This window comes from Scardinius erythrophthalmus (genome assembly GCF_964197995.2).
Source record: "Scardinius erythrophthalmus genome assembly, chromosome: 16".
Taxonomy (NCBI): Eukaryota; Metazoa; Chordata; class Actinopteri; order Cypriniformes; family Leuciscidae; genus Scardinius; species Scardinius erythrophthalmus.
The window spans coordinates 16505192-16793549 of NC_138236.1; the positions used below are offsets into that span (position 1 = coordinate 16505192).

The window sequence follows — 288358 nt, forward strand, 5'->3', positions numbered from 1 at the left end:
CTTGTAGCACACTCGATGAAAAAAAGAAAAACCGACAAGTGAGAATAAATGCATCGAAGACGTGAGGTAATAAACATTGTTTCAGCACAAAAGCACATTGTTTAAAAACTAAATCTCACACATGTCTATATATGCAATATTTAAAGGAATATTTCATTTTTCCCTTCTGCTGCTGCATTCGAGCATGAATATAGAACCGTTCTGGACGTCTAATAAAAGATCTTTCCATGCAGTTTTTTTTTTTGTTCCATTAGCTCAGAATAATAGCAACCTCAGTGACAGTTAGACAATATTCACCTGTGCACTCAACGAAGTCTGACTATCCCCGTCTTCGGTCAAATAAAACCCAAGCGCGCCACCGAAGAGTTTTTAAAAGCGACTAGCGCCCCCTCCCTGACAGAGGCGCGCTCACACAAAGCCAGCCCTCGAAATGAGCACGGTCTTTCTCGTCCTTAAAACTGCCAGAAACAAACCCTAGAAACCTTCATGGTTTGGGAATATTAAAACTGTAGACACTCATTTATGATTTAATTGACAATTGTAGTCTGGACAATAAAATATAGGCCAACAAAAAATAGAATTTTGAGCGGCCTTATAAATAAGCTATTTTATTTCAAACACAGCCTATAGCCAACTACTATGAAGCTGGAAGCTTTCTGTAGACTTTATTATGTTTGTTTTTGAGTTCAACCATTTGTCCTTCTGAGGTTATGTGTGATTTTGACAGAGCGTGCAGGTCCGCATGTGCCCCGGTAACCTAGAGAACCGCGAGAGAGCACTGAAGCACGCGCTTTGTAGAGGCGCTCCGTTCTGCGTTCAATAAGCGCGCGGGATCGAGGCTTTCCAGCAAACACACAAAGAAAGGGAGAGAGTGGAGATAAAGGGATGGGGGGGAAAACAAGTACAGTAAATTAGCTTGGAGACGGGATTTGACACCCGATGGGGACAGAGACCTGAGGGAAAGAGACAGAGCATTTACCAGCCTCTGTCTAGGCTACTTCGTGACCTGATCTCGCGTGCTTTGGAATAAAACTTTAGTATACAACTCACTTGGATCACTGCTCTGATCAAAGCAAGGCTATTGTCGTATCATATAACCTACCTCTTGGGGGCGGTTCTGTCACCACTCTCAATATTCTGGCAAGAAATAGATTACCCACTGTATTACTATTAAGCTTTGTCATTAACGTTTATGAAGGTGTGCCCAAGTGTCATTGCAGCGCGTGCTTAGCTGATCTGAAATTCACACCATAAACAACAGTGAAAGAAAGCACTTTTAAAGCACAACAAGAGCGTGTTTCTTGGGTGTATCGGTGTCAATTCATAATTACCAAACATAAGATTGTAAACACCACAAAGATACTCCCAATATGCCCAGTCACATTGTATAAATTCAGTCATGTTGTCTGTTCAGAAAAGTCTCCTGACAGCAGGGAAACATGGCTTTACAAATATGTTGTTAGCACCTTACTCTGGTGAGAACAAGAGTGCGATAATGGTAAATATAAAACTTTAGTTTTTCGTGACGACATTATGACTGTTTATATTTGTTTACTGTGCAAATACCTGTTTCACTATATTCGCGCATGGTCCTTCCGTATTGCTTAAAGACAGAATGAATGAAGCTCGTGTAGTCATCTCATAGAGACGTGGCAAAGCAATATTGATGAGACTAGATCAAACAACTAAAATTATTCTTAACCCAGATACTACAAACGAATAAATAAACATTCGTACAATATTAAGTCACGCTTTTAAGAAACGCGGAGCGCGCGACACTCGCTCCGTACTCGGGCGCATCTCACGAGACTCTCTACCGGCCCCGCGCGAGCTCACACAGCGGTTTCACCGGGGTGAGGAAGAGGCATCCCATTTCCATGACAACCTGAGAGAATATTACAGGCTACTTTTCGCAAATTAAATTCGGATTCACTCCGTCCATCTACAATGACATCGCTCGATTACAACACAGTTTAGGCTATATTTACGCGGTGGGGATCGAACATTCAACAGGTCCGGACAAGAAAGTTCTCTATAACATAAAGCCATGCAGAAATATATGAACAGAGACCGCGATACAAATGACAAAAATCAGCCAAAAAGCATGTTGTCAATAATTTTACATTTCAATGCGTGTGGGCTACATCTGTGCGCTTTTTCTATAAAGCGTATTTAAATAAAATTCCTACTTACTTGATTTCTGTTGAGGTTCCGTCTTTACATATGTTTGTAAAGCCCTAATAATTCCTTGTGCATATCCAACAGAAATTTGTAAAAACTGAAAATAGTGGTTGAATGGAAGTTGGTTTTAAAGTCGCAAAAGTTGATGGATTTTTCATTAAAAATATTATTTGACTGATTTTCCTTTTAACTAAGAAGAAAAAAGTACTCCGTGGTTCTGTCAGCTCCACTATAACAGAGTCGGCGTTAGTAACGGAGAGGATGCGCTGAGCTTAAGTTGCAATGTGCCTTTGTTTATGTGGCGCGCGCTGAGCGAGAGAAAGTCTAATAGCACATTTAAGCGTCTGGCTGTACATAGAGAGTCTGGAATGCGTTACGTCAATGTGACGCCATGGGAGAGGTGACGTCGGCAGGCTGCACTGTAGCGCTCCCCCGGCCTCGCTTGTACAGTATACACATAAGCCGTACAGTCCATGCCAGGAGAGAGAGAGAGAGAGAGGAGAAGTTAATCTTCTGACTCTTTGTCAGAGGTTCTCTGAAATCAAACGGTAGGGCATGTTGTCGATTACGCTACTTACTAGTGGAAATTAGCGCATTAAAATATAATTCGTGTCAGAATAATTCCAGAGCTGATGAAACTATTTTAAATGTCCTTATTTTGTTAGCTGGCATTGATTTATAAAACGAGTTGATCGATCATAGCAAAATGCACATAAGTGCAGGCCTCTTAGTTTTTTCCCCCCACTATATTAAATAATCACTGTAATCATATTGTTAGTGACAATACACGTTTATTATTATTATTATACGTGCGCGTGTGAACTTTTACCTAACAAATATTTGTAGGCAAACTTCCATTGGACAAGCAGACTAGCCCACAGAAAAGCCATTTTTAATGTCAGTCACTTGCCAAAATTTCAGTTTACCTCAATGCAAACAAAAATGTCACGAAATAATGAAATATAAATTATAAGGCTGTGAGTTCAGATGAATTTAAAACCTCAGAGTGCTCCCGCCGTGCTCACTAAACAAATGATTAAAAATAGCTAGCGTACACCATGCTTTAAAAAAAATCATCAACAGCCAATCACAAGACGCGTAATTTCTTGGCCACTTTCTAATTCTGGCCAATGATCAGCTCCCGGAGGCGGGGTGAGGACTTGACGCACTGAGGCGCGTGATTGACGTAAGCAATGTTACTAAATTTAGCAGCGGTGTGAGATAGCAGATCCTTCATTCATTGCGCCGGGGCGGATCCGTTTATTTTAGACATTTGATTGTGTTCCAGCCAATCCAAATATAGTCGTAGACAGGTATTTTTAGCGGAAGCGTGTCCCCGTTACCTCTTACCAGGGAACAACCTTGTGATATATCCCCATACTGTAATGGGAGAAAGTAGAGAAACGATTGCTTCGGGTAATTTTTTCGCAGGTCTTTTCATTCTAACCATGTTGTTTAACTCGCTTGGCTCTCCGGAAAAGCAGGATAGTGTGAGTTCGGACGTCCTGAGGATACTAAACAGGTTTCGGTTGTTGTACTAAATGTTTTGTAAATCGAAAGTGGTTTAAAAGAAATAGTTCGTACTTAGCTAAGTCTCGCGACAAAATATCACGTAAGTTAGCAGGAATGTCGACAATAGACCACATGTCATTTTAAATCTTCCACAGCTCACGAAAAGCTGTTGCAAAGAAGTTGTAAACAAGGCTGTTCTTGCTAAGCACATACACCAGGGTCTATATCTGAAAGTAAAATGCCTGGATACAGTCTTCCATTTTGGAGCGAGCAATTGGCTTGTGTTTGCTTGTGATATTTGTTTGCCAAAATAAAACTCGTTTATACTTTGACCATTTCCCAACTTCAAGAAGTGCAGTAGTTCATCACGTGGTCTGTAGTTGTGGGGAATATGTTCCGCGTCGCGAGACGTTATGGAAATGGTTCGCGCGCGGAGGGAAACTCGTTTCTTTTAACGCTGCTGCTCCTTTGCCGTCACGGGGAATCCCCTCTCCGTGACCTTCCCCCGCCTCGTCTTTACACACTGGAGCGAGTGAACCGGGTCAAGTGATATTAGCCTCGTTTGTGACAAGACAGGTTCTGCTTGGGGTGGTTAGAGACAACTAGTTAAATTACATACCTTTCAAAGAACCAGAAACTGGCTCAGTATTTACTGGTAGCCTGTAACGTGCAAAAGTTAAAGCTGAATGAAAGAGATATAAGCTGAAAACAAAACAGAAGTCATTGTGAGTGTCATAAAAGTCCTTGATTTTGGGAAAACATCTTTTAAAAAAGGAAATATCAGGGAATTTTAAAATTGTGATTTTCAGTTTCAGAAAAAAAGTATAGGAAAAAAATACAATGCTGTAATTATAAATGACTGTAAAAGTCATGAAAGTGAATTGGTCAAAAGGTGTGGGGATGTTCTGTCTTGATAAAGGCACACTTCTCAGATGTTTACTTTTTGTACATTGACATTGGTCTAGAAAATAAAATGAAGTTCTTGACTGTGACTATAAGCAATTATTACAATATGACCTTTTTCTGTATTTGCAACTATAACGGCTCTGCACTAACCATAACATCTGTATATATATATTTTTTACTACAACAGAAATTTGAAATCGATGCAGTCACACCTAAACACCTTATGCTGCTCTTATCCATCTGATTGAGGATGTCTGCTTTAGCGGAGGCTCTTTATTCATAAGGTCACACTCACTCGATCTGATTAGAACAGTGAACTGAAACCATAAGATCAGGAAGGGTTTAAAATTAGAATTAGGAGAATATTCTTCCTATAGTTAGTACATCTAGGCCTAACTTTATTTTTTCACATCAACGAATATGTACACAAATGGTAACTGTTTGGAGAATATTATAAATAATTTATGAACCACATTTATGAAGGTCTTGAACTTTACTCTTTACATTGGAAAGACATGTATTTCAACTTAAACTCCCACGTTTTCCGGCAGTGATTGTACAATGGATAAATTTATGAGTGACAGATATCCAAATGGCTTTTACAGCACTGACTCATCAAAAAGGAAGAGAAAACTGCTTCCCTTGGCTGAGGTGAATGATAATAGTCACATGATGACTATAATATAATAGTCACATAATGATCATAATCAATTAAGATGAGTGAAGTGAGTGTTATGTCATTGTATAAGTGTTAAATCAAGCATATCCCAGGTTGACAAGCTTAAAGGTCATGAGTGGTAAAAACTATTTGTTAGTTTTTCTTGTGTTTGTGAGTGGGCGTTTGTGTTGATTACTCTCAAGCAATGACCTATATGTGAGTGACATCATCAAAGACAGGGTATACCTGCTTTAAAAAAAAAAAGGACAGTTTCTAGGGTTTACTTCTCTTATAACATTCATGTACATTCTTGTGTTAATAAAAGTTATACTTTTTTTCTATTTATATTTTCCAAAAATGGAGCGCACATGCTTTCACTGAGCGCATTGGCGGGAAATGTTGCTCGCCTCTCAGGCAACTCCAATGCTCGTGCAACAGGAGAGCAATGGCCAAGGTCTAGATTTGTGCTAATTTTTTTATTACATTTCACTTTGCTTTTTCGCTAAACTCTGTCATGTGCCTTCAGAACACTTGGAATATTCGCCATGAGTGGCATGGGATTATTTTGTGATACTTTTGAATCTTTTTAAAGCTTTGAGGTGGTCGCCATTCACTGCCAAACAAACGCGAGCACAACGGTGAGTAAATAATGACTGAATTTTATATTTATGTCAACTATCCCTTTAATAGTGGAAACTAGAATGCTGTGAACTCTATTTTGCTCAATTGTTAAAGAATAATTCATGATTTCACATGTTCATGTAATCTTTGAATTGAACAGGAAATAAATGTATTTGAGTTGGTGGAGGAAGTCGGTATTTGAGCTCGAGTTGAAGACTTGACCCGAAACCTGTCTGGATTAGAGGAAAAAACCTGCAGAGAAGGTGGAGTTGGTGTGGTGCGGATGCCCCGGAAAACAGTCTCAGGACTGAGGTTAGTGGTGGTTTAGGCTATGCGTCCTCTGATGCTCATTGGCTGGATTAAATGAACATGTTCCTCAAGAACTTATCTTATGAACTCCTTTTTGTATGACAGTGGGGTTGTCTGTGCAAAAACTAAGCATGAATGGAACAGTTTAAAGCAGAATTAAGCTGGTTTTGCTAGTTTAAGTTTGGTATAGTAACATTATGTCTGTTAATGACATGTTTATGAACTGAAAAACATAAAGGTGCCAAAAATGCCATTCTGTAATGTCTTTAATGTTGTCATCGGATCATTCCTACTGTTTGCTGTATTTTATGTCCTCTTGAAACCATAGTCAGCGTTGTTACATTGGTTTTATTTGCCCTTTAAAATCTTAAAGGCCCCCTGAAATCAAAATTGATGTTTTTTAGCTTTTAGTATGAATATGTTAGCCTTAAGGTTATGAATAAGCTGGTGTGTTCCAAATCAATGACAAAATTTGCATTTAGGAGATATAAGCATTCAAAACTTACAGTCTCGTACTTCCACTAAAATGGATCACAGATTTTTATGACATCACTGCGAAATGTCCAATTAAAATCGAATCAAATTACATCTTCTGTCCACTCAAATGCTCTCCAGAATCTGAAGCATCCCGCCCCCTAATGCTGTAAATACCACCTGGCCAAAGCGACCGGCGTTGACACGTCAGATGTGTGTTAGGGAGGTGAGGTGTTGTTCATGTGTTGTTCATTAAGGTTATAAAAAAGAAAAGACATTGTATTCCTGTGTGCACTTTATGTCTGTCTCTTGCACTTGATAAATAAAAGTAAAAAAAAAAAAAAATGAAATGGCTAGAATTTATTCACACCTCTGCTATTGAATCCAACGTATCATCAGAGCTCGGATTCACTTCCATGGTGCTGTCAAGTATGAATTGCAGTCTGTGAGGTAAACTAAACGCCATTGGCTATTTTAAAAGGGGGAGGAGCCATTAAATATGTCCCGCCTTAGCTTCCTGTTCCAGTGGAAATTACGTCAACGCATCATACAAAGCTGCGCGCTCTAAGGCACTTAAGTGGGCCTCCAAGTGTATAAAATCACATGACACGACTACAAGAAAAAAATATAAACTTTTCTCTCTTTTCCTCATTTTGGAAGACTTATCTAATAGCGTAAAACATAGCATGTCCACTCTGTTGTGGCAATTAATACTGGGCATGAACACTTTTCTTTAATAGATTTTATATCTATTTATATCCATTTTATATCTATATATTGAAATTCTTCCTAAATTTTTATGAAATGTTGTTCTTTGTTGGCTTAAAACTTCCACCCAGGTACACATTGCATTGTAAAAAAAATGTCATGTAACAGGGTGGACAAATTGCCTAGACCACATGTGAAATATTTGGTTCATTATCATTAGGTTATAATAGCTTGAGCTTGACCAGTGTGTTTTTTTATGATGGACTGGATTTTTTTTAGAAAGACTAAAAAGAATTTTAGAAAAGAATAAAAAAAAATGTATTTCAACAAACTAAAATCCACCGAACTGTAGGAATGCCCCTCTTATTTGTTTTGTTTACAGTGAATGTCTGGCAACCACACCTGTCAGTTTTTAAACCGAAAATTTAACAGGATTTTCACAGTGCATGAAGCATGTGGGTGTATGCGTGCATCTCATCCTCTTACCACTCCTCAGTGTTTGTGTTGCCCCCACTGTGTGGGGTGTCAGAACAATAGAACAGGAATTCCGACTGATAGTTCTGCTGGTGTTCAGAGGTTAAGTATGCAGACTGCTTTTGTTGTGAGCGTACCAATGAGTCAGAAAGATAAATTAATGGAGTACTGAAACTTATGGTTCATGCATATGAGGACTGATTATTGATCAGTGTTGATCATTCATATTTTGTAGTATAATGTCATTGTGTTTAGATTCATCATAACCTCAAATAATTAACACAAAACAAATCTCCTAACAGCAGACATATTCATATATTATTGAATATTAAAAAAGCTAGTCCTGTCAGAGTTAAAAAAAAAATATATATATATATACCATTAAACATTAAACAAATGCACTGTCTAACATACCAAACTTATGAATGAGGCTTTCCCTATGAGTAAGCAATGGAGAGTTGATTTGCAATTTTAAAGTATTTTCTGTATATTGTATTTTGCATGTGAGCCTATGAAGTGATACCCATGTGCAAACCTCTTGGAATGCATGCATAGTAGTTTTCTTTGTGTGCATGTTTGTTATGAACTTTTCAGGGGAGCAGACCATGACATGCGTGTTGTCTGTTGGCCAGGTCAATGAGTTCCTGAAAGAAAAGGCAGGCAAGCCTTAGTTCAAGCAGAGAGAGTGTATGTATACAAAAAGAGATGTAATCTCTCTTATGATTTTTTTTTCATGATGCTTTGCACTCTCTGCTTAAACTAAGGCTTGCCTGCCTTGTCTATCAGGAACTCATTGACCTGGCCAACAGACAACATGCATTTTGCCACCTCAGAAACATCTCACGACTCCGGCCTTCACTGATTCAGTAACTGAGACACTCATCCATGCCTTTATCACCTCCCGTCTGAATTACTGCAATGGTGTCCTGTCTGGACTGCCCACCAAGGCCCTTAGCAGACTCCAGTATGTCCAGAACTCTGCTGCCAGGGTTCTAACCAACACAAAGCCCTGGCAGCATATCACTCCCATCATCCAACAGCTCCACTGGTTGCCAGTCAAGTCAGGCATCACCTATAAGATCCTCCTTCTCACTTACAAATCTCTCCATGGATTCTCACCAAAATACCTCACAGACCTCCTCCATCCCTACACTCAGCCACGTTCCCTGCGGTCCTGTGACAAGGACCTGCTGGACACCCCCCGCACCAGGTTGCGGACTTTTGGGGACAGGGCTTTCTCTGCAAATGCTCCAACACTCTGGAACAGTCTACCACTCCATGTTCGTTCTGCCCCATCCCTGCCCATGTTCAAAATGCACCTTAAAACATTTCTTTTCATGAAGTCTCTTGACCCCTAACCCCTAACCCCTCCCCCCACCCAAACACCACACACACACACACACACACACACACACACACACACACACACACACACACACACACACACACACACTTGTTAAGCGACCTTGGGTACCATGAAAGGCACTATACAAGTCCAAGATATTATTATTATTATTGTTTGTAGAATGTTATCATATTGCGCACCTCATAGAGACTCATAAAATCCACACACAGAGAAACAGATTACTTCTTGGTGTATGTTGCAAAGGTTAGTTTAAAATGTCAGTGCGTTGGTGTTTTTTATTGCCTTTATTAATGGGGATTGACTTTCGAGTAATGACACGTTTACTGCAGTTGATTCATTTGGTGAAAATATTTCCTTGTTCTCACAGCTCAGTAGTTCATCAGTTATTTGTAATTTTGAACTTTATTTGAAATTTAGGGCCTCTTTTCCCAAATATTTTCAACAACAATTGCTTATTACAAAGATTTGGACCTGCTTAAATGTGTATTAAAGGAAAGTGTTTTGAAGCAATCATTGCATTAAAAAAGACTGTGGAATACAATTTTTCTTAAATTTATTTGAATTATTACACCACTTAAAGATCTCATTATATTTCATTTGGATTTGAGATTTGCATATAAAAATGTTTAATCAATTCATCTGTGTTTGCTTGGCATTGAAAGCAGATTTATAAAATGTATAATTCCAATTCAAAATTCTTATAGGGTTGTGAAAGTGTGACTAAATTAAACTTTTTAGAAAGTTCTATATTAATGCACCGAGTTGTTGCATGACTTGGCAGCCACAAGTAAATGTAACTCTTTATTGGACACTGGTGTCTTTTATAATGGGCTTGCCAGATTTATAAAAGCTCTGTATCCGCTTCACTCCATAGCTAAGGTCACTCCTTCCCGGTGGTATAATCACAGTGACACTTGGCCTTCGTGACTTGAATTTGACATATTTTAGGGCCTGAGAGTTGTTCATGTAGCCTGCACTCCTCTTCTCAAGATGCAACCCATTTCTGTAATCTGGGATGCAGAATTGCACCATTTATGTCAATGTTTGGAATAGTGTACTTTCAGACACCCACATTTTCACCTTTGGGAATGTAAGGATACATGCGGTACTTGAAGTCCATGAAATCAAGGGGAAAACTTGTCTCATGTCTTCTGACCTTCCGTCATAGTCGTGAATCAGCACAGCGGCATCTTGACCTTTAAATCTGGGGTCACTCACAATGATACAGTTACACTCACAAAGAGCGTATTACTCACCGTTTTGGTGAAAGTTGTGAGAATAGTTTCGATGATCGTTAAATGAAATCTCACGCATTCATACATTGTGTGGGTTTTGAAGACCTACCTGTCATTGCCATTGTGAATTTCCCAGCAATAGTTGTGGAAAAATCTGCTCCCCCTGCATTTTTTTAACCAATAAGGTCCAGCCAGTTTTCGTCATATTCCGGAATCACTTTCTCTAGCTGGGTTTCACACCAAACCGGTGCCACGCCCTCTGTCTGACACACACGATGCTAAGAAATGTGTATGTGTGGGACGTTGCCTTTAGCGAAGGCATTACTTGCATAACAGTTGCCTGCTTTATGCAACTTCATTCAAAGGATTTCAGATGATGTACAGAGGTCGTGACATTCTAGCAGTTAGGTAAACAGCAAATACTCATCCTTTTAGTTTACCAAATGACTCAGAGGGTCAAGCTCATGTTCAGACAGGGATTCCCCAAACCCTTTAAAACAGCCTCACTGAAAGTCATTGGATGTATTTTTGTTAAAAATGTATTATGATGTAGCTACATACAACTATCTATCTATAAAAAACTATGTCTATAAAATAGAGGCATCAGGGCTGACATTAATGGGCCCAAAGTATGATCTTTTTTTTTTAGGTCACAAAATGATTTCAATCAATGTAACCTAAAATTCTGGCATATATAACAATGCGAGAATTATGAACAATATAATGCAATTTGGTCTTTAAATTAGTTTGAATCAAAACTTTTTGTTATTTTTTATAATTGAATCTACATTTCATTGTTTGCTCTTTTGAATAGGGTGTGCTGTGCCCTGATTTCAAGCATTTTGGATCTGAATGAGTCATACTAGATTGTCTTCTCAAATCATTGAAAATTCCAGTTAGATATACTAGTCTGACCTTAGTAGAAAGTGGGCGATGAGGTGACCTTTGAACTTTTGAAACATTCTGACATGATTTTTACTCAAGCTTTAAGTTACCGTAATGTGTGGTTTGTGCACTTTTGTACATGGTGTATAAATGAGTGCAAGATAGTATTGAAGTGAATGAGAAACTCAGAATTTAATATCCCGAACCTTATTCATATGTCTTATCTTGTATTTTTCCCTCTGTGCTGGGAATTGAAATATTCTCAAGAATATTTAAACTCTAAAATTATGTTTACAAAGGTTCAAAAACAACTTTCCTTAGATCAGTCCTTTGGTGTCTTTTATTGGATTTATGATATTTATTTAACTTTATTTACTTTTTTATATTTGAATTGATCTTTAAATATTTCTTTCTTTCTTTTAATATTTAAATATAAGACATATATATTTGTTTTATCTTTTTATAAATTTAAGTAATATACTAAGCTATATGATGAATAAAAATAATATGAAACAATAGAGTTAAAGTAAAGAGAATTTGTGACTATAATACACATATTAAACACAAGTCATAATTAATTTTCCACTACCCATTCTTTTTTGTCTTTTTTTTTTTGTGTGTGTAATGATGTAAGAATTATGTAACTAGATTATTCTTAAGCAAGCCCTAGCATGTTACAGATCACACAGTAGCATATTGACTTAAAGGGTAACTCTCACCAAAATTTAACCTAGGTTCTTTTTGTTAATCTACCTGAGTCAAACTTTTGTGTAAAAGCATAATTAGAATGGAAACGGCACTTTTAAGATTGACCGTATTTTCGTTTTAGGTCAAATTGCCTTTTTTTTTTTTTTTTTTTGCCTTGCTTTTTTTAAAACGCTAAGAATGCTCAACACAACATGAAACTTTGCTCGAAGTATCCCCAGGGGCTCTACACATGAACCTGAGCATTGAGAACATTGTTTGTGTACACGGAGTTTACTAAAAAGAAAGGTTTTGTACGACTCGCTTTATAAGTTAGTGTTTCCGGTGGCTGGAATTTTGTCAGTCAAAAGTAGTCAATCTCTGAATGCAACGTAACATGAGGAGAGTAAAGATGGAAAGCTCCTAAAGCTTGTTTCCATAAAAATTCACGCATAATTTTTTATCTAAGTTATCATGCTTTTCATTGAAATTACAAGTTCATGACATTTCCTCATATGGAGTCAGTTCATTACGTTGCATTCTGAGATAGACTACTTTTGACTGACACAATTTCAGCCACTGGAAACACTAACTGATAAAGTGAGTCGTACAAAACCTTTCTTTTTAGTAAACTTTGTATACACACAAAAAAAGCACAGTTTTATGTTGTGTCGAGCCTTCTTAGTGTTTTAAAAATAGCGATTTTGGTGCTATCATAGAAGTGCCCCAAGCACTCCCATTCAATTATGCTTTTACATGAAAGTTTGACTCGGGTAGATTAACAAAAAGAGCCTAGGTTCAATTCTGGCGAGAGTTAGCCTACCCTTTAATGGTGGCGAGTTAACTCTGCAACATGGCTACAAAGTGTGCCTGTTTTGTGTAATATTTCTTATGGTTGCATTTATAGGCCTGTTGAGTGAATGTATGGGGGTGTATCTGTGTTTGTATGTTTCTAAGAGGATATGATTCAGATGTGCTGGTTTTAGAGTAGAAAGGGGATGGTCTTATCTAAATGTTTGGACAGAGACGTTTTTGTATAATAAATAATCACATTAAGCGTCACTCTGCCATGTCGGTTCCCCCCAACGTGGCTGCTTTCACCAGTAAACCACATTACAGAAAATCCTGCAAGTCTCTCCTGATTTTACAGGGCCAAAGAAAGTAGGTCAAGACCAGGTCAATACACCTGATGTCACCTGACACGCTGCTCTGCATGTTTAATGAATTTATGTCACCTCAGATTGAAGTGCAGTTTTATCAAGTAGGTACAATCACAATCTGGCTTTGATATGACAGTCAGTTGTATGGCCCACAGTTTGATAGTTTATGACTGCATACAAGACTGACAACTAACGTCAGAGATGGGTTTTGTGGGAAGATACACACACGCAAACACACTATACTTCTTCTGTCTTTTGATTGCTTGAGGTTTTGGGAACCAATAGGCTCTTTTATACTTTCTATGTCAAGAAGGAAGGTCATTAGCTTATCACCGTCTTGATCTCTAATACAAAGAGAATACTATGTATTATTAGGAAACACTTCCAAACACAAAACTCTTTCATATTTAGGTAAAAGGGATTTAAAAAAGAATAATTTTATCATATCTATCTCAGTGGCGTAGCCACGAGGGGGCCTGGGTGGGCCTAGGCCCCCTCATTTACATGTCCGGCCCCCTCATATTTCTGATTGCTTAAAATAAAATAATAAAAATAAGAAATTGTTGATGTGTTAGTCTAATTGATAGATTGACCAATCAAAATACTGCGCGGTAAAATGCGGCTGTTTTCAAACTTGATTTGACGTGTTGTGCGTAACCTATGCCGTCATCTTCGCGTGAAGATTATCGAGAGTTCATGCGGTGAATGGCAGCGTTGTGCAAAGTGCAATATTACGCACGAAAAGATGAGCGAGAAGGAGAAAATAAGCCATCTACATCTGAGTTTGCTTCAGCTTACTACAAGACGACAGCGAGTGAAGCGGCTAGGAGACAGAAACGTATATTTCATCACAGGAATAGCGGTGAGACTTCGACTCAGATCGGCACAATGGGCAATGACTTGTTTGCAATTGATGAACCGCCTTCACAACCAGTGATGACCACACATTTAAATCCATTATGATTAATTTGAGTAATAATGTGTTTTCTTTACCAAGAGAGTGGAAAGATGAAAACCACTATTTTTTGTTTCAAACTTTCACATAGCATATTTAGGTTATAAAAATAATAAAAAAAAACATTTAAATCCATATTTGATTTTCAAATATTCTAAAATATAATAAAGGATTAGTTTCCCCTCAAAATGCAATAAATTCATGACACTTTTTTTTTCCAAAATGCAATTAATCCATTGAATCAATACACAAATTATTTTTCATATTTTAACTGTTGAAATACACAACAAAGTAAGTTGATCCACATATGACAGCCTCAGAACTTGGTCAATACTAATCTTATACAGGCACTGGACTAAAAATAGCAGACATTAAATCACCATCCCTAAGAAATACCTCCTGAACTTTTTTTTACAGCGATCAGCTGTAAAATGGCTTGGTCCTGCTTGGTTTTTCGTTGACTTTGAGTAAAACAATTGAAAGTTTTTCAAAAGATCCCCTGGGGTCAAAATTTCAGCGTGACAGAAGTTTGATGCTGTCGTGTGAGAACCATTTTTTTACAGTCTATGGTGAGAACAAGCAACAGTCGAGATTTTGTCCTCCTCCCGCGTGCCTCATCTTCTTAATCTCCTCAAGTAGCCTAAATTATTAGATTTCGATCATGGCTACGTTTCTCCCCCACCGCAGAAACCACCATAGGGTCACCAGTGCCGTCAAAATTATTATTATTAGGCTATTATTGTTATTATTATTATTATTATTATTATTATTATTTCGTGGATTACAAAGTAGAAGGGAAACTAGGATGCCGGGTTTTTGTCAAAGCGCCGCCGTTACGGGTTACAAAGCGTGGAATGGTGCGCTGACTGCACGGATATCGCATTTTACGAAAAATTTAAAATGGACTTTAACACCGACCAGATAGCCTATAATACAGATTTTTGCGGGAACTAAATATATATATATATATATATATAGCCTATATATAGCATATATATATAGGCCTATAAATATATATAGGCTATATATTTAATTTTGGAACCAAACTCTTTATATATTTGCTGAGTAAGATGACATGATTGACACTTTATAATCGCCCTCGTAGGCTACTTCACGTTAAAGATAATAATCGCCGAGCTATGTCGCCAGCCTAGGCTATATTTATATATAGCCTATATATATATATATATATATATATATATATATATATATATATATATATATATATATATATATATATATATATATATATATATATAGGCCTATATATTTAAATATATTAGTTGCCCCCTCATTTTAAGATTGGCCCCCCCAAAAATAAAATTTTGGCTACGCCCCTGATCTATCTGTTTTCTGTGTTTAGTGATACAATGGTTCCTTCGGTACTGGATCAGTAGAGAGCTGAACGGCCGCCAAGTGTGCAGTACATTGGTTAAAGTGTGAATCGAACTGATCTTCACACTGAGTGAGAGGGACTCCCCATTTGACTCCATTACAACACTGACTACTTATTCAAAGCACTTAGCTAAGTAATACATGTGAAATGAGGGCAAACTACATGTTGTTTAATGAAAAATTGCGCATTAACATTCCTGTAGTTCAAATAGTAGCGCATGGCTTTTCGATTCCCATTAAATCATCAAATTTAAGTCAAAATAAGGCACTTATAATTGCTTATAAGGATATAATTGACTTTATAATGTAAAAAGAGTTATTAAAGCACATTGCTCGTGAGATTTGAGGAGCTATTGTGCACATGGGACATTGAGTCCAACCCCTTTCCTCCACTTTTCTGTCAAATATTCACTATCCTCTATAATAAAGAAAAAAAGCTAATAAATAATAATAAAAGAACTTGCAGCTAGTAGTGACACATTTACTGCTCTTTTTTTATTGGTACAAATTTTATTTGAGCTTGAGCATCATCCACCTTGTATTGAATTGATTAAGGGCCACGAGTGTCACCCGAGTGACTGTTTGACTGTTTATGCACTATAAAGTGTTCCCTTTTCTTTTAACAGAGGCACACTCACTAATGTGCATGTAAAGAATCTATTGTTGGCGTACTTCTAGTTATAGCCAGACTGACGTGTTTAGTCCTTGAAGGTGTTTGAGGCCAGACGCAAGGTCAAACTCATCTCTTATTGCCTGAGATTCAGCAGCCTGCAGCCTGATTGGATCCTTGGCACACAAGCCTCAGGCCTGATTGGCTGAGAGGACAAATCATATCACCTGTCCTGACTGAGGAGTTAAACTATAACCATATATGTTAATATCATCAAACCCAGCTTATCTAAATTATAGATAAGGTAGGCTTGACGAAATTTACGTCATATCTTTTTAAAGTCTTTTCATTTAAGAGTAACTCTCACACACAAACACACACACACACACACACACACATACATGCATAACCTGGGCGCTCTGATACCCGTGCACAGACAGGAAGTTTGAAACAGTGGGGCTTCTGTCTGTGATTTGGCTCCAGTGGTTTAGAACACGGTATAAGAGAGCTAAGAGCTGCTCTATCTCGCATGAGCACCTTTATCAACACTCCTTCACTTTCACTACATCCTTACTCCTTTTTTTTCTTGTATTCCCCTGCAGACTTTATCTGATTTTCATTGACTGAAAACGTATGGCTTTCTATTGAACTGCCTACAGCCCTACAACAGTCAGTCTGCACTCTATTTATCTCTTAATTCCTTGCCTTTAATTTGTATGCATGCTCAAGCTTAAACTTCTGATTTTCTGGGATAAAAAGTGGTTTCATTAAGAATTAATTAAAATGATAAAAATGTAGTTTCATCAACAATTTGATCAAAGTGAGAGGGAAGAGAGAAGTACCTGCAGACTGTTTTGTTAATGTAGACGCTGCTGGCCAGTCACTGTGGTCAGGGTCATGTTTGATTGGCGGCTGATGAATGAATTCAACACAGTGGGCCAGCCGAGTGTGCAGCCCATGGGTGGTTAAAGTTACAGGTAGTAGCGTCACATACTGGGCTAAATGGTCACAGAAAATCTGTCTCCATATAGGTGGTTGGGGGCATAGCTAAAGGGCAGACAGGGTGCAGAGGACAAAGTCATGCCTTACAGCTCTGCCGTTAAAGCTGGAATGCAGAAATGAAAGAATTAAAGATTTTGATGACTCAAGAATGAAACACTGGGATTTACCTATATGGTTTAACTAACATTTACTTTTCTATTCGGTTACATCATGTTTTGTGTGAATGCAATTTTGTATTGGACTTAAAAATGTGACATTGTATGTGTGTGTGTGTAAATGGAAAAGCAGGGGTAGATTGTTCTCTTTTTTCCCAAGTGGAGTGCTTTGATGGTTATGGAAGTTCCCAAATGGAGGAGAGTTTAAAAGAAGCCAAAAAGATCTAGTTACTCTCTCTCTCTCTCTCTCTCTCTCTCTCTCTCTCTCTCTCTCTCTCTCTCTCTCTCTCTCTCTCTCTCTCTCTCTCTCTCTCTCTCTCTCTCTCTCACATATGCACTCAGTACTGCTTGAAGGTTAAAAAGGGGTGAAGAAAAGAGACGCAGATTGTTGTCATTTTAGGTCAATGGAGCACCAAATATAATATGTTATCAGAGAAGGAAAGAAGAAAATGGAATAAATATGGCCATTTCTATTGATATGTCAGAAGCTGCTGAACAGGTGCATTCCACTAACCTGAACCTGTAGTATACACTGGAAAATTCAAACTAGGTGTTGAGCGTGCATGTGTCCAACTGTCAAACTCCACGCAACCACTTATCTGTTCATCTGCTCAGAAGTCCTATTTTTCTTCCATTGAGCAAAGCTGATAACCATGGAAGCATGTTTTCACCTCAAAGTAAAAAAAAAAAAAAAAAAGGTCATTGTGCCCCATTTCTCATTATTATGACTTTATATCTTATATTTTGAATTTGTCACTAACTGACTACTTCTCAAATTGTGTCTTGTCTCATTATTGACTTTTTCTCATAAATGTGACTTTAGAACTCACATTTCAGAAATGTGACTTTCACAATTGCTACTTTCTCACAACTACTTTATTTCTTTTAATTGTGATCATAATTAAGACAATTTATATTTCAGATTTTACTTTATTTGTCATATTTATATTTTTATATCTCAAATTGTGACATTTTATCTCAAAATTATTTTATTTCTCATTGTGACTTTAGACCTCACATTTGCATGTTTTTTTCTCATAAATCTCACAATTGCTCATTTATTTCTTGTAATTATGATTTCTATCTCAATTTTGCCTGTTTACTTATCACAGAAAGTAATACATTGTGACTATTTTTTTTTTTTGAATTTTCTCACATTTGCCTGTTTTATTTTTTAATCTGAAATGGAAACAGAATTCCATAAATAGGCAAACAAAAATAGTTATTGACAAATATAGATTCAATAGTTATTTATGTTCAATATCCAGGTCAAATGGCCTGAGGTGTGCTCATTACACTCAAACCACAACCTACGCAACAGAGCCCTATCTGCACTATTAACAGAAACAGTATTCAAATCACCCAGACAATACTATGAATGTCCATCAGCCCTTAGGTCATAGCAACCGCACCATTGATAATGAGTTCCTTTACCACTGGAATGGTATTTCATTCAAACTTCGGATTCAAATGAGTCGGCTTGGACTTGTCACAGAGGGATGAGGTCATCTCCAATATACAGCATTACTAGCTATCACCAACTGTGATGGATCAGGCTCTTTCTAAATATTGGCTACTCACTGTTTATATTCTGACTAACATAGTCATGCTCTGTTCCATTCCCAGCTGTGACATATTAGGAACTTAATGTTTGTTACAAGTTGAATAAATGGAGCGGGTCTGTTTATATTTTCTGGAGAGCGAGCAGTGGAGTGATAAAGAGACCTTGGTATTTCAGAGCTGTTTCACCAATTAAAAATGTGAGGAATGTATTAAGGGTTCTTCCCTTTTAAAACTTCCTATGCTGCTAGAAATAAACTATTACACACTCTCGTCTTTGACTTTTAACCTCCCTAAGATGTTCACAGAGGATATTGGGTAACTGTGGTTACGTTCAGAATGAAATACTAGCTTACTTTTTGTCTTTGCCCAAAATGGTATCCAAAGCCCTTGCTTCCACACTTTAGTGATGTAATGCAGCTCAGACTGTTGGGTAAAAGTCGGGCTTGCTTGAGTAACGTGAAAGTGTGCACGGCCGCAAAGGGTGTGCTGGGGAGCACCCTTCAGAAACCAAAAATGACTAATGAGAAGACCTTGCGGACATTACAGGCATTGGGCAAATCAATTGCATTTCCTCAAGTGCACTTCAAGCATGCTGTTTGAGACCGGGCCATTGATTACTGGGCAATACACTGCCCACCATACTATGCCTATAGTAAACTGCCTACTAAACAACACATTTTGTACATGGTAAATGAAACCGTAGCCATTTTACAGGAACGTTAAGTGACGTGACGTGTGTTGCCAAGTATGGTGTCCCATTCTCGGAATTTGTGCTCTGCATTTCACCCGTCCAAGTGCGTATTGAACACACACACACACTTGCTTAACTCACTTTTGGGTAATGCGAGTGGAAGAGAGCGCTGTTCATTTACTCCCCGCACCTTTCCTAACGGTACTGAGGCATCAAGGAGTTGAGCAACCTACGTCCCCATGAGCCTGCTCAGTTCAGCTTTATTGACTGGTCAGAAAATGACAACAACCAATCCCCCCCCCCCCCCAAAAAAAGGTAAAACTCACCCAGCTATTATTACTACTGATCTGTCAAACTGGCAATGGAAGGTCAAAGTATGAAGTGCACAAAGTATACAGTATTATGCAGTATGTATTTTGGCAAACGTGGTCACCTGAGTATTTATGCATAGAGGGAAAATTTGCATACTGTGCACAGTATGCATACTATACAATATACACTGGTGTCACTGGAGAACATAGAAACAATTAATTTTTCATGTCTGTGGACAGCTGAATTCAATTAAGTATAAAAAAATCTGAGCAATCAAGCACTTTCTTTTCTGTTTTGATTTTCTCGCTGTTTTCACACCATTTGAATCATCCTCATATTTACAGTTTTTCTTTCAGCCAGCGTTGGCAGGTTTCATCTAACTGTTAGGTGGATGATGCTTAAGTTGGATCTCTCTCGCTCTTTTCTTATGATGCAATCTCCCTTGCTCACGTCTGTCTGTCCCTTTCTCTTTCACTCATTAGTCGCCATGGTAAATCAAACTATCATCGCCATGACAACTCAGGCCTTCAACAGCCCGGTTCCGCACCAAACACGCAAAGGTCTCCTACGCACGGCTGTCCAAAACGCCGCTCTGTGTGTTTGTGAGCGCGAATGTTTGCGTGTGTGCATATGTGTGTATGTTGGTAAAACACAAGGGCTGTTAGAGAAACAGTCTAATTACAAAACTGTGATTTATGCAATATCATGGACTTGTTTACAGAGCGCAGCCCTGTTTAAATTTGTCACAATACTAGGACGTCTATTTTTCAACCTCATTTACATACGTGCATAATGATTCAAATTTGGCATGCTGTTAGTGCTTGTGTATACTTAGATTATTTTCAAGATGTCATCCAATGGTCATTTTTGACTGACATTATTTATCCAGAGAAACACTCTTATCCAGAGAAACACAATTTTTAAACCTAACCATTTATAATGTCCGAGGATGTTCGATAATTATAATTAAGCATTGACAATTAGATGAACAATCATATGATTGTGTCTGTGTGCTTTCTAATGCCAATTAGATGTCCTTTTATGGATGTCACACGTAGCCTACCTCAGTCTATTTGACCGCCTGACTCTCCTCCCACCATGTGACCAGTGTCCTGAATACCTGTTGAAAGGGGAAGTGGTCGGTCATGAGTCTCCGATGACACACCCACACATCTGCAGGTTACCTACGCATTTTCAGTCTCTGTCACAAGTTACAATGGAACTGAAATATCTCTGTTTCACTCAAACACAGACACCCCTGTCTGGGGAGTTGCATCACAAACAATGAGAAGCACATGTACTGTAGATGTCAAGTGAAATATATGTTAGTATGTAAAAAATAAGTGTATATATAGAGTTGCATAGTAAAAAACATATTTTGTTACATCATGTGACCATTTGAAATGAACTACAGTGAAGACAAAAAGTAAATAAAAATGGGCACCAACTTCAAATAAATTGTTACAGGATATAAAAATATGCACTTCCCCTAATACCTCTGACTTGATATAGAAATCGTCATTTTGATATAGAAAAAAGTCGATGGGTGTATTATGCGTCAACTACCCCAAAATAAATGCCTTTAGTTCCCCTGTCACAAAAATAAACTTAGAACTGAATATAGACCAAAGAAACAATGCTCCATCTGACAGAATTTGTGAATCTCTCTCTCAAACACAAACACAGTCTTTTGTGATGTTCAGGCCATAATGGATGCAGCTGTCATGCTGTAATTGTCTAAGTGTTTGTGCGAAACATGGAAAGTTGTTTGTTGCAATGGTGAAATTCGTGGGTGGAGAGAAAGGCAGCTGGTGACTCTAGTGTACAGTTGCCAAATTTGTATGTGTGAGTGTGTGTGTGTGTGTGTGTATGAGCGTGTGTGAGGGGGTGGGTTGCGCACAATGGAAAGTGAACTCTGCCCACGTGACGTTTGTGGTGTTTCCTACTTTCACCAACCAAGGAACTGGAACTAGTGATGACGAGAGAACCGTTAACATCCTCATCTCTCTTACTCTAGTTTTCTCTCTCTCTCTCTCTGTCTTTCTGTTTCCCTTTCCTCCTTTTCTTCTCACTCCTTTCCCTTTCAGGGTATATGTCTCTCTGTTTCAGCTTTGTGCGGTTTAAGGTCACATGACTCGATGATGACAGACCATGTATGGGCGGAGACTGAGCTGCTTTTTATGAATGAAATGTGTTGTTTACGCTGACTGAGCTATTTTTGTGCACGAGTGCGCGCGTGTGTGTGTGTGTGTGCACATGTATATGTGAGCGAGTGCTTTAACGTGTATGTGTGTGCTCAACCACAACGTTTCCTTCTCCTTTTTCCTCTCTGCTGATTCATTCTATGAATAACAGCTCTCTGTGTTAACTTTTAACACATTCGTTGACACACACACACTCTCAAACGCAGTGACAGGGTTTAGATACAGACTTCTAAATTTGTTGGTGAGTGTGTTTACTCATTGAGTCTATGTGTGTGATAAGGCAGCATCCTGTTTCCAGTGGGGGCTTGTGTAACAAGGCACCGTGTTCCTAGTGACGTGCATTTGTGTGTATGTGTCAGTAAGAGGATATTTATTCCACTTCTTGTCTTTGTAGCTCTATGAGAAAACCACAGACAGATCTGCATCTAACCTGAAATATTTCACTTTCTCCCCTTACACACTTGACTGTGCAGATTCACAGGATAACTCGGTGTAGGCCACTTAATCCAAAAATGTGCTCAATACAGAATCCACATATTGTCACAAATGTGTACGAGGCTGCACAGTGATCTAACAGGGTCTGTCTCACTAGTTGCGAGGGTGCTGTAAACAAGATTCACTTATTTCTGCCCATAGACTGTTGTTTGACGCACACAACAAAAGCTTTGTTGAAAAGAAAACGATGTTTTCAATGGTTTGTTACCTGAACTAGGAATGGCTGGCTATTGGTTCAAAAACTCTCAATATGATTTAATTCGATTCTGGTTCATTATTATTTTTTGTGACAATTCAAAAGCTTTTGGAAAAAATCCTATTGGGTTTTTGGAAAGGGAACCAGTGTGATACTAACTTCTGGGTTGGCCTACAAAAATACATCATCCCTGCACCACTTTATAGTGTGGAGAAAGTTTAAAGGCACACTATGTAAGATTTGTGGATCAAAATATCCAAAAAAAAAACTAGAATTTGTTGTTGTTTTGTTTACTTACAATGTTTCTAAGAATGTTTAAATCCAGAGAAATAAGCAGTTTTAACGAGGACACAGAGCGTGTCCGTGCGTCGCCTATCAATGACATCATAACCGCATTACCCTCAATTTCCGTAGAAACCATGGAAACACCAAAGACACTTTAATACATGATGTGATTTATTATACAGGTGAGCAACTGGCGAGTACCATATTTACCACGCCTAATATCGATCTAGCTCGCTGCAGTGTGCAACAAGTGTCTCATATAGTATCCGCAGAGCAAACAAATAGCATTATAACAACTTTCAAAACACTCAAATGTATCTAATATGATAAAACAGCACTGCGCTACCCCACATACACATGACCGGAAGAAGCGGAAGCGTCATAATAAAAGCTCCTCCGCTCTCGAGCCGTGTGTCGCACTTGTCTATCCTTAGCAATCGCTCCAACAGCTTTCATAACGTCAATAAATCTTTACATTACCGGTAATCCATGAATATGATTTCTGCTCGAGTCCTGTCGTATTCGCCACCGTCTGTAGAGGTGAAGACAACAACTCCCATGATTCCGTGAAATCAAGGCGTCATCAACATAGACAGTATAAGAAGTGGACAGAGCCATCTCATTGGAACTCAATTGAGACAAGTGAAGCCCATTTTTAGCGATTTTTTTAGGACTTCCGTTCCTGACGCGCAGACTCAAACCGACTCAAACTGAGCTTGACGACGTAGATGTGACGTGAGCATCCCGTCTGTCTTCTAGTAGCTGTGCCAAGAGAAATCTGAATCATTCCCTTCCGAAACTTGCAGAGACGGAGAGTGTGAGTAGGAGCTGTCCATGAGCTAGGAGCACGAGCAAATTTTGCTAGGTATTCTGATTAATTATTTTGTCATTTCGCCTCCACGTCCGCCGATTGCCCGCGAGCTTCTCCTCCCGTCCATACGGTAATTCTCTACAGTACGACAGAGAGTCGTGTGGTTATGACGCAATCGTTAGCCTACTTTTACAAAAACTGCTTCTACGGGGCTATAACATAAGCTACAAGGTAATGGAGCATGTTATACATTGTCGTGTTTCTTTAGAAATAAATAATGGACAAATGGAGTCTTTAAACGCCTCAGATGTAAAGTTATTCGCTGTCAAAGTGACGCCAAAATTAATGGGAGTCAATGGGATGCTAACAGCAGGTGAAGTTCTGCTACAAGATGGTGGCACGCGGCCGGCTTCAACTTCCGGTCGGCTTCCTTCCGGCTTGGTCATCAAGCTACGCCTTTGTTTTGAATAAACGACCTCTAGTGGCGAAAAATTACATGGTGTGCCTTTCACATAACGAAAAAAAAAAATGCTGTCACATGCAGGGCTGCCAACTCAAAATATGCCAACACTGAAGTGATTTCATTGTTTTACTTAGTTAAAATGGGACTCAATATTTTTACAAACTGCAAAAGCTGAATAATAGATCAAAACCTTCGGATTACTCAACAATTAGGCTAGTCAATTATTCAATCTAATAACCATTAGAATAATTGATTATCAAAATAATAATTAGTTGCAGCCCTAGTTATAATCTGCTATCTGAAAATTGTTATTATACTATTATACAATTATACAAATTCTATTATACAAAAACAACTATTCATATTGTTTATTTTATACACTACCGTCCAACAGTTTTAAGATATTTTTTTTGTTAATTTTATTCAGCAAGGATGCATTTAATTAATCAAAAGTGACAGTAAAGGCATTTTTAATATTCCAAAAAAATCTATAAAATAAATACAGTTCTTTTTTACTGTTTTCTCATTAACAAATCCTGGAAAAAAAATGCATCACAGTTTTTACAAAATATTAAGCTGATCAACCGTTTTTAACATTGATAATAATAAGAAATGTTTTTTGACCATCAGATAAGCATATTAGAATGATTTCTGAAGGATCCTGTTACACTTAATACTGGAAAAAAAATCAGTTTTGCCATCACAGGAATAAATTACATTTAAAAATATTAAAATACAAAACACCGATTGTTCCCGGTGCCCCCTGCAGTGTTGGTCTGGTTTCAGACTCACTGTTTCAGTGCATTTGCATTCATCTTAATACATCTTAATTCATCATAACAAATGTGCATGGCGCATGATAGTAAACAGAACGTGGGTCAATGTATTGAGTTATTTTTATTATTATTAATTTGCTATCATTTGTGCAGCAGAGTGAACAACACTTCCATCTGCAGTTCCAGTGCAACCGAACTCAGACCATTTCCTACATGTAGTCTCGGCATCATTTCCCCAGTGCACTCCCGGATCCGTATGACAGCTTTCACATTATCAATTTTTCATGCAAACCATGCTCGGTTTTGGACTAAACTGCCATTGTGAAAGCACCCTTAAAGAAGTTTCTTGACCATATTTAACAGTACATGGTCTTTTCATACCATCACATTCAATACAGACTGCTAACCTACATTCACAAATAAGACTTATTTTACTTACTAGTCAAATAAGATTCACAGACTCTGTTATGATTATTAAGAGACTTAGTCCGTGGAACATCTACTATTACCATCCGTTATTTAGTTCAACCTCCAACAACGTAGATCAGTGGTTACAGTAAAAATATTCTCATGCTTTTGCATTAACCTGACCTAGATGTGCTGTTAGCATGTTTAAATGGCAAGTCGTAATATTTGGTCTGGCATATATGTGCTTTGGAAATTAAAGTGATAAATGTTTAATCTGTTTGTCAAGAAGAATATTCTCCAACAAGACTATCACTCTTCAAATACAAGCATGCGATATGCAGTGCCAAAGAGATACAAAATCACAGACCCATATATCTTGAACGTCTCAAAGTTGTGTTGGTGTCAGGATAGGACTTCCAGTTTAAGTTAAAAATGACCACCACACATTAAACATTATATTTCAGCCCACAAAGATGATTTTATATCTGAACTGTAAGGGAGACAACAGTTTAGATGGAACAAAATTGTCCAAAAACTGTTGTATGCAGAATCGTTCTGCTTGTGTTTGTGCTTTTGTGTAAGAACTATAGAATAAAGGAGGACTGCTCTGTTCTTTTTGTTCCTTGTGTCGTTTGTTCCGGTGGAAAGACACTCATCGTCAGAATTGTGACTCACAAGTTCACAAAGCCCCACAGAATGAAGTCAGTGAGACCCCAAACGCACACATACACACACACACACACACACACACTACACTAATGAATAAAAGTGCAGCAGATGCTGTGGAAATTGTCCAGATTGTATATTTGTTGTCATGGAGGCTAGTTTATGTCTTTCATGTATATGGAACATGAAAACTAGCAGCACACACTCACATTCTCCACCAATCTACTCCTAAACAGCCATGTTCCATTGTGCATTGAAATGGTCCAATGTTAGTTAAATGTTTCAGGATGCGGCGATACAAAGCCGGGGAGTAAAGCTGCGATTTGGGCTTGTACAGAACAGTCTTGCAGTCTACAGACCGCATTCTTTTCTGACCTTTTCCCAAATGCCAGAAAGAACAGATAAGAAACACTCTGAAAATGTTATAGCGGAAGTGACGCAGGTGCAAATTAAATTCATTTTTAGTCTGGGTATTACTTTGTGGAGTTGTAGCACATTCTGGGGCTGAAAGGACAGAAGGCTACACCTGTTCTCAGCAGATTTTGAAAGGGGTTCGTGACAGACACAAAAAAAACACATTTTACCACATATTACATGCACATTGTAACTAAATACATTTGTCTGCTAAAAGTCACAATGAAACTGAAACAGTGATGGATCTTTTCTTCCATATTGTGATTTACATCCGACAGTGATGGATTATCAAAAAAGAGAGAATTTGGCTCTATCCATCAGTTGTTGATTGGATTTTTAGATGTAGTCTTTGCACTCAAATGAATGCGAGCTTGCAGTCGATTGTGGAGGGCGGGTTTAAGCAGACTAAATGATTGGAGTAGTGTGATGTTTTCACTGGAAGACCAAGTTATGACATTTTGATTAAACATGAGGTCAAAAAATATATATACATGGATGATTCTTTCACAATAAGATGTATTTACAAAATGGAGTGAATTTTCATTTCACGCCAAAGCTCTGTACACAAACAGTTCATCAATCATGAGAGAAAATGGAATGTTTTTCTAACTTTCTCAGAACAATTAAACAATGGCTGTTTCTCAAAGAACGGACTTGCGTTCTCGCTGAGACCAGTCTGCCAGGCTACCTTGAAAGAACAAACTCGAAGGATATGAGGACACAAAACGCATCTTTGTGAGAATTGAGATGTGCTGCGATCTATTGCTCAACTGACCATTCAGCACATGTTGGGCAGTGGGACTGCATCATCCAATGCACCATAAATAAAACATCACATCACATCACATCACAGGTGTCATTACCTATTAAAGGGGACATATCATGCTAAATCCACTTTTTTAGCCCTTAAATGCATTTTGTTGTATATTTGGAGTGTTTAGAAGTACAGAAAAGTTGAAATTATTCTCTTCAGGTGCTTCGTTGATATCTTTATATTCTGTTTTGGTCATATTTTTCAACCTGTTCAGATTTTTCTGTTATCTATGACGTTTTGTGAACAATCACGTCACAGTATTTGCAGCGGAACTGCCAAATAAGGACATTGACTTCCAGCCCAACACTTCGAGCGATCCGCCATTATTATTTCTCGCTGCAATTTTGTAGTCCAAGCTAAAAGATGCAGAAGTTACGAGAGGGTAAGTTAAAATGTTCGGTTGTTGGATGTAGTAACCCATACGCTTCATTACACCGTCTAATGTAGATGAACTGCCGCGCTTATGACAGTGCGCATGTTTAACTGAAAGAACGAGCAGAGAGAGAGAGACCCGGTCGCGCGCGCGTTCACTCTCTCTCTTCAGACCCTGGCGAAAGTGTAAACCTTCTCCATACTAGACGCTGTCCTGCTCTCTCTCCCTCGCACATATTAATCAAAATAAATCGACACGGTGGTAAAAGGTCGGAAGACCAAAGTTTCATGTGTAAATACAGTAAGTAACACACCATTGCGATACATCCATATGAAGACGTTCTTCTGCAGGTTCGTCGTCTTCATTTTCATCTCGCTCCGTCTCCGGACTCTGGCTCGAACATGTAAGGCTGGCTGGACAAGTCTTCCGTTGTTGACATTTTGTTAATAACGTGTGAATAAAAAGTTTCTGTGCCGCTATAATCGTATCTCTGCTATTAAACTACAAAAATGGCCGAACGGGGTGGAGTTGAACCTCTACAAACTGGAGAGGGGGCGGGGTATGATGTGTCTCAATTGTATTTAAAGAGACCGCACCAAAACGAGTTGATGTCAGACGCACACCAGAAAAGGGGTAAAAAGGGGGCCTGTGGAGCTATAATAATGAGGAATTCAGACCCAAGCATTGCAGTTCTGCTTTATATAGACTACAAATGTATGATTTATATGTTAAAAGGAACGATTTAAAAGCATGATATGTCTCCTTTAAAAAATGTACTTACATTATTGTTATATTTTTATTTTAGTTTTTGTGTAAATGAGTATTTATATTTAATGTTACGCTTTGTCAATGTTAAGATTCTTTTATATATGCCAATTAAAAAGTAGTACAGGCTTTCTCCAGGTATTTACAACTTTATAAAAATGATGCCGAACAAAACAACAAACCTTTACTTTCATGAGCCGTCACGTATTTGAGAGCTTTCAGTAGGAATCTCTTAAGTGAGAACAAGAGAAGAGTTTACAGGCTTCCGTTGGTCGTCCGCCCACGATGACTGGTGTTTTTTAATGGTTCGATTCTCTCAAGTCTCCAGTGTGGCGGTTGATAATGACATAGTACGAGAACACAAGGGCACAAGATTGTTTAAGAACGGATATTGAGAAATGCCAATGTTTTCATAACTTATTTAGAATGTCAGAAAACATTCTTAGAACATAAAATTGCTTTATATAATCAACACCCAATGTATTGAACCAAGTACCCAAGTAAATTTTCTACCCAAGTAATCACACTGCTTTCGTTACATTGCGACTTTAAGTTAAGTATAGGAGAGAAGTGTACTTCCTTCTAAGTAAGAAAAGTAAAAAAAAAGAAAAAACGCAGTAACACTTTAGATTAGGGTCCAACTGTCACTATTCACTAGTTGCTTATTAGCATGCATATTACTAGAATATTGGCTGTTTATTGGTACTTATTAATGTATTATTCTGAATGACCATATTCTACATCCCTTAATCCTACCCAATACCTAAACTTAACAGCTACCTTACTAAGTAACTAGTAATAAGCAGTAAATAGGAGCTTATTGAAACAAAAGTCATAGTTAATAGTTAGTTAATTGTGAGAATTGGACCCTATTCTAAAGTGTGACGATCAATGCTTCCAAGGCATCGGGACATCCAGGTTTCTGAGAGTCTTTGTATGTAAATGTTTTGAGTACAAAAAGTATCTATGTAAATGTCCTGATCTTGGGTCAGTCCGATAGTGTTTATCATTCAATGCTTCTTTTCACTGTGGAAATCCAGATCTTCCTGGTTTCACCACAGAAATGTCAATGAAAGTTATGGATTTTATTCACAGTTCCCTTGATGATAGCAGTCTAAACTAGCAGACTGCACAAATACGCACATACAGTACATACTCACAAAGGTGGCATGCTGATCTCGGCCACTGCACAATTTACAAAGTCACGCTGTGACAGCAGCAAGTGCTACTCAAAAAAAAGTAGAGACAGAAACACAGATGTCAAATGAAAAGTTTATTGCCTCTAGTGTTCTGGACTGAAGGGAGTGTGAGAGTCAGCATTGTCTTCATACCTCCTATGGGTATATCTTGAGGAGAGAGAAAGAGAGAGAGAGCAGGCTGTACTGAGACTCACTCTGGGATGATTTTATTTCTAGAGTGCTGCGTTCTGATTTCCTTCCCAAAGACAGTTGGGCGTTTGCTGACGATTCAGTCCTAAAACAACAGCGTGACCATACCAATGCTGGGTGGCCTGCGTATACTTACGCAAAACTTCTCAGAATGCTGTACGTACATGCGTGTGTTTCCGGTCGTAGCTGCACAGGGAGACAAAGAGACTCATTCAGGCCCACTGTGACTGATCTATTACTTGAGATATAGTCAGAGTTCACATAGCAGACTTTGGTAACTTCAGCCACGCTGTGGGAAGAAAAAAAAAATGTTCCGTAACCCGGTTTATATAAAATAAATCAGGTCAGGGGAGGTTACATGCTGAGGTTACACAAATACCACTTTTGGCATCTTTTAGCAAAATGTTCGACAGTATTTACACATGAGGAAAAATACTTAACAAGATTCACTAATAATGAATTGCGCCTACTAACAATATAATATGGGGAACATAACTTTTTTGGTCTGGTTCTCAAGGCAGCACCTGGAGATGCTGCTTGGTGCTCACACTTTACGCGGAACACTTATCCTACAAGCTGTTGTCATCACTTTACTCCTAAATGCTCTCCTCACTATCTTCTTTTCTCTCGAACATGGTAGATGATGAGGATGATTTTTTTTTTTATTAACATAAATGACACAGACAACAGCAGGAATATTAGGCTGCTGTCATTTTAAGACCGAATCGAATATACTGACACACATCCGGTTTCTTTCTCAACTGTTCCCTTATGACATTACTGAGAGAATACTCGCCAAGACGGATATTTTGACATAATTTTGTGTGTATATGTCTCTTCAAGCGCAAGTAAACGCGAAAGATGAAGCATTCGGTGTTCAAGTGCTGTATGAAACACGTCTCTCTCTCTCTCTCTCTCTCTCTCTCTCTCTCTCTCTCTCTCTCTCTCTCTCTCTGCGTGTGCACGCTTTGGGTGTGTGAGGCTGTGCGCACAGGTAACAGCGTGTGAGTCCCAATTTTCGCCTCTTCCAGCGCGTTTAAAATCGTTTGAATGTGTAAATTGGCAAGACAAAACAAGACCAAATGATAAAATTTCACTCTATGATGGTTAAACTTAGCAGTTAATTCATGAATCACATGCTTGCCGAACTGTGGGGCGTGGTCCGTATGGATCATGGATCAACTGCGATCCGTTGCACGCCTAATAATTAATGAACACACTTATCATCATGATTGCCATCTTACCAGAGATGGAGAAAAATCCTACTCCAGTAAGTAAACGTATCCCTGTCCCCAAAAATGCCAAAAATTTACTCAAAAGCCCTTCCCTTCATGTTTTCTGCTGCGCATCGTTTATTTTTACCATGCATGCACACCGGCACACCCCTGAATATAAAATCTCATTGTGTGTGTGTGTGTGTGTGTGTGTGTGTGTGTGTATGCACGTGACAGGTGAGCTGCTGATGGAATTCTCGATCAGCAGGAGGAATAAAGAGGATGTAATCCTGTCAACACGGAGTTACGACATGGGGGACACATTGCAGGTTCTGACGTGGAATCTGGATTAGGATTAAAGAGAGCTGATTTCACACACCATCTCACTGATAAGGGAATTCCATCCAGGATTATGACACACATATACACACTACACTACGTTACAAAAAATAATATTTGGGTCTCATTCACAAACTGTGCATATGTAACATTCAATTTGTGTGTAAATCTGCATACGCCGTTTTCAAGAACAAATTTGTGTGTGAAAACATTCATATGCAGATTTCATACTTGACTATAAGTAATATTGCAACTACGTCAACTAACTCTCATTAGAGTATTAGTAAACTGCTAATATTTAATTTTTATGATCCTCAACAGATATTCTACTGACTATAAGTAACTTTTCAACTAGATGTCAATTCATTCTACTTACCCGAACATGACCCCTAATGCTCTAATGAGAGTTAATTGACATGTATGTAGTAGGTGCAATGTTACTTATAGTCAATTGAAAATCTTAAAGGGACCATCAGAATAAAGTGAAACCTATCTTGAACTAAATTTATCTTCCTTACACTGTTGTTTTTTTCTTCTTGTTTTAAGTCTAAATCTAATATTTAGTGTGATTTATGCTTAAGACAAGAAAAACACCATGGTTCAATATGTAGTGTGGTAACAGCTTGGTCTGTTTATAACCTTATTTCCCTCACAAAACCGCATATACCACCTATGTGTATCATTTACTTTTAATCTAACAGTCATGAATACAAAGTGTGTCAATGTATGTGTCTAAGTGTGTTCTAGATATGCACAAGCACACTCACAAACACACTGATGATGATCTCATTAGGTCAGGCTATCCCAAGCCTATTAGCCATCCATAGAAGTGCATTCGTCCCTCCTCGTAGCTATTGTGGCACGGCCCAATACATTAAGTCAGGGAGAAGCCATGAGGCAACAGGAGCGGGGAAGCCGCAGCCGGAAACATTTAACTAGTTTAGCCAGGACTGCCCTAAGAGCCTTGATCCTCTCACACGTCACACCAAGACATGCTAACTCGTAAAGGCCGTCTTAAGAGTCTTTCCCCATCTGCATGTTCAAATCTAAACTTGGACACCTTGTTGGAGGGGATTTGAGATCAGAAAGACAGCATGGAAAAAGGAGAGCATACTGAGAGAGGGCAAATGAGGAAGGAGTTGGATAGATGCCCGTAAACCTTTTTAGAGCTTCCGGTTCTGTTACTAAGCTAATATAGTTGTTAGCACATAAGCTAATGTGAATAAGCTCTTGAATGGACAGTGGTGTCCAAAAGAAAATCTGCTGTTCAAAATCTAATTTATAACTGTAAATAAATTAGGATTTTGAAAAATGTATAACTGTAAAATGTAAATATTTTTTTAATATTATGTCTATATCTAAGTCAATAATCAAATAGGCAATGTCAAAAATGTCATTTAAATTTTCCACAAATTTTGTAATACTAATAATACGTTTAGTAATTGATATACAATACTGTAAAAAAAAAAAAAAAACTAGTAAGACTTCTTTAAAAAAAAATAAAAATCGTACCAACCTTTGACCAACATGACCCGATTTGAAGTGGTTTTCACCCCTTTGAACACTTTTGTTTTCCTCCTTGAAAAAAGCCATCATGGCAGCCAAGGAGATCATGATTGCACTGATAAGTCTACCGTGCAAAAACGCAACACAAGTTTTTTTATTATTTTTTATTTTTTTATTAATGATCTTCATGTCTTCACGGACACGGACAGTCTTCGCGGGGTTTAACCAGACAGTTCCACGAGTTCCAGATGCATCACTGTGGGATTGTTCAGGATTGTGGGTAATGAAGTACTTATCCAAGACATCGCGAATAAAAGGCATTTATCTCAAAACAAGGTTAGTGCCCCATGAACTTTTGGCGTTTATATGAGCATATACAATCGCTTAGTACAGCCGTAGCTGGTTTTAAGTCTACCATGTATGGTTACGTTTTTATGGCTCATACCCCAACTGTCAATGGAGAAATTGTATTGAATTCTTACTTCCGGCACCGGCTGTGGGCGGGACTGTGATGCTCTATGCTCGCATTCTCCGTGTTCATTAGTTTACGATCTGTCTAACAGTCCTGTGTAATATGTTATTAGATAGAACTATTATACATAGAAAGTAGACAGTAATGAAAAGCTAGTAGCGTATGTCGTGTGGTTGATGTCCAGTGATGCTAGTTGAGCAGAAATACATAATCATGTTTCGCTTGGTCCCCTCGAAGTTGCATTGGATTTTCTCCTCAGCGTAAAGGTTAAGAGGCCCATCTATCACTGTTTTCCATGTTCGTAGAGTTAGTTTGTTGAGTAAATATATAGTCTATAATCTGTGTGTTTACATAGCCTTTTTAAAAATGGCGGGTGCTGGTGTTTCGCGTGCGTTCGGCCAATCAGTGTACACTAACGTCAAAGGTAGTTCCTATAGTGCTGGTTTAGACCCTACTCTGAAGTAGGACCTAAATTAGTTCCTCCAAAAGAGTTCCTAGAACTAAAATAGTTCTTAGTTCCTGCGGTGCGAACGCGCCAAAATCCAGGTACTTCCGCCAATAGTTCTAGGAACTATGAAAAGGTGCAACAGCCCCTTATGACAATGTGTTTGGTCTTGGTGGAATAGATCTGCTACGCTGCTATTGCTGCTGCTGCTGCAGAACAAGTATGAGACTTCCTACTGCCAATACATACATGATGCGTTGCTGTGAGCATGTAAGACATGCTGCTGCTGTACAATATAGTGTACATGAATTACCCATAGCAGATCTATACAGGTGGAGTTGGGGAAGTTGAGTGTTTCTGAAAGTGCGCTGCACTCTTAAGGCAAATGCTAATCAGCATTTAAAGGTTGAGTATGCAAGCTCATTGGCTACTGATACAGCAGGAACCAATCAGCTGTGCCCTATTGATAACAATGTGATTGCAAGCAGGTGGAGTTAAGGACCCATTAGCCTGCGCCATCTAGAGTTTAATGACAGAACTTTGTGTGTATATGTGTATATACACACACTTTGCAAAAGTCTTAGGCACGTTAGCATTTTTACCCCAAAAAAAGGTTTTACCCCAGTTATTTATGTCTTTTGCTGTAGTGTCAGTAGGAAATATCAATTTACATTTCCAAACATTCATTTTGCTATTAAATGTAATAATCCAGTGAGATTTTTTGTATGCACAAGGAGTCTGACAACAGCCGGTCTGCTCCACACAGAGATCTGATCTCACCATCATCGAGTCTGTCTGTGATTACAAGAAACAGAAGAAACTGAGACAAACTAAATCCAGAAGAATTGTGGACATCAACGTCTCCAAGATGTTTGAAGAAACCTATAATATAATTATTAAATATAATTACCTTTTCTATCAAAAAAATCGAATCTATTTAAATTTTTCATTTAAAAAATGTGTGTGTGTATACGTGTATAAGAGCTCAACATAGCCATTGACTCATGCAGGTCTGTGTGTATGTGATAAGCCGCAGTGGCACTGGGTTTAAGGTTAGGGGCCCCTGTAGCTGAGCAATGTAGCCGGGAAGGGGCCCGAGGCTCAGGGTTCTTCTCCTAGTCTGACTCAGAGCTCTAATAGAGTGGCTCAGTCTCCTTACCATCTCTGCTTGTAATCTCATTAGACCAGCCCAGCAGCACATAAATTAATAAGACACACTTCTTACCCCTCTCCCTCCTCCACAATCTTTAGACTACTTTTTTTTTATCAGAAATGCATTTCAAAATGACTTTCTGTGTGGATTATAGTTATTTCCGTCCACTGTGAGGTAACAGAACTTTTGAAATAAAATGGATTTAATTATTTTTAGCGTTTAGTGATGATTAAAAAAGAGGGGAGGCATGTTTATCATCTAGTGAGCAACAAGTTATGGAAAGCTTAAAGATGTAAATATTGAAGCTATTCATATGTATTTCATACTAATAAAAATCCCCCTCTAAGTTTCTCTCTCGGTCTGTCTGTCTCTCTCTCTGTCCCTGAGGAGACTGTGTGAGGTGATCGGTTCTGACAGGCTCACAGTCTGAACTGGGGAGGAGAGTAGAGTGGGGGGTGGGGGTCCAATGGTGATTTTTCCCTTAGGGAAATGCCCCCCTCACTTGGCATACACACACAGTAATAATGACTGTGTTCAACACAGTCAGCCTACCCAGCTTAATTGTACAATATACTGAGTCCTTTTGACATCAGGCGTATTTCAAGAAAGCACATTAGAGGGTTTCTTTGTGACTTTTGCAACTGTTTGGAATATGCAGTGTGTGAGGTTTATTTATTAGTGACAGACACTGAAAATATCTCACTGCAAACAGGTCAGTTTTGCTTAACGTTACCAACCTACAAAGTGTGTATTTCTGTTTACGTGTACACATTTGTGTTTGTGTGTAAACAAACACCGGATTTGGAAACAGGCATTTGGTTTTACTGTTCCGTTCATTTATTTTTCCATTTGGTCCAGGCTGCTTTTGCATTCATATTCCATTCTATTGTGTCAAAATTCAGGATATGGAAAAAGGACCCCAGAGAGAAGAACTGAATAAGATGGGTCAGCTGACCTACCTCTAATATGCGATTCATTTAAAAGAACTTTTGTGTACTGCAAAATATATATATTTACATTTTAGTTGTAAATAACATATATTTCAGTTTATTTCTGTTTCCTTGGTTGCTTATTAGGTCCATGTTTGTTACTATAGTTACGTGTGATTTACACCTGTGTCTCGTTTAGTTGCCTGTGTTTGTCTTGGTATATATAGTCCTGTGTTTTCAGTTATCTTTGTCAGTTATCATCTTTGTTTAGTGTGACTGTTTGTTCCTGTAGCTCTCCTGAGTATTTTGGTTTGTGATTACATACAGACTATTCAGACTGTATATATGATTTGTGCAGTTTGGGTTACCACGCAAAAAAAACGTGACACATAGGCCTAGTCAATGGTTAATTGAGTGCTAGCTAACTTGTTATGTAAGCAAGTTCCAGGTTTATCCTACAAAAGAAAGAAAATGTTTTATTGTATGAAACATCATTTGAAGTTTCAGCAAAAGTCAAAAGTGTCTTTAACTTAACAATCACTATATGAAGACCAATTTTAGCATCTTATTTTTCACTTTATCTCATGATTTTAAATATTCTCTGTATTTCCATGTAAAACACCATGCCTATAAAAACTTTGAAACTAGAAGTACAAAAGTTATGTGGTCATAAATATGATTTGTAAACAGGATGTTCATCTTGCATTATTGATTCATTTCCTTTTTTTCAATGAACTCAGTTTTAGATCTGGGTGCTATATAAGAGAATTTAGTTTTTTAAAGAATCTACAAAAATGTTTTACATTTCCTCTATTAATGATAATACTTAAAACCAATACACAGAAAGAATATATTAAAGGTACTTCTACAAAGAACTACTGAGGAATCCTTATTTTTTACATTGTACGTTTATCTGTGGCATGCTCACATACAAAAGGACACATGCATACATGCCTTGCTCAAGGTCAACAGCCCTGGGTCAGCAGAATTAATCAGACATTAAAAGATGAGTAAAACTTGTTTAAATAATCATCACTTCATCTGGATAAATCCAACATAGCCATATGCCCTTGCCAATACTCTCATTATAACACTGCTGGGAGCCAGCAAATGTTCACTTTTTGTGTGTGTGTGTTTGTGCTGAAATGTATATACATGGCGTTCTTATCATTCTATGTGTGTGAAATGTGTTTGTGTAAAAAAGGTTTGTTTGTGTTTCTACATCTGTGTCAGTATATGTTGGAAGTACAGAGAATGTAAGAGTTTGCACTACTGCTTAAAAATGTTTGTGTTTGTGTGTGTGTGTGTGTGTGTGTGTGTGTGTGTGTGTGTGTGTGTGTGTGTGTGTGTGTGTGTGTGTGTGTGTGTGTGTGTGTGTGTGTGCAGTGATATGGCTGTAATGAGATAATGTTTAATTGGTAGGAAGAGCACAGTGCCACCGGGTCAAACAAGATGATCGGACAGACAATTTCTGGGAGTGTTTAAGGGCCAATTACACACACGCACTCATAGACAAACGTAAAGAGGAGCACCATTCATTTTGGCAATATCCGTTCGCAGTCAGCAACTTATAATGTAATTAATTAATTAATAATTTATATTAATGACATTTATATCAATAAAAGTGGTAGTCATTGATTTTGTTCACAAAGTTTTTCGGACTGACAACATATTTATTAACCAGTTTGACGGCTGATTTGTAATGTTCACACAGCATTTTAGAGAAGCGAACCGAATAGTAGGCCTATCTGTAGGAACTAATAGTGGGGCAGGTATGACATCACTTTCTAGGACAACCGGCAGTTAGCATTACACTGGTTCCCTTGACAAAAATCAAAACAAAAACAGGATTTTCCCATAGGCTTTTGGATTATCCCAAAAAAAGCGATCAACAAAAGTTTCTGATACTTACACGTTTTGTCCATCAAGATAATTGTAACAGATAAACACAACTTTTATGAATTTTGAAGCCTAAATGGAGTCGTCAGAAGTAAAAAGCTAAATAATCGAACTACACCATGGACCGCGATTTCAACGTCACCATCACTAAGCTTCCGACAACTTTTTCAATTTTTATCTAAAAACATTTTCACAGAAAGTTTGAGTTAGAAGAGTTTATAAGAGCACAATTATAAGCATAACGATGCTGTAAATGCAGACTGAGCCTACCTGTTTAATCATGATGTTAGACAGCCGCTGCAGTTCCATTTAACCACTTGTTTGCAACCGCCTTTTTCAAGACACGTAACAGCTTCAAAAAATCACAAGTGGGGTATACTGATGTTTTTATGTCGTAGAATAAAACGTGAAAGTGTCTTGAGCTTGTGTTCACCACAGACCTTATTTCAGCCATTTAACCAAAATCCCATTCAAAAAAAACCATTGACTTCGGGAAGATGGAACCAGAAGTGCTAAAATGCTAACTTGTTTCCGCGTTTTGGCCTATAACGTTATGTCATACGCGCACCACTCTATTGTAGCGAAGTGAAGCCGCCAATGTCCAAATATGGCTCATGAACTGGATCCGCATTATCAAGTCCCGCTCACACTCCCGCAGAATGGGTTAGTACAGTTTACTGCAGAACAACTCATTATGTTGGTGTGAAATAAACTGTTATGGAAATGTAGAAATGAAAGTTTTATGAGCTATACTGCGTCCAGGCACCTGGGGGTGATCGAAACATTTTGGCTTCACTTTTCAGGACTTGTGCAGCACACTTGGTTGCGTAACACACGAGAATGAACCTCATTGGTTCTCGCACGTCAAGCAAACATGCTTGAGCTTACCACAACTGATGTGTGCATTGATGAATGTTTGTGAAAAAAGCATAAATTCAATATGTTCATCATATAAAACGATCATGTCTCTGCAGAATATTTGGACTAAACTGCTCAATTCATATGGATTAGTAACAATCTCTTTATGAACTTTTTGAAGCGATGGGTGAAGTGGTATTTGCGTGGACTGTCAATGGAGGGGCAGAAATATCTCAGATTTCATTCAGATATCTTCATTTGTGTTTCGAAGATGAATGAAATTCTTACGGGTTTGGAATGACACGAGGGTGAGTAAATGATGACACAATTTTCATTTTTGGGTGAATTAATGCTTTAAGTATAATGAACTAACAATAGTCAATAATTTTACAGCATTTTAAATCATTTTAACAGATATAAACAAATTGAACCTTATTAAAGTGTATTACCAATATAACTTCTGCAAGTGCCTGTTAGCAGCAAAGAAACATCCAACACCTTTAAACAGTAATCTTCCACATTGTGCTTTAGAAGCAACACCCATATCAATTACAAAACCAGTTTCCCAGTTCTCTCGTTGTTTGAGCACTCAAGGATTGTACCTTTAAATTTAGCCAAGCATAGATTATAGAGAGAACCAATGAGAGAGGGAGAGAGACAATGCACAACCTGATGACTGGAATGCTCTGGCTTCTGACAGCTGCACCAACTGTCTGGGTACCTGGTGTTACATGTGTACGTGTGTGTCCCTGCAGCAATGCTGTGTTACGGATTGCTCTCTGATGTCTTTATCCATCTCTGTAAAGCCTAGGGCTGTTCTCTTGCCCTCATTCATGCCTAAGCACACGTACACCTGTGTTCAGTGTGCCATCGGTAGTTAGTAGTTACTGCTTTGACTGACAGCATGGATAGAAATCTTAAGTTATTTTGTGCTCTGCTGGCTCACTGAGCCAATATAGCTCTTAATGAACCAAAACACTCCAGAGACTTCAGCCCTCAAGCTCAATATCACTGATGTAGTCATATTGGAACTTATATTCAAGTTTTTAATATTCTCCATAGATCTTAACTATACTTTATATGGGATACAGTTTCATGTAATGTGTCTGATGTGTTTTGGTTCATGAGATGATTTTTTTTTTCTCACTATGCCTATGCACACAGTCATTCTGTACTGAAACACAAAATATGCTCTGTCTTATATCTCTTGTGTTGGCGTGTGGTTTCCTTTCGTTGGTGTAGTGCATCCTGATTAATATATGAGATATATGAAAAATCCGAGGCAGAATTCAGCGGGGAGGTTGACTGTACCCAGTGGGCCGACAACCTTATTATAATAATGTGTACTGAGTCCCGTTCTTTATTCCCTCTTAACACATGATTGTGTCCCTGCACTTTCTGATAACATCATTGTAAAATTTGCTGATGACCCAACTGTGATTGGTCTGATTTCCAACAACGATGAATCAGCCTAGGGGAGGTACAGAACTGGTGTTCTAATAATAACCTGACCCTTAATACAGAGAAAACTAAGGAGCCAATCATCAACATGGGGAGAGCACAGCAGCTGGAATATGCTCCAGTATTTATCAGTGGAGAGTATCCAGTTTCAAGTTTTTAGGCACATACATCTCAGAGAACATTACTTGGTTCACAAACACTACTGGTTTGATTGAGAAAGCACAGCAAATACTGTTTTTCCTGAGGCTGAAGAAGGCTTGTTTAGACGCTGATTACTTTTTATCTGTGTACTATAGAGAGCATAACATACTGCATTTCTGTACGGTTTTCTAGCTGTACAGCTGGTGATAAGAAAGCACTCCAGAAGGTTGTCCTGCGAGCACAGAAGATAATCGGAGATGAATTACCAGCACTAAAAGATATCTATAGATTACTGTGGTTGGGATAAAGCTATCAGCATCTGTAAGGATTCTACACATCCATGTCGTCACATGTTTGAACTAATACCGTCAAACATGTGATGACATGTTTACTCCTCCTAGGTATTTTATTCCTGTACTGCACGACTGAGGAACAGTTTTATTCCCTGAGCCATTGACACTTGAATCAAGCCAACAAGCCTGTTGTGTTGTAATTCTTTTAATTGTTTGGCAAATTTGATGAAATACACAGAGAATGTTATCTCACGGAAATAGTGTGTAATTGAATTGAATCGATTTAAGGAACAATGTTGAACTGAACAGTGTTAAGTTTTATTAGTTTGTTCGAACAATTAATACTGTTGGACACTGATTCATAGTAGTGTTTATCAAACATGATTGGACTGATTGTAAACATTTAATTGTCATTCTATTCATTTATTAATTGCATCTAGTGTGGAACTGTGTAATTGTGTAATTGTTGGCGGGAACAACGAGAGTTGTACACAAACACTGACAATAAAGACATTAAATTCAATTGAATTCAATAATGTTCATACTAGATCGGAACAGTTTGTCATGACACACTTTGTTGGTTTGGCAAAGCTTTGTATAAAGGTTTAGACTAGTTTTACCTTTGAGGTTTGATGGTTATAACATGCATTACAGTAAGTAATAGAGTAAGAAACACATTACATAATTAGGAAACTCATCAGATAGATAGATAGATTGATAGATAGATATCTCTAGGCAGTTGCTATAGGGTGTTTTGGTGGTTGCTATGATGCTTGTGCTTAAAATTTGGTCTCTTTTAAAGGCACTCTTTGATCTCATGAGCCCCTAGTAGAATTTCTATGTCTCTTGATATAATACATGAACAAATTGTTTTGGCCGTCGGAAACAAACCACTAATGACCATAAGAGGGAGAGCGGCAGGAGCTTCCATAGGCCTGAGTAATATCAGTGAGAGAGTTCCTAATCTTCTTGATGATATGAGAATGCTGTGGTCATTTTATTGTGTGTTGTGTAATAGTTTTAATCTGGTGTGGCTCTCATTCCTCAGGCATGTTCAGACGCCTCACTTACAGCAAACTTTGGAAGGAACAGCTTCAACCTCATACGCATCAAAGCTGGGATCTTTATAATTTTGGATTTCATTTGGAGTGTGTGTTCACTCCCCATACCATACTAGGTCTGGTTGGCTTGGAGAGCATGTTGAGGAGCAGTGTCTGTCTGTGTGGGAGTTGTCCCATAATTCTGAGAGCAGAGGGAATTCCTGCTGTAGTCCTTTTCGAATGCTCCGCTGAGTCTTCCTGATTCTTCAGTGCTTCACGTGATGCTGATGCGGTAATCATGCCCACCGATGCATTCCGAAATGGGAAGCTTTTAAGAAAATGTGAGGAATTCGAAATATGTAGAATTCCAGGTGAGGAACAGAGTGATTGTGATGATGTATTAGGGACGTAGGAGGTTCTTTCTGATAAGGAACAGCTAACGGAGTAGTCTGGATTCCACAGGAAGATTTACACTGGCGGGTGTTTTTTGGCCCCTCAATACCAAATCCACAGAATCCCATCGTTGCACTGCTGCTACTCTGAGTGAACTGTGCTGGCTGAGCGATAACATATTTATATCTATTTCAAAAACTTGTGCACATACATACGCAAGCATTCACACACACATACCTCTCAGAAGAATCTGCTTTGATCTTCTACAGCAACAGACAAACTTTGCACAAGTTGTGTGTATATATGAGAAAAATAAAAAAATTAACATAGATGGATGGGTGAAGGATGTAAAGCAATTAATTTGTTGTGTATACATGGGCTGTTTACTTCAGTTTTTTTTGTGTGACCCGCTTACTTAAGCACATAGCATTAGTCTGTATGTAGTGAAAAAGAGAAAAATAGAGTATGTTTGTGCTGAGATAACACCTCACAGACCCAACCCATAATGAGGGCATGTTTAGGGCATAAACTCAAGGCCAAACCACACACAAAAACACTTAATTTAGGGCAGGTAAGCTTCCATGTGTACCAGTAAATTACTATATGAAGTGTATATCAATCTACCAAGCAGATAAGCACATCTTATCCATTAGTGAAAACAAGCAGATTTATCCATTAGTGAAAAAAAGCATTTTAGACCAAAAAAAATGTCACTTTTTGAAATTTGTCGGTTTTATTTGAGTATTTTTATATATTATTATAGTATTTAATAATATTTTGATTCTTATTTATGAGCTTTTTTTATTTTCAGGTTTTTCTTACATTCCTATTCAGCTTTAATTATTTTTTGTCAGTTTTAATGATTTTAGTTCTTTATTTCAGGCTACTTTATTTCAGTTGGTTGCCAAGGAATCCGTGTATCATCTGTTCATTCAGTTTTTTTTTATTTAATATTATAGTATATTTCAGAATAAGAAGAAGAAGAAAAACAAGAATTTAGCTTGATTTTTTTGTTTTTACTTTCAAGGGTAGAAAACGACCCTGAGATAAGGGAATGAGTATTGCGTAGTTATATGCTATGGGGAAAACTCCTTTTTCTCTGCATACTGAAGCCTTTTGTATAAATACGCAGTGTCTACTACACAGCCATAACAGTTTAGAGACTACTCGCACACTATTGGCTGGTCAGTGGTAACTGCACAGACCTATGGCAGAAAACCAATACCTACTGCGCAAACCAATCGGCGCAAAGCCCACCGAGCTGAGCACAGAGCCCACCAGAATGGGCGGGGCATCCGCCTATAAAAAATGCTCGATTTTGCTATAGATTCAGGTTTATCGACTGAAGCGACGAACGCAGAGTCGTGTGCGTCATAGCATGGCCGTCTATGCAATACTGGTTCCTGTATCTCAGGGAACCGAGGTTACGTTAGTAACCGAATCGTTCCCTTTCGAGCGGTCATTCGTATTGCGTAGCTATACGCTATGGGGAACCAATCCAATCATACCATGCTATGTTAAGCGTAACGACATGTTCTAGGACCCAAGTTGGGACGCTTTAACAAGGGTCCAAAGCAAGGGCCTAAGTCCGACATGATGCCTTGATAGGGCAAGGCCCTAATGATGATGGCCTGGCTTGTGCAGAGGCCGGATTAATCATACGGAAAGGATGTGCGCAGGGGCTTCTAAGTTATAAAATCTGGCGAAGGTAGACGTTGAAGACCAGCTGGCCGCCGTGCATATATTGCCAATGGATACTCCACTAGACCATGCCCAGGAGGAGGCCATGCCTCTAGTGGAGTGAGCTCTGATGCCTATGGGGCATTCCTGGCCCATAGAAGCATATGCTAGAGCGATAGCGTCCACCAGCCATCGGGATAATCTTTGCTTTGTTGACCGGAAGCCCTTTGGTGTGGCCACCAAAGCTTACAAAGAGCTGCTCCGACTGTCTGTACTGGGCGGAGCATTGCATACAAGTTCTCAGTGCCCGAACCGGGCAGAGTAGGTCTAATTGTTGCTTGTCTTCCATTGTGGGAAGAGCAGAAAGTGTAACTACTTGTGCTTTGACTGGGGTTGAAAGCACTTTGAGCACGTAGTCTTGGTTTGAGGATGACTTTGTGGTCACCCGGACCAAACTCCAGACAGGAAATGCTGACAGTGTGCGCTTGTAGGTCCCCCACTCGATTGACTGATGCTAAGGCTAGCAGTAATGCAGTTTTGAGCAAGAGTGGTTTTAATTCGCCAATTGTAGTGGCTCGAATGGAGGCCCCTTTGAGGGCCCTGAGGACCGTTGATAGGTCCCAGGAGGGCACTCTAGGGGGGCGTGGAGGGTTAAGCCTCCTTGCTCCCCTTAGGAAGCGGACAATCATGTCGCTTCTCCCTATCGACTGGCCGGCCACCGGGGCATGGAAGGCTGCGATGGCTGTCACGTAGACTTTGAGCTTGGATGGGGTACGGCCCGCATCCAGCAGCTCTTGGAGAAATGAAAGTATCAGAGATACTTCACATAAAGTAGGGTTCTGTTTCCTGGTTGAGCACCAGCCGGAGAACACAGACCACTTAAGAGCATAGAGGCGTCTCGTAGACGGAGCTCTAACATCGCTGATTGTGCTCAGGACTCTTGCTGGAAGGTCCGCAAGCTCCCGTCAAGAAGCCACACATGGAGGGTCCATAGTTTGGGATGGGGTGCCAAATTTTCCTGTTCGCCTGGGAAAGAAGGTCTTCCCTCAGGGGTATTGGCCACAGGGCAGCTGAATCAACTCGGGGAACCAAGGCTGGTTCTGCCAGAGTGGGGCCACAAGTAGGACTGTGTGTCTGCCCTCCCTGATCCTTTTTAGGAACTGAGGTAGGAGCGTGACTGGAGGAAAAGCATACAGGGGAAGGCTTGGCCATTCATGGGCCAGCGCATCCCTGTCCTTCGAGAAAAATATTGGGCAGTGAGAGTTGTCTTTGGAGGCGAAGAGGTTGACCTCTGCCCTCCCGAAAATATCCCAGATCGTTTGAACAGATTCTCCTGGGGACACCTTACCCTGGAACAGCATATCTGCTACCTGGTTCAGTTTGCCCGACACATGCGTTTTATTTAGCTGACCAACTCTCAAAATGAAGAATACATTGCAACTTATTTGAACTATGAATTAGGACAACTACTCACCTTGATGTTGTTTTAAAGCCTTATTACCTTATTTTTCCGGATTAAATTAAATTAAATTAAATTAAACAAAGAATGTTGACGTTCATTAAGATTTTTTAATCCTATGCAATTTGTGCCGTATATTCCAAGTTTTCTGAAGGTATACTGTAGGATTTGGCAATATTGTTTAGTGGAAATTTTGCCGTTGCAGCCCTGTGTACATTCATGCGAGTGTGCAGTACGTGTCGCACACAGACGCATCATTTTGAAATATTAATTTTAATCAATATTAATAAAACACAAGACCTTCAGTATAAACCTCAGAAGAGCATGTACCGTAATGGTCAGGGGCCGTATTCACAAAGCATTTTATCTTACCACTAGGAGTACTCCTAAATCGCACTAAAAGATTTTAGCTAGGAGTTTTCTCTTAAAAGTTATTCACAACGCCTTTCAGACCTACTCTTAGTAAAGAAAAATGACAACTCCTAAACTAAGAGTGAGTCTTCGTTGCTATGATGACGTCATTACTCATGCACGAGCTTGACTGAAGTGACCACCTTGATTGGCTGATGATTGTAACGCAGGAATGATTCCAAACACTACGATGCTGAGTGACAGGTGACAGGTCTGAGAATGCGTGCGCTACACAAGTAGTGCGAAGGACAGAAGATGATGAATAACTGAATAAATAGCCTTTGAATAAAGAGTAAGGCAAAACAAATAGCCTAGTAGCCTAATGAAACATATGGATTGATGCAATATCTTTGCAACATTATTGAATTAATCTGTCACTATATGCCTCTGCCTACGTTTGCAAAGAGAAGAACATTTTAATTTGATTCACAATGAAACGTTACAATTAGTTTACATGCAATGAGTAGCCTAGTTTTGGTTGTTGTTGGTGGCGTTATTGCATCCCTAGTTATGCCTACAATGCAAAATTGTTCCCTCGCGATAGGAAGCTCCTGTAGCCGCCGCATATGCATTTCAAAACATCGCAACGTGAAGTGCCACAAAAAGCGGTTTGTGAATAGGTCTTAGTGAGTTAGGAGTCCTCTCGACTTCTTTTAAGCTGTCCCAGGCTTAGGTGCTACTTTTAGGGCTAAAATGCTTCGTGAATTACTCTTAGTCAAAAAGTTACGAGTGACACGCCCAATATTTTTAGGAGTTGCTCCTAAATTCGCCAGTTAGGAGCTACTTTTAGCCTTAAAATTCTTTGTGAATACAGCCCCAGAATTATAGCACCCTTGGTAAATATGAGCAAAGAAGCAAAGAAGGCTATGAAAATAAATCACCCCACATATTTTCTATAGGGTTTAGGTCAGGGGACTGGTCAATTTTTCTACATTCAATATAAAAAAAAAAAAAAAAAACGAATGAACAAATGATACACAGATTCCAAGTCAAAAAAATTATAAAAAAAATAACATCAAGTGTTTTTAATCCAATATTTATATTCTATTTTACATGATTTTATTTAGGGTTTGTTCTGCATTGTGTACAGAGGTACAGAAAGATTATATTCAGGTTATTTTGACTTATGTCTACATAGTTTTTGCTTTTACAGACAATGAAATGAAAAGAAACACTTTCCATTGACAGCATCTCCGCTGTTACACAACTTACAAACGTACAGGTCGATGCCAGAGAGTCTAAGAGCATCATCTCCATATAATGCACTGTAACCATACCCCTGTGTTACGTGTGTGTGTCTGTGAGACATTAATAGCTCGCCTGCTGATATATCTGGCTCTCTTTCCATCACACTGTGTGTCGTCGCACCACCTGATTCCTCTTTGGGTTGGAAGGAGGGGCGGGGTGTAGTTTAAGATCCCCTACTCCACCCAGCTCATCCAGCAAGCTGACAAATTCTTCTATGGCATCCTTGGGTGTGTGTGTTCTTTGGCAAGTGGGATCCCTTGTGACTGTTCCTTGAGTCCAGTACTCACAGAATGTGCCAAGGGTTTGCCCTGCCTCGAGGGGATGAGGTGACCCCATAACATCTCTCACCGACACACACACACATAAAGACAGCAGCTTTAAATTACCAAGCACACTCTCATCCTCATCTTACTGATGTTATACTGCTTACACACTCTTTTGATGTTAATAAAGTGAAGGAATACATTATTAATTATTAATTAATTATTTGATAAATCACTTTTCAAATGATCCAACATATTTAGTTTTTATGTTTAAAATGTCAGTTAAATGTAATAAAATAATACATTATTAAATCATTTTTGAAAACAACTATTTAATTTAGTAACATTGGCCTTTTCTTTATGTATTTGTATGGATGAAGAAAAGCAAGTTGTACGTGCAAAATAAAAATATTTTAAAACTCATATTTATATAATACAAATTTGTACCATATATCTATTTGAAAGTCTATTTTTTATTTTGAAAAGTAATTCAATTTACATTTTTATTTTTTATTGTCATTTATATGAATGTTTGTAATATATGTATATAATTAAATGTATGTGTTTATATTTATTATATGTAAATGTTTATTCATATTTATTTATTACTTTTTAATATATTTTATTTCTACATTTTATTTTTTAGTGGATTCCATTCAATGGACAATGCATTTGGTCGTTTTTCCTCTTTCCCTTCACTCTCATTTAAAGTACAGACAGTACTTTTTAGCTATGCAATGTTACATTCTCGTTTGAGAAGTCCTAAACTTTTTTTTACATTTTATTTCTATGTAATATAATAGGTATTTGTGACAAGAAAGGGCTCTGAAGTGGTACATTCAGAATCGCTGCACACTTGAGAGAACAAGGTAGTGTTGGGTTAAAAGTTATCTGTGAGTTTTACATTTCATAATCTTCCCTAAAATCTCCATTATAAAATACCCTCCTTTTTCATCTTACTAAGCTAAAGGAAATGTAGTATAGTAAATAACCCTTACAGCTGTATCCGAGCTGCATGTTTACATGGACGTATATTTAATTTGCATGTGTGTCTGAGTTACGCAATATGACACAAGTGTTCCGTCATGAGGTGGCGGTTTTGTGGACGCTCCTGCCCGGTCCAGAAAACACTGTGGGCCATTGCTTTGGGATGTTTTTCACATCCAAGTTCATCGTGAGTTCAGCTCCCAAGAGAGGTGTGAGTGTATCCGTATGCGTCTGAGTGTGTAAGAGGGGTCTCTATTCCCCAGACGTCGGTGAAACGTATCACTAACACTGGTATAACGCTAGCCAAACTCTTTCCCGGGTTTTATTTTTAACTCCGCCGCTGAGACAAAGAGTCCAGTCAGTACTGCCTCTGAGAACCAGGCCACAGGAGCCCAACCAAGTCTGGCTGCGTCACACGCTCCCGTGTGTGTGTGTCTCTCTTTCTCTCTCTCTGTGTCTCGCGCAAGAGCAGACGTACAAACGGGCCAGAGCGGAGGAGTGGAAAGAGAGAGAGAAAGAGGCCTGGCGTGGAGTCATCGCTGTGGTGAGAGCATCAGGGGCAGTGGGCCATCGTGATGATGTCATAGAAGGAGGAAGTGGTCTGAGTTGTGTGATATAAGAGGGGGACGTTTTCGCCAAACACAAATGGCAGACCGTGCAACATTTAAAAAATATTGCCACCATTTCAAAGGTCCCGGCTCGATACGTAAAAGTAGGCGACCTTTAGGACCGAACGTCTTATTCTTCTTTGAGAGGAACTTGCATACATCTCATTACGTAACTCACCAAATCCAACGCGCAGATCCAAAACACGCACTCATACAGGGTTCTTGTTTGCCGAACCCCATAATCCCCTCTGGTTACCGTCTTCCCCCTGCCAACTACGCCCTCACTCTTTCTTTCCTTTCTTTAATTTTTTCCCTCTTTTTCACTTTTTTCCACCTCTTAGTGACGCACTCTCACATAATGAAACTGTTAAACAAGGGGACAGGCTCTCTCTCTCTTTCAGGGTGAGTAAAATGATAGTGCTGCTCTGTATTTGTGGCTGGCTGCATTCAGAGGGAGGCTATTTTTAGTCCTGGCGGAGCTGTTTGGAGGCGCTATTTGTGTCATCAGCAGCACCATGCCACGCGCTTGCCATCATATGGGCAGTATTTTTACACAGGGAGAGAACACTTGAGAGAACACTTGCAAACTCTGAAACTCATGCTTGGGCTTATAAATGAACATGCATGTGCAGGCCAACAAGGACATCAGCGCCTGAGCCAGAGGGCAAGAGGAGTATAACCTGTGTTGGCCCCATCCTTTCCCTCTCTAATAATGTGATAACAAATACCAGTTTGCAATATCAAGCAGCATAATGGACTGTTTTTGTACAGACAAAATAACTGGAAGTGGATGATACAGAAATTCTTGCACATTCAAGAGAAAATAAATTGCTTTGTCTGCTCTTACATAAAAAAAATGAAGTGTATATGGATCTTCTGAGGTTCTTTTTTTACTAACAATCTAATCTGTGTCTGTTCTACCACCTATTAATAGTCTGTTATATATTATATTAAATATGTGTGTGTGTGTGTGTGTGTGTGTGTGTGTGTGTGTGTGTGTGTGTGTGTGTGTGTGTGTGTGTGTGTGTGTGTGGCCTGTTAAACCCTACATTATGGAGACAGAATGTCCCCACAAAGATAGCAAGATGGACATTTTTTTATCCCCATGAGGAAAACAGCAAATAAATCATACTAAGTGACGTTTTTTTGAAAATGTAAAAATGTAGAAAGTTTTCTGTGATGGGTATGTTTAGATGTGGGGTTAGTGTAAGGGGATAGAATATACAGTTTGTACAGTATAAAATTCATTATGTCTATGGAAAGTCACCGTAAAACATGAAAACATCATCTGTGTTTGTGTGTGTGTGTGTGTGTGATTATAATAATTTATTTGTATAACCCAGAACAAAACTCTGTCAGCCTTTGTGATTCTGAAGAACAAGAGCTTGTAAAATATTCTTAGGCCCTGTTTACACCTGGTATTAAGAAGACCCTGTCCCAAATAGCACCATAAACACTCACGGCCTTCCTCTGAGTCCGCACTTTCGTGACGTAACACAGCTTTAACTGTCAGGAAGAAGTCTGCTGCGGAGCTCACACCGGTCTCATGGACTTGACGGACATGCACACGCGGGAGACATTGTAAGTCCACAAGACTGAAAGTGCATATGAAGTGTGCCATTTGGGACAGGGCCTTAGATGCGTTTTGGTCGATTTGATCACAAGTTGACGAGGCAGACACATACCCGTTTACACCTGGTGTTTAAATCCTTTTCTTTTGTCCACTTTCGAGCACTTCTTTCCTGATTTATTTGAGTGGAGAGGTCTATGTGTGGATGAATGTATAGGTTTAATTTCTTTCGATCTAATGGATGAAATAAGATCAAGCAATACATGAACGCGACCAGAGAATACGGAAAAACATATGGAGATCAGCAGCTTTCGTTTTAGCTTTGAGACCATTCAAGACCACGCCATGGTAGAAATGAGGAATTGTGAGAGAAACACTGTGCTTGGTATGTTTTTCGTCTTCAAACCAAACTTGGGTCTTCAGCCGACAAAGATTAAATCCCGTCTGGCTAGAGCGCTTTCCATAATATTAAGCGTCGTCCACTTGTGATCGAATTGACAAAAAGGCTTCTTAAAGGAGAATCTTAAAGTAGTCGATTGCCGAGTTCACGCGCATAGGTTTAGTTACCTATGATCACGCACATGAACTCGGCAATCGACTACTTTGGACTTCAGCCGAAAACAGGATGTAAACACAGGTATTTGCGCTGGCTTAAATAACATCATTTTTATATATTTCTTTCACATCTACTGCAGTCAGATTCACTCGTGTTCACTCTGAAGGAATCACTCACATTTTCTGTGCACTTGTAATGACACATCAAGGATGTTAAGAGGCTAAAAGCAGGTTTAAAACTTGCCCCATTGAAGTCAACAGGGTGCAAATTTTAAAAATAGAATAACTCTGTGTAGGCAACACCGATTTTTGTCGTTGTTCTCTGTATTGACAGCACTCCAAATGTACAAAAAAATGAGCTCAATGTTAAAATTGACCGGAGTTCTCCTTTAATACCAGGTGTAAACAGGGCCTTAAATGTCTTGAGTCTGTGTATGTCTGTGTCTGTGTGTATCATGTAACAGAATATGTCTGTATTACAAGGGTCACGTGTTACAGGAGACAGCCAAACATGAAAAGTACATTTGAGAGGATTTGTTAAGACAAAGAATCTCAGATTCTGATCCATTATAGATGAGTACATTACCAGAGCAATGAGCAAAACAATATCCAACACCACATGACTCTCCATGACTATCACCGTTTCTCACCTCTTTTTCCTCTGTCTCACTTTCTCTATCGCTCACACACAATTATAGGAACTGCCCACAGGGAAACACAGCTGTGGCACAATGTGTAAACGACGGGGAAAGGAACTAGTGCTTCCTGCTTCAATCACACACAGGCTGCTATCATAAATATAAACTTTGCGATGGGCCATTTGATCTCTGAATCTAAGGCCCAAGACATATTGTACTCAAGTAAATAAACGCTAACATTTTACATATGCAAGTTAGATTTCACTGCAAATATGTGTTTTACATTTTAAGCTTTGCTTTCTCACTTTGCTCACAAAGTATATTTTTTTTAAGTTCAAGCATAGGACAAACCCAATGACCTAGACAAAAATCATTTCTCTCTTTCATTATGTAACAATAACAACAGTTTGAAAAGAATCTTGCTGAGCAAGTTAGTGAAGCTTTTGACATGTTTATAGCTAGCTTTTAACATGATTAATAAGACATTTTTGGATCATTTGCATGATCAGACTAGTGACAGTTTGTTTCTGGCCAAAATCTGAATTGTTTTGGTGCTCACTTGTTGGACATGCTATTGTCCTGACTGTCGTAAGAAACACGGCCTCGGTCGTATCAACAAGCAGCAACGTCACAGAGATGTGGGCTTTACCTTCTCTTAGAAAACTCTTCCACACAAACAAACTGTCACAGATACATGCTGCTGCATGTAAATTGAACTGAAAGATGTACAAGGACACACTGACACTTGCTGAACTGTGTCCAACAATCAGGATTCTTGTCCAGCAAAGATTCACGGCCCATCGAAAGTAAATGTATAGTAAATCTATGGAAAGGGACATACATTCCATATATGACATATTACAGACATTATTTTTGCATGCATTTTTTTTCTTTTTCGCACAATCTGCACCTGCATTGATGCACATTTGTGGCTATGTTGGACTCTTTAGTGAAATTCTCAGACTTGACACTCTTTTCTCCCCCTCCCCTCCCCCATCTCCACCTGCCTAGATCTGCTATGGATTTATGCATTTTTACAGTCAAAAATAGTCGATCCGAATGCAACGTAACAGGGAGGAGAGTAAAGATGGCTTAGTTCCATATAAATTCACGGATAGTTTGTTGTTTTGTCGTTAGTGAAAATCAGTATTGACCTTGTATTTGAAAAAGGATGCTCATATAAGAAGCAATACTAAAATTCAGAGTCAGTTCATTCACATTCGGAAATCGACTATTTTTGACTGTCAAAATGTCGGCGGACACAGCTAATCTTTCTTTTTAGTAAACTCTGTGTACACAAACAATGTTCTCAATGCTCAAGTTCATGTGTAGAGCCCCTGGTGATACTTCGAGCACAGTTTCATGTTGTGTCGAGCCTTCTTAGTGTTTTAAAAATAGCGATTTTTGATGCTATCATAGAAGTGCCCCAAGCACTCACATTCAAAAGGCAATTTGACCAAAAACGAAAATACGGTCAAACTTAAAAGTGAAGTTTCCATTCTAATTATGCCTTTAAATCACTGTTTGCGTCGGGTAGATTAACAAAAAGACCCTAGGTAGCGACAGTTATCCTTTAAACATTTTTAGGTTGATTTCCACAAAAAGTGTAAAAACTGTGGCTCTAAGTTTGGACTTTTAGACATTCAAATCTATTTAAGTAAAGTGTATTTTTTTATTTTCCACCCTACTCCTAGCTAAATATTCAGAGACAAATGTATTTTTTAAAATTATTTTATTTATTGTATACCAACTGCATATGCATAGATTACTATAAGCACCCATTTTAAAGCCATTTCGTGGTTGATTTCCTCCAAAAGGGTAAAAACTATGGCTCTGTAAAGTTATAAGTGACCACTGCAGCACCCGGGGTGTGATGGGGGGTTAGGTGTTTTGACACCTCAGTCATTTCTTGCTATATTGAGAATCGAACCTGACTAAAGTCGTCTGACTAAAGTCATTTCACATTCTGGCAGTTTTAAATGCTCACATTCATGTTTCTTAAAAACGGTGTACTTTTGGTGAAATGCTAGCAAACCACATGTAAATCTGAGGTGTTTTGTGGCTTTCACGCAGGCTGAAGTCATTTGTAATGGCTGTCAAAAGAAAGACTAATAGCCAAAAAAAATAAAAAATAACAATGAGAAAACTCTCAGGCCAAGGAGACTTCCTGTAGTCAGATGGACATCTGCCCAGACTGTGGTCTACAGGGCGTCACTGCAGAGGCCTAGTGAACGTGTGCTGTATGTGAGCAAGTTGCTGTGATGCTGCGATGACGTGCTCCCTTCTGGTCTGAAGGAGGGTGTTGACGGGGTAAAATCAAGTCGGAAGTAAGAATTGAAAGCTGATGCACGTCAGAAAACGTTATTATTCAGCTGCCTTCTCAGCGCAGTCTACGTGCTGCGGTAAGCATGTGTGTATGTTTGCGTACATGTCTTTTTGACTGTGTTTATTTGCGAGAGACCCATGATTTTTCCCATTTGTCTCACTGGGACCTGAGACAGCTGCTGAAGGCGGAGCTTGTTAACCAGCACAGCTGTGACCTCACAGGCCAGCGTCGTCTCTCTGACAAAGACGCAAACAGACACACACATACACACACACACACTATGGGGTTTCTGGCAGCGAGTGACTGCATTCCATCTGTCCCTGATGTGCAGTGGTCAAGATTGGTCTGGGTCAAGGGTCATGTGTCTGTGAAGGCGTGGTCAGCCTTGAACGCTGCTCCGATGTCATTCAGGCTGGACCGCGCTGCACGGATGACATAATGACGTGTGCAGCCTGAACTGCATTGCAAAGTAACTCTCAGGAGTGGTGCGTTATGGGATTATATGTAAGAAGGAGAATTATTTAACATAACATATTGCTCTCCCACAGCTGGAAAGCCACAGTTATTCCGAGAACTGTATGATGTTTGGAAAAAGTTGGAACTTTCTGCATGTGATTAAACGTACATGTTCTTATTAGGTGATGATTTATTATGAATATGCTTCCAGTATGAAGCACATATTAATGCCTAATTCTGCATGATCATATTCTACATCTCTTTATCCTACCCAATACCTAAACTTAACAACTACCTTACTAATTATAAGCCGTACTTAGGAGTTTATTGAGGCAAAAGTCGTAGTTAATAGTGAGTTAATAGTGAGAATTGGACTCTAATTTAAAGTGTGACCATGTTGTTTTATATAATGATGAACAGTGAAAAGTGTTAAAAAGGATGAACATTATAACAATTTTTTTAGGGCGCACACTTGGAAGTGTAACATGTTTTGCTGTCTTTCTGTCAATCTTTGTTTGATGGCTAACAGGAAGTTAATAAATAATTATGCTATTAATTTGAAGTACTGATAAACAGCTAATATCCTAGTAATATGTATGCTATAAGCAACTTGTAATAGTGAGAATTGGACCCTAAACTAAAGTGTTACCAACAACATCACTGTTGGCATCCATTTAACTTTCACAATACTTCTACTTGAGTGTTGAGTCTTCTACTTGAGTAATTCAGTTCAAAGTGGTTGCAGTATTGTAACTTTTTAATATTAATGTATTAGCTAATAGCTATCATGAACAAACTAATAATGTTTATAAACCACTTTTTCAGTTAATGTTAAATTTTACATATTTTTTAACATTTCAAGTTGTATAAATTAATATTCATTTATTATGAACGAAAAAAGGTCCATTTTCAATTGAGTAACGATGAATGAAACACATCTTACACAGAAGTCACTCTCTGTTGTCCATCGTGGCGAATTTGCGTTTCCAACTTGAAGCCAATGCAAAATACGTGTGGGGAAAACTTTTGCCCTCATATGGAATTCCCCATTGAGTGGATTCCTATTGAAATGACTGGATTTCACCTGTGAAAATTTGTCAAATAACGGTAAATGTGACCGCACCGAACTGCTAATTGCATTTTGTAATCATGCACATATTTATGGAACCCCGTGGAAACCTGATGAGAACAAAAGTTTGCTTAATCCTTCATATCAAATACACACACACACATTACACATTCATCAACAAATTAAAGTGCTGTTGTGTCTTATGTTACCGCCACTGTATGATCCCCCCATATTTGTTTACTAAAATGTAACCGATACTGCAAATCAAGATAGCGAGGATATACCTTCTCACCAGGCCTTTAGATAATCTCACTTTTGTGCATGTGGGTACATGTGTGTGCGTGTGTGTTCGCCAGGCTCATGCTCATTGATGCAAAGCCCAATTGTTGTCCCAGGTCTGAGTGTGTGTGTGTGTGTGTGTGTGTGTGTGTGTGTGTGTGTGTGTGTGTGTGTGTGTGTGTGTGTGTGTGTTGTGCTGCCGCGTTCTTTCCATGTTATCCTGTATGTGATGCATATTTTATAGGCGGGGAGACCCCAGCGTGAGGTGACACGTTCCGGACGCATGCACTGATAAACCCAGGACAACCGCCAGCTTTCCACACGAGCATCAACCTAGAATCACACACTCTACACAGTATCCTGTTGTTTTTGAGTTTTTGTTTTCCTATGACTGTGTGCACACTGGACTAGGTTATGAAAATATGTAGGCCCAGCTCATCCCTAGTAGTGTGTGTGCATTGTTTGTGAGTTGCACGCAGGGCAGAAGAGTGACAGAATGTTTAGCTGCAGTCATACAGGTCTAGCATGTCATTCGGGTCTCTTAATGTTCCCAGCCAAGTTCCTTCACGCGCAGGAACGCGCTTGTGTGTGAGGGGGTCTCGGTGATATTCAGGGCTGTGTACTTTTGATGATATAGTCCCTCTGCAGGCCAGAACATAATTAAATTAGATTAGAATTTATTCAATGAAGTCTTCCCAGGCAATTAAAAAATGTCTTCTGTAGAGGAACAAAGGTTTGGAGAGTGCAGCTTGAGGTGAGCATACCTACAGACAATCTGATATGCTGTTTTAACATGTTAAAGAGATCGATCACTCAAAAATTTGTTCACCTAAACATTCTGTCATCATTTACTCAACCTCATGTCATTCCAAACCTGTTTGACTGTATGGAGCACAAAAGAAGATATTTTGAAGAATTGTTTTTACTGTTTTTACTGTAAAACTTACTGCATGCACCATACCGAGAGACCAGACATAATAAAGTTATCACGCTATTCTTCTGCCATAATCATTTTATTAGCAAAATATCTCACCACTTACTGGTGTGTCCATGTCTCAAATGCCATTCCATAAAGGTCTAAACGCAATTGCCCTTACACTGAAATGTATAAGATCAATAAGTTATGACAACAAAGTTTTTACATTGCTTTAACTCATCAAAATAGGTTTGGCAATTTTCACCTTTTTATAAGTTATACAAGATTCAACTAAGACAGTTTAATGTAATTTAAGTTTATATGACTTAAACAACCAAGTTGATTGTACTAAAAAATATAAGGCAGCAACTTTTTTTTCAGTGCATGATTTGCCACAAGACATCAATTGCAGGTACGTTTTCTGTCATCTTTGCAGGATTGTAATATAAAGATTGTAAAAATGAACATTTATCTTTAGCAACACTGTGAAAGTGAAACGCGTACGGTGATTTAAAACATCCGGACACACAGGATTCATGTAAAACAATTGCGAAACTGGCTGCACAGGTTTACTGTAATATCTGCTGATTGAGGCATTAATGTCAGTGTGAGACTAAATCAAACTGTTTTGTAGGAAGAGAGACATTATTCTGCTTTAGTTGAGACCCTTTTTTTTTGTCCACAGAGAAACAAATCACGAAACGTCTCTAACCTAAACATATATTAATATATAATAATCTCCACCACAACCTGTTCTCTGAAAAGCTCAATTATGCATCAAGGGCCAACACACACACATACACACACAACTCCTTAGCCAGTTAAGCACGCTCACTAGCATATTCAAAAACAAATATTATCAGCTGCTTCTCTAACGTGCACATTCAGAAGAAACAAACACATACATTAGTTATCCACCCCATTCTTTCTCCGCTCAAGGCCATCAATCTTTTAAAAGAACAAATATATGTGCGCTAAATCGGCGAGTTTGCATTTTTCTTTGGTGCATGAATCATTCAGGAGCGCTGCGTGCAGCCGTGGCTGGATGGTCGCTCAGTGTACCCCACCCTTTCCTCGCCCCAGAGCCTCCACCGATGCCTACAGTCAAGACATCAAAGTAATCCGCCTCACCTGACCGACCACGCCTCTCAGCACCGTTTTATTTTAGCCCTGAAAACAACATTCTGTACTTGAGTTGTAATGGGCCTAATTCAGAGATCAAGGTTAATTGCAGAAAATGACTTGTCCTTTGATTAGCAAGGCTCTGTGTGCTTTAGAGGTTAAAACTGAAAGTATATTATTTGAAATGTGAATATCAAAGGCTTTTCCATAAAACAAGACTGCTTCTGTTCTAAAACAAAATGTGTAGATTATTAGTAAATATATTAATGTGTGAATGTCTTTAGTAATGCAAACTTATACTATTACTAGTTTATTATTAGCTGTCACAGACACAGCTGTATAGTTGTGTATACACTCACATGTATAGTTGAAGTGTTGAAGTGCAAATGTCTGTCACGTTGTGAAGTCACAAATTGAAGTAGAAATCAAGTCATTTTGGCCACTTAGTTTCAACAAATGCTATTTTTGCAGTGAGAAGGAAGTCTGAAACGCAAGTTGACCGTCACACCGCATCTCGCACTGGAGATCCTGTCTTCTTTTCCATTCATCAGCACTGCGGCTCTGCAGTTATAGAGCTGGTAAGTCCCGCCCCTTCCGCTAACCCCACTGGACCTCTAGGTTGAAAAATCGTCAATGCAAGTGAATGGGAGAAAATAATTATTTTCTGGTCCCGTTTGAATTGTGCCATGAATGTGAACATATGTTGTCTGTGATTTTTTTTATATAATCTTTCTTGTGAAGAATGCTACAATTTAGAGGGTAGAAGTTTGATACGGTTAGACTTTGTGTGAGAGCACTTTGTGGACTACAACTCTTCGCTGCTTTCGACGCGTTTGAAACGTCACCACCACTCGCACACGGACACTAGCTCACGGATCCCGCTAAACATGGCTGTGTCTTTGGTGCACTTCACCGCCTTCTTTCAGGGAGAGGACAAAATCATTGAGGTTGGCGAAAACCACGGGTAAGTCAACTTTATGGGGTGACGTCACATAGGCGACATGTAGTCTTTCTCGTTATGTCTTTTCCACAACTGCTAGCCGAAGAATCATACCATATACTGTGAAACTCGTAACATGAAAAATTATATAAAAAAATCACAGACAACATATGTTCACAATCATGGCACAATTCAAACGGGACCAGAAAATAATTATTTTCTCCCATTCACTTGCATTGACGATTTTTCAACCTAGAGGTCCACTTGGGGTTTTACGGATGGGCGGGACTTACCTGCTCTATTGTGTAGCCATATAGAAAATGCAATACTAGTAACTGTTATGCGTCTCATGTTTTTAAGATCATCCCTGTCACTCAGAAGTGTTTTTGAATCTAAAATGAAACTAAAGCACTTCTCCTCATCCAGGCGGATAAAGAAAACGGCTCAGCGTTTACAGGTCATTTCCGATGATTGACAACACAGAGTTTACCGGTTGTTCCAATGTAATTCACTGCAGATAAAAGTGTATTATGTCTACAGGGCATTTCAAATAAAATAGTGATGTTTGATGTTAGGATGTACCAGAGAACACTGACTTGTATGGAAGGGTTGAACTAAAGAACCAGTAACTCCAAAAGAACCAAACAGAAAGCTTGTCTGGAGTTTGCCAGAAGGCATTATTGACCCAGTTGGGATGTGGGAAAAGATTTTGTTGTTAAACGAGACTAAATTCACAGCAATAATGTATATTTGGTGAAAATCTAACAATGCAGACACTTTGACTTAGAAAGCACCATTGCTACAGTGTATGATGTTGGTAGGATCATATTGCGGAGCGGCTTTTCACCAAGAGAGACTGGAAAAAAATTTAAAACAGAAGAAATAATGGATGGTGTGCACTGCAGGATAATACTGTAATAGTCTAAAAAACTGAAGCTTTGGAGAAAGTCTTTCAGGATAGTGATCCCAAAGCCCTGCAGTGCAAGTCAGTGCTCTGATCTCAATCCAGCATTGTGGCTGATAATCATAATTTAAGTATAGTCTGAAGAACATGCCCAGATTAAGGGGCCAGAATCAAAGCTGGTTCAAAGTCTGCAAAACTGTTTCTACAAAATATTAAACTTTGTAGACTGAATAATTCAGAATGTGTGTGAGAAGGGTGGATCCTTGTTCCTTAGGCAAAGGAATTATTTTATTCCTCTATAACAAAATCATTATAGACTCTATAGATTATAGAGTAGGAGTTACCTTTACTGACCAAGGGTTTTTGGAATAGTTGTTTTCAGTTTATGTTCAAGACACTTTCACATTTGCTCTGCAGCACAATTTAAATACCTCTAGCGTCCATTTTGAAGCAGTTGTGCATTTAAAAATGTATGTTAACATGCTAGCAAGTTTATAAATAAAGACTACAACTACCAACAAGGATGAGTTTACAAACGTGATGGACCAGATAACTGCCAGATTTTGCTTAGTTAGCAAAATGCTAATGTTTGTGAAAAACACAACAGCTTCTAAATTCATGTTTGAGTCACAATGACTGAATTCAGTTATTTATGATTTAAAAACAAATCATGAACGTTTTGATAGACTTAAAAAACTGGAGAGTATTCCAAACTTACAGTAACATTCAATAATACAGTAAAAGCAGTAGTAGGCTATTGTAAAATATTTAAAATAACTTAAAATAACTATTTTAGCTGAATTTTCAGCGTCATTACTCCAGTTTTCAGTGTCACATGATCCTTCAGAAATCATTCTAATATGATGATTTGGTGCTCAAGAACATTTCGGTTACACTTTATTTTAAGGTGTTCTTGTTACAGTGAAATTGTACATTTAAGTATTATTAATTAACTACATGTACTTACTATAGGGTTAGGGTTTGGATTAGGGTTTGGTTTAACATTAGTTGCATGTAATTATGCATAATTTTGATAAAAAAATTGTTTTTTAAAAAGCAGTTTTTATTTGAATTACAAATCTTGGTAACACTTTACATTACGGTTTCATTAGTTAGCATTAGTTAGCTACTTTAGTTAACATGAACTAAGAATTAACAATATTTCTAAAGCATTTATTAATCTTAATGTTAATTTTACAATTTATTAATACATTATTAAAATAAAAATTTGCGTTTGTTAACATTAGTTAATGCACTATGAACTAACATGAACAATCAATGAACAGCTGGATTTTTATTAACTAACATTTAATAAAGGGATAATGTAGGCCTACATCTAGCCAGTTGGAGTTAGCCTGAAGGGGTTTATTCGACGATAACAACTGGCTGAATGTACATTATCCCGCTTATTACACGGCTACTTGCCACATAAATAATTAGACCCAAAATATTGACTTGATTTAAAATATTTAATTAGGTCTTAAAACGCAAAGCTTCCGTGGAGAAAGCAGTTGCAGTACAGTCGCACCACTCATTACAAGGCATTTCACCACATAAATAATTATGGGGATAAGAGATATTGATCTGAGATGAATCTATTTTAAAATCTTACCTGTTTGTTATAATCCATTACAGTGTACAAAACAATCGTTGTAAAATGGCAGCAGCTGCGTTTGTATGAAACGAGAGAGCGAGTCTGCGACACCCGGATGACATAATTAAATAATTGTACACAAATTATTGATTTGAATTGTAATATTTTAGTAGCTCACTAAACATCCACAAAGAAAAACTCTTCCTAGCAAGCGTATAGCGCTGACTTCAGTTACCCGGATGAGCCTGTGTTATCAGTTTTTAGTGGTTGTTATCGGGGAATAACATTCCACTGGATGGCGCGATTGACCAATCAGAATCAAGCATTCAGAGCCGTGTAATAACAGATTAATTAATACTGTAACAAATGTATTGCTCATTGTGAGTTCATGTTAATTAATACATTAACTAATGTTAACAAATAAGACCTTATTGTAAAGTGTTACTCAAACCTTTTGTAATATTATAAATGACTTTACTGTCACTGTCACTTTACAGTGTTGATTCAGTACATTAGAACTGAATCCACACTGAACTTCAGCTAAACAATAACACTATTTTCTTTTAGAGCTGCGGCACAGCCAAAATGATCTCTGTGTGCACCATTGAATAATTTAAATTTTATGCATTCTAATAAAATGATTAATTTCTTTAAAAAAAACTTGAATATTCAAACACAAGTCAAACCTTTCTGGACTAATTAAATCATTGAAATGTTCATCTTACAAGAATTCAACTGAGACCATGTTTGTCTCCGGCTACGCTTTGACTCTGCTGACTGTGGATGAATCAAACAGATTTTCCATGACACAAAATTAAGCGTGTCCTTTCATCTGCTCTTGTGAGCGACTGAAGACCTAGATAAACACTCAAAACACAAGACACACAAGCTTGTTCATGTGAGATCGCAGCATACACTCACCTCAATCATGTAACATTTATATATAGAGTGAAAAAAAGATCTGTTGGTAGGTTACTATAAAGGGGAATGGGGGACAGATTTATTTAAATGTAGCCCCCCTTTGTACGTTGTAAGCTTTCCAGAATGTGCACGGAAAACAGACGAGGGATAAATGAGAAGAGCAACAGATGTACTGTACTGCAGTGGACAAGGAGAGAGGAAGGACAGTGTGTGTGAGACGTGACAGTGACACCCTGGTCCTGTGTCCACCCCCTGCCCCGTGACATCACAGGGTGATGCTGGCTGGGACAGCAAGAAAACACACATGCACACTCATGCTTCCATAAGCCTTATCTCCCGGCTGTCCCTAAAGCATTACAACGGTCACGTCTGTTTAGACATTTGGAAGCTGAGAGAAAGAGAACAATTCGTTCAGTTGGAACTTGTTTCAACAGTTTTAATGCCAAATTCCTCAAAGATGTTATGCAGTTCTCTTCATTTTTAAGTAATAGTTAACCCCAAAAATGTTTTTTGTTGGTAATAATTTACTCACCCTTGTGCTCTGTAACAACAGAAAGAGACTGTGAACAGGATTTTTTTGTAAATTAATATTTTAGTATTATTTATATATGATTATATTATTGGATATTTTGAATTAGCTTTTTATGATTTTATTTTTATTTTATTATATTTTCCATTTTTATCTGAATTTTAGTTTTAGTAATTTTGTCTTTTTTTATATTAGTAATTTTTGTACTTAAAATGATTTCATTTTCAAATTTTTCATTATTTATATTTTATTTTATAACAGATTTATTTCAATACCAAATTTAACAATAACAATACTGCAGAAAGACTGGAAAATTATGATAATGTACAATTGTGCTATCAATTAATGATTTACATATGCCATTGGACGACTACTTTTTGTTTCTTCTTTTTTTTTTTTTTTTTTTTTTGCATTTTTGTTGGGGCATGACACAGCCTACCTTCAGTGAATTGAAAAGCAGCCAGGACATTCTGTGAAATATCTCTATTTGTGTCCCAATAAAGTAAGTTAAATGGGTTTGACACAACATGAAGGTGAGTAAACGACGAAGCAGCTTTTAATACAATTAGATCAGCAAATTACAACAAATTGGAATATATTCTCGGCTAGTGACAGCTGCACCTGACCCGTGGTACATCCTCAAAAAGCAAACACACTCACACATGCTCTGTCTGGCTCTACCACCCATGAAATGCACACTGGGAGTGTGTGTTGTCTTGTGAGAGCTAATCCAGGTCCTACAGAAGCATGTGTTACAATTGCTGAGGTCTTTGGTGATTTATAGCATGGGCGTTTGTGTAATAGTGCTGAGTGTCTGTTACATAGTCTTACCTTTGGCCCTCTCTCATTAGGCAAGCCCCTCTCACGTCTCACCACCTGACCGGCCTCCTTGAGCGTACTGGATGCAGTAGTGGAAAAAAGCAGGCCCTAAAAATAACACTCACACACTCATCCACCTCAGGGATGGGACAGAACATGTGTGCTGGTGAGAGTTAATATTAGAAAGCACATACAGTAATAGGAAGAGGGGAGACCATCCGCTTTGCCTGCGCCATTTTAATCTGTGACTTGGGATATCCTCGTGCCCCCCAACGTCATACGAACGTAGCGCATTCTTCAGCAGGTCACACGTTCACACATAAACACATATTCCACATTCCAGCAGCAGTCACACGCGCTGTATCATCACTGCCTCCTCAGCACTCACTCAGTACACTGCTATTTCTGTCTGTGTGGACCTAGAAAAAGACAGTGGTGGACAATTCGAGAGGAAGAGTGAAAGAAAGGTAGGGGGTATTCACTCCTCGCTGCCAACGGAGTCACATTAGGCCAACTTACTCTCTGTCAGCCATCCAGAGTTACAACAGTTCCAGATGATCAGCCTTGTTTGGTTTAAACCACCACCGTGCCAGCTGACGTTTGGCCATATGCCACTGTTCAAAATGAAGACGTGATGACACCGTTATCACTCTACATCAGATGATGATATTGAGCTCATTGGCTCGCGATCGTTTGCTTGTCTTCTGTCAGTTCTTCTGCTCTCCTGCTCACATGGCGACCGGATTCTTCCTCATTAATGATTGACTGATCAAAACCGGCATTCACTAAACAGTTTTATTGGTTTAGGATGTAAACCAAGCCTGTTTGGTTCTGTATTACAATGTCTGCTTTTAGACATGTGACGTTGCCTTAAAATTAAGTAAATTAACGTCATGCGTAATTGAAAAAATTAAGTTATGTGGAAATAATGAAAAGTTATTTTACTTAATAATTTTAAGGCAACAGGTTTCCTCATACATATATATATATATAATTGTTTTATTTTAATTTTTTACTTCAGATGTGAATGAGATTTTATAGTTTGAATGTGATGCAATAAAAACACATAGTAGCGCAAAGCGTTTTTCTGTTGCAAGCACAAACAACGTACAATGCAACCAGTGTAGAATGATTACCAAACAAATGACTCTTATTAGATTTTTTTTTTTAGTGAATCAAAAAACCTACAGCATGACCAGTGTAGTCCGATTGACGAACAAATTACTCTTATTAGCCCGTTCTTTTTAGTAATTTTGACGAATCTGTACGATATGAGTCGTTCAAAAACATATGATTATTAAAAAGAAGTAAACATGAAGGTTCCCTAACCCAACCCCTAAAACATATTACTGGGACATAAGCAGATCATACAAAAACGTACAAATGAGATCATTCCAATTCAAACAAAATTAGCCACCAATTTGCCAAAACATATAATTGCCATAACAGTAACTTGTGGAAAGACTCCAAACCATTTTCATGAATCAATAACAAAGTCTGCTTCACGAACAAATGACTCTTATGAGCCAACTCTTTTAATGAATAGTTCAGTCAATTAGTTTAAAAAGACTGGAAGTTATCAGTTTTAATCAGTATCATGAATCCTTCACTTAATTTAATCAGTCAGAGCGGTTCCTGAATCAGCATCTGACTCACTGAACTGAATATGTATCAAAATGTCAAAATGAAGAAAGATTTCTGTCATTATATATAGCAAGGTCAGCAATGATACATACTCAGTGTTCCTCTTCTGTGTGTGTGTGTGCGTGTGTCTGTCTCAAAGGACCTCATAACTTGGTGTAGCCTTAGTGTAGGATCAATGGCGGCTGTCTCTCCATTCCACGCTTTATCAACCATATGATCCATTAAAACCAGGCACTCTACTAGCACGCTTCCCTACACACACACACTACCATCCTGAAGCTGCTGCTCTTCTCCCGCCATTCCACACCAGTTGTCCGCTCTGGCTCCCTGAGGAGAGTAGGCAATTCCAATACGGCTCAAACTCATTGAGCCATACGCCCAGTTACACTGCCAGACGCACACACACACACACACACACACACAGTGCACACGAGGCAGAAATGGACAGAGACGGAAACAGAAATACACCCAAACATCAGAAGCGCACAGATCAAAGAGACAGATTACTAATGGAGGCCAACAATCAGCTTTCTTTTTGACTTTAAACACTTATCACAGATTTGGTCTGAACCATAAATGGGTGAAGGTGTGATAACCACAGTCTCTTTCTTCAATAAGAGGACAAAATAGAGACAAAATACTTTAATGAAAAAACAAAAAACAAAAAAACATTTCTACTTTGAAAGGATAAGCATTAATGAATTTAAACTTTTTGTCTACTCACTTCATTTTTTTATGGTTTATCCTCAAGTTTTGAAATTTTTAATTTTCCACAATTTTAAAGTTCTCCTTCGCAGTAAATTTATAAAAAGTGTTTAAATCAGGGAAATTTCTACTTCAAATTTTTACTCTGTTTTTCCAAAGAACCTAAACATCATATTTTCATTTGGTGATCATGTGTAGATTTTTTGTAATAAATAAATACATTTTAAAAAATATAATTTACCATCATGCCAAGCATTCTAGAAAACAATTTGAAAGAAAACAGTTTTATATTTAGTAATTAAATTTATTTCGTTATTTTATTACGATTTTTCAGATATTCCAGGACATTTGATAAATGTTTAAACATAAATGAAACAGTATGAAAAAGTCTAAATGTCTTATGTGAGCAAACACGCGAATATTTAGGGAAACAGTTCTGAGATCATTATGTATTTCTTAAGAACAGTGAATCTCCAGATGAAATTCATGATAAGTACGTACAAAAGATGTAAGAATGCTGGAGGCTCACTTCCCACAGACAAGGAGTGGCTTCCACTGCTGTATCTCTTGTTCTACTTATTCAAATGCCACCGTGTCATCCCCTCCGGGCTATTACAGAGTTGTCCTCACAAAATTTCTCTTTCAAGAAGACAAACCGCACTTGTCAGTTTTCATTTGACATGTCTCATAGTATTCAGACGCTGATGTGTATGTGAATGCGATTCCAGAGTATAACTACTGAAATATCCAAGGTATGAATCGTGTTTTGTTTTGACAGAATGGTGTAAAGTGACCAGATTTAGACGAGCATGACCTGGCCTGTTTACACTTGGTATTATCATCCATCTTGTGTGTTCCATTTCAGGAACATGTGTGTGTTTTGGCAAATTTTTGGCAATCTTACTTGTTCAAATGTTCAAAACCGTAGTTTTAGCACAATGGATGACTGATAGTTGAGTAGGCGGACTTTTAATCAACAACACATTAACATTTACACTACAAATGCGATGTCGCAATGGCGGTTTATACCTCCAATGTGGTTTGAGTCATCGGATCACAAAGAATTTTGGACCCCGTTTAGACCTGACCACCCCCCCTCCCAACTTTCAATGTTCCAGTATTGCACAGAATTTCCCCAAGTGGAAGGGTCCACCATACCAACTTTTAGGGGGCGGAGGCAAACTGCACTCTTTCCTGAACCACATCCTCTGAAAATGAGCTAAACCTGCATTTCCACCTTGACTTGCCACTGCCAATCTGGGGTTTCCAAACTGATCCGCTCCACTTCTGGTTTTCTCAACATCACTCCCTTTCTCTTGAAATAATTGTATTATAATTTTAATTACAACAAGTTAAAAATAAAGATACAGAAAATGTTTTGAAAGTGATGTCACTGAAGTACTGGAGTGAATGTTTGTGTGTCCTCTGAGGAAAGAAAAAGTCTGGTAATGTGTGTGTGTGATAGAAAGAAAGAAAGAAAGAAAGAAAGAAAGAAAGAAAGAAAGAAAGAAAGAAAGAAAGAAAGAAAGAAAGAAAGAAAGAAAGAAAGAAAGAAAGAAAGAAAGGAAGAGGTATCTGCATAGAAAATGAGCCACGCGGCCTTTAAAAGCTGTGTATATGAAAGCATGAGCTTCTGCATGCAGCTGCTGTTAGTGATATCTGTGAGTGTCTTTTCTCTGGGGCTGTCCCTCTACACAGGCAGTGGTTAGAGCTCAGGAAATGGTTACAAGAAAAAAAATTGAACAGAAAAAACTCTGAATCTCGAGGTGTGAACACGCTCACCCAGACACGTTTTCAAATTTCAAAGAAATTTGAAAACCTTTCAGTGTGACTTCCTCTAGTCCTTGAATATGCAAATAGACCCATATCCACATGTCAAAATAAATATATAAGTAAAAGCACTAATGGTGCAATATATGACAAAAAAGTATATGTTTAAAAAATAGTCAAAATATTAAAACAAATATATATAAAAGTACCTTATGGACACCGTGTTCTTTAAATAAGTTGTGCTTTTAATAAAAATACATTCATGATCACTCTTTTTTTTTTGTATCTGGAGCAGAGATTTAAATTATTGTACGTTAATGCATTAGTCATAAACACTGGATCTCAGCCTAAAGTAGCACATAGAGCCCAGTAGACAACAATTAAAACACACTCCATGCAATCTCTCTCTCTCACACACACACACACACACACACACACACACACACACACACACACACACACACACACTCACTCAAGTGCAGCACTCCTTGCCCATATGGATCCATTTTTAAGATGATACTGAATAATTCTGAGTGTGTTGTTAGCTGTTGGGATTAGAATGAACCAGAGGGAAACCTTACTCTCAGTTAGGACATGAATAATGAAGAACACAGACTTAAACTCGCACACACAGACACAGAGAGGCTGTTTAACCTGGAAGAGTGGGTCACAGCGCCACCTACAGGATCATTTCATGCTGTCGGGTGAAGATTATGATTGACGTTCGGTTCTATGAACACGCGCTAACAACAGCTAAATCGCTTTTTTTATGTCCGTTTGTGGATATTATCAGCAAAAACAATTTACACAATTTAGAATAGAAATTCTGAGGGATATTAATTTGTGGGTGAACTATTCCTTTAGTACATTTTATATGCCATGAACTGGCCTGTTTTGATTCTGAACATGCTACGTGCAACAGGCTCTATATATCCTGTAGGTCATTAAATATACAAAAATAGAACATTTTATTTAGATGTTTGACAAACATGTCTCTCAGAGTTGCAAATGGAAGGAATGCTCATCTATTTTTAAGTGAAGATGATTCCTGATAAACTGAGGCTATGTACATGTATATTTCTGCCAAAAGATAAGCCATATGGAATCCCTCATGAATTCAAATAGCATGCATTTTATAATTCTACTAATCAGTACAATTTTATTGGCCACTTGCCTTGGCTTTCCTTCAAACATTCCTGCATCCACCTAAATCCTTCCCCGAGTTTCACAGACGAGGCTTGCGCCTATTCCCAGACTAAAATGCATGTTTGAGCGGTTTTAACTGAAAGCAACTGGCTCTGACATATTTTAAGATATGTCAGTGTCATGGTTTTGTCTCAAGATGCACACCAGTAATGTATTTTTCTACTTAAATGTCCTAACTACTAGTCCTGGTTAAGTCCAAACCCTTATTTATGCCCAGCTACAAGTCAATCCCTTCCATTAAAGGCCGCAAGTTAAACCTGCCCACTTTCGTAAAAGATCACCTGAGGAGCTCAGACGCGAAACTCTGCAGTTACAGATTTTTTGGTTTCTGGGGTGCTGAGAAACCCATAATTTCAATGACTGAAAAAAATCTACCCATTTAAAATTAGGAAAATATAATAGCTATTTTAAGCAAAGCCACCTATTGTGCAGTTTTAAAATACAAATTAACACCTGATTTAAAGAAATTCTGAGTTTTTATTCCCTTTTTTGTGAGCTTGGCAGGGCAAGATTTTGTTTTTGCACAGGCACGGTTGATTTAGTGCTGATGGGACATGACTGCAAGCTCAATGGAATTGGAATAATAGCACACCTATTACGTCACGTTCAGAGACTGGTGGAGCCGAAACAGCTCGCACAGTAACGGCACGTCTGGAATGCGCATTTGCATACAACCACTTTTTATCCCACAGACTGGAGATGTGCTAATTATGCCCTGTGATGCAAATCAGACCCTCTGGTTTTTTCCCTTAGTGAAAATGAAAAAATGTGACAAATGTTTTACAGCATTTTATTGTACAATTTTACATATTAGTTTGTACAAAGGTTTAACAAAAAAGATGTCCTGATCTGGTGGAAGGAGGGCGAGCTGAGGGTTTGTAAATTACCAAACGGTTGTAGTGGCTGGGTAAACTTGAATGGGGGTGAAAACCCCTTGAAATGGAGGTTTTAATAAAGGAAAAGGTGTTGATGGTCAGAGTTTGGTCCAAGTCCAATGGCTTAAGATTCGGTGGAGTCCAGAGGTCATGCGGGTTTAGGAGCGTGTGTACTTTCCCCAGATGTGCAGCATAAATACAGATGCGATAAAGAGCAGACTCATCACCAAAACGGGTACCGGGCCACTGCAAGAATGGGGAAAATAAATAGATGGTATTACTGCCAGATCTCATTATGATCATAAAAAATTTAGTAGACAGAGGGACCCCTAGTGGAGGATAGACAGACTAAACTCAGTAACTAATTCTCAAATTTCAGAAGATCCTTGATTAGAATATGAGATGAATTTAGATAAAAAGCTTGGCACAAACTTCCTCCCTGTGGGCCAATCGGGACTGCTCGTCTTAATCATGTGATAGAAGACGGTGTAATTAGGATTCTAAATGCTGGCGAGTAGGATACTGTTAACGAGCTAGGTGGAAAATGTGGGGCTTTATTAAAGCAGGAACTGACCATCCCCTGAGTCGCTAGGCAGCCGCGTAACCATGCCGACAGAGGGCCCACCCCTCAGGCTTTAATTGATGTGACCTTTTCCAACAGAACTTTAATTAAGCTCAAAACACACAGTCTAAAGAGTGAAAAAGACTTCACTCATAACTCCAGACTCTTACTCTAAGAGACTCTCGACTGTAAATACAGCCACTGTAACCACACTCAAATCCATTCTGACATGCTCGGATAATTCCTACATATTGAATGAACAGATGTAACATTACAAATCTAGAACCGCTCTTTAAAAAAAGAGAAATTGCTGTAGATGAACACACTATAACAGAAGTTAGTTTCATTGAGAGAGCCTGTAAATACAGGCGCACACAGCTGTAGGAGGGGAACGGCAGGGGAGACATCAAATAAAGACGGAGGTTGAGCCCATGAGGCCAATTTCCTGTCGTTAAAATTTCATGTTTATCCTTATAAATGCTAAACCTCTCAGAACCCTCTGCCCGTCCCTTTCGTGTCACTTCCTGTTGAGCTGAGGGGATGAATTAAAAATGAGCGTCTGTGTTGGTTCTCTGCACATGAAGTACCTCAAATCATAACCTTTTCTTATTTTGTCCTTAAATTAAGCAATAAAAATGTCTAGCATGATTTCCTTGCTTGTGGTTTTATTATGATTTTTTTTAACTAGCAATAAAAAAAGGAAAGGAATATTACATAAGATTTTTATTGGAATATGAAAAAACTGATAAACATGTTAAATCTAAATTGGCTGATTATACCTGTATTTTTTTATTTTTAAATTGCTTCATTTCTGCAGTCTATTTTCAAATACATGCCTGTTATTTATTTGAATAACTGAATAATAATTATATATAATAATGTTACTAACAGCACTATTTATATGAACATTTCTGATAAACAAATAAATGTATTTTTCAAACTATGTTATTCATGTACATAAATAAATTTGTTTTTGTTTTTTTTTTAAAAAAGCTTTATGTTCACCAAGGCTGCATTTATTTGATCAAAAATACAGTAATACTGTGAAATATTATAACAAGTCATAGTAATCTTTTTCTATTTTAATAGATTTTAAAATGTAATTTATTCCTGTGATTACAAAGCTGAATTTGAGCAGTTGTGCCGCTTAATATTTTTGTGGAAAACTTGATACATTTTTTCAGGATTCTTTGAATAAAAAGTTCAAAAGAACAGCATTTATTTTCAATAGAAGTCTTTTGTGACATTATACATATCTTTACTGTCGCTTAATTTATATATATTTTTAATTTATAAATGCAATGCATCCTTCCTGAATAAAAGTATTCATTTATTTATTTTTTAAATGACAGTTTATATTTTACTCTCTCTTTGGGTAGAAAGAGTTCTAAATCCTTCTGTGCGAGTACTCACACTTTAAGTCCCGGTGAGTCCTCAGTGTAAAAGCGCCACATCCCTCCTGTGCCAGCTGATGCTGTGGATCTGCCTCCGCTGCGTGCGCCACTGCTAGGGGCTTTCCTGAGGGAATCAACAATAAGAAAACATGCTTTAACATACAAGACAAATAAAAGTGTCAGATATTATTATTATTATTATTATTAATAATATATATATATATATATATATATATTATCATAGGAGTCTGACTATAAGTTCAGCGAGCAACTAAATCGTACCCTGACGATGTCAAATTTACAATACAAACATTAAATAGAGACTAATGCTTGTCAACTGTCACGTATAGAGGACCAAATAAACAATAGCCTATCACTCAGAGATCAGAATCACAGAAACACAATTAGATCCAGCTTGATGGTGCATTAAGGCCCAAACAAAACTGTTCTTGCAAGGTTCTTACCTCTGTCTGGCTGAGGTGCCGGCAGCGCGGGGAGCCACGGTCTTACTCGGGGAACGGCTGGAGACACCAACATTTGTTGCACTAGCTGCGGGTCCAGGCTGAGATGAGACAGACAAATAAAGGACTTGGTAAACCAAATGCACAGTGATTGACTTAATATGCCTTCTGGCACCAACGGAAACTTGTGCGTTTAAGGCATAACATGCTACAATAAGAACAATAAGTTAATAATACTATAGTAGACCTTAAATGGCTGATAAATTCCACCAAGATACAAAATATAACTCATATGTGAGTACGATAAATTATTTTTTAAAAGATATAGATCACTAGATGTTCAATCCTAGATAATAGTGAGATAATGCCACGTAGACTCAATAGTACAATATAGTATTCATGGTAAAAGAGTGGACCAGATTTAGACTGAAGAGCTGGTGTGGGGGTCCAAGAGAGCCACGTCTCCCAAACAAATGCGCTGATTGCAGCTAAGTTAACGTTAGTGAGCAAACCAACCCACAAACTGCATATGAATCGTCTGGCACAAGACTTAATACTATTCAAAACCCCACTGCTAGTAATTGAAACTCACATGTGATTAGCTACTAAGCAATTAAATGTTAGAACAGGGTAGACTATTCCAATAACGGTACGTTATTAGAGAGCACGACTGGCTAGACAGCTAGCAATCCAGATATAACTGTTAATACGCGCAAAACATTTATTATAAAGTTCCAGATAGACGAAAAACGGGATTAAGAAACTTACCATTTTGCTTAATAATGTATGTTTCAGGAGACTGCGGGTAAAATAATGAATATAAGTGACTGCCTCTGTAACTGAACTCCAGCCGATCCAGACAACTACAAGAGAAAGACTATTGATGACGTCTCGCTGAGAAGGCCACGACAGCCATCTAAAGGACCCCCATAGGTGCCAGTAGAAGCGCCTGACCAGAGCTGTGGTCCTGCGTGTTACTTTAAACGCATTTTAGATGCTTTTGTAACCTAATTTTATATAAAACGTTAAAACCGTCCAGATAAGGTAACTAAAATCAGCGAATGCAGCTCAGCTTCTAAATGAATTTAGTAAAAAAACTCAAAGGCGGTAGAACAGAGTGCAGTGACGTGTCGCGTGCAATTGATGATGTGTACAGAGTAGGGCAGACATTTTGGCTCAATCAGGAAGCCAGTTTCACTAAATCGCGAACTTTGAGCCATATTTGATCATTCATACAGACACCTGACGGTAAAGGTACGTGTTTTCTCGTCTCAATGTTTTTTAAACATTTTACTGTAAGCACAATTTGAGTTTGTGTAAAGAAAATATGACATTTTATGTGCTTTGTGTGCAATGTTGTCACTACTTAGAATGTAGCAGGGTATATACTGAGTCTAGACTTATATACTGACATACATACTGTATAATAAGAATGAATATTGATGTTTTCCCAACTCTGAGTTGGCGTATCCCACATGTTTATATATATCTGCAGACATTTAATGATGCAGGACTGTAAAAATATACAATAGAAGGTATTAGAGTTTATGACAGATGTCCCAGTGACATGGACACGTGAACGTGCACAGAGACGTGTGCGCGCTTTGGCCTGTTGTAACATCACAGAGCCATGACATACTTGATGTAATCAAGGTTAAGATGTAATTTAGATTAATCATCTGATAAAAACAATGGTAACTTTATCTATGCAGTGTGTGTACCTACTTAATCATACTTTGGGAACAAATGTGTACCCAGAAGTAAGCTAAATCTGCCAAAACCTCCCCCTTTTGTTTTGTCCTAATTTGTCAAAACTGAATACATGTTAATAAAGTTTTTTAAAAACTGTAAACATGCTTTTCTGTTAGAGTGGGGGTTAGGTTATAGTATTTATAAATAGCTGTATGTAAAAATAGATGTCTATGAAATGTTGCCATTTAGATAGCTAAGCAAATATAAGTGTATGTGTGATATTTACTAGGTTTTGTGGAAAGAGAGTAACTGGAAAATCTAGTTGCTTTGTGTCGAGCTTAAAAATGAGGTGTAACTGTCATTTGACCTCCTTTTGACTCAACAGGTTCTGGTCAGAACAGGATGGTTCGGGTGGTGTTTCTGCACCCTGATCTGGGTATAGGTGGAGCGGAGCGTCTGGTGGTGGACGCAGCTGTAGCTCTGCGATCTCGCGGCTGCACTGTTCAGATCTGGACGGCACACTATGACCCCCAGCACTGCTTCTCTGAGACTCTCTCACCTGACCTGCCTGTGCTGTGTGTGGGCGACTGGCTGCCCACCAGCGTGTTTGGTTATTTCCACGCTCTCTGTGCATACCTGCGCATGATCTACCTAGCTCTCTATCTTGTGCTCTTTAGTGGGGAGGAGTTCGATGTTATTTTCTGTGATCAGGTAACTACTAATGCTACTAAAACTAGCTATGTTTGTATTGTTTATATATTACTATAGTATTTATTTTTGAATTAGATTTTATTTTTATATTATATTTCAGATGTCAATTTAATTTAAGTTTGAGTAATTATGGTATGTGCTTTTATCATATTTATTATTTTTCTATTTAGCTTTAATATATCTTTATTTCAGTTTTAGTAATTTTAGTACTTCAACTTCAACTTATTTAAGTTATTTGCAAAGATAATACGTTTTTCATCTGAATTTTTATTTTATAGATTTCAACTATACTTTATTTTAATTAATTTTTTTTAGTTTGAATAGTTTTAGTTAACAATAATTATCTGTGGTGGACAGTAACAGTATTTGTTCTTTGTTACTGTACTTATTTTTCAAGTATCTTTATTTTATTTTCATTTAACTTCATTACATTCCAAAGCATAATATGTGACTTTTCCACTATATTTCATAAACATAACATATCATTCCTTGTTGTTTCGAACTGAAGATATCTAGATATCAATCGCACAGAATCTGACTAATCTTATTGAAACTCATTGATTCAATGATCTGGTCAGAGTCTCTAGTTAAACTTTAACAACTGAATTTGTCAAGACTGACCCAAAATAAGACAAGAACCTGGAGTAAAGTGAAAGTGAGGTACTAATGACAAATTTTATCATTGTTTATTGTAAAATTAAAATATTTAGCTTCTACATAACTATACGTTTTTTGTGAACTGAAAATGCCATAAAAATAATAAATGAATATAAAAAAATGCTATGAAAACGTTTATGAATATTTGAACCAGGAAGTACTAATTAGTCATCTGGCAAGTCATCATCACAAAATTAAATCAAACAGAAGTCTTGTTTCACCTTGAAGAGGTTTCTTTTGCAACAATGACTTCATGCATTCCCTGGGAATCAAACCCATGATTTTGGCGTTGCTAGTAAACTAAGAGACATAAAAACTAGCACAGTAGTGCCATAGACACTGGTCAAATAAAATGTAGTGGTCATTATAGAGAAACATTTGACCACTCAGTGCTGCGATTGGCCAGTCAGAATTGAGTATTCCAGAGAGCCGTTCTCATCAAAATCCCTTTCAAAGGAAAGTCTGTTCACTCTGCCGTCATATTTGCAACGCCTCCGGGAAGCTATTTTGTGAATCCAATACCAGCCCTATCTACTTGAATGGGGGAAGCCAGAAATCTCAAAAACTGCCCGTCGAACTCACATTTAAATAACATATTTCAAATCAGCAACAAAATCTGACATGAACTGTGCCATAAATGTTGTTTCTTATGCTCAAACAGCATTTAAAAAAGCTTATTTTACAAGCTAGACCAGCCAATGCGCATGTGCAGTCCTAAGCGCCAGTCTCAGAACACTTTCTGTAGAAACTGGAGCTTCTAACATCAGTGACATGATGACTACCAATTGGTGATTGGTTCTTTTATTTAAAAGGCAGGACATATTCCGCTATATTGCATGCTGAACTTTCTCTCATTCATAAGTAATATGAGTGCATATTAAAGTATTTAGTCTCTAAAGTCTAAAGTCTTTGGTTCTCATCAAAACCACCAGGTTTAACTGTATCTCCTATTTCCAGGTTTCAGCATGTATTCCCTTTTTGCGTTTGGCACGCCACAGGAAGAAAGTCCTATTCTACTGTCATTTCCCTGACCAACTACTGACTCAGCGTCGCTCTGCTCTAAAGCGCCTATATCGCGGCCCAATCGACTGGTTTGAGGAACTGACCACAGGCATGGCCGATCAAATTTTGGTCAACAGCCAGTTCACGGCAGGAGTCTTCAAACAGACGTTTCCCAAACTAGCTGAGATCCACACCGATGTCCTCTATCCCTCTCTGAACTCTGCAGCTTTCAATGATGAAGTAGAGGACCTCAGCGGGCTGCTGCCTGAAGGGCGGAGCTTCCTCTTTCTGTCAATCAACCGCTACGAACGCAAGAAGAACCTGCCGTTGGCTCTGCAAGCGTTAGCGGCCCTGAAGGAGCGTCTGTCTACGGGGGAATGGGAGCGTGTGCACCTCGTAATGGCGGGGGGTTACGATGAACGCGTGGTTGAGAATGTAGAGCACTACGAAGAGCTGCGCTCACTAGTGGCCTCTCTTGGCCTGGAGGACCATGTCACATTCCTGCGCTCTTTTTCAGACAAACAGAAACTGTCTTTGCTGCATAGCAGCACTTGTGTACTGTACACCCCCAGCAATGAACACTTTGGCATTGTACCCATTGAAGCCATGTACTCACGTTGCCCCGTTATTGCAGTTAACTCGGGTGGACCGCTAGAGTCTGTGGCCCATGACGAAACGGGCTTCCTCTGCGAACCCACCCCTGAGTGCTTCTCCGAAGCAATGCAGAAGTTTGTTACAGACCCTAAACTCAAGCAGCGTATGGGACAGGCTGGCAGAGAGCGGGTACAGCAGTGCTTTTCGCTGCAGGCCTTCACTGAGCAGCTCTACAGTCATATCACCAACCTTACCCAATAACCAATTATGACATCATAAAGGCCATTCCGCTTCGGACCAGCACACGGATGCATTCTACCAGTCCGGTTGCCGTGGAGGGACTAATGAAAGTATGTCGTCACTAATGAAAGAAAAGAGCAGCAGGAGTTAACATGGCTTAAGAGTTCAATACAAGCCTTGAAGAATGTGGAGCACTCGTCCGACCGAGAGGTTAATGAATTATTGTGCGCCGGCCACATTGATCAAGCTGGTCACTGCGAGGCCTGAGAACCGTACGTGTGTGCATTTTTTTTATGCCGAAGGACCATTAGAGAGTTTCTCGGGCAGAAATCGATAGAGAAGTTTCTGTGCCCTGCTCTGTTCGCCAGTGTCTATGCTTTTGCTTAGTGATAACAATGGAGGATGTTAAGAGTTATTAAAGTCTCAAACTAAAGATGCTCATAATAAGGTCGTTTGAGTGGGAAAAAAGTTTTCCTAGGACACTGAAGGTCATGTGCTGTATTGGGTTTGAGGTTGTTACTGATTGTGTATCTCCTCACTATTGATACAAGACCAAAGCCCAGATTAAATGAGATGCTGTGTCGTGTTTGACTTTGTCATTTGAAGCTTTTATTTTTTGTATACATTGGATATAGACTGAGCAGACAGAACAGTAGCCTATTTACTTCAAATTAAAACAGATCACTGTTGTGTTAACATTTCTATTTTTATTTAATTTGACCAATCGTTTTGTACTTAGTCTTTTGAGCATTTTATTTTCAAATTTTCCAAAACCCCATTTTTGGGATAGTTCATCTAAAATGAAAATCCTTTCATTATTAAAATCACCCTCATGTTGTTCCACTTGCATGACTAACTTTCTTCTGCTAAACAAAGACATTTCAACTGTTTTTGTGCACATAATAAAATACATGTTTTGGACCCCATTGACTTTCATTGTGTTAAAAATATTTTCTATTGTGTTCGACAGAAGAATGTGAGTCATACAGGTTTGGAATGTCTTGATAGGAATGGGTGATGATAGTTCTTCAGCTATCTCACTCTTTTCAACCAATGCATTTACATGACTTTTAAACTTATTTGCGATTTAATGGATATGGATTAAGAATAAGGATTTTAAAAATATATTTTATTCACAATTTCTTCCAGATAAAATATTTTAGAGCTTAGCATAATTATGAAAATGGTATAGTTCAGTTAAAACATATTTGTTTTTAAAATGCCCACAGTGTTTTTATGATTTTAATGATTTCCATCATTTTTCCAAATCTAGAAATCACAAATTCAAAATTAGACTACCTTGTATATTCAGGCTTTCCAAGACTGTGGGAACCCTGTTTTTCAAATGATACAGTTGTTGTGGAGGTGAATAAAAATAAGAAATATCTTGATTTTTATTTGTTTTCACTTGTTTTAAAGCTTGTTTTGTCTTATTTAAAATCATCTTGAGCCCCCCTTTGAGGTTTGCTGAGGCTTTTTAGTAGGCCCTTGGCCCCTGGTTAAGAACCACTGCTTTAAACGACCTGTCCACTCATATGAAACACTGGATAACTGCGATAACCTCAGAGGTGAGCGCACTTGGGCTTGCAGCTAAATTAATAAAGGGTGAGGGGGGCGGGGTGTTTTTAAATAGGCTTTAATTCTGTATCGCAGACGGTCAGATATATTGCCTCGCTAGCGTCACATCCGTTTTGTTGGCAGTTTGGGAGCAGTTTTTGTTGCATTTCCTCATTAACACTCAATGCGTTAAAGATGAGGACCTTATTTTTAGCCTTGCACTGATTGGGTTTTAATCATACATAAAAAGAGGGGTTATGGGGCCAGCGAACATGTAAATCAAGCGGGCACAATAACAAGGTCAGAACGCACAACCTTCAAACCTCTCGCTAGCACTGTCTGTGTTAGGGCTAAAGATATTTAGATATGAATCATTGAATGGGAGAATTGAGGAAAGTTTGAGTTTTTGTTGTACGGATGTGACGGACATGACTTGTAATGAACTGTTTTCATCAAGCCTGCACTCGAGAATACAATGAGCGAGACATTGGGCTTCATATTGTTGCTGCAATCGCACATGAATTAAAGTATGAGCAGTACATTTTCTCCAAACTAGCTTTGCAATGATGTCGAAAAAGATTCATTAATTTATAACTGTGATAAATGTTTACTTTTAGAGTAAGAGAAATCTGCGTAAAACACACACAACACTAATTCCCAGTTGAGTATTTGCTGATCAGTGGTAAATCTCATAGTAACAGCATTTGTTCCCAAAGAAGAGGCATAGAGCGCATTGTAAAAAGGAAATAGGAATAATATCTTTCCCCTGATGGATACACACAGACAGGAATATCTCTTAACTGTTTTGTATGACATATTAGTTTACAACCATTTGTATTCATAGCCTGTCTTTTAGTGTTTTCTTATATGAAACGCTTGCAAATTATGATTTCAAATTTTACAGCTTCAATAAAATATTCCATCACATTAGCATATATCTGGTGGGGATTATTGGTGCACTGTGAGGGGTGGGCTTTGATTTACATTTGTGGTATAAAACAAATAAAAATCTTGCTCCGTTTTTTCAAAAAAGCAATCAATAACATCTCTCCGTGGCAAGTTATGAGCAAAATGATAGCCTCAATAAAACCAGTTATTTATCGCCAAAGATAAAGAAACGTTTCGTGTCAAATTTACAATAGGCAATGGCCCCGTGCAGGAAGCTTGATTTCTATGCATTTAAAGACTATGTCTGTTAAATAACTAGTGGTATAGTGTATGACTGTTACATCAAATACATTAGGGAACATTTTTATTCAGGTGAAAGTGGCTTTGCGTACCATCGTAGCTTGACCCAGACAAGAACACAAGACCTTTGTCCAACCCCTTTTATTTTTGCTTCCCTGTCCAGGTGTTTTGCTCTGATCTAGGAGTGCCTTGTGTTTCTGGAGATGGTGTGTGTGTGTGGTTTGAGATAGAGAATGTGTGGTTGAGATGCTCATTGCCCTCAGTGATCCTGGCTGCTTTCAGTTGGCCCTTAATCAGCGAGCTGTCACTCAAACAGAGGGAGTGACACCGTGCATATTCACCAGTCACCTGGGACCCCCGATTAGACACTCAGCTACCCCCATCCGCCCTCCCTGGGCACAAAAAAACAACTCCCCTCAGAGTCAACTACACACACACACTTAGCAAACCAGGTTTTGTCCTACATACACACACTCTTGACTCCACTCTAGAAAGTGTTGAGTTGTGTGTTTACAGTAAATGTATTTTAATTGTAATCAGGAGGACTGATCGCGTGAGGCTGGCAGCGGTTGGCAGAGTGACAGTGATGCCAGCGAGCCCTCGGCCCAGCTGGAGATCAGCGCTCACCTGAGGAGGGGTCGCGTCAATCACCCATCCCGTCCCGCTTGCCGCGCGCCCCCCGACACCGCCTATTTACCCTCAAACAAAAGCGCCGTTCAACTTGAAAGCGCTGTGCGTGTGAGCGGGTGTGTGTCGCGATGGCAGAATAGATTGAGCTGTCAGAGCAGTTGCTCAGAGGGAAGATTAATAACCAACACAAACAATAACGTTCCCGCCATCACCATAAATATGCTAATGACTGTTATCAATACAGCAGCTAATGGAAGCGCAGGAATTACAGAGACGGCCAAGAGAGAGGGCACGAGGGTTAGCCATTTATTCACAGACCGCTCTGATAAACCCACAGCGCGGCCCCTCAATAAAAGCACCCACCCTTAAAAGCTATCAGCGAGCGAGTAAAACAACACTTCATTGTGCGAGCGTGTGTGCGCAAATGAAGAGGTAAAGGAATATGCGTGCCAAGGATTTAATTAAGAGTCAACGGGGTGAGTGGAGCTGTTGGGTTGGGAGAGAGAAACTCAGTTGTTGAGATAATGACATTGTGGACTACTGACGTTTATTAGTAATCAGGCATCTGTTTTAGAAACTCAGAGAGAGATAGGCCAGAACTTTTATGCAGCAAAAAAAAAACAAAAAAAAACGTAATCTGGAATTTTATTTCCTTTCCCATGATGGATGAATGGAATTTTGTCTTGGTTTTCAGTAAAAATAGGCTATTTAAAAAAATCTTAAAATACATTGAAAGTCATATCAGGGCTATATTTTGAAAGCTGATTTCCCCCAACCCAAGAAATACTTAAAAGAATGTGTAATTATTTTCAATAAAGCATTGGCAATATATTGTTATAGTATATAAGCCCCCAAAAAGTTGTAATGCTTAAACTAAGAACAAAATGGCAACTGAAAACAAGAAATTTTGCGTCTCAAGTAAAAATCTTATACAAGACTAAAATCTTATTTAAAAAAGATATTTGCAGTCATCCATACATGTGCATGTTTGTTATTTTCTTTCTCTAACTTTTTGTAAAGGGCAACTTGGCCTTCCCCAGAGCTTTCAGGATGATGATATTAATGGAGTGTTTTTAGTGAATGTGTATAGAAGCGTTTCATAGGAACAAGCTTCATTCGGGGTAATAAGGACATTGGGGACTATTCAAAAAAGCGAAGACTCACACTGGCATTACACTTGATTAATATGGGCTAAGAGATGAAGTGATCTCGCAAATCACATTACTCAATATTCACAGTATTTTAAACGGTTTGAGATTTGATAGGGGTGTCAATATATGGTTAAAAGCAAAAGAATGCCAAAAGAGTCAGTGTGACTAAGCGGAGAATGGGAAAGAGGAATTATAGCTGAATGAAATACACAACTTTAACAAGTTCCAGAGGTGTGAATTAAGCACACACTGATGGCTCTTAAACAGTGTGTAATTGCTAATTGGCTCATTACTGATCTCTAATGGTTAATTGTGTTGTTGCAAATGGCCAGCTATCACTCAGATTCCCATGAGAGTGATGAAGGATATATGATTTTAATGACTCACTGAGCAGAGTGTTTACAGCTATTGTGAGTGTGAGTGTGACTGTGATAAAATGATTTATTTAGTATCAGGTTTGCTCTAAGATCATAACTACACCATCTAGGCCATGAAAGCATTTTTCACTATAGATAGCCATTCAAAAGGAGCCATTCTGTTGAAATAAAAATATTTAATTATATTACAATAGAGATTTTACCAAAAACCTGCTCCCTTTAGAAGTTTAAAACAATGTTGTAAAAAAGAATAAAAAATGTCAAAAGGACAAGTAAAATGAAATCAAAATCTTAATAAATACACTAATAAAATGGCTCACTGTAAAAAAATATTTTTAACAGTAAAAGACTGTAAAAATGTGACAGTAAAAACCTGTTAATTGGTTAATAGTAAGTTCCCAGATGGAGAAAAACTGTAATAGATCTAACCATTTTGTGTACATTTTGTGTATTATAAGTTGAACAAATCAACTTATAATTTACAGTGAAAAGCCATAAACTGACATTCCTACAATTCCCTGTAAGATACTTTGATGGTTTTTAATTTCAATAATTGTTTCTTCTTAGTTTTTCCTTTCCTTAGCTTTTCTCTTTACCATAGTATTATTATGGTGGTTGTCAGTATATGTTAAAAGTACAAAACAGAATTTATTAGCATTGTGGCCTTGCTAATTCAGCAGAAAAGGGCTGTTATCAATTTGAAATGTATTTTTTTGTCTTCATAAGTTACCGTTTCAAATTGTGAAATGTAAAGATTGTTCTGTAAATAACATGTTTACATTTTTGCTGTATTTTTTACAGAATTATTCTGGCAACCACATCTGCCAGACTTTTGTGAAAAAAAAAAAATGGGTGTGAAATGGATATTTTCACTGTCTGCTGTCTTTGACATCACAGCTCGAAACAACCAGCTACAGAACTGAAGACCCTTGAGTCCCAACTCTCTGCGGTCCTGTGCCAGCCTAGCAACTGCCATTAAGAGAAATGAGAATGCTTTCACCGCATGTTTCTCACTGCAGTTTTTTTTTTTTCTTTTTTCAGCTAACCACATGTCGGAATTAAAGTAAAGGAGTACTGGAAAGAAAGAGAAAAAGAAGATAGGAAGAAATCTGAGGTAGGAAAAGGCAAGCAGCCAAAGGAAACGAGAGTGAGTCAGTCCTTAGCACATCAGAACCCGAAGCCATTTCTTAATCTTTCCTTTCTCGCTCCCCCCTGTTGCCCGCACGCCTGCTGTGTCTATGCAAGTGTTGAGGGCCGATGTTGTCAGCTGTCAGTTACAATATTGACGCTGATCTGGCTCAGCTCTGGACACTGAGCTCATAAAGCTCACCTCTTGGGAGGTGTGAGTGCTCGTGTGTGTGTGTGTACCTGAAGGTGTGAGGGTATCTCCTGGGTGATTTCCACTAGCTTAACCTGCAGTAGGGCTGTAATTAACTGGGGCTAATTATTGGCAGGCAGGGGTTAGGATGCTTATGAGAGATCCCTGTGCTGCCTGTGCAGATAATCACAGCTTAGGGGCCTGTCAGAAGTGTGTGTGTGTGTGTGTGTGAATGTGGAAACGCTAAGCAGCATGGAGTCAGGTAAGAGTATAGCCCCATCTAGCGAGATTCAACATTTGAGTTCAGCAGTTCTTCAGGCATCCCTTTCACATTCAGGATACTAAACAGATGCTAGGGCAGTATTTTAGTATGGACGATGACTGTTAACGTGCTAACAATCGTAATCGCAATCTTTTTTTTTTTTTCTGAATGCCTGTAATGAATTTGACAGCAAACAGCAGCTGTTGAGCTGAATTGATTTCATCTCTTAATCATCATTTCCTGTCATTCGAACAGACTCATAACATATTCAATTAGCAACTGAACCTCAGCCAGCAATCTATATGAGACGGAGGAGAGGCGAGAAAGGAAAGGTGCAGGAAGGGGAGAACACATGGGAAATCACTGCGCGCTACAGCACTGCAAACATCTGTAGCGTGATCCACAGAGGAGCTGCTGAGATACTGAGGGTCAATAGAGAGGGGTCTAACAGGACAAAGACACTCGGATGTGTCATTTCCTCCCATAATCCCATTCTTCACACTTTTTTTCATATTTTCTTGTTTTAAATACTGAATCTGTTAGTCTGGGGATGGGAAGGGGGGGTGTATAATTAAGATTTTTGAAAGAAGTCTCTTGTGCTCACCAAGGCTGCATTTTAAGTGTTTTCTCTTTGAATATTTTTTTTATGTAATTTATCTGAATTTTCAGTAGCCATTCCTATAATCTTCAGTGTCACATGATCCTTCAGAAATCATTCTAATATGCTGATTTGCTGCTCAAGAAACATTTCTTATTATTATCAGTATTGATGGTACAAATTTTTCTACAAAATATTTCTTTAATATAATAATAATTTCAAATAAATGCTGTTCAGTGAACTTTCTATACATCAAAAGAATCCTGAAAAAAATGTATCACAGTTTCCACAAAATATTAAGTAGCAAAACCATTAATCAACATAATAAGAACCATATTAATAATTGAGCACCAATAATAATTGAGCAGCAAATTGAAATCAGCATATTAGAATGATTTCTGAAGGATCATGTGGCATTGAAGACTCAGGTAATATCATTTTAATATACTTGTAATATTACTGTTTTATTGTATTTTGATCAAATAAATGCTGCCCTGCATGGTGCACAAAAGAGACTTCTTTTAAAAACATAAAAAACAAATCTTATTTTTTCCAAACTTTTGACCATATGAGCAGATTTGTCATTCACAACCATGACTTTTTTTCTTTACTTAGATAATGAAAGAGCTAACGGAGAAAATCTATATACAGAGATGTTTTGTTGTACATGATGCGTATCCACAGTGGAGCTTTGTACAGTGTGCATGTATTAATTAAGAGTTATTACGTAGTGTGTTATGTATTCATCACATTTTATATGTACCAATTACAGCAGGAACTGCAGGTTATTTTCATATCTACATCAATTACATTAACAAACACTCTGACAGGAGATTATTTATGCAAGCTTGTGCAACTGTTTGTGTGTGCGACCACAGAAATCATGATAATGATAACCTCATCAGTGTCTGTGATTACAATAATGATGTTAGTACACAAATGCACTGGTCTCTCATTAGGACAATCTGTCCACAGGGCAGAGCAGGGGGGGCTTGTGTCTAAAACCTAATTTATCAAATCCACATGGAACCACACACATGAATGCAGTTTAAGTTCATGCTGGCTGCGTACTATCCATACAGCAAAAAGTGATGCACAACATAGCCAAAAGTGGACACAAGAACAGAATGACCACATTCTTTTGTCCTACAAAAAGTAACTTGTGTGTGTGTTATCTGAGAGATGACTGAGGGTCTGGCCTATGGCAGAAGTGCAGACACAGATATATACTCACAGGCCACTTTATTAGGTACGCCTATTCAATTGCTCATTAACACAGATATCCAATCAGCCAATCACATGGCAGCAACTCAATGCATTTAGGCATATAAACATGGTCAAGACAATCTGCTGAAGTTCAAACTGAGCATCAGAATGGGGAAGTAAGTGATTTAAGTGACTTTGAACATGGCATGGTTATTGGTGTCAGACGGGCTGCCTGAGTATTTCAGAAACTGCTGATCTACTGGGATTTTCACGCACAACCATCTCTAGGGTTTACTGAGAAAGGTCTGAAAAAGAGTGAGTGAAAATATCCAGTGAGCGGCAGTTCTGTGGGCAAAAAGGCCTTGTTGATGCCTAAAGTCTGAGGATGGCCAGGCTGGTTTGAGCTGATAGAAAGGCAACAGAAACTCAAATAACTACGCATTACAACCGAGGTCTGCAGAAGAGCATCTCTGAACGCACAACACATTGAGCCTTGAAGCAGATGGGCTACAGCAACAGACGACACACCAGTGCCACTGTCAGCTAAGAACAGGTCACTGAGGCTATTCACACAGGCTCACCAAAATTGGACAATAGAAGATTGGGGGAAAAACGTTGCCTGGTCTGACGAGTCTCGATTTCTGCTGTGACATTCAGCTCATGCTTTCATGTCCATCCCTTTATCGTGTCCTACCCATCTTCTGATGGCTACTTCCAGCAGGATAACACAGCGTATCACAAAGCTCAAATCATCTCAAACTGGTTTCTTGAACATGGCAGTGAGTTCACTATACTCAAATGGCCTCCACAGTCACCAGATCTCAATCCAATAGATGTAGGGTATATTATCATCTGTCGGTATTTATAAAACTATTTTCTTCTCCTGACAGGTCTGGAAAGAGGCCTGTGTATTCACCACCAGGAAGGAACCAAGAGGAACCAGCCAAGACGGTATGTACTTTTCATGTTTGTAATGTAATGCATCGTGACACATGGCATGACAGACTAATCACCCAGACAAAGCATTTCATCAAACAACACATTGGCAAGCGTCAATCAGCAAACACACTGGATTTAAAAATATGAAACATTGAAGTGTTCTGCAAAAATTCACTGATTTGTTGGAGAAGACTATGGAGACTCCTTATTTTTCCTTCCCATCATCCCACCTCATCCATCCCGAGGACAGCCGCCCGGAATGATTGACAGCCCCTGCCGTCATCCACAAAGATCTGCACGTCAGTTAGCGATATGACCTCCCCGGGTTACCATGGTAAACGACCAAGATTGGTTCTAAACTGGGTAGTTTGATTGAGTTAGCGCTAATTCACGTTTAATGACGCTATTGATTGGAACACGCGGGTGTTTGTGTTCTAACAGCCTCTGTCAAACCAATCAGATTAGCTGAGTACACCTGTACAACCGCGGAAACAAATAGCGCAAAGCAAACACATTGAAGGGACGGGCTCGTAGCGAGAGAAAAGCTGCGATCGCTCCAGGATCAAATAGCAATCAAGCGGCAGTCAGACAAAGCGGAGATTTCTGTGACCGGACTCCAAATGAGCGCGCAAGAGACAACTAGAGAAACAGAAAGCTCATAAGTGCTCGCTCTCGATCTCTATTTGCTCAAACTAAGAATTGAAGATCACTCCTCGCGTTGCGCGCACACACATAGGGCTCAATCTATCACCACAACACACTCTCATGGGAGAGGGAACATAACACATCCGACCATCGCCAGATTAATGGGTTAACACCAGGCACGTGCCCATAATGTGCTCTCGGGGACGCGGAGATTAGGCCGCGGCAGACAGTCTCGTCTTCAGTGGGCAACAGACGTCTATCGATCCTTCAGTATGTGTGCATGTCTGTTCTGTGTACTAGACTCAAAGCGAGGGAAAGAGAGATGGGTATGTCACCAGTGCTTGCTCTGCTGACAGTACGTAAGGACTGTTGACAAGTTAAGATGAAGCCTCACACACAGGCTCTCTCAGGAATAATAGGGCCCTTTTTCTTTCTGTCAATAACCATGAAGTGTTTTGGGGTGTGTGCGTGCACTCAAATAATAGTAAAATATAGTAGGCCTAGCCAACAATATGTGGAATACAGGAATTAAAGCAAGACCTGGAGGTGAAACTGGCCTGTTTTAACAGAGTCAACCAGGCCCATTTCGTGGTGTGGTGTGATGTGAATCTGGTTATTGTTAAGTTGTAAAGTAAAAACCTTAAATGCTCCTTAAAAACAATATTTCAGTGCAAAAAAGGACTCTAATGCTTTTGTTAAAAAAATACAATTAGTTTGTTTACTTCTAGCAAACTTGCAACTTTTTGGAACACAAAGATCAATGCAACTTTTTAATTGTATAATGCTAATATTATTTTTTAAGTAACAGCAAGTAACCTGTTAATGCATTTTTACTGAACACAGAAACCTCTCCCAACATGCACTGCAGCATTAATAATTATTTTTTCTTTCACGATGATGTCAATAGTTGAATATGAAAATTCACCGTTTCTTAAATACATAAATATGTTAAATAAAAAAAGACCCTTTTTTCTTTTTAAATTCAAATATCATAACTCAATCTTCTGTAGAAACAACAGACTTCTCTCTGGTGACGAATGCTAGACTTCTCCAGTCATTTAGTTGCTTTTACTCCGCCACTTCCTCACAGTCGTCTGCAAGCTTGCATTGAGATCTGCCTCCATCCAATCAATAACCGATGGACTGAACCAAATCCGCACCTTACTTTTGTACGTCGCAGAACTAAAGAATAGATCTGTCGCTATTTCCGTTAAATTGCGACTTTAAGACAGTACATTTACATTTAATCGTTTAGCAGACGCTTTTGGTAAAAAGATGCATCTAGTTGTTTCTTGAAAGACTCAGCAGCTCGGGTTGAGTTAGGCAGGTCATTCACCAGCAGGGAACAGTCCTGTTAAACGTCTGTGAAAGGGATTTTATGCGTCTTTGGGATGGCTCCACAAGGAGCCGTTCGCTTGCAGAACACAAAGCTTCTGGAGGGCACATGAGTCTGAAGTAAGTTTAGTTAAGGGTGCAGAATGCAGAGCCAGTGGTTGTTCTGCAAACATCATTCGATGCAAGTGGCAATTGGCAACCAGTGCAAACTGATGAAGAGAGGTGTGACACGCTCTCTCTTCACTCTTGCTCCAGCATTCTGGATCAGCTGTACATGCTGGAAGGCCTGCCAAGAGAGCATTACAATAGTCCATTCTGAATAGAACAAGAGCTTGGACAAGGAGTTGTGTAGCATGCTCCGATATGAAGGGCCTGATCTTTAGCATTAAGACAGTAAGCATTTTGCTCTCCTTGAATGTACATTTCTGATGTACACAATTTAGAACAATTTGAAACTATTAAGGGAACAATCTGCATAGTATTTGTTTTAGATACCTTCTTAAACTGACAGCTACCTATTTTTTTTTTTTTTTTTACTATGTTAATTGATATCAGCATCTGCATGCTGAAATTTAGTTTGTATGTTGTTAAAATGCACAACATGCCTTAAAAATAGACTTTCTTGAAAATTTCAAATGAAATACCATAATAGTTTGCAGATACTGATTTGTTTTTAAAGCTCTGGTCAAGCAGGTTCCATTGTAACATTTGAATACTGGTCTCTCTCTTCCTCCCTCTTTCTCTTCCTCTCCATCTCCCTCTCCCCGGTTGTCTTTCTCTTTCCCCTCTGCGTTTGTGAATGGGACCTGCGGCCATTGTCTCTGTGTCAATCACACACTCTCACACACATACCCAGGAGACACACAATTGACATTTGGCGGATTGCTGTGTGTGAGTGTGTGTGTGTTTTAGGTTATTAAGATAAGGCAGGTATGCCGTAGGTTCTTCATTAACATGTTAGGGGATCTCATCATCCTTTCTCCTCTAGCACTGTGGCCGTAATTGGGTAAGGCTATTAGACACAGAGTGATCACGCCTGTGTGATGGCAGGAGGGGGATGGTGGCGTTGCCAATGGGGGAGGATGGAATCTTATAACTATATGACACAGTGTGTGTGTATGAGAGCACGTCTATATCAGTGTGTATATGTGTGCTGATGGGATAGGACTATTAAAGCTGATGTCGGTTTAGGTAGACTTTAATAGTCCTGCTAAGCAGCGGGTAATTGGCCGTATCCGGAGAAAATAGGAGAGATTGATTTAGAGGTGTCTGGGTTTAAATGGACACCTTGGAGGATGGAATTTTAAGCTGTAAAGTCAGGCTATGTAGTGCCACTTGGCATCTGTAACTGTACAATACGAGTGAGAAAAAAGGATGAATATACTATAAATGCCCTTGTAATACTAACCATGTGATTCTTAATAAATTCATCCTGATTTTATTATATAGAGTGCAGTTTTGAATGTGCCACTCTGTTGTTGTTTTTTTACTATCTATGGCTTTATCTTTGATCTTCTTTACTCTATTTTGTAACAACCTTGTGATCTCCCTCCATGTGGTCTAATTTAGACATTTTCCTTCCATTAACTGATGGTTTGTGAAGGATCAGCGCTGCTGAGACATGTCAGCATTTGTACTTGGTCACTTGCTACTGATTTTGCTGTCTTAAATCACATTCCACCATACTAATCAGATACTGGCTAGAAAAAAGGTGAAGTAAGACAGTGGGCTTCTTAATTTATCTTGTTAAAACAGATGGAGGAATGAATGGAGCAAAATACAGAGAAATATAAGCAAAATTGTATCAGTCTGACCAAAGCTTAATTTAAGAATTATAAAATGACACAAATATCACAATAATATATCATGTAATTTAAAAGGACAGTTTAAATGTACACTAGTAGTAGTGAATACTTTCAATATTGTATATACCTATATACTTAGGCTTATACAGCAACTCCGGTCCTGGAGGGCCACTGTCCTGCAGAGTTTAGCTTCAGCCCTGATAAAAACTCACCTGCCTGTATCTATCTAGTAATCCTGAAAACACTGATTGCCTTGTTCAGGTGTGTTTAATTAGGGTTGGAGCTAAACTCTGCAGGACAGTGGCCCTCCAGGACCGGAGTTGCTGATCCCAGTAGGCTATATTGCAACGTGAAGCCTCTTTCCGTTTAGAAATGAAACACTGCCATCTAGTGATTCGTGTGAGGTTCACATTCTCCCCTTCATTGTGAAAACCACAACTCTTTTAGTTGAAAGAGATTAACTAATAATAATAATAATACTGATAATTAAATGTGCATGTCTTTTTTAAGTCTTTGTCTTTAAAAATCTAATATTTGTTTAATAACGTTACATATATAACCTACAGTGTATCTGCGACTGCAGTTAAGTGCGATGCTATTGGAACGAAATACTGCCGATCTCTATCGATTGACGTGCAAGGCGAAGAAAACACACATAGAGAGGGGAGGAATACTGTGTGAAATCAGCGCAGAACGGTTCCATAGATTCAGAAGTGTGCAATGATGTGATAATAAATAACAAATTGATATTTCTAAATAGTGTATACAGTTAATAATATCACTGAGCGCCGTTTCATTATCAAGCAACACCAGTATTGGTTACAAATCTCACCTTGAGCGGATTGGTTTGGCCCTATTCATTAACGGCACAGCAGCACCCCCTCCCCCTCGGACCAAACGAAACGCTTTATCATGAAAGGGATTTAATTAGCTACATTTTATTATTTGTTATCAGTCTAAGTATCAGTACTGGAATGCGACTAGTAAATCAGAACCGATTCTCTTCGCCTGTACAATAACCATTATCGCATCAGTCATGTATGTTCTGCACCCGCTGCTGCGGATCTGTGTGCTGCTCGATGCGACACTGTGGCTGGCGGTCTCTTCCAGTCCTACCGATGATAATGTACTGCGGGCCGGCCATGGAGAACACGGAGAGCCGGGCCATGAAGAACCACATAAGGACTCGTACAGCACATTCGCCTCCGAGTTCCTCGAGTCCAGATACCTCTCAGACGAAGGTACGAAGGAATAAAAAGACAATGCTTACATTGTTGTTTTTGTGTCGTTTCTCTGTAAATGTGAGTGCAATTCTTAGAACCAATACATGTAGTGAATGTCACACTGTTTGATGCCCTCCCTCACTACAGGCCTTTTAATTATGAGATATTGTTTTTGATTCACTGATATAATCCTTTCCATTCATATGGTATAAAATCAGCACCTTGGTCAGCAGCTCACAGGTCTGTGAAACTCATTTCCAGTTATCAGCAGACTTTCCCAAGTCTATATAAGTCTATTAAGCTAGTCTATTTTATATTCAGTATACTGTCTGCAGATGCCCAGACAGTGATTCATAAAGTCATGACACATCAAAGGGATAGAATAGAATAGAATAGATTAGAATAGAAACTCTTAATACCACATGACTGGGCCAGTGTTGTAGATAGATAAAGCTACGCAAACATACATGATGGGACAATGTTCAATAGTATAAAACATGTTAAGTCTGTAAAGCTGCTTTGAAGCGATATGTATTGTGAAAAGCGCTACACAAATAAATGTGAATTAAATTGAATTGAACATGAATGAAAACTAAAATAAGATTTTAAATTAAATCAAAACAAATGTCATTTTTCAGCAATGCAACATACATGATGGGACAGTGTTCTGTTGTACAAATGTGTAAATGTAAAACACTATGTGTAATGTACAAAACAATACAATATACACTACCATTCTAAAATTTGGGGTCAGTAAAATTTTAATGTTTCTATGTTAATATATCTTTAGTGTTACATGATCATTCTTATATGTTGATTTGGTGCTCAATAAATATTTCCTATTTTAAAAAAATTAAAATGTAATGTAAAAGATATATTGCATCATTGTTGTTTATTTTAGTAGTAGGACTAGCTGAAACCAGTTCATTAATGTATTGGTTGTCTGATGTCTCATAGGTTACCCCTTCCCAACTGCACCCCCTGTGGACCCATTTGCCCGCATCAAAGTTAGCGACTGTGGAGTAACCAAAGGATGCATCAGGTGAGCGCATGGAAAAAAAGGTTAAAATTAGTCTAGGGACAATATATTACTGTATTAGTGTCAAATAGTGTATTACATGCTGTATTCTGCCAGTACACTCAAGAGTTATAAGTGTCAATCAGCCAATGGTGCTGTTTCTCTGTGTCGTTCAGTGGAATGTTCTGCAGCATGAAATATACATACACATCATGTAGAATTTTTGTAAGTCTGTGTTGATGGTTATTCTGATAATTAGAAACAGGTTGATGGTAAAACCTGCAGGGCATTACTGCCTGACGCGCCTACGCCGGTGTCAAATTGCCAGCCGCAGGGTCATCAGCAGGGAGCCACCCTTCACCGATGTTTCGCCCCTTTAGTCCCAGAACATCTCAGGGTGGTGGGACAACGGACAGGGACATCTCCCTGCCGCTGGACTAGGATCTCAGGTCCTTTTGCCTTTGAGGATTCTCAGCACCCCAGCTCTTGTCATTCCTCCTCAGCCATAGCCAAAAGCTTCCTTTTCTCTGCCTCTTGGTCAAGATCTTAAAGGGATCGTTCACCCAAAAATGAAATAATTTACTCGTCATAATTTACTCATCCTTATGTTGTTCCAAACCTGTGTGACTTTCTGACGTCCGTGAAACACAGGAATCAACTGTTTTTGTCCATATAATCAAAGTCAGTCAGATTCAAAACTACACAGGACCCCACTGGCTTTAATTTTATGGAGAAATAAACACTGAGATTAGCCTGGGAAAACCCAGAAAACTTCCGGCAAATTTAGATTTGCTCTGCAAGTAGTCTGGCAAAGAGCTCATTCAAGCCCATTTCTAATCCGTCGAAATCGCGGCACCAATCAGAAACGTTGGGGCGGGCTTTACACAATGACAATCGCTCTGATTGGTTTTAGGTCTATCCAATTGCGCCCATAGAGCGACGTCCGTTGGTGAAGCCACCAACTTTTAAATGCATTATTATATTCAAATTGCAAACACATGAGGACAGTCTCCATGAAAGACCCACGGGCAGATGAACGTGCTACTACATTTTTCTCCGAAACGGTAGGAAGTTAAATTAGATTTAATAGAGGATTTTAACTGTGACAAGATGATTGACAGGGCAGTTTACGTGACAGGATGCACGCGACAGATCCGTCCGATAAAGATGACGAAGTAGTATGTCCCAAAGCTTGCCTACTTTTTTGCTACACATTCAAAAGTAAATACATTTTCTTCACAAAAAGAGTACATACTTTTATGGCGTAGTGTAACTTAGGCGAATTGGGACGCAGCATTATGGCTTTATACAATGACGATCGCTCTGATTGGTTTTAGGTCTATCCAATTGCGCCCAGAGGCATTTGAGCGACATCCGTTGGTGACGCCCCTTTGGAAATAAGTTATTAATGAAACTTTGCCAGACCATAACTCAGTTACTACTGAGAATGGTCTGGTTTTAACAGGCTACACTGAGATATTTTTCAAAATATCATCTTTTATGTTCCACAGAATAAAGAAAGTCAAATATTTTTGGAATGACATGAATGTGCGTACATGAATAAAATGTGTGCCTCAATTTATTTGTCTCTCTCTTAATCTTTCTGTTGCTGTAGATATGGCAAACCAGGCTGTGACGCAGAGACCTGTGAATACTTCCTGAGTTTCAGACGCATTGGCACAGATGTAGAATTTGAGATGAGTGCAGACACTGACGGATGGGTTGCTGTCGGTTTCTCCTCTGACAAAAAAATGGTAAAAGGGGAGGGAGTGAATATAAGGTGGGAATGCTTTCAGACCTGCTAAGAAATACACAATAATATTGTTGTTGTAGGGAGGTGATGATGTAATGGGCTGTGTTCATGACGATAATGGACGTGTACGGATCCATCATTTCTATAATGTGGGCCAGTGGGCCAAAGAGATCAAGCGCAACCCGGCACGGGACGAGGAGGGCATTTTTGAAAACAACCGCGTCACCTGCCGCTTCAAACGGCCTCTTCATGTGCCACGGGAGGAGACGCTAGTGGACCTGCACCTAAGCTGGTACTATCTGTTTGCTTGGGGACCTGCCATACAAGGTAAGTCATTCAGCCCCATTTTAAAGGAGCCCTATTATGCTTTTTGTATGCTTTAGTTAAGAGTGTAATGTTGCTGTTTGAGCATGAAAAAGGTCGGCAAAGTTACAAAGCACAAAGTCCACTTCAAAGGTAGTTATTCTCTATATCAGTAAGCACTGTTTCTGAACTCTCTGATATGCCTCGATTGTAGTCTTGAGGTTTCTTCTGGGAATGCATTGCACACATCACAATATTCCTCATTTAAATAATTCCAGCCCAGCCCAGCCCCAAAAAAAGGGACGAGGGCTGGTTGAGTTGCATTAGTAGCGATCACAACACTGGTCCAGCCTACCAGTCAGAGCGCTTTTTAGAAGGCAGGGCTTCAAAGAGACGGGAACTAAACAGGGATGCGTTTCCCGTACAATGATGCAACTCACTGCTTAACCACCACGGTACGATGCATCGCTGTAGAAACTTTACTAGCTAGTCACGACTGTTTGCCGAAACCGGTTGCACCTCTTGTCGTTTCAAGCACATTAGTTCTACAATATAGGACTGTCACTTGAAGGTGGTGGAGTAATAACTTATGCTAATTAATCGATTCGAGAGCGCAATTAATGTTATTAATATTATTATAGTTAATTTACATAGACAACAAAGAGCTGTTTGTTTTTTTAATCACATTAACATGATGTATTATTTGGCATACTCTACTCTTATATATTTGGTTCATTCAGTCAGCAGGTTTCTCCACGTAAAGTAATTTTTCTGGCATGCTACTGTAACAAATAATGGGTTCCGTCATACTAAATACGGTTCCCGTATGCAAAAACGGGGCTGAATGTTGACATGCTAAAATATATAGATTAAAATGTGTATATAATATATATATATATATATATATATATATATATATATATATATATATATATATATATTTAAATTGGGTGAAAGATATACAATGTACTGAATGTTAGCTTGCTTATTGTGCCCAAGAGCACAATCTATTTAAGTCCACATGCCGTTTTATCTAGAAACTATGCTTCTAACCACAGCTCGAGAGCTGTAGTTCCAACCATGTAAGTTTGTGACATGTTTTGTGAACGTTCACTGGTACTATGGTTCCGGGAAATGTCAAATCATTCTACTATGTTGGTAACGATGGAAATTGCGACCATAGTTGGCTAACAGTGCTTTTGGGAAACGCACCCCAGAGTGTTTCTGACAGACTGGGAAGAGAGGTGCTGCAACATATGTGAAAAATAATATGTTTTTGGAACATCCAAGTATGAAAACCTATTCTAGTAGACACCTAAAACAAAATCACAACTTTGAAAAAGGTCCCCTTTCAAGCTATAAATTCAGCCCGGTTTATGATTTTGCCCTGTTTTACAGACGTTTTGTTCTGTTTTTCTTCTCAGGTTCCATCACAAGGCATGACATTGACTCCCCACCGGTGTCAGATCGCATGATTAGCATCTATAAATACGAGGACATTTTCATGCCTGCCACAGCCTATCAGACGTTCTCCTCTCCCTTTTGCCTCCTCCTCATCGTTGCTCTTACTTTCTACCTGCTGATGGGCACACCATAACCAGCCAAGAGAGAAGGAATACAACTAACCATGGAGACATGACTAATACGAATAGCTTAACAGTATTAGAAACAGGCAGCAATAAATAAGATGACAAACACATTGTGATTCTACAATATCCTCAATCTACATAAACTAAGATGGTATTTGGACTGCGGATTAATATTCAGTTATACACAAGCAATGATTCTCATTCAGAGGTGAGAGAGTCAAACATACACATATATTATAACCCCGAATGGTATGTTACTCCATGGTAAGTTTAGCCTACAATAGTTGAAACAATCTGAGCCAAATTAATGTTAATATTCAGTATACTTAAGATGCGGTCACAGTGAACTTTTGAGTGCAAAAATTGCGAATCCGTGAAAACCTTGAACCTATTGGAAAATCTTTTGCCGAAAATTCTCGATTGTGTGGATTCCTATTGAAATGACTGCATTTCACCCGTGAAAATTCACCAGTCAGCAGAAAAAGTGTCCAAACCTTTACAGTGGCACATATCATGACACACTTTGTCCCACCACAGAGCTCTACAGAGAAGTGAACTGTCTCCTATTGAATATAATGTTTTGCCAAATCTCAGTAGAAATGCTCTGCTGTTTGTAGTTGCCTGCTTTCCACTATTTTTCCAGTATATTATAGCTCTGATGAACATTTATTAATGCTGTGAATTTTAGAGGGATGTAAATTAATGCCTGTGACTGACTACGCAACATACAGCAGTACATAATAAGCCCTCCAGCACAAACACACACACATAGTATTCATAACACATCACTGCCTTCCATTTAGCCAGCATTGCCAGCTCAGTATTTGATGATGCATGCCAGCAAACCAGCTTCATCTGAGCCATTTAGACCAGTGTTCACTGGAATAGAACCAGTCCAGGAGAGAATCATGTGGTTTTTATTCCAATGAATTGAAGACTTTCTATACCAAGGACTTCATGCCATTGCAAAACTTACAAATGTTCCAAGAATTGATTGCTGCCTCTGTAGAACGATTTGGATCACACCAGTTAGCGTGTGGTTGTATACAGTTCTAATTCTTCGGCAATATCCTGTAAAAAAACAACAACAAAAAAACACATTTGTATAGCAGATTGAAGAGCGCCATGTAAAGACATTTAGAAAAGTATTTTGTTTTAAATACACTGTTATATTTACCTGAAGGATATATATCAGGAAATGTACCTACTTGGAAGAGTGATACGATTCCTTTTTGATGTGTGCAGGCCAGAGATAATCGTTTAATGTAGCATGAATGGAGACATTGTATGCTAATGGTCAAGGAATAATGTTTGGAAGGTTGCCAGTGTTATATTTTAATATACTTTTGAAATTTTGACATTGACAGTATCAGAGAATATGCAATGATGAGTGTGCTTAGTGAAGGACTGTGAGCCATTATTTTAAACATGTCATACAAGCTATTATTAGCAGCTTACATACATTCTGACAAGTTTACTGTGAATTATCTCCCTAATTGGAATCAAAGATGCCTGTTTGATGTTCCTGAACACATTCTGCACTTTTTAATAAAACTAAGACAGCTGAAAATGTGTACTTTTGTTATATTTGTCTGGATAAAATGGGAATGTTTTCCGAATATCTGAACTCATCATGCTTCTCGCAACATGGCACCTTGAAAAATAGTATTGAGGATTTTTAATCATCCAATTCAACTCCAATCTTTTGATCCGGTTCACCAATGTATACATTCACTAATTCAGGTCAGTGACTTTTTCTGCAGGTTACATCTTTACGCCAGTAGATGGCGACAAGTGCTACGAGCATGTCATGAATCATTGGGTCATTCACTCACTCAGACGATTCATTAAAAACAACGAAATCGTACGACAAAATTCTTATATTACAGAAATAGTAGGCTATTACTAGTATTAATAGTATAATAGAAATAGTAGGCTTATACCATTTCAAATTCATACGTATTCCCCCAGTTTCACAGAAGGCTTAAACCTAATCCTAGACTAGAATGCATGTTTAAGCTGTTTTAACCAAAGCATATTTTAAAATATGTCAGTGCCACTGCCATTGTTTTGTCTCAAGATAATATCACACCAGTAATAAGGCACGTTTATAAAAACTACTTCAATGTTCTAATGAGGCCTAATCCTGGCTTAATCTAAACCCTGTCTGTGAAACCAGGGCATTATCCAGAGCCATCACAGAAATTTTCCTCACAATTTTCATCAATCATCATTTTCCCCCGCAGTGATTTTTTAACAGTCTAAACACTTATGTAAACTTGAATGACTGACTTTCTTTTTTGAAACACAAACTAACATTTTTAAGGACATTGTTAACCAAACAGTTTTTGTTTACCAATTCTTCAATTTAACGTTAATTATTTTATGTTCACAGAAGAATGTCATTCTGGTTTTGGAAAAAGCAAATAATGGCACTTTTGGGGGTGGGGTGGGAGGTGCCCAGGAAACACACGTTGGCACAACGTACCCAACCTTCTAACAACGTTTTAACAACATGGCCAAAAGGTTGCTATAACTACGTTGTGTGGTGAAGGTTGTTACAGCGTTGTCACAATGTTGACATTGAACCACCGTTCAGGGCCACATTGCTTAAGGTTGTGTGTGGACAACCACTGGTAGACATCTAGCCTAGTCACTGTCATGAAGCGCGAAAATCAGCCTTTTAAATTTCAACTGACCACTGGGCCGTCTCTCATTCTTCATCGAGTAATCCATACGTGAGAATTGCGTTTAATTTACCTCAGCTAAATAAGATACGTAATTATTCAAACACAATTACAACTTCCTTGTCTAATGTGATATTTATTTGAACATCGTCTGGTCAGGTATGACAAATATTTAATAACTTTATGCCAAAAGTATGAAGCCAAAATGACTTTAATGATGAGTTATTTGATTTCAGCGCGTAGCCTACTTGTTGCACGTTAATGCTTTTTCCTTTTTTTTTTTTTTTTTTTTTTTTGGAAACGCACAGAAAAAAAAAAAGGTCTGTAACTGCTCGCACAACTGTTTATTTTTTCCTTTCATTTTCATTTCATTTGTCATCATTTTTGTCATATTACTTTTACTAATAAAGATAATATTTCCGTAGGCTGAAAAACATAATTTGACTACATTCCCCAAACTACTTCCTACACTTTACGTCACTGCCCAACCCGCAGTTCCTTAGTGGATCCTCCGGACTGAAACGGAGCGATGCCAGCGACCATGGCAGACACGGCAGACACAGAGGACCCGGGTCCAGGCGCGGCTACTGACCCGGACACCCAGCGCACAACCCGGCCACACTTCGTCTCGTTCAGCGAGACCGTTCAGCCAGCAGTCGGGATGGTTAGCCAACTACTAAACCAGCAGTCCCTGAAGTTCGACAAAAACATCAAACAGGCCTTCTACAACACGGGAGCGATGATCTTCGTAGCGATCTGTTGCGGAGCATCGGTGTTGGTTTACTTCATCCTGGAGGCTTTTCTACGGCCGCTGCTGTGGGCAGTGCTGTGCGGCACTTTCCTGCACCCGTTCAAGTACTCGCTCGCCCGCCTCGGCCGCTCTTGGCTCAGCAGGCTGCAGGACAGCGGGACGCCGATAGTAGTGGGCACTCTGCTGGTACCGGTGTGGTGCGTGAACTACGGGGTGGAGACACTGGGTGAAATGGTCATAGATCGGCTCAATGTACTGCTGGCAGTTGGGGCTGGTGTACCCCTGCTTTATTTCTTATATCTGTTCTGGAGCGTTATTGGCATGCAGGTGATCCTTAATCACGTCTGTACCATAATCTGTTTCGGCCTGGATTGTTTCAGCTATACGTGGGTGAGTACTGTAGTAATACTGTGTATAACGACACGTGAATGGGAAAGAGACACGCCTCCTGTCAGACCTTGTACAGGTGGACGGGATTGTGAAACAGGGACTGTTAAAAATTTACTTCTTCATAGTGTGAACATGTGAAAATAGAATAATGAAACTTTGATACAAATTTAATAACAATTTGAATGTATATTGTGTAACATTGTTTGCTGTAGGCTATATGTATTGAGCGAAGCCTGCATGCATCAACAACTTTCATTAATAACATTAATAATTATTACACTATATAGCCTAATAGATTTCACATCATTTTGTCACTGTAGAGACATTCTGTCTGCGCCTCTCTTTCATCCATCAGAGAACCATATTTTTACATTGCAAATCTGTCAACCATTGTATGGTCGCAGCTGGCTTCAGATAACCTAACTACATGTAAATATGTTTTTATACAAAAGTGTGTTTAAACACATCTAGACATGTGAAATATCAACATTTCTTGAACCCATGCTTAATATGTCTGAGAGTAGGAAATGTGTAGCATGACATCCCAGATACCAAAAATATGGCCTTGAGGTTACACAGCCCAAATGATAGGCTAAATCATAATGCATATTTTGTTACAAGAACTCTACGGGACTAAATTTCTCCCTGACCTTCAATTTAATAACCTCACTATCTGATTTATTTATTTATTTTTTACTTTCTTGTAGGGCTTAATTTAATTCATACAGGTCATGTGAAAACTGTTCAAATTGTCATTGGGAACAAATGCCTCCTTTAACAGAACCTTGTGATCTGCTAACAAGAAAACACAAAGCTCATCTGCCAGTGGAGCTGGATTTTATTTAAGAGTGACAGAATTTTCATATTTGGTAGAACTATTCATTTAATGAAAATGTGTGTGTTGATACACACTTGCAGTGCTTATGAGGGCTGGGAACATACTGAGGGTTCTTGTGATTATAAATAGATCGGTGGCAAATGTGCGGGTCACAGTAGTTACCAGAGATGTCCAAATGTTCTCTCTCTTTCTCTTTGGCAGGTTGGCACGTTAGTTGTTGGCTATGTGTTGGCAGTGGCCTTTAAGTGGACGCCTGGCATGGAAAGATACTTGCGTTCCCTGTCTGTGCCTGTATGGTCAGCACTTATTTTCTACCTGGGTAAGACCCTTCTGTTATGAAACAGTGAATGATTCTGTCATGTAGTGGTTGACCGACACCAATTTTTTGATGGTCAATGAGAATACCAATATCTTAAAGAGCAGAGTGGTCAATAAACAATATAAAGCTTGTATATATGATATCACACTATTTAATTTAAAGCTACACAAGATAAACAGTAAATAATATGTATTACAATTGCTGCAATGAAATTTATATTCAATTTACATAATTTTTTACAAAATTGAAATGAATGATTTATTTAATAATTTGATAGGAAGTAAATCTGTAAAAACAGATAATACTAATAATAGAAAGGTAAGCGCTTTAGTTCTTTTTAATATACTGTACAGTGTACTTTGTATAGCAGGACTGTCAAATAATTCATTAGATAGAACTGCTACTAGAAGGGTTCCCATTCTCTGTTTTTATTAGTTTACTGTCTTTGTTTAATTGTAAGCTGAAAGTTTAGCATTGACCCACAGTGCTGTCAATGAAGGAATGCTAAAAAAAATCTCCCTCTCTTTTTCCAGTCTCTCTGACAGGGTCGTGGCGGGTGCCTGTGTTTGTCGTGGTGCTGTTACTGCTAATAGTGGGCTCTCAGCAGAAGCCTGTTGTTCCAGGGAAAGGTGAAGAAACAGAGGCTCTCCTACCATTTAGCTCTGTTCTTGATGTCCTCTGACCTTTGGTCCTCTCCTCTCTCTGTATAGGCGAGCTGCCTGGTCAGGTTCTCTCCTTTGCTGCTAACACGATCTTCATGGCAATCTCCTGCAGTAACTTCAGCCATGCTGAGAAGATACAGGAAGAGACAAGCACCAAAGAACAATCCAAAGGTGGCACAGAAAAAAGCAAACAATGTTTAAAGTTATTTGTGGTGCTGATTTTGTGGGAAAGTCAGCAAGATTCTGTTTGTGTCTGGTAATGACTTACTCACAAAAGCAAACATCTGTATCCATTCATAAGCAGATAAGATTATGATGGATGTTATTAATGTGGATTATGAGGTAGTTTAGGCCTATCATCAAATGTTGGTCAGAAATATAGATTTTTTGATAACAATTACAGGAGAGAAGAGAAAGCGAGAAAGTGCAGCTGGCATCAGTGTATCAATACAGTGGAATATGAGCATTGAAACGGTTTAAAATATTCCAGTATTTATTACAATAGTAATATATTTCTGTCTTATTATTATTATTATTATTATATAATCCCTCTCAGAGATATTGGGCCTGAGGAATCTCAGACAACCGTTTCAGTTGATAAAAAATACTTTGATTATGGGCAAAATAAATAAACTTAGATGCTGGCCAAATTTTATTCCCTTAATGGTGTGGCAATTTTTCCCTGTGGTATCGAAAATTGTCTTAAATATCGATTTTTAGATAAGGTATCAAAGAAAGTTAGAAGTTCCAGCATCTACTTGAACACTACTAATATCATTAGTAGGGATGCACCGAAATAAAAATTCTAGGCCAAAACTGAAACCCGAAAATTCTGGATGCACTTGGCTGAAAACCGAAAATGCTTTTTTAAAAATGACTTATTTCTTGTTTTAAATTAGCTTTTTTTATATTAGACTTTTTAATGAAATTCACTAATTTTAAAGATACTGAATTTAAAAAATACAAGCCAATAAAATAACACATTTATTGAAAGTAACACACTAAAATTGGACTGAAAATATATTAATATTAAATATCAATATGTTTTTCTTTATTCAGTTCTATGCAACAGAATCAGATTTAACGGATTTCTTTTTTGACCAATTATTCAAATAATGTTTAGTCCTACAAAGCTATTATTTTCAGACATTGTGAGCAGAGTGTATCGGGAAGTGTATCAGTAGCATCATTTTACTAGAGTTGCCCAGCCCAGCTATGCAACACCACAGTACAGTAGGGCTATTGCAAACAAAAACAAGTATTATACTACATAGAAATTTCATGTTGGCACGTTATTTGAGCAGACTTTGCTTTTTCGATGAGCATGAGTGATACATGAGTGGAGCGTATATTGGAGTGCATAAAGCGTAATATTGAATGGAGCATCCTTAATCATTAGTAAATTTTGGTGCATCCCTAAATCATTAGTAAAGTGTTTTTTCCCCTCTTCTTCCCTGCACAGAGTTTATGGACTCTCCGAAGGCGGTCTTCAGCCGGAGTCGAAGCAGACTAGAGTTCAGGGGTCTCCAGCACAAAGAGAGGACCAGTGATATCTACTTTGTGCTGCTTGCGTGGGCTATAGTGTTGGTGCAGGTCTGGCTCAACCTCTGGATCTTACAGTTACTGCCCATCCCTGTTGCTGGTAAATGTTGTGTTCATTGTCCTGAGGTCACGAGTGTGAAGATAGTGTTCACATTTTCACAAATGAGTTCTATGTTTTCCAGTTTGGGTCCTGAAGAAGATGTTTGTGCGTTTTGGGATAAAGGACTTCGCTGGACGTACTCTAGTGAAATGGTGGTCGGCTTCTGAGAAGTTTGTCAGAGACAGACAGGATGCTCTGCTGCCTGGACCGATCAAAGGCTTAGCTCAGTTCTTGCTTCGGGTGGACACTAAGGTAACACCTCACGTAGATACACCCACACAAAAGTGCTCGCCTCTCTGCTGACCCACTGTCTTTCACAGCACTTGCCTGCTGGTAGTTGTCGCCACATGTGCACATTTATTTTTGGAGGCGACAGAGATCTGTGATTACAAGAGGAACTGAATGTGGTTGTGGCTTGCTAATTCTTGTTTTTACTTGCACAACTAAGGCACGAAGTACCCATAACTGACTGAATAAAAGCTATGGAGGTCAGATGTGGATGTTTCTGAATATCATGACTTGTAGAGGCATGTGGGACAAAATGAATTATTCAGCAGATCTATTTTCAATGCAAATGTGTTTTTCTATAAGAAAATGTCATTAACCTAATCGTTGGAACACAATTAAATGCATTTCCTGTCTTTTTGATTAGCTGAGTCTTTGCATAGTCATGTTGTATTTCTAGTTATTGTTGGTAGTTTTTGTTTTCCATCTATTGTTTGAGGTTTATGATGTGAGGAAGTCAACTCAACATTCTCAAAAATGTGCCCACAGTTTCTCATTCCCTCTTTCACTGTCTGAAGTGAATGACAACCCACAGTTGCAGTCAAGATGAAACCCTACACCTCTAAGAAACCGTTTGCCCTTACCCATAGTAATCCAGTAATGTAACCCAGTGTCTGACTTTAGTTTTGCCTTCTTTCATTCTTTCACTAGTCAATGTTGAGTCACACATGCTGTCAAAAGCAAATCTATTGAAAATATGCTTGGGTGCAAAATTAACACATTTGCCCAAAAGCTAATATGAGTAAAAAAAAATGGCTTTATTGAAGACTTAAAACTATTACTTGTCAGTAGCTGGTGACTTTGAGGAACTACAACATGTAATACGTGGCCTAAATTGAATTGTTGGAAAGATAATCTGACCTTCAGTGATGTACGTTACACAAGCAATTCAAATCATGGAAAACATGATACTTTTTTCAGTATTCTTTGATGAATAGAAAGTTCAAAAGAACAGCATTTATTTGAAATAGTAAACTGATCGAAAGTAACAGTAAAGACATTTACAATGTTACAAGCGATTTCTGTCACTTTTTTGATCCCAAACCAAATTGGGATGTGGAATGTGGAAATGTGGAAAGTTCCTTGCATTAATCACCAGAACAAATAAATTTGGAACAAAATCATTTTGTCTTTGCTTTTGTGAAAGATGCACAGTTTTGCTGTGAGTTTTATGCAAAAAAAAAAAAAAACCACTAAATAAAATGTGTTCTCAATAGAATGAAAACTATTAGTTTTTGATAAAAAAAAATATATGTATATATATATACATAATATATATATAATATATATATATATATATAGTATATATAGTATAGTATATATATATAATATAGTATATAGTATATATATATAATATATATATAATATATATATATATATATAGTTTTGTGGCTGGTATTAAATGAAATATTTATGTCAACTGAGTTTTCTTAATTCACTCACCATTAGCAGATGTGGCAAAATGTTAAACTTTGTAACTATCTGTAACTATTTTTTTTTTTATTTGACTGTAATTTGCTTTATATAACCATCATATCCCTCACTGACTGTCCACAAGAATGAAAGAAGGTAAAAAAAAAGATGAAGACACTTAAAAAAAAAAATCGTAGCAGATCTTTCTTTTGTCCCCTTATAAAGCCCACCAAATCACACCTTCTCTAATTGTTCAGTATGAATATCTTCCTCAAATTTCACCGTCCGGTCTTGTTCTGTTTTTGCCTTGAAAACACATTGAAAACACTGCTTTCCTGCATACTGATTGGTTGTTTGTAATAACCGTTTGTCTCTCTGTCTCCCTCCTCAAAGCTCTGGCATTGGCTTAACAAGCAGGTAAATCATTTGTGCTGGCAGGTGTACAAGAGAAAGAGAAAGAAAGAAAGAAAGAACAAAGGGGAAGAGAAAGAATGACAGTGTGCTTTCATTAGAAGCTTTGGAGTGATGCTTTCCCCTCCCCACTGTCACCCCTCCATCTTTGAGCTTCTGCTTAGCTCACTGGCTGCTCCTGCTGTGTGGCTCTTTGCGCTGTGGAAGGGAGCATGCGCTCTGGATGTGATTGAGATGCTGACACACTAACTGTCAGGAAAAAAATGCAGAACAAAACCCCAAGAGAGCCCACCGCCTCTTCCACAGCTCTTGAAGTGTGCTGGGCTGGTTGCCTTCAGAGTGTGTGAGATGCATTCAGGGAGAGAACATAGAGTGGGAATGGAGGGTTGGGTGAAGGGATTCTCTGGTCTGCTGAGACCAAGGCTAGTGGTGTTTAGGGCTGTCACTTTACGTTCGAAAATCTATTGCACAATCGATCGGACCAACAAACACAAGTTTCGAAAACGAAAATAGGGAATCGATTTTAACGGTCTTTTCTCGGAACGCATCCAGCTCGTCACGATACCCGCAGCGAACACGCATCACACAGCAACTCTCGCCTCATTCGCGCAGCAGGAATTTTTTACGCGCGTAACGCATCTTTGCATTGACTTAACATTGAAATCACTCGCGCCTGACGCGCTATTCGCGTCCGGTGTGAACGCACCATGACAAACACACATTATACTTCTGCATAATGTTTCTATTTTTACTACAAAAATGTGAATTCTGCTGGTATTCAGACAGTCTCATGCATACAGATACAGATTCAGGCTACGGTCAACAATCGCCTACGTAGGCAACATTTGGTTGACTTTTCTAACCGTAAACACAGACATGTTGAAAGTTGCAGTAATGTTTTTCATTGATGTTATGGCAGTCCACTCTGCTCATTGCTTTTCGAGAATGTTGCACTCCTGTTTGTCATTGTGCACGAAACTTCACGCCAATAAATCAACAGGAATATTGCTGACTTGTGCGCGTCTCAAGCGCCCTCTTTATGTTCGTCCTAATGCCTGTTAGTTGTCCGTGGATTTGCCCATATTTGGCGTTTAAAATGGAAACGTCTTTAGACATGGAAAATCGATTTTACAATCGATTCAATGAACACACGTGTCTCAAATCGAACAGGATTTTTTCACAAAAGTGACAGCCCTAGTGGTGTTGCTGGGTACTTCAGGTACAGGCAGGTTTGGTAAAGGGGTTTTCTTCTGTCTGGTCCTAACTAGACACTCAAGCTGCCTGCTGCCCTCTAAGGTATAAGTGATTGTCTTCATTAATGACAGTACATAGGAAACGCCTCACACCACACAAATAGAGCTCTGCATGGAAAACTCCACTTCACTTGATTTCAGTAGTTTGTTCCCTTTAAGACTAGTCATTTCACTCGGCGGCCATCTTTGAAATGCCTCTCGGTCATTCAAGTGCAGCTCCTATCTCTTTGAATGGGGAAATAACAAATTCTCCAAAGTCTTTGCCATTAAATTACAAATTTGAAATCACCAATGAAATCTGACAACAACTGTCTATAAAATTTCTTTCTAAATGCTTGAATCATGACGTGTGTCTCTGAACACTGACTGCTTGTATTGGAACCGGAGCTTCTAACGCCAGCTGCAGTGATGTGATTAATGTGATGACATTACCAATTGGCGATTGGCTCTTTTATTTAGAAGGTGGACCTTATTCCGCCATATTGCGCATTGAACTTTCTCCCATTCATAGTAATACGAGTGCACCGTCTTTCTGTATATAAAGTCTTTGGTTTAATGTTAGCCTGTTGCTAAGCTAACAGCTTGATGCGCTAACAAGCACACGCAAGTATTGAGTAAAATCTCATTTTAATTATATAACTTATTTACATTGATGCTTTTCAGTGTTGAATGAAATTTAGTAATAATAAGTATAGTATTATATGTGAGTATATAAATATAATATAACTATGTACACTAAACCCTTTAATTTTTTGAAAGAAAAGAATATTCAGCAAGGCTACATTAAATTGATCAAAAGTGACAGTAAAGACGAGTAATGTTATTTTTTATTTTATAAAGCATTTCTCTCTCTTTTTTTTTTAAGTTTGTTTGAACTTTCTATTCATCAAATAACCCTGAATTTTTTTTATCACAATTTCCACAAAAACATTAAGCAGCAAAACTGTTTTTAACATGAATAATAATAAGAAATGTGTCTTGAGCAACAAAATCAGCATATTAGAATGATTTCTAAAGGATCATGTGACAAAAAAAAAAACTGGAGTAATGGTGCCATCACAGGAATAAATGACATTTTCAAATATATTCAAATAGCAAATAGTTATTTTAAATTGTAACAATATTTAACAATATTACTGTTTTACTGTATTTTTGATCAAATAAATGCAGCCTTTGTGAGGATAATCTTTAATTATTTAAAAAACATTAAAAAAATCTTACCAACCAGTTTTTTAACTGTAGTACACATTTCTCTAGCATTATCTGCCTTCTAAAGTTTACATTTTGTTTATATTTGCTTGTCTTATGGAACAAACGCTTAAAAAAGATTAATTCCAGATAATTTCTGGATAATATCAGAGCTAATAACAAACTATTTTGTTCACCATTGTGTTCAAAGCCTTTTAAATGCGCATTCCATCTTATTTTGCATGGATATAGGTGTGTTGTTTCAAAGGAAAAAAAGTATTCTTTTTGTAATCTTGCTTTTTGATGTTTTTTTTTTTGTTTTGTTTTTTCAAGGGAAACCAAACAAACTATCTATATTCCATCCTGCAAAAATTTAGCAATATATATTTAGAAAGAGATGTTGGAAAGACTTCAGAATTCTTCAGAATACTCTGTCAAAGAATATTAGTTCTGTTGTTAGTTTGTTTGTTTTCTGTTTGATGTCATTGTTAATGTTCTATATATCATCTCCTGGGTTTTGTCCGATTAAGATGAATCTGATTGTGGCTCAACAGGAGCAGATGGTGATGAAGTTATTTTCAGGTCTGATAGTATGTCCCTCCCCTCAGGAATCTTTTGGCATTTGCCAGCATTACTTTGAAACTGTGTATCAGGCCCTTAACGTTTTGAAGAGGGAGTGATGCGGTTCTTTTAGCCTGCTGTTCTTTTTTTAGTCTTTAGTCTTTCTTTTAGTTTCTTAATGATGTGCTTTTTACTAATCCATCATCAACATGACCAGTTTTGTGTGTGATGTTAACACTTAGCGCTAACAGGAACAGGGAACAGGATTAGACATGCAAGTGCCGCCCACAGGGCCGACAGAAGCTGGGTGAGCAGAGAAACCAAGTCCACCTGCCAAAAACAAAAATATGCCCACCACCTCCTGTTTCCTGACAGCTGTTGTTAGCCTGCTGTTAGCTCATTCACTCAGTAGTTAGTCTTGCTTAGTCATCTGCCAGGTTAGCGGATGTAAAATAAAGAAAAGTCAGCATGATTTTGGCTTATACGCCAGTTACATGTGTGAATTTTCAACAGAATTAATATTTTCACAGCCTTAAAAAAAACTCAAATAAGGCTGGAAAAATTAACCTCTCTGTGCCTTTCTGAAACTCAGAACTCATCCATGAATCCTTTGCTAAGTTTTTAAAGGAACAGTTCACCCAAAAATTAGGTTTTTAGTTAATAACAGCAGTCTGTTCCTCACACAAAACAATCGCGGGGCTTTAGAAAACTTTTTTTTTTCTACCTTAACAGAATAAATAACTTCCTGCTTTGATTTTTATTGCATTATCATTTCTCCTGTTAACCAAAAGTAAACAAGGATAATATATTTAATTGTTGAGTGAACTGTTCCTTTAATTGTTTTATTTATTTTTTTACTGAAAGAGCATTTTACTTTTAGGTTTTCAGAACCAAAGGAATGAACACGATTGCTCCTCAGGTTTGGCAGAGGGAAGCAGGTTTCTGTGTTCTCACACACTTGCATGAATGATCAGATTTTTTGTTGAAACTGATCTCTCTTTCTCTCTCTCTCTTTGCAGATGATCGTGTGGCTGGAGCGCTCCTTGGATAAGCTGATCAGTATTTTCATTATCTTCCTGCTGGTAACTGGCACACTGCTCATGGCCTTGCTGCTCACAGCTATGGTACAGTGTTTCCAAACCACTGTCCTTGGGCGGATTATTCCACTGCGTGAAAGACACGGTCCGTGACTGATCCCAGCCTCCGCGCACATCATCTCTCAACGATTGTATTTTTGTTCACAGGTGCACCAAGAGAGTGTTCATATCATAGAGGTCACCAGTAACCTGATCAACGAGACTGTGTCCAACCACCCAGAGTGGGCCAAGTAAGTTGAAACACACACTTAACATACACTGGAAGTTAGGAATCTTCTCGAAATGATGCGTAACTGTGTGTGTGTGTGTGTGTGTGTGTGTGTGTGTGTGTGTGTGTGTGTTTTGTAGCTGGCTCCCAGAGGCCCAGGTTGTTCAGAAGGCTTTAAACTCTGCTGCCACAAATGTTTACCAACATGGAAGAGAATGGATCACACATAAGGTCAGAGTTAAGAGTTTACAATGCTCTTGAAGACCACATGAAACAACATTTATAACAAATTTAATGAGACGGATAAATGAAAGGACAAAAATGACAAAAAAAGCACCATTACAAGTACCAGAACAGTGTTCCATACAAATCTTGGGCTATATTCCAAGTCTTCTGAAGTAATGTGTGAGAAACAGACCAGAAGTTATTCATCTGCTTTTAAAATGTCATTTGTGTCATTTAAGTATGCCCTCATTAAAAAGTATTATTTAAAAAAGAGTACTAATTATGGAAATAACATACTTTTAAAGAATATACATTTATAGAATAGACACTTAGTTGCATGTTAATTTCAATTCAATGAAAATGTATTATAGTTTAAAGTTTTAATAAATGCAATTAGCTGAACTTCAGAGTGCTTTTTTGACCCACTTAAATGTAGTATTGAATAACACAATAACAGTAACTTACTTTAGTATGTTAGTCAACACATTAAAATAAATGTACTTCTTTAAAACATGACAAATAATCATTAAAACATGAATTAAAATGTACTTTAAGAATGCTTAAGTGGCCTTTTATTTAATTTATATTATATTATCTGCAAGTACAGATTTAAAAAAAAATGTGGGAACACTTTTTTTTTTACGTACATGTACATTATACATAATTGCATACAATTAACCCTCACCCAAACACTAATCATACCCTAAATGTATAGTAAGTACATGTTGTTTATTAATCTTACTCAGTACTTAAATATATAATTACACTGCAACAATGACACCTTAAAATAAAGTGTAACCAAATATGCTTTTGTAGTATACTTAAAATCTTATGTGCACATTCAATACATTTGAGTGCAATTTTACAAAAGGGTGTGCATATACAAGAAAAAATAATCATGGGTTTGTTAGGGTAACATTTTTTTTACTTGATTTTATCGATACAATCATGAAAAGTAAGCTATTATTGATCAATATTTTTATGCTCAAGCAACCTTGGTTACGGCAGCATAAAAAATTGTTTCAGAGCTGGAGAAGTTAGAAAACAAATTTCTTTTTGTTAAATAACAGATTACTCAATTTAACATTTAATTACAAAATTTTATTATTATTTGGAGTCAAATTTGATTTCGTGTTCAGGTCCTTAATCTTTTATTCTTTATGTCTGTGTGTAAAATTGAATGAGCATTTGTTATATGTTCGTTTTTATGTATGTGTGCATTGTAGCTTCATAAGATGTTGGGTGATAAAGTAAACAACACGGCCGTGATCGAGAAACAAGTTCTGGAGTTGTGGGACCGTCTCTATCAGTCCTGGATTGTTAAGGTAATAACAAAACCTTACTCGGTCACACACAATCACTAACTTACATTTTTTGTTGTATTCCAGTCAGTGTTTTTGTTTTGTAGAACGTGACTCATACTGGACGGCACCGTGGAAACAAGCAACATCTGCACAGGCAGAACAGCTGGCTAGGGGACATACTGGACTGGCAGGACATCGCCTCATTCGTGCAGGAGAATATTGAGACTCTGCTCTCGGTTAGTCTCCAGTGTGTGTGTGTGTGGATGTGATGGGGAGTGTCTTTATTTGGCAGATTAATGAATATGCTGTCTTCTGCGGTAGATCTTGGAGTCTCTGTGGGTGGTGATGAGTCGAAATGTTGGTTTGCTGATATCCACAACAACCACGCTGCTCACCGTACTGTTCCACAGTGGCACCGCACTGCTCAACTTTGTCCTGTCTTTGGTAATGGACACACACACACACACACACACAGTTGCATTGATGGGATTGGATGTTTAGTGGTGATTTTAAATATTTATTGTCTCTCTGAACGTATAGGTGATTTTCCTGACAACACTTTTTTACCTGCTGAGCTCCAGTGGTGAATATTATAAACCTGTGAAATGGGTAATCAGCCTCACACCCCTCTCCCAACCTGGACCCTCTTCAAACATTATCGGCCAGTCTGTGGAAGAGGCCATCAGGTACACATGTTCATGTGGAGCTTTGGTTTGTCTTAAAGCAGTGCTTCTCAACCCTCTCTATATAGAGAGATTTAACATAACTATATATATATATATATATATATATATATATATATATATATATATATATGAACATATATATGAACATAGGAAAATTAATTAGTTAATATACTTAACTTTCTAATAAAAATATTTTTTATTTAATATTTAATTATTTAATATTTTAATATTTACTTTTTGCTGAGCCCCCTGGTTGAGAACCACTGCCTGAAGGGACATTTAAGGTTAAATGCAAACATGTTGCAGTTTCCACAAACAATGCTTTTACAAACTGATGAACAAGTGAAAACTAAAGGCAAAAATGTGTGTTCAGTAGCAAGTCTGTATGAGGTGGAAGCAGAAATTAGATCTTACAGGGATAGTTCAAAAACGGAAATCCTGTCATCATTTACTCACCCTCATTTTGTTCCAAATCGGTATGACTTTTTTTCTTCTGTGGAACACAAAAGATGATACTTTGAAAAATGTTGCCTTTTTGTCCATACAGTGAAAGTCAATTTTCAGTGTTGATTGGACCCCAAAGTTTATTAGAATATCTTCTTTTGTGTTCTGCAGAAGAAAGAAGGTCATACAGAATTTTTATTTTTGGGTGAACTATCCCTTTAACACCAGTTAAAGACGCTGTACTTTGTGATCACCACAAGAGGGCAATACTGTTCTGCTTTCTCTGCCATTTTTTCCATTTGTACAGATAATTTAACAGAGATCATGATCGGAACAACTGAAATGGGGGTGAAATTGACTGCTATTAATATGCTGGTTAAGAATTTCGAAGGGGTTCATCTACAGGTAAGGGTGACCCAGAAAATGGAGAATGAATGGGGTCACAATCTTGCTGTAGCGCAGCGGTGCCCTTGAGCGTGATGCTTCTCCAGTGGAAATTAGCATAATGTAATTGGCTTAGATAAAAACATCTGTTATTTTTTTCAAAGCAGAATAACATCATTTTCCCTCCATAGACAATGTCATGAGCTGTGAAAGTGAAATGAGGAGAGGAATTCACTGTTTCCTTAAAATGTGAGCTCAGTGTGTATGCGTGTATGTGTGTGCGCGCTGATGCTGCCATCACCCAGAATGCACACAGATGTTCCATTAGGCCTATTTTTATGAGCGCTATCACAGAGAGACTTATTCACTCTGACTCCAGTCAGTGTTAAGCTAACCGAGAAAAGAAAAGCCCTCTGTGTTTCCACTCTCTCTCTCACCATGTTTTCTTTGCAGGGGTGTGTTTGATGCCTCTCTGAAGATGGCTGGATTTTATGGCCTTTATACTTGGCTTACACACACAATATTTGGCATCAACATTGTCTTCATCCCCTCGGGTAAGACTAAAATACACACAGACATAAAGACTTTTTGCATGTGGTGTGAAACAGTCCTTATTGTTCATTTTGTTGTATATACTATATTTTATCAATAAGATTTATTTGAAAGAATTTAATACTTTTATTCAGTAAGGATGCATTAGATTGATCAAAAGTGACAGTAAAGACATTTCTAATGTTACAAAAGATTTCTATTTAAAATAAATGCGTGATGAATGCGTGATATAAAATAACGTACAAAAGAACCGCAATCTTGGTTTTCACAAAAATATGAAACTGTAAAAATGTTTTCAACCTTTGATAATTATAAGAAAGGTTTCTTTAGCAGAAAATAAGCATATCAGATTGATTTCTGAAGGATCATGTGTGGCTGATGGCTGCTGAAAATTTTGCTTTGCCATCACAGGAATCGCATCACATTTTAAAATGTATTCAAACAGAAAAAAGTTATTTCACAATATTGCTGTTTTTACTGCATTTCTTTATTAAATAAATGCAGCCTTGTTGAGCATTAGAGACTTCTTTGAAAAACATTTAATAAATCTTAGCAACCCCATACTTTTTGAACGGTAATGTACGTTTATCTGTCCATGTCATATTATTCCATCTCATATTTGTCTTGCCTCTCTATCTTTTGCTCTGTGCAGCAATGGCAGCCATCTTAGGTGCAGTGCCGTTTTTGGGGACGTACTGGGCGGCACTGCCAGCGGTGTTGGATCTGTGGTTGGCCCAGGCGGAGGGAGTCAAAGCTCTGCTGCTTCTCTTCTTTCATCTGCTGCCAACATATTTCGTTGACACGGCCATATACTCCGATATATCAGGGTGTGTTTGTCTCTTTATACTTCCTTTACATGTGCCATCTGTGGTGTCCAAAATTGGTTGACAGTTTACCATTTTTTACTAACCCATATATATTTCTATGCAGAGGTGGACACCCGTATTTGACAGGTCTTGCGGTAGCAGGTGGAGCGTACTATTTGGGTTTAGAGGGTGCCATCATTGGGCCCATCCTGTTGTGCATATTGGTGGTGGCATCCAACATCTACAGCGCCATGCTAATGAGCCCTAGCAGCAGCCAGGCAACTCCAGTGCAGAGCCACTTCCCTGGACATCATGGCAGGTGATATAAACCTCGGTTGTGTCTTTATTAACTACTTTTTACATTGTAATCACCTTTTGAACTCTTTTTTTCATCAATTCTCAGGTCATTTGCAGAAACCCCAATGCAGCTGAAGAGAAGCAATGAATAAAAGAGACACCTGACCAGCCTGTTACACTTGTTAACAGAAGCCCTCGCTCTGGGCTACCTCTGCAAGACTACAAAAGACGAAACTTGCGGATACAGAAGCTTTCCGTATCTTCCCCCTAAGGGTTCACACGGCAACAGAATTGCTACTTTCTCTGCAAATGTGGCTGTAATAGCACATAGCTTAATCATGGCCCTTATTGTCGCCCCCTGTGCTAGTAGTTCATTTAGCACTGAAAATCCGGGCACAAAAAAAACGCTACGCCGCTTGCACACTCCAGTGTAAGGTTTAGTTAGCACGCCTGTGCTTTGTCCAGCACTGTACTGGGGAATTATGCCAGTGCTGTGACGTTACCTTCAGTTAGCACACTAACAATACTACATACTAGTACTTACTGTAACAGCTCACCAGGGTCCCAGTCATCGGACCATGTTTTCAGGCTATAGATCACTGATAGTTTTTGTTTATCTGGTTGTACTGATAATTTATCCCATATTGTGGATGTGTTTGGCACTGTTAAATGGTTATATATGTGTGTGTGTGTGTGTGTGTGTGTGTGTGTGTGTGTGTGTGTGTGTGTGTGTGTGTGTGTGTGTGTGTGTGTGTGTGTGTGTGTGTGTGTGTGTGTGTGTGTGTGTGTGTGTGTGTGAATGAAAGGACGTTACTCTTAGATTTACTATTCAAACATTTGTTTAAAGTGTTACATCTTTCTGTTTCCATACATTCAGTCTGTGTATGATTAGATTAGATGTTTAAATGATCTCAACAGGATGATCTCCTGGAGTAGGACTGAACAGTGCTGAGTCTGACCTATACAAATATCCTATATCAGGTGGAGTATTTGTTTATGAACAAATATACTGTAAAGTAGCTTTGACTATAACAATGTGAAACTAACTTAACACAACAATCTAGTCTGAGTGTTCATATTACCTCAAATGTCTTAATGAATTTTTCTCCGGTTCTGTTGGCCATGCGTGAAGTACATTGTAATATGTATGTACTATTGATCTATGCATTTCTTTATCTGTCTTGGATTTTATTTCATTTCTATACACATAACTTCCTGCTTAGGAAAGATGATAAAATCCCTGTTTTTTATTAATATGTGGCCATTCCTCTTTGTGAATACAGTAGTATTTGCTCTGTTTTGTTTAGTAATCAAACATTGGGAATATTAACCTGTTAGCAGAGATACACGGGTAGGTAGAGCTGAAGGCAAAGAGAATGATTGGATGCTGCTGGCTGCTTGTGTACAGATGAGGAGAGATGCCTTTAAGTCAAGTTAAAATGCATTGCACTGAATAGATAAAGCACTCGCTCTGCTGTTTCCCAATATTATTGTTCTTTTTTTTCTTTTGGCCAGGCTATTCAAAAAGCCTGTTCACGTGTTCTTTTAAAGATGTTTCAAGAGTGAAAGTGGATGCACTTTTTTTCAGTTCAAGCCAAATTAGAGAGTATATATATATATATATATATAGAAGCATGGTTTTATCATTATTATTATGTAAAATACAAAAAGTGTGATTTGTTTATATGCAGAACTAAAATTGTTTTAATAAAACTGAATTTTCAATTGGGTACATCTGTATCTTTTTGGATAAAGAAACTCAGTGTAAAATTGATTTTGTTTTTTATCAGGCTTATTTAGGAAATTGGATGTTGTAACCCACTGAATATATTTTTAGGCATTACAGAACACAATTCCTGAGTTGATCTTAAACCTCTGAATATTCACAGTCACGTTCAAATTATTGACGTTTAAAGCGTTTATGCCTCAGTCAATAAGTAACTTTGCTTTTTGAGGGGAGAGCTGCACATAACTGCTGGTCTAGGATCAGTTTTCTCCGTAATAACAGCGTATTGACGATACAGATGTTGGTGATTGCACTGTTGTCTTGAAAGCATCAAAGGTTTCTATTTACAACGTGTTTTTTCAGCATTTCATTAAGCCGGGGACACACTTAACGACAAGCTGAAACATTCTAAGACTGGACTGAACACACTTATAGACTTTCCAACGACTGGACTCAGTCTGGAGCAGATTTTAAACACCGACTGTGAACATCTACTGAACGCAACTGTCTCTGACTCGCGTTTGGGCATGATCTGTCATAAGAATTCTGATAGGCTAGCTAGGCCATGAAGGAAAGCTTCTATAGGCCTACTCTTTGACCGTAGTCAGACACATGTATGAATATCTACAGTATATCTGCAATAGACTTCAGCAGATGATTTATGATAAGTTACCATAGTAAGAGTAAAAACATTAAAAATACCATAGGAAAAACATGTAATATTTAATTAATACAATTAGAAACACAAACCAACATATTCTCACCTGTGAAAGGTAATTCCATTTCTTCGGGAATTTAAATCTCAGCGGTTTCACAACCAGAACCTGCACAATGTTGTGGCATCATTGAGTCTTACTGCGAGTGACGACACGCTGACCGTTGCAAGATGGCGGGCGCGCCGACGTGCCTGGAGCGGTGGAATGTGGCATCTACATCTATGGTGAAGCATCCATCTGTTGTATCCTTCATTGCCGGGGAAACGGACGCATAGGCCTATCGAGGCCGCATTTGAAGGGACATTTGAATGCGGCCTTCGAAGGATGTAGCCTCTGAATCGGGACGCAGTGAATGTTTCCTTTGACCCCAGATGCCATCTGATGAGTTCACACGTTACCTGCCAATCCTCACACCATCATATCAGAAAGCTATAAATTGCACCACCTCAGAATAGATTGAGGTGGGATTGAAATCGATTGCCATTCACTCTTTCTCAATTATACTGAACTGGGCTATTGACTATCTCTATCTCGGGCGCAGTGCGAGTGAATGAGAGAAGCCTGACCACTGTAAGGCAGTGGATCTCTCACCTGTTGAGCATTATGAACAATAATAATAATAATAATAATGTTTCTGATTAAAGGGATAGTTCACTTTGAAATAAAATGTTGGTATGTTTTAGCTTACCTCAAGGGCATCAAAGATGTAGGTGTCTTTTTTTCCGCAGTAGTTTCAATTTTGATATTTTTAGGTCAAACCGTTCTTGTCTGTCAGTCATTTAATGCAGGTCTGTGGTCACTGTCTCAAAGAGCATGCATAATTGTCTCAAAAAGCATAATTTGGACTCTGTGCATGCTCTTTGAGACAGTGACCACAGACCTGCATTATATGACTGACAGACAAGAACGGTTTGACCTAAAAATATAAAAATTGAAACTACTGCGGAAAAAAAGACACCTACATCTTTGATGCCCTTGAGGTAAGCTAAAACATACCAACATTTTATTTCAAAGTGAACTATCCCTTTAATATCCCAGTGTTCCGGTTTTCATACTTTTTTTTTTCAAAAGAATTAATATTTTAATGAAATAACTGACTGTTTAAAACTGAAATAGCCTAATGCTTTTTTTGAATGCCTAACTTATCTGCAGTGATAAAAGTTGATGTTTCAAAGGTCATGAAAAGCAGCAGTTATTACATAAAAAACATATAGGCTATTACCAGAGGAACCAGTTAATTCCAAACCTTACGCTACTCGCTAGTCACTGTTCCAGCTAATTTAGCAAACCAAGTCTTTTATTCTGCCTCATAACACAAACCTAGTACATGAGAAAAATCTGCAGTTTGAAAAGAGGAAATGATTTTGGGGAAACCAGACATTCAGGCTCAGGAACAGGGATACTGCATATTAAAAGCAGGATCTTGTCTGGTACTTTATTAAAATCTGCATTTAATATTAAAATTTCGCTAAACTAAATGATGCTATTTTATTTTCAACAACTATTAATATACTTGAAAATGCATCCTAGTTTAAAAAATAACTTTCATATTAATCTTCAACTAAAGATGGAAATATGGAAATAGAATATCTTTAAATGAGTTTATCCAAGTCAGTTTCCACAAGGCAAACAAACACTGGCTAATTAGATCGTTAGTAAGTGTTCTTGTCAGTGCAGTGGTGTGAGATCTTAGAGATGAGCAAAATCTGAGTAAAATGAAATGTCCTGCAATTAAATCCTAACAAAGACAGATGTATATATATATATATATATATATATATATATATATATATATATATTTTTTTTTTTTTTTTTTACTTTAGCACCATGGCCTTAACCTGACTATATGAGAAGGTCTATGACACCCATGCTTCAACACCACCAAGAGATAAACCAAAGCAAGGCAAAACTCTAACCATGAAACAGTTTGAATCTTGCACTTTTGAAGAATTATGAAAGTTGTGATCATTTTGATCATATTTAAGCTTAAATATCCAGCACAATAGTGCTATGACTGCCGTGCATGGTGCCCCACTGCGTCACAACCTAATGACCACTGCCATGGAACTAAATCAAACTTAGCATTTCTCAATAAACATGTTTATTAATAATAGTGATATAGCAGCATGATTTTGGATTTGTGGATCATTTTTTTTAACCATGAAACTGTGTGTGTGTGTGTGCGTGCGTGCACATGAACAAAGATCATAAATGCTAATGGAGAAGTTGGACTGTAAACTTTCTGTGGTTTATTTCTGTGGATCATCTCAACACAGGGCTCTCTAACCCACCAATCAGCAGGCCAGACCCTCCTCAATTAAACATAGAAGACAAAAACAAAAGACATCCCTTTGACAAATATAAACACACACACTTGTTCACACACAGATGATGTTGAGGCCCTGTCCAAATGCTTGCAAGATCTTCACCCAACCTATGCATTGAAACCACTCTTTTATTTAGAATACGAATGATACAATTTAGAATCTAGAATCTGCATTTACAAACATACAATTAGAATTCTAGAATTAGAATCTCACAATATAGAATTTTGATTTAGAATCCACAATCTTACAGTTTAGGATAATTATTATTATTTTTTAAAATTTAGAATCAGAATTTATAAGCTTAAAATTTAGAACCTTTTTTTTTTTTTTTGAAAATTTTAGAATTTCTTTTTTAGAATCTAAAATCTGTATTCACAATGTTACAATTTAGTATCTCACAACGTACAATCTTTATTCAGAATCATTTTTCTAGTTGACAGAGTACAGATCATTTGAAGTATTTAGACAGGGTCAAGACAAGAGTGTTTAGGGGAAAACAAAAATCACAACCGATTCCTGATTCCACATGACAACTCTCAAAACAGAGGGGTTCACTTTCATTTTCCAATCATCATGACTGAAATGAAATGTTGGACCATTTAAAACTAAATTCAGAAGAATGAAATGCATGAATCTGAAATGCAGGCCAATCTCTTTATGCTATCAGACTTCAAATGAATGACTGATGAATTCTACACAAAAATCAGTAACAATTTAAAGTGAACGTAAACAAAGAAAGATATCAGACTACAGAGTTCTTTCTCATGCATGTACACAGTGAGACCAAGCCCTTTTACAGTTGGATGATATGACAGAAGATGATCCATCTCTTCCCGATCAACCCACGTGCTTATGGGTAACCCACGTCGGCCGAAGGGCTGGAATCCAGAGGAAGGCAACAATTTTGGGGTAAGTTCAGGACAGTCCTGAAACTGCGTGTCAAATTACCATCATACCTTTAATAAACAGACTCGAACAAATTTCTAAAACAAACAAAACCAAACAAGTGAAAAGTGCTTGTACGTGGCACTCAAAAATGCAGTAACCAAAAAAAGTTTCAACCACTGTAAAAAAAAAAACGAAACAAAAAAAAGTTACATGAACACTGACGATATGAAACACGTCCTAGATGATCAGTCATCACGTTCATTGATTATAGATCTATATGTGATTGATTGTAGGTAGTCCACTGACTGAGACAGATTGATAGACAGTTCAGCATGTGTCAGTGGCCAGTAGGGGGAGCCCCTACTTCTAACGGATAGCAGACCACTGTAACGTCCATCCTGATGTGACACTTGAAATCTCACATGCACACACATGCACTCAAACACACGTCAGCCTCTCCTTCATGTGCTAGATACCCTTCACTTCTACAAGGCTTGAAAAATACTTAAATAAAAAAAACCTCTGAAACTCCTGTGGAAAACACTGTGACTCACGCATTCCAATCTCACACACATAAACACGCACACATTGATACTCTAAAAGGGAGGCGTTCTCGTAAACATAACCAAAATGTCCACTGCTCCTCGGACGAGGAGGATAAGGGCATCAAACTCAAGTTTCTTTCTCCACAAGTCTTCCTCTCCCTCGTTCGTTTTTTCTTTCCTCTGCAAGGTGGAGTGATGGGGAGATTCATATACATATGCGGCTCTGTTCTTTTAGATCATTCTGAAGGCAGACCACCATGATTGAGAGGAAAGCAGTCCTTTCTCTCTCACGCTCTCTCTCCATCAGCGTCGCTGTGAGAGTCTGTCCATCTGTCCATCCGTGTGCGATCTCAGAATATCTCGGGCAGTGTGACGTTGCGGAGGAGCCACTGTTGCGAGCGGCCCCCGGTGCAGTCCTTGACGCTGGGCACCTGACTGTCATCTTCAGACGCCTTATCCAAACACTGATTACTGTTCACGTGTATCAAACTCAGCTTCTGCAGGAGTAAAACAAAAATTAAAGAAAAAAAATACACTCACAAACAGATGCATAAAATATAAACATATTTTAAAGTAATAAATCCACAGTTTCTTCTTCTTTCCATTTATGGGATCGAAGGAAAATTTTTTATATAATTTTTTTGTGTGATGTATTGAACATTGTTGTTGCAAATCCCGCTGATTTAATCTGGTTATCTGGTAACGTTCGGCGGTCCAATCAAATTAGAAAAGTGGAAATGAAAAATCATGTCTACTATTATGCTTAATTTGTCACACTAGACAAATAAAGTTCAAGTTAAGCACATTGCATTGTGGGATCCCATGCATTTATACTGCACATTCAGGCAAATGCAGTAGGTCATCCAGGTATTTCTGTGCTCAGGATTCAGTGTAATATAATAGTAGTGATAGTAAGCAATATGCCACTCTGCGCTATACACGCAAGGCTGGACAACCTGTGCGCTCCAGGGCAAAGACAAATTGTCGATGCACAGGGATTGCTTTACAGTGGAGCATGTGTGTGAGTGTGTGTAATGGGCCTTGGGTGAGCTGAGTGCTCTAGAGTTTCAGTCTAGCGGGAAGCATTAAGCTGCACAGATACAATTAGGATAGCGGTAGAACCTATGAGACGTAAGGTGTGAGGGCGCACACACACGTCGATGAGCCAGCGATGGTAATGTATGGTAATGTATGCAGGAGAGGTGCTCTTGTTGGCAAGCGTTTTCCTGATCTCGCTCACTCTGAATCTCCCTTCCTTTCCACTCTATCTGTCTCTCTCTCTCCAGAAGAAAAACAGAACCTTTATCTGACAGTGGAAAGTCTCTGCTCGAGTTCTCTATTCTGTGCAGCCTTCCGTCTCTCCGGGCGCGCGGCCAGCATGGTGGGGGCTTTGAATCTGGGGCGAGGAGGGGGAGGAAGAGGAGGAAGAGGAGGCTTTGGAGTAACAGGCATCTTTTTAAACCAACAGCAGAGGAATGCAAAAAGCAATCTTCCTCTTTCTTCCCCTCGGCTAATTCACTTTCCTCAGGCCCGAAGTGGCGTTTTAGTCATATACCAAAGTGGAGCGATGTATTTTTAAGATTGACTGAGAGGTGATTTGATCCAACTAAACTAGCATCCCTCCAATAGTGTTTATAAGGGAAGCCGCAGGGTGGATGTTCATGCACATACATTACAAGAGAAGGATGAGTGGACATCCTGCAGACAGACAGCTTTAAAGGGTTAGCTGACTGTCTTTGATGTTATATGACATATATGAGGCCATCAACACCCTAAAGGTGAAAAGCAAGAGTCAAATGCGCATATGCATCAAAGAACTGTCAAGGAACATAAACAAGCATAAATTATCTCAATGTTTTAAGCATGAAGCTGGTTTAGATCGTACTTAGATAGATAACGTCGAAGATAACGTCAGTAAACTATGGAGTGCCGCAAGGATCTGTGTTAGGCCCTCTGCTATTATATATGCTGCCACTTGGTAATATTATAAGAAAACATGGAATTAATTTCCACTGTTATGCTGATGACACTCAATTATATATTTCATTACGACCAGATGAAAACACTAAATTATCTAAATTGACAGAGTGTGTTAAAGATATAAAATACTGGATGACGTGTAATTTTCTGCTATTAAATTCAGATAAAACGGAGGTATTACTTATTGGCCCAAAAAACGGCCCACAAAACCTCTTACAATACAACCTTAATTTAGAAGGATGTGCTGTTACTTTATCCACTACAGTAAAAGACCTGGGTGTTATACTAGATCGCAATTTGTCTTTCGAAAATCATATTTCATATGTTACAAGAACAGCCCTTTTCCACCTTAGAAACATTGCTAAGCTACATAACATGCTATCTGTTTCTGACGCAGAAAAGTTAGTTCATGTATTCATGACCTCGAGACTAGATTACTGTAATGCTTTATTAGCAGGTTGTCCTGCATCCTCAATAAACAAGCTACAGTTAGTCCAAAATGCAGCTGCTAGAGTTCTTACTAGGTCAAGGAAATATGATCATATAACACCAATTCTATCATCTCTACACTGGTTACCTATTAAGTTCCGTATCAATTACAAAGTATTACTACTGACCTATAAAGCCCTAAATGGTTTAGCTCCTGGGTATTTAATGGAACTTCTATCGCCCTACAATCCATCGCGCTCTTTAAGATCACTAAATTCGAGGCTTCTGGTCATTCCTAGGATATCTAAGTCCACTAAAGGAGGGAGGGCGTTTTCACATTTAGCTCCTAAACTCTGGAATGGCCTTCCTGATATTGTTCAAGGCTCAGACTCGCTGTCCCAGTTTAAAACTAGATTAAAGACGCATCTATTAAACCAAGCGTTCACATCTACAGTTGAATCAGATCGAATGCATTAATATTATGAACAGCAGCTATGCTAATTATTTCCCATCTGCCTTTCTATTGTTATGGTAAATAGAGTTCGTCAGTTCCAGTTTGTATCCAGCCTCTCATGGAACCTTCAGATGCCCCAACACCCGTGAAGAGACGACTCGACGCCTGTGAAGAGACGACTCAACGCTGGCGATATGTTATGCCCTAATTTAACACATGATTAACTAACTGTATTTTTCTATGTACATTTCTGAAAAGCTGCTTTGAGACAATATGTATTGTGAAAAGCGCTATACAAATAAATTTGAATTGAATTGAATTGAAATGTATGAGCAGAATGGTGGTTTGGCACAATGTTTTGGTTGACAACATTGTTGATGGTTGCCTTTGTTGTTACCCAGAAAAATGTCATTTTAATGTTTCACCCTGATACCCCTGGACGTCTGATCTTCTTGAGGTCCACGTTCCTGCAGAGTTTAGCTCCTAGTCTAGGGGTGTCTAACTCTGTCACACTGGGCCAGCCATCTTCTGGCGAGACGAGGGAATTCATTAGGCATGACCCTCACAGTGCATTATGGGTATTCCCTAGCTGTTGAGTGTACATCAGTTGGACACTCGTTGATGTGGAGCATTATGGGATTGAATGAGTGCTACAGCTGCACATTTGCTGGATTAATTTGAGAATCATGATTTTTTGTTTCAAATAGAGATCACAATTCTGAACAGACAACCTAAATAAAATAACATGTAAATTACTAGAGGTTCTGACATAAACAAATTATAATTAAAGTAGTCTGTAGTCTGATATAATTAAAGTATGATGTTTTTTTTTTATTGACTTGAATGAATGATTCAATGACACGCTCAAAGACTTCACTTATTTCATTACTGGATGTATCAGCCTTTTTGAATGAATCTCTTGAATGAATGATTCAATGACAACTAAATATTTTAACAGTCACTTGTCGCCACCTAGAGGGGTAACAATGTAACTGATGCAATCGTTATTTGAAGCACCATGTTCATTTCAAAAGGGGATTTGCTCAACTCAGGCTACGTTTACACATGGCCGGTTATTTTCATAAACGGACATTTCATCCTCTCCGTTTTCAGAAAAGTGTTCGTTTACACAAACCCGTGTATATGCTGTCAAGAGCATGCCAAACCTGTAGGTGGCAGTGTAACGAGAAGCTCAAGCCCATGTTAGCCAATCAGAATCCTGAAAATATAGGTCGCACCTTTGACGCAGTGCAAGTTCTGTCGCATACTGTGACGTCGACTGCCTAAAACTCTGGCCGGAGTTTTTAGAAAAAAAACGTTTTCAGAGGCGAATTCTCCGTTTGCGTGTAAACGAGGGGAACAACCAAAGGGAAATGTCTCCATTTTTCAAAATAACCATGTACGTGTAAACGGGGCCTTAATAACATCCGCTATGGTTTCGGACGCCACATCGCTGTCCCTTCAAATGGTGCCCTTTTTAAATGGTATAGGGGGTGATTTTGGACACAGTCAAGGCCTTCAGGATCACTAGAAACTTCCAGGCAGGTGTGTTGGAGCTAAACTCTGCAGGAAATTGGCCCTGCAGGAGTAGGACTGAACCCTGGCCTGCTCTAATTATAGTTAGAGTACAGCTATACAAGGTATTCGGGATTGCTAGGAACATCTAGATTAGGGGTTGTTTAGGATCAGACTCAGACAATAGGCACGTTCTGGGAGTATTCTGGATTTAAAACAAATTAAGCGCTATCAACAACATCTGGGGCATGTTGTTGATTACCACAAACAGCTTTTTCACTTGTCAGTGTGTAAAATCTAACATTTACAGTATTTGACTTGCAGTAGAAGTCTAGGGGGAAAGCATTCAAAAACAGGTTAAAAGCAGAAGCTTGTATTTTTTGTTACAACAAATTAATTCTTCAACAATCTATACAAAAATGTGTATCTCAACAGTAAAGTTGTCAAAGTCCGGCCTTTTTGCAATCCTTTAGGTGTCTTTATGCTCATCATGCAAAAAGGGCTTTTTATCAGAGGTAGCCAATCCTGCTTGTGGAGAGCCTGCAGAGTTTAGCTTCAATCCTAATCAAACACACCTAAACCAGCTAATCAATGTCTTCAGAATTACTTGAAAATACCAGGCAGGTGTGTTGAAGCAGGGTTGGAAGTAAAGGATGCAGGAAGGTAGCCCTCCAGGAGCAGGGTTGGCAACCCCTGCTTTACATGGACATGATACGAGTTGAGACTTATGATGTTAACACTTACAATGTTTAAGTATTGCGGCTATACATTCAAAATGTTTCATTTACGATTTATCCAATGCCATGCCCCATTGAACAGTAAGAGCTTTACTGTAAATGTGATTTTGCGATCTGCAGCACATATTGTATATACCTGGGTTCATACACATTTCTACCAATACATTTCCATGACTTTTGAGGCAAATATTCGTGAAATATAAACTATATTTGGGTTAACTTTGTTAAAAACTTCTGCAAAAGAGTTAAAAGTGGGGTAAGCGATATTTGAAAAATGCTGTCGTAACACAACAAAAGTGTAGCTAGTCAGCATTAGGGGCCGTATGAACGTGGAGGAGAAAGAACTAGCAAGAGGGAGATATGAAGAAAGACTGTAGAAAGAGAGGTGGCTGAGAGACATTACAAAAGAGAAAAGCTCATAAGAATATCAGTGGAAAATGAAGGATTATGATCAGGAAAGAGCTTTAGGATCCATGTTAATTTTAGAAAAGCTTTCCAGCACTGGAGAGAGCTAAACGGGAAGGCCTGAAAACAGACGCAGAGGTTGCTTTATTCCGCTCCATACGTGAGTAACACTGGTTTTAAATGTCATTGTTTGTCTGGAGCTGCTGTGCTGTTGGAAATAAGTGTCTGTCGCATGCCAGAGATCGCGGTTCGAGGCGGACTCGGAGCAGGGCGGTTAGGATTGGAGGGTGAAGAGAGCAATGAAGAGAGGGGTGTGTTTGTTTGGGTTGATTTCAAATATCAACATTGTTCAGCAACAACTTTAAGAAATAACATACTGCACCTTTAACTGAATAAAAAAGGTTCAAACCAGCACAATCTCATAAAACATGCTCCAATGATAAAGGGTCTGTAAGATGAACGTTAAATATTGTAGTTTAACCAACATTATCACTTAAAAATATACTCTATTATATAAATAATTTGAAACAAATTTCCATGACTTTTCCAAAACTTTCTGGGTTTATTTATTTTTCCAAAACTTTTCCAGGCCTGAAAACTCCTATTTAAAATTTCATGACTTTTCCAAGTTTTTCATGACCATGATAGACTTACCAAAGGGTCATATTCCCAGAGCTGGTTGCCTTTCAAGTGATGGCACTTGAGCATCATAACCGGGCCATTGAGTTTGGACACATCCAAACAGAGGTCATCAGTTCGGATCTCTTTATTGGCTGTGTACGAAAAAACCTGAGCAGGTGGAAAAGGTCACAATACATCAGTGTCAAACCTGTTGTAAAGATCAACATCATTACTCTAACTAAGTGTTTTAAAAGTGAGAAAGAGATGAGGAGCTGACCTGGTTGCCGCCCATGCCGTGGCAGTTGAAAATGCCCACTTTCTCGTTCTCTTTCCTGGCCATGTTATCCAGACACTGGTTAGTCTCCACATTACGGATCTGCAATCGGACAGATCACACAAATAGATTAGACACACTCAAGCAGCTCTCCTGCATGAATAAACAGTCACGTCTCTGTCTGAGTGTGAAACATGGTTAATTACCCAAAGCTTATCGCACACCGGGTGGGGGTGGGGGGAGTATCGACGAACAGAGTCAACTGTGCCAATCAAATACACAAACACGCACGTAAATGTGTACTTGATGAAAGACAGCGGATGAAGGGAAAGACAGCTCACTGCTTTCATCCAAAACACTGAGTTACACAAACGTCGAGATCAGTGGGGCTTAAACCATGACAAACTTATTTAACAGCTTCACTGACAGCATGCTATTATATTTAGCCAATGTTTCATGTAAACACTGATTTAATACTTGGCTGTAAGAAAAAATCCAATAGTTTTTTTTAAACAAAGTGAAGTTAAATTACTGGAAAGCACAGCCTGAAAATATGAAATCACAAGTTTTTTTTTTTTTAAAAGCAACACGCGCCAAACATATCTAAACTTGTAATGAGAAGCATTTACACAACAAATGAGAACATTTAATGACATATTTTTACTTCAAACTTCATAACGTCAAGAGTCAAGTGTTTGAAATAACTTGCTTTTGTGATCTAATGTGGCTTCATGTCACAATGTAGGCAGAAATTGTTTTTTATAGTATTCTATAAAGTGACAAAGGCTATGTCGACTAGCATTATAAATATACTTTATTGTAATGAAAATACCCCAGATGTCAGAAGAACACATAAACCATATATTATCTTAATCGCATGTTAATTGTCTTCATGTTTCATCAGTCAAAATGTCTGCATGTTATTCAGATGCAGAGATATATCCGGGATGTCCATATAAGGAATTTCCTGGAACGTCACAAGTTCTATGACTTCTATGAGTCTCACTTGAACCCTTGAACACTTCTGCTCAAAGGCACCCTCTGGCTATCAGTATGAATGGTGTGTGTACTCAATACTGCTCACAAAACCCTACTTTGGGTAAAAATAGGAAAAATGAAGCAGTATTTTCAAGTGCTCAACCTGGATTGAGATTAGTATTGGATTATATAAACAAAATTGGCTTAATGTTAAGCAAAAGGTGTTCACCCTTTTTGGCAAACAAAGCCAATTTCTTGTTAAGGTTTGTATTTTGTGCACCCTGTTTAGAACATAATGTCCTTTGTGAGTCACATGCATGTTTAAGTGCTGGACTGCACCACTTGTGGTTGTTTTCAGAGATGGTAACAAACAGAAATTTTAAACTTGTGCGACAATTGTGTGGCCTGTGCTACAAAACTTTCAACCTCTGAAAGGTTGACCACCAGTGCTATGTGCAAAAAAAAAGTTAATGTACAGCCCTGGGCATAGAGTAAAAGATCAATTTGGGGATTTTAAGAATCAATACTGAGATCGTTCAAATGAAACATGCAAATTAACGTAAAATCTATATTTTTACCCAGCCTTAGGCTCTCATGCTTTCTGCTTTATCTTATTGTCCCAGCTCATAAACCTTATTTTCACACACTACTGTTCAAAAGTCACTAAGATTCTTTTTAATTGAGAAATTAATACACTTCCTCACAGCAAGGATGCTTTAAATTGATCAGAGACTGTGATTGAAAAGATTGTTACAAAAAAGTTATATTTCAAATAAATGCTTTTTTTAAATCTTTTTATTCATCGAAGATTGCTGGAAAATAATGTATAATCAGGGTTTCAACAAAAATATTAATCAGCACAACTGTTTTCAACATGGATAATAAGAAATGTTTCTTCAGCAACATTTCAGAATGATTTCTGAAGGATCATGTGACACTGAGGACTTGGGTAATGATGCTGAAAATTAAGCTTTGAGAAAACAGTTCTTTTAAATTGTAATAAAAATATTTCACAATATTACTGTATTTACAGTTTTTTTTATAAAAAAAAAAAATCAGCCTTGGTGAGCATAAGAGACTTCTTTCAAAAACATTAAAAGCCTTTATGACCCCAGACTTTTGAACGGCAGTGTATTGCTGTGCGTTTGGGCAGTAACAGTAACACGTGGTTCATCGCTATGATGTCATATCCTCCATATATTATTCTGTCAGTGTCCTGCCCTACACCTCACAATGTCACCATCAGCGGCAAGGAGAGACAAGGATGAGCTAAAAGTGAATGAACCGTGGGCAGCACAAGGAAGATAGAGCCTTAACCAGTCAGGAGAACAGACAGACTCCGTTCTCAGCGAGTTTCAGACATCAGAGATGACATGTATGTTTTATTCATTAGAGTGTCTGATAAAGAGAGGCAGCGATGGACAGATGGAACGAAAGGGTGAGAGACGGAAAAGGTAATAAAGATGATGACAGAGGGAGAGCAGACTAGGAGAGAATAAATGCCTCTCATTTCCTGAACACGGTGACTGGAATGAAAAAACAACAACAATCAATTCCTGTGACCCGAGAAAAAGAGTGTTCCCTCGCTAATTCACACCTGCACTTCTTTAACACACACACACAGAGAAATGTGTTTATCACACTCTGCAATGCTTTCCCTTTTTTGCTATCAGCATGTGTACGTTTGTCTGTGTGTGTGTGTGTGTGAGAGAGAGAGAGAGAGAGAGAGAGAGAGAGAGAGAGAGAGAGAGAGAGAGAGAGAGAGAGAGAGAGAGAGAGAGAGAGAAAGTGTGAGTGTGTGAGTGTGTAATACAGACCTCTCCCAACGAGTAGTAGTGGCGCGGTATCTGGGAGTCTGGGTAGACATTTTCAAGGTACCAGGAGAACGGCTTACACTGCAGTCTCTGTCTCAGGGATGTTCTGACAGAGATATCTCCATAATCCACTTTAGTCACACCTGCAACAAAGAAACGTACACAGAATAAGTAAAATGGTGAATAAAGCTAGTCATTTCGTTTTTCCACCATGATTCTAGCGCGTTTTTGGGTGCTAAGGTGGTTTTAGCATGTTGCTATGCAATGCTCTGGATTGCTACGGCTTCGCAAGGTGGTTTGCAGGATGTTTGGTTCAGATCTCTCCTTCAATTAAACCGTTCTATTGTTCCCCAGACAAAAGTCTGATCGCTTAAAAATGTTTTAGCACACCTCTCCTTCACAAGCGGCCTGACTTGAGGAATCATTCCTGCCTGTAGCACAAACAATAAAGGACGAGATACATGCTGAACTTTGATACTTATTGTTAGGGTTTTGTTCAAACACTTGCCTTGCAGCACTAATAATCAGGAGAGAGTCTACAGAGGCATTAGTATAGAGGAGTGAAAGAATAACACAATACGCACACAGTCACACAGATAGCTCTGAGCTGCACTGGACACTATTGACAGTGACATTAATATCTATTATCCAACATCTCCTTCTGAGTCAATATGGCTCGAGTGCCCGGGAGCGCTGATAATACACACACACCACATTAAAGAGAAAGACACAGAGATAGAGAGACAGTCGTAGAAAGAGACCGAGACAGGGAATGGCAAAGAGACGTGACTAAGAAAGGAGATAAGGAAACGTTATTTAAAAAAACTGCAATATTGTGTCTTACTTAGGGCTGGTCGATATGACGATATTATCGCATACATCGATTATTGACGATGTCAGGGGGGAAAATGACAAATAATAAACCTAGAAAGTTGCCAAATATATTTCACGTAGCCCCGTAGTTACCATACACATCTTTGTTTTTGAAGCGTCTTGTGTATGGATGCAGATGTGTAGCATGTAATGTGACTGACCAGGTGAGATGATGTAGAAGAAGTTCTTGAACTCATCCATCCAGACCTCTGCCAGCCGCCTGTTGTTCTTGTTGATGATTTGCCCAGTTCCACCAGGGAACGTGTACGGCGTCGCCTTACGGAACACGTGACCGACGTGAGAACATGTGACGATCTCAAGCGTCCCCCCGCACTGCCAAATCTGATAAACACAGATACATATTAGTTCTCAGAGCACGAACGAATCGTCAATAACACCAAAACTGCATACTATATATGCAAAAGTGGAATTGTGGGTACCCATACACAAAAGAAATATTTGAAATATATTTTCAGAAAATATTTCGAAATTGGCCCAATAAATATATTTTAGTTAAATATATGTAAATATATTTTTTATTTTTTTTGAAAATATATTTTAATTAAATATGTGAATATATTTATATGTCAATATATTTACTAACAACATATATGTTCATATATGTTTTAACTTTTGCAAATTGTTTAATTTGAAATATATTTTGAAATTTAAAAAGTTAACATTTTCACAAACAAAACACATTTTCAATTTCAACTGTCAGAATATTTTTTTGAACATGGTGTATTGGATGTATATGTGTATATATTGTAAATGTATATATTGTATATAAATGTACAATAAATGTATATATTGTATATGAAATACTATTATTTGAATTATTTTTACAGAATTGAATACAGTTATTTAATAGTGTGTGTATGCAGTGTTAGACACTGAGTTCTATCTATTGTTTAAGTGTACTTCACTGTTGGAGTGTCACTATTATACTTGCATCATAAATATTGTGCATATTTTCAATATTTAAATGACTTCCAGAAAAATGTCAATAAAGCACAACAATAAATCTAATAATTACACTTAGTGTTAGGTACGTGCCACCTAATATGGCCTAATAGTCCTAGGAAAGCAACTATCTGTCATTTTACATTGCAGTCATTTAAATGTAAGTACAGTATTTATTATAGCTGTGTGTCATAATACAGTAGTGAAATAGGGGAAAAGGTAGAGGAATTACTATGATCAAAATACATTTTCGACCCTTCTTTAGCAAATCTGAACATTTTATGACCATATATTTTGTCATATATTTCACATTACATGTTATACATGTAAATATATTTCACACTTAACATCATATATTTTTGTTATATTTCAGAATATATTTCAAAATGATAAATATAAGTGAACAACGATGCAAATATATTTCAATGTATTTGGAATATATGCCACATATATTTTTGACACTTTAAAATATATTACTTTTTTTTATTTATTTTTCTGTATGGGTAGGATTGCGGTGGTGGTTGAATGATTTAATCTCGGGGGTGAGACTTACCCTGAAGGAGATCTCCAGGTTCTCTCCTCCCCAGATGTCCATCCCTGCATCGTATGTGCCAATCTCCTGGAAATAATCTCTGTCTATGGAGAAGAGACCACCTGCCATGGTGGGGGTCCTGATAGACGATGCAAAACAAAAAAACACACACAAGTGTTTAATTCTAGGATGCAAAAACAGGCCCTTCAGGGGAATGATCATATCTTATAAAAGCAGCTCTTCCTCTCCAGTTCACTCCGTCACAAACAAGCACGTCGCGTGTCACTCAGAGGAACGAGATCTTCAATAGAAATGACATGTTTGCATGTGCCTATTTTGGCAACAGCATATCCTTCTTTAAATATCTTTCACTCTTGTTTGTCCATTTCCCTCAGCAGTTCTTTCCTGTTTTCCTTGCATCCATCCCCTGCAGCACGTCTCAATTACAGTCATGTTTTCCTCAAGTAAGAACCTGTTTTTGTTATGCTCTCAAGTTGTTTTCATGCTGCTTTGCACTGCAGTGCAGAAAACCAAGCACTGAAGTAAAAGAAGATAAAGCAAACGAGGGGTCGTGTGTGTGGGGGGATACAAGTGTGGCGTCAGAACGTTCTGATTGTTGAGCTCTGAAAAACACAGGATCTATAAAGAAATCAAGCAGCAGAAAGCTAAGAGCTACTCTGTTCCTGTAGTTATACGGTGAGCAGGTAAACACTCTCTCCTCTTGGCAAAGTGCTTGTGGATTAAACTCCCCCATCTGTGTGTTAACTCTAGTGTTTAGCTGCAGGGCTGGAGAAACACTTTTATATTCCGTAGCTTTAAGTTGCATGTAAAATACCTTTTTGGAAAGTAAAAAATAAATGTTGAATTTACATTTAAAAGGCCGTTACAGATATGAGCCATTGCCTAGTGGTTAAAGCAAATGCTCTGATTCATTGTGTCGTGGTGCTCCTGCAGGCAATGCAATTTCAATTCTGGCTTGTGACATCTATATCACTTCTCACTTATTATTTTCTGTCCGTTAAAAAATGAGAAAAGGTTTCTAAAAGGATCATAAATTACGCCTCTGAAAAGAAGCGGTTTGAAATGGAATACTAATGTGTAAAACAATTGTGACAAACAATTACAAAAACTTAGTATAATACATTGTCACGTGGCCACACTGCGTATTAGAAAAAAGGTAAATGGGCCTCATTCACTAATAATTGTGTGGATTATTTCGTATTTGTCTGCACGGGAGAACTTCTCACAAAAAATGTCACGCACAAATTAGTGCGTACGCATGCTTAGTGAATGAGACCCATTTTCTCAGAAATGATGCTGCTTAGCTTACTTTGTATGTTTAATTTTTGTGTGTTACTCTTGGCTGCCTGGTGAAATAATTAATCAAAAAAGAGATAATAAAAGAAGTAATTAAATTTACTGTTAATTTGTTACACTGAAAATATTACACATACACAATATTCCCATATATTCATTTATTATACAGGTCTCTGGAGTACTTCTAGATTCATGATTAGTCAATCACAGTCAGATTTTTCACAATAATGTCTGTTGCCCATGGAAACACTATATAACTGAATATATAAACGTTTCTCATAAAATATTCTGTTATAATAGTCTGTTCATCTCACAAACTTACACTACAGTTCAAAGGTCAGTAATATCTCTTATGCTGAATTTATTTGACCTAAAATACAGTAAATTGAAATATTATTACAATTTAAAATATACATTTTTTAAATTGACAGCAGCCATTACTCCGGTCTTCAGTGTCACACGATCCTTCAGAAATCATTTTAATATGCTGATTTGGTGCTCAAGTAACATTTCTTATTGTTATCAATGTTCAAAACAGTTGTGCTGCTTAATATTTTTGTTGAAGCCATGAAACATTCTTATTAGCCTTTTTTTGATGAACAAAGTTCAAAAGAACAGAATTTAGCCAATAAAAAAACAGATTATTATTAATTAATAAGGAAAAAAAGTAGATCAAGAATCGTTTTGGAATCGAGGATCGTGACTCCCAGAATTGCAATTGATCAGATTGTGAAGTGCCTAAAGAATCCCACCCCTAATAAGTAGCATAGACTACTTTTATGCTGCTTTATCTGTGTTTGTCCTTATTTTCCTATTGCGTTTCATGGGGAAAATAAAAGCACAGTGGTCTGGAATGACATCAGAGTGAGTAAATAACGACAGAACTTTCATTTTTAGGTCAACAATCCCTATAAGCCTAGTAAGGTAGGTAATTCTACCATGGGCATAAACCATCCTATTCAATCTTGATCTGACTGCATAATAAGCATTTTGTGTGTTACCTGACGGGCAGCGTTCTGTCTCCTTTCCTGCGATCCATCTCTCTCTGTGGTACCGGGTACCAGCGGAAGTTCAGCTTCCAGTTGAACCCACCATATGTCATATCAGACCCTGCCATGTACTCAAATGTGTCATCGCTGATCACGTCAATGATGGGACACACTACGGTTTTCCTATGAAACACAAACACAAAAGAGATATTAGCTGTGCACTTTCACTGCTTTCACAAAGACAGCCTCAACTACCAGAATAAATGAGTTTTGTCCGCCACAGAATGCCCTTTTTATTTCGAATTCAGCTGGCACACGACAGACACACCTCTCTTTACTCAAACAGATGCAGACACAAATCAGAGGGGACGTCTCGCTAAACTTGTGTCATCAATCAGCACCAAGCAGCCCGCTGTGATGCTAACCCAGGCAATGAGGATGGATAACACACACATACACACACGCACGCAAGCACTGCAGGCACATTTTCCTCTCCTAAATTCAGCAGACTGAAGCTTCAGCTAATGATGCCCCAACAGGCCGCCCGAGGCAACACAACACAGAGAATCAGCATGTATATGTGGGCATGTGCGCATGTTTAGAAGAGAGGAGATATTCTCTGCACATAAATCCTCAAAGAATCAAATTCAGATAAAAGTGAGTTCATGTTTCTATACCCTACAAGTTCCCCATTTCGAGCACAAATGCAGCCTGAGGTGAAACCAAACTACAAAACTGTAATAATAAAGCACAGGGAAAAACTAAACTCTAAAAGCTATTGATCGCTCAGCTCTCTGCAAACCAACATGCCAAAATGGCGGAAAAGAAAGTGTGAAAATGACTGGTTTGTTTTTATGTTCCACCACAAATTGCAGAAATTAAATAAAAGGCATGTGCATGTGGGTGTAACTTTTTTGTGCTTGTGACCGCATATATGAGAGAGATATCAATCGACCAGTGGAATGCTATTTCCCAACCACTGAAACAAAATCAGAAAGAAAAAAAAAACTGGAAAAAACTGCAGTTCTGACAATTCTGCCCATTTTTACCATAAAGAGTAAACAAAATATGATAGGTTTTTCAGTGATAAAACTCTTACAAATCAAGTGTAGCGTTAGTTCTGGCAGGTCACGTTAGTGATCAGGTCACAGCTGATCCACGTCTACCTATAGCAATACGACGCCAATCACAGCATCCATATATAAGCTCCTTCAGTATAATCAGCAGCTATCAAACTATTCCTCTTGAATCAGACTAAATTCTCAAATTGTGTTGTACATTCAAATCTTGAATTAATGATATCTGCAATACAAATAATGTTGGTTCTGTTCTGTTAACCCTAAGAGGGGTTATTGCTGATCTCCCTGCTCTATTCATGCTAGGCTGCATGGATGCGCAAGGAGTTCTTGCCCAGAACAGAACCATACCGCCAATCCAAACTGTACGCTAACTGTCAATTGTATTTGACGATAGTGGTCCTGACAGAATAACTGTTTTGTTCATAAGTTTTCATGAAAGCTCTGTGGTTGTCAAAAGTCAGCCAAGTTGTGTTTTGCATCGTCCGGTGGACTTTTGGTGACAAATAAATGTGAATTTCTCGGTCCAGGAAACACGGAAAATGAGTAAACATTTACATTAATTTACAAATACTACCAACATTGCAACAATACAAAGCAGGTTGAAAATCCGTGAAGTTACACTTTAATGTTTTTATATAAAGCGAATTATTATTACTACAGACTACAAATTAGCATTTACCCTAAGAAAACACCATGACCCTAATCTTACCAACTCCAAAAGAAAATATATTCATTAATATATAATATGTAGTATATTAAGTTGATATTTATTTAAATAATATTTTTTTTAAATAATTAAAAGTGTGTGTATATATACAGTGCTATGCATAAGTTTAGACACCCATGCTAAAGTTGACTAAAAAAAAGAATAAAAAAATCATCTTTTGGAAATTGAACTTAATGCCTTAATTAAAAAATGTGGAAAAATCCAACCTTTAAGGACACCAATTTTCTTTGTGAATGAATAATTTATCGTAAATAAATAAATGTTCTTCCTTAAAATACAGGGTGCATAAGTCTGTACTTAAAATGGGCTTTAAAAATAAAAATCTGCCTGCCTCTATGGGAATTTAACATATGGGTGTCCAGACTTATGCACCCTGTATTTTAAGGAAGAAAATTTATTTATTTACGATACATTATTCATTCACAAAGAAAATTGGTGTCCTTAAAGGTTGGATTTTTCCTAATTTTTTTAATTAAGGCATTAAGTTCAATTTGCAAAAGATGATTTTTCATTCCTCTTTTTAGTCAACTTTAGCATGGGTGTCTAAACTTATGCATATCACTGTATACTATGCTTTTTCAAGCAAGTATATACCTTAAAGTATTGCATCTCAGAAGTAGTAGTGCTTACTTGTCAAGTCTGATGCGAGCGAGGAGAGGCTCAAGCCAGCCGGTTGTGCACTCACAGTGGGCATCCAGGAAGGTAATCACCTGACCTGTGGAGATGGACGCCCCCTTCAACCGAGCGCGAATCAGGCCAGAGCGCTGCTCCATCCGTACCACCCTGACCGGCACCTCCAATTTCCGCACATACTGCTCCAACTGCCGCTTCAGAAAGTCTACATGCACACAGAGGTAACAAACAATTACACACTGGCTCCCCGTGAACAAGAATTATATATAGGTAACTTTGGGAGGATGTGACTTCGCATACATTCAAAATGATAATTTCCTTCTAATATTCATCAGTGGATGCAAAGAGAAAATGCTCTAAAAATGACATCTTCCAGATGCAAACACATACATCAAATACACGTTTTAGCCAGGGACTAAGGCACAATCTGAAAAGTTGGGTGAGGCACATTATCAATCTTATCTAGCTCATGAATATTAATTACAGTAGGTCTGATTTGCTGATTACCTCTAACCAACTCCGTGATCATTTGTAAGACTGACAATGCCTCCAGTGGAATGAGGCTTTTTTTTGCCCTTAAATTTGTCTTTTTCCATGGCTGCCTACAACTTTTATTCCACACTACGGATAAACAAAGAAAAGCTCTTGAAATATTATGATTACTGCCCAAAAAAGTGTGTGGGGGGCATATTCTTGGTCTTGGCGATGTATAGGAAACCTTTCTTTAACAATTTTCCCCCAGTTCAATCATTAATCAAGTATTGCTCTACATCAGCATCTGCAGGATCGGCTCTCGGCTCATGTGGATCAGCATCCTCAGCTGCAGCAGCCATCTTAAAATACTGATCTTCCTGTTACTGCTGTGGGATATCAGTGCTTTCCGTTTAGATGAAATAATCTAAGCCAAAGCCACTGAATGGCTTAATATGTGTTCAGACACATAAAGATCAGACTGAAACTGTGAAACAATACAGAAGAAGCCTGTGAAATATCAACATTCATTAGTTACATTTATGGTTGAGATAACACATGTACATTAGTGGTTCTCAACCTTTTTGACTCGATTGTGAAAAATCTCAATAAGGAAAAAGTTCTTACTTTTTAGTTGAATATTGAATTTATTAACATCATAAATGATTGTAGTATATTAAATTAATGAACCATGAAACATCTTTGAATCTAGAAGTTATGTTCTGAATTCCAGAATTGTATGTTCTTCAATTAAAGGTGCCGTAGAATGGATTATTTTATTATTTTATAATGTTTCCTGGGGTGCCCTTATAATGTTAGTATGTTTATTAGATCAAAATTTGTTATAATTTAGAAATAAAAGGCATATTTCCTAGCCTGATTTCATACCCTGATCTGGACACTCTGTTTGAAGGGGCGTGTCTGCTGTGAGACTTCAGTGTAAACGCCCACTGCTGTGATTGGCTGACATGCTTGCATATGAAATATCTGGCATTACATGTAGAGCTATCTGGAAAACATTTACTATTACAGCGATTATACGTTTTTACTATTACAGCTATCGGGATTAACGAATCATGATAAGTTTTTTAAGTATTTAGATCTATTCCAGCATTGAGCAGATGACAGCCTGTCGATCGCGTGAATGAAGATCTTATCACTGCAACGCGATTTACTGATGCATAAACAGTGTTGAACGACTTTGAGAGAAAGATTATCTGTCTGGACTTGAACAATTACACATCAGAAATTCACATAACCCACTGGTTCTCCAGAGGCTCGGATGAAGGAGCTAAAAAAATATTTTTGTGTTCATTTGTAGTTACATCCAAACACTGAACAACTGCCATGCTTCGTTCGCTCGTCTGCAAGCCACGATGTCTCTCGAGGAAAAAACAATATCGCGCTGGATCTAGATAACACAGTGTAAATTATCGTTAATGAAATCACTACTTACCGCTTGCGGGAATATAACGTTAGTTGAAATTGCCCCCTTCGTCCGTTTGAGACGCCGAGAGAAGCCTGGCTGCTTGATATTGTTCCAGGTTAGAAAAACAGTCTGCGGTGAAATGGGCAGAGCAACTAACAACTTCGAATTAAACTGTAGCGGTATCCGATTATAGATAGATTATAGATAGATTATAGATAGATCTGCCATTTTCTCTATGATCCTCGCTTGTTTCTTCACCTGCAGAACTTCCGATGATTCGGCTGTGCAGTTTCGCCTGGCACTGAGCATGGGCTGGCTTATGCAAATATTTAGAGGCGTACATATTAATGATCCCAACTGTTGCGTCACAGTTGGTGTTATGTGGAGATTCGCCTGTTTTACAGGGGTGTTTTTCAAAAACGAGATTTAAATAAGAAAGAGAAAACTATGGTGTTTGAGACTCACTGTATGTCATGTCCATGTACTTAACTCTTGTTATTTAACTATGCCAAGATAAATTCAATTTCACATTCTAGGGCACCTTTAAAACAAACAAGTTAAATTGAGTTATACGAGATTTCAGTTCACATTTTGATTTTAATTTAGATTTAAGATAGCTTATTTTAATAAATTAACAATATTTTATTCATTTAAATACTTTATTTCATCCTGCAGCCCCTTGGAAATTTCCTGAGGGCCCCTGGTTGAGAACCACTACTGTAATTGATTATTTTAAGGGACAGTTCAAAAAAATATTTTTGTCAGTGGATCACAAAATTTAGCAGAATGTCCATGATGCTCATTTACAACCAATGAATGTAAAAAGAAAAATGGCCCCAGTACCCACTAACCTACATGTCATGGAAAAGGGCATACGCAAGGACATACGACATACATTTCCCTAAGAAAAATATCAACTTTTAAAAAATAAATTAAATATGCTGGTTTTGAATAACATGAGAGTGAATAGATGACAGAATTTTCATGAGACATTTCTTTAACGAAAGCAACAAATAACATCTGTACACAGGTCCAAATCTGTCCCAAAAAAATCTATATATGTCAAACACTCCCACAGATCCAATAATAGGCCTTTAGGAGATCTGACAGGAGGACATGTCTGTGCAATGCAGTCTCACAGAGGGTTTATCAGCTCTCTCATGCTTTATTTGAGGTGGGATATGTGGAACAGAACTGAATGCTAAAAAAAAAACACTCAAGAAACAGAAAGACAAAGGAAACGTTAATTCCTATTTTCATGTCATTATCTGGTGATGTGTCTCTTTTTAACTCCATCCCACAGAAACAACCTGACAACATATAAGTTCCATCCTACATTATTTCCCACTTAAAGGCGTAAATATGCCACATTATGGAAATTAAAGGCATTGCGAACTCCATTACATGTTGTTTAAAACAAGTCCAGTACATGCTCCACTCAAATGAACACTCATCACTCTCTGCAGACACGTGAGCAAATCTATGCACACACGTAAATCAATATCCTGCCGTATTCCTCTAGTCGTTTAAGTGGAAATAAAGAGGAGGAAGAGAGAGTGGGCGGAAAGAGAGGAGGAGAACAAGAGAGGACATCATTAGAGGACAAAATTGAGCGGCAGGAAGATGAGAGGAAGAATTTGGGTCTTTATCTCTCCACAGGAGCGGCAGATTAGCACAGATGAGTGAGGAGGGGGGCTGGCAGCTATTCTTATGCAGGACGTGACCTGCGCAGTCAATCTATTACCGAATGAACTAGTGCATGTGTGTGTGTGCGTGACAGAGCGAGAAAAGAAGACATCGATGTGTCTTTTTTGCATCTGTCAAAATGTCGCAGTGGTTAGATAGGAGTGTGTGTGTGTGTGTGTGTGTGTGTGTGTGTGTGTGTGTGTGTGTGTGTGTGTGTGTGTGTGTGTGTACACGCCATGGGCCTCAATGATGCTTCAAAGCACTCCTGGATGAACACTCTGTCAATGTCTCTGCAGTCTCTCACCCACAGACTTAATTCTGATGTTATTACAGTTATTCCAGCTGCACATTTTCTGTCATGGTGGGCACTTTCCATTGACTTTTATAGCTTTTATACTGAGGTAATGATGTTCTTCGATCCCTACCTCAGATCTAAAAAGATTAGTTCACCCCACAATGAACATTCTATCACCAAAAATGCCTCAGTATGTTTTTTGTCAATAAAGTGAAAAGGAGCAAATTTTCTGTGAAATTTCACTGACATAATGTCCATTGTCCATTATCAATAGTGTAGCGAATCAGCGATGTATAAAGCAACAGCTCACACAAAAGTCACTGTGTTGGTCAACGTTGCGAATTTGATTTGAACCCATTGAGGAATCTGTGTGGAGAATTTTTTTGTCCAGTCAACTGACCGTTCGCAAAGACCCGCCCCCTTTAGTTACTGCTGCTATGTCCGACAAGCCACGCCGCACTCACGCCACACACCATGTTCTCATAAACGGATGTTTGTAAACGGACGTGCGTCTGACGTCAGTGTGTTGTCAATTCGGCGGGTAACTTTGACAAGAATGAATGAACAGACGCATATCGTTGCCACTATACTGTTATTATTACGGCATTACTACCTGCAGCACCAACTATACTCGAGGCAAGTTCAAATTCGCCAAATGAACATACTCGTTGTGCGAACATTTTATCATCGCCGGCAGGAGAGGAGAGGAGGAGAAGACTGCAAGTAATCCTGCGAGAACCACCGAAACTTCTTGTAAATGGTCTGAAAGTCCGTACAGAAAATGCTTTCACACTAGAAACAAACATTTGTTCAGTTTGATCCGGACCGAGACTACTACTTTTCATTCGTCCAGGGGAGGTTTCACACCTGTAATTTTGATCAAACTGAAAAGTCCAAAAATCCGGACCAAACAAGGTAGGTGTGAAAGGGCCCTCTGACTGCTTTGTCGAACAAAAATGGCGGATTCGGCAGATGGCGGATTATGATTGGTCAGATCGCCTGTCAGTCAAACTCCCTGCAAAGGGTCAAATTGTTCAGAAACGACAATTTTGACTTCCTTTGGTTGGACAAAAGTAAAAAAAAAAATTACAGTATACATACAGTATAGTAACAAAGCCTTTTGCTAACGTTAGCCTTTAGCCACACTGGTGTGAAAACAAAACCCAAGTAGTGTACTCAGCTTCCTGTAGTCAACAACACACAGACTCTATATGAACTAACATACATGCTCAAAATAGTACAAGGCAGGATGAGGAAAGGATAGATCTTATCACTAGCAGTTACATTCACTATTTACCTTCCAATACAAACCATATATCTGATAACTAAAAGAGAGCAAAAGAAATACAAAGAGGAACCTTGAGAGAAAGAGAGAATCAATAAATTTAAAAAAATATGAAGGACAGAGTGAGAAAAGGGGATATAGTGTTTTCTGTAGTGTCCTTCAGATAAATAGTGCTCTTCTGAAACTGTAAGGTCAGCGTTTCCAATGAATGAAGGTTTGAAATGAGCAGATATTCACTGATTTATGTCTCACTACCAAACGTTAAATACAGTAGGTTACTCCTATTGTAATAGCCTAGAGCAGAGACTGCCAACTATTTTTGTCATCCAAGTTCCAACCCCCTTAGCCCTAAATATTTACTTGAAATTTTGAGATTTTAAGTTAATATTTCAATAATTAAACAACACATTTACATTTTTGTGGTTCTCCGATGTTGGTTAATGGTCACATGACATGCAGGTAAACAAAAAAGTATCTTTGTTATTTTTTTAAGTATGTATTTTATTTAGATTTTTTATATATTTTTAAATATTATGTTTTTTTTGAGCCACTCACAAAACCTTTGCAATTCCCTCACAATCCCCAGTTTGGGAAACCCTGACACAGTGAACTCAAAAAAATTGAGCTGTGGTACTAATAAAGACAACGTGGGTTTGAATCTAGCTCGCAACATTCCCAATACTGTTTCAATCCTCTTCTAATTTCCTAACAGAGCTGGGTGTGGGTGTTTATGTAAGTTTGTGTGTGTGTGTGTTTGTCATCACATCACAGTGCTGTCAGCGGTCTCGTTGGCTGCTGTCTGTGTTTGTGAGTGAATGTTCTCCCCGGAGCTGTCCACCCCGAGCCGGGTCACATGGAGCACCCGAGCAGGGCTTTCAGCAGCCATAGCAATGATGCCGAAGGGAAACAGAGTCGTGCAGAGGTCAGTTATACAGAAGTCATTGGCACTCCAGAGCAGCTGCCATCGAGACCACTGACAGCAAGAGGCACATTTCTACAGTCAGCCGAAACGCTCCTGACCTCTCGGGTCACTCAGAGTCAGAGGCGAAACCGGGATTGTATGTGCAAAACACTTAGTGGGACTCCCAACACAACCTACAACAATGAACTTAATACATATGAAAATATATCAACCCTTTCACACAGCAATCCCAGTAAATTACTGTAAAATTACCAGAATGGCTTTACCGGTAAATACACAAAAATGCTGTACACATAGGCAAAGGCAGATAACTGGCCACAGCAGCAAAATGTGTGATGTCAGTCATCGGAAATTATCTTTAAACGCTGCGTTGTTGTCTTCATTCACACACATGAGTAGAAGTGCTTTAGTTTCTGTTCATTTTAACAAAAATGTTTGACTTCTGAGTGACAGGCGTAAAGGGATGACCACACAGAACATGTTTTTCTCTTAAAAACACGAGATGCACATAATAGTATCCAACTGCAGAGCCACAGCGCTGATGAATAAAAAAAGAAGGCAGGGTCTTGAGCTATGAGACAGTGCAAGGGTCAAAGATGTCCATCTAGCGCATATTTACACAGAAAAACTATTGACAAGCAGGTAAACTGTAAACAACACAGAATAATCACGTCCTCTCCATAATAACTTTAAGATTGGCCCAAAGACTTCTTACGTCAGGACCTCACACGTGCTCATACCGGTAATCTTCATTCTTTATTCACACACAGTACCGGTAATTTACTGGTAATATTACAGCTTCTTGTACTGCTAAATTGCCAGAACCAACTTATCAGTATTTTGAAAAGGTCTCTCTTAATGATATTTTACCGGTTATTTACCAGTAAAGAGCATGAAACGTGTGAAAGGGACTAATTTTAGTTTAGTGAATATTGCAACTTTATTTCTCAACCAAGTTAATCTTTTAAAGAGGTGAAAATTCTGTCATTTACTCACTCTTATGTTGTTCCAAACCTGTATGAATTTTTTCTCCTCCAGTACACCAAAGAAGAATGTAAAATTATTTTTTCATTCAGGGACAAACCAACATTTTTTTTGGTCCCCACTTTTTTATTGTATGGACAAAAAGAGCTGAAACATTGTTTAAAATATCTAACATGTTTTGTGTTCCACAGAGGGAAGAAAGTCATCCAGGTCTGGAATAACATAAGGGTGTATAATGTACATTTTTGGGTGAACTCTGCCTTTAAGGCTTTTTACAAACTTGAATTTTGTTGTATTACATTAATTCATGTTTTTTATTATTAAAGCCTGTGTTTTGCTTAATAAAATTACAGTTCGGATAAATAACTTAAATTGTACCAGGTAAACATGAAGACTAGATCTTCTTACCTCACATCTCAAAGCTCTCTTTTAATTTAACAGGTAAACATGAAGACTAGATCTTCTTACCTCACATCTCTAAGCTCTCTTTTAATTTAACAATCAATAGGAAACAACATGACCCATCACAAACTAATGCAGTTGTCTGATTCAGTTGAACTTCATGACATTGTACAATTTATGACAAAAAATGCCCAACAGCCAATTTTTTACTCACTGTCTTTGTTTTACTATACTTTCATAAATGTTCTGTGTGTCTTGTCGTGTCACTGCCTCGACATTCAGCAGATCTCTGTTTACATCAATGCAGGGAGAAGCGACGGCACTGCAGTGGCAGAGAAAATGATTCAGTGCTATGGGAAAAAATGCAGGTAGCATCAAGCGCAGCTCTGTCAAAGCCTGGACTGAATAATTACACTAATAAGAACAACACGGCAAAATCAGATTTCCAACGTATCCCTGGAGAGCAGTATGCATATGATAACTTGATTAACATTTAAATAATTTATCATTTAAAATCATTTTAATGAGTTTTACAGTGAGCTGTTAGGCTCAATAGACTAATGTATATATAATTTTAGGATTTAATCAAATTTAAACCACAGTGGATGATATCCACACTGCATAGTTTATGAAAGAGCTAGAAATGTGACGAAGCTCAAAGCCTTTGAATTTTTTCTGTGTTATCACAATTCTTAAACATTATGGTTCGCATATTCTAAAATAGGGATGCACTGGTAATAAAATTCTGGTCAGTACCAAAAAGCCAATTATTTTCATGTTATGGCTAATAACCGTAATAATATTAATTCTGCTTTGTCCATAAATTTCTTTTTAAATTGTCTAAAATATTACAAATAAAACACTAAAATTAAAATCAATCGTTTTAAATGCTACAAGTGGCTTAGGCATAGGTATATGTGAGTGTGTGTCTATGTGCAAGTTAATGATAACATAATTCCAGGTATGTATTCATTACACCTACTAATACACTAATCCCATAATCTAGCCAAATTACAGGTTAGTGCAGATAACGGCAAAGACTAGAGCTGCAAACCCACACACAGCAGCAGACACACAATAGAGCTTGTCAGAGTTAACTGTATAAATCTGTCTTAACAAACACGCTTGTTTTACAGTGCGTAAATCACATTTCAACTTTGACGTTAATACGCAACAAGGTCACCGGCCATCTTTTTCCTCAATATGTGTTCTGTTCCCTTTTACTGCACACAAACACACACATACACACACCGAAAGCAAAGCTGACATGATACAGGCATTTTCAAAGAGTGGAAAGTACAAAACCATGTCATTATCTCTGGAGCTCTGCAGTTCAATGTCCTCATCTTAACTCCGAGATCTGTGCGAGAGCATTTATTTGTGTATGCAAGAGACATCTGTGCTATCATTCTCTCCTCTCAGTAGTAAGCATCACAAACATCTGTCAGCATGAAATGGAAATTCACTATTTTCTAAAGGCATAATCAAAATGTCATACCTCGATCTTCGGGGAAAACAAAAGATTTAGTCCTCTTAAACCCTGCCTCTTTCTTACAATCAACCTCAAGCTCACATTCAGATCTGCCTCCATCCAATCAACAACTGATGGAAGTCGTCACTCGTCACCCTACATTTTTTCTTTTAAAATAATCCATTTCTATACGATGTACGTCACTGTCACCGTTACACAGTTCAAACCAAGTTGAAAATTCTGCTATTACTTTCTCACTCTTACGCAACATCTAACTATCCTTTGGTGGAATGTGAATGGAGAAATGAATAGCAAAATGTCTAAGCTTCTCCTTTCCATTCTAAGAAAGGGAATGGTTGATGCATTTCAACACGATTTTCAAGGTTTTTCATAAAAAAGGCTTCATTTCTTTCTGGTTCTGAAATTTAAAAGCCATAATATTGCTTCAAAATACTTGGAATAGCATAAACAGTGTATGCTATTTTTGTAGCTTTGAAACCTTTCATTCTATAGAAAAGAGCAGTATGAAAATTCTTTACTCTTTTTATGTTCCATAGCAGAAGGTCATGCAAGGTTTTAACAACACGAGGGTGAGAAAATTACATAATTTTTACTATTTTATTTTTTAACTATTGCTTTAAACATCAAGAAAGGGTTTCAGCAAACACAGCCACATGTTGGTACACCTATAGAGCTGGTAAGTCCCGCCCATCCGTAAAACCCCAAGTGGACCTCTAGGTTGAAAAATCGTCAATGCAAGTGAATGGGAGAAAATAATTATTTTCTGGTCCCGTTTGAATTGTGCCATGATTGTGAACATATGTTGTCTGTGAATTTTTTATATAATTTTTCATGTTACGAGTTTGACAGTATATGGTATGATTCTTCGGCTAGCAGTTGTGGAAAAGACATAAGGAGAAAGACTACATGTCGCCTATGTGACGTCACCCCATAAAGTTGACTTACCCGTGGTTTTCACCAACCTCAATGATTTTGTCCTCTCCCTGAAAGAAGGCGGTGAAGTGCACCAAGGATACATGTCATGTTTAGCGGGATCCGTGAGCTAGTGTCTGTGTGCGAGTGGTGGTGACGTTTCAAACGCGTCGAAAGCAGCGAAGAGTTGTAGTCCACAAAGTGCTCTCACACAAAGTCTAACCGTATCAAACTTCTACCCGCTAAATTCTAGCATTCTTTACACGAAAAGTTATATAAAAAATTCACAGACAACATATGTTCACATTCATGGCAAAATTCAAACGGGACCAGAAAATAATTATTTTCTCCAATTCACTTGCATTGACGATTTTTCAACCTAGAGGTCCAGTGGGGTTAGCGGAAGGGGCGGGACTTACCAGCTCTATAATTGAGGACATGGTTTTTATACCGAACTTATGACATTTTCTATCCCCTACCCTAAACCTACCCATCACAGAAAACTTTCTGCATTTTTACATTTTTAATTAAAAATAATTTGTTCATTTAGCATTTTGAATTACAAGGACATCGGCGTGTCCTCATAATGTAGGGGGTGTGGCCTGAAACCTGAATACACACCACAACATAAGGACTTTGGGTCCTCATAATCTAGGTGCAACCAGAACACATACATACTTTTGTTTTTCTTTTGATGGTGAGGACTTTTCGTTGACCTCTATTGTTTTTATACTGAGATAATATCCCAAAATATTTTCTATCCCCTAACCCTAAACCCCTTTCTGCATTTTTATATTTTCTTTAAGGCATTATTTAGCATGTTTACAAAGCTGTTAAACTTTGGACCTTTGGCTGATCAATGTAGGCGATTTCAGGTTTTATTATATTTGTGGCAACACTCTCACCTCTCTCACTGGCATCATCCACTAGCACGATTTCCTCTAGCAGGTGTCTCGGAGACCTGTCCATGACGCTGTGGACTGTTCGGAGCAGTGTGGTCCACGCTTCATTATGGAACACGATCACCACACTGGTGCGTGGGAGATCGTCCGGATACAACTTTGTTTTACACCTGAAAAAAAAAAAACACACAGAGCCAATCAGAATGAACAAAACAAGGATAATCAAGATAAAAAAAATATTTAAATGGCTACATTCTCTAAAATTCTCTCCCTTCCAGAGCACAGACACACACGGTCTGGAGAGCTGCAAAGAGCTGTATGAGATGAGAGGAGATTAGCACTTATCCGAAACACACAGGCGGTTATGAAGAAGCGGTAAGTGGAGAGCTGCTGAAGAGACTGTGAACGCATCTCATCCAGTGTGAGGACTGAGGAGCTCTAAAAACAGTTGACGGTGGAATAAATGATGACAGAGTCTGAATGAATGGTCACACCTTCCTTAAGGTGTAACCTTCAGTGTGAATGAGCTAACAATGAGCATTCACTAAAGGCGGGCATACACTGTGCGATGTCTGTGCGATTTCAGCAAGGAACCTACTCACACTGAACGAGTAGATCGCATGCGATGTAAAGCCAAAGCTCAGGATTTATGTGCTCACACTGTACGGTCCGAACGTCGAGCTGCGACTTGATTGCTCACACTATACGTGTGAAATATGCGCAATTCAGCGCGATAAATCCTCGTGCCGGGTTGCGCCTATGGACGATATCATGTAGCCTATCCAGAGATATTGTCAAAACAAGCATCAGCTATCAATATCAAGAAGATTTAGCGTTTCCAATTTATATATTAAATATTTATATATTCAATTATTAGTAGGCTATAGTATTATTGTATTATTATTATTATTATGGAAGGCCTAGGCTACTTTTATTATTAAAGTGATAGGCTATTTAAATTGCCACGCAACAATTTCATAGCGCATCACCGCATAACCAACGCGCTGTGAGGATAATAAAATATTACATAGAAGCTTACTTCTCCTCATTAAAAATTGTCTAAAACATTTAGGTCGATTACAAAGAATTATATACATATAATTAATTATTAACAGTCTATAATATATGTCCGAACACTGCAATAATTCATCAATGAAAATTAAAAACAGCTTTATTTCAAAAACATTTTTTAACAATAAAGAGGCAAAGTGTTAGGCTACATCGCAGGTGGCTTGGAAGAAGTGGGTAATGGTTAATCTATTTTGCAACACGAACTGGAGGTAAGCAACAGTAATTTGTAGCTTTGAACTACAGAACTTAAAGATCTCCCTTTTTGCGTTTTTTTTTTATTTATTATTTTTTTGTTTGTTTTTTTGCTGCAGATTAAACTGTTTTCGCGCAGGCGCAGTGAGGGAAAAAACACTGAGTTTAGGGCAATCGGTTCGTAGCTCTGCTTCAACTGTGCGATATAGTCACGAGGAGCAACCAAAATTTCTAACATGCCAGAAATTCATCCGACCATCCGATTGCCGGTCGGGAGAGGTTAATCGCCTCTCGTTTCCCCCTGTACACTGCACGAACACTGCAAGACAAACGACGCGCGACAAAGCTGAAAATCGGCCCGACCCGAAAAAGAGTCGCACGAGTCAGATTCGGCTCAAAATCGGACGAAAATCGCACAGTGTATGCCCGCCTTAACAGAGACGAGAGATTTATCGGATTGACTGATGTTAGCACTTTTATCTAGTCTTCATTTTATCTTGTTCTCTCAGAAATATTTGTCTAAACAATAATAGAAGCTTAGCAGAATGTTGACGCTTTCATACAATGAAAATGAATGGGCCATATAATGTCAATGAGCCTTTCGCACCGGGTAGTTATAGGAACTTTGTTACAGGAACTAGCAACCAGGGTGGTTCCCAGATAACTAAATGTTCCCCTAGGGCAGGGGTGCCCAATCCTGCTCCTGCCGATCGACTGTCCTTCACAGTTCATCTCCAACCCTAATCAAACACACCTAAAGCAACCAATTAAAGTCTTCAGGATCACTTGAAAGTTAAAGGCAGGTGTGTTTGATTAGGGTTGGAGATGAACTGTGAAGGACAGTCGATCGGCAGGAGCAGGATTGGGGACCCCTGCCCTAGGGTAATTTCCCTTGTTGCATTCGCACCGCTAGTAAGAATTCTGAAGTGACATAAGCCGCGCTTGTTGCTGTGACTTTTATTCTGACGGCGAGGCGGCCATTTATTTTGACTGCGCTGAGAACGCCAGAGCATCACACAACGCCACACAGCCCGAGCACTCCTATTCTTCATCTTTATTAGTTTACGATCTGTTTAACAGTCCTGTCCAATACGTTCTTAGATAGAACTGTTATACAAAGAAAGTATATGAAAAAGTATTAGCGTTTGTCGTGTGGTTGATGCACAATGTCGCTAGCTGAGCAGAAATACATAATCATGTTTCGCTTGGTCCCCTCAAAGGTTGAGAGGTCCGCCTATGACTGTTTTCCATGTTCATAGAGTTAGTTCTCATAGTCTCATAAACCATCACAACACACCAAATTTTAATTTTGGCATTTATAAGAAAGGAGGAAGGGAAGATTTTCAGTAAATGACTTAGGACTTCAATTTTAGTTGGTTTTTAAGTGAACAATACAGAGCCCGTAAAGGGACATGGTAAAAGAATAATACTCTTTTGCATTTAGCATAAAATGCATATTAGCATCCCTGCTTCATTTCCTATAGTATATTAGCATAAAAGTATAAAATGCTTTCACACACTCAAGAGAATTATAGCGCTCTCCCAAGAAAGTCTGCATTCGTTCACAAAAGTTTTGCGCTCCCCAAAGAAACTTTCTGGTCCCTGGCAAAACGTTTGTTTGCATGCAAATCCTTTGAATTCCCTCGAGAAACTTTGCATTCAATTGCAAATAAATCAAAAGTTTTGCGAGCGAACACAAACTTTCTCAAGGGAATGCAACATATCTGAAATATAATTTTTCCTCCCATCTCAATTTTGTCCCCATCACCATGTCCCTCCCGAACGTTTTTCCAACATTTATTCCTATAAATGTTCCCATAAGCATTCCATCCCTCTACTTTCTCATTGGTCTATATCTCTGTCAATCAGCCAGAGAAAGGGCACTCATTGGCCAGTTGAGGGGTTGTGGGTGGGTTCAGAGAATGTGTTGATTGTTTGGTGATTATGTAAGCGCAGGTCACTGTGCCAGTCTGTGCTGTGGTAGGAACAGGAAAGCCCGTGTTTGTTGAATCTGGAGAGCTAAAGTGGGACACACGCTTCCACTTCCTGCCCCATTTCCTGTTTGCCCTGGCACAGCTGGGGGATTCTGGCCTGCGATTACCCAAAAAGACAAAACATCAAGCACAAAACCACATCAAGAGGCAAAATATAACCACAACGCTCCAAAAAAACAAGAACATTGAAACAACATTAGAGGCAAAAAACACCTTCCAACCTACTTTCTAGTGGTGCAACGGATCACTAAATTCACGATCATTTTTCGGATCAGCAAAAGGGGGGAGGGGGGGGGGGGCTTAATGTAACTTTGCTTTTCATTTATCACTTAAAGCCCACTTTAAGTACTTCCATACCACAGCAAATATCTAGCTTTTAACAATTAAACATTATTAAAGACAAGTGAACAGTCATTAATAAAAAAAGAACAAATACACAAATTGCAAGCATATAAATACAATATAACAAAGTTTCAAATAAAGGTCTAACAGTATTCAAGTACAGAAATGTAATCATGTAAAATAACACTTTAATGTTCACTGTATAAATTGAATATAGATTAATCTTTGTTAAATATGTGTTTTGTTGTTTGGTTAACATTAATGACAGAGACAACAGCATATTTATGGACTGCTGTCATTTTAAGACCTAATGAACAGATCCAATATAATGATACACATCCGATTTCTTTCTCAACTGTTTACGTTCACTTAAGACATAACCGACTGTGTTTGCGAGAATACTTGCAGAGACGGGTAGTTTGACAATTTTGTGTGTATGAGTCCGTTCAAGCGCAAGGAGACACAAAAGAGGAATCAATTCGGTGTTTGTGAGCTATCAGAAACGCACCTTCCTTTGTGTGTGCACTTTTGGTGCCTGCAGCTGTACGCTCAGATAACGTCAAGAGAAAACGTGATAAACTTTCACTCTATGATGGTTAAACTTAGCAATTAATCCGCAAATCACATGCGTTCCGAACAGTGGGGCCTGGTCCGTACAGATCACGGATCAACTGCGACCCATTGCACCCCTACAACTCGACATCACACACACACACACACACACACACACGATTAATTAAGTGAAGGTGAGAGGTTGTAGTCCATCATGTCCCATCACTGCAGTAACACAGCCCCCCCGGCCCCATCTTTCTTAAACTCATCATCTGGAAACACACAGACACACACAGACTGCTCTTTTTAAATTCATTAACCTGATGTCGACTCTCAGGACCCCAGACAACGGTTTAATTTGCAGCCGAGGCTTCTCATTGGTCAACCCTGCAACCTGCCTGATTAAAATGAAGCACAGAATTTTCTCTCATTCCTTGGTGTCCGTTCTCCTAGATTTTCTGTCTCTATATAAAAATCTATTTTATAAAGCAGGGAGATCATGCATCCCTTCCCTCCAATCACCACAGACACCATCAAAGTGTGAGTGAGCTGAGTGGGTGAGGTAGCATATGCCTGGCCATGGTGTGTGTGTGTGAGAGTGTGTGTGTGTGTGTGTGTGTGTGTGTGGACATGTTTTTCTACACCGGTGGGGACTTAAACCTGAATGCACACAGACTCATGGGGACTCGTGTCACCGTGGGGACCTAAATTGAGGTCCCCATGGGTACAAAAGCTTATAAATCATACAGAATTAGTTTTTTTGAAAATGTAAAAATGCAGAATGTCTCCTGTGATGGGTAGGTTTAGGGATAGGGGCAGTGTAAGGGGATAGAATATACAGTTTGTACAGTATAAAAACCATTACGTCTATGGAGAGTCCTCACAAAGATAGTGCACCAGACATGTGTGTGTGTGTGTGTGTGTGTGTGTGTGTGTGTGTGTGTGTGTGTGTGTGTGTGTGTGTGTGTGTGTGTGTGTGTGTGTGTGTGTGTGTGTGTGTGTGTGTGTGTGTGTGTGTGTGTGTGTGTGTGTGTGTGTGTGTGTGTGTGTGTAAAGGCTAAATCGGGCTAAAATAGCTGCAACAACGTGGAAACAAGTGACTGATCAAAAGATGTAAGGAATCAAAGATGAAACACACACACACACACACACACACACACGCTCACACAAACCCTCAGAGACACCAGACACGCACACAATCACATTTCTCAGGCCCCAGGAATAATTGGATATATTTGGTGCAATCAGAGAGACAAAAACAGCCGTAGGTCTGTAGAACTCTTCCATCACACACGCACGCACATTATTATACTGGATTTTTTTTTTTTTTTTCAGCGTCCTCAGGCCAAATCTTGCTCGACTTTAGCACATATAGAGAGAGAGAAAGAGAGATGCAGAGGAAGAAGAATGTGAGCTGTAGTTCTTCAGTCATTTACAGGACATCCTACTCGATCGAGTGCAATGATGCAGCTCAGTGTGATTTTACACACATTTTCGGCTGTGTGTGTGTCTGGGAGGGATAATTGAGGACAGCCTTTCTCTTCTACTTTTCCTCTCCCTCTAAAGCAGCGATAACAGCCAGAGGACACACAGGATCGGTTAGTCATCAGTTCTCAAAGTCATCGTAATCTCAAAACCACACACACACACACACACACACACACACACACACACACACACATGCACGCTACATGTAAATCCAAATCTCTCTGACCAGCGCCTTCATCATATCAAAGAACAGAATCAAAACAGAACATGAAAAAAGAAAAACAACCAGCTGGTGTCAAGGCTGGCTTCATAATCCAAAACACAGACTATAAATGTCAAAATCATTGTAGAAGGACTACAATATAGGACTAAAATAATCTTTAAATAGGTTGTGAAGCCACTTCCCCCTATTAAACTTTGATAATATAATAATTATAATTATAAGAAATGTTACTTGAGCACCAAATCAGCATATTAGAATGATTTCTGAAGGATCATGTGACACTGAAGACTGGAGTAATGATGCTGAAAATTCAGTTGGAATAAATTACATTTTAAAATATATTACAAATATTTTGAATTGAGCAAAAGATACTTCTTTAAACAAAAATTGTATCGACCTCAAAAGGCGGTGTAAAATAAATGTAGAGTAAACAATCTTTTATTCATCAGAGTTTATTCTACAGAAGTAGCAGGATAACATTTAGGAACATTTGAAAAATATGATTGATAATTTTCCAATTTCACATGTCTTTGTCTGCATTTCAGATTGCATCTTTGACTCCTAAAACTCTAGTACTTTAGTGAAAATTATTTATACATAAATCAATCTCATATTTCATTGTATTTATTTTAGTGTTTATTTTGTACTGTTAATTATTTTCTCATCCAATGTTATTAGTAGGCACTGCCTCTCAACCCTTACTTTTTTTTACCTTGCCAATAAAAGCTACCTGAATCTGAAAGTAAAAGAGACTGTCAAACTGTAAAGGAAATATTGTGTAATCATGCCACAGTACAACTTTCAGCATCAAACACACACACACACACACACACACACATACATACACAGTTCCCTCCCAGACAGCAGGAATGCGGTGAAGGAGAAAAGGTCAGTATTGTTCCCAGCTGTGAGCTGTTCTCTCTACACAACACACAACTATAAAAACAGTGTGTTGGCGTGGTTGTGTAAATCTATGCTGACTGTGAGTTTACAGTCTTGACCATATGCTTTTAATGGTTCTGCATAACCTGCTAATTACAGAAATACAAGCCAAAAATGCTTTGCTTACCACATTGGGAAGGAAAACCAATAAAAGTCACACACGGGGAAAGAAAACGAAAATAAAAAGAGCACAACTAAGAACCAAGCAATGCATGATTTAGCTGACGAATCGCATAGTGATTATGTTAATCACATCATTAAACAGTATGCAGAACAGCCAATCAGATAACCAAGCACACTGATGAACAGCTAATCATGTTATGAAGGTCAATACAACAATAAAATGTTAAAGGGTAACTCTCGCCAAAATGCAACCTAGGGTCTTTTTGTTAATCTACCCAAGGCAAACTTTCTTTAAAAGCATAATTACAATGGAAACGCCACTCTTAAGTTTGACCGTATTTTCGTTTTCGGTCAAATTGCCTTTTGAATGGGAGTGCTTGGGGCACTTCTATGATAGCATCAAAAATCGCTATTTTTAAAACACTAAGAAGGCTCGACACAACATGAAACTGTGCTCAAAGTATCACCAGGGGCTCTTCACATGAACTCGAGCATTGAGAACATTGTTTGTGTACACAGAGTTTACTAAAAAGAAAGATTTTGAACAACTCACTGTAGCTGTGTCCGCCGACATTTTGACAGTCAAAAATAGTCGATCTCCGAATGTGAATGAACTGACTCTGAATTTTAGTATTCTTATATGAGCACCCTTTTTCAAATACAAGGTCAATATTGATTTTCACTAACGACAAAACAACAAACTATCCGTGAATTTATATGGAACTAAGCCATCTTTACTCTCCTCCCTCTTACGTTGCATTCGGAGATCGACTATTTTTGACTGTCAGAATTTTTTTAATGCAAGAATTGACCAACAACAAACAACAACACTGTGCTATGGTCAGCTGCATCATTATAACACACACATGCACTCTTGACATATTTGCAAGAATAGCATAGGTCAGGTGAACTCTTTCTCTCAAGTGTGAGCAATGAAAAGATTTGGTAAAAGGATGTGATGAAATTTTACCGTGAAAATTGTTGATCTATATTTTTTCAGTTAACGTTTATTTTATTTCAAGTAACAAATAGTGTTTTTTTTAAAGCTTTTTATGTTTAAGTTTAGTTGTTTTATAAAAATAGCTTGTTTTTGTCCATCGAATGATTTGTAATAACTGGTTTTAATTATCGCTACACAGTACATCAGATGTTTTCTGATTTTTTGTTCTTAATTTAATGTTATAAATGCCACAATTTTCTCAGACAAAATTTGAAAACTCAAATATGAAACTCTTTATTTCCTGTTCTTCTTCTTTTGGCAGATTTTTGTGTCAATCAAAATTCTGTTTCCTGTGTTGACTGCAAATATCCTAAAAGGATCATGTCTGGCACTGAGACTTATCTAGTCGACACAGTATTGAGATAGTTTATGCAGGGGTGTGTACGGGAAGAAACAGCCACAACCAGCGAAAAATACATAAAGATGTTTGCTCACACACACACTTTTCCCTTTGGCAGATACATTTTCAATTGCTTTCATCTGCACTTTCCTTTTTTCTTGCCTAGTAATTCAACTTCCTTCCTTCCGTAGAGATTGAGATATCTTACTTCTTTGATATCACATCTCTCTCTCTCCGGCGCTAGCTTGTCCTCCTTTGATATGTAATTTAGAGAAACAGAATAATGTATTCCATTTTACTCCATTCAGAGCAGCAAAACAGTAATTTAGTACGCATCACACACAGCACTTATGGTGGTGTGTGTGTGTGTGTGTGTGTGTGTGTGTGTGTGTGTGTGTGTGTGTGTGTGTGTGTGTGTGTGTGTGTGTGTGTGTGTGTGTGTGTGTGTGACAAGAGAGAGAGCAGAAGGTCAGGGAAAACAGTGAGGTAACTGGGAAAAGGTTCATCTGCTGATGCACAGTAAGGCATAATTACATGTTTGAAGAGCGTTGCTAAGATACTGTCAAATCAGTCCAATCAAAATCTAATCCTCAAACCAGATAAAAAAAAAGGATCCTTAAAGCTGAAGTGTTTAATTTTTCCTTCTTCAAGGAAAGCTGAAGTGTTTAATTTTTCCTTCTTCAGCTTATGCAGAGAAAATAAGTAAATAAACAATTGCTTTTTTTTTTAATCAGAAGACAAAGCTAATTTTGAATGGTCGTCAATGAAGAAAGATGTTTTTTAGGTTTAGATATATAGTGAACTCGTGGTTCAGAGCAACATTGGCTTAACCAATGGTGTGAGTGGGGCGGAGCTATCTGTTTGTCCAACCAATGAAGGGAGTGTTTAGGAAACATGCTTTGAAAAACATTATATTTCTGCAGTTGCTTTTTTGTGCCAATAGGTCTGCTGTGTGAAAATGTATATTAAAAAAACTAAGTGTACAACAATTAAACAGAAAAAATAAATAAAAAATTGGTGCATGTTATTTTCCATTCACACTCAGTGGCCAGTTTATTAAGTACTAGTGCTGCACGATTAATCGTATCGCAATCGCAATCGCGATGTCAAGCCTACGCGATTATATGACGCAAAATGTTGCGATTTTATATTAAATAAACAAATTAGCGCTGTTAACGCACTTATTAATGCAAATGCTTTTAAACCATTCATGCGCGATAATGCATAAAAGAACGAGCTGCCTGTGAATGTCCTCCACACACACACAGATAGACACGCGCCAGTATCAAGTTCTCTTTCGCGGTAGAACGAACAACACACATGTATACCAAAATGAACGCGCTGCCTGTGAATGTCTGACTGTGACACACAGAAAGACTCCCGCTAATATCGTGCGTGCGTGTCGAGTGTCTTTATAACATAAGAGTAGTCTTATGATGAACATGAAGAGTTGTGATGACTGAGAATGAGGCGCGTGTGAGATCCGCGTCTCTGACAGCGGCTGGTCTTAAAGGGATAGTACACAGTAGCCACTAATTACATCTGTCGCTAAAGTTATTCTATTTTTTTTTTTTTTTTGCTTTTTTTAATTATTTTTCTTTACCCCTGACATGTATGGTTATATGTACTCTTGTATGTAAATTATGTTTTGTTCTTGTTAAAATGCAATAAAAAATAAATAAAAATCTGTCGCTAAAGTTAATCAAAGAACAAAGGAAACAGAGAAAAACACTCACTGCTCTTGACTAAAGAACTTTTTTCTTTAGGCTATTTATCACTAATATGTGTGTGCATTTATTTTCCTTGAGAACCAAGCAAGTTGACTCATGAAACCATTTGTTTATTATATCGCATATCACAATCGTAATCGCAATATTGACCTCAATTATCGCAATATGACATTTTCCCCAAATCGTGCAGCCCTATTAAGTACGCATCTCAAATACTCAGCAGGACCACAGAACAGCTCGAATCCTTCGTGACATGGGTTTAACAAGATGCTGGAAACCTTCCTTGTGCATGTTGACATGATCACATCATACGGTTGCTGTAGATTTGTCAGTAGGATCATGCAACACTGAATATTAAGAAAACAGTTTGGTCAAAAATACATCTGTTCAGGGCAAATAATTGGAATAAGGGCACTAACAAGCATTGTTAAATGCTGTCTGACAAGTAAAAAAAAAAGACAAGACAAGACTGGCTGTCACCTCCAAGCACACCTGCACACACCGTCACCGTTACATGTATCTGATCTGTCAGATCATTTGTAAAACAAATACTGAAATGCAAACAAATTTGACATTTTCCGGAACAGGATCCGGCACAAATTAAGCACTTGTTAGAGAAGGAATTAGGTTTGGCTTATGAGTGTTCGATATGAATGTTGAAGGAAAATGTCCTGCTTGTATATTTATACTCATTTACACACAAAAGAAAGAGAGAGAGAAATTTGGCACAACATAATTACAAAACTCATTAAACAGCAAAAATCCTGGCATTTTTATCAGACCAACAGATCTCTCCAGTGACCCAGTGATTTATCACCACGCCAGACACTGCCAGGATGCATATGCTAATGATTCAGTTCATTAAACACACTTGACGTAATGCTTGACGTGCAGCTGTATGTGAGTGTGTGAATATTACGTCTGCTTCATAGACGTGCTTCTGCTTTACTTGGCTCAGAGACCCGGGTGACATTATTGTCATGGTGGAATAGTTTCCATGGTCACGCCTTGAAAGAGAGAACATCCAGGGACTTATTAAAATCGTAAATATTTAAGGCAAGGTCTTTTGAAAGTGTGTGTGTTCACTGCAGAAGGACAAACTACACATTATTTAGTGCAGTGGGAACTGAGAGAGAACAGTTTGGAGTGATATCCCACAGAACAAAAGGAGCGTCACACACACACACACACACACACACACACACACACACACACACACACACACACAACGTGCTTTTCTTTGCTTTCTCAAGGACGAATTTGACATGTTCTCTACACGTCTTTTCTATTCTCTGCCTCACCTCAGTGAACTTAATACTGCAAAGCGTAAAAGAAATAGTTGACACACACACTCACGCACTATGCACACACAGTAATCTGACCTCTACAACACACACATTGACTGCCAATATTTGATGTGGCAAACTCTCACAGGTTAATAGGTGTTTAAATAACACTTAGGGTGAATGATTGCGCCACGTCAAACAATTCACCACATGCTACGTAGTCCACAGTCAAGTCAGGTCAACTTAACTTAGGTGAAAATACAGGGGAAAAGCATCTACAATATGAAATATTCAATCTTATGTACATCTTAAATGTTCTGTAATAAGTTTAGATTATTTGCAGTGTTCATGTAACATGCATTACTATAATTAATTACCCACCACCGTTCCAAAGTTGGGGTCAGTAAAAGGTTTTAAATGTTTTTGAAAGAAGTCTCTTATGCTCACCCAGGCTGCATTTATTTGAACAAACATCAGTTATACTGTAAAATATTATACCAATTTAAAATAACTCTTTTCATATATATTTTCAGCATCAGTACTCCAGTCTCCTTCAGTGTCACAAGATCCTTCAGAAATCATTCTAATATGCTGATAAGATGCTCAAAAAACATTTATTATTATTATAAACATTAAAAAAAGTTGTGCTGGCATTAGTGTCACTTTTGATCAATTGAAGGCATCCTAGCTAGATTAAAGTAGCAATTTATTTAAAGAAAAACAACAACATAATAACCCCAAACTTTTGAATGATACTGTATATCTCGCTTTGTGAATTATGTGTGTACTTATTGTATATGGACAGACAGAAATTCTCATGTTTACATTCTCAAATGTAAAGCTTTTAGATCAGAAAGTCTAATAAGTTTGTTACAAGGAACATACAGTAGTATGTTCTTATGGTAGTAAGAGTTAGATCACATTCTTGTCAAGTTGAAAGTTGTAAGTCTGACACTGTGTGTGTGTGTGTGTGTGTGTGTGTGTGTGTGTGTGTGTGTGTGTGTGTGTGTGTGTGTGTGTGTGTGTGTGTGTGTGTGTGTGTGTAAAGTTAGGTCATGAATGTGACTCTGTAATTGACACACTCTTATCTTTTAATTGAAAATGTTGATTCTATTGGTTTGCTTCAAACACAGCTGAGAAAAAATACCTCTCTGGTAATTAATCTGAGGGGCAGAAAATAAACACATTTCACGGATCAATGTTTACATTTCACTCCCTGCCACACACATTTCACACAGCGAAGTGCACGCACACGCTGTGATACGTCAGCCACTCTGTGTAAAGTCAAACAGTCAAACACTAACCCTCACAGCTCAAAACATAACAGTTAAGCCAGTTATAAGCTTAAAATTCATCTACCGGTAATAAACAAAAACAACCTCACTTTAATGGTAGCGAATACACACAAGCAGACACTCACCCCTCGAGCCGGACATCCGGTAAAGATCGGTTGAGTGCGATCATCTCGCTGGCCATCAGGTTAAACTGATTTATCTTAAACATTTCCTTCATCTTCTCCTGCTGGTCTTTAGCGATGACCACTGGCTTTCCCATCTCCCCTGGGCCATCATGAGGCCTCTGAACCACAGCTGAAACACAAACACACAAATTCAAGATTGTTCCCTTGGCTTTTGATTAAGTATGGGCGTTTGTCCAACTATGGACACTTGTAGGCACAAGTGTCCATAGTTGGAGAAACGCACATACCATACTGTGGACTTTTAGAAAATAAACTCATCTCACACTCACTAGTTTATTTAATCTGTCCAATAGTGGATATACACACATCACCAGAGAATTCTGGGATTTGTTTAAAGAATTTTCTTTTCTTTTTTTTTAATGAAAAACCACAGCACCACAGTTGCATTTCCACCGCATCTCAAATGATGTATTCTGTGATTGGAACAACAGGAACAACATTTTCGGAATTAAAAAAAAGCCTGACTCCTTTGTCTTTCTAAGGCTAATTTGCACATCTCATATTTCATGTGACCTAAATACACATAATCAAATTAGGCTGTGACACTTTTTGCATAAATTGAAACTGCAGCTTGAATGGAAATGGCAGAGTAAAAATATTCTGTTCCCAAATTTACATTAACATTCATTTACATAAAAACACATTCATATTTTATCTCAGTCATGCTCTTCACTGACACTGGTCTCCTTGAAAAACAAGTAAACAAACTTATACATGCATATACATACAGGGCCTAAAATTAACACTTGCCAAGCGCCAAATGCAAGTAAAAATCAGTGTTGGCGAGTATATGAAAAAACATTTATGGCTGGTAAATTTTCTTGTCACAGTTAGTTTTAGGCCCTCCACACACACACACTCATATACAGTATATGTTGAAATGTTTTCATGGTGTGTATCAGTTCTTTTTGAACATTTTCATCTCATTTTAACAAAACCGTGATAATACAGATAATCGTAATTTTGGTCACTACAATCGTGATATGAAATTTTCATTCCGTTTCAATGTTAATTTGAATAAAACTCGACCATTGTCTGAAGTTAAATAAATCCCCATAAACATTTGAGTGTTTGCCCACAGAAAAGAATGTGTGGCCTCGATATCTGTGCACAATTGTTTATTGTGCCATGTGTGTGTTTTTGTAGATTTCGGGTGGGTAGATAAGCGCTGAGCTTTGATCATTAATAACTCAAAAAGCATGCTTTGGTGAGATTAAGGTCAGATTTGCAACCGTGTAAGAGATTACATCTGCTCTAAGAGGCAAACTGCCTGTTTGTAAGCCCTGTGTCATGTGTGTGTGTGTGTGTGTGTGTGTGTGTACGGGTGAACCGCATGTGTGTCGAGTGGGCAGGATTTAGCTGTTCGGACTGAGCGCATTACAAGGCAACTTTGTCCTGTTTCCCTGCTCAGCAAAATCCAATGGCTTTCATGAGGTATTCTGGGGGTAGAAATCGTATAATCATCGCTACAGAAACGCATACAAGCAGCAGAAAATGTGCTTTATTAATATGGTAAGCAGATTATTTTAGGGTTATTGTTTCATGAGATGATGGCCAAAGTAAAGCAGCTCTTGAGTGACCACACAGAGCAAACTAAACTGACCTGATACAGGGGTCAGACAAACTAAATCTTTGAAAGAGGATCAGGGGCAGAGTGGCAATCGGGAGAGTCGGGACATTTCCCGGTGGGCCGGTAGTGTTTTGAGGACGCGAGGGTCTGATAATAGTAAAACATTGCAAGTTCTTAGTAACACCATCCGGTCAAACTGTGAAGCCTCTCTGCTCAACCTGCACGGCGGGCCGCAGCAGCCTCTTATTTCAATAGAAACACAGGCTAATCAAAAAAGCACTAAACGAAGGTCCAACCATGTCTAGGATTTTCAAAAATATAGGGGGATCAGTGAGCGGCCCCTCCCCAAATGGCATAGCCTGTCGGCCTATGACACAATCAAACACCTCTTTTTTTTTTTCTCGTAACGTTTTGGAAGTCTAACATTAACAGACAGTGTATGAGTGAGTGGGCTGTTTACACCTGGCCACTTAATGCGTTTTCTGTGATCGGATAGCCATCCGATCATGAAAAGACCAGGTGTAAATGCCCTCCGAAACACATTCGAGACGGATTTGAATCTGAATCCAATCGCAGCAGAGCATCTACTTATCAAGCCAACGTGCAAACTAAGTGAATCAAAGTGAAAGTAAGTCGCAGACGCTTGACACAATCATCTTCATTAAAAGTAAAGAACACCAGCTACTAGCCAGCCAAAAGCTTGTGAAATTTGAAAGTAGCTCGGTGGTAAATATGACACAAAAATTAATGGTTTACTATTGAGCGACTCTCTTTTTCTGTTATTATTGTATGTTGTTGTTGACTTCAAGATCGATTAGGTTACTGACGTAACCCAGGTTCTCTGATAACATGAAGTGAGGTATCTCACTATGGGAACGCCTCTGGGCGTGACCGATCGCGGAAGCACCAATTACACAACGTCTGCCAACCGTGGCAGACCAATCGCTGCAGCGATTAGGGAGTCCTACCTCCCTGTATATAAACCGCAGCTACCTGCCGTTTCGTCATTCTCCGCATATCTCTTCTCCGTGCGAAAAGGCAAGGAGGGCAATGTTGTGAGATACCTCACTTCATGTTATCAGAGAACCTGGGTTACGTCAGTAACCTAATCGTTCTCTTTCTAACATTCGTTCGGTATCTCACTATGGGATATAGACAACTCCCGTATTGCCGATATGCTGACGAAGCAGACTGAAGACGAGAGGGTAAAAGTGCAGTTATACCAGTAACTCAGCATCACTGACCCAGACGAGAAACAGAATGATCTGAGAAAATCCGTTCTTAGAGAACCATCCTATACCACCTGACTACTCACTCCCAGAACTGAGTGTGCCAGAGAGGGTTCTGTTACATCCAGTCTATAGAAACGAATAAATGTGTGCGGAGAGGACCAGCTGGCTGCCGCGCAAATTTCTTGAATCGAAATACCTTTAAATAGAGCCCAGGACGTAGACATTCCTCGAGTAGAATGCGCTCGTAGACCTACTGGGGGCTCTAAATTCATGCTATTGTAACATAACACGATAGCCTCTACCACCAAATGGGAAAGGCGTTGACGGGAGATAGGTTTTCCCTTGTAAGCGTCAGCCCACGAGACGAACAGCTGATTGCTCTTACGCAATGTGCGGGTTCTCTGTACATACATATACAGCGTACGAACCGGACATAAACAGTTTAGCCTCTCCTCCTCTGTAGATGAAAAAGGAGGTGGGTGAAAAGCCAACAAGTCCACAGGTTTTATCCTATCCGCGTGATCGTAGACCTTAGGCACGAACGCCGGGTTAGTTCTAAAAAGTACTCTTAGACCACCCGGAGCGAACTCCATACATGAGGGGTGAACTGATAAAGCATGCAGCTCACTCACCCTCTTTGCTGTTGTCAGAGCGAGTAGTAGAGCCGTCTTTAAAGCGAGCAGTTTTAAGTCCATCTTATCAATGGGCTCGAAAGGGGGTTTTGAGAGCGCGTTCAGGACCACGGACAAATCCCATAGTGGGACCATTGGCTTAGATACTGGGTGCAATCTGCGTGCACCTCTCATGAATCTACAGACCAGGGGGTGTTGACCCATAGTGCCTGAATCAAAACCCACATGACATGCCGAGATAGCGGACAGATAAACCTTAACCGTGGAAAAAGCCCTGCCTTTATCCAGGAGGTCCTGAAGGAAACACAGCACGTCCGAAACAGAACACAGGAAAGAAACAATGTTCTTCTCTGCGCACCATTCCTCGAAAACTCCCCATTTGAGGTTATATAAAGAACGCGTCGAGGCAGCCCTCGCGTTCTGAATCGTCTCAATGACCCTCGGAGGTAATCCGGCTGTGCTCAGATTCACCCTCTCACGGGCCAGGCCCAGAGAGCTAGTTTCTGAGGGGAGGGATGGAAAATTTCCCCCCGTGCTTGTGAGAGAAGATCCCTGCGCACTGGTAACGGCCATGGCCGGTCGTAGAGCAGTTGCGCAATCTCCGCCACCCACAGTCTCCCCAGCCAGTAAGGCGCGATCAGAATCATCACATGTCTGCGTTCCCGAACCCTCCGTAATGTCGGCTCGATCAAGCTCAACGGCGGGAACGCGTACAGCAACACGTCTGGCCACTCGTGGGCTAGCGCATCCACACCCAATGGTGCATCGTCGCCGGCCAGGGAGAAGAACAGGGGACAGTGTGCGTCTTCGCGCGATGCGTAGAGATCTACGGCAGCCTGGCCGAATATCTCCCATAACCTGAGGACCACCTGGGGGTGGAGTCTCCACTCCCCGTACAGAGGATTCCCCCTGGATAGTAGATCCGCTCCGCTGTTCATTATTCCCGGGACATGCGTCGCGCGTAATGAGAGGAGAGACCTGCTGCTCCACGTTATTAGTTTCTCCGCTAACCTGTGAAGCATGTGAGAACGCACCCCTCCCTGCCGATTTATGTAGGCAATCACCGTTGTATTGTCTGTCCTGACCAATACGTGATGACTCTTGAGAAAATGCACAAAATGTCTCAGAGCTAGAAACACTGTCAATAGCTCTAGAAAATTGATGTGCCTCTCTCTCAGTACCGGAGACCAAACTCCTCTCACTGTTCTGCCCTCGAACACTGCGCCCCAGCCTGAGAGAGATGCATCCGTCGTCACCACTTTTCTCAGTATAATAGGACCTAGAGGGCATCCTGTCCTGAGAAAAGAAGGGACTCTCCAATAACGGAGAGCGCTCGCGCATTCTGGTGAGACCCGCACTCTGCGGTTGAGGCGGCTCTTGGGGCGGATGCCTTGTGACGCTGTCCAGTTCTGAAAATCTCTCATTCGCAGTAGTCCCAGGGGAACCACTGACACCGATGAGGCCATCAGACCTAGTAGCCGAAGACACATCCTGAACGAGACTGATCTCCCTATTTGAAAAAGGGAGAGGCAGCTGTGAATCGTCTTGATGCGATCCTCTGATAGGAAAGCTCGGAACGTCACAGAATCCAGCCTGAGACCCAAGTAGACTATTTCTCGAGATGGAGAAAGACAACTCTTCGTCTGGTTTATCTTGAAACCTAATCTCTCCAGATGCGTCACAAGTGTGTGTGTGTCGCTCTCTGCCTGCCGTTGGCACGGCGCGCAGATGAGAAGATCGTCTAGATATGCTGAAACTCTGAGCCCTAATCTCCTTAATGGAGTCAGGGCCCCTTCCACACACTTGCTGAATACTCGGGGGGCTAAAGCCAGGCCAAACGGAATTCTCGTAAACTCGTATGCTGTGCCCTGATAGGCGAACCTCAGATATTTCCTGTGCGCAGGAAAAATATCTATGTGAAAATATGCGTCCTGGAGATCCACCGAGGTGAACCAGTCTCCTTGCCGAATATTTTGGCACAGCGTTTTGACAGACAGCATTTTGAATTTGTATTTTCTGAGGTGTCTGTTGAGAACCCTTAAATCCAGAATGGGACGGAGACCCCCCCCCTCTTTTGGGAATCACAAAATAACGGGAGTAGAAACCCTTCTGGCTCTCTGCCGTTGGAATCACTCTTATCACTCCTTTTCTCATTAAAGAGGCTATTTCCTCCTCTAAAACCAGAGCTGCTTCCCCTTTGGCCACTGAGATTACCACTCCATTGAACAGAGGAGGTTTTACAGCGAATTGAAGCCTGTATCCCCTCTCTATAGTGGTCTGTACCCAGGGATGAACTGCGCATGCGCACCAGTTCACTGCCTGAGCAGCGAGAGGGCCTTTCCCGTCTCTGTTCACTAGAGGTGCCGCAGCACACTCTAGCGGCAACGGGGGGGAATACCGCTCCAGTAAAGGAGTTATAGTGGTATTCATTTGTGATAGTTTTTGTGATTTTTTGTGATCTTTTTCTCTTTTTATTCCACTCTGCGCCCTCGGTCCTTGACCTGGATGCGTCAGAGAAAACTTTATTTTTGATGGGATGCTTGTGAACGTTAGACCTTCTCCCCCCATAACAGACCTCGAAGGTGGAGGGGGAGAAAAACTCTTGGGGGGCACTGGTAGAGAACTGGCCACATTCCCGCACATGCTGAACTCTGAACTGTCCACACGAACACATTTTATCCTTGCATTCCTTCTCCTTTTCCCCGCGGGAGGGAGAGAGGAATCGCTCTGAAGGGATGGGACAGATAAACCCTGGGTGCTGTCTCCCAACCCTTCCTGTCGCCGAACTGGCATATCAGGTAGACCGCCTCTTCTTATTCCCCTGAGGGGCAGCCGGTCGGTGTTTCGCGGCTGCGGCTGCGAACGACTGTTTTGGCCGAACGAAACCGGGCTTTGACTGCGGAGCCGCGTTGCCCTGCTGTTGCGGTGGCGCGGGGCGGGAAGGCTGATAAGCAGAGTGCCCGCCTCTCCCTGAGGGCTTGAAATTCGGCCGGTTCGGGTGATAAGGCCGATCGGCCGGTTTTCTGGGGAGACAGACCTGGAAAGCTTCTCCCTCCTTCTTTCGCAGGTCACACTGCTGACGCATTGCCGTCACCGTCGAGCCGAACATGGCCTTTGGATCTATAGGGGCATCCAAAAACTCCACTTTCTCTTTGTCAGAGAGTCCTGACAAACCCAGCCACAGCGATCTCTCCCCCACAACTGCTAAGCCCATACTTCGACCGCAACTTTGAACTGCTCCGCGGGACGTGCGCAGGTTTAAATCTGCGATGACGCATATCTCTTCCCAGAGCACTGGGTTGGGAGATCCGGAGTCCAGCTGACGACCCATCTCCTCTAACAGCTCCGCTTGATAGGCAGTAAGGAGGGACGTCGCGTTCAAAGCGCGAACAGATAGTGCAGTTGATTTGTAGATCTTTTGAAAAACGGAGGCAGCAAAGCGCTCCGTTTTTCCTGGCAGTGAGGCTCCGGTTGAAGAGAGCGCTGCCCTGCGGCTCGGGTGCAGATGATTAGCTACTGATGTTTCCACAGGGGGAGGATCTGCCATCCCTAGATCCTCCATTCCCTGGACATCTAGCCTTGAGAAACCCTTAACGGGCACTCGATGTGAAAAAGGCTTGTCCCAAAACTTCTTCATCTCCGCCACACAGGCCGGGACGGCTGGAATAAACTGCCTGGCCGGCGGGAGACGTGACGGGAGCCTCTTTCCATCATACAGGTCTCTTTCAGCTCCTTGACCTGCTTGTTGTGAAGGCCAGTCGATGGATAATCTAGCCGCGGCCCTGCGACAGACCTCGATTAGATCAGCGTCCACCTGTACAGGGGAGGGTGAACTCTCATCCTGTGCACTCGGTGGCCGAGACTGGATCGGGGGAAGAATGGCATCTTCCTCGTCGTCATCCTCGTCCTCGAGGATGGTCGACAATACCTCGTCATCGTCATCTTCCTCTCCCGCTAACGGGTCGTCAAACAGCGGGGGAAGGACGGGTGACACTTTCTCCATCATCTCTGCCCATGAGCTAGTGGTTTGCGGACAATCCATGGGTTCCTCTCTGGGTTGAGCAGAGAGGCATGGGTCCGATTTTCCCGCGACTGCCACGCGAAGTCTCCTTTCACGGATCTTAGTCGAGAATGCAGCACAGTGCGGGCAGCCCTCGGGGTTGGACAGCGCTGCCTGAGCGTGTTTAGTGCCCAGACAGGAGATGCAGAGGCTGTGTGCATCCCTAGCAGAAATCCACATTCCACAAGCACACGGGTGCGGAGGACGACCCTTTCCTCCGGGGCTCTCCGGTTCTATCGCAGTAGCCATGATAGAGCTAGCACTCTCTTCGTACGATGAGTTACACCACAACGTGACAACTAGTACGGAGCTGTGCTGCGATTAGAGAGCTCTCTTATTCCTATCTCTTTTGGAGCGTGGTGAGCGCACCGAAAAAGACTCGGAAATAAAGGAAAAAAACTTAAGAGCAGGAAAACTCGTCTTGACACGTTAGTTATCTTACTCCTAAGTGACGAAGTCACTCGACAACTTAAGAATTGATTGCGTTAGGGACGTTACCTCTCGGCTCCGTCGAGAAACTGTTAAGCAATAATTCCCAAGTCTGCTGAGGACAGCTTCCGAATCTTCCACGGGGAAGAGAGCGAGAATGACGAAACGGCAGGTAGCTGCGGTTTATATACAGGGAGGTAGGACTCCCTAATCGCTGCAGCGATTGGTCTGCCACGGTTGGCAGACGTTGTGTAATTGGTGCTTCCGCGATCGGTCACGCCCAGAGGCGTTCCCATAGTGAGATACCGAACAAATGTTAGAAAGAGAACTTTAGATTTTAGATTTCAGCATTTCGTTAGCCTCATAGCATAATTGTCTATAAGTCTTTTTTTTTTTTTAAATAGGACGTAGGCAATTATGCTATGAGGCTAACGATTTGCTTAAATTTGCCCAGAGGGCCGGTGGTCTACGAAATTTCCCGGTAGATTTTTTGGTCCCACTCCGCCCCTGAAGAGGATGAACTTTCCCACTGCATTACCATCCACTTCATACTTTTTTCTCAGTAACTGTTCCTTCTGAATTTATCTTCTATATCTTCTTTCTGCTCATTTTATAGTCTCTAAGGCAACGCTTCTCAACTGGTTTTACTTCAGGATTCATTTTTTACATTCATATCAAGTCTAATCACAGTACTTAAATTTGTATCGTATAAAAGTAATCTAAAATGTCCTTAAATCAAATATTAAAATTTACTATTAAGACTGACATTAACAACACAATATAGGGAAGCATTTTGTCCATATTTCTGGTTGATCTGTCAGTTATAAGTCAGTTCTTTTGTTATTGAAACTATGCTCATTTATATGGTTAGTGGCATTGTATTATTTGCTTTTAGCATTGAATTGTCCCTACTAATTGTGGTCGTATTTATGTGGTTCATGTGACTTAAATCAGTGTAATTAGTGGGGTTTGGATGTTGGCTTAGTCAGTTTTATATGCATACAGTATATATATGGTATTTCCACAATTGTATACATATTTAAATGTTTTTATTTGTCTATCCCACAAATTAAAAAAGAAAAAGAAAATCAGTCAAAACATGTATTGAGGAGACAGCTTACAAAGAATTTACCATGGTAACCATAAAACTGTATTAGCCACAATTCATTAAACATGAGATGACACAAAATAATAGAAATATTGCAAAATATTCTGTATTTATTTATTATAGAATACAGTGCTTAAGAAAACAATTCTTTGTAATAATGCCAAATAGTGTTAGAGTGTATTTATTATCAACAGAAAATTTTAAGAAAAATAGAAGACTATGTGATAACTATGATAGTGTGTGTGTGTGTGTGTGTGTGTGTGTGTGTGTGTGTGTGTGTGTGTGTGTGTGTGTGTGTGTGTGTGTGTGTGTGTGTGTGTGTGTGTTTGTGTGTGTGTGTGTGTGTGTGTGTGTGTGTACTTACTGTCTCTCCCCGGCAATCCTCTCTCTTTTTTTTCATCACATTTGTTGCATTCGCTGAAGTAGAGAAGGATGAACATGTCTATCATCACCCACACCAGAGAAGTGGCCAGCACCACCTTACAGTACGCAAACTTCCTCATCTTCACACCTGAAATGCACACAAACACGCACAGAATGTTACACATAGACACAGGTGACAAGAAAACACTTGAAAAGTTGCCAGTGATATTTCACAACCTACAACCAGCAATCAGACACCATGGTTTAAACCATACTGTAACCTGTTAGAGCCTACAGTATACCAGCCTGTTTTAAACACCACACTCAAGCAACAAACATAGTACATCTATACAAGCCTCGAAGTTGAGTAATAGCTTACCATAGACTGCTACCTGGAAAAGTTACAAACACAGACACTTTATCATCTTCACACCAAAATAAAGCAGAGGTTTTCCAAAGAGACCATAGAGTGGACATATTCTCACATTTTATACTTTTCCCTAAAGTCCATGGATAAAGTAATGGTTTCTTGTATAAAATGTAATAAATCTTGTAGAATAGCTTTGAGAAACAGTCTGTTTTTGCTAACGTATCTTTAAGACACATGTAAATGACCTGTTATAACTGCCTAAGCTCTTTGCATGTGAAGGAACAACACCACCACCAATTTACTGAATACTTGAACAGACTTCGATATGTAAATGTGTGGGTGGGGGTGGGGGTGTAATCTAAAACATTACATATTTTAATGTATTCATTAGCCTACATTATAATCGTAAATGACCTATTTTTACATCTTAATTTCAAATAAATGGTCTTGAAGGACTGGGTGGGAATATCTGCGTTGTGCACATTATATATTTCTCCATATAGTATCAAGCATTCTTATATAAAAAGAGTAAGAAAAATCCATTGTACCATTATTTTCTGTGACCTCCGTTAAGGGCAAACAACTCAAGCAACGAACGGAGAATGCTAATAGGACAATTGACTCAAAATAGCCTACCACATTAGCAGATGATTCAGAGTAATTATTCCAAAAACTGCTCAAACAGAATCTCAGATTTGACCTTTGCCCTATTGGTGGGTGCAAATTCCGTTCTTTAACAGGGTTTCTTTAATCCAGCCATCTGTCTTCATTAATGAACTGGAAATGAATCTTTTATTAGCCAACTAGAAATGCAATGAGAAAAGGAGAGAGATGAAGAAGAAATGAAAGGGAAGGAAGGATGATGTTCCTATGGGAGGTGAGCAGTGTGTGACATGCTTTGATAAAGGAGAGGTCCTTATAACGTAATTACATGGCATCACCAATCACACTCTAAGAACTTGAAGCTCCAGTGAATCCCTACAAAATTAAACTAGTCCTAAAAATTCAAAACTAATTTGTAGAGCATAATCCTTCTCTACAAATACTTCATTCAGTAAATGTGTGTGTAAAAGTATGTCATATAAATGCACTACAGGTCAAAAAAAGTATTACACCAGACTCAGGAAAGCATTTCTTTATGTGGCATCCTATGACAGTGCCACACTCAAAGAAACAAAGGGATAGTTCACCCAAAAATGTATGTCATTCAAAACATGTATGGCTTTCTTCTGTGGAACACAAAACAAGATATTTTGAAGAAGGTTCAACCATTTTTGTCTATAAAATGGATAATGTCATTGTGGTTCAAAACAACATTGGACACACAGACCTTCATATATGGACAAAAAAGCAAAGAAAGAAAGAAAGAAAGAAAGTCACAGGTTTGGAACAACATTTATTTATTCCAGTCCATTACAGACTCTCTTGTGCTGCATGTTTGAGTAGGAGGCTGTCTAGCACACTGCAGTTGACAAAAAACAAACCTGAAAGCCTCTCCTCAGTGACTCTCTCTCTAGAGAGCCGTACCAAACTTCTGTCACTGTCTCCGTCCAACTGTATCTCTAGAGTTTGAAGTGTGTATGTGTGTGTGTGTGTGTGTGTGTGTGTGTGTGTGTTGGGTCAATTTAAACTTAAGACAGTCAATTTGAAGCGGACATCAAAAGACAAAAACAAACATTGACCACTGCCATCCTGTCACTCTTCATTATTTTCTGGCCCACTCATTAATCAAAGTTAAATGGCACACTTTTATGATTCACAAAATCTCAAAAACACTCTTTAAAGTATGTAGGCCTACATGACTTGCTACTTTAATTTAATTTACAAGATAATGAATGTGGTAACATGACCATTTATATTGTGTCACATAATACTTTAAAAATCATTCTAATATGAATATATGGTGCTGAAGAATTATTTCATATGTATATTTTATATATGTCAAATATATATCATATATATAATTATATATAAATTAGTTGTTGTTTTTTTTTTAAAGACCAGCGCTAGCATTTTTGGTCTTTTTCACAAAAAGTCAATGCTCCCAGAATGTTTTGTTGTTTGAATATCTGAACATGCAATATATCAAAAATAAATAATAGACCCTCTGCTTTTAAACAAAAAAATGCATTATTTTTAATCAACACTTGAATGTAGGTGAATTTCATTATTAAAAAGAAAAAAGAAAAAAAATTCAGCATAAAGCTGAGAAAATCACGTAGAAAGAGTAGATCGAGTCCATCAACAACCCCAAAGCTTCACAGTCTTATGGCACTTCCTCTTTCGACATTTCTTTCAGTAATTAGGCATTTTGATTTAGATGCTGTTCATTGTTGATGATCACATTATTTTTACATAATATGAGATCACTACTTCTTTGCCTGTGTTTTAATCTGGAGATACTGTATTCGCTCAGGAGATGCGTAACAGCGCCCCTACCTTATAACAGTGATAACACAGAAAGCCGTAAAAACTCGTCATTGGCAGGGAAGCGTTTTCTCATAAATGACGAGATTTAATTTATTAAAAACAAAACTCGAACTTTAAAAAAGTACATTTTTTTTGTTTATAAATATACTGTATTACTCTAGGACAGGGTTAGTAATTACATCTATCTAAGTGTCAGTGTCTGTGCGCTAATATGCGTAGATGCGACTATTAAGAGATAAACGACACAAACATGAATGTCAGACAGAACGGAGCAGTACGATGTTAAAGTAGTCAAAGCCTTGCCAAAATCTTCTGGCATCTAATGTCTCTGAGGGGGTCTCACCAGCATTCAAAGAGTTTGTGTGTGTTGAGCTCAAGGTTATGACTGGCACAGCAGCAATGCCACTGTTCTCGTGGCCCTCGTCCATCACAGTGGCAACGCCAAAGGCCCCTGCCCACGCCAGCTGGACGAGACATTTATCACCGTGACAACACACACACACACACCTGAGTGAACACAGGCCTGAAAGATGAAAACAGACACACATCTCCCTAGTGCAACCGGCCCACAATGGCAAAGTGTGACATCATTAACCTAAACTAAATAGGCCTATCACATAAAAAAACAACAATTACAATGTCGTTCTACGTATAAAAATGAATGAAAATACAATACCATCTAAACTCTTTACAAAACAGTTAGAATAAAATCTCTCTCTTCACCCTTCTGTTCTCTTACACACAGTCTCTTTGTTCCATTCACCCATACTATATGTGCAAAACACACTTCCTTGCACAAACACCATTGTCTTACAAGATGTGGACAGTAATTTTTTCTCAGGGTGATGTGTGTAAAAGAATATTTGCATAACTCTGTGACCTAGCAATTAGGTCATGTGAGAACACTGTGACATAATTTTATTCATAAAGGTAACAACACACACACACTGATGCCAGATACAGCTATCACTCTTCTTCTAAGTGCTTAATCTAGTTACGTAAACATAAGAGTTTGTGACAAGCAGTGATCAGTATTTCAAAACAACTTTTGGTGCAATTCAGAGAGGCCAACTTGGATGGGAATTGAAGAACCAAATGAACCTGGTGTTTTTTTTTAAAACTGCAGGTAAATTCAGAAAAACAGATTCTGATTCAGACAGCAATTAAATCTCTAGCACCTGTAAAAGCTGACATTGAGTGCCCTTATAAACAATCACCATCCGAAGAGAACTACAAAGTATAATATTACTTTCTCAATGCAAGTTCTGCACCTGCAACACCCTTAGCAAATATCAGAGCGGGACTGTGATTGTTCTATTAAGGTTTGGAGTTTCACTTCCTGTGTTACTTCCTGCAAGGGCTTCTTAACATGTCTTCACGTAATGCAATATTCATGCCGTGTCTGATACTGAGACATATGGCCAGGCACACCACCTGTGTGTGTCACATCCTGGTGGGGGGGGGATTCTTGTTCAACACGCCACACACAAACAGGAATATGAGTTAGCCTTCGATCATACAAACAAATCCAGTACATAAAAAAGATGACTAGAGTAACAGACAGACCTGAGGGGGGGGGGGGGGGACACAAGAAGAGAACGAGTGAAAGACAGAAAACAGTCACAAGCTAAAGCAGAGAGCCTCTTAACAACTCTGGCTGGCAGGAAAACAGATGGGCGTAGAAACCCGCTCACTTGCTCGCACCCCTGGTCACATCACGCGCACACATCGAGATGTGAGACGGGAGCGTAATTAACTTTCTTTGACTGTTGCCGTCTGTTAGAGAAAAGCAAATTAAACCCCTACAGCATCTCCTTATTCCTTTTCACAGTCCCTCCATCTTTCTCTCTACGCCTCCACCTCTGTTATCTCCCTTTCGAAATGTTTCGGTTAAGTTCTCCTATTTCAGACACACACTAGCACAATGGAAAAAAGAGAAAATGTCATCTGAGATTATAATATCTCTGCGAAAGCCACTGTATCTCCTCATGCACTATTTATATCAAATATACATAAAGAAACAGACAGATAGAACACCACAGTTGTAATCAAAATTATTCAACCAAATCAGGTTTACTGACAAAATTTGCAGACTTTCAGCTGTTTGCAATAAACAAATCAAACAAAAGTAACTGAAATAGCTTAACACAACAAATGTTTCAAGTGGTTTCCCTAAATTCAACTGAACATTCAACTTTTAATGACTTCTGCAGTCTCAAAATTATTTAACCACTTCATGGCCTGCATCTTTTGTACTGAGTAGAACACCCTTTTGCTGTTATGACCAGCTGCAAACAGGATGTATAACCAGACACCAGCTTCTAGTAGCGTTTCTGAGGAATCTTAGCCCATTCCTCATGAGCAATGGCCTCCAGTTCAGTAATATTCTTGGGTTTGCATGCTGCAACCGCCGCCTTCAAATCCAACCAGAGATTGTCAATGGGGAACTGTAGAATCTTCCAGGAATTAATCTGCAACCAAGCCTTGGTGGAATTTTAAGTATGCTTGGGAGCCTGTTGGAAGGTCCAATGACGCCCAAGCTTCAGCTTCCTCATTGACGGCATGACGTTTTCTCCTATAGCCTATATTTCCTGATACTTCAATGAATCCATCTTGTCTTCCACACACTGCAGGTTTCCAGTGCTAGATGATGCAAAGCAGCTCCAGAGCATCACTGAGCCACCAACATGCTAAACTGTAGGCAGTGTTCTTTTCAGCATATACTTCATTCTTCTTTCTCCAGACATACCGCTGATCCATAGGGCCGAAATGTAAATGTAAATATAAAGAATGAAAGATAGCTTGACAGACAGACAGAACAATATGAAGTTCCATTTTCACAGATAGAACAATATAAAAGAACCATAGACAGAACAACAAACAAAACAATATGTAGGAACCATAGGCAGATCTACAGACAGAACAACAAACAAAACAATATAAAGAATGAAAGATAGAACGACAAACAAAACCATATGAAAAAATTACAGACAGACAAAAACTAGACGGACGGACGGACATACAGATGGACAGATAGATTGGATTGCACGTCTGTTCCTCAGAGCCTCAGAGTTCCTTTTTTTCATTCGTGAAAAACTCAATATGGCGTCTACACTTAGTACAGTCAAGACTCCATTTGCACACTCAGTTCGTGCAGGTCTTGACATCAGTTCGACATTGAATTATGCATATTAGATTAGTCCATCCCAAACAGCAGCCGGATAAACCAATTACAAGGCTGATGGTATTACAGTACGAATGGGTCATAAAAATCGAACGGGCTACGCTTTATCAGATTTCAGCTCAACTAACATGCGTGGTAACTGCAGGAGCGCACATCCACGCTGCATTGAAGAACAGAGTGCATGCAGCGTCCAAACGCTCTGGGTGGGTAATAGTCATCTGACACAGCGCTATTTTTGTGTGCATATGATCCGTGTGTGATGTGATTCCAGTCTTTTTCAATTTGTATGCTTGTCAATTCAAGTTAAATATGCATTATGTACACTGAGGATCATGATTAAAATATATGCAACTTCTCGGAGATGAGTTTTGCATGCTTACAGCGTGTTGTGCTTTGGTGAACAACACACAACCTTGGCAAGAAAGTCCTTCAAAGTCAATACTGGACTAAATACCTTGGCATTTAACACACTAAATACAATTAGCACTACTACTCAAAAGGCACTTTCCTGCTGCAAAGTGCACACGTCGCACATCGTTGGCATATTTAGGGATTCTTCTATTTTAGGATTAAAACACACAGTTAACACTTCATTGTTTGTAGGGTTGAATGTAGATGTGCATAAAACAGGAGTGCAGTTTTGCAGTCTATGTTAGACTCAGTTATAGGAAGGTCAGGGCCATCAGAACCTGGGAATGAGGAATAACATTGAATAATTGGACTGAATTTCAGGCACTGTCCCTCCAGAATCACACTTTGATCAAATACTCTATAGAATTCACATTGTTTTTGGTACTGTTACCAGGCTTTGTCCAGGATATATATCCAAACATAATAAAATAATAAAAAAAATTCTTGGTAAACAATGGTAAAACAAAATAAAAAACAAAAACCATGTGTTGTCTAATGCACATTTGAAAGACCAGTTATGGCCTTCCATTTCCGCTTTTATAATAGTTTTTGTCCCATAAATATTTCACATTTGCTAAAATGTATCCTCTTCATACTGTACATACTGTTTCTCCAAAAGCACGACATAGCAACAAAAACCACTACGGCACTTTCCCAAACACCTGTAGCACTTCAAAAAATCGTTTGCATAAATGGTGATGAATGGATTTGTTGGGATAGATGTGCAAAGTAGGCCGATGCTTCAGTGACAAATTAGTGTCCCGTGAAATACGACAGCATTAAAATTCTAGCTCTAAAAACACATTGTTTAAGCATTAATAAATAATATTTTTTTCAACTTTAATAAAAAATAATAAATGTTACCTTAGCATCAAATCAGCATATTAGAATGATTTCTGAAGGCTCATGTGACACTGAAAACTGGAGTAATGATGCTGAAAATTCAGATCTGCCATCACAGGAATAAATTACATTTGAAAATATAATAAAATGAAAAACAGTTATTTAAAATATTATTACAGTTATTTGCAAATAATATAATTTTACAATATTACTGTAAGAGCCATTATGCTCTATTTATAATATGTTGTAGTTCCACTGTTAGACACTGGGTGGAGAGTGGTTTTTAAAGCTGCCGTCGGCAAAACATTTTTGATCATATTCAGTGAAATCGACACTATAATCCGACAGAACAACATAAATAAGGTGGTTTTAGAAAAAAAAAACGAGCTTCTAACTCCACTTGGAGCGTGTTATTTGTTTAGCAAAAATCCACCGCTCCCGGATCATCGGATCCAATCAGCGGAGGAGGGTGTGAGATCTGTCTGTCAATCACAGGTCGTGCACACGCCACAAATCCCCCCTGTGACGCGCACGTTACAATATCACATGCACACGACACGCCTGAAGTTCGCCTGAAGATTGCACGAAGCGTGATGGCGGAGAGAAAATCTACTAACAAGCTTCCAATTCCTCGGTTATTGCTTTCTATGGATAGATTAGCCAGGGCAGCCTACCTCTGAGTCCATGGTGTTGATCGATGCTGAAGAGTTCACAGAAAATCAGGTACACACGCTCTGAGTCTGACGAGCACGACCTCGATGGGAGGGTGCTCGCTGGTAGTGGGGGAGGGGCATGAGAGTTGTAAACATTCAAAATTTTGGCTAAGTCGACCCAATCTGTCAGACTTGCCGACTGCAGCTTTAATAGGGTATCTGGGTAGCCAGAGAGCCGAAGAGATGAAATATGTGTTTTGGCATCGGAATTGAGACAAATAAAGGGATAAATGCAGTACTGGACTGGAAGCGTCTTGTTTGAATCTCACGCGTCAGAAATAATCCTACAACATCTCTAAGTGACCTCACCTCATTGTTTGCTACAATTACTTTTTACTGTATTTTAATCAAATGAATGCAGTATTGTTGAGCATAAGAGACTGCTTTCAAAAAAAAAAAAACCTAACCCCAGTGTATTTCATTTATATCAACAAAAAAAACAAGTATCGACAATTCAGGGTTGTTTAAAAAAAAGAGAGAGGAAAATTACTTTAGAGATTAACAGGCATTTAAATAGAGAACCAAATAAACCTCACATCATGTAGAAACACAAGCCACCTACTGTGAGAGCAAAAAAAGACTGATTTGGACAGAGTCCAAGACTGAGAGAGAAAAGTTTCCTGAAATAATATTTCATCAGATATTCAGGAGAGTTGTTAAAAAATGTTCATGATGTGGAGGTTCATGACTATGTATGTGTGTGTGTGTGTGTGTGTGTGTGTGTGTGTGTGTGTGTGTGTGTGTGTGTGTGTGTGTGTGTGTGTGTGTGTGTGTGTGCGTAATGATAAAACATCAAAGAAAAAAAATCAGCAGGATGGAGCTGCCAGACTTCATTTCATAATTAACACAAAAGCGAGATACAGTCCTGCATAATGAACTCTCTGTGAATGACAGCAAAAGAATCGCGGCTGTTTAACGGACCCAGACCAGTTATCACAGCGAGCTTAAGTCTCCTAATGACTCCTGCAGAGCACGTTCAGCTCCTGCTCTATAGAGACATTCAAGTCTGTGTAAAACTTTTTTGTGTGGGAGTCAATTCTGTCTGAAACATCTGTTTCTGGTACTCATATTTGCTTTTTGTAGTTCAGATATCACATACTTTGACAAGACATAAATGTGTGTGACAGTGTTAAAGAGTAACAAGGCAAAAAGTAGTGATGTTACCAACTTAAGTATATATATGCTATTATTATATTAGGTACATGTATTCATTCCGAACGGTCACAGCATAGACGTCACAGTTTGGTGCATACAGTCAGAAGACGAATACAGTCAGTCATAGGAGATCTACACTACAATCCAGAAGGGGACGTGAGCAGTAATGCAACACTGTTTGCTAACCACCACAACAGGAAAAAGAGCAGAAGAAGAAGAAGAGATGATCTATGCACCAACCCAAAACGAAATCTCGCCAATGGTGAGGTCAGATGGCACGCAAGAGCTTTCTAGTAGCCTATTCGCTGATTTTCAATTAATTTATATACTAACTTCACGGAAAGGAAACTGGGATGTTTGTTTTTTTTACTTTGCAAAAGCACAATGTTTTGTTTTTATTGTGAGTACAGCCTTTACAGTTTCAAATGATACTCTTATCTGTATGACCATAAATGACGGAGTATTTTAGGTTGTTTCCGCTGTTATGAGACCTCAGGTGCCGCTTCACTCGCTGTCTCATCATTGAAAGGTGAAGTAGGATGGTTTTCTCCCTTCTCTCTCATCTTTCCTTAAAGGGATAGTTCACCCAAAAATGAAAATTCTGTCATCATTTACTCTCCCTCAAGTTGTTCCAAACCTGTATGATTTCCTTTCTTCTTCTGAACACAAAAGAAGATATTTTAAAGAACGTTGGTAATTAAACAGTTGCTGGTCCCCATTGACATCCATAGTATTTTTTTTTTCCTACTATGGAAGTCAATGGGGTCCATCAGACGTTTGGTTACCGACTTTCTTTAAAATATCTTCTTTTGTGTTCAGCAGAAGAAAGAAAGTCATACAGGTTTGGAACAACTTGAGGGAGAGTAAATGATGACAGAATTTTCATTTTTGGGTGAACTATCCCTTTAAAAAAGCTTAATAATCAACTGTGCATCCGCCATCGTCACTCTCATGTGCAAAGATTATTCTATTTATTTTTTACAAGATATGCTTTTCAGTTTTGTAGACGATTTTGTGACCAAAAAACTTTTGTTTTGTTTTTACCAGCAATACAAAAAAATATTACCTAACCTGTTTACTGCTTAGTGCTTAATAGACTAAAGGAGTCTGAACTGTACCTCAGGGAGACTAAATACCGCTAGGTGGAACGAACTGTAATTTGCACTACTTTCTGTTCAAAATAAACCTAGCATTGGGGATTTGTTGCTTTTTCCTGTTGTATCCTGTATATACACAGCACACACACAAACCTTGTTTCATTTTGAGATAGAGATCACTGAAAGTAAAGATAACTTGCAATTATGTAAGTGAGATTACGTGTTGATTCAGTAACAACTTTGACTGAATCAGAGATTTCATTCAATGAAGGATTCATTATACTGATTCAAACTGAGACTTTCTGAATGATCATTAAAATAACCACATTTGTTTGGGTAATACTGGTTGCTAGGTAAGTTTTGTTTATTTGCGTGCATCTCAATAGAAAGACATTCTTTCTTGCAATTATTCAGTGGCACAGTTTTTTAGTTTAGACACTTAATTCGGACTTACAACGCAAATAACCACTGGTGTGCGTGTGTGTGTGTGTGTGTGTGTGTGTGTGTGTGTGTGTAGACTCATAACCAAACATGATATGCAGTATGAAAAATTTCCCATCCATCCTGACATAGTAAAAACTAATGTCCTTAAATAAACATACTACAAAATCCAAAGTCAGCACTTGAGCAAAAACAGATAAAGAAAGTAACTATAACAGGATCCCTGTTTTCAGAGGTCTGCAGTATTTCCCAGAATGCAACAATAGTGCACAATGTAACAGTCTAATTTCAGAAACCGGTAGTAAAGGGTGATGTCACGGACTCTGAGACAAAGTGCGAGCCTGTGAGGTGTGTGTGTGTGTTTCAAGGGGATTAAAAATAGACAGACATAGTGAACAGAAAACTCTCAAGGCCACATGTTTCTATTCTCAACTAAAAAAAGAAATGCTTTCCTACTTTTTGGGTTTAAGAAATTATCATCATAAAAAGAAGAAAGTAAGAGGAAATAATCACGATCTCACAAAGAAACTGAGGGAGGTCCATTTTAAGTCTCATAGTGCTGATAGAGCATCTACACTGAAATGTCAAATTTGGTGTAGAAATCGGACTGAGATACGGTTCCCCAAAGCATGTGTTAGCAACTTCCTCTTCCTCTCACAGATGATTACATGCCTCGAGCACAGGCTCTTTCAAACCAGTACAACTATCAAGCTACACACACACAAAGACTCACAAAAGAACGGAAAAAAGGGTGACGGAGATGGAGGGAGCTGTGGTGCAAAAACTGCACCCAGTGCAGAAAACAAACACAAATTGATTACCAATGCAAAACCTGGCAGAAACAACAAGTACAATTAAATACTTCAATTCGCAATCATTCAGCCATTTTGTGGTGTGACCCAGATCAATATGCATCACTGTCTATTTAAAGTTTAGACTGCTATGCACACACATTGTTTTAAGAAAAGAAAACAATGACCACATTTTCCTGTGTATACACTGTTGGACAAATTAAAGTGTTTAAAGATATTTTATTTTTTTAAAGTCCACAGGGCCAAAAGAGCCCAGAAGTTGAAGAAACACCTAGTTACGTAAATTTACACACAAAAAATGCCTGCATTGCATGTGGAAAGTTTGCAATCGAGTTCTTCCCTTTCAGACACGATATGTGAACTGCTTCTTTGTCCCACTAAATTAACTATGCATTGTGAGTAAAACTGGGCTGATATTAATTCACACTTTATATAATAAAGAATAATTACATAATGGCATAATTGTCTGCTGCATATTCAGTGCGTACCTGTTGAACTCAGGTCAGAGTGGGTGAAGGAAGCCGGTCTCGTATCCTACAGCGCAGGGGCTCCAGATGAGGGGAGGAGCTTGAGGTCCCGCCACAGAAACCTGTTACTCACGCATGCTCCCTGTAACAAACAAAGTCGACTGTTAGGGGAATTACACTGTGTAACAGTAACACTACATTAACCACACATTTATTAGTGATAAGTACACTATACAGTATAGCCTAGAAGCTGAGCTGATTAATCGGCTGATTTTTGACCAACTCGAGATTATTACTTCAGCAGATAATCCTTGCGAATATTTATAAACCTATATAGTTCTGTCAATGAATAATTCACGTTTTTAAGTTGAGTAAATATTAAAATAAGCATACACCACATACAAAGACATAATCCCTAGTTTATGTGTGTTTGTCTCTAAATACCGAAAAATTATTCCTTTTTCATAAGCCGTTCCACATTTTCCTTTTAAAAAAGGTTTCAAGAGAAATAATGATTAAGTTCCAGACTCATGGGAAATCAAAAATCGCTTTATGAAAATGAAGCAGCCGCATTTAGCGTTCTGCATGTAAATCAAATGTAAAAAAGAGGGAAGTCATGATCGGAAAAGACTGCATGACTATTTCAGACAGCCTCTTATCCTCCAAGTTAGTGTTCTTTCCACACTAATGTAATCTTTTCCTATCCTTCAATATCTCCTTCTCATGATTATCAACTGAAGTGTTTGTGTGTGAATGCATAGTGTGTGAGTTTGTAGAGACGATGGCATCCGAATCAGTTGTTCCAGGTTATTCTCCTATATGTGGCTCAGGCATACTGCATTCTGAGCTAAGATGACTAAAAGATCAGCATGCAGCTCAAAATCTCTTTTAGACGGAGAGTGACACTCGCGCACACACATTGGCAGTAAGGTCTTGAGCGAGGTGGTGGACACTGAGCCGCTACGCTTCATCAAAAGCACTTCTCTAATCCTTCAAACATTGTACAGGTCTTTCCACAGTCCAACACACAACACACACACCACATCAAAACCCAGAGAATGTGTTTGTTAGACAACTTCCCAAAAACCTGAATGTGTTTTTGAGGTGTGTGACACTGCTAGTGCTAGCGCCGTTCCCAGGAGCCATGGAAACGGCTGCTAGGTGAACAAAGGCCCAATTAAAGACTCTCATCTACTATGGGCAGGTCACTACGACAACAAACAGTCTTTATATCCTTCACAAAATTCAGACACACACACACACACGCACATATTGTAGCACTTTATTTTAGTTCACTTGTTAGTCAGTTTCTTGTAATGATTGTAGTTTTAAATGACTTTTTTTACAATAAAAACTACACAAATTCAAGCTGTCATTCGAAACAATTCTATATTAATTACATGTTGTTTATTAGCATTACTCAGAATTTAATGTACTTTATCATTAGTCTGTCCATTTTCACCAGTATGATGCGGATAAAACGCACCTGATGTACAAAGTAAACAACTTAGCGTTCTCTACGATTCTCTTAGCGTTCACGCTGTCATTTTTAACACCAAACCTAAACAAAATGTTTTTTTTTTTTTTTTACAGCTTTTATGACGTATATTTTGTGACGGAACTTACCGAAAAACCAAATCAATGCTCTATGCTGGACTAAGGAGGAGATGCGATTCTGATGCCTGTACCGAACAGTAACATCGCGACTATGGCGAGAAAAAACAGGTATGCGTGAATATTCTGTCCTTTTTCGTGTACTGTTTTATTCTATTAATATGTTCAGGGTTTTTTTTGTTACAAGAAAAAGTTATTAAACCTGTTATAGCACAACAACAGTTTTTTTTTTTTGCAACTTATTTCAATATCTTTATAGTATCGTATACCGTGATAAAAGCTTCAGCAATTATCGCAACATGATCATTTGATACCCATCACATGCCTTATTTATTATAACAGCCAAATGAAACTGAAACGTGAAATGTGATATATACAAATAAACTTGGACTAACATGCATCTTTCATTTGGCACACATTTAATGTGTGTGTTTTGAGCATGTTCTGCGCACTTGACACTAACTGCATTAATAAGACGCTTTGGAATAGAAGTTGCAGGACATTTCAGATTATAAAAAAACACGCCTTAAAAAAGATTTTAAAAAGATTACAGATGCACAAAATATTAGCACCATATCTGTTACTGGTCGATATAAGCAAACATTTACATTTTTCAATTTCAAAAAGTATACTTATATACTATACTTGGTATAATTTCTATCTTTTGGTTTCTTTTATGTTTATCTTTTCTATTATTTCTAACTTCCTGTTTATTGTGAAATACGTTAACACAGGACAGAAATGTATGTTTATCAAACCATTCTTTAAGCATTTAAGACTTTTATTTGCAAATGACCTTCAACTGCCTGTGAAATGAGTCCAACTGCTGAACACTGAATTGGCAGTCATATTTAAATATGCTGATAATTACCATGACATGATGTTCTAAATGATCTGTTTGCATCTTAATTTCCATAAACGGTCTTAAAATGGAGAACTCGGGTGGAGTTTCGTTTTTTTGAACACGTCTACATGATAGATCACTCTGTTGTATTTCAAAAGCCATGATATGCCACTTTAAACATACATTCTCATAAACAAAATAATGTAAATGGTTCATAAATGATAAGGCTAATGTGACTACTAACTTTCCACCTAACTAAATCCACCTCACTTCCTCCCTCATATAAGGCTTTGTAAATCTCTCTTTGTTGAGAACCACTAACAAAAGTAATCAGTATAAAAATGTGTAAGGAAAATGACCAGACACAAAACCACACATGGACATGCTGAAACATGCTACTATTCTGTGTATTTCAGCAAATAAAATGTTCTCAGGCAGACAGTGTGCACACACACACACACACACACACACATGCCCTCTCACGCAGCATGTCTGCCCTTTATTTTCACGGGACACAAAAGAACCCACAAAAAGGAACTAACATGAAGCCTCTAGCAAACACACACATATAATAAAACACTAAGGTGACACTGTGTTTCTCAATAAAGAGCAATTCACTTTTCAACAGCAAGGCTCCTGGACTACATTGCTCACAAAAGCACTTACGCTTCCCTCTTTAACACTTTATCACCATCGGAGAGCTGCACTCCTCAGGTGAGCTGACTCGCTGCCCTATTAACACACATTATCTCACACACACACAAAGCAACACCTGCTGTGTTACTTTACACATATGTAAATGTCTGTATCAGTATAATTCCAAATTAGACAGTAAAGTCAATTAAATATACAATAATCTAATATACTAGTACATTGGGTATATCCGTCCAATACCATATCAAGAAAAAAATAAATAGGCCTACATATTTTAAAATTCTAAATGTAAATTTATATTTATAATATGTTTACTACCGTTCAATAAGAGCTTTTTTAAGAAATTAAGACATCACATATAGCCTAGGGGTGGACGATATACCGGTAGACAATTAACTGGTAAAAATTTGTCCGAGATTTGGACTATCCTCTCTAATCGCGGTTATGCACTCATGTGCACTTATTTCAAATAAATGTTCTTTTGAACTTTATATATATATATATATATATATATATATATATATATATACACACACACACACACACATTGTATACATAGCGCGCACACCACCTCACTTTATTTCTCTCAACATACAGGAGAGCTGTCAGTCAATAGATGTTAATAAGTAACTAGCGTTACTTATTTGAAAGAGTAACTTAGACATTTTGTTATAAATTGAAAGAGTAATGTGTTACTTTACTAGTTACTTGAAAAATTTATCTGATTACGTAACTCAACAAAGTTACTTGTAATGAGTTACCCCCAACACTGTATGTATGTATGAAGAGTTCAGATGCAAAAGCCTCTAAGTGCCATCTGAAATTTTCTTCTAGAATGGTAATTTTTATCAAGCTCGTATATTTAAGTTCAATAATTTCACTTTTAATGACAATTAATAGGTAATCTTCATTGCCATTTAAGTGAAATTACTGAACTTAAATATACGAGCTTGATAAAAATGATAATTCTAGAAGAAAATTTCAGATGGCACTTAAAGGCTTTTGCATCTGAACTCTTCGTATATATATATATATATATAAATGCATTCATGTACTGTATGTATGTATGAATATAGTATTATTCATAGTAATACTATTAGCATTGGCAAAAGCTTTGATGCCTGTGCCATTGTAATCAAGTGCCAAGTGTTTGAGAATTGATGCTGGAATTTCAACTCAGGTCTATAGTGTCAATAGAATAATATGTTTGCAATAATATTTTCATACTGTTTTTCTAGAGCTGATGTCAATAGAGCCATTCAGTGATTAATCTACTCAATAGCTTTGAAAATTATTAGGCATGATGTTTTCAAATAAATTGCTGCTTGAAGGAACATAAATTACTCAGCTCTGTCAATACACCTTTCATGCATGCCAATGAAAAAAAAAAGGACAAAAACAAATATTTCTGGCCAACATCTTTTCCATTCTCTCTCTCTCTCTCTCTCTCTCTCTCTCTCTCTCTCTCTCTCTCTCTCTCTCTCTCTCTCTCTCTCTCTCTCTGACACACTGTCATATGTTCAGGTTTGACGCCATCAGGGCAGCATGACAGGATACAGTCTCTGTTCCACTCCACAGCCTGACACTGACTTCCTGTTAATGAATCAGATCATCGGTGCAATCATCATCCCATACCATAAGGAAATAGCACAAACTATTCAGGAACTAAAAAAGAAAAATTCTCTATCTTTCACATGCACACTAGAAAATATGTGCTTTCTCACTCAGATTGATACTTTCTTCATGAGATCAGCAGTCACATTGCTTTTAGTTTCAAAGAGGTTTTGAAACCAGACAGAGAATCAGACAGTACAAGCCTCATTCACAATGACACCAGTCAATCAAATTCCTACAGAAAACACAGACACTGTAAGCACAGGAGTGCACTTGGGGTCACTTGGTCGAATGCTAATACAATGGTTAATAATTTATTAAACCTCAAACATTCAGTGATTCGAAGTATAGTGGACTTCTAAAGACTTGCGCTCAAATTTATATAGACTTGTGAAATAATAATATTAATAAAAAATGTAATTAACACTATGGATCAGATTTACTAACAGCTTGCGCCAGCGCAAACCCTCAAACCCAAAAAAGCACGTCTTAAACCAGACGCTAATTTGCGCTGCTATTGGTAGATGCGTTGGTCATGGATATGATCCGGCTACGTCTGTGTTCTTTCATTTGTGCGTCGTAAGTAGATCACGCGCAGAACTTACCATTCCCGTTGGTGGGATCCAACTCAACTATTTATTCATGACCTATATATAACTATTACTCTTATGAACTGAATTATTTTCAAATAACTTAAATTTCAATGCGTTTCTCCCACAAAAGCATCATATGGCTTCAGGGGAGTGGTATGGACTGCTTTTATGTTGCTTTTGTGTCTTGTTTGACGCTTGAAATGTTCAGTCTCCATTCAATGAAACTTACATGGAAAAGAGCGACTAGCAAAATCTTCCATTCCACGGAAAAAGGAAAGTCATACTGGTTTGGAAAGACATAAAGGGGAGTAAATGATGGCAACATCCTTTAATCTTCCGAATAGTGCATTCATCTGACTGCACATCAGAAAGGGCAACATGACAGGATTTTGAAGGAAATCGTAGCCCAAATGTCAATGTGGCATGTCATAAGTGCAGCTGCTAATCTGAGTGAGACTAAGGAATTTACGAGGGTTTTATGGTGCGTATGGACGCACATGGCGTGTAATATCGCGCTGAGTAAAGTGCTGGCACTCAGCCAGCTGTTATACAAAGCCTGCATGGTTTGCTTACATACGATACAGAAGTGGTCAGAGACGATAGTGTGTGCCATTTCGCAGTTGAGCATGTGAAACCACACACACCCCGGGGTCTTTACTACTATGAAGAGTGTGTGTGTATATAACAGCATAGGAACATTAGATACGTCATTGGAGGCGACGAGGGAGCAAGAGTGACTCTGTCCATCTGGCTCCGCACCACGCCTAAGAGAGCATGAGAAACGTCTGAGAGAGCTCAGCCTCGAATGACATGCGGTACTCAACTCAAGACAGACGGTTAAAACATGCGAAACATCTGTGTCCATGGGTGGAGAAACTGTGTGTGTGTGTGTGTGTGTGTGTGTGTGTGTGTGTGTGTGTGTGTGTGTGTGTGTGTGTGTGTGTGTGTGTGTGTGTGTAAAACCCAGGGAAACCAACAAAATGTTCCTCTTCATTAAAATGCAAAGCACGCAAGCCACAACCTCATCCAATGTAATAAATCTTGCACACAAAATCCATCATAAACCCAACAACAAACTTCTTTCTTACCCCTAGAAATATGCAAAATTTCAGAAGCATCACAAAACGGCAACAGATAAAACATGTTTTATCATCTCTTCATTATTGAATGAGATAAAGAGCCTCTACACTCACCTCAATAACTGTCTAGGCCAGGGTGTAAAATTTACTTTTTGCTACACCTGCCGATGCTCAGCGACATTGAAGCATATATATATATATATATATATATAAATATAATATATATACAGTGCTATGCATAAGTTTAGTCACCCATGCTTAAGTTGACTAAAAAGAGGAATAAAAAATCTTTTGGAAATTGAACTTAATGCCTTAATTAAAAAAATTAGGAAAAATCCAACCTTTAAGGACACCAATTTTCTTTGTGAATGAATAATGTATCGTAAATAAATAAATGTTCTTCCTTGAAATACAGGGTGCATATGGACACCCCTATGTTAAATTCCCATAGAGGCAGATTTTTATTTTTAAAGGCCAGTTACTTCATGGATCCAGGATACTATGCATCCTGATAAAGTTCCCTTGGCCTTTGGAATTAAAATAGCCCCACATCATCACATAGCCTTCACCATACCTAGAGATTGGCATGGAGTACTTTCCATAAGATCATCTCTCAATGCAAATCAAACTAGCTATTAGGCTAACTGAAATAAAACCATGCCAATCTCTAGGTATGGTGAAGGCTATGTGATGATGTGGGGCTATTTTAATTCCAGAGGCCAAGGGAACTTTATCAGGATGCATAGTATGCTGGATCCATGAAGTAACTGGCCTTTAAAAATAAAAATCTGCCTGCCTCTATGGGAATTTAACATAGGGGTGTCCAAACTTATGCACCCTGTATTTTAAGGAAGATTATTTTTTTTTTTACGATACATTATTCATTCACAAAGAAAATTGGTGTCCTTAAAGGTTGGAATTTTCCTAATTTTTTAAATGAAGGCATTAAGTTCAATTTCCAAAAGATGATTTTTTATTCCTCTTTTTAGTCAACTTTAGCATGGGTGTCTAAACTTATGCATAGCACGTATATAATATATATATATATATATGAAGAGCTCAGATGCAAAAGCCTCTAAGTGCCATCTGAAATTTTCTTCTAGAATGATCATTTTTATAAAGCTTGTATATTTAAGTTTAGTAATTTCACTTAAATGACAATTCATAGGTAATTTGCATTGCCATTTAAGTGAAATTATTGAACTTAAATACATGAGCTTGATAAAAGTGATCATTCTAGAAGAAAATTTCAGATGGCACTTAGAGGCTTTTGCATCTGAACTCTTCATATATATATATATATATATATATATATATATATATATATATATATATATATATATATATATATATATATATATATATATATATATATATATATATATATATATATATATATAATTATAGTCAGGAGCAAAGACTAGTATTGAAGGACTGAAACAAAGATGTTGTTTATACTTTAAATTATAAGATGCAACTTACAAATTCATTGATTAGCGATGTCACTGTTAAAAGGACAAAAACAAAAATATCGCTTTCCTCAGCACACATTCAAACTGATTTTGTGATTGTGAATATAAGATTGGCCTGAAGAATATCAGTTAGATGCAGGTAACGTGCTCGCTTAGTCGATCTCTCTCTCATATTACTCTACATAATATAATAAGCTTCAATGAAGCAACTCACAATTCCTTCGTTGCTAGTTCTAAAGTGCCATTTTAGAATTAGTAACGGAGGCTTGCGCTCAGCTGTTAAACTGTCAACTCGAGATTTGAATCCATGGCAGAAGGAAGAGGTTCAGCACTAAAGAGACAGTCTGTTGTTTCTTATTTATTTACAAAAATGTGCCGTCAAACTGTTGTATAAACACAATATCACACTCGTAGCCATGCAATATTGCTCTATACGGGCGAATCACAGCTGTGTGTTGATATAGCGCAATAGCGCACAGCTACTCGTGTGATATTGGTCATACACTGACACATGCAGTCTGAGAGCTGTTCCGACAATAGCCACACAGAAAACAGGATTAAAGCATGAAAGAGATTCATTGGGATTGAGATTGGGATTATGACTGACATGCAGAAAATCTGGAGGCAGATTAATTTTCAAACTCATCCAACATATGAATTACCCTTGAACTGAACCAATTCAATGTTATTTGATGACTTGAAGTCAAGAAAAAAAAATACAACATTTCAGTAGTTTTAGTTTTATCACACTGTACCAGTTCTGCTACATAGATTTAATAAAAGGCTTCTAAAAATGCCTGCTAAATAAATGTACATGTGGAAAGAGAACAACATGTCACCACACAAGGGTGAAGTACAGATTGTATGACTGCTACACACAAGGGTCAAGTACAAAGAAAAGATGTAAGATGTGCAGGAGTTCTCAAGGCTACTTGTTTGTCATTGCGCTGGAAAAGTTAGAGCAAACAAGACTATGTAGGAAAAATTACATGCTGATGTACTTTGGGCTTTGTTCCCTAAAATAAAACAATTGCTGCTTTGAAGTTACAACCTGTTGTGATAGTCATTTCACTTTTACAACCACTTTGAATTTAATTACTGAAGCAAAAAAAAGGATGGAAATGATTGCTGTCAAATTAAGCTAATTAAATTACATTGAAAACAAAAAAAAAAACATGTTTTGCAGTAAAAACTGTTGCACTTTTTTTAAAGACACATTTAACTACATGACAGCAATATAGTCTTCAACAGTCTCCAGTCTTGATCCATCACATGTAATCAAGAGCACACTTACGTTTGCTCTAGTGTAGGCGTGCATGTGCTTAGTTGTGGTGAGTGAAATGTGATTCTCCTCAGTGCGGCCCACAGTGATCTCAGTCATATTACAGCCAACACCCCAACCAAACCCCAATGCGCGAACACATACTCTCTCTCTCTCTCATCTTCAATCTCGTTCTCTCACTCCCTGACCCAAATTTCTTTCTCTTTTTGGGTAGAACATTTCACCATAAGATTGGCGGAATGAAACTGTTACAAAGAAGGAAATGGTTGAGAGTGAAAGAGAGACATGTCTGTAAGCTTTGTAACATCATGCACGGCTCCTTCTCTTTAAACTTTTTTCAGTTTCTCTATCCCTCCTCCCTCTAAAAACAACTAAAGTCGTAAATTTTAAGGTGAAAAAGGAAAAAGAAACAGCGCAGAGAGCTTCCAGACGAGTCCTGGGTGGGCGGACAAGCTGATACAAGAGCCATAGAGCTTCAGGCAAATACAACAGCCTGAGAGTTGGACAGAATGACAAGCTTCTACGCTAGTAAGAACACACTATACGATTAAGAGAAGAGTGTTATTATGGTTTATAATAGGGATTGACTGCTTTACCTTTAACTACATTTAATCTGTCTTCTTTATTGGCCTGTCTCTTTAAATCCCAGACATACACACAATCAGGAATGTTCTCTGAGACAGCATGTGTCTCAGAGAACGCATCGAACAAAGTTTGTGACGAGTCAATGTTTTTTCCACGTTTTTTGACCATCGCTGTTGTAACGTATTGGGAAGCCAGTTCTCAGACAAAAGATTTATATGATGCAGGCAGTGGCTATATCAGCGGCTTGACTCCTTCACTTGCCATGTTGAACTGCAACACACCTACATGCATTGTTTTTGTTTTCAACTAAACCATATTATAGATGCGTCGTCTTAATTTGAGATTAACTATGGTGAAAATGTGCGCTGAATCATGGGTGGAGAACGGTACGGTTTGGTTTATTACCAAGAAGCATTACACTTTGGTTTATTACCGAGAAGCATTACACCCCTAATAAATATATATAGATACAGAGAGAGAGAGAGAGAGAGAGAGAGAGAGAGAGAGGTCCATAAATCAAGTAAACATCTTAAAGAAAACAACCAACCAACCATATTAAAAAGAACATATACATGTTTTTACATATGGATCACAATCATGTGACACAATATGGTTTGGGTTGGGTTCGGGTTTGTAACTAAATATAACTTTTTGTCCGCATGTCTCCGCTTCCTTCCACTGTAGAAAAATAAAGCCAAAATATCCCAGTAACAGTCGTTGCGATTACATTGTTAGAAGTCAGAGTCTGCACAGCAGTGATCCTGAGGTGGAGCTCCAGCATCAAGGTCCTGCCCACACTCCCACAGTAAATCATAATGTTACACCCTTTTTTTACACCATCAAAAAACTAAAACCATACTTATTGGCAAAACAAACACTTGAACATATGACTGCCTCATAAGAACTACCTAGGCTGCAGTGTTGCCAGATTGTACGGGTGCATTTGATTGTGCGGGGAAAAATTGGTTTGGGAGGGTGGACAAAGTTTGGGCTGGTTTAGGGTCAGTTCAGCTGTTTCGACGAGCACGCACTTTTAGCCAATCAGCGAACAGCAGGTAGACGTGATCATTCATGAGTGACAGGTTTTTAGTGCGATAACTTGTAGCTGAATAGTCAAGTGATCGCTATGCCAAAGTGACATTATAGTAAGCTCTATAAGTATCTACAGTAAAGAGCGGGAGTGTGACCCAATTCTCAAGGCGTGGATTACACCTGTGGTGAGTGATGACTCGAAGTCTCTTTATAAATATAACTAACTCTGAGAGCACAATTGAATGACTTAATTGAGATCGAAAATAGGATTACTCCTGTCCATTGTCATGTGCCAATGGCCTGACCAGGACATCTGCAACTTTTAAACCTTCCCAAAAATGATGTACGGTTTGCAAAAATGGGAACTGCTGTGTCTGTGTAGATGGGAGAAGCAAAGTGTATGTGCGTTGTGCACACGCTACATTATGGCCAAGCATGCACCCTTAAAATAGCATCTGTATAATGCGTCACTGACTTTAGACTAGGTTTTTCCTGGTCTGTGGCGGAATTGTTTTCTGGAACTGCAAAATAGCACCAGGGAAGGTTTGCGCTGGAACACACCTCCTCTTTTCACTGAACCGCCCCCGGGAGCGCAAGTTCATTCCCTAATTTACCAACGTGCGTCTGTGGAGGGAAAAGTCCGCTGTGCGTCAGGTGCAAAATAGGAATGATACATGCGTCGGTGTACAAAGTCAATTGCGCTGGGTGCAAGATAGGGCCCGCAGTGTTAAGTCCGTGTAAACATGCACACACAGAATCTTCTGTGGGCTGGATGAATGAGGAAGTATTAGAGAGTGATAATGAAGTCTAATTTTATCACTGCGAAAGTTTTTCTCCATTTTAAACTTCACACCATAAACACAAACATGCTGCCACATTCAGTTCCTCTAAAAAGCCCACATCATTGGGAAGAAGGGATGATCAAGCATTCATTTCTCATCTTTGAATCCAATTGTTGGCTCACCACTTTTTCTATGAGAAAATACCAAGAGAATTCAGCATTTAGCAGAGAAAGATTTTCATTCATTCAACGAAAAAGACAAATTTAAATTCTTGATTTGTTTGTGGCAGTTGTGTATGTGACGGGTATACAAAAGTTGGAAGTGGTTCCCTCACTAAGCGATGAACACATTCAGCACATCACCTGTTTCATTAGCATAATTAGCTTAAAATATAAAGTTTTTGTTTATAAACAGTAGGGTCAAATAGTACTGACAATGCTTCTGTTTTACATTTACATGAATTCTTATATTTTTCCTCTTCAGTGCTTTGGAAATATGTGATAAATGTATGTCATGCCAATGCAGTATTTGAATGGGATTGGAGTGAGACTCACTTCCTCAAATAAACTCTTTCACTTGAGTGTTTATCTGACTGAAGCAGTCCTAAAAAGAACTTTCTAAAGCACAGCAGCAGAGTCAGATCACTGATAAACGATGTGCTCCAAAAGCCCTGGTGCAATGAAGAAAAAAGATTTCTAAAACTGTCCACTGCCTTGTAATCCCAAACTGAAAAAAACATTACCATTTAAACCACATGTAAAGATTAGGAGTGTCAAATTAACATGTTAATTTAGTACACTTAATTAAAACTCAAAATAAAGTGTTAGAAGTATTTAGCATGACCCACACATAAGCAAAACCAATTAAAAGCATGTTTTTGTGAGCCGATAGTCAGCCCAGCCCAGCAACTACAAGTATCGTGCTTAAGCATGAGACACATTATTGTGTTCAAAAACAGCTAGACAGAATGAAACACTGCATGGAACAAAGTGGTTTCATTATGCATTTGAACTGCTAAGGCATGGTGTCATTGCACAACACGACACGGCAACGTAACTGCAAAATACATCAGCTTGACATGTATGTAGATCGACAATTTTAAAAAACGCAGAGGGAACGCACAAACACATCTTGTGGGAACTGCCTCAAGGTCAATCTGGAACAATCAATCAAAACTGATTGCAAAACTGATGAGGACTGTAGTAGGCAAGTGATATGTTCAATGGCATGGAGATATATTGACTTCTATAGAGAATAATTGTTGTTGTTTTTCACAGTTTTTTTTACTTGTTACCATAAAAATATGTCTTTGAATTCTAAAACCTTCTCAGCAAATATTGATGCATGTGTGATTAATTTGATGCTGATGTTGCAGCATATGAATTAAATGGGTACTTAATAGCAGGCAAAATTAACTTTCAATAAGACTTGTCTGCCTATGCATGCAGTAACATGTACTTCTATGTCTGTTTAGTTTCATTGTGTTTTGGTTCTGTTTTCCCTGTTCTGGTTTGCCTGAGTTCTCTGTGCTTCTTTGTTTCCATAGTTCTTAATTAAGCTTTATTGACTTCATTAGGCTAATTTACACATCTGTTCTGTTTTACCTTGATTACTCTCCCCAAGAATTTAAAAATGCGTTTCCGTGATTCGCCTGCGTGTTCATTATTAGATTGTAAAATGAAGACTTTCTGTTTATTCTCCAACGTAGTGCGCTCATTACAGCCATTCAACCGTAACTGCAGTAGAAAGGTATAAACATTTTTGAAATCAGTGCTACCTGTCTAGAGAAAATTGAGAAGAGGCTGTTGTCTTCTCTTTTGCAAAATAGGTAAGAAAACTTCAACACCCATAATGCACTGGGCCTGCTTCCAAGGCCTTCCAAGGCCACTCCCAGGCTGTGTACGAAATCGCCCCCTATACCCTTAAATAGGACACTATTTGAGGGGACAGCCATTTGCAGTGGTGTCCAAACAATAGTGGACAATATCAAGTGCACTCATTCAATCCAACAATGCACCACAATAATGAGTGTACAACCGATGTACGCTCAACGGCAAGAGAATACCCATAATACCCTGCAAGAGTCACACGCCAAATGAATTCCCACATCTCGCCAGAAGATGCCGCCCACAGCTGAATCATTCATCCATCCATTTTCCAAACAGCTGGTCCAAAGTGGCTGCAGCATAATATCGTACAGGTAAAAAAAATCATTTTTAATTAATTATTAAATTGTTTAATTAAGGTTTATACATGCTAGTTTCCATGATAGAGATCAATGTTTTCATTACTACTGGAGCTGCTAGTTTGCCAAGTTTCAAATGATATTTAAACAGCAAGCACAAACTATACAAAAGCAGCAGCCTTTCCGGTGCACTCAGTGTCCGAATTCCCTTACTTGTTTCACTGCTTCAAGTGAACAATATTAGTGGAGTAATGTAGGGAATAGTGAATGAGGGTGTAGCAGCACAGCACCATCCTGCTATGGATATGCTTATTGCTTACCAGTCAAATGCCGCCTTGCTTTAGAAGGAAATACTTCTCAGTAAACTGATCCAGTGGCTAAAGGCAGCACAGATTCATAAATATGGAGAAAACACTGCAATGAAAAATCTGAAAAACCTCTCTGTTTGTAGTTAACATTTCAAACTGGATGTTACGAACAGCATTTTAGCCCAATTGGAGGGTGAAAAACTGAAAGAAACAAAATGCTGTTGTCGAGTACAGGTAAGAAAGCTGTTGCCATGATAGAGTAGACAAAGTAAGATTTTAAATAAAACATTTTTCAGTAAGAAGCCTACTCTTACAATAACTGTTTTGTTCATAATCCTCTGTTGATCCAACTGTCCAACTGGCATGGACACAAAGATCCCCATGGAGCTGTCAAAATTCTAGCAAATAAATGTGAATTTCTCGGTCCATACTAGTCATGTGGTGCAAGAGTCACATTAACTTTTTAATCTATTAGCAGTCCAACTAAAATTTCATTAAATTCAAACATATTTAATAATGCTGGCTCATTAGAGTCATTTTATGCAGTTTAATATGCATTTGTTGGCACTGTATGATTACAATCCAAACAGCCCATTTCCTCTAAAGAGTTTCTCCATCTGTAGTAAACACACCAAATCCCTTTGGTGGGGAATAAGGAGGCAGGCACACCCTGCTGTATTCATAGCAACTCACTGCCATCAACGTCACATCAAGTTATAATTAGCATCCAACCTGTAGCACTTCAATAGACCCCCTCCATCCCCAACAGCACACGCTTAACACAGACTTCCTTTTGGCCTCAATCTGCTCTTAATGAGAATTACAGGAATGAGGGGCATGTCTCAATTCCACTGCCTTTTCACCACACAATCCTGTGTCTTAAAATACAGAGTTTAAGCATTGACAACATTCATTTTAGATTCTCAGTCTGCTGAGTCATTCTGCCCAATCACTTGTACACACCCATTATAAAGTTAGTCAAAAATCAGGGGTCAGCCAAAGGCTGTGAAGTTTAAAACAGCCACTTAGATCAATACTCACAATGCACTTTTGCTGCTTACTGATCACACTGTTGTCTCAAAAGCTTCTCTGTCTCCCTTTCGGTTTAATTTCTCTCTCTCTCTCTCTCTCTCTCTCTCTCTAAAGTAAAAAGGCGTGTGGACTCAGTTGCTTCAATTACCTAATTCTTCAAATTCAAAACGTAAAAAAATAAATAAAAAACACTACTGGTTCAGTACTTTGAGAACTATTATAATAGAACTAGAATAATATGGGAATTCAGACCACCTGCATAGCTAACTACTTCTTTTTCTCATAAATTACCATAATGCCTACATTTATTTTAAAAAGAAAACAGGAAACAAAGAGCGAGGCAAAACAGAGGGACACCAAAGAGAAATTCCACCCCTTTTTCCTCAGACCAGCTCTCAGGGGGTCAGACTAAGGAATGCAGTAAAGCCGCTGAGGCGAGAAGACCGACCAATCATGCAAATCAGAGCCCAGAGAGAGAGACTGAATGATCAGAATGAACAAATTCCTCTGCTTTGTCTCAGTCTCTCACTCTACATGCCAACATCAGTTGAGAAAAGTGAGAAAAGCGAGAGTAGAATTAAACACTGTTATCATAAAATGTCAGATTGTTTTAAAGGAAATGTATTATATATATATATATATATATATATATATATATATATATATATATATATATATATATATATATATATATATATATATATATATAATTTAATGTATGTCACATTTGCAATTTTACCCGGAAAAAACTTGAAATCTAGTTTTAAATATTATATTTTGATATTTAATATAATATTTATAATTATATTTAATATACTATTATATAGTATTTAATATAATATTATATAATATTTAATATATTTTAAAAAATATATCATATTTAAAAGGTGTACCCTCACGTGTATTGGTTCAAGAAAAAATTACATTTCACATGACATTTTTAGATGGATTAAATAAAATCATTTCTTGAAAATAATATAAACGTTTAGTTTTTTACATATGAAGTCAACAAGAATGTGGTACATTACTTTAATTTTCACTGTGAACACTCTTATGTCATTGAAAACACATTTTGCACACACACAAAAAAAATCTCCTTTGGGTTCCCAAAGAGGGAAAAAAAATATTATCCAAGTTTCAAAAAACATGAGGGTAGGATAATTACTGGTGAATTATTTCTTTTAATATCTCTGATTCACTAAAACGTGCTAAAACCCAGCAGCTCCACGCGTTCTCCAAGTTGAGCCGCACAAATCAGATGACCTTAATCGGGAAAGTGGAACAGTCAGGCCGTATGAATTAAACTAATTAAGCTATTGGCTTCAGATTGAATCAGCCGGTTAGCAATCATTCCAGCTCACTCGTTATAAAGGCCTCTCAATTATGATTTAGAGCTTCATCAATATTCTATTTATTGTGTGGTAATTGACGTGCGCACAGTGTCCGGCAGCTGGCCTAGTTCTCTGCTTCTGGCAGATTAAGTGTGGAGTCTCTGTGCAGCCGAGCTCAGGCCATTCAAACCGAGGCAGAGAGCGATTTCAACCAGCTCAACTTCCGCACAAGCGCATGCACGCACGCAAATACATGTAAATATTTCCCGTCTCCCTAATGCATGCATGACCGCTGCAATAAAATGGGTTTATACAGTGGCACGCTTTGAGATGAATGAGAGATGATTCATATGGTTAAACTAATTTGAGCACAGACGCACTGAAACAAGACCATTCTTATGCTCAATGTCTCTCTCAAACACAATAGTAACGCTGTACGCAGTGTGTATACAGCTGCTAGGAGCTGATACATGCTATCAAGAGCTTGAAGATAAAGTCATTGGGAGAATTTCACGCACACACACACACACATTTCTGACACTGCAGTTATCTCAGTAAGCTGTGATTGTGTCTGCTGACTGCTGAGGTGAGATCCCCCAACTGCGCATTTGAAGAGCTTTTTTGGAGAGCTTCCTTACTGTCCCAGTGCTTCCTGTCTGATATGGAAATCCCCATTTGGTCTATTGTCATCCATGTACACACAAAAACATTCTCCATTCCAAAAACCCATGAGTTATTAACAAAATGATGAAATGTGACTGTAGAAAATGACATTTAACACTTTTTTCCCCATCTTCTTTAACTAGCCAAATGGCATTATTCACAAGCACAAAACGGACGCGTTTAACTCCTTACGTGTATTCCTAATTCTCGACAGATGGATACTACTGCTATCTGCCTGACAGGAAACACAGCTGGTGCACAGGATGTGATGTCATCGTGACCACTCGTAAACAACTGTCTGGTGTCTTCCTCCAGCATTTTTCTGACCTTTGAAGTGAGTGAGTGTAGCAAGGTTAGATGTTATGGGAAGGAGGAGGAGGCGGGAACCGGCGAACATTTAAAGACTTTATAATAAAATAAACAAATACAAAATGAAAGTAAAGACAGCAGCCCCTCACGGACGACTGCGGTCACATGCAACAAAACACAACATAAACCCATGTCGCTCCTCCTTTTATGCTTCGGCTCCTCCGTGAGAGATACGAGACCAATGCGTTGCGCAGGTGTCGCTCATTATCAATCACGCCACCGGCCTCGCACCGTTCTCCCACGGCCGTCGGCCTCATCCTGCTCGCCACAGTGAGCAAGATGAGATTTTTTAAATGGCTACTTAATCACATTGACAACTATTAACATTCACCTTGTGAATGTGAAAGTTAGACAGCATTAAATGAGTACATTCCTCATTAAAGTGAATAAAAAAAATATATATATATTTTTATTAACACAGTATATTATACTATTAATAAATTACCTCAATTACCAGAAATGGATGGAAGGACGGAAAATAAAAATGTCTAAATAAAAAATAAAAAAGTAAGAAATAAAATCAAATAAAATCGTCCAGAAAATGTAGGCATTAAGAAATCATAATGTACGGTATGGAAAAAAAATGTATTAAAAATTTGCTAAATTTAGCTGTTATTAAAGTATATGTGTAAGTGAGTGTTAGATAATGGACAAAGTTAATCCGTATGAACAGTTAAATGTACAATTTCAGCCAATACTACTAATAACATTTTTTTAAAAATTGTAAAAAATAAAATAAAATTAAATAATAATATTTTTTTACAAAATCAGCTGATAACAGATACAGTACTTGTATATTGTGCATCCCTAAATATTTTAAATTTAAGCTATACACTTCTACTTTAGACTACTCACAATTTTTAAAAAAATCTCAAACCAGCTTTAATTTAATGATTTGATGAAGAATGTCAAAAAAAAAAAAAAACTGAAATCAGTCTGTAGGAGACAAACTATGCCAGCTAGGGTGATAAATGAATGACTAACTGACTGCCGGGCAGATTCACGCTAATACCATTAGCTTTAGAGCTTAAACAGTACAACTAATGGGTGCAAGCCAGCAGAACCACTACGAAAGAACAGAACTGAACCGAGCAGCGCCCACAGAGACGAGATGTGGCAATCTCTCGCCAGCTGCAGCACTCCGGGACAGTCGGGCTTTGGAGTCATCTCCTCATACAGTGTGTTCATAAATCCAGCCTAATCCTCTGGGCTGTGCACAGGATGAACGGGCCGATGGAGGGAGGATGAAGAGAGAGATGGAGAGATGAGCAAGGGATGAGAGAGGGAATTGTTCAGAGATGTTCCGGGTTGATCCGCTGGACTCTCGTAAATCCTTGCTGGATCTCCTGTGGCTTTTGTGACCTGGCTGTGACCAATCAAGCCACCAATCGGTCAAGCAAGCGCATCACTCACATACACTTACAATATCTCTCCTTTAGGCGTTTGTGTCTTTTACTAATCCTCTTAGAGCTTTACATTGCTGCAAGTTCATCTGATACTGGGATAAGAGGCCCCTCAAACTTCGTGATCTCATGAAGAATGTGTGCACACGTGTGCGTGTGGGTCATGTATGTCCATACAGAAATTAATTTCGGATTTGCTCTATTACATGAACCAGGCTTATTACAGATTCCTTATTAGCAGCAGGCATGTTCATTTCTCTTCAGACCAGAAGTTTCCCGCAGAATACAATTCATTTTCAAAGCATGCTGCAGAGTTTTCATAATTAATGCTCGCTGAGACTTGTTTATTATTAGAAAACATAATTACTTTTTTGTGAATAAAAACCTCATGCCAGGGCTCCAGACAAAAAGAAAATTACTAGGGAGCGGTTTTGACTCTTACAATGAAACATTTTGAAGTCAAATTACTTTAGCTGATAAATTATAGAATCACTCAATACAGATGGTTGTTCAGAAGTGCTTCAGTTCATTGAGCTACTACGTTCGCAGCTTCTAGCTTCAGCTTTTAAAGGAATAGTTCAAATGCCTTTTTCCTTTCCCTCATGTCATTCCAAACCTATAAGATTTCCGTTCATCTTCGAAACACAGTCTGTCCACTGAAAGTCCATTCCACCAAAACTATGATGCTTCAAAAAGTTCAAAAAGACATAAATATAATCAAGCGGTTTAGTCCAAGTTTTCTGAAGAGGCATAATCGCCTTTTACATGATGCTTTTATTCACATATAAACATTGATCAACGGCATGCACATACATAGAGCTCATCAATTATGGTAAACAGAAGATCAAATGCGTGTTTGCCGTGCAAGAGCCAATGTCACGCAAGCCAGTTCGAGTTTCTGCAAGAACCAATGAAGTTTGATTGAGAGTGATGACTCTAAACAATTCACTATCTGACTGAGAGGCTGCATCCAAAACCGTAAACTCTCTAAGTAGGTACTATTTTTGCATAAGTAATTACTTTGAGACAGTTAAAAAAGTTTTCTATATAGGCGTAGGGCCAGATTTACTAACAGCTTGCGCCAGCGCAAACCCTCTTTTGGCATTAAAAGAATACTGCCAAGATTTACTAAAGACACGCAGTGAAAAATTAGCACTGAAAAGGCATGGACAGTTATTTTTGTGGCTGACCTTATACTGCATATGTTTTTTGGGGATTTTCCCTTTTAGGAGCAAAATTTATTGGAGGAGAGTATTTAAATAAATCGCACAAGGTGATTTACTAAGGTAATCCATATGTACAACATCTGTCATGTTGTTATTGTCATGTGACCTATCACAGAATCAGTTGCATTGTTTCACTGCCATACACAAATCCTATCCTGTGGCCTCATTGGAAAGCAAAGTTTTAGATGTGCACTTCTGCACGCTACTAGGTGTAGTTCGTCATCCAGGTACAATTTGCCAACTGTTTTATGAATACAGTGAATTTGGACATACTAGTTGGCTCACATATTGTTTTTCATCTAATATATAGTAGGGAAGTATGCAATTTCGGATGCAGCCAGTCTGATTCAAGCCTCAAGTTAGCATGAGGCTGTTTCATGAATCTTTTGACTGAATCATTAAAAAGATCCAGTTAATAAAAGTGACTTTTTCACAAATCAGACATCATGACTCAGATGGTGTTCGTTGTTGCATGAAGGAAACACTGGTGCGCATCCTATCAAGATGATACATGACAAAACCACATCGGATGAGCAGTTTTTGCATCTGTCGCCAATGATAAGTAGATTTTTCTTTAATGGGGAATCTAAAAAAAAAAGACTCTCTGAACTTGAAGAGTGTTTCGAAGTTGAGACTAAAAGTTGGGTGTTTCAAATCATTGACTAACCACAGGCATATCACCAAGAAGTCAGACAACTCCCAAAATTAGATGAGTGTACTTGGAGGATAGGCTGACCCACCGTCTGTGCAATAGCATTCTCTTGGGCCCTCATGGCCAGTTTGTGTTCCTGCACTGAGACATGCACAAAATGTTAACAAGAAACCAAGCACTCCAAAACAAATATCGCCTGACATTTGGAATAATTCTCCCAACTCACTGTAAGATGAGACTCAGGGGAGAGACATGAACGAGCATGTGCATAAGGGCATGATACGACCACATCAGGAGGTGAGTTGCTATGGAGACAAAGTAGGAGGGAAATTACCTCTGCACAGATCCAAAGGTCAGCTCTATCCCTGACTCTACTCTAGCATGCACTTCAAAGTGTTTCGCTATACCCTGACACCATGTGACTCAATGTCACAGAAGTGGGCTCGGGATTTGAGCATTCATCATTGGGATGAGTCAAAGGAACAAACAGCAACAGCAATGTCTGCTTAAAGACTTTCTCTATCAGCCCTCCGGCATTAAGACTTTATACCTGCTCTAGTTGCTGCAAAGAGACTGACGTGGGCCGCTACTTCCCTGAGTAAATAGCAGACATGGGGACTTGTGACTTGGTGACTTGGACTCGAGTCGACTCGAGTCGCTATTTTTATGACTTGTGACTTGACTTGACAAAAAATAAAATACTTGAGACTTGACTCGGACTTGGAAGTTAAAGACTCGGGACTTGACTTGACTTGAGACACGATGACTTGAATGACTTGAGTGTTAATCACATCATGTTTTCAAGTTTGAATATAAAATATATAAATTATTTTAAAAAATAAAGTTGATTACCCAGCTGGAGCGCAGGCTGAGAATAGCGTTGTCATGACTGGATCACGACACTATCATCAGTCGCGCCCTCTCGTACCTCGCACACCACGCCCACTCAGATCAGATATCACATCAACATGTCAGCCGGAGGGGTACTGACTCCGAGGGTCATCGCTTTCGGCTTCAAGAATTATTCACAAGATGGCAAAAGATGAACAGCGCTTTGCAAGACATGCAACATTAACATCGCGGATAGCCAGACAGAGCTGCCAACTCACGCATTCACCGTGAGACACACGCGACACTTTTCACATGCTCTCACGTCGCCACACGTTCATTTTCTCACGCACAGAAAAATCGCGACGCAAGAGGAGGTTACATATGATATAAAAAAAATCTCAGCTCTCAGATTATGTCACTTTTATTACGAAATTCAAACAATAAATACCGTTTTGGCGCTTGTAAATGTGACGCGACAGATCCCTAGCGGCAGGTGAACCGATCATCTCTAAAAATAAACACGAATGAACAATGTTGAAAGATACAGTAGGCCTACAACTTACCGAAATGTATATTCCTCATACATAATATCGACCAATCAATCAAACAAATGGTTTAATAAAACAGCTGGAGAACAATTATGTCACATAACATTTACCCCAGGAAAGCCATTTGATGACCATAATATGGCTATAGCACGTTAGTTGGCTAGAAAAAAGTATTTTGCTAAATATGTGTACTATTACATATTTATTATATTTTTACTTATCATTAAATAAAGTTGTTATTATAATAAAAAACGCATTATCTCTCTCTGTATATTTACAGCATTAGGTGAGTTGTTTTTTTCTTGAGAAAAATTAATGCCTATCTTGTGTAGCCTACCTAATATTTATCCAAATGAGTCAATATTAAATCAGATTACAATAATTGAATTGAAATAATAAAAAAGCGTAGCTTACCAGAAATTGTACCATGTAAACATTGTAACATGTTGTCACTAAACCGAATACAATTCAGTTTAGTTACTAAAATGTTTTGACAATCACAATACACTTATTGTAAACACAGTTTACATACAACATTAAACTTTGTTACATTTTAAACACTGTTGGCAGAAGTGAAAAATAAATAATTTTATGAAGTAACAATTTTGTTTGATTCCATGATGTATTTTACTGAACATGAGTATTTACAATGCAACTCCAAATTATTGTAATTTATTGACAGTTACCCATATCTGGTCTTTACACTTTATTAAGATCAGATTCTGCAGGTAAAATTACAATAATAATGTGACTTGACTTGGACTTGACTTGACCTACTACAGGACTTGACTTGACTTGACTTGACATAGCCTGTGACTTGACTTGACTTGACTTGCCCAAGAAAAAAATACTTGGGACTTACTTGAGACTTGAAGGTTAAGACTTGAGACTTACTTGAGACTTGCACATGTGTGACTTGGTCCCATCTCTGGTAAATAGTGATACTGTACAATCATGTTGCTATTGCAAAAACATGTCGGTTTAAAAATATGAAAATAAAACAATACATTTAGTGAGGTTTATGTTTAAAGTCAACATGAAATAACATTCACAGCCCAATTTACTTCCATAATGTGACATATTTCTGACTAAAACAGGAAATTTAACAAGAAAAAGGCTTTGCTGTCATCAAACGTGCTGCATCTTCACGGAAGTTGAACATTTGTGTGCGTTTTTAAGCCTTTCCAACTTAAATATTCAAAGCAAATAGACACGAAAGTACCAGCGTCTCTCAGTTTGGTACTCGCATGGTGAGTGATAAGCAGAGATGTATAGTAATGAAGTAGAACTACATCACTACTCTACTTAAAGGGTTACTTCAGGATTTAGCATTAAGCTTTGTATTAGTAGAAAACCTGTAGTATTTTCGAATTACCATGCTTTCCCCCCTCATATCCCCCTGAGAGGAGAGATTTATGTATTTTTTGTCTGGAAAAAATCCTCCGATGACGCAAAAATCGTCATTTTGCGTCATCGGAGGATTTTCTGTCCAGAGGCTAAAGACTACAGCCAGTAGATGGCGTTGTTCCGCATGTTTTCAACCCGCCCATAGAGGGTGGGATCTCACTCACAGAATGTACACAGTATCAGCCGTCTTTCTTTGGAAGCTAAGCTAGCATGCTCTTGTTCTGTGGAGAAAGCTGAATAATAGGAGAAAGCTGAGTAAGTAGGGGTTACCATCTTTTTCCCGGACTTGTCCGGCGGGCGAGATCGTTAAAAATGTCCGGGATTCGGCTTTTGCGTTCTGCGGTCGCCATTCATTGTTTACATGCACACCTCTCGTTTCAATCTAGCTGAATTAATTCCGATCGGTGAATCTGACTGTAGTGTTTACATGAACGCTAAACAAGGTTAGGATAGGTTGATGTGCGTTTTAACATTGCTAAGAAAATTCCCGCTCCTCCGTGAGAGATGCGAGACCCGGCGCGTCTCAGTAATGAAGCCACCGGCCTCGCGCCGTTCTCCCGCGGCCGTCAGCCTCGTCCTGCTCGCCACAGTAAACATGATGAATGGCGACTGTAGAACGCAAAAGCCGAATCCCGGACATTTTGGGTCTCTAAATCCCTGGCAAACTCATCACTTACTTAGGCTAGCCTTGTTGTTTTCAACTGTGCTCTCTAACCGGTAGGCGTGGCCTCCTAAGGCAGCGAAGCAAGTGCATTCTGGGAGTTGTTGTCTTTCATCCACATAAGCCAAAAATACATTTTCTGGCTTTTCTCAGTCTAGAAAGCTCCAAATTCAAAAATTTCTCCACATTTCTTCTACTTAAATGACCTATTTTAAATACACATTCATCTTCCCAGAGGTGAAGTATCCCTTTAAGTACTAAAAGGCTGTATCTGTACTTTACTAGAGTATTTTTTTTTCTCCTACTTCCACTTTTACTTCAGTACATATTTTCGATGAGTTTAATACTTTACTCCGAAACATTTTTTATGTGCTGCATCGTTACTCGTTATAATTATAAAAATGTTACGAATCATTCCAAACCCTTATTATCACTGTGGTAGATGGCTCTGTCACCAGGTTTGATGAAGCTGGCCCAGCGAATCAAGCGATCAAGAAGACCGCGTGTGCTCCCGTTCTGCCTTTCGCTCTGCTGCCTGCCTCCATAGAGAACACTCGACCAAACAACGTCCCTCAGGGCTTTTAGCTCAAAAATGTGCAGATTTTGACAAATATTGATAGATTTCATAGGTTTACATCAGATTTCTATAGAGAGGAATAATATTTATTTAAATTATAACCAAAATGGGCAGATGTAATCATTATGAGCGCTGGATACTCTGATGTACTGTGTTTTCAATACTGGCAGCCTGAGGGCGCCCTATGCACATTTAGTCCATATATGGAACACATGAAGAAGAGCCATTCCAGGAACTCCCTGACATAAATAAAGCTTCCAGAGATCGGTTACATGCTGATAAATACCTAATAAGCTGTGGAGAAAAAAGGCACAAGCAGGGAAGAGAAGACAGGGATGCTTTAAAGGGGGAAGGGACATATTTGATTTGTTTTAAGGTGCTCTTTTACATTCCTGTCTTTGTACTGCTGCTTCAGCCAAATTAATTGTGAGTGTCCTAAACATTTGAAATAATATAAACAATATGATGTTCAAACTTTTGACTGTTTTCTTTAATAACTTCATAACACAATACTTGTACTTTATTTTCAGTACTTGAGTAGTACATTTTAAAATAAACTACTTGCAATACTTAAAGTCCCCGTGAACCGGAAGTTGCAAACGACTTTTCTCCAGTGTTATGACGTATTTTCCAGTGAAAAGGAATATTGAACAGAGGGCAGGGTTTTACTCTAGCGCTCCTCCTCTCCATCTCTGCTCATAGCAGACTAACGGTTTGAGGGGAGTGGTTAACCGTTGCCCAAACCAATTCCTCAAACCTACGTCATCAGAGAAGGTCCTCCAATGCAGAGGGGAGAGGCATTTTCAGATTTTGATTAAAGATTACCATGGTAAAAAAAATATTTTTAAATATTTTCTTGCACGGATTAATTGTTCACCACAAGACTAGTAATATGCGCTAACAAATTAAATAGGGTCAATTTTGATTTCATGGGGACTTTAAGTACAAAAAATGTTGAATACTTTAGTACTTCTACTTAAGTGTGAGCACTTCAACTTCTACTCAAGTCACATTGATGGCCTAAGACACGAAACGAGCGGTTTGTGTGAGAAAACGAACAGTATTTATATTGTTTTTACCTCTAATACACTTTCCGGCGCTTGCGCAGACTAAGGCCCCGTCCACACTACTGCGTTTTCGTTTAAAAACGGACCTTTTGCTACTGCGTTTTCGTTTAAAAACGAACCTTTTGCTACGTTTGCACTTCCCGTCCACACTAAAACGGCAAAAACGGAGACCCAAAACGGAGAAGTTTAGAAACGCTGCCGACCCGTTTTTCGTTTTGAATCTCCGGAGGGACGGAGATCAATTCTAATATGCAGCTAAAACGCTGGTGAGAACAGGGATCGTATTCGTTTTAATTCTCCGTTTCTAAACAAAAACGCAGTAGTGTGGACGGGGCCTAAGCTAGAACACGTGCACACGTCACACAACAGGAAGCGCGCACGCCCTCAGATCACTTGGACGTGGTTGTGTAGAGGTAAAAACAATATAAATACTGTTCGTTTTCTCACACAAACCGCTCGTTTCGTGTCATAGGCCATCAATGCGTACTTACGATGGGGAATTGTTTCATTTGGACTTCTCTGTGCATGCTCTTTGAGGTGGTGACCACAGACCCGCATTATATGACTGACAGAGAAGAACGGTTTGACCTAAAAATATCAAAACTGAAACTACTGCAGAAACAAAGACACCTACATCTTGGATGCCCTAAGCTAAAACATACCAATATTTAATTTCAAAGTGAACTATCCCTTTAATCTATATTTATACAGTGAAACTATGCAGTTATATTTTATATTTGATTACCATCTCTGTACCTGAAAATCTAGTTTAGACCTACATGAAAATAACTGTTTATTTCATTTGTATATGTTTTTTCTGTTGTGTTTATTTCTGCTATTGCTTCTAATTTGATTATTTGTTCTTTTTTTTCTTTTTTTACTTACTGTCTTTATTTATATTACATTTATATGAGATAAGCTAGTAATAAAATATATATTTTTTAAAAACTGTAATTAAGACTGATTAAGTTTTTATTTTTCTTCTTTTTTTTCAGTGTTCATTCAATTCACTGCTCATGTTCAGCTCTTGGATTTGAATTCTCGTGATTTTATGTGAACCTGCTCCTTTGCAGCCACAAAAAGTTGAAGTGATAAATACACAGACAGAAGCACACCCACACAGCTCTGCTCCGCTGAGGCCTGGCCCCTTATCACAGGTCTGTGGAGAGCTCTTCTTCTGTGGCAGACTGTGGTCTGCAGGCGAAGTTTTAGTGAGAGCATAGTGCAAACATGCAGCATAGTCTGAAACATGATGATATCTCAGAAACATAGACTGAGCAGGGGAGAGTGGGTAAGCTGTGCCACTTCTTTAAAGGTTGTCCTCTAGGCATGAAGAAATTAGATCTAAAACTAAATCCAATATGCCTAAATATATTTCAACTGAAATTAGAATAAAGTGTCAACAAATTAATCTTTGGGGAATATTTGAATGATTTACATTGCAAATAAAACATTAATCCAAATGAGAGAGGAAAAAAAAAAAAAACAATTAACCAATGCATAATCTGACATTTCCATACACCAGCCAGGAAATGTTTTAATAATCAAAATATTTTAATGTAATGCTACAATTTTCAACATTTTGAAATTGCAATAATACATTTTAACCCACAGCTAACATTTTGGGCAAAATGCAACATTTAATAATTCATGGCTCATTTTTTAGCCAAATAATTTGCATTAGTAATTATAACAAATCAACAATTTTTACCATCATGTAAAGTCTATTTTTACATTTTGCTTTGAACATAAAATGTATGATTACCTGCCATTCTAGGAAACTGATTTTGCAATACAAGATAAATAAATAATAATTCTGGCTAAAAAGGCAGGTTTTATGGCCATGTGTCTAAAAATGAAATACAGTTTGGTTTGATAGATTAAGGAAGTGACACATCTTACCCCACTCCCCACTACTTGGGACAGTTTGCTCAAACAGACAAGCGCACTAATGTAACAGAAGACACAAAGCAATGATAACAGTTTAATGTCTGCGAGAGTTTTAATGTACTTGATTGAACTGAACTACATTGCAGTGTCGTCGTTAGACAAAGCTTGGCTGCGGAAAAATGAGAGAACATAAAAACGATTTATTTAAAGCCATTTGTAGAGAGCACCCTGCAAAACCCTGATGATATCACTGCACAGCCTTTCTCTCTCCTTTTGAGACAGAGGGCGACTGCATGGGAGAGAAAATCAATCAAGAGCGCAGTGTGAGTAAACACTTCAGGGAGGCACAGCCACAGATGCAAGCGCTATGGACAAGTCACGTCTGCCAACCCCCCCAAACCAGCTAGACACACACACGCAATGAAATGGGTTGTGAAACGAGAGAATGCATCTCCTCTCGAGAAAGGCACAAGCTGTCGTCACTCCTGCTCAAAGCGAAAACAGCGAGAGAGACAGTGTGCGTAAATTCACGAGACATTGCAGTTAGGGCTGCACAATTACTCAAATTTGTAATCTCGATTACAATTACGGATTCCACAATTATGTAATCGTTCAAAGGCGCAATTAGAAAAAAAAAAAAACAGTGCACTTACATTATTCTGTGTGCTTAAGATGTGCGTTTTATTTCTCTACAGCTTAGCTTAAGGTTTTTCTCCCCCCATTGTTTTAATTTTAGTATAACATTATAATACCATGCATATTTTTACTTTGGTTTGGTTTCTTTAAATACATTTTTTTATATATATTTGACATTTGAGGTTTAATGCTAGAAAAAAGCAATACAAGTTTTTCAGGAAGAGTGTTTTCAAAACATCATTCGAAGTAAATTGTGATAATCGTAATTAATAATCGCAATTACAATTTCAAGGGAATAATCAACAGTTATGATTTTTGTCATAATGCCATAATTGCAGTACTCGGGCTCCAATTACTGACAATTGTAGATTATTTCTCTTGACACAAACTGTTATTAATTTTTTTTTTTTTACAAATTATACATGGGAAGCGAGCAACACAACAACACTAGAACACTCATCCTGTTATAATGAATGAAGGCTTCATTGTAAGTTCACATTTTTTCATAAGAGACCCTGCAGTTCAGCATGAGCTCATCGACTGTCCACGCACAGGGTTCTGGACTCTGTACAGAATGACTCTCTTATTTACATTGAGTTGTTTATAACCCAAGTGAATACTGTCACACTCTCTGCATAAGCAAGGGGGGCAACATGTCAAAATTGAAAATAACCAACTGGGCTTTTCACTTTGGTATAAAGCTTCTTTTTGAGTGTCAAGGGATGTTTCTTCAGCTTTCATTTTCAAGTGTCATCGCAAATAGAAGCATGAATCATTAACATGTAGACCAGACTACTGTACTTACAACTCACTCAATAAGACAATCAAAACACCTCTGATTTGTTAATGCGTTCATGCACATGATAATAACATTAACTTTATTGGTTATGAAAGATTACTGATAATATGCAGAATTGCAGATAGTAAGCTATTTTGTCCAAATTAATAAAGATAATAACAAAAACCAATGACTTTAAATGCTACAAGTGAATTTAGGCATCACAACATTATAATGTACAGTATGAGAAATGGATTTTAATTTTGAAATCTACTAAAGATCATATTTAACAGTGTTATTAAATTATGTTTTTGAAGATTAACTTTAAGTGAGCGTTATGTCAAGGGTAATCTAAATTTAAAAATGGTTTAAATGAATGTAGCTATATCCAATATCTGGTATCCAATATCTATCAAACTGATATGGTACCGATTTATTGTTCACTTTGACCAGCATGAGTTGTTTTTAATTGTGCTACCAAAATTAATAAATGGATTAAAAAAATCGTATTCCGAATTCCGGTAGCGGTCGACGCGCGTTCACGGAGATGGATGCTGGCGTATGACGTAGGACGTAGCGTAGGAAGCGTCATGACGTAGAACGAACGTAGAGTTTTGTTTTGCTCTGCTCTCTGGCTGCGCTGTCACGTTCGTTCTACGTCATGACACTTCCTACGCTACGTCCTACGTCATACGCCAGCATCCATCTCCGTGAACGCGCGTCGACCGCTACCGGAAGCCAGTTATTTTCGTTTATAAAGTTTTAAATATGTATATTTTTACGACAAAACAGCACGGATTACCCTCAGAAGGCCTTTGTTTATCCCCCTGGAGCCGGATGGATTACTTTTGTGAAGGATGCTGGATGCATGCACATTTTGGGACTTGAATGAGGTGGACCCCATAGCTTCAAATTATAACCACTGAAAGATCTAAGACATTTTCTAAAATAACTGAAAATGTGTTCGTCTAAAAAAAGATTGACATATGGATCTCGAACGGCTTGAGGGTGAGTAAATCATGGGTTAAATATCATTTTTGGCCGAACTATCCCTTTAAGTCTTCAGTGGTCTTCACATCCTTCTTTCCAAGTCACAGCATTGTTGTTAAGCATCATGCTATGTAGTTGTAAATTAGTTGCAAAACGCCTGGTTCTTAAACTCTGGAGACCAGCTACATAAACATGAACACCATTAGGGTTGGTTTCCCATCGACTGAGAAGCGATACAAGCTCAACATGCCGCAAATGAGGACTTAGCATTGCAGAATGATGTCTGTGGAGACGTTTAGGACAGCAATAGCTGAGCCTGAGCAAGCAAGCTGTTCTATCCCCTAAAGCAAACCTAAACATCATTTATCAGATAATCTGACTACGGTGGCAGTTTGCAAGTAAACAGAGTTGGCGAATGGGAATATAAAAATATTTGCCATATCCTAAAAAAAAAATAATAATAATGAATATTATTTAGAATTGTTTACGAATAAAATAAAATAAAAATGAGAAAGCAAAAAACATTGCTTGTTGCTGAATCATGTTGTGATTAGTCTGTTAGCTTAGCGATTAGCACTGGCCACTTGCTGATTTAGATAAGATGCCTTTCATGCTGTCAAGCATCAAGTTAAAGATTAACAAAAAGCAAAGAGGTGAAATTGAGCAAGCAGTTTTTTATGGTTTTAGTTTTATAACTATAATAACTGTACTCTGTTGTGGCCTCCTGAGTCCCATTGCAAAAAGGTTTGCTACAATGAAGGCTACGGCTAATCGTGACAGAAATTCTGTAACACTGACAGGAAAAGATTAAATTAGTCCTGCCAGACTTTTCCAAATACTGCAGATGTAACATATTACTGGAACTGGCCTGTCCGCTATAGTGGAATTGTTTTGCACTCAGTGCTCAGTGCTGTTCCTTTAGACAAGTCCGACTCTGATACCTTTTGGCTAAGGATGACCCATTTCCATAAAACACTATCTGTACTCAGAGAAGGCCAGAAGCACTGTCAAATGTACACGCTAACAGCAGGGCATCCAGCACACGCACTTGAGGTTTTTCCTCCAATACGCACATCAGAAGACATTTCAGAGTCATAAAGCACAGAATGAGGTCACCAGTCATCATCTCACTGTCTAACCTTTCACTACTGCAACATGTGCTCAATTTCATCTTCATCTCAAAGCTTAGCCGACTGTTCTTCTGATATAAGTGTTCTGTGTTCAGAAACTGCCACAAACTGTTAATAATATACATCTACAGACAAAAGGTTCGGAGAAGGTCAGAAAGTTGTTTTCTGAAACTTTCATTTGAATGATTTCTGATAGGATTATGACACTATTAAAAAATATTAAAACAGAAAACAGTTCTATTAAATGGGAATAATATTTCACAGAATAACTGTTTATTACTGGTTTTTCACTGTGTTTTTGATAGAGTAAATGCAGCCTCGGTGAGAATAAGACACTTCTTAAAAAAAAAAAATTATTCAGACCACAAACTTTTGAATAGTAGCGTAGGCTATATCCAATATAGTGTGATGGCAATACATTAAAATAATAATAATAATAATATCTACTAAAAAGCAACATATGGTATCAACACATTGTGCTCAATGTCAAGTCAAGAAAGATTTAAACCCACATCCTTTCAAAATCACCCCCGTCTCAATGTTACATCCCCTCTTTACCTCCACTCACATTCACACAAAACAGCTCTCTCTTCAACTGTGCAACCAAACCTCCATTCCAGTTTCGGTTCTCTTCAGCACACGCGTCTGTAACTCGACCAACATCCCAGTTTCTATAGTTCTGTTCAGCGCACGTCTCTTTATCACGATGTAATCTGCCTGTTTCCTTTGTGCCTCTGTTATCCGATCTAAAGCCAGTCACTTTACATCCTGGGCCATTATACCATCCGCCACTTAATATAGTTTAATGTCTCTGACTTCATTAAGGGACGGAAGCAAGTGGACAACTAACTCATTACTCCAGCCTAATTCCAAAGTTCTGCCGGCTGCTCTATTGAACCATTTCCAGATATACATTCTGCATATTTTTCAATATAAAACACGTTTTACTACCACAATACTTGCCTATAAAACCCTGGCCATCACAAAACATCAATTTAGATCACCGTCCCTCAACTGGCACAGATCAGAAAATTGTGATATTGCATTCAGGTCCTTGCGCTTGAAGGCAAAATGATTCATTGCTAAATATGACAGGCGAAGAGAAAGAAAAAGATAGACAGAAAAAAACAGGAGGAGGGTAAGAGAGGGAGCGAATGATAGCAAGGGAGTTGTGAAGAGCAAAGATGAAAGGAAATCAAAGTAGAATCCCAATGCGTGGAGAAGGGGATCTCCTGTGATTAATCATCCTCCAGCCCAGTATGAGAAGAAATAATCTCGTTAATGTCAACAAAGCCGAATATACGCTCCAAATGCAGTTTCGAGATGTGGGATTTCAAGATGGCAGCATAAAGATGATGTCACGCTATCTGATAGACGGCCTAACGATAAAGAGCATGCGACGTCGACCGATGGGCCACAGATCAAATCAGCCGTAATGGGCTTTAATTTCATTTCAGACCAGCGTGGAACACAGGCTCAAAAGTCTGTCAACATCTCCTACAGATATGACCCCCAATTGAATGAGAAATCACAGAGAACATAATTGTGGTGAATTTGCTAGCCGGTGGACCATGAGCTGGAGATCTGCATCTCCACCACAGCAAAAAGACTCTGGAGCAAATGTAATTACAGCCCAGCTGCCTCTGTTAGACAAACACATGGTTGGAACTTCCAACGTTAGTTCACCCTAAAATAAAAATTCTGACATTCTTTACTTACCCTCATTTTGTGCCAAACCTGCAGACTTTTTTCGCCAGAACATCAAAGAAAATATATTAAAAAAAAATTGTTTTATATTAGACACAGAACATCCTACTTACTAATACTATTCAAAACGTGCCTAACGTGCCAAATGGTGCCATTTCCACATATAAGCTCTTTGGTTTACTTTTTTGAAAAGTATATTGTGCTGATCTCATCTGTCTACTGCTCCACCGCGCACAGGACAGTTCCCCTTTCTGTCTGGCTATATTCCCTGATGTTTCAGTTCCTCACCTGAAACTCAAGTGAAACAGTTCCAGTTACTAAATGTGCACATCCAGGGTTATTACAGTTAGGCTAACTAAAACTAAACCAAAAAAACATGTTTGTTATATAAACGTTGACTGAAATAAAGATTTTATTTCAGCTAGTTGCCAACATTTCTCATTTTCGTAACTTTAAATTGATGTACTAAAATAACTAAAACTGATATAAAAACCTAAACTATATAGACATATCTAAAAATAATAATAATAATAATAATAATAATAATAATAATAATAATAATAATAATGACAAAACAGAACAAAATTACTAAAAAATTTATAAATTAAGATGAAAATGGAAAATATAAAATAAAAACAAATTCAAAATATTAAAACTATAATAGTAATGATACTAAAATTACACTGGCACATCAGTCAGTTCTAGATAGCTTAACCGGGGGAGGTTTTTGTTTTAGGTCACATTCAACAAAAATAGAAGACAAAAATCACAAACTATGCCAATAATAACTCTTAACACACACATATACATATATATATATATATATATATATATATATATATATATATATATATATATATATATATATATATATATATATATATATATGAGTGAGCTTCCGCTATGCATTCAGGGATGTCAATGTATGGATTACAGGTAGGGCTGCACGATTAATCGCAATGAAACCACACGCGATTTGGCAAAGGCTGCGATTATTTTCTGCGCAGCTTGTCAGTGCGGTGTGGCTGATCGGTAGTAAACGCTGCTCCATCTGAACACCAGAGGGCGCTCTCACGCAGACACACCAAATATGCCCAGCCGCAGAAGTACAATCACGCACAGCATTCCAGGAAATCCCTACATGGGCATCATATTATCGCTGTAGTTGAATAAACTGAGGATTGAAACGCTTTGATTGTTTAAACATGCCTTATTCTGTGTAAGAAGCCACATCATCTCACAGTATGATGCTCAACTGTCGTTATGAAATGAGTTTGGAGTAAAAGCATGTTATTAAATGTTGTCTTTTGTTGGACAAGAGGTTCATAAATGCTTCTCATGTTTGGAAAGGCGTGTTGAGTATAAGTGACTCAAACTCACAGCGCTTTCAGATGGAGCAGCGTTTACAGAGCCGTACATCGATGACAAGCTGCGCATTCAAAATAATCGCAGCCTTTGCGATTTCATAATCGCGGTAAGCCAAATCGGTTTAAGTGTGATTTTGTGTAAATTGCGATTAATCGTGCAGCCCTAATTACAGGTGTCTGCGTACTAGAATGATCATAATCAGCAAACCAAATTTAAACTATCTAGACCAGTAAATTGAACTATTTCTAATAACTTAAGGGGTGGTCACACTACACATACTGTACACTACACTCCTTCAGAGCATGACGTCATATCATGACCGCTGCAGTATCCGAAGAAAGTTTGCATGCTCAAAGTCAAGTGTGACTGTGGCTTTAGACCTGTAATCTTGAAGAGCAATCTATAAACTCAACAAATAGCTTAAGGTTAGACATGACATGAGTAAACGGTGGTGGTGCTTGCTAACTGAGAGGAAGTAGCTGGAAAGGTTACAAAACATTAGCCTATTTGTTTGTGCTCGTTTCTATTTGAGATGAATGTATTAAAATATGGCCTTAAAGGTCCCGTCTCGTCTACAGGCCCTCTGGAGATCCCCATTAACCCAAATGTCAATATCATAGTGCTTCACAAGTGCTAACCGAGGGTCTTAATCTAATCCATTACCGATGACCCTGGACAACAGTCCTAGATTTTCCCTCAGAAGTTTTCACTCTCCCAAGCTCTCATGTCAGACGTTGCCCCAATGATGGTCAACAGCACTCTAACTGTTATTCAGTGCGTCATGCGACTTATAATTCAGTTCCACCCTCTCTTCGACATAGCATGTCCAGGAAAGCGAGTCGGCTGCTGGGTTACCGAGAAACAATGGCATTCCTGTGCTCTGTGATGCCAGGTGCCGGCAGGAACACGATCCCTTCCATCTGTCCGTCTGTTCTGGCAAGCGCTCGGCCAGGCCCGGGCAGCAGCTAGAGAGAGTCACAAAATGGAACTATTGTTCCAAAGCCTCTTGGAGGAACACACTAAATACCACTAACCCCCCCATACCCCACCCCCCACCACATACACACACACACACTTCCCCAACACAAACGTCGACAAACACACATTCAGCATAAACACGCACATCAGGAATGAAGCTAAAGACAAACGCACAGTAGAGTGTCGGACGCAGAGCCACTGCCAATGTCAGCCCAACAACATGCGCCTCGCACGCATCTGCAGTTCAGCTGAAGTCTTGCTGAGGGGGAAAACAGTATGCTGCGCTGCACAGCCCAGTCTCATGGAATATGATTCATTTCCTATAAATGTAGGACCCGACAGCCTCTCCTCTCCAAGATAACTCAGCACTGAGACTTTCAAATCTGCCTGACCTTATTGCCAAAAACATTATATTTTTAATGACTTTTTGGATTTTCAATTCGAAGCCACGATGAAACGGAAGTAACAACATATATTTTCATCCATATTGTGATATAGTCTAAATCTGAGTATGATGGATTATCCAAACAGAAAAAAAAATGTAGGTTGGGAACTTGGTTCTATTCAAGGTTGTTGATTGGATTTTAAGATGTGGCTGTTTTGGGCGATTGTGGAGGGGCGGGGTTTAAGCAGACTAAATGATTGGAAGATGAGATCCGTATACATCACCAGAGAGTCATTTTCACTGAAAGATTGAGATATGACATTTTAATTAAACATTTCAACATCAAAAAACGGTCAAACAAATAAAAATGCATGGATGAATCGTTCATAATAAGATCTATAATTAATTAATGATTAATTAATCATTTTATAAATCAACTAGGCCTAATCTACTCATTTTACAAAGAAAAAAAAACTTCTGCATCAAAACCTATTTGTATATATGCAAAATATGATGTCTGTTTATAGATTTTTCAACAGAATGAATTTTCCACTTCCTATTAAAAAAGGCCACCATTATTATAATAATTGATATTTTTCCATTAAGATGATCTCTATCCAATTCTTTTTTACTATTTTTGTGCAATACCATAGTATTTTTGTAATGTTATTGTAAGTTGGGGTTTTGGACATGTCAAAATAGCATACAATAAATTAACAAATAAAATAAAAATGTTTTATTGATTTAAAACAATCCTGCATAGACTAGAGATGCATTGCGGTCTCAACCCGACGCTTTGCACCTATCCTTTTAGGTTTAACGTATTCTCCAAGCACAGCAACCATTTGATGCCCTCAGGCAACGCTTTACCACCTCACACACTGGGACTATCAATTTCTCCCAACTAAAAACACGCATGTAGCCAGGGTCTGTCCGAAATCCACATAGCCGGTGCACTGTTTAGAGGCGAGAAGACCAGTGAAAGTAGCAGATAAATAATGGATAGCTCGTTCTTTCTCCTCTGTGAAAAAACATGACAGATCAGTTCCTGCACCCTCTGCTTGTAAAGCTTCATTTCTGACTCCCGGGGCCCGCCGCCCGCCGTCTCCACGCTCTCATCTTCTAATGGTCCTACCAGTGATTACTGAGACATAAGTGCACCGTCTGTCTTGATGATCAATCATCCGCTGGATCTATAAAGACGGCCCCACCACAGAGCTCCCCAAATGTAATTAAATTTAAAAGAGTGGACGCTGCCCGATCTGCCAGCAGTTTGAGGGGCGTCGTTGGCTGTAAGCATGACTGACAACTTATTTATAGAGCTTTAGCTGCAAGCAACACAATACGTGATGATGACAACTTGGGGTGTTCGTCAAAAGCATGCTCAATTTCGTCTGTCATGTCATCAATGGACTCCTGAGAGCCACTGAGCAATAAAACAGCTCTTTTATCATGAGAGTGCTATTCAATAATAAGCACTGCAGAATTATATAATTCAGTACAGACAAACAAGGCATCTGGGGTCAATGTTTCCCACCACTAAATACGACAGAAGTAGAATAGGAGCAACTCACTGAGGATCAGCTTTTTAATGTCAGCCTACTTTTGACTTTTCAACTAAGGCAGCCCTCAAAAGAGCAAATGTCTGCTGCATGCCAAGTCAATCTGAACAGCAAAGTTAGGGCAAGCCCTTTCAAGTAATCCAATAGAGACTGGTAGCCTTTTTCATTTTTAATAGGCCTAACTTTTCTAGCTATTCATTACATAGATCCTACTACCTAGTGGTAGGATGGTGACAAGTACCCTTTGAATAAATCACTAGTACACATTCATTAGGGCCTAGATATCAGTACTTATTCCTTTGCTAGTCACTATCCCAAAATGTCGAGTAACTACTCCATTGTTTCCGGAACAAAACAAAACTGAAACAAAACATTGCCACTGAATTCTATAGGAATCTGTGATTCATATAAGCCATTTATTTGTCTATTCATGTTGAAAGCACAGCACCATGTTCAGTACTGATTTCTTCATTATTAGCGACTATTTTATTGGAAATTATTATCTATTCCAATTCCCTAATAACAATTGAATAGATATTAGTACCTATTTATTAGACATTAAGATGTATTCCAATTGCAGTCATGTTTTAATTTTAATGTATGAAGAAGCCCTTTTGATTAATAATTACATTCACACAGCAAAAAAACAAACAATTGCAAACAGTGACATAAGGAATGTTACTAACAACTGATACTAGACGTGTCTCATTTATGCATGAAAACTAATAGGTTACCAATTCACAATAAGTTAATGAACTAACAATGAAAACTTTTAAATTCAACATTTGCTAACACATTAATACAAGGGTTGTATCTTACGTTAACAAAGATTAATGTTACTTGCGTTAACAAAGATTAATAAATACTCAAAGAAATGTAGCCAATTGTTCATGGATAACTATCCTACTAGGACATTCAAGTAGTGTTTCCAAAATATACTATATTAGAATACTTATTAGTCAATTCCCCCAAAAAATACTACCAGTAATATAAATACACATAAGCTACTAGTAAGTTTTAATGGGGAAAATTTGTTAAAACGGCTTGCCATACTTGTCTTCACTGTCCGGGTGCGATTTCTTTCAATACATTTTATGACGCTAGAAAAGTCGCATTCCTGTATTGAAACATCGCTGCTCTTGTACAGTCCTCCTGTCTCTGCTTAACACTGACACATGAAGACACCAGAAAAACAGTCGGCAACAGAAAACAGCCCGAGAAAACGATTCGGGAGCGGACAATTATGAGGGTTACATTTTAGATATACAAATTAAAAGATTTACCTTATCTCGTTTCGACAGCGCACGAGACGATAACAGAGACCGTTGAGACCTTTCGCTTCGTCCCAGTGCGGATCTGAGGCTCCACGCGCTGGAAAAAAAATGTGATCTTCAGATGGGTAGTACCTCAAAAATTAATCCCAAACATGGTCGAGCGGAGATCTGGCCCGAAATACAGCGCTTTTCACAAAATCCGCCGTCTCGTTCCGAGGGGGATGGTGACCGTTAGTTTAGTGCGCGCAGGGCGGCCTGTTCGCTGGTAATTATGGTGTAAATTGGCCGAGGATCGAGGACACTCCGTCCGCTGGATGAGCGCTGCGCTCCGGCTGAAAGCACTGAGTGAGCGCCGCTATTCGGTCTAACGGAGACGGAGCAGCTGAAGAGACCCGCCCACTCTGTCAACCCGGAAGAGAACTGTCAATGAAATGGCATTAATGACATCAGTTGCGCTCAAGAATGAGAGCCATGGGTGGACAGTGGAAATATTATTAACAACCTTCTAACCTCTGGCTAAATCAGTTATAAACGTCCTTGAAAAAGAAGAACATTCTTGTGTTAGAATGGGAGAGTTGTGTATAGTTTTATTCCTTTGCTAACTCATGTAGGGCCTAACCACCCCTCTTGGGTTCTGGTTTTACAAGGATGTGGGTTTTGTTGTATCCAACCAATAAATCTTAACTGCTCATAAAATATCATCCAGATTGCTTTGCAATTTGTTATTGTTGGTTTTGGTTCATATGGTTCTCAACAATAATCATGGCTTTAAAATTAAACTTTTAAAAATGTGTTAAAATGTATGATCCATGAATTGCACTGGGACAGCAAAATGACTAATATGACCTTGGCTGACCAGGAACATTAACACTTTTGTATTGCATAATGTTCACGATGTTGTTTGACGTTTTGCGTGAGCAACAGCAGACGTGTGATAAGATATCAATAAAACACTGGGCCAAATATTGTAGCGTTACGTATATTATCAAGTGACAGGTAAATATACATCAAAATACTGTAGAGTTTGATTGGATGCACAGCCTTCGATGTCAACAACAAAGTCATTTTAAAAAACGATATTTATTTATGTACAGTACTGTGCAAAAGTCTTAGGCACGTAAGTATTTTCACACAAAAAAAGTTTTTAAGCCAGTTTCTTTTTCTTTTGCTGTAGTGTGTCAGTATGAAATATCAGTTTACATTTCCAAACATTGCTTTTGCCATTAATTGAAATAATCCAGTGAGATTTTGGTAGAAGCTAATTGGTCAATAAAATCTATTTATGAATTTATTTTTTGAAAGCATCCTCACTTTACAGCATTTTTACACAAGTGCCTAAAACTTTTCACAGTACTGTAGCTTTGCAGGTAGGTTTCTTCAAGCATCTTGGAGACGTTGATGTCCACAGTTCTTCTGGATTTAGTCTGTCTCAGTTTTTTCTGTTTCTTCATGTAATCACAGACAGACTCGATGATGGTGAGGTCGGATCTCTGTGTGGAGCAGACCGGCTGTTGTCAGACTCCTTGTGCATACACAAATCTCACTGGATTATTACAATTAATGGAAAAAGGAATGTTTGGAAATGTAAACTAATATTTCCTACTGACACACTACAACAAAATATATAAATAACTGGCTTAAAATCATTTTATTGGGGTGAAAATAACATGCCTAAGACATTTGCACAGTACTCTATGTTTATATGACTAGTGCCTTTATAATTTGAATTTAGCATTGTTATTGTGTTGCACTAACACACCGATTGAAGCCAGTGGTGTAAAACAGGTGAGGACATTTTCGGGTCAAAGAATGATGGTGGGTCCAGTGTTAGAAAAGTTTTAAAATAATAGCACTTTAGTCAATACAGTATGTTTACACTTTACAAAGTGATATTTACTTAATTTTATTGCTTATATAATTTTACATATTGTCAGCCATCATCCTACCCCTACCACCATTTTTCCCCCTTTGAAATAAACTGCTCAACTGCTCTATAATGTTTTTGAACTTTGACAGAAAGAAAAAACTCATGTCCTGGTTTGAGAAAATACAAAATGGCAACAGCAACAATGACCCTTGCCCTGTGTGCTTGGCAGCTGTAAAGATCTTCCAGAAAATTAATTGCTTTGTCATAATTTTCAGTGTTAATGTTTTTCTAGAATAAAATTCAGTTTATTCTCTCTATTCTGTTCATTTGAAGTTGCTTCAGAACAGCTTTAGTAAAAATAATAAAGCAATATTAATATGCAAAAACCTAATAAATGAAAATGAATATATTCCTTTTGTGTCTAAGTGTACTTGCATGACTTTGCTTATGTTTTAGGAGTGCAATAATATTCATTTGGAAAATAGGGCCATATCTGGCGCTATTATTCCATGTCAATTTAGGACTACCGACACTGCATGTTTAGTCACGTTTTATCTTCTGAAATACTATTGTTTTAGTATTTGTTCCATAGACTAACAACACACACACACACACACACACACACACACACACACACACACACACATTCTAAACAATGACCCGGTAAAAAGCCCAATCTTTCATTTATTGCAGTTAAGTTTTATTCATAAAATATTCATGGTTGTTTGCAATTGAACCTCAATACAGAATTTCCAGCTAGTTTATTTATGCATTGCATGCACCAGCCACTTGTAGCAACTTCGTCTTGATGAAATATAAATGAGACGTCAAGTGTGTGCAGTATGTTCTTTGCCCCAGCCCTCTCTCAACCTTTTATAAAAACGGTAACTCATCCATAGTAAAGCCAAAACACTACAGCAGGACTAAACTGGGGTGAACCAAACAGCTGTATTCAGGTCAAACGACAAAAGAGGATGTAGACGCAACACTATAGCAGAAAAGAGGAGCTCTGTCCCTTCTTATCAGCGGCCACCTGCAACATCTTAGTTGTTTTCTTCAAGGAAGAGGAGAGTCTGTGTGTGTGTGTGTGTGTGTGTGTGCGTGCGTGCGTGCGTGCGTGCGTGCGTGTGTGTGTGTGTGTGTGTGTGTGTGCGTTTGTACCAAATGTCCCCACAAGGATAGTAAAACCTGAGGTCACCTCCATTGTGGGGACCAGCCAGTGGTCCCCATGAGGGAAATGGGTTAATAAACATACTAAATTATATATTTTTGAAAATGTAAAAATGCAGAAAGTTTTCTGTGATGGGTAGGTTTAGGGGTAGGGTTAGTGTAAGGAGATAGAATATACAGTTTGTATACAGTTTTTTACAATCACTTTGTTACTATTTTCAGAACCTTGATGTCATTTTTCACAACTCTAGACACAAAACTCACAACCAATGATCAAAATGCACATTTTTCAAAACTCTAACCCTTTTCTCAATTGCTTGGATACAATACACATAAAACTTAGATCATTTGTTCATTCAACAAAAATCACCTGTTCAATATGACACAACTTAACATCAAAGTACTACTATTTCAAAAGGCAATTCACACATTACATTTCAAATGAGTGTCTATTCATTTCCTTACATTGATCTAACTATCAATTGATACAACTGCTCAAAATGATAAGAAACTATTGCATTACTCTGAATGCATAGTTGTATGGAAACAGACAAACAATCTTCCATGTTTACTAAATCATGAAAGTTTCAAGATAACGATATTCATTGTCACCAATTAGCATGGAGCATGAACCAATTAGACTACAATATCCATGGATGTAGCCTAATATTTGATCATACTGCTTCATCAGACACTGTGTCTATGGTCCCAAACACTGTACTACCTTTTCAGACTATGTACAGTATTGACAGCACTGCACTGTATAGATCATCACTCCTGTTCTGTTTCTTACAGTACAAGCAAGCAAGTTGAGGAACACTGCATTTGATGTTTTACAGTACTGTCTTTTCTTTTCTATTTCATAGCTAATTATTTTTTGCTTTGATTCAAATAAACCTATGTTGTGATTGTACTGTAGTGTTTTGCATCAATATATTACAAACTTTGTTCAATGATTCCACTGTAGTATTCTCTCTACTACTGCAGTGCCTTTACAGAGATGTATTTACTGTACATGTAGTGCCATAATGAAACCTGTATCACCTATTTTGTTCTACAATATTTAATGATTGTACGAACAATGACACAATGAAACTATCAGTTGCTTGTGTGTGGGTGATCTATAGTTATGTCTCAACGGTATTTCACAGTAAATTAGTTTTTTGAACCAATGATTGTGCAAGTGCAAGATTTATTTAAAGATGTGAATACACAATGCAATGTTTTGAACATTAGATAGCCTGTGTTACAAGTGATAACCGTTTTGAGTTTTGTGTCTAGAGTTTTGAAAAATGACATCAAGGTTCTGAAAATAGTAGCAAAGTGATTGTAAAAAACTGTAGTATAAAAACCGTTAAGTCTATGGAGAGTCCCCACAAAGATAGTGAACCAGATGTGTGTGTGTGTGTGTGTGTGTGTGTGTGTGTGTGTGTGTGTGTGTGTGTGTGTGTGTGTGTGTGTGTGTGTGTGTGTGTGTGTGTGTGTGTGTGTGTGTGTGTGTGTGTGTGTGTGTGTGTGTGTGTGTGTGTGTGTGTGTGTGTGTGTGTGTGTGTGTGTGTGTGTGTGAATAAACTCAAGGACAACATAATGTTCTACTAAGTGTGTCGATGAGGTGATTTCTCCGTCACATTTTTCTCTTTATGTCTCCAACAATATTTCATTTCAAAATATGCAGAGGGGTCCATATGAAAGAGAACAAAGTGAACTCTGAAGTTGACATTTAAGATGGCAGAAAAGGTGAAATGACAAGTAATGGCATTCACAGAAAGGACAAGAACAGAGAATGAAATGAAGAAAGGAAACACTCACCTCTTTTGAAGTCTCCTTTCTGTGGGTATAATGTAAAATAGGTATAATATGAAAGAAGTATCCTAATATTTATATTATTATATAGCTATGCAGCTTTTCCAACAAATTCAAGTGCTTTTCAGTATTATATGGCCATGAACTACACTGGCAAACAAAAACAATTCATACAATGCAACATTGACTGTTGTAAAAATCAAATCAAAATAGACATCCTTATTGAGAAGAAATATAGATGTTTAAGACTTATAGTTTGTACATCAGTCAAAATCCCGAATTTACCACTACTCTGTGATAATGGTTAAAATTGTAATATCTATTTTTGTACATTTTCATTACATTTCTCTGTCACTCAAAGAAAGGAGAGAAGGGAGACATGAAGGACAGTGCCACTGTGGTGGGTGTTGAATCAAAATCTATAGAGAGGGGAGAAATAATTACCTGACATCTGTTTTTAACAAAGTTAATTAGTCATTTATTTCCCCCAGCAACACGTGTGATTGAAATATAAATGCCATTATTCTCATTTATTCTATAACGAGTCAGTGTGATGAAGCATAAAACTGTCATGTTAGTTAGTCAGTGTCATGAAGCATAAATCAAACTTAACTTCAGCTCTAACTGCTGGGAATGGGAAAAGGCAATTTGCTGGCTCTTTTTCAAATGATATGAAACAATATATATATCAAATAATATCTGGCCGAGATACAACTATTTGAAAATATGGAATCTGAGGGTGCAAAAAAAAAAAAAAAAAAAAATCAAAACATTGAGAAAATCGCCTTTAAAGTTGTCCATTTATGTTTGTGATTGTGCTGAATTCACTCACAAAAATAAATGTTTTATATATTTACGGTAGGACATTTACAAAATATCTTCATGGAACATGATCTTTACTTAATATCCTAATGATTTTTTGCCATAAAAGAAAAATCGATCATTTTGACCCATACAATATATTGTTGGCTTTTGCCACAAATATACCAGTGCGAATTGTGACTGGTTTTATGATCCAGGGTCACATATTACAAATATTTTACAGAGATGTTTGGCTCAGTCACTCACTCTAGAATTCTGCTGTGAAAAAAATAATAATAATAATAATATATATATATATATATATATATATATATATATATATATATATATATATATATATATATATATATATATATATATATATATATATATATATATATATATATATATAATAAAAAACAAGCTGAAATATTAATCTAATAATCAATAATGTTTTATATTTGTTCTACAAAAATATTATATTGCAACCCTTAACACAAGCGGAACCATCGGGCGCAATCGATTGTAGCAACGGAATACAAATATAACGCACGCTGTCACGGTCTCATCATCTTTTCCGGGTGAATAGGATGTTGTGATATAGCTGTAGGCTAACGTGTTTTTACCAAAATTCCAGGTTATGTTCGTTGCTTAAAACTACAAATGTCTGCGTCTTCTGAACCGGGAATAGCAAAAGCAAGGGATTTGAGTCCAGCGACGCTCTCGACGAGTAAAGCACAGACAGCGGTGGCGTTAGTTGCTCAAGCCCGGAGCAAGAAGCGAGCCGTCAGTCCCGCGATCCACACAATACCGCAGCCAAATAATAGCATCAGCAAAAAGAAAAAAACACAACCTCCATCGTCAACTACTCAAACTCAGGTAAAGAAAAAACACTAGACTTCGACATGACGGGACTAACGTTACTTGTTCAATTTAATAATAAAACGTTTCTCGTTGGTGGTCTTGCATTTGTCTCAGGTTGCTCCATTGGAGGGGACTTCTGAAGGAAAACCAGCAGCAGCTGTTGATATAGAGACTGCTACAAAGTGTCTGCCTTTTAAAAACCCTAACTTTGTGGTAAGAGTCTTCTCACAAAAAGTCCCAGAAGTTCTTAGATGCATTTCAATACATTCATAAGTCTTTCCTCCACTAGCACTCAGGTATTGGTGGAGCAGCAGCAGGGAAGAAGAACAGGACTTGGAAAAATCTGAAGCAGATTTTAGCAGCGGAGAAAGCGCTGCCCTGGAAAATATCTGATCCTAACTGTGAGTCTGATTTACAAAAGTAATCAAACTCGGATTAATTCTGTCAAAATAAGAGTTTAAACATCTGATCAGAATAATAATTGCCAGATTGAGTGTTTACGTCTCAGGTCAGAGTCTCAGTGAATGTGTTGACTTACTTTGACAATATTTAAATCTTTATTTTTTTTTCTCTAAGACTGCAGCATAGATGCACCTCCTTCTATGAAACCTGCTAAGAAGTACTCGGACATCTCAGGTCTACTGGTGAGTCTGTTGTAAAATGATGTTGGTTAATAATGCAGAAACATTGCTAATGTAATTGACTGGATGTACCCTCTAACCTCACCTAATGATTCTTACATCTGTGTGTCCCAGGCAAACTACACTGATCCTCAGACTAAACTGCGCTTCACATCAACGGAGGAGTTTTCCTACATCCGTCAGTTGCCCACAGACGTGGTGACCGGATACCTGACTCTCCGTAAAGCCACCTGCATTGTTCCATGAGAGAGAACCCCAAAATAAAGAGGGTTGAGACTCTTTTCCAGGCATAGACTTTCATTGGATTATTTAGTATGAACTCCTTTTATTATTATTTTTCTTCACACAATAATTGTCTATATTTGTACCTGTATTGTGAACCAAATATGAAACAATGCAAATGCTTATTGTAACTCCTTAATCTTAAGATCTTAAATGGATCCAAATACTGGTGTGAACTATAACCAGCAACCCAGTGTGAATTAGATTATATATAGAGACCGCTCTCTAGAAAAGGAACTATTTCTGTTGACAACCTCATGAAACCCCTTATTAGAACTGATCACAATGTGGTCAGTGAATAAAGTATTTAATTTAATACTCATATTGATATTGTTTTGCCTGGTAATTGGTCTCCTAAAGCAGTTTTTTTCCATATCAAAAGATGCTGTATGGCCTTTGGCTTTCATAAGTTGACAACGCAAGAAGTGCTCAAAATAGAAAGTTTTAGACATTGCTTAGAGTAGCATACACCAGACAAGGGATGGATTCAAGGAAAAGGAAAGTTTTTTTTTTTTTTTTTTTATGAGGTCAAGTGCTCTTGGAAGAGATGAGTTTTCAGCTGTCTTTTGAATGTTGTCAGGGTGAGGTCGGGGAAATCATTCCACCAGCGTGGAACCGTGAATGGAGAGATTTTGGAGAGATTTTGTGACTCTCTGTGAGAGTACCACGAGCCGTTGCTCATTTACCGATCGTAGGCTTCTGGTAGGGATGTAGACTCGTAGAAGCGAGTGAAAGTAGGAGGGAGCTGAGCCTGTGGTCGATCTGTAAGCAAGCGTCAATGCCTTGAACTTGATGCGAGCATCGAGTGGTGGCCAGTGCAGAGGATGAACAGAGGTGTGCGTGGGCCATTTTAGGCTCGTTGAAGACAGGACGAGCTGCAGCGTTCTGAATCATTTGTAGGGGTTTAATTGCACATGATGGAAGTCCAGCCAAAAGAGCATTGCAGTAATCAAGCCTAGAAATGACCAGGGCCTGGACGAGACGTTGTGTTGCATGCTTGTTAAGAAAGGCCTGATCTTCCTGATGTTGTGCAGTGCAAACCGGCATGATCGAGCTGTCTTTGCAATGTGGTCTTTGAAGGTCAGATGGTCATCAAATATTACTCCCAAGGTTTCTGACCGACCTTGATGGGGTGAATGATGAAAAGCAGATCTTGCATCCCAAACTCATGACCACTGTTTTACAAACCATATACCGCTGAGCTACTGAACCTCATCTGATTAATTAATTCATGTACGTGACAACGAATGATTTTGTTTGTTCATAAGTGAACATCTTTCTGTACTATGTATATGACGATGTCTTTCTGATGTCACAACTCTACTGTATAGAGTAAAAAAAGCTGCTGTAAAATTATTTCATTTTAATAGAGAAAAAGGAAGATCTTCACCTCAGATCTTTCATATCAAGGCAGATTCAACAACATTATACTGAGTATGTGTTGAAGACCAGGACCTAGTCTCACAACTTGCGAGTCTCAGTTTTCCTTCCTCTGTGAAGGATCTGTCCATCCAAATCACTGCAGTACATCAATTCAGGGTAATTTTAAGAACAGGTAACATTGGAAAAATTTTCCCAACAGGCCCCAGCGAGGATCGAACTCGCGACCCCTGGTTTACAAGACCAGTGCTCTAACCACTGAGCTATGGAGCCTCACAAGATGCCTGTCAATCACAAGAGTGTTTGTGCTTTGAGTTATCATGACAAAGACACACCTCAAGGAATTGGCAGGCAGCCTAAGATATCTTAACTGATGCTTCAGAGAAAAGACAAGATCAAACTAAACTCAGTCCAAACAACAGACTGGTCACATTCTTGTAGCCTGACTGACTTATGTACTTTGTTTGAAAGAAGTCTTTATTTACACAGAGACTGTTCTGAAAGGGAATCAGCTGTGGAGGTATATGTGAGGACACATGACCAAATCAAGACTTTCTGGTTCTATAGAGATACCATTAAACTGAATCACACAGTAATACAGTCAGAATCAAAGACTTCAGTGTGCAGAAGAATCATATCAAGGCACCCAGCAGGCACAGTACGTCAATGTGACGTCAGGAAGACGTTGGACTCCAACTAATCCAGCGTCAGTCAGACGTCATATTTTGGTTAATGAAAGTCAGGTTGACGTCTAAACCCAAAGTCTGTTTGGCGTCAAGCTCCAACGTCAGACAGATGTTGAATTTTGGTTGGAATAAGCGCCGCAAAAAATGTGACATGGATGGCACATTAAATCTGTGAAGATCTCAGCAGAGGATTAAACAACTCCACAAACAGCATTATCAGCTTCACTTATTACTAACCAGATTTACTTTATTTAATTTCGTTTTAATGAAATCAATTGTATTTTAAAGTCACCATGATGGTGGTTAGCTGGTAAATCTGGTTAGTTTTAAGTGAACGGCCATGCATTTCACCTTTTTGTTTGGTTTATTCCAACCAAAATTCAACGACTGCCCAACGTTGGAGCTTGGCGTCAAACAAACATTGGATTTAGACGTCAACCCGACTTTCATTTTCAACCAAAATCCAATGTCTGACCGACGTTGTAGTCTATATCCTGTGCTTGCTGGGCAGATTTAGAACTGTGATTCCTCTTGTCCTTGTTTTTTTTTTTGTCAGTTTGCAAAAAGCAAAAAAAAAAGAAAAATTGTCCGTTTATCTTTTCCTCAATGTCTTTTATTGTCGGATAGACCTGAGATCTGTCTGTTCATCTCCTCAAGCTTCTCCTTCATCATCTGACTCTTCTGTTCTTCCTCCTTCCTCAGTGCAGTGATTGTTGCTTCTTTTTCATCTTGAAGAATCTGATGAAACTTAAACTCCTCTTTAATCTGCTGCTCTGTGAGCTCAGACTGAGTAAAAATCAACAGCTGCATTTCCATTTACAGTAATATATTAAATATACTTTTTGTCAGTTCTGTGTTGAAATTGTTGAGTATTTGACTCCTTGATGTGCTAGACTGTTTCAACACAATGTCCTTTCATTTTTGTGTGTGTATAAGCTTCTCCTGTAAGGAATTCAGTGCTGTTTTGTGTATAAGTGTAAATCTGTGAGAGTGCAGTCTCTGGGAGAACAGGTGTTACATTAAAAACATTCAAAGAAAGAGAGTAAAAATAAATAATTTTCACGTAAATAAAAAAAATATATATATTTTTTTAAAGGTATGTTAAATTAATCAGATTAAATCCTAATTCTTGTGGATGTTGATGGTTAACTTTATTGTGAATTTATATATGTTATGTATCATCACCTATATTTGTAATTGTATGTGAACCAAAAATGAAATAATGCAAATGCAATGCATACAAGACCCTGGATACATTTTATTTTGCTGCCATCTACCAGTATCATGAGGTATTACAATGAGACACACTGAGGAAAATAAACCAACAAACCTGGAAATTCGTCTTTTAAATTAGAGATCCTCCTCAACTTTTAAAAAGACACTCCTAGAAGAAAAGGTTCTGCATAGACCCTTAAAGGGTTTTCCATCATGGAATAATTTTATGGATTTATAGTTTACTTTTTAATTTTAAATAAATGCTGTGAATTAAACCGCTTGTAAACATAGCCTACTTTTAGCCTAAATAACCTGTTAAACATGAAAGTATAATGCAGTGATTTAAGACATTTCTCCTTATAGCCTTTTTGGCATAATTTGACATAAAAAAAAGATGAAGCACTTTTAGTTATAAGTGTAGATCTTAAACTGATCTAAATACTGGTGTGAACAATAACCAGTTGCACAGTGTGTGTATGTATCACATTATATGTATTAAACAGTGTCTAATGCAGATTAGATGATCTGAGAAGCAGAAAAAGATTTTACACCCTCTAGAGAAAGGAAATTATTTATTTGATTGATCAGTTAATTCATAATTTATTTCTCTTGAAACCCCTCATTGGAAAAGCTCACAACATTGATAAATAAAGTCTCAGATTGTATTATAGTATTGATCTTGGCCTGCCTGGTATTTGGCCTATAGGTATAACTTTTTTTCATGCCAAAAAGATCCTGTATTGAAGACCAGGACCTGGTCTCACGACCTGAGGCAGTATTCCTCCCTCTGTGAATGTCCATGTCCATCCAACACTGCATGAAAAGGGTAGAAGCTGGCCATGGTAAACTTCCATGTAATTTCAGGTTTGAAAAAACCTGAGCTAAGTTACACAAAACAGGAAATATCCAGAAATACTAAGTTTCTTCAGTTTGTCTAATTTTGGGAAGTTGTTCTTCGGTCATCAGCATGGAACAGCAAGATCAAGCAGCGGCTGTGGGAAACCCTCAACTGCCCTTCACTGGTGGAGACAGAGCAGCCTGACGGACGTGTCCTGATCACCGAGAGCTTCTCCACACCCAGCAGAAGAAGCTTCGCTTCTGGTTTTTATGTGTTTTTTATTGCATTGCTACATGGATGTCACAATGTTTGGGGTGGTGTTGACGTGTTTGGCAAGGTTTTCTGAGAGCTTGTTTTGTTGCTGTGCAGTTGCTGGACTTTCGGAGTGTTTTTTCTCATGCACTGATACGTGGTCGATAGGATGTTTTGAGTGATTGGTTGATCTGCGGTGGGCCTTTAACCTGTTAGGTTAGGGTAGGTTAGGGTCCCTCACACGGTTTGCAGCTTGACGTGCTGTGAGGGCTACACCACTGGTACTTCACAACTACTGGTAGGGTAGTGGACAGGTCTCAGCTGAGGTGCCAGATGGAGACAAACCACCTTCTGGACAGGAGAGGATTGGCCTGATTTTCTTGGCAGAAGATAACAGTCTTGTGACAACGGCAACAACACCAGAATTACCTGTATGGAAGAAACTTTAAACTGATTACATATGTGGAAGCCATCGATGGATTGACGGAAGCAACTGTTCCAACAGAATGAGGAAACACAGAATGGTTTGATATTGGTAAAGGTGTACGACAAGGCTGCATTCCTTCTTCAGCACTCTTGTAACAGCGTCCAGCCAATCAAATATTGAGGGCCGGTAAGTATATTTTATCTTATTGATTTTTAAATGCTTCTATGTGTGTGGTAAACGTTAAAAATCAATCACTTCTGAAATTGTTTCTAAATTTAGGGATATGATGACGTAAATTGTTTGGAGCATTGAAAATGATGTAAATACAACTATTTGTACATTACTATTTGCTGTATAACAGGTAAAGCAGTAATCTAAAATTCTTAAACCTGAGCTTAACAAAGCAGACTGTACTTTGCTACGTAATTATTAACTGATTATTATAAATAATCAAAACATAAATGCATGTTAAACATAAAAACTAGTGCTATCAGTCATATATTGAAATCACAAAATAACGCTTTATCATTGAATACTTAATCACAAACAATCACATATTTTTGAAAAAGTGCTGAAATCTGATTTTATATTTATTTATTTTCCCGTCAAAATGCATTTAGTTTCTTCTTAATGAAAGAACACAGAATATGTAACAATGTTTTATTAACATTTTACACAAGCAAAGCCTTACTAAAACTAACATAAAAATAAAATGTACTGAAAAACTAAAATTATAAAACACTCAACTAAAACAATCACAGCGTGAAAAACAGCATCAGAAGCTCAAAACTATTACACTGTGTTGTCGGTCACCAGAGCATCGTTTAAATATTAAGTTGTTGCATAGGTGAGAAGTTGCAAGTTGTACTTCTAATGTCTGATTGTATTTTAATATATCTGTATGCAATAAGACAAAAGGAATTATTATAAAAAATATATGAATTCAAATATATATTTTCTTTTGGTACTTTTATTGCATGCAAGAAACAGTTCCGAGCAGTTCCTAATAATGCTGGCCTTTATAGACACCACTGCATACAGAAGGGGAATTTATACCCTATATAACTGTGAATGACGATGATAATGGTGATAGAGAATCATATAGTACATATAACATAGAGCTTATGCTGCTCTAATTCAGTGGTTCTCAAACTTTTAAGCCAGCGAACCCTAAACTAACGTCGACGAACTCACAACCCCACAACCACAACATACACAAACAATAAACAAAAAAAAAGTTGTTTTAAATCCTTCACAACATTTCAATTATGTTGCATCCACTTCCTATGGAAGCTTGTTTCCGCCACAGAATAAAAAATAAAAAAGGTAATTCCGACTTTATATCACGCAATTCTGACTTTATAACTCGCACTGCAAGTTTATATCTCACAATTCTGAGAAAACAAGTCAGAATTGCGAGATGAAAACTCGCAATTTTGAGATAAAAATTCGCAATTATCTTTTAAAATGTTTTCTTATGTGGCGGAAACAAGCCTCCATAATTTCCACTATATTTACTGTATATACATTTAGGCTTACCTTTCAGTGGGATGGGTGCACTTGTTTTTCGATGCACAAAAGCTTAATCTGTGGCCTGATGGTGGATACGGCTACTCACATATCATCTTCAACATCAAGACAAGACGTGATCCATATTTATTTTTCATGTATGTAACAGTCTGCTCGCACAAATATGTAGATCCAAATGGAAGCAGTACATCGCTACACCGGATAACTCTCTGTATTCTTCTGTTACTGCGATCCAAAATTCAGGCAGTGTGGAACAGGAAAATAAAGTTTTTAATGTTCAATCACTGGACAGCTCCAGCAAAGCATCTTCCAGTTTTGTGGGGAGATTACTCCTAGTTTCAGTGAATGGTTGCCGTATCCAGTCATTCAGTGAATGGTTGCGTCTCTTTTGGAAAATACTAATGGAATTGTTCCAAAAGCCCTGGAGATGACCAGTGATGTGTGTTTTCAGGTTGCCGGGACTCAGTCCACTCTTCTCCAGATGTTCATCCAGCTCAGGAAACATCTCCACATTACCTTGTTCAACATCTTTGCAGCTTTTTCACAAATGCATCAATTTTCTCATCTTTCTCAATTTTCGCTTCATGCTGCGAGCCCATCTCATTGCAAAGGATGTTTACTGGACGTGATTTAATGTGATTCACAATTTTGATTGCACCTTTGAGAACACTGTTAAGCTCACTGTCAAGTGCTCTGCTAGCAAGAGACTCACGGTGAATGATGCAGTGCGTAAACTTAACATGAGGAGCCACTTCTAAAACCTTTGCCTTGAGTCCCTTGTTTTTAACTACCATTGCACCTGCACCATCAGTACATACACCAACACAGTTATCCCATGAAAGTCGCATCTCTTTTAGTCTGGTGTCCAGCTTGTTGAAAATGTCACTGCCGATACAAGTCACTGAGCAGAAGAGCATTTCCTCAAGCAGTTTTCCATCAAATGTGTATCTGATGAATGCCAGCAACTGAGAAGAATTAGAAACATCAGCAGATTCGTCGACCTGTAACGCATATTTCTTTACATTTAACCTAGCAATCAATTGACTCTTAATGTCTTTTGTATATCATGAATATGGCGAGCTATCGTGTCATTCGACAATGGGACAGTCAAAAGCTCACTTGCAATTTTAGCTGTGGGCTTAAACAAGTTTTCCCCGATCGTGTGTGGCTTTTTGGACTACCAGGTATGCCACCTCATAAGATGCCTTCAGAGCATTAGCAGTAATTTGGGTTTGTTGTGCGAGTGTACGTTTTTGAATCTGTAATTCCTTCTCTTTTCTGCGAAAAAAGTCTATAGGTTTTTCAACACAAGTAGGGTGTGTTGTCTCCAAATGCCTCTGCATTTTTTCCAGGCTTCATACAGTACTTTCATGGGCAAGCACTTCTGAACAGATTACACAATGAGGATGGTCCACGTCGTTGACAGTAGAGCAAGTGAATCCATACTTTATGAATTCCTCTTGATATTTCCGACGTTTCCTACATTGGTCAGAAGGGGTCTTGCTCTTGTGTTTAGTAGAGGTACACGGTTCAGGCGATTCAGGCAGACTGTCCACAATTTCCTCAACATTTTTAACCTTGCAAATTACAAATTATAAATTTTTTCAAATCAACTCGTGACCCCTTGAAATCATTCCACGTTTTCTGACTGTTTTTGTGTTTTAGATACTATTTACTATTTTCTCTAATGAAGACAAACAAACAATTATTGGTTAAACTATATTTTGTCTGTCTGCCCACCTGGCCTGCAACCAATCAAATCACTCACCTGCAAGGGTTTTGGGAGGGATAAAGAAAACCAACCATATCATTAAGTTTAAGGATTTTGGGAGGGGTTTATTTTACATGTAACCAATGATGTCACTTTGCTGTAAGGGTTTTGGGTGGGATAAATTTCAAGTTGAGCAATGAAATTACTTTTAAGGAAAGTCTGTGGCCCAATAGCTGTCTGGTTTAGGTGTGAAAATGTCCCCTGACAAAATCCTTGAGGGGATTACTTGCCATGGCAACAAATGTCTGTAGCATGGTAGAATGCCTTAGCAACATACGTCGGAATTGGTATCATTACGGAAGTATCCGGGTGGAATTTAATCTAAACGGTCAGGAGTACTTGTGGACACTTCCATAAATGAGTGGTGTATACAAGACATCACTAGTCTGGATACACTTCTTTTCATGCAGTGCAAGTCACTGCAGTACATCAATTCAGGGTAATTTTAAGAACAGGTCACATTGGAAAAATTTTCCCAGCAGGCCCCAGCGAGGATCGAACTCGCGACCCCTGGTTTACAAGACCAGTGCTCTAACCACTGAGCTATGGAGCCTCATGAGATGCATGTCAATCACGAGAATATTTGTGCTTTGAGTTAGCATGACAAAGACACACCTCAAGGAATTGGCAGGCAGCCTAAGATATCTTAACAGATGCTTCAGTGCTTTGAGAAAAAGTTCAATGTTTGAAACTCTTGGTAAAGTGGCTCCAGGAGTTTGCGTGACTTTTTAATTGTCATAACACAGAATTTACTGCACATTTATGCATATTCTTACATGTAAGAAAGCATGAATATCAAATGACACTGTGGAAACTGTTGGTCAGACATGATCAAACTAAACTCACTCCAAACAACAGACACTTTCTTGTAGCCCAACTGACTCAATTTGTTTGAAAGAAACTGTTCTGAAAAAGGAATCACCTGTATAGATACATTATATGTAAAGACACTTGACAAGAGCAAGACGTTCTGGTTCTGTCACATACAGTCAGAATGAAAGACTTCAGAGTGCAGAAGAATCAGATTCATTTGACTGTGATAAGTTCACTCATGAGTTCAAGACTCAAGATCAGACACAAACACACTGAGATTGATTGCAGCAACCAGTTTCTCTGGAGATTGTAAGAAATATTTACCATCTTCATACCACACACACCAGACATTGGTGTAAAAGAACGCTGTTTCCTTCCTTTGGTTTGATTCTATGGTTACTAAACCAATATGAATAGTCTCCAACAAGTGTGTTCCTGAGTCAAAGGTCTCTAGAGCCAGGACACAGGCATATGGGTAAAATATCTCTGGATTATTAGGAGCCAGCTGCTGCATCTTGCTGTGTCTCAGACTGGTCAGATCATCAGAGAATCAGGTGTGTATTTGCAGTCCAGAGTCACAGGAACTGATGACATATACAAACAACAGGGTTACTATGGTCTCTATAGTACTACTCATTGGGCCTGGGGAGAAGGTGGCCCACTTGTGCGTTTTAGTGATGACCCTGTCTATGTAGTCACTTTGTATTCACTATATGTAATTGACTTTTGTAATACACTCTTAAAAATAAAGATGCTTTAGTGACATCAGTTGTTGAACCTGAAGAACCCTTCCATTGCACAAAACGCTCTTTAGTTGGAAAAACAGTTCTTTAGAGACTTTAGATTATGTAAAAATGTTTATTTTAAGAAGTGTTTTTCCGGAATCCAAAATGGTTCTTCTATGGCATCTGTCATGTATTCCCTGTGTGTTTGTGGACTCTTTTGTAGTTTCCTGTCTTGTGCCATGTTTTGTAGTTTGTAGTTTTTCATGTTGATTAGTCTCCCCAGGTGTGTCTTGCTAGTTCCCTTGGTTACCCTCCTGTGTTCCCATGACAATTTATCCATGCCGCCTTGTCAGCCTGTGTATATATTGCCCTTGTGTTTCTCTTGTGGTTGTGAGTCGTTGGTTTTGCTGTCCCTGTCCTGAGCTGCCACATTAATCAAAGCTCTAGAAAGCATCTGTGGATCATGCTGTGGATCAACTCTGGGCTCTGGAATAACGTTCAATAGTCAGAACTGCAGTGAGTTTGAGTTAACAATCAAAAACACAAAAGTGACATGATGTCTCGCTTACCTTGCCATTGTGGCATAAAAGTTCCACGTTGTATTCTCTCCTCAAATAAACTATATTTGCATGAATTGATTATGTTAAAGGAGATTCTTAATCTAGCTCCTCTTTAATCTGCCGCTCTGAGAGCTCAGACTGAGTCTGAATATAAAAACAAATAAAATTATTAATAAAATTAAACTAAATCACCTCTGCATTTACACATTTCTGTCTATGTTGAAAATGATGTCCTGAGATGTTTTAGCACTCTTTTTTTTTTTAGTGTGTTAAAGTTTCTCTTGCAAGAACTTCAGTGCAGTATTGAGTTCCTCAGATGGTTTAAAAGGTTGTTTTGACCTTTAAACACGAAGAGGTGTAGGTATGTACTTCAAGCACTGAGCCACAAATAAAAATGTTATAAATGCATTTGCATTTACTCAATATCAGAATTTACATTTATTTTAAAAAAAGATAGCACAAGCACACTTTTTAATTAAGGATGAAGGGGAACTAAAAATTAAAATAATTGTTTCTTTCCTTGTAAGAAACAGCTTTATTAATGAGGCAGAATCTGTGATTGGCATGATTTTTTGAATCTCTGCGCACACAATACACACACACAGGCTGTTCATCTTCCAAGCAGAAGAGTATGAGATTCTCAGATCTGCAGATCACTTAGACCCTGAGGCACTTTCTGCAGTGAAGGACACATAAATTCTCCAACACCAGATTACAAGGATCTATTCCTGCAGACGGGACACTGCCGGACTTTCTTGGTTTTCTAGAACTGCTGAAAACATTCTTTACAGACACTGACTATTACAGAATAACAGGAAAACTGAATATTTCACAGCACACGTAAGATCTTCCACAGATACTGTTTTCACAGAATCCATTCTCAATTTTCTAATATTTAAAATGATCCAAATCCCTTTTTTTTTAAATAATGTCTTCAGTTCCCCACCAACAGCTTTTCCGTTTTTTTCTGATACTTCCTGGAGTTTCTGAATACCCAGATTGGGTTAACCTTGGATTTACCTGTCATTAGACTCTAACAAACACTTAAGTATTTGTGCATCTAATAATCATCTCCTGAAAAGGAGAGCAGAATCTAGTATTCCAATCCAATATCACACACCGATAAAGAAGCATTTTAGCAGTTAGGATTTTCATGTGTATATACAGTAGGCTTATTAAGCATATTTGCATAAAATACTATAATTCAGGGATTGTAAGACAAGTGTATTCTCTGTAAATAATTTAATTTCCCCCCTGATTCACTTTTTTAATTTATTACACAAAATAATTTTTGTGTAGATTTTGTTTTTATTGATGCTTTTGTGTAAATAGTGTATTGCATTGGTGTTTTATTTCCTTTTGTTAGGAGTTTAGAAAACTCTTCATTAAATACATAGTGCGCCCAAAAATTTAAATGTTGTTATAATATTCTCACCCTCATGTTGTTCCAAACCTGTATTAGTTTCTTTCTTCTGCTGAATACAAAAAGATATTTTGAAGAATGCAAATAATCAAACAGTTGACAGCACCCATTGACTTCCATAGTAGGAAAAAATACTATGAAAGTCAACTAAACATTCTTCAAAATATCTGCTTCAACATTCAAAAGTTCTTCAAAAGTTTTGCCTACTATATGGGAAGTATGCGATTTCAGATGCGGCCTTTTCTTCATTGGGTCTCCTGACAACTAAAATTATAAGAATGCTTCTATAACAGGGCAATACAAATATCACTTTTTTAAAAGAGTGGTCACCCAAAAGTGGCTCACTTTGAGAAAATACCCTTGTGATTTACAGGTCTAGGCAACATAATTTATTGGCAAATCACCAGCATATATATTTACTTGTTTGGTGTGGGTTAAAAATCAGGTTTTGCAAGTATAAAGGTCATTATACTTTCTATTTAGAAGATATGCCTGAACACAACAATTTCTTAGAATAAACAAACACTTTTCCCATTTGTTCCTTTCAAACAAAGACTGATTGAAAATCAAATAACCTAGACATTGCGTGCACTGAAAGGCCTCTAGCCCTCTACCTTCGGTCTCAAGTGATATTTTCTCCAGAATTGGGTGCAGGTGAGATTTAGAAAAAAAAAATCTTGTTAGAGCCTATTTTTGTCTTAATTATAATATCTACCGGAAAAGGAAGGTTTGGTTAAGCGCAGCTAGCTACACCTCTGATGACGAATCATCTACGTAAGTGAACCAATCATCTTGTCCGGGCGGTGTGGGCTGGAGGCGAACTAGACCCGCAGGATGCGGGCGGGGTGAACAGTGCATATTATGAACAAATGTAGCCTAATCTAGCATAGACCACGAACTCAGTCACCCACTAATATCCTCAGGTAAGATTACTCATCTTTTGTTTTGTGGTAATGAGTTGCGCATGCAGTTCGTACGATGATAGTATGCTATGATTTCCAAACAGCGTATTTCAGACGCATTAGCGTTTGATATCTGTTCACGATACAGTCACGCAGTAAAATATGGGGTTTGCAGTACAATACAAACCTTGTGCTATCTGAAAATTTTTTCACTTTAAATACATGGACATTTTATCAGATTAAGCTTCTCTGCGATTATTTCTATTTATGTTCGCATGCTCAAATGTAAACATGGCAACTTAGTAGCGAGTAGTCTCTGTTGGGTGATGTGGACGGGGCGAAGTAGCCTACTCAACTGAGCCTTTTCCTTTTCTTTTTTCAAATGTCGATTTATCTGGAGATTGTAAATTAAAATCGGTGTAACGTTGGATATACTGATTATATGGTATGGTGCATGTAAGTTGCTTCGTAGTATTAGCTCGTTCTGCATGTAAGTTGAAACCTTAGAGCGCGTGTGCTGTTTTTAGAGTAGGTTATGGAACTTTTATTTTAACCTTCTGTGTCCATTTTGCTGATAACTTTTGTGCACTGTATGTGTACTGTGCTTGCAAAAGGGTGTGCCATATTTTGAGAGGGAGAAAACAACCAATAAAACACAGACCTGCAACACAATAAGGTTGACCGTACTCAGCCGGATCTGTGCTGTATCCAGATCAGATAATGGACCTGCGCCTAGACACGACCACAACGCAGCCCTGAAGTTTCAACTAGACTATCCCCTGAAGGCCTCATCGAAACACAAGGGCGTAGATTTGGTTTGAACATTGGGGGGGTTGAAGTTTGGGTTCTGCATATTTTTCATGTGATCATGGTATACATATTGAGGGGGTTGTAATGCATAGATTTAAATATTGGGGGGGTTATCTCCCCCCTAACCCCCCCACAAATTACGCCCCTGTCGAAACAACAAAAGTTTTTCCACTGTACAGATGAAAGGAGATCAAAATTATTCCTGTTCACATGTAGGCTATCCGCAGAAACAACTATAAACGCTGTATGTCAGCCAAGTAATTTGCAATGTCACTTTGTAAAGAAAGACTATGCACCCATGCATTCAAATGTGCATGTCTTTAGACCAGACACGTAATACGCATGTGCATGTCTTCGCCGTTTTCATAGATTCACGTTTTTGAAGTTTACACGGAGATAAGAAACGCTATCGCTTTCAAAACCCATTTAAAAAAGTGCACTTTGAAACCTAGCCCTACTTCAAAGTTTGCATTCTCAGGCCACCAAAATGCCATTGTGGTGTAAATGAACTGCCAGAGCGCATTTAAAAGTTTTCAGTTGAAAACGGTGTTGTGTAAGCGGCCCCTAAGATGACTAATGATTTTTACAACGGAAATAAATCAATTAAAAACTTAAGCTAGACAATGACTTTCTTTAAGAGCTGCTGTAAAGCCAAAACAATCGTTTTCTTTATTGTTGTTTACAGAACTATCATTGTCATTAATTTCCTATTATCACTGTAAAGCTGCTTTGAAACAATCTGTACTGTAAAAAGCTCTGTATAAATGAAGGTGACTTGATTTGACTAATTATACAGACATGTGAATATTAAAATATGAGTTGAGGGCACCTTGATGCATTTTAAAAATATAATCCTATATGACAACAAACTCACAAGAACGAGGGAGAAACGCGGAAGAACATTTAAAAGGTTAAATAATATTTTCATTACATTTACAAGCACTACAGTCTCTGAACAAACGACACACGTCAGTTTAACACAGAAAGAAAAAAGGCATAGGCCTAGTTACTTTTTTGTCTATTGTTCTTTGAATATTCGGTGTATCTGTATACATCTGTGTATCTACTTCTGCGTATCAGAATTCATCATGCCATCACGTTCACGATCAGACGTACTGCTGTATCAGTATTCTTATTTGCACATAATAGTCTGAAGAAGTCGTCATTAAATATGTGCGCATACACTCTGCTGGTTCATGTTTAGAGCACTGCTAGAGTATATAAAATATGTCCAAAAAAACTTGAAACATACTTACTCCAGTCCGTAAATGATCTATGATCCGTGTTGTTAATCTCATCACGGCATTTCGTCTATTAAATATTGTTACAGTCATTATTTGTGCTTTTAGTGTTTTCAGTGATGTGCAGCCTGTACATATCTGTTCACATCTCTTGCAACACTTATCTCTTTATGTAATGGCTAAATGTTACAGGGGCCAGTAATAGGCCAGTGGGACAGTCAATGTGTCCAATGCCAAGAATGTAGCATGGGACTTTAAATAGCCTTGGGTCACTCTCCCATCCTGAACGTAATGGATTTTCCATGCCTTGACCTTAGCCTTGACTTATTCAATGAGAATAATCTTCTGACGACTACAGTAATTTTAATTGTTTTTACATCAAGACTAAAGAACTTGATGATCATGGCATCCTGACTATCGAGACTTGAAATCCAGGCAAGTGTAAAATCTGAGTTTTGTTTAATTTTTGTAATTGTGCTGTGGTTTTCCTGCAGGTTCTTTGAGGGTAAGGTCAAATCATCATGGCTGCTACCTCCCAGGTGTTCAGGGTCATCCATGGCAGGAGATTTGGTCAAATCCTGGTGCCAGCTATAAAATGCCAAAACTGCAGGCTGTCGTCTCATCCCTGCACCAATGCAACTCAGCCACATGGTTTTGTTCAAAGATGGCGGCACCAGTCACGGGGATACAGGACCTCACCTGCAAGGAACACCTACTACCTGACCCCACCTCAGGTTAACAGCATCCTAAAGGCAAATGAGTACAACTTCAAAGTTCCTGAGTTTGATGGCAAGAACCTTAGTTCAGTCATGGGCTTTGACAGCAACCAGTTACCGGCGAACGCACCCATTGAGGATAGGAGAAGTGCAGCGACGTGCTTGCAGACGCGCGGCATGCTTTACGGAGTATTCGATGGCCACGCAGGCTGCGCTTGTGCTCAGGCGCTCAGCGAGCGGCTCTTTTACTACATTGCTGTTTCGTTGCTGCCGCATGAGACGTTGATAGAGCTGGAGAACGCGGTGGAGAATGGACGACCTGTTCACCCAATTCTGCAGTGGCACAAGCATCCCAACGACTACTTCAGCAAGGAAGCCTCACGGCTCTACTTTTCCAGTTTGCGCACGTACTGGCAGGAGCTTCTGGACCTGAGCGTTCCTGGGGAGCAACCTGATGTTGCCGAAGCTCTTGTGAGTGCCTTTAAAAGGTTGGACAATGACATGTCCCTCGAAGCACAGGTTGGCGACCCAAATGCGTTCTTGCACTACTGGATGCTTCGTGTGGCATTTTCAGGCGCTACCGCATGCGTTGCACACATCGATGGTAATGAGATGCATATCGCCAACACTGGAGATGGCCGTGCAGTCCTGGGCGTGCAAGAACCCGATGGCTCTTTTTCTGCCTTGACACTCTCCAATGACCACAACGCGCAGAACGAATCCGAGGTGCAGCGCGTGCGGTCCGAGCACCCGCTTTCCGAGGCCAAGACTGTGGTGAAGCAGGATCGTCTCTTGGGGTTACTCATGCCGTTCCGCGCTTTCGGAGACGTTAAATTCAAGTGGAGCATCGAGCTGCAGCGCCGTGTTCTTGAGTCCGGACCGGACCAGCTCCATGAGAATGAGCATGCCAAATTCATCCCACCCAACTACCACACGCCACCCTACCTTACGGCGGCACCGGAGGTGACACGACACCGCCTTCGTCCACAGGATCGTTTCCTGGTGCTGGGCTCGGACGGGCTGTGGGAAACGCTACACAGGCAGGAGGTGGTGAGGATTGTGGGTGAACATCTCACTGGAGTGCACCAGCAGCAGCCAGTCAGTGTTGGTGGCTTTAAGGTGACCCTGGGTCAGATGCAGGGATTGTTGCAGGAAAGGAAGGCTCGCATCTCCTCCACCTTCGAGGACCAGAATGCAGCTACACACCTGATTCGGCACGCGGTGGGGAGTAATGAGTTTGGATTGGTGGACCATGAGAGGTTGTCAAAGACTTTAAGCTTGCCAGAGGAATTAGCTCGCATGTACAGGGATGATATCACTATCATTATAGTGCAGTTTAACCCACACGTCATAGGCGGACAGTAAAAGCGGACCGACTCTTTCGTCCACACGCTTTGTTATATATCTTGTGCACAATCTTATCGTTGTAATATCAGCACAGCAAAATGTTACCTATACCAATGGAATGTATTACATATTCAATGTTCATTTTTATTTTCACATATACATGGCAGCTGCCTTAAAGGGAAATCTCAATATCTCATTCAGGTGAGTGGTGTTGATTCCCAATGTTACATGTGGAATGAAGCCAAACAGAAAAAGTTATGCTGAGCCCACCACAGACCCGCTATCATGATTAAACAGTCAAAATGCAAAACAAAACCATAAATTAAGACTGGAAATCTCATATCTAGTGAAATTTACTAATGTAGGTTTAGCAGATTTTGCACTGAGGAGAGACTTTAAATAGTGAGAATGAGTGTAGTGTGCCAAAATGAGCTTTTATGTTAAATGCTTTTAACTTTTGAATGAATGGAAAAGGAAAGTAAAACAAATGTCATTTAAAAATGAGTTTGAAAGAAAGAGAATATCAAACCAAATAGGTCCATAAAACTTTTACATTAGAATGCTCTGCAACTGAGAAATGTTGAATAATGAGAAGATAGTTCACCCAAAAAATGTAATTGTCATTAGTTACTCACCGTCATGTCATTCCAAACCTGTTTGACAAAAACGAGATATTTAAAAAATGCTCCAGTGACAGTCGGTGTTATTTTGGACACATTGACTTACAAAATGATTTTTTTTTTTCACGCTGTGCAGATGGAAAATGAAGTCATACAGGTTTGAAATGACATGAGGGTGAGTAGATGATGACGTTTTAATTCAGTTGCTAATGCAGTGACAAATGTTTTTCAGATTCTTTCATTTTCTAAGTGCTTTATGTTAGTACCATTTGCAGTCTTTATTTGACTTAGTTCTCTTTTTTTTTAACAGCATGCCTTTTAATAGATGCAGCTTTTAATGAAGTACATCTTTAAGTTCAACCAAATTATATTCCCATTACTGTAAAAATCCTGATAAAGAGGTCTGCTTAATATTTTTTTACCTGTAAATGGAATCAGAAGTTGGCCATTTTATGGTTTGTACAGTATGGCAAACGTTCCATACATGTGTAACGTAATAAGAGACATACTTGTCACTGCTAATAACATAAAGATTCTCTTTGTTACTTTCACATACTTCAGTTCCCTCTGACCGTGAGTCTTTATTTATAATGCTGCTGGCCATTGCTGAAATTCTGTTTACTGAGGTGTGGAGGTTCTCTGAAAGGTGAGGGACGGGTATTTAAAGAAACAGGTTAATGACACAACAAACCCTTCTTGTAAGATGCATAAACACACCTGTATGCTTACACTGCTGTGGGGAAATCTGAACCTGAACAATTTGCTTTATGGATTGTGTTTCCAAGTAATTGAGTTGATATGCGTTTTTTTTCCAGGTGTCACAACATTTTTTCAAGTGATTACTGGCCCCCGTGTAGAGATTAGAACTTGAGTTCAATGTTATATTTTTGGTCCGAGGGTTATTGAACAAGGTTAAAACCATAACTCTGTGTGATTGTACTTTCTTGCCTGTATGTTCTCATCTCTTGCACAAGAACACAGCGGATTACCACATGAAATGTTTTGAATGATAGTCAATCAGCAATCAGTGTTAAGTAATACCGTTACAAAAGTATAGGCTTGCTAAAGTGTAAATGGAGACTGCTTTATATTGGAATTACTTAATACTTGAAGTAAAGTATGCTGCGGTTTAAGTTTGAAATGTTCAGTATATTTAACAATATTTTGCAGCATGTCACAATTTAACAATATTATACTACTATGTGCTGGTGCATAGGCATGGCTTGTGCGAGTACTCCTGCTTTTTGTATTTAAAATGTTTTAATAAAAATGCTATAACCTATTATTGTCAAATTCTAGTATTTTGTTGAAATTAGTGCATGCAGTGTAAAAGTTTCGGTTTCTAAGCTGAACATAATCCAAACAGATCAAGGTGACTTTTGTTGCCAGAGGTTGCATTTCATTCTAGGAATGTACATTTATTTAGTATGAATGATTGAACTTTGTGTCTTTTTGGAAGGCTGTCCAAACAGAGCAGTTGGTTCAGGGACACTGGTCAAGTCATCATGGTGTCAGATCACAGTTTCTAGTTTGGCAAACTTTAAGTAGGGCAGTCTATCATAAGGCTCTGTCATGACATGGCAATTCTGAAACTTTAGATGTCAAGAGTTTAGTGTGTTCTAGGACATGCATATCTGCATAGTATTTAATGGGCCTAACCCAAATACCTACCAAGGCTTCTGAATTTTCAGCAGCCATTACTCAAGTCCTCAGTGTCACATGATCCTTCAGAAATCATTCAGATATGCTGATTTGGTGCTTTAAAAAAACATTATGCTGCTTAATATTTCATTTCATGATTCTTTAAAGAACTGTCTGGGGAGAAAAAAAAGATTACTGACCCCAAACTTTTGAACTTTGATTTATGAATATGGTAGGCCTATTATACACATTATTCTGGGCAAGACTTAGTTATAAAATGTTACAGGGGATCCCTGCTCCATATCTTTATCCACAAAGGGGTCATTGACCCAACGGAAAAAAACAGTAAACAATCTCACTTTCATTCTGACATTATTTGAGTCAGGAAGAGGAGTCTTTGCATTTGCAAAACTCAATAAAGATATCCAAAAAGTTTGCAGACACAATCTTGATTCCAGCAGCAGAAATCGAGGGAAATAATTCTGTATAAAAAAATAATGGAAATAAAGAAACGAGGAATCGTGCTATTTGCATATTGTCAAATTCTCCACCTGGGGGCGCCAATGGCCAACAATTGCATAATAATGCCTGGTGCGCCAATGAAATAGGCTATCAAAACCGACGTGAAATATTCTACACTATAGTTTCTATCTGAAATATAATGCTCGTGTCGTATGGTTTTTGTTTTTATACTATCTAATGTGTGCGTTCATTACTTGTATATATCGTGTGGAGATTGAAATGATGATTGACAAATAGAGGCTGCTGGTCTGCATGTAACGTTACGTGTACAATTGACCGACTGAAGTAAAATAATGACGTTGACGCAGATTATGTTGCTTATTTTACTCTTTCAAAACGGTTCTTCTTATCTGAATGCAGCAAAGCAAACGAGAGACTATATAAATAACTTTGAGCAAACTCATATAGCAGCTATGTCGTGAAAGTTTGACCATTTGTGTGGACGACTGGTAGGCCTATACGAGTCTGGAAAATAGGTCGGTGGTCAAATTCAAACAGCGGATAGATAGATTTGTATGGATGTTGTTTAAATTGTTTAATTGTGTTGTTTTTTGATAAGTAGTGTTGTAGAAGCAGGTTTAATATTCATATGTATTCATGTTTTTTTCGACAGAGAGCCCAGATTGTCTGCAGAGAGATAGGTCTGCTAGCTGCTAACGTTACTGTTAGCATGATGATTCATTCTCACGCCAGATATCATCCTCACTCGTCTGTTCCTCTGACTCATTCTCTCAATCAGAAACTGGTTAGGATTGGACATTTATTTAAATACCCTTACCCTGTTTCACAGACAAGGCTTAAGCCTAGTAGTCCCAGACTAAAATGCATGTTAGAACTGTCTGAACTGAAAGCAACTTGCCCTCTCTGTGAAACCAGGCCTAAGATTTAAAAATGAGATTTCTACATTCCAACAGTAATAACACAGACACACACATATACACACACAGCCTCACTTCACATTTTTGCTTAATCCATTTGAAGTGTATGAACAAACACCAGACAACTAAGCATAACATTCAGAAATAAATGTAGATTTGTTTAACCCAGTTTAATTATGTAATTACACATGGTATAAATAGTTATTCCTGTTGTTAGCTGGACCAGACTATGTTGAAAGATAAACATAAAAATCTTGGCTATGAGTGGAGAAAAAGACCAAACCTCCACCAACTGCATGTCAGTTAAAGTGTAGAGGACAATGGAGTCAGAAAGTATATATTGAATGTATGCATTTTTAGCTCATTAATGGTGGTAAAATAGCCTATAAACGCATACTCTGGTCTTTTATGATTTCCTTTTAATAGTTTTAAGGTCAAAGGTGCTTCAGCATTACAGAAATGTCATTATTTTTAGACTAAACTTTCAAATGATGATCATAATCCTGTGCTTGTCCTTTATAACCTTCCAAAATTCTCTATGGCCTTATTAAAGGAGAACTCCGGTCAATTTTGTGTAAATTTGGAGTGCTGTCAGTACAGAGAACAACGACAACAACTACTGTGGACTTCCACCGAAAACAGGAAGTAAATACAGGTATGTGCGCTGGCTGAATTAACATCACTTTTATTCATATCTTTCATATCTACTGCAGTCAGATTCACCGCGTTCACTCTAAAATAAATTGCCCTAAACTAAAATAAAACTAAATAAACTAAAATCACTCACATGGCTGTGCACTTGTAATGACACATCAAGGATGTTAAGAGGCTAAAAGCTGGTTTAAAACTTGCCCCATTTAAGTCAACAGGGTGCACATTTTAAAAAGAGGATAACACGGTGTAGGCAACACCGATTTTTGTCGTTTTTCTCTGTACTAACAGCTCTCCAAATTTACACAAAAATGAGCTCAATGTTAAAATTGACCGGAGTTCTCCTTTAATTTAACATTAAAGGTGTGTGGTTAAATTGATACAGCTGTTAGCGTGTTGATATCTATTTAATGAATACTGAAAATCCTTGCGATATTTATTATGAATGTTATCTTTCTAACTGTTAGAAAACAATTCCATTTGACAGGGCTACTGTCATTCATAGAGATTTGTTGCCTTATTGAAAAAAGCGCACATGCTTTTATTAGTTTTGGTCATACAGGACTTACCAGTCTATTCATACTCCCCTGGTAATATAATGAATTTAATACCTTGCTTAATTGCACAGTGCTCATAGATGGTTGTGTTGCACTGAGCAGCTGAAGTGGGAAGCGTGTGCATGTGCTCTCGCTGCACGTTGAGTGCTCGGTAAGCCTGTGAATGAATGTGTGCAGATGGGGTGGTCTGTATTACTGGTGAGTTAGTGCTGAGCTACAGATGGGAGGGTCAGTTGACACTGTTATGATTTTAATGTATTCTCAATTTGGCTCTGCTTCTCATAACAGTTGTTTTGTTCACTCTTTGGCAGAGGACCATCCAAACTGCCTAAAAGATGCACGTGTTGTAAGAATAGGAATCAGCTCCTATTTTATTGTTTCTATGATGTTGGCTGATGACAACACGTGTTATGTGGGAGGGACAGAGTCAGAAGTTGAGATTATAATCAGATGGCTAGGCAAAAAAGAGCATAGGAACGAGGTAGACATCTATCTACCAATGAATCATTCATCCATCCGTCCATCTATTTTTCAGCCGCAGGCAAGGTCAAGAGAGAAGTGCTGCTCATCTGTCAATCCATCTGATCATCCTTGGCTGTGTAAGCTAGTGGCAAAGCCAGTGAAAGTGTGGAGATCTGAGTCTAGTCTAGATTGACAACAACCAAACTGAACGGTGCTGTGAAACACATGAGAGAGAGATTAATGTAAATTGCTTTGTCCTAAATTGAATTTGAATTGAATTTTAGTGTCAGTAGACTAACCGTTAACAGTTAAGTATGTTTTGTGATAAGGACCGGCTGACTGTAGGGGAGTGCAGGCAGACATCCCAACCTGCAAAAGTTCATTTCAGGGAGGTACCCCCCAGAGAAAAAACAATCACATGTCTGGTACAAATATGTGGTTTTGTTTCATTAATACAATGTATACTTTTCTCTTTCTTTACCCTGAAAGAACGGTAGTGAAATGTGACAACATGCCCCATAGGGCAACATGTAAATGAAGAAACACATTCAGAGCTGAACACAACAACCCCCCCCCCCCCCCCCCCCCCCCAATGTCACGCATTGTAATTTAAACCTATTAGTCTAGTGTCTTCTGCTAGTTAGCTACAAATTAATAACTATTCACACTGCCTACTAGATTGGAGATTAAAATAATAGCAGATTTGTTTCATTTTAAATAAAAATATATATATTTACTTATTTTCAAATAAATGTTAAGTGATATCTTCCAAAGATTTTTACATTTTGAAAAAAAAAAAATTCTTTATCACTCTTGTGGTTGTTCCTTGCTCTCCCCTACATTATCCCATTATCTCATTACAGGGCTACTCCACAAATAAATAAATAAGTGGCCATTAAATATTGATATGAGTTTATTTTGCCTGTATATTATCTTAAAGGTTCTCTTAGCGGAATGTATAGCCTTGCAACAAAGTGAGTACCAAAACAACTTCCTCTGAGGGTGATTTTCACTACAGTCGACAACTAAGAAGGCGCCAGTTATTACGTTTGAAGGAAACGATAAAGTGTGAGTCAGCTGAGCTCTTTGTGTGATATGAGAGACACGAGGAAAATAACTGGTTCAGGATGAGCGGGCTAATGTTGCCACGGTCGACGGTGAATACTTCTGAATAATGCAGCGAGTGACCAATCAAAATCACGTATTACAAAGAGCCCTGAGGCCCTTTAAACTGAGCCTGTTTAAATGTCTATTCAGGCAACAAAACCCATTAGGCCTAACGTCTGTTTTCCATAGTATCTGGACACGTGTAAATAAACTTATTTTGGCTTGCTGAGGATTAAAAGACAGGTTTTTTACTTCAGATTGTTGGTGACTGAAGTGCAGGTTAACTGCACTTTTAACACTCTTTGTATTGAGTCCTAAAGCTTAGAAAAATTGTTTAAATTATATTTTAATCATACTGTGTTTTCTCAATTCCCCAAGTTGATAATGTAAACACACAACTCTCCCCTCTCTTCACTAGTTGTCACCCATGACACTAGAGTGCAGGAAGACAAGTAGCTCTGTGTGTGTCTGAGTCCAAAAATGGACACAGAACCCCCACCGGATGAGCTCTGGCTAATATCAAACATAAGGTATAACCATGTTTTTTTACTATTAGGCTACTGCGTGACACACTCCTCCGAGTCCGACCTCTCACTCAAACTATCTCAGTGAGTTCATTTTCTTTTGTTTTTGTGTTTGTTATGGAACATTGCTAAGAGATGGACACGTATGAAAGTTATAGATCAGCATGAAGAGATACAGACTAGTAATACAGACAGAGAATTTACGAGAGTGAGTTTTAGGCATCTCTGGTTTGTTTGATTTGTATCTGGTATGTTACAATATCTTTTTGACAGTAACATCTGTCTCTTTCAAGACCTGCGATGTATGATAAAACCTTATAGAAACATACAGGACATATAATTACATTAGAATTGTATAAGATTTGATCTTAGACACTAGACTTTACTTATTACAATTATTTACTCTTGAAGATTAAAAATAACCTTTATGCTTAAAAGCTATATCTTGCATTATCTTGTCAATTTTTGGTTTTATATTACTATTGCTTTAATATAATCTACAGTACATGTTAACGTTTAAATGTAGGACAATTGTGGATTTATATTTAAAAAAAAAAAAACATTTTACTATAAGATCAAAGTATTACTTTATTTACAGAATGAACAATTTCGTTTTTTCAGTCAAATATGCAAACAAGCAAAAATGTTGCCATTCTGTGATTTTTGTACCTTCTTCAATAATGGAATTATACTGCAGAACCTGACCTTGGACCTTCACACAAACATGCTTTAGAACAGAAGTCAAAAACAAAAATTTCTATCACATGGAAAGATTTTAACACATTTGAGCTGATTCTTGGATAATGGGGAATAAATATAAGAATTAGGTTTTTTATAGGTTTAATCCATATGAAATATGACAACATATACTCATGTCTCAAAGTACTCTACTGTACCAAAAATATATCACAAATTCCCAGAATACACCTGGTTTTGTGTTCCCTTTAAACACTAGGGGAAAATATATATATCTACTATATAAAGGGGAAAAAATAAAATATGTAAGTTTAGGTCAAATATTTAGAACTTTTAAATATAAAATAATTAATAAAACTGCCAGGCCACATGGCAAATAAGTTACTGTTAAAACTGTCAGATGATGCAAATCTTGAACATGGATATTTAATGATAATAAACCACTTATCATTCAAAATAAAGGTGTGTGTGTGTGTGTGTGTGTTGAGGGTCGTGGATGTCAGTTTGCTTGGGTTGTGTACTGAATAATGTTTGTAGTTGGCATGTCGTCTCGACTCTAGAGCATTGCTTTAGTCTCTCCACCTTCTGCTGCTCTCGTCTGATCCTTCTTCTTGATTCGGTACATAACAATGACCATAGACAGAACTGGAAAAAAAATTCAAACTCAGTTTGCTTCTTTTAATGTTTAAATATTAACAATGCAAAATTAGTTCCAACGTATCAGTCTTACCGATAAAGCCGAATATTCCTGCCAGTATGCCGATGGTGCTGCCCATGCCCAGCTTCCAGCTGTGAGCTTCTGGCTCCATGTAACAGTAGCCCAATTTAGTGCAGTTACATATACGCACTAAGAGAAAGAAATCTCAGCTTAGATGTCATACCATGCTAAAGTGCGAGCCTATTAGTGAGTTGAATGTTATATATGAAATACAGAGAGAAAAAATAAGTTTACCATCAAACTTTTGAGTGATACCCATCCCAGCATTGTCTTTGATGTTGATGGGAACACTGACGTTCTGATCACTTGAGGGCTTCTTCTTCAGAATCAGCTTCGCTGAGGTTCCTGCAGGCACCCGAACATGTTTACACAGTTACAGCAGTAAATCAATTAAATGCAGGAGTCATATAGAAGGGCTTTTCACACTTAAAATAGTGAACGCTGGGTCATTTTAATCCCTGGGTAAACAGAATCCCGGGTTATCTTGCTTCACGTTTCACGTTGCAACTAATTTAACAACTAATGGGGGTTAACAATTAATCCTGGGAATTCATAAGCTAATGTTTCACACTGTACAATCCTAAACCTTGGGTTAACATCCTTGTTCACATTTACAGTGTCAGTTTTATTGATTGGATGAATGCAGTACGCGACCAGTTTACATAAAGGCTCTTGCATTGCGCATCCTCATATTATATATTGCTGACTGAAGTTCATACTGAATGGACCTTTCAAACTATAAATGTAAGAATGAAACGGTCTCTTCTTTAGTCGCCATGTTTTCTGTGACCATTTGACATTTTTCCACTCAAACGCTGAAATATAGTCTGCTGTTTATACAACAGTATAAACTTTGGTTGCCTGTCCAAAGCAAGTGAATATGAAGCATGCGTTGGCTGTTGGTTGCTAAGCATCTAGCCGTAACATTCTAACACAGCTTTGTTTCTCACTGTACATATTTGGTACCACAGTGCGGGGTTAACACCACAAAAGGGGTGCTAACCCTTCTCCGGAATCTGGACCAGGGTTTTAAAACTCTGGGTAAAAAGCGATGCTAACCCTGCTTCTAATTTAAAATTGTGAAACGTCCCTTAACCCAGAGTTAAAAGCAGGGTTTAGAACTATGATAACCACAGTGTGAAAAGTGCTTTAGCCTGTTGTTTTAGGGTTAGGGTTAAACTAAAAGTCTGCTCACCATCCACAGGTTTGATCTCAAAGTTTGGTGACTTGCGGCTAATTGAGAAAGTGAAAGGCTCTCCATAGGGGTCGCTATCCTTATCTACAGCAGTGAGTGTCAAGGGGGTCATGTCCTGCATGCAGATGAAGTTCTGTTTCCACTGAAGTTTGGGGTAGTTGTCGTTCACGTCCAGAAGATGAATATTCACCTTCATCTTACCCTCCTGCTTGTCTCCCTCTGAAAGGAACCGAAATAGATTGTAATATTTACCAAATGTCACTGGCCTGGAGAGACATGATGCATCGGTGCTCTCTCTGGTGTGTTCTCACCTGTCTCATAAGCGATGACTGTGAGAGTGATCTGCTCCACCGTCTCTCTGTCCAGAGCAGCTTTAGTCTTCAGCTCACCAGAGTCAGCGTCCAGCTCCAACCAATTAAGTTCATCGCCTTCCATCTTTAACCTGACAAACAGAACATTCAAAAGCAGGAATTACATAAAAGCATTAAAAAAATGCTAATTATTACTAACAGGAGGTATCATACAAGAGAGCTGTTTTAAATAACATAGAGTGGAGGTGAAAAATCTCAGACCACTAAATAAATAGCCTAAACTAAAATCAAAAAGAAGAAAAAACATTTAAGAGTATGCACTATTTCTAGGCCACTAATTAAATATGCAAAGTTGTGACATTGGTCATGTGAACAAAATGTCAGATTATCTTCCATTGAAACACAAGATGCTTTTTAGGATTATCTCAAATCATGCTGGAGAACATGATCACCAAGTTCTACACAAACTTGTAAAATTCATGCTAATAATTTGGATTTTTTTTTTTTTTTATTAAATTATAAAAATGCTAAATATAATTATCCAATTAAATGTGGTCTCTGACATTTGTATCTCCATTGTATGTCAAACTACCAATAAACCTGACAAATATTATCATAAAATTCCCTTCTTTAGCACAAACAAATCTAGCTTTAAATTCTAGTTCTAGATTTGTTTTTATCTAGAGCAAAAGATCAGAGTATTCCTTAAGGAAAATCCTTTAAATTCAAAAGTAATGTTCTATTCTATATCCAGTTCTAAGTAACCAAGGTACACTTTTACCAGCATAGACATAATTATTAATCTTTTTTCTTTTCAGATATTATTGGTCCACCACTAGGCTTGGGATTATATGTGTTGTTCAGTTCTCTTGCTTTTATAAGTTTGCAAATATTTTAATAGTTTATAAAATAGTTTATAATAAGTTCTAAATAACACATAACTGCTGGAACATAACTCTCTCTTCGATAATGTTGAGAAGCACTGCGAACAAACAATCTCATCTCATATATGATCTGATTATGTAGGAGACACAATACAAAGCATTACTTGATAGTCTTTCCCTCTGGATCCTTGGCTTCAGCTTTCATTATTACGGTTCCAACCGTGATGTTTTCTGGGACATTGACATTAAGAGTGTCCACTTCAAATACTGGAGGCTCGTCCACGTCCACTAGCTGAATGACAACAACAGCGCTGGCATTTTCATTATATTCCAGTCCTTCGATCAGGGGCTCGGGATTACGGGCATCAATCTGAAGGTTGTAGACGCTCTGGAGCTCGAAATCCAGTGGCTGAAAATCAAGAATATGAAAACGAAGAAATATAAAGGGGACAAAAAGCAGAAATGTACAAAGTTTTTGTAATACGAGTCATCTTGTTACCTGAGCGATGTAGACTCTGCCCGCTCCTGTGGCTTCATCAGTCTCAATGGCCAAGAGGTTATTTGGGTCTCCAGCGGAGATATGATACTCCACCCTAGAGCTTCCTGTTCCTGGGTCATCTGCATCTGTGGCTTTGATAATGAGCAAAGTGGTGCCCACTTCAGCCAGTTCAGGAACACTGTAGGTCCCATACTGCAACAGGGGAAACGTAAATTACAGCAGAGATTTATTAGTCAATAATCCATAGGAAGAGAGAATATAATTGAAGTATTTTAATAGTAAAACAAAATGTATGTATACATCTTTTTTCTCAAAGACAGGGATTTCATTATTGATGTCGATGACCTTGATGATAACTTTACATTCCGTGCTGTAAACTACAAAATAAGTGCAAAAGTTAGGATGCACATTCTTTTTCATAAATGTTCATTTTCAGTTCATTTGAGTTTGCACTTACCTTGATCAGTCACTCTAAAGGTGAGCTCATACTGAGACACCTTATTCCTTTGAAAGTTTTGAATGGCTACTTTGATTTCACCATTTACTTGGTCGATGGTGAACATTTTCTCAGACGGATAGGTAGGTTTCTGGTTAAGGAGTGTGTAGGTTAGGAGTGAGTTCAGTGTGTTCTCTTCATCACTATCATGAGCAGGCAGAACACCAATCGTATTACCTAAAGACATGCATATCATTAAAAATGTCATTGAAGAAAAATGGCAAAGTTAATCATTAAAGAATTATCATCCAGTCTGAGACCACACTGAAAATCTGGGATTCAAAACCTAATTAAAACCTGTAAATAGTTTTAAAACATTTTAAACAAACATTATGATGTAAAATGAATAAATGTTTGAGATTCTGTACTCTTTCTAGACATTTGAATTTTGAAAATGAGGACAAAACAAATACTAAGTTAAGAATTTGTGAAATTTTCCCCAAAATGTTTTATTTTGATTATATAAATTATAAAAAAATGTTATTACTATTTCATATAAACAAATAAAAGCCTTTTCACTATTAGTCCCAGGCTTTTGGACACCTCTGAATGCATTTGGTCAGTTTCTGATGGCACATTCGCCTGATTTGAATTGATGCAATGTGTGTATAAACACTCTCGCTTTATTACCTATGGGCTCATTCTCCTGCACTTCAAACACTGCACCCTCATCACACACAGGAGGGTTATCATTCACATCCTCCACCCGCACAATAATCTCCAAGGGCTTTTCCAGCTCAACGCCATGTTCATCTTCTGCCATGGCCACCAATATGTACTAAACACACACACATAAGTGTTATTCAAGATCAGGCTTAAAATGCAACACTCAGTTTTATACAAAAATGAACAAGGAGTGAAATAGGTTGTAGACCCCTGATGTAGTCTACAAACTGGTATTTACTATTTCTCTATTTCGGTTAAATTTCTCTTGCATTTCTATTTACCATATCTTTCTCCTCTCTGTCCAGGGGACCTGTAGCATAGATCTCTCCATCTCGATTGATGGTGAAGGGGAAGGAAAGTCTTTCTTTCTGTACCAGCCTGTAGAGTGCGGTGGGATCATTGCTACGCACCTATAAAACACACACACACACACACACACACACACACATATGCTTACTCATTTCAATGTAAGATTTGTATTCACTTCAATAAAATAAAATTATATATATATATATATATATATATATATATAAATTTTTTTTTATTATTATTATATGAATAAAAGTTTTAAGTATAGGCACTGCCTACCATAACATAACATTGTTTTTAGATCCAGACTTACTGTGGTAAGATACATAGGGTATCCCTCTTCCAAATTTTCTTTAATGGCAATTGGTACAGGGCTGACCCAGAGGTTTTGAATGATAGCTATGTTGACTCGTGTCGTGCTGCTCAAAGCTTTTGGATCTCCCAAATCTTCTACACGAACAATCAGTACATAGTCTGGATCCATCAGAAGATTCACTTGTCTTCTTTCTGCTCATGCAAAATAAACACTCATTAATTATTATTGATTATTCAACTTACACTGAATTTGATTGGCTGAGTGGTATTCTAAAGGGGGGGGGGGGTATTTAGTGCAGCAGCAACTGTTTAAGCCTCTTTTCTACCATTTTGCAAAAACAATGCCGTTCTTTTTACACTGTGGTGTTGCTAAATTAGGATTAGAATGTATGTTATCTTGGAGATGCGAGAGTTTGCAACAGCATGATATTGTAGGTAAACATTAGAGCGAGCGCACCATTGAGGATGATCAAATAATATAGAAAGATAAACGTTGCCAGAGTAGCTACGAAGGACTTTAAGTTATGTTAGTAGCATGATGTTGATTGGTTTGAGTTGGTAGTGTGTATCTTGAATGGTGAAGTAATCTGGGACAAATCCTGCCTCATTTCTGAGACTGTTGTAATCTGCACTGATGAGGGGCTGAACTGCATGAGCTTAATGACTACGTTCTTCTTTACAGCACGTGGCACGTTCCACACACCAGAGCGAATGTAATCGCAGAAGTGGTCATCCACTGACATTAACACACCAGTTTAATCTGAGTGTGTATGTGAGAGTGCTGTAATCAGCTCCGTTCATTTCAACCTCATTCTGAATGACGTGTCCCAGATGGCAGGTACGATGTCTGCTAAAGAGCGCTTAATCTGGAAAACATCTGTTGTGTACAAACATCTTATAAGCGGTTTTACATACATTCTAAATAATAAACATCTTAAAGACATTTTCTAAATGTCTTTAACATCTGATAGGAAACGTTTTAGAGACGTATTGCAGATGTAAATGCAGACATCAAATAGACGTCTCCGTGATGTACGTGTGCTAGCAGGGGTTCTCTCCAAACCATTTTTACATCTTATTGAAAGGTCTGCGTTATTCATAGTGAAATGCTAGTAAATGAGTCTCTGAGTCTGGCATGATTATAGACACAACTTCAAATAATGCTGTGGTCATCATGCGTGTTTCTGTGTGTTCTCACCAACACGCTCGACGCATGTGTAAAAGGGGTTGTTCTCTAGTGGTATGTTGTTCTTTGGAGTGCAGTAGTCCTCAAACTTTTTCCTCAGGACATCAGGACTGCCATGGACCTCCCCGCGGCTGTATGTTACGGCGGGCCTGGCCTTCAGAGACGCTGCTCCTGCAATACAACAGCAATATATGAAATAACAGTTTGGCATTCAACGAAAAACCACTCACATGCACATGTTTTTCATGTATTTTTGTTCCAGATGTGTTGATGTACCTTGGTCTGTTATAAAGATCTCTCCACTGTCTGGGTTTATCCCAAAGTAAAACATGTTTTCGGGATTGGGGATTTGGTTCACAATGCTGAATTTCAGTTGAGCGTTTACTGTGTTGTGATCATCTGCATCTGATGCAAACACCTGCATGAACGCGAATCCTGCACGCACACAAGATTAAAAGTACAATGAAAAGTAGGTTCATAGAAAGTGATTCAATTGTAAGAGTTTAGAGAATCAGCAAGTTTCAGCATCCAATGATAATGTGTGTGTTTCTCACCTGCAGGTGAATGCTCTTTAACCCTGCCACTGTACTGACTCTCACTAAAGACAGGGACATTGTTGTTGACATCCACAACTTGCAAAACAACAGCGTAAGGCCCATCAACAGTTTCACCCTCTGCTGAACGTGCTTCAATCTGAAGAGAAACACACATATTTAGAATTGTTTGTATTGGAATTAATATTACAGGCCAACATACTTTATATGTCTTGTGGTGTGACGTGCTACACAATTTAAAACTTTACAATTTTTATATATATACATATATTATATACATTTTTTATAATTATTACTTATTTATATAATAAATAAAATAATTTGATATCATTATTATGTGGTTTTATGACCCCATATTAACTGAAAGACTACAAAGGAATATACTCTACTTTTAAAAACTAGTCAAGGTCATGCGTGGATTAAAAATTATGCTAAATAAATGGTGACCAGTTTAAGGACCTAAAGTATAGAATTTCTTTATACATATACTTGAACCCAAAACCCTGTTCCTAAAAATAATCCATGGATGTGTTATACATCAACAATGTGTTATGTGCATACTAGAAACAAACAACGTAGGCATTTTGTGTCTTTTTACAGATCCAGGTGCTTGCATGTTATGTGTAATACATTACATCTAGATGGTGTTTTTTCTCAGGGCTCCATTCCAGAGGATCCTCCAGGTATAGCCAGCCGTCTGAAGAGATACTGATCTTTCCTTCAGTCTCTCCACTTATGTGATATGAAGAGACACCTTCCGATGCAGATGTAAACTGAACAAAGAACAGATTTCTAGAATATTTTCAATGAAAACATTCAAAAATATTACTGACGATAGAAACCATACAGGTTCTAATAAAAATGTCTTGTAGAGACAACTAACCATTCAAACACAAAAACTGAGCCTATAGTACCTGGTAAATGGGATAAGGCACAGGTGTATCCTCTGGCACATCTAAAACTTTATTTTCTAATAGCCCCGTTTTGTCCTCCAGACCTATCCCATGAGCCTGAGAGAGGAAAAAAGGTCTGAAGAATTATGTGAGAATTATGAAGCCATCACCAATATTTTCAACCACACCATATTTTATCAGTTATCAATCTAGACAGTCATGAACAACATTAGTGGCCAGTATTGTTTCTGAGAATGGGATTTCCTTGCAAACACCCTATCTGACCAAACTTCCTAATAAATAACTGAAAAAAGCTGTTTAATTACTATATTGTCTTACTGCAGTAAATAATCCACTAAATTTATCTGTGATGTGAAGGTCGCTGAATATTTGCCCATTTTTGTTGATTATTATTGATGTAGAACAAATCATTTTCCACTGGCTGAATGAATCCAGATTATGCCTGTGTGTTAAGTCTTTGATTAATGGAGTGTGCACGGGAAAAATGGACTTCAGCACAGTTACTCATTTATGGACAGAATAAAAGATTGTAAGGAGACTACAAGGTCACCAAGTTAAAATCCTACTCGCACACACACTTACAATGCTGACGAGAAGGGTCAAGTGTAGCAAACGCGCACCTCTCATCGTCCCGAGCAACAAAACCTGATGGAAGAGATATGAAAACATTGCCTTTAATTGAAAAAACCTTTAGTTACTACAAAAGAAATTATGATGTATAGCAGTGACATTTGTTTGTCAAATAACTATCAGATGGCCATTCCCTGACATGATGGCTCATGCTGTGCAAACTGAGCAATATTAAGGAATACTTTGGAAACACAAGGTGTCAAAAATGGTAATTACCATTTGCTCAGTCAGGAAATAGAACCATCTGCTTCTTTAATGTTAAACTTCAGTCAATGATTATCAGCGAAAAGTACTATTCAACCAGAAGTCCTGAGTAATATTTTAAAACATCACGATTATTTCAGCGTATTAAAAGATGGCTTTTATAGGTGTGTATCCTGGAATTTCCTGTTTTATATTTATTTCCCTCTATTATGAAACTAATTTGTGTATATTTTGTCAGTGGGTCTCATATAGTGGATTTGATGGTGACATCATGGCGGTTGTCCTGTAGTGCAGTGTGTGTGTGTGTGTATGTATGTGTGTGTTTTCATGAATCGCAGCCCATAAAAAGGTTATTTAAAGGGCACTTGGCATTCTGTGGCTGGCGTCCTGTGCCAGACAGCACTGACTAAGAGTGTGTGTCACTGCTGCATCACAGTTTATTACATTTAACAATGTCTGTGCTGACAGTCATTTTACAAAGCCTTTTAAACAAATTAACCATTAAATAATTATGTACATGTGGATCCACACATCTGAGAATAGGAACGGGCCGAACTATATTATACGTTGTTTCAATGTTTGTTTTTTTCTTTTTCTTTTTCTTTCTTTCTTTAGTTCATTATTTCATTATTCTTTACACTTTTGATTGGAACAATTACAAATGTCTGTCAAGCAAAGGGTTTGAAAAATATATTTTTTGTTCAAAAACTGTTCACTATTGTTGTGTGAGGTGTGATTTTTTGAAATTCTCTAGTTTATTGTACATTTTTTACTCATACTTCCTTTATAAACACATTACATGCATTCTTATGTTAGCTTAGGGTTTTCTGAATCCATAGATACCAAACACATGGTGTTCCATCTCCATTACATATGGTCTATAAGCCCAAATGTAAAAATAGAGAAAATGGACCAAAAAAGGGCTTAGTCCCCAGAGTGTTAATACAGGAAGTTGTGAACAGGCGTGTCTATCTAGATAAACAGTAAACAGAATTATCTAGAAATGTTTATCTGATCACACACAATGTGTGTGAACAGAAAACCATCTCTAGATAAATTTGTTTGTTTTAGTTGCAGTTTGAGTCCATCCAAGAGTAGATTAAGCTGTGTCGGCTGTTCTGTACTGAAATATTGTATTGAAATAAGCTGTAAGGTTTAGTGCTTTACTGATACTGGATTTTTATTTCACTTGTATCTGTCAGATCTATTGTGAAAGACAGACACGCCTTGAGACAGATGTGACACAAGGTGACATTGAAGTTAATGTGACCTCTGATAAGCTACTTTTGCATAAACCTCAATCAATACTATACAGATACATGATTGTTTCCTTATATCGTATGTCTACATAAGGAATCAGGACATTCTGATGCAAAGCTGAAATCAATACTCATGCTCTATGTTGTTAGACAGCTGTAAGAATGAGAGTAAAGCAAATGGGAACATTTTCAAACTGAAAGTGATTTCAACCGATACCAGGCAATTCAAACAACATATAAACATTTATTTATCCATTACCGTGAGGTTAGATAGATATAAACAACGGTAAAGTTTTTAGTATCAAGGTATAAGAACAAGGGGCCTTGCCTCCCAGCCAAAGCTTGTGACCTCTGATGACATTCTAACAGTATATGAGATCAAAAAATATCAAAGGCCCACTTGTTCCTCTAGATAGAAAATATGCTCATAAATACGTTCTCACCCAGAATGCAATTCTACAATGCTACAGCAAGTTGCGATAATCTTTAAATGCCCTTCCACATAAGCTGGTCTACACCCTTCTTGAAAGCACTGAGCAAAGTCAAAGATCACAGCCGGTCGTAGCATCGTCACAAGGCAAATGACATATTGGTAACTAAAAATGTATACTTTTATAATCAGCCTAAACTAAAAAGACAACAACTAAGAAGAAATAAAAGGATAAGACGCACAGACCTGTCAGCAGAGCTCCTCTCTTCTCAAAAGACTGAGGTTTCAGTCTTGCAGAGTTTCCTGCTCAAGTCAAAGTTTAACTCTACTTTATTGAGGCTAATGATTATACTGATTCACCATGAAGGGGAGTGGACTGTAAATGTAATATATTTTATGGCACCATGAAGGGGTTTAGTATAGCTTGGTGGATATGTTAATGTGTAAACATCAAGTATTTAATTAAAGTCACCATATTTTTATGGAATATTGCAGTATTTATTATAAATTATTTATCCATTCACTTTTATTTTAACCCATGTGCCTTCAAATGACGTCTTCTCCCATCTCTTCTCTCATGATGCGTTTACTGGTGCGAGGGCGGGACATCCTGTCACTCATATGAGATCACAGCAATAGCACCCAATCAAGTCCCGTCCAACATTTTTTCTTTTTCAAGAAGCCGTTTCACTTGGATATACGTCACAATAGAGAAGAAATGACTATTCAACTTCATGCCGACTTAAAAGGACACACAACAAACACTCATCCGCAATCTCGTCCATGTGACTTCCTCTGTAGTTCAATATTTTCTATGCAAGATGATTAGAACACAGGGGACAAAGCAAAATTCTGAGATCGATATTGAACGAAAAGAGCAAACATCTCTGAGAACAGGCTGTGACAGCTGAAAATCACTGTACATTTACAGACAGCGTAAAGGTCACCTTCTTCACAGCTGTATGTTCACAATCTTGAGTAATACAGGGCTGCAATCTTTGGTCCTTTATCTTTTGACGGACTCTGGCTTGGTTGTTCTCCATGTTTGAATCTCATTTCTTCTGAGACTGAAAATGAAAACATTTGCAAGAACTTCTATTAGTATTCATCAATGACACTTAAAGGGATAGTTCACCTAAAAATAAAACTTCATTTACTCACCCCCATGTCGTTCCAAACCTATGGCTTGCTTTCAAACAAAAAGCCTCAGTGTTTTCTTTATATTACCATGAAAGTCCTTTGTTGTGTTGTACACCATTAATTTTCATTGTATTGACAAAAACAGTTGAAACATTCTATAAAATATATTTTGTGTTCCACAGAAATAAAAAAAATCATTTGATGACTTATAGAATGATTTGAAACAATATGATTAATTATGGTAAGAGTGACAGCTCACTTTTTCTCAGCAACACTTATATAATATAAATGAAAGCAAAATAATACTGTAAGACATTCACTTCTGGGAAATCTATTGTAATGACTTCCAGTAAAAAGTGATTCTTTACATGTAAATGTCTATGGCTAAAGGCACCTTGAGTGGCAGTTACTCAAGAAGTTCCCATGCTTTTCCATTGACTAATTATTATGCAGCCGTATCAGCAAAATGGAGAGAAGGACGAGGGCAAAGATTAAGGTTAGGGATGAAGATATTCACTGCAGGCATCGGTACTAAAACAGAGAAACCTGTTGCTGATAATGTGAACTATTACAATTGGTTGACCACATTTTTCAATAACATTGTAACACTGTTGGTGTTTTTAAAGTTTGCTGACAGGAAATGGCCTCAATACCTGACAATCTGCTAGCCTGCCTCACTCAATGTGTGTACAGCAAGTACACATAAATAAAAAGGCAACACAGCTGAACTGCCTAACTAGCTTCAATCTTACACAGTTTTGACACATACACTGCATTCATAATTATTCAATCTTGTTCACACAGTAGTGATCACACATTTAATGTGTCATTAATTTGCCCTTCTCACCTTTGAAAGGGAAGTAGGAAGAGGAGTGTTTCTGAACAAATGTGTTCCTGTAATACACACATATATTCAACTGGGCTGAAGCTGTAATAAAAATACCGTGCTGTCCACATAATCTGTGAATTATTGTTATATAGAGAGAATTATCTCGCTTTAAAAGTCACTTGCATTATTAATAAATGCTTTCGAAGAATTTTTCATTGTTAGTTCATGTAGTTATCAAATGTTAACAATACCTATTGTCACAATTGTTCTTACTTGATTGGTGACCTAGTGATAGTATCTTTGTGTTATATATATATATATATATATATATATATATATATATATATATAGGCCTATATTTATATTTCCAGCATTAAATTACATAAAAAATCCCAGACTTTCAATATATATTTAAACTTTGGACCCCACTGTATTTTTAATTGTATGCTGGTTGAAAACACACTTAATTGACACTTTAAAACGATCGATTAGGGTAGGCCTACATTTACATGACAACGATGACCTAAAAACGTAAAAGTTTTTTGTTCAGTTTTCACGAACAGACGGCAATGTTGTCAAAACGATCCCCATTCACAAAGGATCCACGAAAATGTCTAAATTCGCTGTATTATGCATGTCAGGCCAGTAGTCGGTGATGTCACTCTGATGTCAATACGCGCCTGGACTGAACACATTATATGCATGACGTCACCCTTTTCACAAATGTGCATTTTCTTTTTTAAAGTTTACATGAAAACAGTATCGTTTTCTAAAAACCTGCACTTTGAAAGCCGTTTTCAAAAGTTTGCATTTTCAGGCCCCCGAAAAGCCAGTGTTGTCTAAATGAACGGCCAAAACACTTTTTTTTTCCCTTCAGTTTTTAGTTAAAAACCATGTTGCGTAAACAGCCTCTTAGCCAATTACAGCATCTGTATCATAATAATATCACACCACAGTAACAGCTGGTTTATGTTTTCATCAAGGTTAATGCATTTTCAGCTTTTCTGGATGTGTGCACTTTCAAAAAGACTAAAGTATTTCCGATTTATCATAAAAAAACAAAATATTTTATTTCTTTTGGATGCTAACGCTCAAACTGAGCAAAAGTTGGAAAATAATTGTTTTCACACACACACACACACACACACACAAGGTAAGACAAAGAGTTCTTACAATTCAAAAGCAAACATCAGGATCAAGAAGATCATTTAAAAAAGAAAAGGATTGGTTTTGACTAGTTGGGGTTCCCACAAAAACATATAGGCTACTTCATGGATTTTGAAAAGAATGACGGGTAACATTGAGCATTCTGTCCTTCACAGAGGGAGCGAGAAGGCTGTAATCATTGCTCTTCTAGTACAGTCTAATATAGACATACATGGCTTTCTTAAAATAACTTACAGTAAGTAAAACAAGCACCCAAGCTTCATACAATACAATTAAAACATTCAGAGCTATTCGAAGTCACACACTACAGACTCATCAGGTCATGACATGATTTAGACTTGAGTTTGAAGGCTGCTTGCTTGTTCTTCTTAGCAACCAATCTGTTAATGAAACGCTTTGCTTTCTTTGGGAGACTCTCCCGACGCTTTTGAAGAGAACAGCGCCTGGTGAGGGTCTCCAAGCTGTCTCTTCGTAGACGGAGCTGGCGGATGATGCCCTCAAACAGCGGCCAGACGTTGTGTTGCATTGCTGCTGACGTCTCAATGAACTTACAGTCGAAGACAGCAGCAGACGCACGACCCTCTGAAAAATAAGAGTAGAAAATGAAAATTCTTAGTGATGTAAGCTAAAACAAATGAGGGGATTCAGATTAAGAAGATTAAATAAGATGGTTTTAATGCTACTGAGGAGTAGAGCCACATTTAAGAGTTTTACTATATACTTACCACTAATGGACACTTCTCGGCAGCGGACCAGGTCACATTTATTTCCGACCAGGATGACCGGAGTGCGGTCAGCCTCACGTTCCCGCAGGAGCTGAATACGAAGTTCTGATGCGTGACGGAAGCTTGAACGATCTGTTATGGCATAAACTATAATGAAAGCATCTCCTGTCTGCAAACATCGCTGCTGCGTCCAGCTGCCCTCATCCTGACGGACACAAAAAGTAGAATGTCTCAGAACCTCTCATCACTTATAATAAAGTAGCCTATATTAATATAAATTGCTGACAAACTAAAAGTGTTACCTGTGAATCCCACATGTCGAGTAGGGTAACGGTGGCCTTCTCACCGTCTACTGTAATTGTCTGCTCAAATACTTCACCTATAACAACATTAAAAGGACAACGAGTTGAAACAAGCTAAGGTTATAAATACTGGCCATGGCAAAAATGTAGAGAATTATAATCTGACCTACTTTAAGAAAGTATGAATTATAGCTTATATTGACAATAAACACATCTTTATTTGACGTTGTCAGTGCAATCTAAGGTTAGTCTTGTTGTGACTTTGTAATTAATTATCCATCAGACTCTTACATCTGAAAATATTACCCTTTAATGTTTCTTAAATGTTTAATTGTACAATTATGTACGGAATATCCAAACTTTATAAATATAACCGCAATAGGCTTAAAAAGATAGTTCACCCAAAAATGAAAACTCTGTCATCATTTAGGCTTAAACCTGTATGAATTTCTGTCTTTTGCTGAACACAAATTAAGATATTTTGAAGAAAGTTTAAGGGCCCCATTAACTTCCATTTTTATTCTCCATTTGGAAGTCAATGTGGCCCATCAACTGTTTGGTTACTGACATTCAGTAGTGGAAAGGTTTAAGGTATAAACTATGGAATCTCCCGGTTCATATCAGAACTGCCCCAACTTTATCTATTTTTAAGTCTACTCTTAAGACTCATTTATTTTCTTTGGCGTTTAATATAGCCTCTCTTGACTTGTTTTATGATTTTACTTTCACGCATTCCACCTTTTTTACAGCTTGTCTTTTATTGTTTGTAAATCTTGCTTTCAGTTTTTTACTATTGGTTTTCTTTTGTAGGCTACTTTGGTCAACTTCGGTTGCTTTATTGTATTGTATCAGTGCCACTTTGTGATTGTTTTGCGATTGACTAGTTAATTCCACTGTGAACAGTTGGAGTATTAAAAGAAAAGTCAAGTTAATTGTCAACATACCTCCATACAACTCGCATTCGCTGCCCATGCTGTCTGAAGCCCCAGCGAATATACTGGCGAGCGCGGACTTGCCGACACCGTTGTCTCCAAGCAGGACAACAGTGAAGGGTCCAACCGAAACTGGAGTCACAGACTCGTTCGAGAGAGCGGAGTCTGAAGAGGCGGACGAGCAGGAACTGGACCGGGACATACCGATGTCGGGGTGCGTGAAAGCATCACTCAGCAGCTGCCCACCGTCCGTCCCGCAGATGCTCCACCGGTGCAGGTGATGCTGAACGCGAATGCTGTGGCGCCGCATATTCGCCAGCAGGGTCATGTGTGCAATTCGGCGATAAACACTCGGTTGGTTAAACGACGGTTGTCTCTTCGAGTGTGACTGAAGCAAAGAATTAACGGACTAAATCGGACGATGCAAAATTGTGCTCCGATAATAGATTCAGTCCCATCCAGCAGAAACCTGCTCTGCAAGAAGATGAAGATCTAATTGCTCTTGGCTCCGTTGTCTTCAATTAAGCGCACCTGAATGAGGATTGGTGTTTTTTGCCCTGGTAATCCTGTCCGTCTAGCTATATTTTGCGCAGTAATGTGCTTTGAGCTCTCAGTGCAGTTCATGGTTATATTAAGGTCTCAGAAGCAGTGAGGATTTCCTTGACGTCACTTCTCCCTCCCAGTGAGCTTCAGCGGGTCTTTCCTTTTACCGCCCGATGGGTGTAAAATGCAGTTTCATTACTAGAATCATGTCTCGCTTCGAAACGTGGAAAATTTAGGGAAATTTGTGTTTTGTCCAAAGCGTACACTTAAGATATTAACTACATTTACATAATTTGATAATATTGGCAACTGATTTACCGATTAAGTTATTTTGCGATATTCTGAGATTAATCACAATCACTCTATTCTATTAGCAGCCATGGTTTTAAAATAAATAAAAACAGATTTTAAGTGTTTTATGTCCTATCTTTAATACATTATTGATTTCCACTTTCCATTATTATAACATACCCTTAATACATTCTCACACAGTCATTATATACGAAAATACATAATAGCCTAACTATTTCAGGAAGGGATGAAAGAGGATGATCATGATTGGGGTTCCTTCCTTGACATCAAAAGTTTGAAAAATGTTCGTTATCCTCTATTTTTTTTTTAAAAGTAATAATTCTTTCTGGGAAGGGTTTCTCAAGTGTTTTCGAGTGTAATTTACAGCTCATGCACATGCAGTAGATCTATAATAGATTATGTACTTGCATGTCTGAAGTGCTGCATACAAAAAGCAACTAAACAAAACTGACTGCGTCTGGCATTGCCAAAGTCAGTGGCATTATGCAACCTTGATGTGTATGTTGGTTAGCACAGTTAAGGCCAGGTTAAAGCAGGACACCTATCAAAGCAGTAGATCCTATAAGGGCGATTAATTGTATTGAGTACAGACACCGACAAACATAATAAAAGACATTCTCAGTCAGTATAGTTGTCAAATCTATGGTACCGCATATTCTAAATATACTACATATTTTATATAAAGATCTGATGGATTTATACTGAATTGCAGAATGCAAATTACAATCTGAACTGTAATAACACTGTAAAAAAAACTGTAAATTTACAGGAAACGGTCTGTATTTTTTTACAGAATTTTGCCGTTTTGTCATTATACAGTGAATACCTGTTATTTTACAGATATTTGTTGTAATTTAAAGGTCCACTATTAAATTTACAGGTAATTGCTTTTATTTTGGTTTTACATTAATTTTACGTTTTTTAAAGGAAATTCTCTGTAATTTTATATGGTTATGTGTAATTTTACATAAAAAATTAAGTAATATTTTACAGATTATTTCTGTGGAATTAGAAAACAAAGAAAATAAGGTATAACTGCAGAAATCAGCAGTCACTTAACATGTTTTCCTTAAAGATTATTAAGCATGTGGGGGTTAAAGTGAGTTTTAAGATTTGTACACACATTAGGCAAGCCTAATTATTTATAGTCTTTTAATTTTGTCTTGCAAATAGATGTTCATTTTGATCATCATTTGTATTTGCCCGTAAATTTCATTTAGGCCTATATTTTATGTCTTTTATGAATCGTTTTTCCAAATCTGCGTGGCTTTGTGTGCGTTTGTATGTATGTGTGTGTGTGTGTGTGTGTGTGTGTGTGTGTGTGTGTGTGTGTGTGTGTGTGTGTGTGTGTGTGTGTGTGTGTGCCCGCGCGCACGCAGAATTAAATTATCCGCCATTACGTTTCGTTGCTGCTAGTCCCGCCCACAACAGTTAGCTACAGGTCTGTCTCTGTCGTCGATCTGTGTCAAGTATGGATGGGCGATACCACTTATTTTGTTTTCGATACGATACCGATACTTTCAAGGCCAGTATCGCCGATACCGATACCGATACCTCTAAACTGAACTTTTAAATTTGAAAATTTCTTAAATTATTGAATTACTAAGATTAAAATGGGTAATGATACCCATTTAACATTATATCTCGTGGTCATTTTATTTCTGTCCCGACTTCCATGCAAACACCAATCAACAAGAGACCATTACTGAACCAAACCAAGACCAACAGTTTCCATCATTATTTTCAATACTATTTGGCATGCAAACAAAACAATGCTCATGCTCTCTATTTCACGTATGCACAAACGTGCACATGTACCGAGATGCAGAATACATTCACTCTGCATGCTCAAAGAGCCACAAATGACAGATTATAATGAGTTATTAATGTAATTGCTGGATTATGAGGACTGTTTCTATATTCAGGATTGATATTGTCAAAAGGGATTGGATGGATAAGAGAAATCGCAGTAGAGTGCTGGATTATTTCCTTCATTCACTCACTTCTCTAAGAGCAGATCAGAAATAGGTCATTAGAGATCAGAGATGGCCATGGTGCTTTCTGGTGTGATAACTGTGTGCTTATCAGTTTGGAACAACGTAAGCATAAAGGAATGTAAATGTTTTTTTTTGCAACTTGTGTGTGTTAAGGACTGCTATGGTCATGTCAATGAAGACTGAGACCTGAGCTGACCGTTGATTCCAGTGCAATAATTGCAGTAACTGGGCCATGCGTCATGAAAGAAGGGATGGAAAGGGATGAGTTAATTTAGTCTTGGAGAGCAAACACCACAAAGAAACAGATTAGACAGGGTGTCAAATGTCAACTACCTTAAAGCATCCAAGTTGAGATGTTCACCTGGATGATCAACTTTGACCCTTTTGCATAATTCTATAAAAAAAAATAAAAAAAGTTTTAAGTTTACCAATATTTTCAAAGGATCATGTGGCACTGAAGACTGGATTAATGGCTTCTGAAAATGTAAAATATGTAAAAATCTATTAAAATAGAAAATATTTGTAATAATATTCTAAATATGTAATAATCGAGGAGTGTATATGCATGCAGCTACATCTCTACTAAGAAAATTAGATTCTGTGTATCACGCAGCTTTACGGTTTGTTTCTGGTGCAGAGTCACGGAAGCATCATTGCATTTTATATGATTCTTTAGCTTGGTTATCTTTACATCAAAAGAGAAAGCTACATGTACTTATTTATTGAAAAAGCTCTTTTAGGTAAATTACCCTCTTATATATCAAATCTTTTAATTTATTACACAAATAGTTATCGCACTAGCACTGGTTCTCATATTCTGCTAAAAGTCCCAAGGGTATTGTCCAGAATCTGGTAAAGGTGCTTTTTCTTTTTATGCTCCTTGGACTTGGAATGAATTGCAAAATGCACTTAATCTAGATGCACTTCCAACCCTGAGCACTTTTAAACTTGTCTTGCACAATGTTTTAAAGGACACTTGTAATTGTTTTTATTGATTTGCTACTATACATTTAGTCAATTGTCAATTGTGATATTGTCATTTTGTGATTCTCTTGTGTGAAACTTTATGTGCTGCCGTCTTGACCAGGTCTCTCTGGAAGAAGAGATAGTAATATCTCAATGTGATTCTCCTGGTTAAAATAAAGGAAATAATAATAAACCTTTTGAATTGGATGACCGGGGGTAAATTGCACTTATTTTGTCTTCGGGGATATACGTAAATATCTCATAGCTTCTAAAGGGCATCTTTAAACGAATTAAGAAAACGTACAACTTTAAATTTGCATCTTGAGCATCAAGTGAATATTTTCAGCTTCACCTAATAGTTGTGAATGAGTCCCTCAATGTGAGAAGATGGATCTCAAAAGAAGATGCTAGAAACCCAAAGAATGTGAGGAACCTGCAGTGGATTTTTCTGAAGTGCTCGGTTTAACTACTCAGGACAAACAAGGGACTGTAAATTTAAGGTTTCTTGTTTTGAAGGCAGGGTAGGAGATTTGTTCCAGAAACATTTTTGTTATGCTGGTTGAAAGTCTCTTTACATCCTAATAGCAATCATTAAGTTAAGCTAAGTGGTCTAAATGTATTTATATGTATATATATATGAAGAGTTCAGATGCAAAAGCCTCTAAGTGTCATCTGAAATTTTCTTCTAGAATGATCATTTTTATCAAGCTCGTATATTTAAGTTCAATAATTTCACTTAAACGGCAATGCAAATTACCTATTAATTGTCATTTAAGTGAAATTACTTAACTTAAATATACAAGCTTTATAAAAATGATCATTCTAGAAGAAAATTTCAGATGGCACTTAGAGGCTTTTGCATCTGAACTCTTCATATCATCTGTGGAAGTCGTAGGACAAATAAAATGTTCGTCCTATCATTGCATTAGGTGCGGTACAATGTCCTACCTGCCTGTCAACCTATGTATTTTCATACCTCTGCGCATCCTGCTCACAAAAACATGAATTCAACGGAAGGGAAGGTGGGATCTCATGCTTTCAAAGCTAGCTCTGCTATTACTAGCCTCTCCAAAAATTGCCTACCATACCTTTAAGTTTGGTTTGTATTTTTTTGTCATTCATAATTACATGTACGCTATTAATATGAATTGCAGAAGACTTTTTCCTAGCATAAGTAAAAAGCTTTGCTACGTACAGTATGCACCGGAAATGCACCATTACATCCTCATCAACCTAACTGATCTGAGCACACGTCTTTACTTTGTCCTGTGACGGCCGAGTCCTTCCCTGTGGGACGATAGTGCAGGAACTATCTGCACAACTGACAGTACTTACAGTAAAGGCTTGGCTGAGGAACATACACTGTACACACGTCTCTACAGACCCAATTAACATTGTATTGTTACTCTGGTAACAGTTGCTGGGATCTCATCATCACAGCCTGGACAGTGTCATGATCTCAAGAGGCTGCTTATACACAAGTGTCTGACTAACACACGCCATCTTCAACACTCATACTCTCCACCAAAGATATAGACGCACACGGAAAGTCTCCATCTGACTCGCACGTTATATCACAGCAGAATGATTTATCACAGCCCCATTTAAACCCTGAAACATTGTCAATAAACAACACCAGCAAACGTGCACCCAGGTTAGTTTGGTTAATGAGTCATGGAAACTAGCTCATCTCCTGCTGGTGACTGTTGTGCCTCACTGCTTTCGTGATTGCTCTGTCATTTCCTATTTTCATAGTCAGTTAGTGTTTCTTGTTACCAATGGTGACAATGGACAGATTTAGCTAGAAGCTGCATTAAATGAACCATCTGTGCAACCAATGTAATCCAGCACAGCATCATGTTCAAAGGTTCTCCTATTGAGAAGGAACAAGCCTTGTTTTAGAAACATTTCATATAAACCATCCACATTGTAAAAACTATGGTGATAAAGGGGGGAAATAATGTAATAAACTAGAGGATATAGGTCACCACCTATTTAATCAATGGGTTCATTATCAATGTAGCATCTGTATCGTCGCGTCTGAGCGCGTTGTTGTCTTTGGAGCTCCATCGATTGATTTATAATTCTTGATTTCTCTTTAAACTCACTTAAAACGAACATTTTCTACTTTTCCTCACCTCATAGTTATAACGCCGGATTGTTGAGCAGACGCGTCTCAAGCCTTGTGATCCAACGCTGGATACTCTTATAGGTTACGTCCGTGGATCACGGCTGAACGCGTCTTCTCCGCACTCATTTAAGTTACAAACAAACATTTTTTCGCCTATCGTGCGTCTACTCTACACCCGTACCACTGAAAAGACGGATTATATCCAAGACTTAAGCCATAAATTAGTATTAATATTGATAGCACCACTGGTAGCGTCGTTGCTAACTTAACTTACTGTCCATCTGTTAAAATGGCGAATATATCAAATGTAAGTAGTCTACCTTTTGGTGCAGGTGAGGACACATTTGAGCTGCACGCGGTGCAGTCTGAGCTGGAAGCTGTTGAGAAACAGATCCACGACCTTTTAGTAAGAAAAGCCGAGCTGATAGACCGGCGTTTGGCTCTCGAAACATCACGTGCCGAGGCACACAAATCAGAGATTAATGTTACTAACCCGCTGACTCCGACCTCGTCTACTCCGTGCGTTCCTCAACATCGGTCCCGAACGTCGAGGTCGCGATCAGCCATGGTCTCGTTCACTCCGGCTCCAACATGCCATTACGAAGCCTGGATTTTTCCGCAGCGGAAGTCGCGAGTCAGGTCTAGACCAAGAAAACTCTCTCCGACCCTCCCGGTTTTCGAGATATCCACACAAAACCGCTTCTCCCCTCTTCGCGAAACAGAACGCGATGCTGTGATCATCGGCGATTCCATCGTTCGACACGTACACGTTACGTTAAATAAAAGTAAGGTGCATAGTCACTGCTTTCCTGGTGCTCGTGTTTCTGAAATCGCTGCTCACGTTCCCGAGATTCTGAACGAGCGCGTCGGAACCGTTGTCCTGCACGCGGGAGGGGCCGACATCAGACTGCGCCAAACGGAGGTTTTGAAGAAAGACTTCAGGAATCTGATCGATACGGTACGCAGCACATCGCCTGATATAACGATTATTGTGTCAGGACCGCTTCCCACGTATCGACTAGGTCATGAAAAGTTTAGTAGATTATTTGCGCTTAATGAATGGTTAATGTCATGGTGCAATGAGCAGAAACTTCTCTTTGTAAATAATTGGAATCTGTTTTGGGAGCGTCCTAGGCTTTACCGTGCTGATGGCTTACACCCAAACAGATTCGGATCGGATCTTCTGTCAGATAACATCTCCAAAATGTTAAATACCTTTTGACTAGTAAACAAAAGTCCAAATCATAGTCTCTGCTGCACCAATTTAACTGATATAAATAGTGTAGAACATTGCATAGAAACTGTGTCTATTCCTCGTTTAGTGAGATCAAATCATAAATCTACTGCAGGATCTAGAAAAAATCTAATTGTTATTAAACCAGAAAATGTTGCTATTGGTAATCAAAAACAATTTTTAAAGCTAGGTCTTCTAAACATTAGATCACTCACACCTAAGGCAGTTATTGTAAATGAAATAGTCACAGATAATAGCTTCGATGTACTTTGCCTTACTGAAACCTGGCTTAAACCAAATGATTATTCTGGTTTAAATGAGTCTACTCCAGCAGGATACTCCTATAAGCACGAGCCCCGTCTGAATGGTTGTGGCGGCGGTGTTGCAACAATCTATAGAGATTTTCTCAATGTTACTCAGAAAACGGGTTATAAGTTTATTTCATTTGAAGTACTTGTACTAAATGTTACGCTCTTAGATGTTCGAAAAACATCCCTATTATCTCTAGCCTTGGCTACCGTATATAGACCGCCTGGGCCTTACGCTGATTTCCTAAAAGAGTTTGCAGATTTTCTCTCAGACCTATTAGTTAACTTCGATAAAGCATTAATTGTTGGAGACTTTAATATCCATGTAGATAATCAAAATGATGCGTTAGGGGCTGCGTTTCCAGATTTATTAAACTCCTTTGGGGTCAAGCAAAACATTACCGGACCGACTCATCGATTTAATCATACACTCGATTTAATTATATCACATGGAACCGATCCAACCGATATAGATATCATTCCACAAAGTGACGATGTCACTGACCATTACATGGTAACTTGCATATTACGTACTCCTGTAATATATCATGCTGCGCCGCGTTATCGATTAGGCAGAACAATCCTTCCATCCACCATAGATAATTTTTCAAACAGCTTATCGGATCTGTCTCAGCTGCTCAGTGAACCCAAACAAACAGATGAACTTGAGGAATTAACTAGCACTATGAGCACCATTCTCTCTGGATCATTGGATATTGTTGCGCCCATTAGATTAAAAAAGGTCAGAGAGAAAAGTAAAGCACCATGGTACAACAATACTACGCATGTTCTAAAGAGAGAAACCCGTAATTTAGAGCGTAAATGGAAACAAACCAACTTAGAGGTCTTTAGAATCGCATGGAAAGACAGTATGTCACGTTATAAAAAGGCCCTTAAAGCGGCCAGGGCTGAGCATCTACGCAAACTAATAGAAAACAACCATAACAATCCTAAGTTCTTATTTAACACCGTGGCGAGACTAACAAATAAACAGATGTCTCCTGAACAAAGTATTCCATTACAGTTTAGTAGTAATGATTTCATGAAGTTCTTCACTGAGAAAATAGAAAACATCAGAATCACAATTGTAAACGTTCAATCCTCAATCGCGCCTTATAATTCAGCCTCAATTATCACGCCGCAAGAACAATTACAGTGCTTCACAACTATAGAACAAAAAGAGTTAAATAAACTTTTTACTTCATCTAAAACAACAACATGTTTATTAGATCCCATACCAACTAAACTATTGAAAGAAGTGTTACCTGTAGTGGAAGAGCCTCTCCTCAATATTATTAACTCGTCTTTATCTTTAGGTTATGTTCCAAAAACATTTAAACTGGCAGTTATAAAACCTCTCATTAAGAAACCACAATTAGATCCGAATAATCTAGTAAATTATAGACCCATTTCAAATCTACCTTTTATGTCTAAAATACTAGAAAAAGTTGTGTCCGCTCAACTGGGCTCTTTCTTACAAGAAAATGACACCTATGAAAAGTTTCAGTCTGGATTCAGGCCGCATCATAGCACTGAAACTGCGCTTGTTAAAATCACAAATGATTTACTTTTAGCTTCTGACCAAGGCTGTATCTCAATATTAGTTTTACTTGATCTTAGTGCTGCGTTCGATACTATAGATCATACAATACTCTTAGATCGACTACAAAATTATACTGGTGTTCAAGGACAAGCATTAAGCTGGTTTAGATCGTATTTATCTGACCGCTACCATTTTGTTTATTTAAATGGAGAAAAATCTATCATAACTCCAGTAAACTATGGAGTGCCGCAGGGATCTGTGTTAGGCCCTCTATTATTCTCAATATATATGCTACCACTTGGAAATATTATAAGGAAACATGGAATTAGTTTCCATTGTTATGCTGATGACACTCAAATCTATATTTCATCACGGCCAGATGAAAACGCTAAATTATCCAAATTGACAGAGTGTGTTAAAGATATAAAAGATTGGATGACGCATAATTTTCTTTTATTAAATCCAGACAAGACAGAGGTACTACTTATCGGTTCAAAAAACCACCCACAAAACCTCTCACAATACAACTTTAACATAGTAGGATGTCCTGTTACTTCATCCTCTACAGTAAAAGACCTGGGTGTTATATTAGACAGCAACCTGTCTTTTGAAAATCATATTTCATATGTTACAAGAACAGCCTTTTTCCACCTTAGAAACATTGCTAAGCTACGTAATATGCTATCAGTTTCTGACGCAGAAAAGTTAGTTCATGCATTCATGACCTCGAGACTAGATTACTGTAATGCGTTATTAGCCGGTTGTCCTGCATCCTCAAAAACAAGCTAGTTAGTCCAAAATGCCGCCGCTAGAGTTCTAACTAGATCAAGAAAATATGATCATATAACACCGATTTTATCATCCCTACATTGGTTACCTATAAAGTCCCGTATTAATTACAAGGTATTGCTACTGACTTATAAAGCCCTAAACAGCTTAGCTCCAGTCTATTTAACGGATCTTCTATCGCCCTATAATCCATCGCGCTCTTTAAGGTCACTAAATTCGAGGCTTTTGGTCATACCTAGGATATCTAGGTCCACCAAAGGAGGGAGAGCATTTTCACATTTAGCACCAAAACTCTGGAATAGTCTTCCGGATACTGTTCGTTGCTCAGACTCGCTCTCCCAGTTTAAAACTAGATTAAAGACGCATCTCTTCAGCCAGGCATTCATATAATACTTTTAATCCTACAGTTAAATCCGACCTCTAGTTCATAAACGCCAGAGGAGAACTGGCCCCCGACTGAGCCCGGGTTCTCCCAAGGTTTTTTTTTCTCCATTAGGTCACCTGATGGAGTTTTTCGGTTCCTTGCCACTGTTGCCTTTGGCTTGCTCAGTTGGGGATATTTGGGGATATTTAATTTAATTAATCAATCAACGATACTATTGATCAGCATTACCGAACGTAGACGTTCCACTAGAAACAAACATTGATGTATTGTTCTAATTTATTACTGTGAAGCTGCTTTGATACAACCTGTGTTGTGAAAAGCGCTATATAAATAAACTTGACTTGACTTGACTGTATCCATAAACACCAAAGAAAAAATAAAACAAATGATTAAAAACCAATACAGATTATTACATTTAGGATAAATTAATTGTGGAAACTGGATGTTCTGAGTCAGGGTTATATTGGACACAGGACTTGTGAAGGTTAAAAAAAAAAAACTACCCCCAGTTTTACAGACAAGGCTTAAGCCTAGTCCCAGACTAAAATGCATGTTTAAGATGTTTTAACTGAAAAGTAGTTAATCATATTTTAAAATATGTCAGAGCCATTGTTTTGTCTCAAGATGCACACCAGTAATGTTTTTTCTAAGGCATGTTTATAAAAGCTACTTAAATGTCCTTATTAAACTAAGGCCTAATCCTGGCTTAATCTAAGCCCTGTCTGTGAAACCAGAACCTAATGTGACAATATATTTGTCTGACAGATGCCCTGGTGCCATTCCTGTTTATGTTATTAATCTATCAGCAGGTTCCCTAAATGGACACAAACACACTTGCTTGTGCAGACAAATGAAAAATAAGAACAATGTAAAAAGATTTATTAAAAGGAAAAAATTTATTGCTCAAACATACAGGAATATTTACACAGCGTGAGGGCAGTGGGTTTGTATATAATTGTCTTTGGGAAGAGGAAGAGTTTAGACTGTTGTTTGGGATTTAGAAGTGGTGCTTTGAAAAGCATATGTGATGTGGTTACGGGCATGATTTAGATAAACATCATTATATGATTGAACAGCTCCAGAAAAATGCCTCCATTGCATGAGCTCGGACATGCTGACTCGTTGCGGTAATGACACTGTGCTGTCGGCATGGCGACCCAGCTGACATGCCCTTCCAGTCTCCTCGGTTATCTCCTTTACAAAACCTGGCACAAATATATGCAAATAAATTAATTAATTAATTATATATATATATATATATATATATATATATATATATATATATATATATATATATATATATATATATATATATATATATATTTAATTAATTAAATATATATATATATATATATATATATATATATATATATATATATATTTAATTAATTAAATATATATATATATATATTTAATTAATTAATTAATTAATTAATTAATTAAATATATAAATATATATATAAAATACACACACACACACACAACATTTAGGTCAAGACAATCTGCTGAAGTTCAAACTGAGCATCAGAATGGGGAAGAAAGGTGATTTAAGTTACTTTGAACATGGCATGGTTGTTGGTGCCAGACGGGCTGCCTGAGTATTTCAGAAACTGCTGATCTACTGGAATTTTCACACACAACCATCTCTACATTGATAAATAGATATAGAAATAGATATTTGAAAAAGAAATCTAATATTATAAATGTCTTTACTGTCACTTTTGAGCAAAATGCTCAAAACAACAAAATGACCCCAAACTTTTGAATGGTATTGTGTATGTATATGTAAAGCCTTATAATGTAAAGCCTTTGAACTATCTATTTTTGGGTCTTTTTCAGAAAATATTGATATATGTGACTGATTGTGCATTAATTAGTATATCAGAATAAATGATACAATTTTTGTATTGATTGACAGCCCTAATGGAGAATCATCTAGTTCCTACTTTATTTAATTCTGTTTAATTTAATTGATTTGTTTGCATTCATTTACCTGCTGTATTTCCATCTCCAGAGCACTGGCAGTCCAGTAGGTCATGTGTGAGGCAGGTTGTATTAGGGTCAAAACTGAAAAGGTCTCGTAGCTCCTCAGAAGAAAAGCTAATATGATCCGCTTTTTTGGTCAGGTCCACCACCGTCCCAGAAAGCCCCTGTTTACTCACCTGCCTCTGATAGATCTTCTCTTCTATGGAACCTACAAGAAACACATGCACACTACTGAGGCCAAAATCATGTGCAAGCCCATATACAAACACAATCATTTTTTTGTGTGCGTTACGATTGATGAAAGCCTGTGAGATGTTTCAGGTAAAGTACTTCTTGATATTACACAGTCATAACAAACACAGCTTAATTTATCAATCAACAGACTCGATACTGAGATGATACTCATTTTATGGGTAATTTACAAATGTTTTGGTTACCTGTTGTTAGAAATCTGTAGATGTGAACTGTTTTCTTCTGTCCATCACGCCACACACGTGCCATGGCCTGACAGATGAATATCAATAATAATTAGATGATTGAGTCTTATAAAACGAGAGTTATCACTCAAAGCTCACAGAAAGCATTCGTCATGGCAGTAAAACAAAATAATCGTGACATGCACTCACACATAAATACTTGAGAGAGAATGTGATGATTTACAAAACAGGCTGAAAGGATTTTCGTTGTATTCACTGCCACCTTGTGGTCTTTATTAAAGGTGTAACTAAGACAAGCATGTGGATTTACAACAAAAGTTTCTAACTACTTTCAAAACAATGAATTACATCTGCTTTTGTGTAATACTGTATTATATATAGTGATTCACTGTTGCTTTGCAGTGTTGCATGGCTAAGTGTAATGTGGAAGTCCACTGACCTGTATATCATTGGCAGGGTTCCAGTCCATATCATATAAAACAAGATGAGAGGCACCAATGAGATTTAGCCCCACTCCTCCAGCCTTGGAGCTGAGTAGCATCAGGAACTTGGGGGAGTGCGGGCTGTTGAAGGAATCAACAATTCGTTGTCTCTGGGCAACAGGTGTCTGTCCATCGAGCCGACACCATTTATAGCCTATTTGATCACAGACATCCTGCAGCAAGTCAAGAGTCTGTGTGTAGTTGGACACCAAAACAGCCCTAAGTAGAGAAAGACAGCGTGACAAAAATGCACATGAGCCTAACACTACACACATCAATATAATGGGCACTTTTTTAGGACTTAGTCAAAACAAAGATCTCACGTTTTGGTGGTCAAACTCGGTTTTCTTACATAATATATTATAAAATAATAAATTAAAATACAAAATTTGTAAATAATCATTGTTTTTGATTTCCTTTTATGTTTTTTATAAAGTGCTTAGCACTCAAAACTATAATATAATATATTTGTTTAGATGTACTTTTATGTTTTTTTAATTTGTAAAGTGCTTGAGCACTCAAAATACATTATACTATACTGTGACATGGAAAAGATTAAAAAGCATTTTCTTATCTTCAAAACCGTTAAATAAAGTAAACTTTGTAACCTGATTGAATTGCAAGTCACTTTTGTTAATGTAACCTGAAATTGGTGGTGCCACTGATATGTCTGATAAGAAGTGTTTATATTACCTTTAAAATGAAATGATGTTTAATGAAGAACTCTATGTGGTACCTGTCTGTTCGATTGACATTCTGTATCGCCGACAGTAGGTCTGTTAACACTAGAAGTTTCCCAGAGTCTGCAGTGCTGAAGGCACCAGTGGAATATCCCTCAGGAAAGAGTTCCATAATTCCGTCCTCATTCATATCATCTGATTTTGCCTGAAGCAAATACCACAAAACATAATTAAAAAGTAGCAATATTTAGATAAAGAACATGACAGAGAAAAATACCAGCACCTATTGTACCTGTAGAGTGTTGTAGAGCAGCCCGGGGTGGTTGCAGAGTTTCTTGAGGGCGTTGATGCATGCGAGGTGTGGGCTGTGTGTGTAAGTGTGTGTGCTGGCACCAGAGAGACAGGCTCTGATGGGCCGTGTGGCCAGAAGGACTCCATACAGACGCAGCTGGAGCTCAGTGGGTTTGCAGAATACGGTCCACTCAATCCGTTCGGATAAATACTGATTAATGATCTCCTGAGTGCGCCGTAACGTAAACACACCTGTTAGACGAAAGAGCTCAGCGGCACGTTCCTCTCCAATACATCGCTCTTCCTAAAACACAGTTCAATGCACAACATACCACACCAGCTGATGAATACAGACACACAGTTGGGGGTACATTTTAAGGAGATTTGCTTAATGTTGAAGAGTCATTTTTATCTATTAGTAACAGACAGTCAGTATTGGATATTTAATTGTAAATGCTAATTTTCTTTATTTTTACGTTAACACTATCACCTTGTAACACGTTAAAGTAAATCTTTAAAAATACGAATCATTTAATAACACTGTTAAATGTAATATTTAGCAAATATTCCAAACGAATATAAATTTTCATACTGTATATTATAATGTTGTGATGCCTAAATTCCAAATCTTTTTTTTTTTTTAATTACTTAAAATTCATCAGCCGAAAGTTATTGGCCAAAAATAGCATTTTCAGTTTTTGGCCGAAAGAGAAAAAAAGGCAGAAAATATATGCTGCCCCGCCCCTTCATATTCAGGTGTTGTGCAGAATTTTGACTGCCTACCAAATTATTATCCCCCTTGTTGAAGTTGCTAACTGATACCTAATACTAAAGCCACCTCTAATCCTAACCCCTCCCCCACAACTAATCATAAACCTATCAATACTAGGGGGGTAATAATTTGGCAGGGGTCAGAATTCGGCACAACACCGGCACTCAGTGTGCTCTGCTCAATAGCTGCGTTTCCACTGTCAATTTTCCACTGTTTCCACAATACCTTGGTCCAAATCGGGCCAGCTCGCACTTGAGGAGAGGTTACGAACAAAGGCGGATTATTGTAGATGATAACATCAGCATTACAGACTTTTAAAATAATTTTAGCTCAAAACTCACTTTCAGACAGCAATGAGTGTTTGCAATAACTTGTTTGTGATCCAATGTGGATTCTGATCACCATATTAGGCAGAAATATTTATATGCGATGCAAAAGATTATGCACACTAACCATTACCATAGTAAACATGGTAAATACGACCGCTTAAAGAAATTAGACAACTCATATAGGCACAATCATCACAATCGTGTATTTATTTTATCTGTCAGTCTCTTTATACCGGTCTGTCTGATATTTATATTTAGGTTGTTATAAAATAAAGCAGCTCTGTTTTTTTGGGTGCTTCTTCTGTTCCTCTGACTGAATATATAACTGTATTGGGACTGTCACTGGATATCGCTAGTTTCCAGTGACTTCTTTCTGATTAGTTTTCTGATAAAACTTCCATTTGTTGGTGACATTATGGGTTTTGTGTGACGCTGTTCCAGACAGGTGTGTTTTAGGCAGGTTTTAGCAGTGTGCTGCGGAGCTTTTGGCCTAATGGTGGAAATGCAGCATGGTTTTGGGCTCGGTGCTACAGGTCCGAGGCTATTAACACAGCACGGCCCATTTAAAGCCCTGGCTCGCACTGGCTCGACAGTGGAAAAGTGGCTAACGGAGTGGACCGTGAGTGCGCTCTCTGTTCAGTTGCTCACGGCCCAAGCGAACATCCTGCACATGCTCTGATGATAAGAGATTTGTAGGACTATGCATTAGTTGGTTATATGCATTTATTAGTTAAATCTGATTCTGTTGCATAGAATATATTTATATTTAATATTTTTATATATTTTCTGTCCTATTTTGGTGTTACTTAAAATAAAAGTGTGGTTATTTAATTTTATTGGCTTCTATTTTCTAAATTCTGATTCAATTCAATTACCGTAAATTACTGAATTTAATTAAAAAGTTTAATATTAATACAATCATACATTAACAAATAATTTAAAATAAGAAATTAACTATTTAAAAAAGTCATTTTCGGTTTCAGTTTTCGGGCAAGTGCATCCAGAGTTTTCGGTTTGCATCCCTAATAGTGCCTGTCAAAATTTTGCAAACATGAAAACATTTTTGTGTTTTTTGGAAGAAGTATCTTATGCTCATCAAGGCAAACAATACAGTAAAAACAGTAGTATTGTGAAATATTATTACAATTTAAAATTATTATTTTTTTGTTTTAATAAATTTATTCCTCTGATGAAAACAGCATCATTACCTCAGTCTTCAGTGTCACATGATCCTTAAAGGGATAGTTCACCCAAAATTAAAATTCTGTCATCATTTACTCTCCCTCAAGTTGTTCCAAACCTGTATGACTTTCTTCTGCTGAACACAAAAGAAGATATTTTGAAGAAAGTCGGTAACCAAACGACTGATGGACCCCATTGACTTCCATAGTAGGAAAAAAAAATACTATGGATGTCAATGGGGACCAGCAACTGTTTAATTTCCAACCTTCTTTAAAATATCTTCTTTTGTGTTCAGCAGAAGAAAGGAAATCATACAGGTTTGGAACAACTTGAGGGAGAATAAATGATGGCAGAATTTTCATTTTTGGGTGAACTATGCCTTTAAAAAGTAATTCTAATATAATTTCTAAAGGATCTAATTCTAAGGATTTGGAGCTCAGGTATCAATGTTGAAAACAGTTGTGCTGCCTTATATTTATGTGGAAATTGTGATAATTTTTTCAGGATTCTTTGATGAAAAAGTTCAATGAACAGCATTTACCACAAATGCACTGTAGTATATATTATATATATATATATATATATATATATATATATATATATATATATATATATATATATATATATCTCATACATAACATGAAAAAAATTCTCTTTTAACCTCGGTGCAGGTGGGCTGGCGAGATCTGAGAATGGGCTCTTCATAAATCTTCCTGTAGGCCGCAGATGTTCCCAGAATTCCTGGATTTACAAACTCCACGATGCAATAAAACTCCTGCAGGTCATTCTGCACTGGAGTTCCTGTTAAATAAATAGTTACAGTTGTTCTTTTGAACAATTACATAATGTTATACTACTACACTAATAAAAGTTTGTTTGTTTTAAATAGAAAACCTGTTAAGATTAGACGGCGGTCGCATGAGAGCGCTGTGAGTGCGCTGGCCGTTTTGATGTTGCTGTTTTTAAGGCGATGACCCTCGTCACAGATGAGCACTCCAAAATCCAGCTCTTTCAATCGGTCCACAGAGCGCAGAAACATCTCATAACTGATCACCATGACGGAGCAAAGAGGAGAAGAGGTAAAGTCCTCCACGCGGTGATCCTACAGAGACAACATATACTGTTAATCCTCTTATAGTCATCCGTCTAAATGACACAAACAGCCACACATACACACCTGGTCCACAGTGTAAACACTAATCCTCTCTCTGCCCAGCCACTTATTGAACTCAGCAGCCCAGTTCTTGACCAAACTTCCTGGACAAACCACAAGTGCCCTCTTCAGTACAGGCCGCCCACCATAGGGGCCTTGTCTCAGTAGTGTCCACAGAACACAAATACACTGCAGTGTTTTCCCCAGTCCCATCTCATCTGCCAGAATAGCCCCACAGCGGCCAGCAAGTCTGCAACACACAAACATACATGTGCAAAAAAGAGCATATGTAAGAACACAGCAACTATAGATAAACTCTTATTTACCTCATTCCCATTAAGCATTCATAAAGGAAGACAACGCCCTCTCTCTGATGTGGCCGAAGATGATTGGTCAAGTGGGGGTCGATGACCACATCCACTAGTGGAGAATCAGATTTATTATACAGCCACTGGTGATCAGTTGTCGGTCGCGGCATCACCAGGGCGCCTATAGGGACAAAGCAGGACAAATATAGATATTTTTTAAAAGACCACCAAGACTTTAGATTAAAACGTAATAGTAGAAATGAATATGCAGACAACGCTTATTTGAGCTGTTTTTTAACTGAAAGCAACTTGCACTGACAAATCTTAAAATATGTCAGAGCCATTGTTTTGTCTCAAGATGCACATCAGTAATGTTTTTTTCTACGGCATGTTTATAAAAGCTACTTAAATGTCCTTATTGAACTAAGGCCTAATCCTGGCTTAATCTAAGCCCTGTCTATGAAACCAGGCCATAATCTTCAAGGGCAAATGTATATGTAACTGGAAGTTTTAAACATTTTTAATCACATTTTTGTCTTCATTAATTTATTTGATTTTAAATGGACTTGCAGTGTGACAGAATATTTTTAAATATTAGGACATAGGACATAAAAGAATAATTGACATGAATAATTGTAAAACAGACAAATGCTGTATTAGTTGAGCATGTGCTGTACCTGGTGTGTTAGGGTTATGTCTGGGTTTACAGATCGGTTTGTCAGGTTCAGAATCTGTAAGTGCACCTCCCTTGAGCGCTGGTTTGGTAAATGATTTGGACACTGGGTGATATACAGGAGCCTTCAAGACCGTTTCTGTAGAAGTCTCAACAACAGCATCTTGGAAACAACGGCCTTTGGCGTAGTCCTCATTGGATATGACCCCCATGACCTCGATTTGTTTCCCTCCCACCATAAGAGTCTGACCTTCACACAAGCTCTCCAGCTCTGACGCCTTGTAGCCCGAACCTAACAGAAAAACACTGATTCAAAACACACATCTGCACAGGCTAAATAATCATTATCATGATATGATCAATATCCAATAAATGGCCAATAGTATATTTTTTTATTTAAAAAAACAACAACAAAAAAAAACACTTAAATCAATCGTTTTAATGCTTTAAAAGTGAATTTAGGTATCACAAAATTATAATGCACAATGAGACATGGATATTAAGAGAGTTGCTAAAACATTACATTTAAGAGTGTTATTAAATACATATTTGTTATTAAAAAAAAACTTAAAAGCATTAAATGACAAAAAAGAAGAGGGGAAATGAGCTTTTGTAAAAAATCAAATCCAAAAGTATTGCTAGAATGTGCTGTGATAGGCTTACCTCGTCCAATGTCCCGCCCCTCCATGTCTTTGAGGACAACAGTCCTCCCTCTGGCAACTAGCACAGCATCGCCTTCCCAGCGCTTATGCTTCCTTGATGACGCCTTGCACCACATTACACTATAGTAGCGTGCTTTAAAATAAACAAATAAAGGATCAGCAATAAAACCACAACACAGAAATAGCCTACTTCATAGAGTAGACAATGTTCTACTGATTACAAAGACTCAATAAATAAGAAATGTGCTTTTATACAGCAGCCAGGCATATGCAGAACTGCTGATATTGTGCTTTTGTCTTGTCAGACTATATAATTACAGGTCAGGTGACAAACAGTGGCATAAAAATAATTTACATGTTAATTTGCAAGAATTTCACATCAGCCTAAAGTCAGCATGAAATCAAAATGGACTATTCTCATTTTTGTAGGTAATATTACAGGTTTATTATACATGATATCTCTGTGCACATCTTTTCCTTAAAATGTGCCCTCATTATCTACAAAAACATTAACTTTCTCTACCCTTTCGTGCATCTTTCCATTTCACGCTGACTTTAGTATAATTGCATTATACTGTAAATAAACACCCAAATGAAGTCCACACAAACACCTCGACTGAGAAGACTCTCATTCATAGCTGTTGCTATGTAACACTTCCTGTGTGACAAAGGAAATATAAAAGGACAGGCTTAAACAGAGATTAAAGCAATTCTGAATTTATTAGCGAATACATACAAAATAAAAACATTTTCTTCTTCAATCTGGGCATTCACACATTAAAAACTTTAATTCCTACAACAAATATCAGAAACAATACTTGTACAAATGTCGATTGAATACAAAAACTGTACAAACAAGAAATAACTACACAATCAAGTCTGCTCATTTCGACTTCATATTAACAAGTTCCCTTTGTGATACATTTTTCGATCCGACACTGTACGTGTCACACCAATGGCAATCCTTGGCGTAGTCTGGCCGCCCTCAATTTCTCCACTTTGACCCTTGACCGGAGAAGCTCCTCCTCCAGCTGTTGCTTTCTCTTAAGCCCCTCCCTCTTCTCCTCTAGATATAGTCCAAGCTTTCTGTGATTAGCCAGTAGCAGCTCATGCTCCTCTCTCATCATTTGCAAAGCTTCTGCCTCAAAAATGGGATTTTTGAACGCCGCCCTCCCCCTAAGATACGCGCTCCTCCTGGTGCTGAGGGCCGACGGTGAGGGAGGCAGGTGTACAGAGGAGGGGCACGGAGAGAGAGAGGCCGCGTACACGTGGGAGGCTAATTCCTCCTCGTCTTCCTCCTCTTCCACTACTTCGCTGTCCCTCTCGTTCTGTCCGTGGTGGGCCTGACTGCTCGGTGTGGCGATGGTGACAGGTGAACCGTGGGATGTAATCAAGTGGATATCAGGAGGCGGTTTCACATCCTCCGTCTCCACCCTTACAACTGAAACATGCGGATAGTCCGACAACGCTGGGAGGGACAGACTGCTGCCCGGCTGCTCTACTGGAGAATTCCTCTTGAACTGAAGCCTAGCACAGACACATACAAATGATTCATAAAAAAAATCATAAATTTGAATTTCGATCATGATTCATAAAAATGTGCTGACAAGAGCTTTGATGAATTTCGGGAAAAATTCTCAGTTTTAAACCAATTGCATATCAATCATCTGATTCAGCTAGCGGATTTAAAAGAATCAGATCATGTTCAACCACAGCTCTCAGCTGGATTGGATTTGTGGTCTCAAAAGAAAGA

General features: G+C 38.3%; 12 protein-coding genes across 17 annotated transcripts in view; 5 read left to right on the forward strand and 7 right to left on the reverse strand.

The window, feature by feature from the left end:
• The window catches only part of nr4a3 (nuclear receptor subfamily 4, group A, member 3), a 24060-nt gene extending 21587 nt beyond the window's left edge, over window positions 1–2473 (reverse strand). For 2 of the 3 annotated variants that reach the window (XM_081389316.1, XM_081389315.1), the window contains exon 1: window positions 2194–2473. The gene's annotated coding sequence lies outside the window, so the exon portion shown is untranslated. Of the gene's footprint in view, window positions 1–297; window positions 323–2193 lie in introns of those variants that run through there. The other variant, XM_081389317.1, reaches the window with a different exon arrangement.
• Window positions 2474–69450: 66977 nt separating this feature from the next.
• On the reverse strand, window positions 69451–73178 carry sec61b (SEC61 translocon subunit beta). Its single transcript, XM_081389324.1, has 4 exons — window positions 72737–73178; window positions 71972–72069; window positions 71527–71631; window positions 69451–69797 (listed from the first exon to the last, which is right to left on the reverse strand). Exons 1-4 carry the CDS (start codon window positions 72737–72739, stop codon window positions 69710–69712), a joined length of 294 nt encoding a protein of 97 aa, XP_081245450.1. The 5' UTR covers window positions 72740–73178; the 3' UTR covers window positions 69451–69709.
• alg2 (ALG2 alpha-1,3/1,6-mannosyltransferase) lies at window positions 72914–78255 on the forward strand. Its single transcript, XM_081389322.1, has 3 exons — window positions 72914–73222; window positions 74046–74371; window positions 75986–78255. Exons 2-3 carry the CDS (start codon window positions 74063–74065, stop codon window positions 76883–76885), a joined length of 1209 nt encoding a protein of 402 aa, XP_081245448.1. The 5' UTR covers window positions 72914–73222; window positions 74046–74062; the 3' UTR covers window positions 76886–78255.
• Window positions 78256–90765: 12510 nt separating this feature from the next.
• Window positions 90766–95864, forward strand: frrs1l (ferric-chelate reductase 1-like). Its single transcript, XM_081389323.1, has 5 exons — window positions 90766–91116; window positions 92056–92140; window positions 93732–93870; window positions 93950–94196; window positions 95597–95864. Exons 1-5 carry the CDS (start codon window positions 90912–90914, stop codon window positions 95767–95769), a joined length of 849 nt encoding a protein of 282 aa, XP_081245449.1. The 5' UTR covers window positions 90766–90911; the 3' UTR covers window positions 95770–95864.
• A 2886-nt stretch (window positions 95865–98750) lies between these two features.
• tmem245 (transmembrane protein 245) lies at window positions 98751–115416 on the forward strand. Of its 4 annotated transcripts, XM_081389237.1 has the most exons (18): window positions 98751–99589; window positions 100629–100746; window positions 101280–101375; window positions 101457–101579; window positions 102871–103050; window positions 103133–103302; window positions 105142–105165; window positions 109181–109285; window positions 109406–109488; window positions 109607–109697; window positions 110918–111016; window positions 111100–111231; window positions 111317–111439; window positions 111536–111681; window positions 112963–113063; window positions 113714–113888; window positions 113992–114186; window positions 114271–115416. In XM_081389237.1, exons 1-18 carry the CDS (start codon window positions 98978–98980, stop codon window positions 114314–114316), a joined length of 2619 nt encoding a protein of 872 aa, XP_081245363.1. In that variant the 5' UTR covers window positions 98751–98977; the 3' UTR covers window positions 114317–115416. The 4 variants fall into 4 exon arrangements, 3 of the variants coding, with proteins under 3 accessions (XP_081245363.1, XP_081245364.1, XP_081245365.1); XR_014031827.1 differs by lacking the exons at window positions 113992–114186; window positions 114271–115416 and adding an exon at window positions 112433–112530 and having other exon boundaries at window positions 113714–113728; XM_081389238.1 differs by lacking the exon at window positions 105142–105165.
• A 3277-nt stretch (window positions 115417–118693) lies between these two features.
• On the reverse strand, window positions 118694–220430 carry galnt1 (UDP-N-acetyl-alpha-D-galactosamine:polypeptide N-acetylgalactosaminyltransferase 1). The gene is made up of 13 exons (XM_081388671.1): window positions 220065–220430; window positions 181568–181688; window positions 169625–169771; window positions 160170–160338; window positions 147470–147636; window positions 136684–136891; window positions 134260–134430; window positions 131963–132080; window positions 130608–130788; window positions 129577–129716; window positions 126785–126883; window positions 126541–126675; window positions 118694–120863 (listed from the first exon to the last, which is right to left on the reverse strand). Exons 3-13 carry the CDS (start codon window positions 169761–169763, stop codon window positions 120717–120719), a joined length of 1674 nt encoding a protein of 557 aa, XP_081244797.1. The 5' UTR covers window positions 169764–169771; window positions 181568–181688; window positions 220065–220430; the 3' UTR covers window positions 118694–120716.
• A 5787-nt stretch (window positions 220431–226217) lies between these two features.
• On the forward strand, window positions 226218–230110 carry ino80c (INO80 complex subunit C). The gene is made up of 5 exons (XM_081388242.1): window positions 226218–226575; window positions 226675–226773; window positions 226850–226961; window positions 227137–227204; window positions 227316–230110. The coding sequence occupies exons 1-5, from the start codon at window positions 226360–226362 to the stop codon at window positions 227445–227447; spliced, it is 627 nt and encodes a 208-aa protein (XP_081244368.1). The 5' UTR covers window positions 226218–226359; the 3' UTR covers window positions 227448–230110.
• Window positions 230111–239860: 9750 nt separating this feature from the next.
• On the forward strand, window positions 239861–246021 carry pdp1 (pyruvate dehydrogenase phosphatase catalytic subunit 1). The gene is made up of 2 exons (XM_081389210.1): window positions 239861–240026; window positions 242551–246021. The coding sequence occupies exon 2, from the start codon at window positions 242578–242580 to the stop codon at window positions 244135–244137; it is 1560 nt and encodes a 519-aa protein (XP_081245336.1). The 5' UTR covers window positions 239861–240026; window positions 242551–242577; the 3' UTR covers window positions 244138–246021.
• Window positions 246022–251647: 5626 nt separating this feature from the next.
• Window positions 251648–260451, reverse strand: cdh17 (cadherin 17, LI cadherin (liver-intestine); the record flags this gene model as incomplete). The annotated part of the gene is made up of 18 exons (XM_081388362.1): window positions 251648–252422; window positions 252508–252624; window positions 252730–252840; window positions 253691–253909; window positions 254002–254132; window positions 255050–255294; window positions 255385–255576; window positions 255685–255761; window positions 255842–256057; window positions 256511–256658; window positions 256828–256956; window positions 257169–257362; window positions 258369–258527; window positions 258633–258791; window positions 258911–259049; window positions 259546–259683; window positions 259825–259920; window positions 260407–260451. The coding sequence occupies 18 exons, from the start codon at window positions 260449–260451 to the stop codon at window positions 252334–252336; spliced, it is 2604 nt and encodes an 867-aa protein (XP_081244488.1). The 3' UTR covers window positions 251648–252333.
• Window positions 260452–265185: 4734 nt separating this feature from the next.
• gem (GTP binding protein overexpressed in skeletal muscle) lies at window positions 265186–268043 on the reverse strand. The gene is made up of 4 exons (XM_081388338.1): window positions 267455–268043; window positions 266511–266587; window positions 266209–266413; window positions 265186–266065 (listed from the first exon to the last, which is right to left on the reverse strand). The coding sequence occupies exons 1-4, from the start codon at window positions 267768–267770 to the stop codon at window positions 265788–265790; spliced, it is 876 nt and encodes a 291-aa protein (XP_081244464.1). The 5' UTR covers window positions 267771–268043; the 3' UTR covers window positions 265186–265787.
• A 10469-nt stretch (window positions 268044–278512) lies between these two features.
• The window catches only part of rad54b (RAD54 homolog B), a 14871-nt gene continuing 5025 nt past the window's right edge, over window positions 278513–288358 (reverse strand). The window contains exons 4-15 of the mRNA XM_081388816.1: window positions 286607–286738; window positions 285948–286235; window positions 285289–285451; window positions 284987–285212; window positions 284704–284911; window positions 284471–284610; window positions 281528–281830; window positions 281292–281440; window positions 280513–280774; window positions 280074–280140; window positions 279644–279844; window positions 278513–278855 (exon numbers count right to left, since the gene is read on the reverse strand). Coding sequence (XP_081244942.1) covers window positions 278629–278855; window positions 279644–279844; window positions 280074–280140; window positions 280513–280774; window positions 281292–281440; window positions 281528–281830; window positions 284471–284610; window positions 284704–284911; window positions 284987–285212; window positions 285289–285451; window positions 285948–286235; window positions 286607–286738 — 2366 coding nt within the window. The 3' untranslated portion in view covers window positions 278513–278628. The remainder of the gene's footprint in view (window positions 278856–279643; window positions 279845–280073; window positions 280141–280512; window positions 280775–281291; window positions 281441–281527; window positions 281831–284470; window positions 284611–284703; window positions 284912–284986; window positions 285213–285288; window positions 285452–285947; window positions 286236–286606; window positions 286739–288358) is intronic.
• LOC308704472 (fibrinogen silencer-binding protein-like) overlaps window positions 287309–288358 on the reverse strand; it is a 2187-nt gene continuing 1137 nt past the window's right edge. The window contains exon 2 of the mRNA XM_081388817.1: window positions 287309–288132. Coding sequence (XP_081244943.1) covers window positions 287553–288132 — 580 coding nt within the window. The 3' untranslated portion in view covers window positions 287309–287552. The remainder of the gene's footprint in view (window positions 288133–288358) is intronic.

What these genes read in the sequence shown, in the direction of transcription:
- sec61b (XM_081389324.1), bottom strand. An exon ending in GGCACCTCAGCCAGACAGAG is followed by an intron (nt 71,632 to 71,971) that starts GTAAGAACCTTG and finishes TGATTCCCTCAG; the next exon opens with GAAAGCCCCTAGCAGTGGCG. An exon ending in GACTCACCGGGACTTAAAGT is followed by an intron (nt 69,798 to 71,526) that starts GTGAGTACTCGC and finishes CCATTCTTGCAG; the next exon opens with TGGCCCGGTACCCGTTTTGG.
- alg2 (XM_081389322.1), top strand. Translation starts at nt 74,063, where the DNA reads ATGGTTCGGGTGGTGTTTCTGCACCCTGATCTGGGTATAGGTGGAGCG. An exon ending in ATGTTATTTTCTGTGATCAG is followed by an intron (nt 74,372 to 75,985) that starts GTAACTACTAAT and finishes TCCTATTTCCAG; the next exon opens with GTTTCAGCATGTATTCCCTT.
- frrs1l (XM_081389323.1), top strand. Translation starts at nt 90,912, where the DNA reads ATGTATGTTCTGCACCCGCTGCTGCGGATCTGTGTGCTGCTCGATGCG. An exon ending in CAGATACCTCTCAGACGAAG is followed by an intron (nt 91,117 to 92,055) that starts GTACGAAGGAAT and finishes GATGTCTCATAG; the next exon opens with GTTACCCCTTCCCAACTGCA. An exon ending in TCTCCTCTGACAAAAAAATG is followed by an intron (nt 93,871 to 93,949) that starts GTAAAAGGGGAG and finishes TTGTTGTTGTAG; the next exon opens with GGAGGTGATGATGTAATGGG.
- tmem245 (XM_081389237.1), top strand. Translation starts at nt 98,978, where the DNA reads ATGCCAGCGACCATGGCAGACACGGCAGACACAGAGGACCCGGGTCCA. An exon ending in ATTGTTTCAGCTATACGTGG is followed by an intron (nt 99,590 to 100,628) that starts GTGAGTACTGTA and finishes TCTCTTTGGCAG; the next exon opens with GTTGGCACGTTAGTTGTTGG. An exon ending in ATATACTCCGATATATCAGG is followed by an intron (nt 113,889 to 113,991) that starts GTGTGTTTGTCT and finishes ATTTCTATGCAG; the next exon opens with AGGTGGACACCCGTATTTGA.
- galnt1 (XM_081388671.1), bottom strand. Translation starts at nt 169,763, where the DNA reads ATGAGGAAGTTTGCGTACTGTAAGGTGGTGCTGGCCACTTCTCTGGTG. An exon ending in ACCTGGAGATCTCCTTCAGG is followed by an intron (nt 130,789 to 131,962) that starts GTAAGTCTCACC and finishes TGTGTTTATCAG; the next exon opens with ATTTGGCAGTGCGGGGGGAC. An exon ending in CTTCTACATCATCTCACCTG is followed by an intron (nt 129,717 to 130,607) that starts GTCAGTCACATT and finishes TCTTTGTTGCAG; the next exon opens with GTGTGACTAAAGTGGATTAT.
- ino80c (XM_081388242.1), top strand. Translation starts at nt 226,360, where the DNA reads ATGTCTGCGTCTTCTGAACCGGGAATAGCAAAAGCAAGGGATTTGAGT. An exon ending in GAAAATATCTGATCCTAACT is followed by an intron (nt 226,962 to 227,136) that starts GTGAGTCTGATT and finishes TTTTTCTCTAAG; the next exon opens with ACTGCAGCATAGATGCACCT. An exon ending in CGGACATCTCAGGTCTACTG is followed by an intron (nt 227,205 to 227,315) that starts GTGAGTCTGTTG and finishes TGTGTGTCCCAG; the next exon opens with GCAAACTACACTGATCCTCA.
- pdp1 (XM_081389210.1), top strand. Translation starts at nt 242,578, where the DNA reads ATGGCTGCTACCTCCCAGGTGTTCAGGGTCATCCATGGCAGGAGATTT.
- gem (XM_081388338.1), bottom strand. Translation starts at nt 267,770, where the DNA reads ATGACCCTGCTGGCGAATATGCGGCGCCACAGCATTCGCGTTCAGCAT. An exon ending in CGAATGCGAGTTGTATGGAG is followed by an intron (nt 266,588 to 267,454) that starts GTATGTTGACAA and finishes ATGTTGTTATAG; the next exon opens with GTGAAGTATTTGAGCAGACA. An exon ending in TCGACATGTGGGATTCACAG is followed by an intron (nt 266,414 to 266,510) that starts GTAACACTTTTA and finishes TGTGTCCGTCAG; the next exon opens with GATGAGGGCAGCTGGACGCA.